This window comes from Rhipicephalus sanguineus, chromosome 4 (assembly GCF_013339695.2).
Source record: "Rhipicephalus sanguineus isolate Rsan-2018 chromosome 4, BIME_Rsan_1.4, whole genome shotgun sequence".
Lineage (NCBI taxonomy): Eukaryota > Metazoa > Arthropoda > Arachnida > Ixodida > Ixodidae > Rhipicephalus > Rhipicephalus sanguineus.
The window spans coordinates 178,594,526-178,882,883 of record NC_051179.1 but is presented as its reverse complement, the minus strand read 5'-3'; the positions used below and the strand labels follow the sequence as shown (position 1 = coordinate 178,882,883).

At 47.2% G+C, this 288,358-nt stretch overlaps 2 protein-coding genes across 2 annotated transcripts in view; both read right to left on the bottom strand.

The window, feature by feature from the left end:
- Positions 1–112,898, bottom strand: part of LOC119391883 (zinc finger protein 791) — a 137,017-nt gene extending 24,119 nt beyond the window's left edge. Inside the window, exons 1-22 of the mRNA XM_037659534.2 lie at positions 112,689–112,898; positions 106,605–106,642; positions 106,472–106,520; positions 100,291–100,340; positions 99,873–99,927; positions 88,945–88,997; positions 85,220–85,304; positions 81,935–81,993; positions 70,216–70,255; positions 63,499–63,524; positions 55,472–55,499; positions 54,385–54,445; positions 40,882–40,923; positions 40,726–40,825; positions 39,014–39,103; positions 34,759–34,945; positions 30,909–31,079; positions 26,969–27,018; positions 21,023–21,169; positions 19,125–19,312; positions 7,843–8,033; positions 2,116–2,165 (exon numbers count right to left, since the gene is read on the bottom strand). Coding sequence (XP_037515462.1) covers positions 2,116–2,165; positions 7,843–8,033; positions 19,125–19,312; positions 21,023–21,169; positions 26,969–27,018; positions 30,909–31,079; positions 34,759–34,945; positions 39,014–39,103; positions 40,726–40,825; positions 40,882–40,923; positions 54,385–54,445; positions 55,472–55,499; positions 63,499–63,524; positions 70,216–70,255; positions 81,935–81,993; positions 85,220–85,304; positions 88,945–88,997; positions 99,873–99,927; positions 100,291–100,340; positions 106,472–106,520; positions 106,605–106,642; positions 112,689–112,761 — 1,833 coding nt within the window. The 5' untranslated portion in view covers positions 112,762–112,898. The remainder of the gene's footprint in view (positions 1–2,115; positions 2,166–7,842; positions 8,034–19,124; positions 19,313–21,022; positions 21,170–26,968; positions 27,019–30,908; positions 31,080–34,758; positions 34,946–39,013; positions 39,104–40,725; positions 40,826–40,881; positions 40,924–54,384; positions 54,446–55,471; positions 55,500–63,498; positions 63,525–70,215; positions 70,256–81,934; positions 81,994–85,219; positions 85,305–88,944; positions 88,998–99,872; positions 99,928–100,290; positions 100,341–106,471; positions 106,521–106,604; positions 106,643–112,688) is intronic.
- Positions 112,899–119,945: 7,047 nt separating this feature from the next.
- Positions 119,946–287,548, bottom strand: LOC119390932 (DIS3-like exonuclease 2). Its single transcript, XM_037658648.2, is given in 28 exon segments — positions 119,946–120,180; positions 125,148–125,185; positions 132,447–132,524; positions 132,527–132,616; positions 145,889–146,124; positions 147,948–148,095; positions 151,133–151,219; positions 152,480–152,663; positions 156,408–156,649; positions 163,630–163,806; positions 171,313–171,552; positions 175,433–175,577; positions 176,377–176,464; positions 179,976–180,123; positions 187,953–188,194; positions 191,001–191,178; positions 198,155–198,439; positions 207,418–207,714; positions 210,584–210,721; positions 231,029–231,178; positions 237,729–237,830; positions 253,495–253,548; positions 262,427–262,489; positions 263,368–263,432; positions 264,784–264,899; positions 274,967–275,274; positions 279,800–280,013; positions 287,423–287,548. Coding segments are annotated over 27 exon segments (4,125 nt in total). The 5' UTR covers positions 279,989–280,013; positions 287,423–287,548; the 3' UTR covers positions 119,946–120,143.
- Between the last annotated feature and the right edge of the window lie 810 nt (positions 287,549–288,358).

The window sequence follows — 288,358 nt, the reverse complement described above, 5'->3', positions numbered from 1 at the left end:
TAGCTATCGTAAGAATTCAGATTAGCGACTTCTTTGCGTTTTCGGTGCTCAGAATATTGTTTCACGGAAAATTTACCCCGCGTAATGATCGCACCCCGAAGTTGGCGTCAATTTTTTCGAAAAAGAACTGCGATCATTATGCGAGTATATACGGTACTAGTATAACGTAGAGCGGATCAATCAGCTATACAACAAAGTTCTTGCAATGGGAATGCATGGTAGAGAAGCACTTCAACCTTTCCAAGGGCACAAGTGCAACCACACTTGCACCCTTTAAAGTGCAACCGCCCTTGTACCCAATCAAGAAGCTCTTGCACTATGTTCTGTTAACGACATATCTACCTTGCAAATGCAAGCAAAGCAATTGGCATTTCGGGTATGAGGTAAATATTAGGAACCAACTTGTACAAATCTTTATCATTATTATCCCTGTGCCAATTTTTATACTAGTGCTAAGTTATTTGTCCAACTGATAATTTTGATGATCGAATTATCCCGTACTTCAATGCTCCAGCCGCCGCCGCCGCTGCATCTGCCAGCTCATTCCCGTACAGGTTCGAGTGGCCGCGCACATGGAAAGGATGAACAGGTGACTTTTTGTTGAGCACGCTAATTAATCAATTAATCTTGAAAATGCAGGCGTTTGTAATTCTGGTATTCGTCAATGCCGTCAACATCGACAAGCAATCTGTGTATATGTGGACTGGCACTGAAAAGGATTTATCCTGTAAGTAAAGCAGTACTTCAGCTATTGCTGTGCTTTCTGCACAGTAGGCTCCACTGGCATTAACTAATTTAGATCTTCCAACTTTAATGATCCTTTCTGTACGAGTCATAACCACGAACACTGAACCTGCAGACATATGATCCCTCTGTATATACGTGTAGCACTGCTGTCCCAGACGAAGCAACAGCCTCCGTTGTGGTCAACTGCTGAAAAGTACATTGGTAGCGTTCTGAGGCATGAACACTCCATGGGTCCATTATGCAGTATGAGGATGATTATACACCGGCCCGTAACACGTGGGTTGCCGTAGAGTAAATGAGAAGAACTCCGCACACAAACAGTCTAACTCCAATTGTAACGGTGGTGCCTTCGTCAACACCGTTGTACGTGTTGTGCGGTATGCTCGAGTGAGCGCAAACAACGGTACTCTATGTAAGGAGTTAACATTGAGCTTTAATATTGAATCTGGGTATTGAGGCCACCAAACAGGTGTCGCATAGGTGACTGTAGGGAAAATAACTTGCCGATATATCATTTTTGCTGCATTTCCAGTTGCCAAACAGGGCATTTGAAAGTAAGCAATAATTTTGGTTGCCATAAGTTCCAATTTTTCCCTAGTGCTCTTTGAATCCCAATCCCGAATCAAATACTACTCCCAAAATTTTAATTGTATCTTTCCTCTGTAACCTACAATCACCCACGAGGGCCCGGAAGGAGGGACTTTTGACCGTCAGATTCCAGTGAGGTAATGCCAAATAGAAGGACTTAGGGATGCTAATCTGTACTCTGGCCGTAATGGACCACTGCGAGACTCTTTGCAACGACACTTTTGCTAAGTTTTCGAGGGTAGCCTTATTTTGTGCTTATTTTAGTTGCAGTGTGCCTACTTTGAAACAGAGATCGATAAAATGAGAATGTGGTACCTTGCTTATAAGAGACCCCCTCATATAAGGGACAAGAACTGCTCCCTGGTATATGTGTTTTATAAAGGGCTTCAACTGGACCATTGCAAGGAACACAGCACTATAATAGAAGACGGGGACAAGGAGCACCCTTCCTTGCCTATGTCTTTTATCACGCTGTGTTCCTTCCAATGTTTCACCAACACGTCCAAGCTTCTACACTAAATGTGCAACTGAAACAGTGGCCCCTGCCATGTCAGCAGGTTGTCATAAATATGACACAATGTACCCCATGTTTACTAAATGACAACTGCAACATCCAACTTAAAGCACTTTTTTTCCAGAAGCTCAAAAAAAGAAAGAAAGGTTTCTTGAGCAGGGACAAGCACCGATACCCCACATGGCACAAACCACAAGGGGCAAGGTTTCATCAAGGCCCTCTGATAACACCAACCAGGAACACACAGAGGCAAAACAAAAACTTACCGATCCATCAGGCATCAGGGCAGCACCTTTGTCGGACATTTCTGGCTGGACTGCAAGCAAAGCGAAAACGTGTAAAAAGAGTGCTGACGTGCCACTAGGAACACATTTACATGTATATATTTTCACAATGGACACTATGTGTTCATACGTTCCTAAGTTAGAAGTGTCACCAACTTCTTCAAGTTCATGTACACAGTTAAACCTTGGTATACTACTATGCAAGATGAAATAGTGCATACAATTAACCTGGATATAACGAAATTGACAAATTCCCGAAAAAATTCGCTATGAAAAGGTTCTCGTTATATCCAGTTTCAGCACGAAAATTCGGAAAAGAAACGCACAAATTAAACACAAGGGGAATTGAAGGCAGAGCTCACCCAAAACATATTTAGCAGCAAAAAACTGCATTATTTTGCTCTATTGCTTGTTTGTGAGGGATGGAAATGTTCGTAGGACAGCAATACAACGCTGCTCCGTCATCGTCTAGTCGTGGCCTCTGAGATTGGCTCCGCGAACCCGCGGCGCGGCGCAAGACGGCAAAGCGCACGAGTCGACTTCCGAAGATCTGTCGTTGTCACCTTGGTCGCGGACAGTTTCCACCAGTGCCTAATTTGACATCTGCTCGGTAGTGACAACACAGTTGTCGGCATTAAAAAAAATCGCAAAAGCTGCAAGTCGTCAGGGGCTGCTCCATGCGTGCGGTGCTCCATGCGCACGCGCGCACGGCGGCGAAAATGTAGAGCGAACTCCATATGCGGTGCGGCCCCACATATACGGCGCGAACTCGAAGCATAAAGGTCCCAACCCCACGTACGCGTTGCAGAGCGTGACATGTAGACTCGGCGACGCGCTGCAACACGTACGTGTGGTCAGGCCTTTACGACACGGAGCAAGCATTTTTTCTTTAGTGGCGTCACTTGGTGTCGCGTTAGATGCGCTACAACTACACAGTGCAGCATGTACTCGGCAAGAACCTGGTTGTAGCAGATGCTTTGTCTCATCAGCCACTCAAAGAACAGGACACGACACACCTCGCAAAGGAGGTCAAAGACTTCGAGCAGGGCCTCATCCGACATGTGTGCACCAAACGTGTGTCTGCAGAGACTTGCGGATGCGCAGGGTCAAGACTCTATCTGCAGAACTTTGAAAAACTATGTTCAAACGGCTCGGCCAAAGATGAAGTCACGAGTGCACCAGGAGTGCTTGCCATAATGGCAGTTCAAGAATGAACTTACGTCACATGACGGAATTCTCACGAGAGAGCAGCTGTACCTGATACAGTAGAACCCCGCTGTTACGTTCCTCACTGCTGCGTTTTCCCGGCTGTTACGTCGCTTTCCGCCGGTCCCGGCATAGCTCCCATAGGATACAATGTATTGGGAACCCCGCTGTTACGTCGTAACTGTCGGACCGTTCCCGTATGATACGTCGCGAAGTGCGCCCGGAGCCGACCGAGTGACTACCAAAGAGAGCGGCCATGGTGCATTTTCACGCAGCTTGGCCTCGTTTGACCGTAATATTAGCCGCATGAGAGGCGCAAGCAACAGAATCTTTCAATGGATGCAAACAAAAGCATGGCCTTCGAGATTCAAATTGCAAAGATGGCGTCGATGACGTAACTGCTCGCGAAAGCAAGGCCTTCGAGATTGGCATTTACTATTAACAAAAGCATAGCCTCTGAGATTTGCATTGCACAAACATGGCGTGTAAGACGTAATTGCTTGCGAAAGCAAGGCCTTCGAGATTGGCATTCACTTCTGCCATCGCGTTGGCGTAGACTCATCATCATCGTTATTTGTCGGAGAACGGGAGGAGTTCAAGCTGGTTGGAGCTCGCATGGTCGTGCGTGCGGTTCGCGGTCGGACTCGCCGCGCCGGTCGTGATTGCGTGTGCTTAGTTCTTTCATGCCTACAGCTGTTGGTGTTAAAAAAATCACATACGTTGATTACATTTCTATGGATGAGGCCGTCCTAAGCTCCGCGTTTCTATCCATCGACTAGATCGCGGCTGAGCGCGCCAATTTTCGTGCTGCTCGTAAGAATTGAAATAAAATTCTGTACCACTAAATATTTTGCCGTTTTTCCTGTTTTTCGGCTCTTACGTTTCCCGTCTCTTACGTTTATTTCCTACGGTCCCTTCAAAAACGTATCAGCGGGGTTCTACTGTACCTGTTTTGCTGATACCTTCAGTGCTGGCCTCTCTTCACAATGGGCACAAAGGAATCGTCAGGTGTACAAGGTGAGCCCAGGAGTCCTGTTGGTGGCCAGGTATATCAAAGGACATTGCCGACACCGTGAAAAAATGTGTCAGCTGCATGAAGCAGAGGCAGCCTTGGAGCGAACCACTTATGCCAACTCCCTTTCCCAACTGGCCTTGGCAGAGAGTGGCCATGGACGTTTTTCATGTCAACGAGAAACGCTACCTACTTGTTACAGACTGCTCTCCTACACTGAGACTGCATTACTTAAACATCAGGGACCATTGTCATTCTAAAGTCAAAGTCTATCTTCTCAAGGCACGGAATTCTTGAAACTGTGGTTATGAACAATGGGCCGCAGTTTCGTTCATAGTTTCTGGCTTTTGCTAGAGACTGGTGCTTTAGACACAGGCTTAGACCTCGAGCCCCAAGCACAATGCAACGGCTGTGCTGAGGCCGCAGTCAAGATCGCAAGGACTAAACTCACCAAGTCGTCCGACCCCTACAGGGCACCGATGGCGTACTCGGCAACCCCTTTGGACAATGGCTGTAGCCCTGCAGAGCTGCTGTTTAGTCGGAGACTGCAAATGCATGTACCTCTCTCAGCACAACTGTTGATACCTTCAGTACCAGATGCAGCTCAACTCAAGACCTCCAAGCACACGGCCAGAGAATGTCAAGAGTCCAATTACAACACGCGACATGCTGTAAGTGATCGACCAGAACTTCAGCCTACTCAGAAGGTGTGAATCACTGACCGCCAAGCTGGTCCAGTGCTGAACAAGGCAGATACACCCCATCCTACTGGATCGGCATAGAGCAAGATATAGTTTGTCGTAATGCCACGCTTCTTGTCATTGACCATCGACCAAACAACGTTGAAGATGACCTCGCATCTCTCGACAGTTGGCCCATCCGTCATGTTTTCGGACCTCTATGAGCTACTACTTTCCTATTAATACACAAGTTGTTCCGAACCCCGGCATCAAGCAGCACGTGATAGTAGTGCACAGGTTTGCTGCTGCAATCCATATCTCATGCAGCACGATGTGAGAGCCACTTATCGAGCTAAAATAGCTACCACAATCTGAAGACAGAGAGTGAACAGGAGGGGCTGCGCTACCACTGTAACACTCTAACAGCAGCTCCGCAGTCTCCCTTAAAGGGGCCCTGCAACACCTTTCTGAGTTATATTGGAATAGTCTCATTATTGACGTATGACTCTTCACGAGGCATATGGCGCAAAAATTTTTCGAATCCGTCAAGTCTAAGTAGTGTTACCAAATTGTAGAAATCACGTTCCGCAGCTTTCTCCCTCTGCTCAACGTCGCCAGTGCACGGAAAGCTGCGCGGGGCGTGGAGGGAGGGAGAGCGGAGGTGTGAGGAGGTGCCCAAGAGTTACGTCAGCGCCGGCGGAATCTTTTTCTTTTTCATTTTTTTCTCTCTGGCGTCTGGGCGCAACCACATGGTCTGTGGCGCCACTTCCGGTCGGCTTGCGTGGTCTTCGCATCCTCGTCGAGCGGAGCCCATCGCACCGTGTATCGCGCGTGCTTGAAAACTGCGAGTCGGTTTGGTAATGTTGGGTGTGCACCTCGAACTGCCGTAGTGTTTTCATTGCTCTGCCAACCATGGACGCAAACCTGCGTGCGCGTTTGGAACGAATGACAGCTGAGATGCGTTTCAACCCATACTCCGATACACTGCCTCGTCGCACTGCTCTCGCTTGAATTGTATTCAACACGGCAAAGCTGCGTACACCCTTCTCCCAGTGGCGGTACTTCGATGCTGTTTGCTCTTCGAATGCGGGCGCACAGCGAGTGCGGGCTGACAACAAACTAAAGACTAGAAGAAAGGATCGTGGGGCATCAGGCCGGCGCCGACCCATCCCCCGACTGTCTGCAGCTACCTTGAAAATGCGAGTCTGCTTGGTTGCTGTGTCGCGGTTTCTCGGGAACGTGAGACTACGGGGAGGATACGCCGAGGTACGGCTCGATGACATACTGAACAGACAGCGAACGGGCCTCTCGCCATACAGCGAACACAGGTATCCTAAGCTAGCCGGCGCCAGCATTGTTATCGGAGAAATGCTGCACCGCTGCCTCGGTCGGTCGTGAGAACGTGCCGACGATGCAGTTTCCAGCTGACGAGGCAACACTCGAACGGCTGCCACTCTCAACGGCAACCGGCGATGGTCAAAAGCACAGAAATATTCACGATTTCGGCACTGCGCATGGTGAAGAAAACGCTATCACGCAACTACGAGCAGACGAGCTGTCGGTGAGACCGGAAGTGCTAATATTAATGTTTGTTCGGTGTTTTAACAGCATAACACAATATAAACATACATATTATCTACTTATTGAACTCAAAATTAACAACGAAGGTAATAATGAGGGTGTTATCATGATTATAACATCAGCCAATGGCGGAACTGCAAACAATCACGTCATATATTGCGGACTAATAATACATCATTTGTCGAGAGAAGAGGGAGCGATTTTGAGCTGACTTTGAGAATTTATTGTAAATTCTAGGCCGTGCGGTTCGCTATAATGTTTGGCTCGCGTGTTTTCGGGAGCCTCGACTACCGATTGGCAGCGCTTTTTGACCCTGCTCAAAATGTGTTGCAGGGCCCCTTTAAGTGCAACACGGCTATAACAATTATCGGTTATGATAATGAAAATTTAGTGGCAGAAATTGAAAATGCACACTCATTTATTTTCTCTTTCTTGTCTCTCCACACAGTTGTGCCAATCACTTACTCCACACTGCTGATGATTGACATAGAAGGCAGTAATTTGCTGACGGCTGCAGGAAGAAGAGAAAAAAACCGCTTGTCGAAACCACACTCTACGCGTACCGTATACTGGGGTAGCGGACGGATGTCGTTTCGCAGAAAAATCACAGCATATCTACGGAGTGAATGATGATGAGTGGGCGAAGCTGCGGAGGTTCATCGGTAAACCGTGAATCTTCCGTGAATTCTGCCCAGTACATCATCACCGACGTGAGATCGGGCGCGTTTATACTAAAGGTTCGATGAGTTATGACGACTTGCCGCTCACTTTAATTTTACATGTACGCTGTGAATTTTCATTGTTTAGAAAACCATTGCTTAGAAAACATCTGGCGTCTTTCGTTAAGCAGCTGGCGTCTTTTCGTTTTGCTTTAGAAACATCTGGCGTTCTTTCGTTTTGCTTTTACAAAACATCTGGCGTCTTTTGTTGGTTTATTTCATCAATCAACGGCGTTTTGAACAAAATTTTTATTGTTTAATCACGCACGGGAGAAATCTCACCAGGCACTACCTTGGAGGTAAAGAATGGCTGCTAATGGGAATGAGAGACAGAAGAAGTCGGCTTTTAGCTAACGCTGCGAATTTTTTATTGTTCAACAACGCACAGGAAAAATCTCCCACCGGCACCACCTTGCAGGTCAAAGCGTGAGACTGGTTACATACTATGCTACGAGGGACGAACGGGTGCCGCTATAAGGAGCTTCGCCCCTAAAACAAAAGAAACACTCACACTTGTGTCCGCAGAGCAGGTGCAGCATGAGCTCCCGCCGGGTCATGAAGCGCATGGGGCACATGGTGCATGCATGGTTGGTCTGGCGCAGGTGGACGCGACTCACGTGGCGCTTCTTCTGCGCCAAGAAGTTGAAGCCCTTGGAACAGTGCTCGCACTTGAACGCCTTGTTGGCACCGTGCTTCGCCTGCCTGTAGAGCGGACAAGAGCAGTGGCCGGCGGACATTTGGTTGCACACTGCATCCCTTGATTAGCGTGAAGGGTGCAATAAGGATGGACAAAGAGAAGAAGTGACTTCCAGCTTTGAAAGTCAGAGCTGGAAGTCTTGTCTTCAATCTGGTCTGCTTATTGAATTGCTCACTATTTTGTATCTTACACGAAGAAGAACCGACGAACTAAGTCTTGACTTCCACATTATGTTAAGATGCACCGCCATAGCATGATCGACAAGTACACAACATGGTGACAATGATGGCACATGGTGTTTCACTTAGAAGTTCCCTTTGCCATGCCCACTCGCGCTATTTCAGCAATTGGCTCCACAGCTGGCACCGGCACCTTTAACAGTACACTTGCCCGTAAGTCCAGCGATGGCTAGGTCCCTGCCAACACTACGGCTACTAAAAGGTGCAAAAAACACAGGAGCGTATAACTGCTGCAAACGGCAACATCATAGTATTCCATATTAGGCCATTTCATCTTCGAAGGCCTGCGGATGTTTTGCGTGGGACAAAGAATACAACTCAGAATAACTGGTCTCCGGGCTAGTTGGCTAATATATATGTAGCGAGAGGGAGACGTGAAGGCGGCCGACGTGGCCGTGCCGAAGTCTCGCCACTTTATTCGAAGGCCCTAGTACCAGCAGAGCGACAGCGGCTGCCGGCGTCCAGCCTCCAGGAGCGTGAGCCCGTTCTACTGCTCGCGCCTCAAGCTCTGAGCATTAGCTGCGCGAGAGGCGCGGCGCGTAAGTGGTAAAATGGTGATGATGATCGTGAGCGGTGATGAAGATGCCGCTACAGATTACTCCCCCCCGCAGAAATGAAGCCGAAATGAAAAACTATGGGGGCGTATATACAAGGCTGGTGACGCGAGACAGAATGTCCGTGGGCAGTCCAGGTCGTCAATGGTGAAGGACTATCGGGAACCCTTGGGTCTCTGGTGGGCAGCTCTGGGAGAAGCGTAGAGGGCGGGGAACTAGGCGAAAGTACGCTGGTGTCGTGCCCAGGCGGATCCCACGACGACATGAAGGGGCCTTTCGGTAGCGGACCGGTTGGCGCAAGTGAGCGCGGCTGGCAGATGGAGTTGAGGGCGGGTGCGCAAGGGCCGGTGCGGGCGATGTGCGCGAAACAATGCAAAATGGCGCGGTGAAGCCACGACGAGCAACCATCGCGAGTAGCTGCTGCGATGGGTCTTTCCTGTGCGGGCACAGCGCTGACGCGGATGTCGGCACGGCGCGCCTGCACAGTGGCCACATGTCAGGTGGGCGGCGTCCTGTGTCAAGGGCTCAGGAGCAAATCTGCGGTGACACCGAGCAGGCGTAGTCGCTGCAGGCTCGGATGATGCACCTGTGCGCGTTGAAGCACCCTCTGCAGGTGGCACAGGAGGGCTCGTGCGCTGATCAGGATGCTGGAAGCCGGTCGACGTGGCAGGCGTCACATGTGCGACTTGCTCTGCCATTGGCAAACCAGCAGGCATGTCGTCCTCAGGCGCTTCCGTCATAGTAGCAGCGTCGCGCAAGTGCGGCCGAAGTTGGTAAGGGGCACGAACTTCTGCTGCCGTAGACGTCGAGGGCGACGCTGGTCGCTGCTGACAAGAGGCGCAGAGCTTAGAAGTCGGTGAAAGGTCGTGTTCGGGTACCGTCGACGGCGAAACCTCCGCGAGCGAGGGGCGAACAGTGGGCGAGAGGTTGTCCATGTCAGCTTCCAGTTCGGGCGGCAAGGTAGCCAGCGTGGAAGCCGAGGTCAGGGACGTGTCGTGAGCCGGCGAGGACAGGGACGACGGGCGGATGGCGGGCATGCCTGATGGACCGTCGGCCGAGGTCGTCGAAGAAACGCACCTCGTGGCAGACTGGTCGATGGCAGCAAGAACGTCGTCGGGTGCGGGAACCTCGGGCGTGGGAACCTGAACATCGTCGGGCTGGTCGTCCGGCGCGGGAACCACTGCGCTGGTGGCCGGACGAGAGGTGGAAAGAGACGTAGCCGGGGAAGGTAAGTCGCGGTCATGGGAGGGCTGCGGGCCGGGTGGTACCGCTCGCGTTGGCGGAGGGGAAACCCGGAACTCACGGGTCCCCGGTAGCGGGCGGTACGTCTCGCCGTAGCGGGCCAACACCGCAGCGCAGAGGTCATCATATGGCTGCAGGCTGGAGGACAACGCGGCGGACAGATGACGCAGCTCAGCCGGGAGGGCGTCAAGCAGGATGTTGTGCATTAGTGGCTGTGCGGTGACGCCGTTCACCGCGAGGCAGGCATCGAGCTGCATAAACCACGCTCGGGGGTAGGCCGGGTGAAACGGCGGAACTGGAGGGCAGAGTCGCGGAAGCATGGCAGCGGGCCGCTCGGCGAAGGGCGTGTTCTCCGGGTCACCAATTGTAGCGAGAGGGAGACGTGAAGGCGGCCGACGTGGCCGTGCCGAAGTCTTGCCACTTTATTCGAAGGCCCTAGTACCAGCAGAGCGGCAGCGGCTGCCGGCGTCCAGCCTCCAGGAGCGTGAGCACGTTCTACTGCTCGCGCCTCGAGCTCTGAGCATTAGCTGCGCGAGAGGCGCGGCGCGTAAGTGGTAAAATGGTGATGATGATCGTGAGCGGTGATGAAGATGCCGCTACATATACTTAACAAAGCCATTGTAGTGCAAAACAAAAACAAATTAGGAACACAGTACCGGACAACACATAATGCCGCCCATAGTGTCTGGTTCCAGTGTCTGGTACTGTGTTCTTTATTTGTGTGTTTGTTTTGCGCTACAATGGCTTCATAAAGAATTACATTAGTAACAAATGTGTGTAAGAAATGTGTCAGTGATCTCTCAACTGTATTATCTGACAGAGAGATAAACTTCTTGAAAGATTGTGAGTTTTGCTCTTGGAATTGTGACTGATGTATGCATATTTATTCTGAGGTTAAAGGCCGGTTTTCTTCAAATAAACTTTCATCTGACAGTCATCACTTATCCTGCTACATTTGTTCCTTTACTTCCTTGTTCTATTTCATCCTCACTTCTAAAAGATCTACAGTTTCGCCAACACAACACTCAGAGCAGTTATTTCGCTGGAGAGTTTCATGCACCAGGCTACTCAGATGTAAATACAGCTACAGGGCTACTGTCTAACTAACAGTTACTGACAAGCACAGCTGAATGTACTAAGGTTGAAAGCTAATAGCCAATACAGTGCACAGGGACCCAATAAATATGTATATTGTAATGTGAGAAACAGAGACAACGCCTCATCGCTGGCTGGCTGTTCTATTCTCTAGCATCGTTGTTGTCCTCTTCGCGTCAGCAGATCTCGAAGGTGCTGTTCTCAGCCGTGGTTTGAGCGAATGAAATTAGCTGCGGCCGCGACTCTCCCGCTCCGTTGCAGCGGTAGGCCGATAAGGTGGTGGTGGTTTCTTGGCCCGCGTCAGCCAGTTGGCACGTGTAATGGTGCAAGTTGTAGCGAGCGCGGGCCAAGAAACCACCGTTAATTTATCGGCCTACCGCTGCAACGGAGCTGGCGAGTCGCGGCCGCAGCTAATTTCATTCGTTCAGACCACAACTGAGAGCAGCATGTTCGTTGCGCACGAATGCGCTGGTCGCATGGTTCTTTTTGTGTTTCGCAGGCTTTCTTTGCAGCTTGGAAAGAATGGTATACGTGAGTTTCTTTATGACAAATAATGCAGTGAGGGTTTCTGAAGACACTCTCGAACTTTGCAAGTTGCATTTCTTGCCTAAAGTCAATATTTAGCAACTTAGTTAAATAATACTAATTAACAAATTAATTAATTACAAAACAAAGACTGGCAGTAGTGCTCAAGGTGACAGTCAGCAAATTGCAACTGCCTATAATGCATTTTTTGACCCTCGGCTAAAGATAGCTGAGACACTCAGTGTATAGGCAAAATATATATACAGTAAAAGCTCGTGAATTCGACACCCGTTAATTAGGAAATTCGGATAATTCACACGGCTCTATTGGTCCCGGCCAAAGTGCATGTTAATCTATGGGACCAAACCTTCGCTAATTCGTCATAATTCGGCTCTGCACCGCTTAATTCGGACAAATGCTGGCGGCTGCCGCTACACAAAAGTGTGGTAAAGCAGTGCTGGCACAACTGGAGTGAAACCGAAACCTGAGTGACATCGCCATCATCATCAACTAGTGGGGGCGATCGCGGCGTCACCGAACATCGGCATCTTTTTTCTTCGCTCCACTGCGCCTCCGACGCCATTTTCCCGTGTGTTGTGTCGGCACCAGGCCCGTAGCCAAGCCCCCCCCCCCCCGAAATTTTCGTGAAGTACGTGTTTTTACCAAAAATAAATGATGAAAATAGGTGTTTTTCTCAAATAGTCAAGGTTTTCAGCAAGTGGGCCCCCTTGAAAAATATTCCTGGCTACGGGCCTGGTCGGCACCGTCTCTTCTTGCGGAGTTCTTTTTTTTTTCGTTGTGACCGTGTTTGCATGTGAAGCCCAAGCATGATGCCATAGCTGATGATGGCATCGACGAGGTGTCAGCCGAGTCCACCGATGGTGACTGCCCGACCTTGGATGCTGTCCTTCCCACAGATATGACCCTTCAGGACTACATCGCGATTCACGATTGTGTCGCCACGACTGGTCTCCTGACCAATCAAGACATTATTAATGATGTCGCGACCTCATCACACCTCAGGGGAAGTCTCGGAGGCGCTTTTGATATTAGAGAATGTTTGCCTGAGCACTTCCGACAGTTTGCGTGCTGTTGGCCATTTGGAAAAGTGAAGAAAAATTGTAATGTCAGCTGGAATCTGTGCGAAAACGCAGACGGCCATTACAAAATACTTCAGCAAATAAAGGTATGCTTGATATTAATGTTGTTTTTCCTGTTGATTCGTTAATTATGCATTCGGTTAATTCAGACATTTTTTCCGGTCCCGTGAAATCCGAATTAACGAGCTTTTACTGTATATATATAAAAGAAATGCACCACATCTGGCACTTTTCATAAAAGGTGCCAAATGCCTCTCAATTTAATTCTCAGAGACATTTTCAGCAAAACAACTATTTCTAATAAACTTTGCATAAACAGAGTTACTGGCAATCAACCTTTGTCGCAGCTCACAATGTTGCCTTCCTCGTCCCAAGGATGCTCGAAGCTGCAATACTGTAATCAGGCACAATGATGCGTGTCATGCTCTGCCCTTCATTATGCATTGAGATCACCTCAAGATAAGGTGGGACAGCCCTCCCGATTGAAGTGCTCCCTTTTAGAGGCACTGGCACAGAGGTGTCACTGGACACCACCACAAGGCATCGCTGTCCTATCTGTGATGACATTTCTCTGTTCTTGCTTCTATTGGAAGCAATACTTTCATTGTGATGCCCAATGGAATCCAGCTGATGTCCAGCACGCCTACAAGTGCATGGAGGCATACACAAAAAGTGAGCTGAATTTTCAGATATTGGAGGAAAGAGTAGACAGTCTTTTGATCGAAACAGTAGGCCCACTGTTATACGTAAAGACTGAAACGCGTTCTTGGGCTAGTTGGTGCATGGTCTGACAAAAGTTTTTGGAGGCACAAAGGAACGAGGACAAGGTATGAGAGGACTGGTGCCAACTAACAACAGTTGTTACTTGGCACCAGTCCTGTCATATCTTGTCCTTGTTCCTTTGTGGCTCCAAAAATTTTGTCAGATTATACGTACAGAAATGTTAGGTTTGTATATTTAGGACAGTACTATCTAGTGGCTTTGCATACTGACTTGCAAACACTTGGAAACTGCTGCAACATAATACCTTATTTTACATTTACTGTTGATAAATACTTCTCAGTGAACATGAATGAAGAATGTAGAACACAAAAAAAACAGAAACAGAATCATAGTGTATTAGAGTGCTCAATCCTACTTCATTCTTTGTTACATCCATGAACTTTTCTGTTACTATACAAGACCTTGCCCTTAGTTCCTTACCGAAAAAAGATGTTTTAAACATTGTGCGAACTCAGGATCACATGTTCATTGCACGCACATGCTATCCCAGGCACAATATTACAAAATGGCATTATAATTCATCTCAAGTCAGACACAGTCTAGTGACTCTAGTCACTAGAGTCACTATACTACAGCATTGCTCTGACCATTGCCTGACTTATATTCCGAAATTACTGTAGGTGCACACAATTTATTGACCTACAGCATTTTTTTTAGAAAAAAAAAGCACTTAGTCTTTAGGACCACAGTAGGTGCCACTCACTTAATCACGTAAGTACAATGTCCAGCAAAACAAATTCTTTGACACAGCAGCTGCTTCCAGACACAACTTTTTGCATATTGGTGTTGAATAGAGCTCATGTCCGTTTGTTCTTTCTGTTTATCTAGTTGTAACATAACATTGTAGCAAGGTCGACAGCTGGGCTAGTTGGTAAGGTTCCATAATATTTAGTTGCGAGTAAGCGTTCGTTGTGTCAACTTCTTGTACTCTTGTACTGTCATTTGCGCTGCTTTAAACATTATGGAACATAACATTGTGCTTTCATGAATGTAGCGAGCTTCATGTACAGTTCCATGATCAATAAAAAAAAAACGTTTGCTCTTGACCAATCATTCACATATAAAGGGACATTAAAGTGAAAATGCTAAATCAGCGACGACCGAAAAAATATTGTTCGAGAAATCTACTATCATTAATCTGGCCATCACAGGTTCCTAAGGATGAAAAGAAAATTAAAGGCTCATTTTTGAATTTCGCGCCTAAACTTTAGCACCTGATTGTCAATGTTGTGTCACGAATTTCAGTCTCTTTTTTTCATTTTTCGGCCACAGTGGCTCTAAATTTCCTGCAACTTGCATGTTAAAGGACCGCTGACAGCGAAATTTTTGTTTGTGACTTTTTTACTGTAATTTGTAGCTTTGTGTCTGGTAATGCCGAAATTGAATTGTAAATGCTCCACCGTATCGTATAATTAAAGGAGTCCTGACACAAAAATTTTCACCCCGCGTTTTTTTGCTCCAATGTGTTGCTGGGGGCCTGTTAGTCATAACACGGTACATCGTTTGCTGCAGTGCGTGACGGATAATTAATTACAAGCTCCTCATTACCGACACAGCCTCAGTTTCGGTTTGACAGAGCTCCAAAAACGACAAGCCGCCGGGTGCAACTATCACCACCTAGCGAGTGAAACGCTCAGCCACGTGAGCACACAGAACAGTGACGTATTTCCGTGCGGTCTGTTGTCGTCGGGCTCATCCTTGTCTGATGGCGACGATTTTCTTGCGGTGGGGATGGAAGGAATTTGACGTGGCGAATCGCTTCAGGTTTGACCAGCTGGCAAGGAGCGATTTGTCGGGAAGCGCCTCAAAACAAAAATGGAGGCTACGACGTCATCATAACTTGTGCCGGCTGCAACTTTTATGTAGGGGAAGTAGGGGGGTCACCTCGGGTCACCTCTGAGGGTGTCAATGCACCAGGTGCGGCCTATAATGCTGGATCGCGCTCACTAACTTCAAAAATCATATAAAATACCTTCCAAGCTTTATTCACTGTCGATATTTTGCAGATGGTACACGCACGTACACGGGAATCGATCCAGCAGTCTATTTTGGCCGTGATATTTTGTGTCATTACCCCTTTAATGCTAGCGTCGTTAATTGCGACCAATGTTGCGTCACTTCGAAACACCCGCCTAAAACCATAAGAAACTAGCGCCCCACAGCGGGGGAGCGCCTAAGATCACGTACATTCAAGCTTTGGTGTCGTTGAAAGAGCAGTTTTTAAATCAGGGCCCCACACACAGTAAAGATTGAAACGGTGTGGGTGCTTCGATACATTAAGCATGTTAAGCGTGTGTCCCCTCAGGAGAAAGAACAGAAGCATTCCTGGCCTAAGCAGCTCGAACCCTTGAGAGCAGCCCGACAACAGAGCGAGAGGGGTGAGGAACAAGAGCCCTCGCCGGGTGCCAGTCGTCGTATTGTGTGCGCCCCGCAAATCTTCTGTGACGTCAACAATACTTGCTTTACTTGTGAAATGTCACACGAGGCCTCGATCTAGGTCATACCAGTGGTGATGTCACGAGGTGCTGCCTACTCAGATGAGCACTCACACTTACTTTAAAACCAAATTAAGATATCTTAAAGGCTACGTTCGCCACTAATAATCGGTCAGAAGTGCCCACATATTGGCCTCGAGGAGTTACGGAGTCGCCCTCTATCGGACGCGCCTCGATTGCGTGCTAGGCAGGATACCGCCGGCGCGCTCCCCGTAGGTTTTGCTGTCGGCGCTGTACAAAAACACCTCGCGGAAGCCCTCCAGGGCATTTCTGTGAATACTTGCGAAATGAACTGTGTTCTTTACTGTCAAAATAATCATTTTCGACGAACTGAAAGCACAAGATAGTCTACAGTCGCTGTCTCTTTGCACAAAACCGAGCACCCGCTTCACGCTGTCACCGCGTTGTAGACCCCTGAACCGGCTTCTTGCGTGAAAGGTAGTCACTCGCTGAGTGACTGTGAAATATCTCGTTAGAGTAGACTGCCTGTACAACCAAACAGAAAGAAGCCTCAAGCCAGCGATCGCACAGGTTCGCGACGACTGACGGTGCCTCTGCATGTATGAGCGTCTGCATGTATGTTCGTACTGATGGTTTCGCTCTCGCTACGAGCGCGTTTTGGCACCGTGCTATGAACTTTAGGCCGAAAAATATGAGAATTTGTGAGTAAACAAACAACTACTGTTGCGCGGACGCTATCAGAGCAGTTCAAAAACAATTTCCTTAGAACTGCGGCTTCGGTGCGCATGGCAACTTTGTGATCTGCCGTCCCGACGATTCAGTGTTTTTTTTTTCTTTTTCGGTCTAAATTCGGGTACGTTTCAGGTATGTCATTTGACAAGTTGTCTCGCACGTATTGATCGGTCTTCTCAGCGGGCAAATGCCGCTGCTTCTGTTTCTTTATTCAGCGCATTCGTTTCGTTTGGTGCTCACACAAAACGTGAGCAAATGCGACGCCTTTTTTTAATGCTCCTTAATTATCGTTCCGTTTGCATTCCAGTGAACTTGCCGCTCTCTGTCATCAACAAATTCATAGACCAAAGCTTCACCACTTCGAGATTGCAGGTGAAAGGAGAACCAGTCTACGAGACCGAGCATGTAGTAGCATGCGACGCCTAGGAAAAGAAAGAAAATACAGTAACGTTTGCCGGACTTATTCTGCAAACGTCGGCTGTGAACTGTGACCCACATGAACTTGAAATAGCGGTGAATAAAATAGAAGGTATTGCAGCAACCAGCAGCCGCAAGACAGGATAGTAATTACTTGGCGTGTACCCCAGCAATTTTGGCAGCAGTGTCGTGTCTAACTCCAACAGGGTGGCATCTTTCCCACGTAAATAAATGAAGCTCCAAGAAAATACATGGGTTTGGCCGGTTGGCCGATCGCGGAGGCAATGCAAAAATTATGCTGCTTATGAAGCAATGCATGCCTCATCAAATGGGAAGGTTGCCCGTCGGCGTCCCGCGTCGGCAGCATCAACACGAGTGATGCAAAAAATAATCGTCACGTGATGGTGTCACCATATAACGTCATCATGACGTCACAGATCGCCAAAATATGTAGCGTCATTATGACGTCACATAATGTGACGTCACATGATGTATTCACACGTCATGGTCGCTTTGCATTGCCTCCGTGATCGGTCACGGAGGCTGTGCAAAACCGCGTTAGGTGCAGAACGCTTTAGGAGGGGGGCGCGGGAGAATCAGTACATCGACTGACAAGAAGAAGATGGCTTTCGCCTTCTAGTCATCTTTAACGAATGCATAAGGGACCCTGTGCGTTCTTTAATTTAACGTATCTAAACAATGACCTGCGCATCTGCAGCCGATTTTGTGGACGCTGAGCACGGGGCCGACGATCAAGAGGTCGCATTGGACGGTTCTGAGATGGCATCACACGTGGTAAAAGGTAGCGCTTTTACCATCCTGTGGCAGATAAGCATCCTTTGCCGGCGGGAAGCGCGCGCGAGCCATCGTCTCAGTGCGCGCTGTCTGCTACTCACCGAACATCGCAGGCCCGACGCAGTAACAAAAGCCTTCGTCGCGGAAGTGCTTGTTGCACACAAGACTCGTAGCGGATGGCTACTTGCCGGTTCTTAGCTTTACAACCCATGCTTCACGCTGTTTCTTGTCCCGCGGTTACCAGTGCAGGCTGACACTGGGCTCCTTTGCGTAAGCGCGGCACCGAGCAGTAGAGCCCCGTGTTCATCGCCTTCGGAGGCAGCCACTCTATTACAATGGTGTCAATTGAGTAGAAAATGAGAGAAAACTTCCGAATTTGAACAGACCGCAGCGCATGTGGGACTTGAAACTCGTTTTCAAAGCACGCGGCAGTGCGCCACAAGCAGCCGACGCGGCCGCTGAGACCACGTGATCCTGCCAAGCACGTCACGCCGACGGTGGCGCCGGCGTTTCCAGTGGTGGGCCTCGAGGCCAATACAGGACAATCAAACAACACAAACATCTCGAGGTTTCAATTTTGGTGTCAGGGGTCCTTTAAGTGTCCGGGCCATGTAGAACACGATGCAATTCATTTTTACCGATAAAAACTCACGTACACCTGTGAGGAGAGAGTGGCAGCTAGGTGTAACAAGAACTCACGAGGGGAGTCATGACACAGTTCTTGGAGGCCATGAATGCAGTTGACCGAAGCTGGACAAGATGGTGCAAGTGTGACAACGAAGAAGAGCAACACTGTGTGTGTGTGTGTGTGTGCAGGGAGCGCCAAGCAGTTTCCAAGTGATGAGGGAACAAAGGAACGTTCAGGACGAACCTGTTGGCCTCTTGTCAATCGTGTCACAATATCTACGACCTCTCAGCAAGTTGGTGCAGGAACAGCAAGGGGGGGGGCATCGATACCCGTATTTTCTTTTTGCAATTTTCCTCACTCACCAAGCATCTTCTCAGTGCTGGAATGGTGCTTTTGTAACGGAACGGTCACTCACTAACACAAACAAAATTACTTTTCTCTTTCATGTCTCTTTGAACAGGAAGGCTGCTCTTGATGTGTACTGGAATCTTGGTGCAATGCTATTTTTTCAACTAAACGTAGCAGCTTACTGGTGGTACTTGAGCGTGGTGCTGGTCTTGAAGCTCTCTCCGCACTGGTCGCAGCTGAAGCCCCGATCCTGTCCGTGGCAGAGGCGGTGGTTGCGCAGCGCTGTCTGGCTGCTCAGGCATTTGCCACACTGGTCGCACTGGGGCCGCTGCCGGCACTGGCGCCGCTCCATATGCCGCTGGTACCGCACCTGTCACAACATTTTACATAAGCTGGTCGAATGGGGCTAACATGCTTAGGGGGCTCCATTGTGCTGGAGCTCTTTGCTGGTTATGCTCGATTAATGCGCACTACTGACACATAGGAAATATTATATGCATATTCTGACTTTACAGTAGAACACTGCAACTCATTCGACAGTTGTGAGAGAGGGGCTAATGTAACTGGTACAATTATTAATAACACTACTATACAAAGTAAGTCTTAACTCCTACTTAAGTTTGCAAGACAGGCGAAAGTGACTTAATTACTGCAACTTAAAAGACACCTGACAGCCTAATTTTTGTTTGACTTTTATACTTTAATTAGCAGATTTATCGTATCGTATAATTAAATGACAAATTGTGGCATCACTTCTAAACGGCCACCTGAAATCATAAGAAACTAAGATCACATGCGCTCAAGCTTTGGTGACGTTGAGAGTGCACTTTTTAATCGGGGCTCCGCGTGTGGAATGAAACGACGTGAGTACTTCGGTATGAGTTCGGATGCAATGCTCCTGGCACGTTCTCCTGCTGAAATTTCTGTCTACAACGAAATAACACACCTGTGTGCCAAGCATTCACTAGGCTCAGAAAAAAGAAAACATTCCTTGCTACAGTACTTGAAACTGGCCTGGCCTAAGCCCACCTTGAGAGCAGCCCATCAACAGGACGAGAAACAATAGCCCCCGTCGGGCACCAGTTGGGGTACTATTGTGTGGGCCCCGCAAACGTTGACAATACTCGCTCGACACGGTTAACGTCCCACGGGGTCCTGTATCCCCATCATTCATACTTGCGGCGATGTCACGAGGTGCTGCCAACTAAGATGAGCACTCATGCTTAATCTAAAACCAAATTAAAATATCTTAAAGGCAATGTTTGCCACAAACCATCAGTCAGAAGGGCCCTCACATGCACGACAATCAAACCACACACACATCTCGAGTTTGCAAATTTGGTGTGAGTTTAATCCTTGATGACGTCACCCTCAAAAGAAAAAAGAAAACATACTACTGTTTCCATTCCATTACAATGTAATTTAATTACTTTAAAATGTAAATCATATTGAGTTGAGTGCACTGGTTATCAGTAAAGCGGAAACCTTTCTTTTGGTCTTATTGTGCAAGGGCTGTAGAATAATTCAGCAGCTTCTTTTCTTTGCATAGTGAGAACAAATGCACAAAAGAGATACACACTGCCGAGTTTGTCATTTGGCAGTGGAAGCACTTTCAACAGCAGCCTTTATTTTTTATCTTTATTTCGAAGCATTTGCTGCAAAGCATAATGAGGAAAAAAAGTTCTATAGGAGCACCAAGATTGCAAGAACTGCAGCAAATTATTTGAAAAGTTGTCTGTCGGGCAATACCAGTTATAGTTGCTCGGTACATCTGACTTGAATTCGGCCTTTCTTAGCACATTTTAACTCGACTGCACATGTTCCAAGATGTTGCCAAAGCATGTGTCTGCCAACTATGGCAACAACCAGCAGCACCTTTATGACAGCAATGACACGGCAAAAACTGGCAGTGAAGCTTCATCAGCACAGCTACATTATTGTCATCATCGGCAGGCAGCATTTCAACGCAATGCTGCCTTTTCCTTCATTGTGAGCTCTTAACTGTTAACATAAGAAACTGCAAGAACTTTGCTAAAGTGTGATGGTGAATGCTGTTCTCATCCAAAAAGCGCGACTGTACCTCACTGGAAAACTCCTTGTCACAGCGGTCGCAAGCATAGAAGCGAATCTCTGGGTGGGAGGACAGGTGCGCCTGGATGTCCCCCAGAGCAGACCCAGTGTAGGCACAGTAGTTGCACTTGAATTGTGTCTGCCTTGTACCAGACGCCTGCAGCATGCAATATAATGCAAATTACAATACAATGTGAGGTAAAGAGAGCATGAACATATTTAAGATCTCAATATCCGTCAACTTCTGGCCTGGTCCAATAATATCAACAAATGCGATTGATTCGGAATGCTATTTCATATGTACACCGCACACTTTAGTGAAAGATGTGCCCAATGCGCTTCAACCTAGAGCTGGGAGCAGAGTCGATGCTCGTTACAATGCACGGCAATAATCCAGTGAGAAAGGCCTGTTATTTCAAAAGTTTAAATCCATTCAAAATTAAGGCCGCGGTATGTTGTAAAGTGGCAGAACTTCGCACATACCCGTGTCTGACCCAAACGCAATGCAAAATCAATAGGAACACTGAAGTTAAAGTAGTAAACGTAAACATAAACGGGTTTGTAATTTTATGACGTCACAATAAATTTTAACTTCAACTACTGTATAATTTTTCAAGAACTCTGCATTTATTGGGGAAAAAAACAGGTAGGTTATTAGTCGAAAAATGGTGTTCCTAAATTTTTGTCACAGCTTTGTATGGCATGAAATTAGTATGCTGTTCTAATATGATGTCATTGATATTGGAGTAGTAATACGTTCTGGCCATTTTTATATAACACATAGCTATCTGTTATAAGAGACCTTTATAATAGTCTCCTGTGTCACAACGGCTCTGCCCCAGACATTTATGGCTTATCGAAGGTGCACATATGCAAAGTGCCCTTGAGACCTATACAGTCATGGGCACGTTACCAGTAAAAAGTAACAGTGTTACAGTTACAGTTACCTAAGCCAATAAAGTAACTCTGTTACGGTTACAGAGTTTCCAAAAGTAACCTGTTACAGTTACAGTTACTGTGAAAAAGTAACATCGTTACTTTTTCATTTCTGTATCAAATAAGTAATAAATTACAAAGCAAATGATAGAATTTGTTTAATAAAAACATACGAAGGCATGCGAGTAGTCAAACTTGCACGTGGCCAAACCCTAGACGAAGGAAACCCAAAAGGGGGGCCAACACATGCAATCGTTGTGTACGCCCTACTTTGTCGCATCCATAAACGTCATAGGATACTGTAACTGGAAAACGTGCACGCACCGGAACGACAGCAGTATCCTAGGATGCGTATTAACGGTACAGTCAAACCTCGTTAATACGTACCCGCTTTAAGCGTACTAACGGTTAAAACGTAGTTGCGACGAGTCCCCGACCGAGTCTCATAGAGCCCAATGCATTCGCTGACCGCTTAAGCCGTAGTACTTCGTCCTACGCCTACCGGTTAGTGCGTACCCTGCGTACCGCGATAACGTTTTGTGCCATAAAATTTTACTGCGCCGCTGAACTTCCCGACGCCACAATGTGCCGCCAAAGGTTTTCCGTCTTTTCGAGAAGTGCGTAGATCGGTCGATCACTGATTCCGACTTCCGCGCGATTGCGGCGATGCCTTTGCGGGTAAGCGGGAAAGAACGAAGGTGAGGCGGCGGCCACCGACGAACGGGCCAGCATGACTTATCGCCGACAACCTTATCACAATAAGTATCTTCAGATATCTGCTCGGGCACGCGTGCGGCGCAGCACCACTTTAAGCCTACTGCACGCTTTTAATAGGCGACAACCTGAACGCGCTGGGCCGCCGATCGCTGCCGCCTCGTTGCGCGGGGCCGTGTTCAAGCGCGCGCCGCTTTGTAGAAAAGAAAGCAGCTCGCTGTTGCGGAGTTGAGCGTTGCTGGTCGCGGGCGACGAGAAACCTCTGCATTGACGCTATCACGTCAAACGCACACGTACGGTACAGCAAGCGTAGCGCTGTTGTAACCATACTGCACGCTTTTATTGGGCGACCACCCAAACGCGCTGCCGTTCGCTGCCAGGACCGCTACAGCGTCGCGGAGTACGCATCGCTTGCAGGAAGTTCGTCATCGCCGCGTTAACCGAACAAGCTACTCGCCGCATCTATGCACGGTCTGGAGCGAAGTGGGTACGAAGAACACTCCCACGACAAGTGCGCGCGTGCGGTACAGCAAGCGGCCCGGCAGTGACGGCGTGAGCCGAGAAGGCGACGCGCTGCACGCAACTAGCCAGGAGACTATCGGCTCCACGCAGCCGTACCGCGTTTCACTGGAACTGAGTCAGTTTTCGTTTATGAGCAGATCGCGGTACAGACGCACGCACATATATCGCGGAAAGCCGACACTGTCCGTTCTGTCGCTATGTTGGTCACTGCGTATACCGGACCCTGTAATAGTTCCGAAATGCTGCTTGGCGTCGCCACCGCGCGCTATCGGCACTATCGGACGGTCGTGCGAGAGTACCAGAATCTTTTCTCCACTTTGGCAAAAAGAAAAAAAAGGCTTTGCAATGGTTACTTTAGGCAATATTTGCTGTGGCACTGTATTTATTTCTTTGCTGGCGGCGATGGCGTACGCGAGGAGATGCAAATCTTTACTTGGTGGTTAATGCGTACTACCGTTTAGTGCGTAGTTACGCGGCGTTCCCGGCAGGTACGCATTAACGAGGTTCCACTGTACTCAGAAATGCATGTGAAGAGGAACAGGGAGTGCGTCACGAGTGAAGGCGACATCCATTGTGTGTATTCCCTGTCGAGAGTAACGATATGACGACGCGACGTTCGACTGGACCGGCGACTAACTGCCCGGCCATGTTTATTGATACTATATATATATACAACTGTAACCCCTTAGTGGTGCCGTCTGTTAATGTGTTAGGGTAAGTGACGCCACCTAGGATTAATATAACAAAATACAACAACACTACATCTCCTTTTCCAAGATCTACAAATTCAGTCTTTTGGGTGGGACCACACGCCTCCCGGACCTGGTAACCTTGTGGGGTATGCTGTCAGGGTCTGCGCCGGTACTCGTATCGTGCTGGCCATGTGATGGTTCCTCCTGGCTGAGTCTGTGCTCCTGGTTAGGGCCCGAGCTCGGAAGGAAGACTGGGGATGACGCACTGAGATATGGGGAATAAGATGCCGTCGGTTTCGTTGTATAACTCCGCTGGGAGTCTCCATGATGTAGGATCGGGGACGCTGGCCCCGGCACTCCGCATCAGTTACCCACACTTCGTCTCCTGAAGAGAGATCCCAGAGCTCTCTCGCCTCAAGACGTGTGCCCATCCCTTTACACGGTGTCGTGAAGGCGGAACTTGACAGGCTTGAAGCGGAGGGCGTGATGAGACGCGTGACAAAGCCTACTCCGTGGTGTGCCGGTATGGTCGTCGTACCGAAGGCATCCGGTTCATACCGCATCTGCGTCGACCTCACCAAGTTGAACCAGGTAGTGTGGCGTGAGCGCCATATCTTGCCCACCGTAGACCAAGTTTTGGGACTACTGGGTGACGCTCAGGTGTTCTCGAAGCTTGATGCTACATCAAGTTTTCATCAAGTAAAACTGGCAGAAGAGTCTGAAGAATTAACAACATTCATAATGCCGTTCGGACGTTATTGCTACCGTCGACTGCCATTCGGGATAACGTCCGCCCCCGAATACTTTCAGCGCCAAATGAGTTACATTCTCGAGGGTCAAGAGGGCGTCGTAAACATGATCGACGACATTTTGGTTTCTGGCCGCGACCGTGCAGAACATGACAGCCAGCTCCAATCAGTGCTGGCTCGACTGAGAAATGCCGGGCTGACCCTGAACAAGTCGAAATGTCAATTCGGCGTCACAAGCGTCAAGTTCCTTGGCGTAGTTATCTGCGGCAGTGGTATTTCGCCGGACCCAGACAAGCTTGCCGCTGTCAAGAACATGGAAGCTCCTGCTGACGTCAGTGGCGTCCGCAGACTATTGGGCATGGTAAACCACGTGGGACGGTTCTTACCCCATCTGTCAGAGGTGACGGCACCCATTCGAGGACTGCTCAACAAAAGAAGTGACTGGGCGTGGGGACTGGCCCAGCAGGTCGCCTTCCAAAAGTTGAAAGACATGATGTGGTCCAACATCTGCATGGCTAACTACCACCCACTGTACCCGACCATCGTATCCACAGATTCCAGTTCGTTTGGCTTAGGTGCCGTTTTGCTACAAGACCAACCGAGCGGAGAGCACAGGGCCGTGGCCTACGCATCACGCTCCTTCACACCAACAGGGCAAAGGTACAGCCAAACAGAAAAGGAGGGCTTGGCAGCTGCATGGGCTGTCAAGCGGTTTGACGAGTATGTCCGGGACTTACACTTCACCATCGAGACCGATCACTTACCGCTCACGTCCTTGCTTGGTTTCATAGATGTCGATGCTTTACCACCAAGGATCCAAAGGATTAGACTGAAACTCATGAGGTACCAGTACACGGTATTGTACGTTCCAGGGAAGCTGCTGGCAACGGCTGATACCCTCTCAAGAGTCCCCGTCACATCAGCGTCTCCAGCAGAAGGAAACCAAGTGGAGTTGTACGTCAGTGAGGTCGTCGGCAACATCGCGGAAGGCGCACCAGTTAGCCTTAATGCGGTTCGTCAGCACCAGTTGATGGATGGCGAGTGCGTTACCCTCGTGAAGTACTGCAGGCAAGGTTGGCCTCAGAAAAACAAAGTGCCATCAAACCTCTCGAAGTATTGGAAGTACCAAGGGGAGCTGACAGTGTGCAATGGACTGCTCTTTAAAGGAGGACGTCTGTTGATATTGGAGGCTCTGCAGAAGGACGTCTTGGATTCACTTCACGAGGGTCATCAGAGTGTGAACCGATGCAAGGCACGTGCGCGTGATGCTGTTTGGTGGCCTCATATAGGCAAACATATCATGTCTATGGTGGAATCATGTGAGCGTTGTGCAACTACCAGGGTCCAGCGTGCCGAGCCTCTCCTGCCAACACCTTCAATGGAGTACCCATGGCAACAAGTGAGTGCAGATTTGTCCCACTTGGAGGGACAAATCTGCACCCACTTGTTTGATGGGCAGTTAGTCGTCGGCCCAGTCGAACATCGCGTCGTCATATCGTTACTCTCGACATGGTGTCAGAAGTGGAGCAGGGTGGAGCAGTGGACATGGTGTCCACTGCTCCACTCGCTGCTCCACGATCTCAGGAAGTGTTAAGGTATTACTGCAACTAGCGCCGATGTTGATGTTGGAACTCATGACACCGGCGCAGTGACTGACCGTGTGCACGACTTGACACGAGCGTTCTATCTAAACGAGGAGGGGGAATGTGGGGAGAGAAAGGTTGGCTACGGCGCATGGAGGAGGTGTGTGGAGAGGGTTTGTGCATGCGCAGTAAGGGTGGTCACGCGGCACACCACCACCGGATTGAACTCCGCCATAAGCTGCTTCGCATCTAAAAAATGCCTGAAACAGCACCAGTACGACGTGGTCAAGGGAAATTCAGTTTCCAATGCTCTATCGGAGCACCACGAAAACACAGGCCACTGCATAGACTGGTATTCGGCTTCGATTATCACCAAGGAAAAACTGCTGCCTGCACAATTACTGTTAGAATCGCTGCACATTCAGAAGGCAAAACATGCGATAAATACGACATGCAGAAATCTGCTGGCAATTTACGTACGCGAGCTACGTCATTTTTCTGATATTTAAAAGAGCCATTGCATTTGCCTTTACTGTGACCAAGAAACCCGTATGGGTTTTGAAATGTTTTAGCTCATCATATTTTTTACTTCTTGGCGAGTGCTCATTTCATTTTTTCACTTTCTTCAGTGTCTGTTTCAAAATTGATTGCTCATGGACGTGCATTGTTATAGATAGCCTGTGGCAGGCATTAGTGCATCCAATATCGAGCACTGCACACAACACTGTGCAGAAGCTGGTTAGCATAACATGAGACTTACCATCTCGGGCTGCATGCTTGTTGATGGAGCTGTTGTGACCATGTAGTGACCTAGACAGATGAAAAAGAGGGGACACAAGGATACAGTAACGATACCTTCCATTTGGCAAGTTCACAGGATGTTAGTGTAAAACGCTGACCTCCAGCATAAATTCCAACAGCACACATAGCCACTGGAAATGCTTTTAACAGTTGAAAACTTGCTGCTGTTCCCTGCCACCTCTTTGAGTAATACCGTTGTCACACAAGCACTTTCGTTTGAAATGGGGGCCAATCTAGGTTAGGCTCAATGTGAATCTGATGCCGCTACATGGGGTATCGTGATCTGATAGTGCACGTAACAGCCAGCGCAGCCCGCATCATTATTTCTACCCAGTTGTGCCATTTCCTTTTACTTTTCCCTCTTTCCTTTTGATGTTAGCTTTACAAGCAAGACGAAATAAAGGACGCACAAGTTTTGCCCTTCACCATGTCAGCCTTGTAAACGCTTCGCACACGCCCATCACACATGGAACTCTACTCCCAGTCACTTTTGAATCGAGAGATAGAAATCAAGATGATCGCGATCTGTGCATTGTGGTCTGGCTACCAGATCGCAATTTGCTGACAAACGCTAAGCTCAACCCGAATTAATCTGGACCCTGTGGCAGCAACCAGTGTTGATCGTGATCAAGAATGTGACACCTGCGTAAGATCCATCTGAGTGTGCACTGATTGCACGAATGAAAGCTGCCCATAGTTGCTGCACCAAGCTACGTGCCATCCTCACGCACTTTTGCACAGCCAAGAATGGCACGGCCATAAGGACAGCCTCCCTCGTTCACCGCACTTGTAAAGCTTGTGTTGGTCTGCTGCGACAATGGCAGCGAGGAACAAGTCTCAAGAAAGAAGTTTCGCCCAAAAGGCGACACTCTGATAAAGGTAGCAGCGCAATAAATAGCTATACAGTGAAAGCTCGATAATTTGGCCCTCGTTAATTTGGAAAATCGGATAATTCAAACATGTTCTCTGGTCCCGGCAAGCATATGCATTGTTTATTGGCATCAAACTTTTGTTACTTTGGTCATATTTGGCCGCAACCTGGTTATTTTCGGACGATTCTCGGAGCACGCCGAGCACAAAGAGCTGCAAACGTCGACGCAAAGGAGCGAAAACAGCATTTGTAGACAATCAAAATGAGGCGTTGCAGCCCGCATTGCCATCGTCATCAGCACAAACCATGCCAAACCGTAGGTAACGACAGGAAAGCGAGAACGCTTCATGCATCTGCATTTACTACCGTGTGTGACACCATGTTGGCAATGGGCCTTCAACAAGGTGTGGTCACCATCTGCAATTGCATTGTTGGCGACCAAGGCCTTAGCGGCTGCGGCAAAGTGTGTGTTGTTTTCGTTGTTACTCGGTGCACATGAACTGTGTGGACACTATCACTAGCTGCAGTACCGTCCACAGTAGCTGCGACAAGCAGTAGTTTCGTTTTCGGCGCGTGTGTTCAGAACTGTGTAGCCGCCATACATGGCAATGCATTTTCGAGCCAGGTTTTTTCCGCAGCGGCTGCGGCGCTCAGCAGCTTCGTTTCAACCCTGTGTGCGTAGGCCACGCACATGCCTTTAGAACTGTGTGGACGCTGCCTATGGTCGCGTTGTTGCAACCACGATTTCATCCACAGCGAATGCAGCACTCAGTAAATTCGTTTTGACCAGATGCAATGTGCGCGCAATGTTACAAAGCTCAAACATGAGAGAAGTTGCTGAAGATGAAGAGCTTTCAGCTGCGGTCTGCGTGCGGGCATAAATCTTCCTTGCTTCTTCGCGATGGACAAATGATCAGTTGCTGGCGATTTTACTGGCGAAAAAAAGTATCGTCACATGAGCGTGGTGGTATGTAATAAAGGACGGGAGCAGAGCACGTTTTGGGCTAAGACAGTGTGTCTTGCACCGCGGTAGCATTGTGAACAATGTCTCAGGATGATGAAAATTGTGGCTTTTACACTGCCCTTATGCAAAGTAAGCACAGGACTTATGTATTCTTCAAGAAAATGAAAGTGTATTTGTGTAATAAAAAGACATTTGTGTGTTGTTTTCTTGAGACTTTGAATATTTTGGCATTCAGTTAATTTGGACATTTTTCCCGATTCCATGAAATCCAAATTAACAAGCTTTTACTGCACAAAGGTTCAGTTTTGTCAGCACAGTTTTACTGCGGTACTTTAAGCACTAATAAAATCAAAGAGCATGGTGTCATGTGCATATGGACAAATATAAGCACATCTCGCCTAATGACTGTGAACCTCCACAGCTGCCGTGATAAAAAGAGCAAAGAAAAACGAGCAAACGTATCCTGTTGCCTCTCGCTTCTTTAACATGGTGCGATATTAGGTGTGTGAAGCTAAGCCGGTGAAGACAGCACACATAAAGCAATCGGCCATCTCAGCTCCCTCAACCTCTGGGACAGATTAATATACATACAAAACAGGCCACATGTGCCGCCTTTTATTACCTTTGTTGGTGCACAGAAACGGCCTGACTGTCCCAAGCCCAGCTGACTAGAGACGTTTCATTTGCAACCCACAAGGGCAAAAATGGCACGCTCTCATGCATTTTTTCTCATTCCACAGGATAGGATCCTGTCACACTTGGGCTTTGTACAGACTGTTACCACAGTGACACCAAGAGTGAAGTTTCGCATGAAGTGCCTACAGCAATAAACGCTGACCATACAAGCACACACAGACATGCACACACAGACATGCGATCTGCAGGCGCTAGGCCAACATTCCTGACATGCGCATCCTTCAACGCGATAAATGTTGGAGGCCACACCAACAAACATGCACAACAGAGTGCAACGCTGCCTGGGCACTAATGGAGGTAGCCTTGTTGCACTTCTGGTGTTGGGTGTCACGTGATCTGCCTGGGGGCACAGTGCAGTTAAAGAAGGGAATGTTGAAGCAGAGAGCAGCGTGTGACATGGGGAAAATGGATGCGCTTCTTGCTCCTGCCACTTCTCGTGACGCCATTGTCATGGCAGTGAGTGCAAGTGGTCATTGAGTGAACCATGTTCTTTTTTTTCCCTACATGCAATAGATTGCACTATAATTAGTAAGCTGATGTTCAGTGTAACCTACAATGCTCATAAAACCACGAGTCTTACATCACGTGAAATGCGACATTTTTTAGGGACATCTGATATTAAATTTTCATGGATAGTATGTTTTTTCTTTGTGTTTTTTTCCACAATGTATTAACAGAGGTTCTAGTAGTATACTGTATTTTCTTGCGTATAACCCAACCAATATGTACAGAAATTTCGGAGCTAAAATTGGGGTGTGCGTTATACGTGAATTTTGGTGTGGAAGTTGGTTTCACAGAATTAATTCACCGTAATGAAATGAAGGTGTCTATCTTTCTTTCTTTGGTTTTTATTTTTCCGTAGCTGGGGGTACGCGTTATATGCAAGGGTGGGTTATACATGATAAAGTATGGTACATGATGAAAAGGGGCTGCAAATAACAAGGCACACAAGAAAAGATGGACACAGAACAACGTGCTTCTGACTTCTTTATTCAGGAAAAAGCATTTTTAAAATGCAGTTAGACCAGATAAAACCCACTGAGTCGACATAAAAAGATTACAAAAGCTAGCACTCAGCACGATTATCTGACATGTCATTCTAGAAAGGCTACCTCGCCCTCCTGCAGATTAATAGATGGATGACTAATGCAACTTGGCCCCTCCCTCCCGATATGGAAGGCCTCTATAATCTCCCTCTGTGTGGAGCCCTTGTGCCTGTGCATTACTGTTGTTCGCCCAAACAGATGCTTGCAACTACCTTCTTTGCAAAGTATGGTACATTTGTTTTGTAACAAGGATTTATTATTGTGATAAATAGAGAAAGTATGAAATAGAAGAACTGTTATTGTGGTTTTCATGCTGACTTACTGCTGTGTGCATCCTGGAAGTGGCGGTCGAGGTTCTTGCGGAACATGAACCCCCGGCGGCACATGGTGCACTGCAGCGGGTACGCCTTGGTGTGCTTGCGCACCACGTGGTGGTCTCGTTTCAGGGCACGCTCAAACGTCTTGCCGCACAGGGGGCACGCGTGCTCCATCGCTGTGCAAACAAGAGGGCATATCTTTCCTTTTATTCAGGACATTTATCCTTCAAAATATAAGCCAGAACTCATCAACAGCACTGGAGAAGTTGGTGCCGGTTCATGGCTATGAAAGAGCAACATACCAGCATGAAGTTTAATGACCACCAACTGACAACCAAAGCCAAGGACATTATTTGTAGTAGTTATGACACAAATGTGAAGAAATTAAAGTGGACAAAAAAACAACTTGCCGCCGACAGGGACTGAAGCTGCAAGCGTCAAACAACACGTCTGAAGCTCTACCAATTAAGCTACGGTGGTGGCCGTCCTCCCATACACTTTATCGGGTATTTCTGTGCATTTTATCTACACTTTATCTCTGTATATCTTTGCATTGCAGACGCGTTATTCCAACACCGTCAATTTGGCTTGATTTATGGGGTTTAATGTCCAAAAATGACTCGGGGCTATGAGAGATGCTGTATTAGAGGGCTCCAGATAATTTTGAGCACCTGGGGTCCTTTAACGTGCACTGATGTCGCACTGTACACGTGCCTCTAGCATTTTGCCTCCATCGAAATGTGTGGCCAGGATTCAGCCGCTCTGTAACCACAGCGCCTGTGCTCGCGAGTGCGCCTTGTAACAAGTGTGTGGAAATTTGTCAATTTCGTTATATCCAGGTTTAACTGTAGTGCTATCGACATTGCATAATACGACAAGGCAGTTCCATCATTTTAGTACATACAAATAAAGTGCAGCTGAAGGATGGAGGTTGTGATGGGGCTTTTCGAAGGCTGGCAATGAACTTTAAACTAGAGCTGTGCGAATAGAAAAATTGAGTGCAAAGCGAATTTGAATATTAAAATGTGAGTGCGAATCGAATATTTTACAAATAGTTGTTGAATATTTTTTTTAATACTTCAAAGCGAAATTACAGAAAAAAGATGCGAGGATCCCTAAGCATATTGTTATGAGATAGTGACATGAAGCGTTTCTTTTGGGTAGGTTGGTGAAGCACTGGAGGGGTGGGTATTCACTAGTAGTCCTATCAAGAATGAGGCAATGTAGAGGCCGAATTGTATTTATTTAGATGATTTGTGCAACCAATGTGGGTGGCGCAACACTTTACATGCGACAGGAAAAGACGCTATTTCCTCAACCTCTCCTCCTCCTTCAACTTCTGTGGAGGCCCAACTGATGTGGTAGACAAGGGCGTGCTTCCATCAAGTCCGGAGTTTTTAATCTATCCCACAGATGTCAATGTATGAGAACATCTGAATTTCGGGCACTGAAACTCTTCGACATCCGATTTTTCAGACTTTCTGCCCAAATTTTAGGTCCGAAACGGCATTAATTAAAGACCTCACCTCTGCCGCATCTATCATCTCATAGGTTCAAACCAGCGCTTTCGTGAGTCAATCTGTTTGCGGCCGTAGCAGAGTTCGAGTGACAGCTTTGCCACAATGCCAGAGTGTGATGGGGTGAAGCATATCAAAAATCTGAAAGGGCCACTGTCATGGTGCAGTGCAGCGATGTCTTTACGGATAAGCCCGGAAATGCACGGAGGGGTGGTAGCGGCAGGCGGCAAACACGCCTGCTCCTTATGATAAGCATCTTCAGCTAACTGATGAGTAGTGTATGTGGCCTAGCACAGTCGTATGCGTATAACCGGAACGCGCCGCACAGATGCGTTGCCTTCACGAATGAAAGCAGCTCGCCAGCCACGCCAGTCAGCGATCAGGATGGAGTGGCCATGTCATAACTATGCCTATCAGAACGACGCTATCAGCAGCAAACGCATGCGTACGGTACAGCAGCAACCCCGGCAGTGACGGCGTCAGCTTGGTTCGCGATGTGTTACACACAACTAGGAATGATCAGCTTTATGCGGCAGCAAATGCTGTGTATCGGCGGAGATTCGGCGATGCTTGTGTGCATCGTTTACACGTCTACACGCATCGGGGAAAGCTGGACGATTCTTCCGCTCTTCCACCACAGTCTTAGTGTTCCGCGTCATCCTTTCCAAACCCTCCGTGCAAAAAAGCCGTAATCTATTCCGTGCTTTCCTGGTATCGGCGGTGCTCATCACGAGACGTAAATTTGCAATTGGCGGTTGGCACATAGTTAAGTTGGGGTTCGCGGACAGGTACCGAATGTATGTATTCACAGAAAGCCTGGGCGCGCACCAAAATGCCTGATAAGTGCACTGGGAGGCAATAAAGCTTTTCGGACATGGCTGTGATGACTGAATCGCTTGAGCAGAATAAAAAAGCGTGAATTCGCTTTTTCAGACAGCCTGATTTTTCGGACGATTTCATGGCCCCTAGAAAGTAGGAAAAATCGGACGATGACTACAGTCGACGTCCGATTTCCCGGACGCCCGAAATTCCGGACATGCCTGATTTCCCGGACTCATCTGTGGCACCGTCAAGTTCCCCGTAGAGTCAATGTATAAAAAGTCCGAAATCCGGACGCTTATAGCCTTCGCCATCCGATTTCCCGGACTTTTTACTGTTAACCGCCGACCCAAAGTCACCACCGACACCGCCATTTTGGTTGTTTTCATTTTCATATCCTTGAACCCACCACACTCGCATCGCAGGTGTGGCCAGCGTGGCCAGCAGCACCACCGCACCGGGCCGCGGCTGCCGTAACCTCGAAACCGCACATGTCAATCCGTTGCCAGCCGTAGCTTAGCCAAGCCAAACCTCACTGTGTTCGTTCACGTGTTGTTTTGTCAGCTCTGCGGTCGTGTCTGCGGTTGATCGTTTGCTGCTGCGCGCTACCTTCAGTGATCACGTTTCCCGCCCTTCAGCATCCGCCGAGTTCCTAGCTGTTTCGTGCTGCGCTTTTCGTGGAGCGGATTCGCCGTTTACAGCAATGGCACCGACTGCTCCTTCGTCTTCGTCCGCGCCTTCGAAGCGCACAAAGCCACCTCGTAGGCTCACGATGACGAACTGCCATCCGCGGACGTTGCCTTCGACGATCTGCGCGCTGGCGGCATGTGGCGGCTGCGCGCTGGCGGCATCCAGCCGACATAACCCTTGAGGGCTTCGCCGATGCTGACAAAGACCTCGAGCTATGTGCGGAGTTGACCGATGACGAAATCATTCATCAAGTTACGGAGGTTCCGATGACTCCGACACCGAGAACGAAGAGCCACTCCTACACAGCCAACGAGCTCGGTTGACGCGAGCACTGCATTGGTGTACAGCGGCAACATGACGTTGACTGAAATTGAGGCAGACATAATCGCGGGCAAGCAGACCGTGCAAAAGAAAATAAGCGACTTTGCGCCCAAGTGCTGACCTATGAGGTAGTGCCGGCCACGTATTTTTTTTTTTTATACACGCTCTTTTCAGAGCCACCTAAACGATGCATTGGCTGAATTGCTATGGGAATCTTGTATTCCGACTGTGACCCTCTCCTCAGCGAAAATACCTACCAAAAAGGTGCGTTTTCACGTGCATTCGTTTTTCTGGACTGCCCGATTTTCCGGACGTTTTCGCGGTCCCTTGAGGGTCCGGGAAATCGGACGTCGACTGTACTTATTTTCCGGAAGTTCGAATACTTCACACCCCTACATTAAATCCTAGGTTTATAATGGTGAAGATGACGAAAAAGCGAAGTGAACAGAATGCTACATCATAACTATGTTGCAGAGTAAAATGTGCACAGCTGCTTAGCTGCTCTTACCCTTGTTACTGCTGTCCTCTGTTGCCATTTCAACATCGGTCGTAACTGCAGCTCCTTCAGTGCTGCTGTCGCCACCCTCATCCCCGACTGACTGCAGGGGCACCATGGCCGCATCCGAGAAGACCGTCTCTCCATCCATGGGAGTAGTAGGTGCTATGCTGGTGTCAAATGGTGCTGCCGTCACTGTCTGTCAACAGTCATGCCAGATGTGACACAATAAAAACAGTTCTTGCAACACATTGCTCAATGACAACACAGGTAACAATAATTGTTGGAGTTTAACGTCCCAAAACCAGGATACGATTATGAGAAACGCCGTAATGGAGGGCTCCGGAAATTTCGACCACCTAAGGTTCTTTTACATGCACCTAATCTAACTACGTAGGTCTGTAGCGTTTTTGCCTCCATCGGAAATGCGACCGCCACAGCCGGGATTCGATCCCACGACCTGCAAGTCAGCCGTCGAGCACATTACCACTTGAACGCCGTGACGGGTAATGACGACATAGGCAGCGTGACCTGGAACTAGACTGCTTGGAATGGCCGAAATTTCATCAATGCATCGACAGCGATAATGAAAGAGGGTAAATCCACTGCTGGCATGGCGACTGGTGCCACACACTATGTTGTCATTAGGAGGCGCATGTGGCTCCATTGCCGTTTTGCAGGAGTGCCTGCTTTCCACTCAAGATACCTAGATAAGATGCATTTTCTGTAGGGATGGGCAATATTCGGGCGTTTCGAATATTCGAATGAATATTAAAGTTTCGAATTCGCTTCGATACGAATTTAGATTATTTGAAATTTTGAAGTATTCGAAATGAACGAATATATGTATTAGTTGACCACACAACTTCCTGTAAAGATAGTTTCACTGCAGCGTCTGGTTGCTGTGCAGTGAAACCACCCATCCAAGAGAAATCTGCCCTGCCGCGACGCCACACTTCAAGGTTAAATGTACATATTTTTCTTTTTTTAAGTTTAAAAACGTGTTATATGGGCTTATATGCGCTAAGTATAGTCATTTTTAAATTGTAACGTATTGTACCACTTATAACTTGCACCCTACTGCTATTCAAATTTTCATACTATTCAAGGTTTCTTCCACTTCATTTCAAACCAAAAAAGTGACATTCACTCATACCTAGTTCCAATTCTTAAAAATATTGTGCAAGGGTCATGATGAAAATGCTCATTTTTCTTAATAATATGTGGTGAGAACTATTCGAACTACCGTATTTACTCGAATGTAACGCGACCACGATTGTAATGCGAGGGGTGACTTTTCAGTGCTGAAAAAAAAAAAAAAAGGACACGAATGTAACGCGAGTAAAGCGGGGGGAAAAAAGTACCTTTATTTGCTGCACATGGTAGTGGCAAAGACACCCCAGTTTTCTAATATAAAGTGAGTTTTGTTCATTCGTCGCTTTCATCGCCATCATCGCCAGTGGCCGAGCCCTCTTGTCACTTTCTTCCTCCCAGATGAGGTCCCTCCGTGCCATTCATATAGTTCGATATACAGCACTTTTTAAACGCGCGACTATCATGTCGTGCGGCAGGCCGTACAAAGGCGGACACCCACTCGGCAATCTTGCGGCGCTAGGTCGCTTTATCCTACCCGTAGGTGTCAAAGCCCGATCTTCTCGCATCCATTCTCCATACAGCTGGCGCATTCTATCCTAAATGTTTTGTTCAGGCAGACGTCTAATGGCTGCAGCACGGACGTCATACCTCCGGGAATAACAGCGAGCTGCGTCTGAGTTTCCCACATCAGCTTCTTCACTTCGGGCGTCAGGTGACCGCGAAATGATTCGAGAACTAGGATGGAGGCGGGGTGGAGGAGCGCACCTGCCGTCGGCACCACACAGTCTTGACCCAGTCAAGCATAAGCAGAGTGTCCATCCAACCTCTTTCTTAGATCTGCCACATCTAGCCGTCAAGCCGCGCGAGTTCCCGTTTCCTCAACCATATATTGCACTTCTTTTAAAGCGGGCATCGTACTGAACTCGTCGCGCTGCCATTTGCTCGAGCCGAAGTCGCGGAAGCACAAAGGAAATGAACCGCCCGCCAAACACGTCGCGAACGATAGGACTGGATTGGATTGGATTCGATGTTGCCAGCGTGCATATATTGCCAGCACAAGGTTGAAGATCACTATAGTCGGGTACAACTTTAGAAAAAAGGAAGGCCCCGCCCATATGATCGAAGCGCGGCAGCCGATTGCCTCCGCGGCAAAGAAATAGTCCGCTTCTTCTCTTGAGCGGAGGCACCGGCCGTCCGGCTCGTGACGTCAGTCTAGAGCGCGCGCCCATTGGTGGAAGCGCGTGTGCATCCGCCTTTGAGGTGCAAATGCCGCTTTTTTCTAAGTTGTACCCGACTATAGGTCTGTCGTAGCCATTTTAAGGAACCAGTGGGCGGCACCGCTAAGGCACGATTTGAGGTGCTTCGATTAAAAACGCAGACCCCCAAATCACTTCAGAGATTTTGAAAAAAAACTCGCGTTAATTAAGTAAATACGGTATTCGATACGAAATTATTCGACAAATCACTATCGCTTTCGGATTTGCTTCGAACCTCAATTTACTATTCGCCCATCCCTAATTTCTGTAACATAGTTACAAGCGTGAAAACTTAATGGAAAAAATTACAGCGTCATTCAACTCCATGAGAGCAGATCATGAGGGCAGATCAAGACCAACCTGTGTCGTCTTAGTGCGTCGTCATGGCATCTGCGCATCTTTTTGTCTGTGCTTTGCCGTTTTCAGTGGCCTCAGTGTCTTTGTCGTTCAGCCTGGCATCGCCTTTGCGCTTGGCATCTCCAGCATGTTTTGCATCTGTGTCTTTGCCGTTAAGTCTGGCATCTCTTTAGTGCTCACATTTCGCCTCAGTGTATTTGCCATTCAGTCTTGCATCTTTTTTGCACTTGGGTCTCCAGCATGTTTCACCTCTGTGTCTTTGCCGTTCAGCCTGGCATTGCCTTTGTGCTTGGCATCTCCAGCATGTTTTGCATCTGTGTCATTGCCATTAAGTCTGGCATCTCTTTAGTGCTCACATTTCGCCTCAGTGTATTTGTCATTCAGTCTTGCATCCTTCTTGCACTTGGTGTCTCCAGCATGTTTCGCCTCTGTGTCTTTGCCGTTCAGCCTGGCATTGCCTTTGCGCTTGGCATCTCCAGCATGTTTTGCATCTGTGTCTTTGCCGTTAAGTCTGGCGTCTCTTTAGTGCTCACATTTCGCCTCAGTGTATTTTGCCTCAGTGTATTGTCATTCAGTCTTGCATCTTTTTTGCACTTGGTGTCTCCAGCATGTTTCACCTCTGTGTCTTTGCCGTTCAGCCTGGCATTGCCTTTGTGCTTGGCATCTCCAGCATGTTTTGCATCTGTGTCATTGCCGTTAAGTCTGGCATCTCTTTAGTGCTCACATTTCGCCTCAGTGTACTTGTCATTTAGTCTTGCATCTTTCTTGCACTTGGTGTCTCCAGCATGTTTCGCCTCTGTGTCTTTGCCGTTCAGCCTGCCATCGCTTTTGCGCTTGACATCTGCAGCATGTTTTGCATCTGTGTCTTTGCCGTTAAGTCTGGCATCTCTTTAGTGCTCACATTTCACCTCAGTGTATTTCGCCTCAGTGTATTTGTCAGTCTTGCATCTTTTTTGCACTTGGTGTCTCCAGCATGTTTCGCCTCTCTGTCTTTGTCGTTCAGTCGTGCATCTCTTTCGCACTTGGAGTCTCCTGCACGCTGATTGCAGCCATGGCGGCGAACGGCGCTAACACTTCTAGGTTTAAATGCACATATATACCCTATAAAGTGGACGGGAGGATGACCGCCGCTGTAGCTCAGTGGTAGAGCATCGGATGTGTTATTCGAAGGTCACAGGTGTTCGTTCCCTGCTGGCGGCAAGTTATCTTTTCATCCACTTTACTTTCTTCACATTAAATCCTAATTACTACAAATAACATCCCCTATATTTCCGTGGCATTAATGTCTGTTAGTTCTCATTAATATTAGGAAACTACATTTTAACTTGAATGATGTGCCCATTCAAACTTGTAAACGGAAGCTGCTATGTGACTTCAAGAAAATGTAATGCTCCACCACCATAGTTTGCATCCATATCCAGATTCACTCTGCTTAAAACGAGCAATGAATGTAGTTACCACAGCCATGATCTGCGTGTCCTCAAAACACCTGCGAAGTTTAGTGCACCTGTCCTTCCTGCAACAAGGTCTACGTATTCGACAGGGCATCAAACAATCACCTCAATCACTGGCTCAGTGGTCGCACCTCCCCGGCCAGTCTGCTGGCAGCCGATGTGCTTGCGCTGATGCATGCGCAGACCCGGTAGCTGCTGAAGGACCGGTCACACAGGGAACAGGCATGCTCGCCCAAGCTGCCTGGCTGCCCTTCAAATGTGACCGCTCATGTGACTGTAAAGCGGACGCTGAAGTGAAGGTGCGTGCGCAGGCACAGCACTGCAGCGTTGGGGGTCCCCTATCTTGCGAAGCAGGAGCACTCTCGACACTGTCCCGTCGTCACCACCGTGCCGCTGCTCTATGTGCGCTCCAGCCAGGCCTGCGCATGTCATTGAACTGATCAATCAATGTCATTCAGCAACCATGATGATGTAATTCCAAAACTGGAACAGCAGTTGTACAATTGCATAATATTCAATTCTAACATTGCTTACTTCATACACACTCAAACCCGATATAACGAACACGGATATAACGAATTATAGGTTATAACGAAGTAAATGAAGAATAGTCTTGTCATAGAAAGTGTTACGAATAAACGTTTATAACGAATTTTCGGATATAACAAAATTATTTTCGTGGCAGATGTGACTTTGTTAAAATGAGGTTTGAGTGTAGAACTTGGCAATGTCTATTTTGGGAATGCTCAACTGATGGGTATGACATCTGGACAAGGCAGGGGCTTGTGCTTCACGCTATAGTGGAGAGCTTCAGATCACTTCTGACCACCAGCCATTCTTTCAAAAGGATAGTAGAGAGAGAACAGCTATGGATGATTAGCAAACTAGTGCAATCTATAACGCCAAAAAAATGTATTCTTAGTGGAGGAAATGGCATGGTAAGCCCGAACGTGTACAGGAATGGAAGATGGTGGTGACATCACAAATGACAAACAAGGAGAAATAGTTTAATGAACTAAAGGAGTGAGAGAGTGCTGCTGAGATAACCTCTTCTGCAATAACTGTTACATTATTTACAACAGGAAAATTTCATTTAAATTGCAGTGAAGCTGATGAGAATGAATTCCGCAAGACCTGCGCTTAGTTAGCCTGGAGATCAAGCTGATCATATGTGCTCACACAAAAAACATAATTTTAGAGAAGGGATTAACAGGGATCACAACAGGACCAAGCAACGCAAAGATGAGGTGGGTGTTGATTGCCTACTGATTATTGTTCGCTTTTTTATGCTGTTTTTTTTTTGCATGCACATATATATCTTTCTTTCAATAAGTAATCAGTTGACAGATAGTGTCCGTCCTCATCCCAGCATTCGTCATCACGTTTGGCCGTTGTTAATCCCTTCTCTAAGATATGTTCAACTAGCCCGCCGTTCACCACTCGTTCATTTCAAAACATAGTAACTAGCAGGATGAAGGCGCATACATACTGAAGGTGCACAAATAATATGCAGTTTGATGTGATTGTACATGTAGAGGCTGAGTACATCACAAAAAGCATCCCAGATAATAAGAGAAGCAGCTGCACTGCAATACGTGCAGAGTGTGAGACTTCTGTGGGTGCAACTACTTACATGGCAGAAAAGTGAACAGTGCTAAGATTGTATGAAGGGTAGAAAACAGGCACAAAGTCTACATTCCTTGATTCGCTTCAACATGCCCAAAATTGGCCAAATCAGCCTGATCCTACTTGGCAGCTTTCACAGCATCACTTGCCAAGTTATGAAATGGAGACACCTGGACAGAGTTTCACCTGACCTGCGAGCGAAACAGCTTCCCGCAGGCACCGCACGAGAGCATGGGGGATTGCGGCGAGGCGGCTTCTGCAACGGCTTGGGGCCATGGCTGTCGCAGTGCCCTTGAAATCAACCAGGGTGCGGAACTGCTGCTGACACAGCTTGCAGCACAGCTCACCTTGCACCGCATGCAGGCGCACCGTGGTAACGCAAGTCGTCCCTGTGGCAAGACCTCTTGTATTCAACACATGTGCACGACTCCTTCTATGAATAAATTGTAAATTCTGGGGTTCTTTATTTACAACACAAATGAAACCAACAGGAAGATATAGGGGACATTATTTGTTGTTTTTAACTGTAGGTGTAATGATTATGGCCTATACTGAAAGGAGTGGGACGAAAAATTGCCCTTTCTGTCGGTCCAATGCTCTACCCCTTGAGCTATCATCCACTTTGTTGGATATTATGCGTGTGTTTAATCCCTGGAGTGGTTAGCCAGCGCCACTTTTAGCCAAGGCGGCAAATGTGGAACACTCTTTTTGCCAGAGGACGCCACGTGGCATGTCATCTTTTCATGAGAGTGGTAGCGGACCAATAAACTCACACATGCTATCTAAGGCATTGAGTCTGCCCGGACGAAGCCCTTGCTACGAAAGCGCGAAGAAGGGAATTGTCCGAGGGGCTCGTTTCTTTGTAGACACAAAGGCGATTTTATCCACTTTAAAGAGGCCCCCTATTTAAGACCTCATTGTGTTACTTTTTTCTTGCGGGTGCATAGACTGAAGGGTGAACAGATAAGTGCAGCAAGAACTGCAGCGATAGGGGCACGCAGTACAAAGTTATTCAGCCTGGGAAATTCAAAATACAATAAAAAGGACGCCTACCCTCAAAACTCACTTCGAGCGGTCACTTTACCACATTTCACTTGCCACTGACGTTGCAAGGCACCACCAATGGAATGAGCTGAAAGCTCCGAGTAGGGGAAGCTGGTGACATTTTGCCTGTTCTATTTAACGCACTGATGACCCTGTTGCGACAACAACAGCGTAGTGCCTCAAAGAGGGAACCGCACGTGCGAAAACAAGGCAGAATGCCTCTATCATGCTTTGTAGTTTTAGCGATCTTTATTTTGCACACGGCATCTATTTCAACGCTCTTACATATTTTGTTCTTCAGTTTGAAACACAATGGCGCGTGGAGCATCCCCTGCACATTTCTCGCAGCGTGGTGGTGTTCGGTGCATTGTTTGCCCGGCACTCCACATCACGAGTAGACACAGAGAAATGGGGTCACTTTTTCGTGGGGGTAGTTTTCCATCTGAAAAAGTTCTAAGAGCATTGGTCTATTGGGATTCAGTGAAAAGCATGCAAAAGAGAAACAAACACCCAATAGTAATCTCTTTTTTGATGCAATGCCGCGTCACTTGTAGCATTACATTTATCCAATCATAGGCCTTTGCTCTTCTTCATCATTTGCACCTGCAATAGTCCTGAACGAGGCACCACTATGTGTTTATGCAGTCGGGCAGCGATGTAGGCGTTTCAAAAAGAGTGTTGGAGGGGCCCTTACATTCCTTTCAATTCAAGTCCCTATCATTATACTACAGTTAAAAACAACAATGTCCCCTATGTCTTCCTTGGCTTAATTGTCTATTGGTGTTCATTGGTAGCGTCTAACAAAGAAACGAGCCCCTCGAACAATTCCACTTCTTATGTACTACTGCATATTAAGTAACACAAAAACACAAAGCTAAAACACAGCAAGGACAAAGAGCAAAAGCACCATCTTTCATTCTGCCTTGCCCATGCCATTCATTAGCAATAGCAGGTGCTATGATATTTTTTCTTTAGACACCAGCTCAACTAAACCTAAATTCTCCATGGCCAAGTGTTATGCCGCAACCCACCCCAGATAGTCGAGTCCAAAGACAACAAGCTTCGCAATGGATGCAAAAATGGAAATGAAGCAACGACTCGTTTCTCCCAACAGCCTGCCTTTGGCCGCCAGCTTTAAGGGGCTAAAGGTGAGAAGTAAACAAAAGTAAATGCAACATCGGGGCCGCCATTATCTTCAGAAGCCTACGTGGCAATAACCCTACAATCTAATTAATGGCGGGACAGAGTCTGCTGAGTAAAGGTATGAAGCATGCGCTGTTTGATGAATAAGGGGCAGCCGCCGCCCCTCGGCCCCCCACTGTGCCTGCTGACACTGTCTTGCTTTACACACGTGTGAGCAAGCACATTTTTGTATGTACAATATAATGTTTTTCACTCAGGATAATAAAACACATAGCTGCTGTGTGACTATGATGGTCAACCCTTTTCGAAATGACCGACTCCAAGAGAACAGGCAATGGGAGTAGTCAAAGCGTGAGCCAGGACTGGGCAAAGATACTGTTAAGGCGTTTAATTGACGGCACTCAGTGACAATACGCAATGGTGACCAGTCAAGTCAAAGCACGGACTCTCAGCACGAGCGGTGCTCTTTCAGGAGGAGCCCAAGAGGAGGAGCCAAAGAGGACAACCCACTAAAAGGAGCTGGAGAGCGCAACCCATTACTCAGTTCCAAGGCTTCGCTTCAATTACTCTGGGTACAAAAAGGGAGCCGCCCAGCGACCTAACAGCTTGTCACTGTGAGAGCATCATACTAAGCCTGGAGGCACTCCACGTGGACAACGGCACATGTCCGAAGATGGTTCGATGGGTTCGATCAGGTAGTTGACCGGGGATGTGCACTCGATGACATGGTATGGGCCTTCGTATTTCAGCTGTAGTATTGATGAGAGGCTAGTTGCAGTGGCAGGGACCGAGAGCCATACGAGAGCTCCAGGGAGGAACGTGGGCTCAGAAGTGGTGGTGCCCTTGCGAATGCTCTTCTGCTGCTCTTTTTCATGCATTGTAAAGGTCTTCGCAAGCTCGCAACACTCTTCAGCAAGCATGGCTGTGTCAGAAATAGGTGCACACTCAGATGGATCCAGCTTTTATGGAAGTATCGTATTGACGGTGTGCGAAGGGTGCCTTCCATACAATAAGAAGGGTGAAAAACCAGTAGTGCTCTGAGGGGCGGTGTTATAGGCGTAGGTGATGAAGGGCAGAATGGCATCCCAATTGGTGTGATCGGCGGCAACTTACATTGAGAGCATGTCGCCGAGCGTGCGGTTCAAGCGTTCGGTTAGGCCATTCGTCTGCAGGTGGTAGGCAGTAGTTTTGCAGTGAACAGCATGACACTCTTTGAGAATGGCTTCGACGACTTCCAGCAAGAAGACACGGCCTCAATCGCTGAGAAGCTCCTAGGGTGGGCCGTGACGCAGTATGAATCGGTGTAGCAGGAATGAGGCAACATCGCGCGCTGTAGCCGCTGGAAGGACGGCAGTTTTGGTGTATCGCGTGAGATGGTCAACAGCAACGATGGCCCAGTGGTTACCAGCTGACGTCAGAGGAAGTGGTAGATACAAATCGATGCCCACGTGCCCAAATGAATGGTTAGGGCAAGGTAATGGTTGTAGACCTGCTGGCGACACGTGCGTTGCACGTTTTCGGCGTTGGCAATCTGGGCACGAGCGAACGAACTTCTGCACGTAGCGGTATATCCCTCGCCAAATGTACCGCTGGCGAATGAGGTGGTAAGTTTTCGATACCCCAGAGTGCGCACACTGCGGATCAGCGTGGAACAATTCGCATATGTCAGAACGCAGACTGCGGGGTATTACTAGTAACCGCTGGCGGCTGTCGGCGTTGTAATTGCGTCGGTGCAGTAGGTCATCACGAATGGCGAAATGGTGGGCTTGACGGCACAACGCGCGAGTGGATGGTGTTGCCGATGGATCAGTGCGCAAGTCTATCAGCGAGGCGATCCATTTATCCTTGAGCTGTTCGGTGGCAATGGTGTGAACATCGATGGAAGAAACAGCAATGTAAGATACTGAGCAGGGGGCACTGTCGTCAGGCAAGGGGGAGCGCGAGAGGGCATTGGCGTCAGCATGCTGGTGTCTGTTGCGGTACAGCACGCGGATGTCGTAGCCTTGCAAGCGAAATGCCCAGCGAGCGAGACGGCCTGAGTAGAGTTACTGTATATGCTACCTTTAGGTAGCAGAGTTGCGCCTCTGATAGAACTTGCCGCTCGCGCCACCATTCGGCCACCACCGCTGTATCAAGCCAAATGAAGCCGTCCGGCGAAGCGCAAGACGGTCCAGCTGAGTTCGGATTGTTTGTCGTTGTTGTGGTGGTGTCTTCTGCTGTCCGTTTTTGCGAACGTCTGCGCGGCGCAACGCCCGGACTCAGTGTTGCGAAGTTGCGACAATGACAGGATGCTGCGCTCCCCACTGCACGAACCAACAAGAGCACGTAAAGGCCTCCTTCTCGATTCCATGTGGCAAGGCTTGTCTCCGTCGTCCCTCGCCGTCTCAAGTGGCTGCTGCGCACGAGACGTCAGAAGCCGCGATAACGAACATGATATATATCGCTTCTCTCTCACTGGTGAAAGGCTGATTAAAAATCGAACGGGACAAAACAGTAAAAATATGCGCGCGTGACTGTGTGAAGGAGGCGATGTGTGTGAATATGAACCTTACAGGTCTATCAAAACAGCATGATTAATTCCGAGCACTGTGCGGCATAAACGTTTGAAGCATGACCGAGTGTTTATTATATGCCACATCTACCTAGACGTACGCGAAATTCACGTTAGCTTGCGCTATTTGTAAAACACCGTGATAATTTTAGCACTTGTTTTCTCGAGCTATCCACTTAATATTTTGAAGAGCTGCATCAAAAACTACGCGAAACAAATAATTAGGCTGAATTTATTTGGTCCAGAATCATGACCGTCGCACTTTCTCTAATTGCCATTTAAAACAAAAGTATTACTTGCGATAGTGTTCCATCTCCACCTGTTCCATCTCAAATTATTGTTTCTCCGAGCTTTCCATTGTTTTTTTTTTTTCGAATCGAAAGTCATTGCGCCAGCGACGCTTTATGAACGAACGAGAAGGTGCACGGAGCTGCTGGGCCGAGAGGACAACAGCAACAGCAGCATCCACATCGGCTCCTACATTCCAGAGAGGTGGCTTTCCTGCTTAGCGTGGATGCCACGGCGGGCAAGATGGCGGACCTATGCGCAACTCTGCTACCTAAAGGTAGCATATACAGTAACTCTAGGCCTGAGGGATCCTTCAATGACGACAGCCAGCATAGTGCATAATGGTCGGTGACAACATCAAATGGGCGGCTATACAAATAAGGTCGGAACTTTGCAAGGGCCCAGATGATCGCCAGGCGCTCTTTTTCCGTGACGCTGTAATTGGTCTCGGCTCTAGTAAGCGTATGACTTGCATATGCCACGACATGTTCGGGGAACCCTGGTTTGCACTACGCAAGTACAGCGCCGAGGCCTACATCACTGGCGTCCGTGTGTACCTCCGTTGGGGCTGCAGGGTCGTAGTGGAGTAGTATGGGAGGTGAAGTCAACAAACGATGGAGCTTTGCGAACGCGTCGTCGCACTTGGACGACCACGAATTTAGAGGTCCGTTACTTCCAAAGAGCTTCGTCAGTGGTGATATGATGGTGGCAAAGTTTCATACGAAGCGTCGAAATTATGAACACAGCCCAACGAAACTACGCAGTTCTTTGACGGACGTAGGTTTGGGAAATTCGGCCATGGCCCGAAGCTTGGCCGGATCGGGCAGGATTCCATCCATGGACACAATGTAGCCTAGGATTTTCAGCTGCTGTGCTGCAAATCGGCACTTCAGATTAAGTTGGAGGCCGGCGATGCTCAAATGCGTCAAAACATGCCGCAGACGCTGGAGATGCGTGCAGAAGTACGGAGAGAAAACGACGACGTCGTCGAGGTAGCACAAGCACATGTGCCATTTCAAGTTGCGCAGAATGGTAACCATCATGCGCTTGAAGGTCGCAGGCGCATTACACAGTCCAAATGGCATGACATTAAACTTGTACAAGCCGTCGGGCGTGACAAAGACTGTCTTCGGTCGAGCTTTATAGGCCATGGGTACTTGCGAGTACCCCCGGGCACAAATTGAGAGATGAAAAGAAACCAGCTCCTTGCAGGCTGTCAATCGTGTCATCGATTCAAGGCAGTGGATAAACACCCTTGTGAATAATCTTGTTGAGCCGTCAGTAGTCCACACAGAATCGCACACGCACAGAGCCGTCCTTCTTCGCAACGAGAACAACAGGAGACGACCATGGGCTGTCCAAGGGTCAAATAACATCACGTCAAAGCATACTGTCAACTTGCTCATTAATTACTCGATGATCTGCGGGAGATCTGCGATATGGACATTGCCGCAGTGGAGGTTTGGTGCCAGTGACGATGCGATGCGTAACAGCGGACGTGTGGCCGAGGGAAGTTTACCCAACATCGAAAGGAGGAGGAAATTCTTCCAACAGGCACAAAAGCTAGGAATGCTGAACCGACATGAGGTTGTCAGCAATGGAGGAACCAAATACATCAACAGGTTATGAATTGGATGTGGAAACGGCACAGAGCATACGGGAACTGGGACAGTGCCTGTCGTCGGGTGCATTCATAACTTGTGCGTCTTCGAGCGGTTCCACCCTGCTGAGACATTCCCCTCGCACCAACGTAACAATGTACGGAGATGGGTTGGTAACAAAAACAGCATTGCTGCCGAGTGACTTGCACGGCCACAAAAGGTACCAGCAAGCCTTTCCTGGTGCAAAGGCGGTCAGATGGTGAAAAGAGTGCAATGGTGTCGGAGAGACTAGCGTAGTCGACTGACACAGCCGTCGATAAGTTTGGATGCACTTTGGTATCGTCTTTGACGAAGATCTTGCTCGATGTTGAAGGACTGTCTGCCGGTGTCAATTCTGAGAATGGGGAGAGTTCGATTTCGGCTGGTGCGCAATGAGTTACGGTGTCGTCGCGGGAGAGAAAATCCCATCTGAGGATGACGTCGTGAGAGCATGCAGAAATTATGATGAATTCAACGTCGTACAGAGCGTCCTGAATGATGACGCAAGCTGTGCGTACTGTTGTAGGATGAATACTCCAGGAGCTGGCTGTACGGAGGGACATCCCACAAAGTGGCATCGTCACTTTTCGGAGTAAGCGGCTAAGTTTTGCATCCACAACGGATACGGCGGTTCCAGTGTCAACAAGGGCAGGTGCGCGAACACCGTCCACAAACACATATATCACGTTCGATGGGCTTCGCTGAGGGCTTTCGCAGTTCGATAGTGTTGCAGCCTTTGCCTCGTGGGTGCGACGACTAGTTTTCCTGGTCACGTGCGACCGGACGTGGCCGCATCGGAGACAGTGAGCGACGTCGTGGAGACGGAGAGTGCCGAGTAGATAGAGCCTAACATGACGTCGGTGACAGAGGCATAGGTGGTTCATACAGTATAGACCGCTTATAACGTAAGTCGCCGGAGTCGCGAATATCCGCACTATAAGCGGTACCGCACTATAACCAAAACAACCTTCTTCAAAGGCTGCACTTGCGCAAAACGTGTTGAGCATGTAGCCTCGCGTGTCCGATAATCGACATATGCGATTTGGGGCGCTTACAACCACTTAAATCTCCGAATGTTCAAAAATTAACCGCCAAAGACGTACCCGCATTGCCAACGAAATGAACACGGGGAAAAAAAGCAAACAAAACAAAGTGCCATCGCGGAAATTCGCCGACTACGTTTCAGGCCACCTCGAGGTATGCGCGTTACACAGAAACCATGTCGAATCGCGACCGAAATTTCACGTGCTGAGCGCGGTACCGTTCGTTCGATTTCAAGGGCGCGCACGCGATGTCCAAGACATTGCAATCGAATCCGGAACCACCATTCGGGAGTGCTTGTGCCAACCATGCCTTCGTTTTCATTAACGATATGATTCCCTTCCCTTCAAGTACAGCCATCGCAAAAAGTTTCGTTGATTCCGCCCCAAACCGCAACTTTTATCGCCCGCGACCGCTACCGAAAAGCAACCAACGCTGATTAGGCCTAGCCTGCGGTTCGGCATGTTGTCGCGGGAAGTTTGACCAAGACAACATGAAGGTCGGACGTCGAAAAGATCGCACTCAAGCACTAACCCAAGAACAGCGCGCGTGATATGAAGTTAGTGTTAGCGGCCGGGAGATCAACGGCGACAAAAGCTCGCCAAGCTCGTTTAAGTCCGCGCACTGGCAGAAAAGGCGAAAGCTCGCGTCATGAAGCCGCATAACTTTTCAATTTGCGGACGAGGTACAAACGCGATATCTCTAGCAAGTGTGATAACGACGACGCTTTTCCCGACAGGAAAAGCGCACTTGGTGAGGACGCGATCGTACGTTCCACGCGGAACGCGCTTGACGCGCTGCCGGCAAGCGGCCGCGGCGGCGCGGGCCTTGCCGCCGCCGGTGCAAAGGCTACTCCGTCGCCTAGGCAACCACCATCCTTCCCCACTCGGCGAGCCCGCACAGCGCTGCCGCGGTCTTTTTCCTCCCTCCGCCCCTCGTTCGTTCACTGTGCGTGCCCTCGCCCTTCGTAACGACCTCGTCGCTCCCTCCCCAGCGGCGTACCTCCTTTGAGAACAGCACTCGCTACAGCGTTTGTCAGAAATATTTTCCCGCAACCGCATTATAAACGGTATTTCATCTTGGGGGACTGCACAATAAGCGGTATGCGTATACATGCGGTTCTATGGGAGGGTAAACGGGAGTCAAAAAAGACCGCATTATAACCGGTCCTGCACTATATGCGGTTACGTTATAAGTGGTCTGCACTGTAATAGGGGCTGTTCGACTGGCTGGTGGTGGATGACGTGACTCTAGGCAGCTGCACACGATTGCAATAATGCGCCACGTGGCCGGCGTAACCACATGTGAAGCATATGGGGCGGTTGTCAGATGAGCGCCATTGGTTCGCTGAGGCATGGCCCGCCCATGGCACAGGACATGATTGATGGGGCCGCAACTGATCTGACTGCATGGTGGGCTGCAGTCGTGGCCTATGCATGATGTCGGCGTAGGTAGCCGGCACACCACCTTCGAAGGACTGAAGTTGAGCAGCGGCTTCGGCGTAACTGCGTGGAGCAGCCGTAGGGATTACCGGCGACGTCCTTTAGACAACTTAGGCGTAACTCAGTAGTGCAGGAGCCGGATGCTGCTGACCTCTGCGATTTCCTGCTCAATCGCTCAACGGAGGGGAGGCAGAAGTGTGGTCGATCACGGTTGAATGTACTGAGGGTGAGCAAAGTCCAGTACAGCAACCTGGCATGCGATTTCCTCACGCACGAATGAATTCACCTCTGCGAGCAACGTGGAGTGGTCAGATATGGTCGACAAGCCAGTGAGCTCGGCGTCGCATGATGAAGAGTGACGGGTCATTGACCGCTGCCAGCGCAGCTCCTCATAACTTTGGCAGAGCGTTATGACCTCTGCCACTGTGCTGGAGTTTTAGGCGAGCAGCATGGTGAGGGCATCATTGTCGATGCCTTTCATAATGTGCCTGATCTTGTCAGGTTCCGACATGTTGGCATTGGCTTTCTTACACAAATCAAGGACGTCTTCAATGTAGCGGGTGAATGATTCACCGGCCTGCTGAGCTCGTTCCCGTAAACGCTGTTCAGCATGCAGCTTACAAACGGCAGGGAGGCCAAACATGTTGATAATGGCGGTCTTAAGGGGACACTAAAGGCAAATAACAATTTATGTCAGAGTGAAAGCCCAATGTATGACAACTTCTAAAACGGCAATATTATCAACAGCAGTGCCCTACTTACCGAGAAATTAAGCAAAATGTATCACGTGATGAGCGCCACGGGTGGGACATTTTCGAAGTGATCCCGATGACGTATGGAAGTCGGCCTACAATAAATCACTAGTAATCAAACTAGCAGCAGTAAAAAAAGAACCTTCCGAGCATCAAAAGACGTAATAAAATGCTGTTTGTTTGTTTTCGCTTGATTCATGGAAAAAAGAACCTCCGTGGCGTTGCCATATGGGGAACGGCGTGCGTGGTTCAAAGGTTCCGTTTTCGCCGAACTGCGCTCGCCCGGCGCCCTGCTTCGCTCACGCGGTCGCGTCTCAGTGGTAGTTTCGGGATCGCGTACTGCCGCGTGTGTTTTGCACGCTCGTGAAAGTCGCTCTGACCGAAAGTTCGACAAAATGCCGCATGCATGTGATATTGCCGGATGCCCAAATGGTGCACAACGCCAGTGCTGCAGCAAGGAAACCAGTGTGTCTTCACTGGGTGCCGTGGAATGAACCCTTACGCTCGATGTGGCTTAGTGTCATGCCATTGCGCCAGTGTGCTGAACAGTCAAAACCTCTGCGTGTGTGCTCGCTGCGGGACTGCGGGACTGCGGCAAGCTTCGAGGGCTTCGATGGCCGTTGTTGCTACTGTGGGTCCCGCTACTTCCGCTCTGCTGCTACTAGTGTTGGCGGCCACGCAGTAAAAGCGGGCAACGTTGGGCATGGCAGCAGTGACGTATGAAAGTCGTATTTTCACGCGGGAGATTTGAAGCGCGCTAACGCGATGTGGACCACTAAAAACGTGATTTTATTTCAATATAAGCACTTCCTTGGCATAAAATAGCACTACGAGGTTTCTGGACCGCTATTTCAACAATCAACGTCGACTTAATATTTGCCTTTAGTGTCCCTTTAAAGTCGGACCACGTCGCAAAATCTGATGTGTGGTTGTTGTACCACAGGCCTGCAACACCCGCGACGTAGAGCACCAGGTTGGTCAATTTTCCTGCCTTGTCCCATTTATTGGGGACACTCACGTGCTCATAAATCGCGAGCCAGTCCTTCAAGTCGGTACCATCAGTGCCAGTGAATACAGGGGGTTTGTGGATACGACGGACACCGGGACATGAGGTTGGTGCAGGTGGAGGCGTTTTCTGGGCAGCGGTCTTGAGGCATGGTGGCTGGCAGGGTACGGGATCGAAGTGCCAGGGGCATCAAATGAGGACCAATGTTGTTGTGAGGACACAGCACTCTCCACACCAATTTGTTAAGCCGTTTAATTGATGGCACTCAGTGACAATACGCAATGGCAACAGTCAAGTCAAAGCATGAACTCTCAGCGCGAGCGGCGCTCTTTCAGGAGGAGCCGAAGAGGACGACCCACTGGAAGGCGTTGGAGAGCGCAACCCAGTACTCTCAGTTCCACGGCTTCACTACAATACATTCAAATTTATTGCGATACGATACAAGATACTTGGGCCACAAGTATTTGAGATACAGATACAAAATACTACCGCAATTATTGTATTCGATACGATGCTTTCCAAATGTATCTTAAAATACATTCGATACATTCGCAAATTATTATAGATCTATATAATATAGCAGTAAACGTGTATGCAGAGAAATATTTGCTTGAAAATGTCTTAACTGCGACCAACCTTGTTTCGTTTGAATGAAATGTCTCTTACCATCTGAAAGGTTTTGTCTTTCTTGGTGAAAGCATATCTGCTTCATTCTGAATCACCTTATTGGGGTTGCTTTAGCTGCTTAACATGAGATCTCTTAATAGGCTGCACTGTCAGCGGTCTATGCTTGTTGCTTTTGCAATTGATGGATGTCGCTGCTTTACTTACCGACCAGCTAGCAGGTTGCGATCTAATTACAAGAACTTCAATAAGAAGCCTCTGAACAATGGCCCACATACCGATGTGGAGTTCTGCCTTGTCCGTAAATGTGCTACTGTTTACGCAATACTGGATCACAGGGAAGGCGTGCAGCAGCCACAACACTGGTAGCGCCATCTTTTGTGATGCATCGTGTATATGTAGACGACGTAAACTTGCAATGATTTTTCATATTATACTAATCTGCTAGCGTAAAGAGTTCGTTAGCGTGCAATCCTTTAACAATTTTTCCCATACGAGACATGTGCAGCCCATAAATGTCTCGGACGTAGTGAACAGTTCAATAGAGCTTCGCAGGCAGCCGCCGTTATTCACACTGCTGCCAGTTAGAGTTCCGATTACCTGGTGATAACAGTAAAAATTAAATGGGGAGGCCTAAAAAAAGAAAGCACACATGTAAAAGAAAGCACACATGTATCGAACAATCACAGTGAATCAGCACAGAAACATGGTACAGGCAGCATCTTTAATAGCTATCAAAACTAAGCATCGAGTATAGTGAACTCATCTGTTAATGTAACGCAATAGAAAATTCAGTAGCAATAGAAAATAGCCTGAAATGGCTTGTTGGGACACTCACAAAAAAAAACTGGAGGATTTGGTACAATAATGTTCTGTTGAAACCCCTTCGTAATATATTTATTATGGCTCCTAATAATTTCCGTTATTATAATGCAAACTAAGAAGTAATCTAATGATTACGAAGTAGTAATCAAAATTTTTATTATACGCAAGGTACGCCCAGATTACACCTTCGTCCTCAACATCGCCTTGACATAACAGTAAACTCAAATGGAACGAAAGTACATAAACAGTAGTAGAAATTACGCAGACAGTTAAGAGTAAGAATAAATCATGCAGCTTATTTTGGCAGCACGTCGCAAAATACACATTGCAGTCAACAGACCAGGAAAAACAATACAGAGACCTAGGTAATGTATGGGGTGCAAAAGAAGAACAGGTAAGCACTTATTTTGCTAACGCTCAAATTGTGACTTTAAGAACTCTTTCAATCAAGATAGCAGGAAGAAAAACATCTTCTGTTCGGTAAATGATTGTTCTATTAGACCTAGCATCGCTACCGGTGGTGCTATAGTTGTTAAAATCTCGTTTGCATATAAGTCAGTCTTACAGCATGTAAGTCAAACTTACATCCACGATATTCTTCAAATCACTGGCATGTGAAAGCCACAAGACGCAAAGCACCCCATTCTTTCATTCTTCAGACTTCTTAACGACGCACCACGCAAGAGAAACTTTGATAACCACCCTACAGCGGCATCAGAGCTTGTGCGATAGACGCCCTATGCATTGGAGTACGCAGCACAGTGGCTAAGAGCAAGTCTCATGGCAAAAAAGCTAAAAAGCAAAAAAAAAAGAGAGAAAAGAAAAGACCAGCTAGGCATAAACTTGCGCACTTGTATTTTCCGAGACGGCGCCAGCGCCACCACGTAACTCTGCTCCACCAACAGGGATGCGCCGACCTCATCGCCTGCCCTAGCTGGAGGACTTTGGTGGAAAGATTAAATAATGTCATCGTCTTTAGTTTTATTCAGGTGGCTTATTGATGCGTTATCATCTTAAAAAGCGGAGTTCAGCGAATGTTTATTGCTTCACACGGTGGTGTTGAATTGATGTATCTGGTATCTTAAGATACACGATACATTCTTTAATGTACTGGAAATACAGATAATCATCTAGCGAGACGTATCACGATACAGATACAAAATACTCATAGTGTATTTAAGATGGTATCTAAGATACATGTATCTTCAATACTGCCCAGTACTGGTTTGAGCACAAACAAAGCAGAGGGCATGAAATCTTTTTTTTTTTTTATAGTTTCCTAGATATAAACACATGTATGTTGGAATTTACTAGCATATAAGTATCAAGGTAACTATAGCTGATGCTTGAATGTGTCGTCTGCTTCTCATCAAAAAGCAGCATTTTTTTCCATAATCAAAGTATGCACTAACACGCTCAAATTATCATTATGTGAGCACTGTGCTATGCCACGCAAATTGCACATAAACATACAAGAAAACATGAGCAACTTACGCTGAATCAGCTGAGAAGTTGCACACCATGCATTCCGGTGTGGAAGGGCTAGGAGCTGTTTCTGGAAACAAGCAGCAGACGAGCAAATATGTTCTGTGGAAATCAGCGAGGCACATTTAGTTTCGTGAAAGGAAATATCGTCATGCATGCAAGAGCAGCATGAAGGTGATGCAACAAAACGTTCTCTACGAGAAAATCGTGCAGGTTCATGCTCACAGAATACTGGAATAACACATCTTGAGCTAGTTGGTCGATCATAACGAGGCAAAAACAGCGTACACTTGACGAGAATGGACAGAGGAAGCATAGGGCACAGCGCCTGTGCCCTGTGTTCCCTCTGTCTGTCCTCGTCAAGTGTGCGCTGTTTTTGCCCATAGAACACCATGTATTTCGAACTTCAATATAACGAAGCATATCTATTCTTGATCTTAATACAACAAAGCTTTCTTACACAATCTTGGCTGTTTATGTACTGTTTTCTCAAGAGGCACAAATTCCCTTGCACAAGTGGTTGCTCTGTCTGTTATGCATATGTGACCCTTGTGAAAATTATCGAGTGTTTCAAGTCTAAACTTTCAGTCCATTGTGCTGTTTATGCAATATTTTGTGCCTGTGCTAGTTGGCTAATATTGAATTCATGCACTGCAGTGAAATAAATGCATGCTATGCCACAAGCACTGGTCAGTACGCTGCAGAAAAGGTTATTACTGCATTCATTCATTGTGCGCCCAGTTTAAGTTCTGGCAAACTGATTACACAAAGTTAAAATAAGTATCACCCAAAAAACAGTTACCAGAAGCTTGGAAGTCACAAACAATTTGTTATTTCTTTCATTGTTATAATCCCTGTTAAAATGTTTTATTACACCTTGTACAGCTCAACACGGATTCTTGACAAGTACAACATAATGTATCTTTGCTTGGAAACCGGTCAACTCAGGAAAATCAAAAATAAGGCAGTCGATTGCTGTCTTAATCTTTTGTTGTTGTGTGTCTGTGTTGTTAATGGCTTTACGAGATGGATAACAGGGGGCACAAAGAAAACAACAAAACAAAAAAAAACAAAAGTGAGAAAATGCAAGACATACCGGCAATTGGACTGTCTGCACGTGAACCCTACAGCAAAAAAGGCAAGGAAAAAGAAAGATGATTTGCACCAGGGCACCCAAGTGCGAATCAGTTCAGTGAAAACCATTCAGGCTGGCACAACACAGCCTTAAACCTGATTTAACTAAAGTTCCGCTTCAACTTAGCAAAAAAAGAAAATAATGTTTCGAATAGTTTAAAATGGTTTACGTTTATTTGCATAGGCAAGAATAATTAGATAAACGCAGCATAAACTGATTTTGTAGAAAAACACGACAGCATTTGTGAGCTGCACGAAAAGGCTGTCAAAAAATGTACATGCTCTTCTTCAAGTTGAAAGTGCAATTACAAAGCAAAAATATCCCATTATGGAAGCATACCTCAGAAAAATGCATAAAAAGCAGCAAGTGATTTAAATCACAGCTGCTTTAGTTTACATACTGTCAAGACTGACAAGGTCAAGAAAAGAAGATGAAGAATGTATGTGGCAGAGATAATTTCAAGGCTGGAGTGAAAAGAGAAAAAGGAAGACAAGAAAAAGAGCGCGCGGGGGTCACCAGATTGGAACAAGGGGGCGCGCGCAGTGGAGAATGTGAGAGCCGGGACACAGCGTTCGAGAGGCGGACAGCTGTGGAGCTTCTGGCTGGGTCTCGCCCCAGTCTCCTGCCCGAGCACCGGCCTTGGCGAGAAGCTCACGGAACTACCGCTGACTCTGGGCTGCAGTTTCCCGCCCGAGCACCGGCCTCGGCGAGCAACTCAAGGAACTACCGACGACCCTGGGCTGCAGTGTATCCCGCCCGAGCAGCGGCCTCGGCAAGCAACTCCCGGTACTACCGCTGCAGTGGTTCCTTCAACATTTACGCCACTGTTGAGCATGGATACGGCGTGTCGTCATTCAGCTTGAGAGGGACTCGCAATGGACCGGAGGTCACGCCAGAACCGTAAGCGCGAGAACTAGTGAAACGCAAACGGTAGCGGACGTCGAAATGCGTGACATTAAGACATTTCCTTTTCTTTGTTTCTCCAAGTGTGCGCGTTTTTGTTGTTGTTCTCTCTTGCTATTTTTCTGGGAATGAAGTGGGAGTTTGTGTTTGAAACCATCGGCCTCTGTGATTCATTTCGCACAGCCCGACGAGCGAACCAGGCACCAGCATACGTGTGACACATACCGATGCAATCTAAATAAATCACGAAGCTAGGCACCACTTCAGGCTTTCCCCGCTATCACACACACAAAAAAACTAAGGCAGCTTTGCACCAGTGGTGCCAAGCCTGAAGGAAGTGCGGCCTGCCTCATTTCTGTTTATTCCTCTCTTTCTTCCTCTCATCTTTTCAATCTATTTTCTGTCTATCTTTGTTTCTCTCTCTACTTCTCGCTTCCTCTTTCTTTCTGTCTCATTCTCTCTCTCTCTTTTTTGTGTCTGTTTCTTTCCATGTCTCTCTTTCTTCCCTTTCTTTCACTCTATTTCTCTCTCTCTGAACTCGTTCTCTCGCCCATTAGAGTTATTGCATCTCACGCTGGACAAATCGGTGCACGTGACCTGGGAGCGAAGCAGAAGGTGAAGAGGAGAGTGTGTGCCAGTTCATGATGATGATAATTTTCTGTCGGCTCTGCACAGCATAAGGAAAAGTTTAACAGCTCCGCTGTAAAGTACTAAATAAAAGCGTTCTGTATGAATAAAACCAGGTGAATGTTAGCGACAACTTAAGAACCATCCAATACTTTTCTCTGTGCTAGTGTTGAAAGTTAATTTGCAGTAATTGAATAGTTGAAGAATAATTCGTTATACTTGCATCAGATACAATATTTTGTCACATGTCATTTTGCTTGTCCCTGTGAAGGAAACAAGACGCAGGGACACGACAGTGTTCTTCAATCATATGAATTGTGAAAATCCCGACGGGCTCCACGTTATCAGAATCCGAACACATCATTGGTCAAAATTGCCGAGGTCTGCTGATTGTTGTGTCACCCCTTGGTATTCTTGCATAAATAATTGACCCCAGTCAATTCCTTTTCTTTTCTCTCCAGATGAGTTTCAAACAACAACGGCTGCCAATAGTACAAGAAAAAGCAGAGTAAAGAGAAATGCTAGTGGGAGGCCAAATCTGGCAATGCCCCACAAACAATGGCGTTGGTGTATAGTAGTAACAACCACAACACAGTATTGGCGACACCCTCTTTGCAAATGCACACCACAAAGGCCTCCAATGTAAGTTGCTGCCAAGAGGTGCAACCTACGAGAACAAAAACACGCTGAAGGTTGCATACTGGACAATGAAGTGTTGAAACAGCCCAAGCAAGAGGGTGTGCGCTTATAATCTGCTTGATGAGGACTTGTGCGAGGGTGTTCTCCAAGAAGCGGAGTGTGCCACAATGTTTTAACTAAGCTTGAACAGGTGATTTTTTCTTGCACCTTTGTTGCATATGTAAAAGTTTCATGGACATCTTGCGGACTAACTACAGTCAAATATCTAATATGAAGAAGGTCAGAAAACAGTTCAATATACAGTAAAAGCTCATTAATTCGGATATCACGGGATCGGAAAAAATGTCCAAATAACCGAATGCTCAATTATTGAAAGTATCAAAAAAAAAACAATAAACAAGTGTCTATTACATCAATGCACTTCCATTGTCTTGATGAATACGCAAATCCAGTACTTATTTTACATAAGAGCGTTGTAAAAACTGCAATTTTTGTCATTCTCAACTTCGTTCACAATGTGACAACAACTCAACACCCCCTTAAGAACACCTTAAGCCGAAACGTCCTCTGAACCCATCCCTTGTTACGTACCGCCACCACCAGCACCACCGCGCACACGTGAAAATGACTTTTTCGCCGGAGAAATGGCCGGCAACTGATCGTTCGTCCATCACAATGCAGCAAGCGAGTTTTATGCCAGCATGCGGACCATGGCTGAAGCTCTTCATCTTCAACAGCTTCTACTATTTTTTAGTTTTGTGACATTGCGCGCTAATTGGCCGAAGTCAAAACTGAGTGCCGCATCCGCTGTGGACAACACCATGGTCGCCATAGGTCGGCAAACTCACTCATGAGCCGACTCATACAGACGCACTCAGACTCGGATCGGGCTGCTAGTCTGAGTGAGTCTGGGTTAATAATAATTTGGTGTGTGTGAGCCCGAATGAATCTGGTTGAGGAAAAGTTTAGTGAGTCTGAGTCCGGGTGAGTCCGATTGAGGAAAATATTGGTGAGTCTGAGTCTGAGTGAGCCCTAAGAGCAAAATATATGTCTTGAGTGAGCCTGAGTGAGCTCCACCTATGATTGCAGACCTATGGTCATGCCCACTTATCTTCAAAATTACTATAATCCTTATATTGCCTTATGTTTAAACTAGTCTATTCATACGTATCTCCATGCACAAGCGTTCATGCGCCACCTCGATATTTATTGAACAGAGCAGTGTGATAGGGGGGAGGGGGGGGCATGACATTCCCCCGCAAGCTCTTTCACAGGAAGTTCTTAACAAAAATATCTCGTGGGAGTCGCATATTTCATAAAAAATGTCCTTACTGGATTGAAACCACTGACAACTTGTATTTGAAGGTACATGATCCAATGGCATATCGTTACGTGCCGATTATGTGAAATATTGGTGTTAAAGAGCATTGATGCCATGATCGACAACGCTAACTTTACGCTAACGGACTCATGAGTGGATTCACTCCGACGCACTCAGACTCAGATCAAGCCGTGAGTCTGAGTGAGCCCGGCTGAGTAACGTGTTGATGAGTTTGAGTCTGAGTGAGTTTAGTTGAGAAAAATTTGAGTGAGTGTGAGTCCGGGTGAGTCTGGTTGAGGAAAATTTTGGTGAGTCTGAGTCCGAGTGAGCTCCTAGGGCAAAATATATTTCTTAAAGGGACACTAAAGGCAAATATTAAGTCGACGTTGATTGTTGAAATAGCGGTCCAGAAACCTCGTAGTGCTGCTTTTGTGCCAAGGAAGTGCTTATTTTGAAATAAAATCACGTTTTTAGTGGTCCGCATCGCGTTAGCGCGCTTCAAATCTCCCGCCTGAAAATACGACTCTCATACGTCACTGCTGCCGTGCCCAACGTTGCCCGCTTTTACTGCGCGGCCGCCGACACTAGTAGCAGTCGAGCGAAAGTAGCGGGACCCACAGTAGCAACAACGGCGCTGCGGCAAAGACTTGCTCGGATGGGCACATTCAAAGCCGTCACCAAGTTGCGGTTGGTCTCGTAATCCTCAGTACGAAAGTGCAGCGAGCACACACGCAGAGGTTTTGGTTTAGCACACTGGCGCAATGGCATGACACTAAGCCACTTCGAGCGTAAGGGTTCATTCCGCGGCACCCAGTGAAAAGACACACCGGTTTCCTTGCTGCAGCACTGGCGTTGTGCACCATTCGGGCATCCGGCAATATCACACGCATGCGGCATTTTGTCGGACTTTCTGTCAGAGCGACTTTCACGAGCGCGCAAAACACGCACGGCAGTACGCGATCCCGAAACTACCACTGAGACGGGCGAGGCACAGTTCGGCGAAAACGGAAGTTTGAACCATGCGCGCAGTTCCCCATGGCAACGCCACGGAGGTTTTGTTTTCCATGAATCAAGCGGAAACAAACAGACAGCATTTTATTACGTCTTCTGTTGCTCGGAATGTTCTTTTTTTACTGCTGCTAGTTTGATTACTAGTGATTTATTGTAGGCCGACTTCCCTACGTCATCGGGATCACTTCGAAAATGTCCCACTCGTGGCGCTCATCATGTGATACATTTAGCTTAATTTCTCGGTAAGTAGGGCACTGCTGTTGATAATATTGCCGTTTTAGAAGTTGTCATACATTGGGCTTTCACTCTGACATAAATTGTTATTTGCCTTTAGTGTCCCTTTAAGTGAGTCTGAGTGAGCTCCAATTTTTCTGCTGACTTATGGTGGTCGCTGAAGACACAATCATAGCATACACGCAGTTCTGAAGGCACACACATGGCCTACATCCAGAGTCAAAACGAAGCTGTTGCACACCGCATCTGCTGCTGAATAAACATGGCTCACTAATGCACAATCATGGATGGTGAGTACATACTTCTGGAGGCACGCAGCGAAAACGAAACTACTGCTTGTTGCAGCTTTGACCCCAGTCACTTTCGACGCGATCATAGATAGCTGTCACGCAGTTCGTGTGCGCTGAGTAAAATCGAAAACAAAGCAAGTTTGCCGCAGCCGCTGAAGCCTTGGTCATCAATAACACGACTGCGGATGGTGACCACGCATTTTTGAAGGCCCACGGCTGTTTTGGTTGCTTGCGAACGTCATTTTCGCCTTTTTGTGTCACACACTTGTGGCGCTTCGTGCTTGGCACGCTCCAATGATTGTCCGAATTAACCAGGTTACGGCCAAACATGACCGAATTAACGAGAATTTGAGGTCATCAGCTTGCCGGAACCAGAGAACACGTACGAATGATCCGTTTTTCCGAATTAACGGGGGTCGAATCAATGAGCTTTTACTGTATTGGTTATTTGACTAACAACATAAGCCGCAGGTAGTGCACTTCACTGCACGAACACAGCTATTTCAATTATCAATATGCTTCATTGCACTGCACTACAGTATAGCAGTGAAGCTTACTAAAGCAAATCCATCACTATGATTGCCTTGGCCACCTTAGTTGTCAAATGACGAGGCCCGGGGTTGGGTGGAGACGAAACAGGTTGGCGCCCTCTTACGGATGGCCTTCAAGACTGCTCTCTACCTGCCAATGTACATCAACTAAGAAATTGCTGGCACTGGGGTTACAAAACAGCCTCAACAAACTCACAGAGGGCCTTCATGTCTCACAACAACAGACTTGAGCACACTCGCATGGACCGGCAGGCCCTACAAACGTTGGGATACCTTGCCCCCAAAACAGGAACCCAAGAAACCTGTGAGACACCTCGTCACGGCCAGGATCCCACGCAACGTGGACTCCAATCTACACTGCGGCAGGAGGAGAGCGAGGGCCCAGTAAATACAGAAAATATAGATTCAAAAACGTGGGCCCGTTTTACGAACACTGCCGTGTATGTGATCAAGATGTAGGCATTGGTCTGCGACCGCCAAGGACATGTTACTTCCGATGCATCAGCCCTCCCCTGCACAATCGCAAAAACCGAAGAGCTGGCCATTGCGTTAGCCCTTCACAAAAGCCAGCATGTAAACTAGCCACTGGCAATCTTCACGGATTCCAAGCAAGCCTGCCACAACTTCCTACAGGAAAGAATTGGAGCACCTGCGGCACAAGTCCTAGCCCAAATACTTGAAGACACCGAGGGCATCTACATCCAAACCATCATCTGGATACTGAGCTACATTGCCATCATGGGTAACCTGCACACCGACAGAGCAGATCAAGGCTTCCTACACAACCGAGCACTTCTAAAGCCCAAGCTCAAGCACAGGACCCATACCCAGCCATCCTCCAGTATTCAGCAACCCTGAATTATGACAGATGCCACTGCCTGGCGTAGGCTCCAGACAGGCACCAATAAAAACATATTAGATCACATGCACCCAGTGCCTGCAGGGACAAATGCTTGTGGTGCAGGGCCACACCAACCCTGTACCACATTACGTGGGAGTGCACACATAAAATGAAACACCACTATGTAAACACCATGAAGGAGCCATGGGAGGCACTCCTGTCCAGCTCAGGCTGATCTAGAGGGCGGAGAGGATGACTAAGGGCTCAAACCGTCATCGATACCCCCTTCGAGGGCCGTAGTTCGTCATCATTACGCAATGCAAATGAGACCACTGCAGCACAAGCCATCCACATCTTATGAACCATCTTGAATGAAAAAAGAGCACGAAGAAAATGACGAGTAAAGAACAACAAACACGGGCCCCGACTCGCAATTAATACGTTATTGCTGAAGAAACAGAATAAGTAGAGAACCAGAAAGAAACGATTGCAGAAAAGCCACCTTACATGTACAAGGGAGAAGAGAACATAAAAGTGGCTAACAGCTACAAAACATGCGGCGACTAATCATTGACGAATCTGCAAACACTCTTGCAAGTATAATACCTCCGCCTGTGACAAGGCTATCGAAGGTTGACCTGCCCCCTCCTTCCACCAACATGTAGAAAGCTTCCATTATTTCTCTCACTTTTCGGGCAGAGTGCCAACGCAATATCTGTGTCCTGTCAAACGCAGGCTTGCAGCCGCTTGTGCGGCAGTGAACTGCCAAATGAAAACTGATCCCGTTTTTTATTGGTCCCATCATTTGGCGGTACACTGAACTTTAAATAGTGCATCTGACTAAGTTGTCACAGAGCCTATCACCATGCGCCACATGCTTCGTGGCGCATGGACTCCAATCTACACTGCGGCAGGAGGAGAGCGAGGGCCCAGTAAATACAGAAAATATAGATTCAAAAACGAGGGCCCGTTTTACGAACACTGCCGTGTATGTGATCAAGATGTAGGCATTGGTCTGCGACCGCCAAGGACATGTTACTTCCGATGCATCAGCCCTCCCCTGCACAATCGCAAAAGCCGAAGAGCTGGCCATTGCGTTAGCCCTTCACAAAAGCCAGCATGTAAACTAGCCACTGGCAATCTTCACGGATTCCAAGCAAGCCTGCCACAACTTCCTACAGGAAAGAATTGGAGCACCTGCGGCACAAGTCCTAGCCCAAATACTTGAAGACACCGAGGGCATCTACATCCAAACCATCATCTGGATGGTTCACTGCTATACTGTAGTGCAGTGCAATGAAGCATATTGTGAAATTTTTTTAACCATCACAAATGCGCACACAGCATTGACAAACAACTTTAGAAACAGGTTTATTCGTGTGCCGGTGGCAAAGATCTTCCGATACTAAGTATCTTATTTCTCCAAGTTAGAGCTTATGCTGTTTTATTGAAATTGCAAAAAAAAAAAGTATATATGGCATGTTTGAAAAGCTTAACTCATTTATTAAATGTGAGATTGGTGATAAAATATTCCACTGTAGAAGCTGACATTATGCGGAAGCATGACTCACCAGCACAGCTGGGAGCTCTGGAATATCTGCAAATGCAAAAAAATCTCGATTAACAGAGCATAACAATCACAACTTCAAACTAGGAATTGTGTCATTACTGGTGACATTCGGGCTCTGGTATATCCCCTTCCGGGGATTTGCCAATTAGGAACACCAACGGAACACCATCATTTATGGGACCCTCATTCCATCCAAAACCTTGCCCAAGGGATTGGAGTTGCCAATAAAGCTTTGGCAGCTCCAATTGCAAGCTGCATTAGTATGTTCTGGACACATTTTGGCATCGGGGGAAGGAGGTGTGCCTATGGGCACTGCAGCTTTGCTAAGCATGCTTCGTCCCCTTAAGATTGCAACAAATAAGTTGTGCAGCTGAGGTAATTCTGTGAAACAATAAAAGACTTTTACACAGAAGTTAAATATATCAGAAAAAAATCGAGTATAACTTTTCATAACACAGCAGCGAGTTACGTGTGTTTCCACGTGAAAGCTCATGCATCCAAAGCCTGCTTGAAGATCCACATTTCTGACTACACTTAAACCTCAATATAACGAACGTGGATATAACGAATTATCGGTTATAACGAAGTAAATGGAGCATAGAACGAATTTTCGGATATAACGAAGTTATTTTCGTGGCAAATGTGACTTTGTTATAATGAGGTTTGAGTGTATACCTCATAGCAGATTCAAGTCCCTTCATCATTACTTGCCACACTACTTTTCAGCTATGACCATGACCCAGTTTGTTTGAATAGGTGTTTTGCCACAGTTGACTTCCTAGGTTTACTGCACATGAAACAACACACACAGTGAAAACAATCTGACATCGAAATAACACTGCAATTTACATGCTCAATTTTTAATGCGACTAAGGCATTCGCCAGATGTCCACTACTGGATATATCCAAGCAAGGTCATCCCAGAAACATTGCATCCGAATTTATGACCAGTTATAAATATTTATCCTCCTCAAGGCTTTGCATTTCATTTTTCTCCTTATGAAACCATGTTTTCCGATACATATTTAATTTACAAGCCAGTAGTTATATCAGCAGCTCGTGTGTACATATATTGTGCCTTGCATCTTTTCTGACGTGGTTGACTTACCCATAACAGCTTCTATAGCTGGCTGAGTAATGCCATTGTCAAAGCATGGCCTCCGAGATAACGGGCGCGCGGCGGGTTTCTTTCCGGCCGTCCCAATCGCCGCGCTCCCCAGCAAATAAAACGAACGTCGCGTCGCGCGCCCGGCTACCGCGGGATGGCGCACTCACTTGGAATTCCTGCGGCAGCGGAGACCGCGGCAGAAAGCAGAGCGCGCGGGATTGCAGCGTGCGTATGTTTTTTTTTTTCTGCGTACGAGCAAGCATTGCCGCCAGGATGTTCTGGATGCACTGAAGGCAAGTATTTTTTTCTGTTACTGCATTTATTTTGGTCCAATTTACGGAGAAAACCACGGCAACTGCTGAATTTTCCTGATATAAATTATTGTAAGGAGGTATCAATTCGTCTGTGGTAGTGTTACCTTTTTTTTCATTACAGTCCGTTTTGTCTCGGCGCGAAATACCTTGATTTGAGAAATATACAGGGGCATTGTAGCATTCTTCCTTTCTGGAGACGTGTATGGGTGAAAACTGGGCTAATTTTCGTCGTTGAATCATATTGTCCTCCTATCGTGACACATCGTTTTACTATTTGATCGCGTACGGATATTTATGAGTTGGTCAACCGAAGCACGGTTGCGCTCTAGATGATAAGTAATTTTGCCGGAATATTGTTGAAGGCTTCGATTAGCCGACCTACACTTACTCCACACGTCGTTCACAGTGAAAGTGCCTGAGTTGTTATCGCCTCCTTTTTCATCATCCGGATTTCACTTACATTTTGGTAGCACAATGGCAATATCAGCATCGTGTTCATTTACTGTGCTCTCGACTGCATCCAAATCAATCAATCGATCATAAATGAACAAAACACGCCTGTAACCAGTCCGTGGTCGTCACAGAACCGGCGACTTTCAGTCTAGACCACGGTCTAGACGTATGGCGACCGCCTGCAACCTCCTCCCTGTCTCCTGCGGCGCGACGGGAGGTACATAGTTGGAAAGGGAAACTGGGGAAGCCTCGTGGGCGAGTGCGAGGCATTGTGCGCTATGCGAGCGCGGCTGTCGTGCCAGACTTGATGGCGCCGGCGACATCGCGAGGAGAGAGCATGACGATTGCTGATGCCGAGTTTGGTTGGCTCAGTTAGCGTTCCGCCCCAGCGTGCGCTCGACCTTATTTCTTTGTAACGCGCTCATGCTGCGGCGTTTGCGCGGTTTTTTATCTTGCGTGCTTGTGTCGCTGGCGTTCTGCGTAAAGAAGACTAAATTTTGGCGTGGAAGTGGAAATGAATGTTCGATTCAATAGCAGTGATTTATTAATTGAAGTTGCAGACTACTTACGGCTATATAACTGACACTCTGTCAGTGCTGTCTTTTTTTTTGTTGTTGTTGCAGTTGCTAGAGAAAATGCTGTGAGGTCCTGTGTCTTCTCTTTAATTTCAGGAATATGGCATACTGCTGCGTACCCTTCTGCAAGTCGAATAGCAAAAAAGAAGCTTGGGATGCCTGTAAAGCATTCCGTATAGAAGGAAGTGCCTGCAAGTTGTTAATAAAGGAAATTTAAACAAATTGTCCCTAATGGAAAATTTGAGTGCTGCTGTACGTGTTTTCATTTCGCTATATGTTGTTACACCAAAGGAAAAAATGCACAAAGGAAGCAAGCACCGATACCTGCCTTTTGCGATACTGCTTCCAAACGGACTGCTTCCATCGCAGGCCTTAAATCTAGCTTACAACATTATCAAAATATCTACTGTGGGCTCGGGGCCAGTGGTCGGCCAAAGCCCTCAGAGAACACATAGGCGACAAGAAAAACGCGTTTAATTTACGGAGGCCCGGCAACGACTGATCGGTCTTTAGCGGCAGGGCGAGCGCGAGCCCCGGGCGTCATCACGCCCAGCCTCATGATGGTTCTTTTTTTTTTCTTCTCCTTCGCTAGCGTGCCCATACTATACAGCCCGCAAATTTCGAAGTATAGTAGGTTTCTAGCACATGTGGATCTCTTGCAGAGGCATCGTTTTTCTAAGTGCTCTAATAAAGGCGGCGCAAATCTACAGCAAAAAAAAAAAGCCCATTTGAGAATCGATAGGCCCCGGCATTTACTTAGCCTCTCGTACACCTTGACCAGACATTTCCAAATCAGCGCGAGGTTAATAAAAGCGCAAAACCATTTTTTCCTCGCCACATGCAAGCTGCGCCAACAGCGCGGCAGCGTTTCCGATCCCAAGAAAGAGCGCTGCGGTGCGGAGAAAAGAGCGCGCCACGCCCACCTCGGGAAATACGCTCTCTCCGTGCGATTGGGACGGCCGGAGAAAAACCCGCCGCGCGTCCGCCATCTCGGAGGCCATGGTCAAAGCATCGATATGAAAATATTTAATATCTTAATCGAGCAAAGAAATCACTACACTGCTGCTAGTGGCACTCATCTCCAATTGGTTATGAACAATGTTACATATAACCATTTTGGTACGACGACATCTTCCTTGAGATCTTGTTTTAGTTTTGCTTGTGGTACATTTTATATTAATTCAAACAGATATGGTCGTTGAAAAAAAAGGGGGCACTGTGACCTCTGAGGAGCATAGAGCAATGCACACACACAAGCAGTGCATCGATTCAAAAGAATCTTTCCTCGCTTGCGTACCCTTGTGAGCAGCCTGTACAGTTTTCACAGGTTGAAATAAGACATCACATTTACTATCACGACTGGTATGCGCAACTACTCAAGATAACTGCATCAGCTAATGTTAATGTTGGCTGTGATGTAAGTGTTCGGTTTGAAATTACACGCCAACATGACATGAACGGTGGAAACAAAGGTATGCACAATATTCAGCCCTAAATGGTTGCATTTCAATTCATGAGCACTGTACATGTGCTGTACACTGCTGTTCCCTCAGCACATTTTCGTAGCCTTTTCAGCACCTCCTCTATTTTTTAGATGTACATCAGATAGGCCGCCCCCAAGCCCTCCCCTGTAGCTCTCTCCCATTCACCTCATTTCGAGCTTTTCTAGCAGCCAACGGCACCTATCCCGGCCGTCTGTGTACGTGTGGCGTGTTTTGCCAAGTCAAGGCTCCTTGCTTACGGTGGGCGCTGTGCACGTGGAACACCTACTTCTCTACCTTGGAGTCTTCGATGAACAGCTCTCATCATGTGGCACTGCTGTGTGCCTATGTGTACGTCAAGTGCGAGGAAGAAGGACACTGGTGTTTCCTTCCATGAAATCTATGCTGATCTCAAGGTGCGCCGAGAGTGCATTAAAATGATTTCACGCAAGAATTGGGAGCCTAATTCTTCTAATTATTTGGTTGTCAGCAGTAAGCACTTTGTTGCACCTGATTTCAAAGAAAACTCTAAGATCCATCAGCTAAAGAAGAGAGTTGTGCCCAGTGTGTTCGCGTGCTACCCATTCATACAAACAGCCTGCCCGTAGTAAGGTGCACAGTGACCCAAGGGGCCGCAAACGTGCACCAGAACTGGACGATGACAGCTGCCCCAAGAAAAAACAAAAAATGGTAATTTCGTCCGAGATGGGTGACCCAACACTGATCGACAATGCCGTAGAGCCTGATGACGCCCCTACAGCTGCGTCAACAAGTTTCCTGTTGACGATCGCATGTCAGTGGCTTCTGCTATGCTTCTGCAACAAATTTTTTTTTCACAAAACTAGCTTCGAAACCGACACTAAATTGCATCAAAATCGGGAATGGTGACATGGACCTCGTGTTCGATCTTGTCTAGACACACCCAGCTGCTTTCCGGCGAGTGAGCACAACACTTGGTGTAGGAAACCCGAAAGTCGGTGCAGCGGCGACCTTACGAAGTCGACGATGGGCTGTAGTGGAAGATAGGCTTGTGCGAATAGTAAATTTTAGGTTCGAAGCGAATTCGAAGCGAATAGTGATTTTGGTCGAATAATTTCTAATCGAATTCGAATAGTATATATCGCATATTATAAAGAAAAACGAGCATATTTGTCATGACCCAACCAACCTGCACAACGTTTTTTTAATAATGTAACAAGGCATGTGCAAATGTCATTCTTTTTGGTTCAAAGGAAGTGGAAGCAACTTTGAATAGTAGCAGGATTTGACTTTCGGTAGAATGCAAGTGATAACCTGTAAAATATGTTACATTTTAAAATTTACTACACTTGGAGCGTATAAGCCGGTATAACAAGTTTTTAGACTTAAAAAATGATGAATCAATGTGAGGGTAATATGTTCATTTAACCTTGAAGTGGGGCTTCGCGGCAGTGCGGATTTTCCCTGGAAAGGTGTATTCACGGTATAGCACCCCTCCACTGCAGTGAAACCACCTTTACAAAAGATTACAAACGAAAAGTGCGGTACTTTTCCTGGAAATGTGTATTCACGGTATAGCACCACTCCACTGCAGTAAAACCACCTTTACAGGGGGTTACAAGCGGACAAATATACACCTATTCGTTCATTTCGAATACTTCGAAATATTTAATAATTTAAATTCGAATCGAAGCGAATTCGAATACTGTATTATTCGTTCGAATATTCGAAGTGCTCGAATATTCGCACAAGCCTAGTGGAAGACATGGCATGTGTACTTTCGGTAGACCGTAAACTGCAGGTGCAGACCCATTGGTACACAGCAGGCTATAGTAAAAGTGCTCTTGCGGCAGCAGTACGAACATAAAAAAAAAAGAAACGTTCGTACCGTAGGGCGCGCTACATTAAAATCGCAGAATGCAATAACTGCAGTCAAAGACAAGATGTACATAGCTTTACAAGGCCAAGTCTCATGCAATCCCAAAGTGGCGGTCATAACAGCTGCGTGCAAGGTACAAACACCAGCTTTTCTGCTACTCGAGCTCGCGTTAAAGTTGTACGCTGTTTATGAATTTCGAAAGCTAAAAATAGTAGCATCAGCATCATCGCAACTGCAGTTCGTAAAGCCAGAGTATCACCGCACTTCCGTCCAGAGTAGATGACAGGCCGGCGATAGTGTCAGCTGGCGCCGCGTCGCGGCAAGCGTGCGAAGCTCCCATTGTTTGGCGCACGAACTGACGGGCATATAAAAAATAGAGGAGCTTCAGGTTGTGTGTTACTGTGGTAACGGCATGGTCAGTACGCAGGATAGAACAGGCAACTATGGAGTCCATAATGCCGGTGCTACATAGGTGCTTTGAGCTCTTGCCATTAGCAGCACCAGGTTACCTCAAGGGATGAGCGAAATGGGAACACGTGGCCCCACGAAAATCGAGCTTTGGGCAGGCATCCTCTTTCTTCTTGCGTTTTGAACTTTTGGATAACTTCAGATTGTGTGCTCCCATCGCTGCCATTCTTGCTATACTTATCTGTCCATCCATCAGTTTATGTAACTAGCCAATGAGATGCAGGTTTGAAAATTGTTAGAGGGGCCCTTCAAGGACTAGAATGAAATAAGAATGCCACTCGTGTCTGGTATTTTAATCCGCTATGGATAAGTACTGTACTATGACTGCTCACGCGCAAACTCCAGCCTTATCACAAGGAATCTTCTCGACCGAGCCAATGCTGTCAATAAAACACCAGTAACTTTTGCTACAAGGAAGAGACTGCAAGTAGGACAACAGGGCAGTTGACAAGACCACTCACCTGGCTGCACTTGTAGGTGCTCACCAAAGGCAGGGGGAACCTGAAGGCACAAAGACAGCATCCACAGATGTAACAACATGCATTTCTAAAAGTTACACAATTAAACCTCGATATAACAAAGTTGGTAATTTACATTGTTATATCAAAACTTCATTAAATTGAAATTCGACATTTTATGAATAGTAAAACAACCAAAGGATTCTTTTTCATTCGGAAGGTGCCGAAACAACACTCCAACAATAGGGCAGTATGAAAAGAACTTATTTCAATAACATTTTAAAAAGAATCAGTTCTGTAGAACTGGACATCTGGCAAAGGCCTCTTTGCAGCATTCGTACGTCACGCATAAAATAGAAATAACTGCACACTGTCGTAATAATTGTTAGGCTGCCACTGCGTCTTGTTGTGTGGAAACCCTGGGTGGGGTGCAGCATCAACGTTATCCCATTCTCCGAACCGAACCACTTAGTCCAATGGATGCGCAACACTGAAAACCGTTGCATGCCATGCTCTGGTCTCTTAGCCCCGAGAACAAAAACTGGTGTCGCTGCAGCCACGCCGATGTGACGTCACGGCAAGGACTCACCTGCTCCGCCTCCAAGGATCGCCGTTTTCTGCGCCAGCCGTCTACCCGCTCTTTCGCGATACGGTGGTGATTACTCCTCAATTTTACGATGCAAATCTCCCAAGGCAGAATGTGGAAGTTTTCTTCACTAGTGAGAGTTAACGAAGTCATGAAAGGGTTGGATAATGTAGCTTAAGATGTGCAAGCTCCCATCTGACCAAACAAAACTGAAAAAGGTGACGCAGCACAGCAAGACCATTCGTTGTTTTCACCGCCTATACTCCAAGAAACCGGTGCTAAGAAAAATATTTATGCCAAATGGTTTAACTTCATTACAACAAGGCATAGACTCCAAGGTTAAAACTTATGTCCCGAAGTATTATAAATGAAATGAAGGAGTTTTCAATTCACTAAATACATTGCGGTTTGTCGTGCAAGTTATGTCTGCCTCTGAAAATAATCTAGGTGATTTGACCGAATTGCGCTGCGACACACACGATGGTTTCGGAAATGCTGAGATATTCTCATACTTGGATCATATGTGCCGATTTCGTCTCAACGGTCGTCAGTGATTATATTGTCGTATACCCTGATTTGAGTGAACTGCTGATTCAATCAACCGTCGCGTCAAAAATGTTAATGTTCATTTCAAGCGGGGGCATTGCTCATAGCAATCGCTTGCCAGACAAATGACAGAAATTCAAAATGGGCATTCTGTAGTGTTTCGATGGCGCACTCAAAGATTGGACCCACGTAAACAGTAAACACCCTTCGCCTCAATGTAGTAACGACTGGTCTTACATGTCATGTCCTCATGCAGGTTTATGCTGCTCAGGGGTAATGAAATGAACTTAAAGGAAAATTAATTTACGAGTTGGATTATTAAACCGCATGACGAGCGTGACTGCACCATTGCAACAATGCTGCATGAAGACACAATCTGACAGCAATAAGAAGTTTCCGCAGTTAACCTCAACTTGTTTTTGTAGTGATGTGAAGCACCGGAATAATTGCAAGAAAAACCTGAAACTACACATCGTGATGAGTGAACAAGTACACAAGAAAAACTAAAGCGACAGCTGCGGCGGTATTCTGGGACGAGCGCTTTAGAAATGTTTTGCGAGACTCGATACTGCACGCGTTTTTGTAACTGCGCGCAGGGCTTAGCAGACCGGCAAAAATGCTGTCCGCATATTGCAAACGCATCCAATGCAAATAACACTTGTGGAGGCGAAATCATCATATTTTTTCAAGGAATCACCCGTGAAAAACGCAAGCTAATAATGCCAAAACCATGATGTGATTGTGAGGCATGCGGCAAAATAATTTTGACCACCTTGAGTTCCTTAACGTGCCCCTGTATGGCCACGTATTCATGACTTTCTGCATCCAGAGGTATCTGCTGGTAGGCGTCTTGCAGGTCAAGTTTTGTAAACTTCTGACCTCCCGACATGGCTGCCCACAGCTCTTCAGCACGCTGAACTGGGTAGGTTTCCATGAGCGACACAGCACTGACTGTTTGTTTGAAATCTCCACAAATTCTCATTGTGCCGTTTTTTTTCTGAACAGGCACAATCCGCGCTGCCCACTTCGCTGTCTTCACGGAAATGAGAATGTTCTGACGCTGCAACCTCAGGATCTCCTGCGTTACGAGGCCAACCAACGCAAACAGCAGTGGGGTATGCAGAACTTCAGCACTGCATCTGGAGGCACAGGAACATTGGCAGAAAATCCCTTGAACGTGCCAATGTCTTCTGCAAATACCTCAGGAAAATGAGCAATCAACTCGCGGACATCACTAACTTGGTTAATTTGTTTGAATCCTTCGATACTAATGCCCAAAGCGTGGAACCGTTGCGCCCAAGCAACGTTGGAGCAGTGCCACTCGTGAGATACAATGGAAGGACCCATTCGTTCCCGTTGTACTCGACGTGAACGTTTGCCTTGGCCTTGACTTGCTTGAGCTCCCCACTAAACCCGCGCAAAAATACGTCTGAAGGTTTTAGACTCCTTTCTGGAAAGGCACGTTGAAACTTGTCTACCGGCATTACGGAAATGCTTGCCCTGGTGTCCAACTCCGTCGGAAATGGTTTCCCGAACATTTCCACGGTGAAGAGGAAGGGCGGCACAGTCAGCTCACCGCTTAGGTGCCACATGTCAAAAACATGGAGCACGTCGGCATCATCAACAGCGTTTACTTGAGCGGTACATGTGGATTGTGGTGGTACAGTTCTCACAGCAGACGTATTTCCTTTCGCGAATGTCTCGGCCTTCCGCAAGTTGCAGACGACTGCCAAGTGCTCCACTTCTTGCAGTAGTGACACTGTGACTTGCTGTGCCTGCATTGCAACGCTAAATGGCCTCTGTCGCCGCCGAGGTAACACGTCATGCTCTTGGTTGCGGACGATACCCGGTGAGTTGGCAAACCCGGTAAACTACTTGCAGTTGCCTGACACAGTTCACCGGCATCTTTTCTAGCGGCTTCCATCACCAAGGCAGTTTTCACTGCGTCCTCGAATGCGAGATCGGGACTCTCGAGTAGCCGCGTCTGAACCGCTGTGTTGTTTATGCCGCATACAATTCGGCCTCTCAACGTGTTGTTGAGTTCGGTTCCATAATTGCAGTGCTCGGACAAACACTTGAGCGCCGCAAAAAAGTCGCTGACGCCTTCTCCTTCAGAATGCCCCCTCGAATTGAAGCAAAACCGTTGCACTACGACGGATGGGGTGGGGGCGTAGTGCCTGCCTAGTACGGCCAGTATATCGTCGTGCATTGTATCTCGGGGCGTTTCCGCCTTTACAAGGTTACGAAGTATTGCATAGGTACGAGGCCCGCAGCAGCTCAAAAATATTGACCTTTTCTTTGCTGGCACAACGTCGTTGGCTTCGAAGAACTCTTGGACGCGCTCCACGTAAGCAGGCTAGGCGTCGCCTTCCCTCTCGAACGCTTCGATCCTGCAGAAGGTACGCATGGCTATTCACGCAGTTCGATCCTCGTCGCCAGTTGTTACATGTAACCGGAAGCGGAGCCAAGACCCGACCTCATGGCGGACACAACATGAACTGCTTATTCCTTTCCAACTGCCCCAGCCCTGCTCTCCTCACTCCCCCGTCTGCTCGCAGCAGTAGGTGGCGCTAGTAGCCGGTGGCGCTACAGCTGGTGCAGCACACAGTATCATTGTCACAACGACCTTTCCTTTTCTTGATATCTTTCTGTTTCTTCAGTTGCATTCGTGCCATGACAGCCGCTCATAACCACCATAATGTTCTGCGGACACCAATGCGTGCAGCATTTTTCGTATAAATTCTGATGTGTTATTCAAGTTTCCGCTAGTGTTCGTTATCAAAGTTTCTCCTGTGTAGTGCTTTGTTGGGAAGTCTGATGAATGCAAGAATGGGGTTGCCTTGCATCTAGTGGCTTTCACAAATCGGCGATTTGAAGAATCTCATAGATGCAAGTTTGACTTACATGCAAGTTTGACTTACACGCTAATGCGATTACAACAACTACTCTACTTACTCGAATCTAGGCCGGCCCCGATTCTAAGCCGACCCCCAAAATTCGCAAGGCCAGAAAAAAAAAAAAACTTAATCACTGTACTCGAATCTAAGCCGACCCCCCCCCCCTCCCCCCACACACACACTTTCGCACACCGTTTTTTCGAAAGAAACATCGGCTTAGATTCGAGTAAATACAGTATGCGCTACCACTACTGATGCTGGATGCGATGTAACAAGCATACATCTAACAGAGTACACCTTGATGTACTGTATCTTTGTTCTTATTGCTATATTTATTCAGAGTTTTTCAAATCATAATTTATTTGTGACGACAAGTGCTTCCTTAGCTGCCTTTTCATGCATCTCATAAATTACCTAGGCCTCAGTATATTCTTTCTTCTTGTCTGCTTATTGCAATATGGCTTTGTAACATGCAGCCAAAATAAATTTTCTGCTTTACCTTTGTTTTTGCTTTTTTAGACTGTCTGAATCATTTCTGACACATTTCCACTCCCCTAGTTTACTGTAATGTCAAGGTGATGTTGCGGACACAAATTAAGTAATCTGGGCAAGCCCAAACGATACAGTAACAAAAATTTTCCTTACAACCTAGCGAAGTAGTGAAACTGAGTTTGCATTATAATCATGGAAATTATAAGGAAACATATTAAAGATGCTAGGAAGAAGATTTGAGAAGCATTACATAACACCAAATACTCCATTTTTCTTATCGGCATCCATATGAGCAGTTTTAAGCTATTTTCCGCGGCCAATGAATTTTCTATTGTTTGACCTCGGCAGGTAAGTTGACAGCATTTCATGCTGCTCGGTAGTTGCCCTGTGGTTCACCATGCACCACCAACTCGCCCAAATTTTCACATTACGGATACAGTTGAACCTCGATTTAACGAAGCCACTGGAACCCGCGAATAACTTCGTTAAATCGGGAACTTTGTGAAATCAAGAGAACGACAAATTTCGTTCGAGAGATCGACAAATCTATTGCCTAGTGAAAAAGCTCGTGATTTTTGCCGGCACGTGCTTCGTGAGCAGCGGGAGCACACAATTCTCGTAGCTGGCCAGTGAAATCAAGGCGTCTTCGGCATCCTCGTGTGCCCCAGCAAACCGCCTCAGAAAGTTGACGGCATCCATCACCTGGCTTGGTGTGGGCATGGGAGCTTCGACAGTATCCAGATCGTTTGCACCTTCAGACTCCTCTCGTACGCTGGAAACAAGCTGCACTAACTCCTCGTTGTCGTCTGTCAGTGTCACTTACCCACTGAGTTTCTGGCTCGCATATCCACATCAAGAGGGCTCCCTCCAGATTCTCGTGCAGGGTCATCTTCAGGAGTTTTTTGTTGGATGCCTACCAAGAGGAAGTCGCCAGGATGATGGCGCCCTTCGCCTTCAAGATGGTCGAAAGCGCGCTCGCCGGGATGCCATGTTCCGCGGCCACCTCACATTTTTTTCGTCTGCTCGTGACAGTGCGGATTATGTTTGCCTTTTCTTCAAGGGTCACTACTTTTCTTCTTTGGAGGCTCCATCCTTCAACGGCACAGAATGCGCAGAGCAAAAGAAAGAAAAATAACGTGTACATGCAAGGATAACGCACGTGAGATCAAGCACGCGCCGCTGCTTTCATCATCTGCTGCCTGGAAGGAAATGTGTTGTTCCGTGCAGTTTCAGTTTCATCAGAACCAAAATCAGAATGCCTCTACTGCCAGACATTTGAGAAGAGGCCATAGACTTCTTCTCTGCGTCTTTGTACTGGGAATGCTTCGTTAAAGTTTGTTTCGTAATTTCAAGTTCATAAAAGCCTATGGGTAACTGCAGGAGGAATCCGAATTTGTTCGTGAAATCGGGAACTTCATAAAAACGGGTTTCGTAAAATAGAGTTTCAACTGTATAATAATATTTTGTGCCCAAATCTCATAGTTATACAGTCAAACCTCGTTACAACGAACACCACATTAACGAACATTTCAGATTAACGAACTTTTAAGAAATCCCGTGCTGACTGCTTATAGTTTCAATGTAAAAATATTTCACTACTACGAACTTCAGAATAACGAACATTTCAGAATAACGATCGTTATTTAATTCCTATGTCATTTTAACAACACCACAGTACTACGAACTTATATCCCGAAATGCGAGGATTCTTAGATTTCCGTGTATCGGTCATGGCAGTCGGAGCTGTAAGCTAGCAGACGACGCAGCGCGAAGAGCGGACGCCCTCCCACAAAAACCTGAGATGGCGCGGGAGGAGAAGGACGCGGGCGGGGAACTCTTTTTTTTTTCTCTTTTTTCCTCTATTGCAGAGGCGACGACGCATTAGGTTTTGTAAGCGGAGTGCCGGGAAACATGGGCTCAGAAAACCTGAGACGGTGCGGGAGAAGGAAAAAAAAAAGTACACATAGCCACCGCTTTTCTTTTTTCCTGCATCACGTTTTCCTTGCTTGCTTTATCAATTGTTCGCGTGCTGTCACCTGTATCAGTCTTCTGCGTATTTTATTGTATTGGCCGTGCATCCCGGCATTCGTGTTGCCCTGAGCTCAACAGCTCCTCCTACAGCGAAGAAGCGGAAGCAGTTTTCTTTGAGGGCCACACTGTCCCTAATGAGAGCCACACTGTCCCTAATGCATTCCCCTAAGAAAACTCCCAAGATGAAAGCCAGGTTCTTGTTCTTCTCGATCGACGGGCTGATCTTCCCCCTCCCTCAGTGCAAGCTTTCTGCACCTCACCTGGTTTTGCGCTAGCTCCATGATTGGCACACCGATCACGGAAGCAGTGTAAAGCGACGATGTCATGTTATGACGTCATCACGTGACGTCATGTTATAGACGCCATGATGACGTCACTAGTTTTGACGATCTATGACGCGATGATGACACCATCACATGATGATTATTTTTTGCATCAATCGATTGACGCCGCCGACGGTCAATTTTCGTGTTTCATAAAATATCTAAGGCTTTTGCATTAATATTGCAGATTGAATGTTAACAGCCTGGCCGTTCACAACCTGGCCTTACATACCAAACTGTCCTCTACCATGTCACCTCTGTGCCATGCGCAAAACAGCTTCACTTATCATCCACTTCACAGAGTGAAATGGCTCCTCAATTTTTATTGTGATGGCAATGGTATGGACACTCTCGGCGGATTTTTGCCGTCGCCGTAATTTTCCGTATAAAGTCCAAATTAATAACATCACCACGTGCATTCTAGCCGCGAGTAAAGGCTCGCGAGCGCTGGCGACGAACGCGGCTGAAGCGGAGATTAAGCTAGCCGGCCGTCTGTCTCCGTCGCACGGAGAGCGCATGAGATAACATCTTCCCGCGTGTGGGCCCGCTGTCGATTGCTCATCAAACAGAGAGGAAACGCCCCGCCCGTCTTTCGTAAGAAGCGCGCTATCTCGAGACATCAGGAGACGGTTCGTAAACTTGCTGTACTCTCAACGCTTACTTCACGTTTAGAGAACTCAGAGCACGAAAACGCATCGGTTCCTGGAGCGGCCATATTCCCTTAAACCAGCGTTTTGTTGAGTTACGCGAGATCGGATCCAAAAGAGTTAGCAGCTAGCCTTACCTCATTTAACAATACAATTTGTTGGTATCGCATTCGTAACGGAGTTTTTTTAACCGTCAGCTATTGACCCTCGATAGCGAGGGGCGGACGTGTAACATGGCGTAGCCGCTTAACTGTGGGCCGTGAGCGACGGGCCCGCTACTGACAGCTGCGCATTTGCGGCTGCTCCGAACATGAGATATGCTTTTATTAATGAGATTACATTTTTTTAAAAAAGCAAGCAAAATGCGTATTGGAACCCTATCACGTGAGTTCGAAAGGGCAGGGCCTTTTAGGGGGCATTTATCGCAGAGTGATTACAAACTCGGATGTGCTGGTGGAAGGAATTACGAAAAAGCTCTTCTGGATGAAGATCTATGGATAAAGTATATCTGAGCAAAAGTGTCAACGCGTTCCCACCGTTCGCGTGCTCTTCCATAAACGCGAAGCAAGGAAAATTCGATATTGTTCCATATATCTACTGCGAGCGATCCCAGATTTCATTCCGCGATGTCCAGAAACAGAAGTGACAGACATTTTAGCGGCACACATGTAGTTATTACTGAACATTGCTTTCCTTGCGTGCCATGCGACGCTTGAAACGAGCCATCAGCAGCGTTTCTGGAACAGACGACGTCCGTCGATGAATCGCCGTCGCACTTTCTCGCTACCGATAGGCCTAGACGTCACGAGCCTCTGCGGAGAGCGCGTTTTGCTGTTCTGCCGACTTGCAGAACAGAAGCTACGTCGGCACCGTGCATGGCATCGTGGCTTACTCGGGACGCTCTTTATTCAGCGGAATAATTCTTGGTCCATGGTTGCGACTTTGTCAGCCTCAAGATCAAGCTGCACATGTTCTGACGCGCAGGCGGTGCGATTGCCGGTGATAGACGCCCCCAAACGCGAGACTTTGGCACAGTTTGGCACAATTTTTGCCGATATTATCAGGTTGGCGCAGTAAATGCAATTTGGCGCACTTTGGCGCAGTTGGCGCAGGAGTAGAATCACTGGGATTGCAGCGATGACATGGACGACGATGCACCCGAAGATCGCGACGAGTCCGTGTCGGTCACGGATGCGTCGGACTACTTGAGGAAACTCCGCATATTCTGAGAAAAAAGTGGCACAGCGACCGAAGCGGTGCATAAAAATGCGGACGGTCCAGAATCGTTCGTGATGCAGAGTTTGTGCTGCATCCGTCAAAAAATGATCACGGACTATTTTAAATAAATGTGCCTTGTCTGACATTCACGTGTGCATTGTTGTGAGAAACGAGTTGAAGGATGTACCGTTGCAAAGGTAGGATGTTTGCATTGCTGAAATTCTATTGCTATGGAAAACTTTTGGGTAGGGGTGTGCAAATATTCGAAATTTCTAATATTTTTCGAATAGTGTTTGCTATTCGATTCGATTCGCACTGGAATTTTACTATTCGAACTATTCGAACTTCCCAAAAACAAATACAGTGAACGTCCGATTGTAAGTGACCCCTTGAGATTTTCAATATGCTTCACCTCATCACACCCCAGTATTGCGGCAAAGCTGCCTTTCAAGCTCCGTTACGGTCGAACTCTGCCAAGACACAGTCAACGTCAGATTGGAAGTGGTTCCTAGATTTTCAATATGCTTCACCTCATCACAACCCGGTATTGCGGCAAAGATGCCTTTCAAGCTCCGTTACGGTTGAACTTTGCCAAGACAGTCAACGTCCGATTGGAAGTGGTCCCTGGATTTTTAATATGCTTCATCTCATCACACCCCGGTATTGCGGCAAAGCTGCCTTTCAAGCTCCGTTACGATCGAGCTTTGCCAAAACACAGTCAACGTCCGATTGGAAGTGGTCCCTAGATTTTCAATATGCTTCATCTCATCACACCCCGGTATTGCGGCAAAGCTGCCTTTCAAGCTCCGTTACGGTCGAACTCTGCCAAGACACAGTCAACGTCCGATTGGAAGTGGTCCCTGGATTTTCAATATGCTCCACCTCATCACACACCGGTATCGCGGCAAAGCTGCCTTTCAAGCTCCGTTACGGTCGAACTTTGCCAAAACACAGTCAACGTCCGATTGGAACTGGTCCCTAAATTTTCAATATTCTTCACCCCATCACACCCCCGCATTGCTGCAAAGCTGCCTTTCAAGCTTCGCTACGGTCGCAAATGCATTAACTTAAGAAAACGCTGGTTCCAACATGGAGATGAAAGATGTGCCAGAGGTGGGGGCTCAATTAATGCTGTTTTGGACCTGAAATTTGGGCAAGAAGCTTGAAAAATCGGAAGCCGAAGCTTTTTAGCATCCGAAATTTCAGATGTTATATATCGAGGTCTACGAGGCAGATCTGGAACTCCAGACTTGAAGGGAGCACACTCTTGTCCGCCACATCAGTTGGGCTTCCACAGAAGTTGAAAGAGGAGGAGAGGCTGAGGAAATGGCATTTTTGTCTATCATGTGTAAAGTGTTGTCGGCAACACTTTGGTTGCAGCAAATCATGTACATAAATAGAATTCAGCCTCTACATTGCCTCATTCTTGATAAGACAACTATGAAACACCATCCCGTCAGTGCTTCATCAACCTAGCGAAAACAAACACTTTCATGTTGCTATCTCATAAGAATAGGCTTAGGAATCCTCTCTACCTTTTTCTGGAATTTCATTTCGAAGTATTCGAGAAATATTGGAGAAATATTCTAAGAATATTCTATTCGATTCGCACTCACACTTCAATATTCGAATTCGCTTTGCACCCAAAATTTTGCTATTCGCACAGCTCTACTTTTGGGCTTTCACTATAACGACTGAGAATAACAAACATTTTTCCGCGGTCCCCTGAAGTTCGTTATACCGAGATTTCACTGTAGCAGTGCCACCTGTGACATGTTTCTATGTATTTACTGCAATTTTGTAACATAGAGCCATATTTCTATTTTATTTTGATATATTTTTCTTTTTGTTTTAGCTCACCCTAAAATTCCTTACTGTTACAAATCACCAGGTAACAGCAGCTAAAAGTGGCAGCAGTGTGAACAGAGGCGGTATCCTGCGACCCTTTTGTGCCAATACAATACAGATGAAATGTTTCTTGGCTGTCTAAGTTTTTTCGATTCAAAACGATTTCATTGAAGTAGAATCGTTACTAATTTAGGTTGCGACAGGGCATGGTGCAGTATGCAACGTGTGCTCATTTTGAGATCTAGCGCCTGTATGAGGCCCACCAGTAGATGCCTGTAACAACAAATAAATGACTGCGGATTCAGCACCATCTGCATTGAACATTCAACTAAGCTGCTCTCTCTCTGCTCTATTGTCTGTTAGTTCCCATTAATATTGTGTCTAACAAAGAAAAACGAGCCCTTAAAAGTCATTTTCCTTCGTTATCGTGGATCCTATGGCCCGTTTCCCATGTACATCTTGTCGAGGCACCACAAGACATTAAAAAAAAAGTGCAGTGAAATTGCTGTTGAGGAGTTTGTTACATTCAATTTTGCATTCTCCAAGCCCCAATGCACAGAGCTTGATAAATTTGTTCAGCTAATTGTGACAGCGTGCTTGTCGCTGTATGGAAAGCAGTAAGATCAGGCATTTGCATCGAGCCATTTCTTGTGGCAACTTGCGACGCAATTGTGGCATCGGTGATGTTTCCTGGTAGCGCCCACTGCTGCAGCCATCGCCTTTTGTTTTTTCCACGAGTCAGGTGAATGAATTAAGTCAGCTATATGACAGATGTGCTGATCAGTGTAAAAGTTCATAGCTCTTTTTCTGAGGGCTAAATGCACTACACACAGCAGAGTGATGTTTATTTGCCGCTTCATACCTGCACAGCGAACTGAGTAATCATCCTTCTAGCGCTGACAGGTGGCGGCACATGTTTTGCAAAACTCCTGCACAGATGGCCCTGAAGCCTGCTCGGCTAAATAACAAGGCTGTGTGTACAGAGTTTGTACAACTCCGAATGCCATAAAGAGCAATGCAAAAATAATGAACCGAATCTACATTTCATGCTATGCAATCAGTGTTTGCCTACTTTTGGAATCATGTGAAGATCATGACTGCATTTTAATCACAAAGACAACACATTACACTAACCTGAAAGTCAAGAGGGTCGTCCTCTTCTGCAGAGCTAGCCGCAGACTCATCAGGTGACCCTGCGAACGTGACAGAAAGCACACCAGCACTGGGTCACAATGATCGTCCTCCCTTAATTTGCAGTCAAGGTTTACATGTCTCGTCAGGAAGAGTACAGCAATTACAAATCTTGTGATTGGCCAACAAAAGCGCTGAAAATAACAATACAAGGACCCCATATGGAACTGTATCAGAACAACGTATGTTAATTAGATACAGGATTTATAATGGCTGTACATACAACATTTTAGTTGGTGTACTTTTGCTGTAAGCAAGGGCTCTGTTCATCCACAATATCTCACTCAATGTTACTGATCTTGTTTCCCTCGTACGTCACTAAATAGGAACTACTTTCCACACAACGTTCTATTACTGACAATTCACTTCTTCAACAAACCTTATCAGGTAGTATTGTATACCAAGATAAAAATCTTAAATTTGTACATTTACTTATTTCTGACTACACACAGCTAACACTGCATAATATAGGAGTTTTCATCTGCACATTTTTTATTTCATTGCTGCATTTGTTTCTGCTTTGTAACCACTCCCTCCTCTAATGCCATGAGATTTTGAGGGTAACTTGAATAAGTAAATTAATTAATTGAAGAAATACCTTACGCTTAGTCTTCCACCCTAAGTCGCCTCCCATCACTTGTAGCCCTAGCAAGTGCGTCACATGGTGCAGTCTGATCATCATTGCCGGAAAAAGGCCTTTGCCAGAAACCACCAGTAACCCAGCTGATTCCTTTTGCCACACTGCTGCCATCCACGACTTGTGGCTTCCCTTCGGTAGCGCTGATAGAAGGTGCATCTCAGCACAACTCCATTTCTTTTTCTACTGGAATATTTATGCATTTCTAGACTTTTCTAGAAATAAGTATTGACAAAAAGAGATAACATTGTAATAAAAAAGGGGCCACAAGCTAGCCTAGTGGTGGTGGTCAAGCGCCCATGTGAGGCATTGAGAAATGCCCACAAAAATGCACATTGCAGAGCACACGGAATTATTTACAGGCAGGTTAGAAGAAAAGCGAGTCCACCCACAGCTACCATGGTCAATAACATGGTGGTGTTCTCTCGGTGCTGTTGGTGGCTTCAGCTGGCAGGAATAGCTAAATCGATACTCTTTAGCTGGCAAAGGCTGGGAGGGCACAAGGAGGCATAGGTGCCAGGACGCTGCTAACTTGGTTCCAATACCAGTCTGCCTCGTGGGTAGCCCATATACACATGAAGCTTGTGGGAATCAAGCGTGCCCTCCCCTTTGGCGCCTTGTTCCCCAGCTAGCGCATCTGCTGGCCCCGTGCGGCTCTAGCACCGGGAACTGCCGTTAGTCGGCGACATGGCTACCGTGGCTACACCGCCAGGCCTTTTTGCTTGGTGCGAGCCATGCGTTGGTCTTCCCCGCACGAGCCACGCGTCCGAACATGCCTGAGCATGCTCGCGCCACCACGTGACCACGCTAGCCCACGTCACTGCACAACGCCTGTCCTCACTGGCCGCCAATGACAACCCCCTTCCCCCTTGAGCTCGCTTCTGTCTGGCGCTGGCTTGCCCGCGAGAGATGCACTCAGGCCGGCACGAGAGGTTGACGCGCTGCTCTAGCAGGCGGCTTCTCGTTCGTGTGCTCGACTGCTGCCCTTTGTGTGATAGTCGTAGTGCCGCTGGCAAGGGTACTCGATCGGTCTTGCGGAGTTCCCCTTACGGCCTGCAAGCCCGTGACTGTCGTACTGTGCTGCATCTTGGGTTAATAAACCCGTGTTGTTTGTTGACATCCTGCCTCGAGTGCCTTTTCTGCGCCGTGCTGAAGAGTCGACGAACCCGGCCGTAGCGTCTTTGTTCGCTGCAGCAGTGGAGAACGTCGCGTCCCTTCCCGGTCGCCTCGTAGGGTAAGCTTTTTGCTAAATCTTCTCCACAAGCAGTAGTTCAGTGGGTTGTCCATCAGCCACCCTTGACCTCAGCAGTTGAACCCTGATAGTGACAAAATGCCCAGCAGCCATAGGACAGGACATACTAGTACGAGCATTCGGCATAAAAAAAATTACTCTACGTGTTGCTTACTTTGTTATCGTTTTCTTGCGCCAATGTTTCATGCCACATTATAAGCTAGCACTGTCTTGCACTCGCGCATTAGTTTCACTTCCGTCTTTCATGCACCACAATGCCACAATATAGCACGAAGCTCACCAAATAGGATGCCACGGTAGAAAACGGTCTTCAGGAAATTGTAAGCAGCAATGAGTGGGAACTATGACAGGGTTCGGAGCCTTCATGCCATCAATGACCACCCTGGCTTGACCATCATGCAATGTGAAAATAGAAGAGCCATCACTCGCTCTGTCCTGGTGGCTTCAATGCAGCATTTGGTGGCTTCATTTTTGTGGGTGCGTGCACACAATGTGGTCGATTGAATGGGCTTGGACAACACGTTTCCAAGACAGCATGGGAAGCACATCTGGTTTTCTTCTCACATGTATGACTGAATCAATGGAGCTTGTTCTTGGCCTGTGCTGAAGGCATTCCTTGCACTGCTCCTCCTGCAAGGCATTCAGGCAAATTTCGTTATGGTGGAAATACCACACCCATCTTCTTGCGTCCGAGGTCCAACTTCTTGCAACGTGAAGCAGCTAAGCCACAGCTGCAAGAAGCACTTTCCTCATGCGGCATGCCTCTACGAGTCTCGTGTCCGGAGCCACATACAGTTCCGGCACTGTTCGTGCTCAAATGGATGTCACCCAAGGTTTAGTTTGACACAAGCATCTTACGACTTGAGCTGGACTTTTCGTGCAGAAGCTGCTGGCTGAGCACATGCTCACGCAGGTACGCTGCTGCAACTGCAACAATGGCTGAAGATGCGCTTGAGATTAATGTGAAACTCAATCCTGCAGTGGTTTCATTTGCACTCCGAGCACATTGCAAACTGCAAATGTAACAGACAATGTGCTTTGTAAGCAAGTGTGATGATAAATCATAAAACAACAAATGTCACTGGAGCAGTTTTGGCAAGGAAATTTGTCTACGTCAGGGCCCATCTATCGTACCCTGACCTGCCTTGTGAGTAACAAAATTAAATTAAATTATGATGGCTGAAATATTGCACTCACACTCCCATGCTTCACTCAGCTCCAGCTTCCACTATGACAGTAATTGCATCCCAGTTGCTAATGCAGCACAGTGGGCACTATAAATGAGGGTGTGGTTCATTCTCCAGCCAGGCATTGCACAAGAAGAGGTTGAGCAACCTACCGGCAGGGAACATGGTGGGGCTGCCTGGGAGACAGTCGAGCACCTTGCCAATGGGAGGAAACGACAGCTCCTGCTCTGTGGTGGCCTGCACAGCAAGTCCAGAAAGAACAACTTGCTCGCCTTCATGCAAAAGCTCAATCTTCTAATGTTCTAATAACATTCTGGGCTGGCATTTTTTAAAGCCAAGCATTTCTGGATGAACCAAAGGCACCTTTTTGCTGTATTTATCTAGTCACCTATTAAAAGCTATGGGAGTGAGCTTGTTGGCATGGCTTCATGACTGTGAAACAGCGTGAAAAAGCATTGGTAGTCAGTGCTTGGTCCTGTTTGTTTCTTTGTGTGTTTTTCACGCTGTTTCACAGTCATATAGTCACCCATGTTTTCGTGCTCTAGTGGTAGTTTCTTTCACTCGTTATATGTAGACTGAAACCTGAATGTTCCATTTAACAGGAGTTCCGTTTACCGAGAGACAAGCAGGGGTGCAGAGTTCAAGTCTGAAACCAATCATATCAAAGGTTCCATTTAGGCAACAGTTCCGTTTAAGAGATTTCCATTAACTGAGAGTCTACCATACCACAATATGCATGGCATGACACAAGTGTATGGGGAACATTAGCAGTAAGTCATGTTTGCAATAAGGTATGCTCTATTTTATTTATTTATTTATACATGTACCTACAGCGCCCTCTAGGGGCATTGTGTCATGCTAGTCTTGCTGCTCATGGCCACCTGAACCCATCGATAACATGGCTGGACTGTTGCCCTGACAACTGCAGCATGATTAGCATCGGAAAAGGAGTCACTACAAAATACGTAGCACTTGATCCTTCCAACCGTGCAAACACCACGAAAGTACAAGAAAACCACACTCGGTTCATTTATCATTTAATGCATTACAAGTTGCGACTCCTGCTTTCAAGTCTGCCTTTTGTACCTCTGCAATTACCTAGCAATGGTCAAAAGTTTATACTATATCAGTATCGTGTTTCTTTTTGCAAATTCCCCAGAATTCGGATGCCTGTGCAATCTCATAGGAAGACACATCAAGTAATGCACCTGTAGAGATACTGTTATCGTCACCCACTGCTGACATGCACATAATAGCTTACTGTAAAGACCTTTCCTCATGCTAAATGCATGTGGTATAGAGATGGAACAGTTCGGTGGCAGTTCTCCAAAGGGTTCCCCCACAAGGTCCCTGTTCTAGACTTTTCATCTTCTCTTCATTAAAGGGACACTAAAGAAAAAAAAATCTTATCACTAGCAATACCAAAAACACCTCCTTTCCAAAAAGAAGTAAGCCAAAAAGAAAATACAGGCACCTTCAAGTTTCCACACCAACTCACCATGGCATCATAAATTTCACCAGAGCCAGCTTGTAATGTTTTATCGACAAAAATGAATTCCACTGAGCCTTAATGTAGCCAAATACTTAATGTTGCAAGATTTAGAAAATTTTTTCAGCAATGTGGTCAATAAACAAAAGAAGAGTGAAATCCGCGAGGCCACTGACATCAAGGTGCTGGGGTTTTCGTGCAAAATTTAAAAATTTAACTTCGGCCTTCATAATTTTCTTTTCATAAAGAATGTGCAATTGCTGAATTAGTGACAACAGAGTTCTCAAACAATAATTCATCAGTCTAAATTGAATTAATATCTCTCTAGGTAAAGGTCATAGACCATTAAGTATAAGAAAAAGTACTCGCAAGCTCCATAGTCCAATAATTTATTATATTAGCTTTTATGCAGCAATGAACCAGCACGGTGGTCACAGCGATCATCTGCTGACCCGAAAGATGCGGGTTCGATAATGGCCACAATGGTCGCATCTCAATGGAGGCCATGTGCTAGAGGCCTGTGCACCGTCGGTGAACATTAAAGAATCCCAGGTGGTTGCAACTATGTGGAGTCTTCCAATGCTCTCACAGCCTTCGTGCAACTAGTAGTTTTGGTCTTGTTCTCTAGGAAGTCATACAGTGTCGTAACACAGAAGCTGGTCCTGTGGAAACAGAAAATTACGGTGCTTCGACAATCGGCCTGCTATGCACCTAACCACCATGCGAACTGGTGCACAAGCATAGAAGGCAAGTGTTGAAACATCGTAATTTCATGCTCCCACGGGACAAGTTTCTGCACCGGGAAATAAAAGCGAAACATGCTGCATAAAAGCTCTTACATTAAATTGCTTGGGGAGCTCTGAAGCTTAGTAGTTATTTCTTGTAGTTTTAAGGTGCTGGACTTTCATTAAATGTAGCAAAACGAATAGTTGAAAGTCACATGGTCTTACTTATTTAACACTTTAGTAGTTTGTTGATCAAGAAAATTCAGCTGTTTTCTTTTTCGCTAGAATAATTACAAAAACGCCAAAGCTGCTCTACAGTGACTGTGCTTCATTCGTTTTACCAACATACATCATTATGTGCGCATGAGAGCAAAAGGTGTGAAGGGCCAACAGATCGAAAATGAATAAACGCAGTAGACTAATTTCATGATACTCTCAGTCCATTCAAACACATTTCAAATTTTCCGATGGCCTGCTATATTTTGAATATTTTAATAGCTGCTTAATTCAAACTGCCCCATAAAACTTAATTCAGCAAAATCACACTATTAAATTATGGAAATATCAGCTGTTTTGGAAATGTCAGCTGCCTCTGTTCCTTCTAGCTGAAAATTTGCACTCATATATTTTTAAAACAGTTAAAAATAATGCTATCTGCCTGCCTGCACTTTTCAAAGCATACAAAATGATGTGCAGAACAAAAAAAAAAAAGCCATCAAGACGGCTGCGATCCATGTCACAAATGGCCATCTGTGCTCGTGTTAAACTTATGGTTGCACATAATAATGGAAACTTCGGATAATCTAAGCAGAACTTGTGGGTCCCCTTGAATATGATTTACTGAGCATTAGCTATATGTACAACTTCCTCTGGGTAGCTCAAGAGCCCATATCTGAAGAGTACATGACAATACAATCATTTTTTTCCACAGTTACTAAACTGAATTTTGTGAGATTTAATTTCTGCACCTAAAAGGCAAAACATAATAACTATAAGCCAATTTTTTGGTTAAACTGTCAATTAAAACAAATATTTAAATAGTGGCAAAATTAAACACAAATAAAGGTCTTAAGTTAACAATTCTAAGTCAGTAATAAGAAATGACATCACAATTCTGGAGGATGCACCTAAAGCAAATCCTTATGTGTAAAACAATTACCTGCTTTGAAACATGGCAGTAATTTAAGAGTGGGAGACTTGCAAAAAAACATTGTAATAGTTTAATGAAAACTGCCAACTCATATGTCCCGATTCAGGACTGCAATAAATGTTTTTAATGCAGAGTTACGAATCTGTAAGCATTACATAATTTTTAAAACTCATCGACTTTCAGCAATTTTTATTAAAAACTTGAAATCTTCAGTCCAACATTAACATTTTCTCTCAAATGCAGAATTCTCCATTCAAATTGGTGCAGCAGTAGCGATATAAAATATTTTTTCCATTTTACACATATTTCAAATAAGAAAATCTGGGTTGGTTTTCTAGCTCTCACTCAGTCCATACTTTCGGACTATCGAGATCTGCAATTCGGCAATAGGAAAAGCCAGAAGTTCCTGCTAACGAGCAAAAGGTTAATTACTGACAAATGACAAAAATAAACAGCTGAATATTTCACGACAGTAAGAGATCTCGAAATGAATTGAGCGCATGGTTTTCCCACCTCTTTTTCTGAGTAGACCTTGGGAGCCAGCCTGACAATGCAGGGAAGTTTGCCTGCAAGATAATGCAGCAATGAGAGGATGACTCTGAAGGCACAGCAACAAGCACAGCACTTCTTGGCCACATGTGCTCTTTGTGACGCTCATGATGATTGCAAACACATCAGCTGAAGATGCAGCTGGTGTGAAAGATTTGGTCACGTGAGCGCAACGTGAGCGCAACGTGGAGCACAAGGCCGAGAGCCTTGAACAAGACAAGTCTGCTGCAGCAACACCCCATCATGTTCAAGAATCTCTTCCATCTTCCCCTGAATTTGTGCCTTTTCTGTAAGTCGTCACACAAAAACAGACAGTCATCTTAAGAAGTTGTGTGACGATCAGCTATACTTTGTGCCAAAGCTGGCATGGATGTTAGGGCAATTCATTCTTCATATGTGTGTATGTAACGGTGCTAAGTAAAATGAAGGTGGAAAAAGTAGATACAAATGCAACAAAGTTTATAGACACAGTAACAGGGGGCCACACAGAGTCCGGTGCCAGAGCAGAAATTACTTTTCATGCAGTGCAAGTGATACATTTATTTCTCTCCAGTGCACAGGCATTTCTATGCCAACTCAATGAGAAAACCACGATCTGTCACGTAACATGATCATCACCGAACAGAAATAAAACAAAATTTGTTTTCTTTGCAGGGCTGGGTTTGAACCCAGACACTCACGCTCCGAAGGCCAGTGTCCCTGGGCTACACACCCACACTTACAGTATGCACACGTATCTGAAGCATATGAATGCATTGTACCCGCATTGCATAAGAAATGTAAAAAGATTACGCTTCCTTTCAAGGCGTCGTCGTTGAATTTCGTGATAGTGAAATAAAAGCCCTGTCTGAGACAATACGTAAAGCTGACATGGGGGATTGTGCTTATAAAAGGAAATTTAGGTTTTGCAAAAATTCAACGCCAAACTTCGTGCCTTCGGAGGCCGGGGCCATTTCAGATGCCAACAAATGCTGGAATGCTGGAAAGAAGATGCCACCCAAAAACATGCAGCCTACAATACTCTTATGCTCACTTAGATGGCAGGAGATTCTGCGTGGACCTTTTTCTTAGTAATTTCTCAGTGAATGCCACATGCTGTCTGATTGTGATGCCTGGCTTAAATATGAGCGGTTGGATAATCCACACACCTCATGCTTTCAGAAGACGAACCTAACACGAGACCACCAGTTAAGAGTGCAATTAAGCTGCTTTATGTGTTCACACCAAGTATGGACAATTGGAGTCACTCGTTGACCAAATTAAATTACCTATTTATCCACATGTGCAGTGGTATCGTGCCTAACACGAGAACCTCTGCTGCACAAGCTACAACAGTGCTACATGCCCACACATATGAAAGTGCCCGGCAGAATGAAGAGAGAAAATCTTTTGTCATCTCATTTTCCAGGAACTTACGAATGAGCTATTGAAGCCCAATTTCACAGTGCCATTTGTAAAATAACAGGTCAACTACATTTACCTCACTCTGTGATGTGTCGCCATATCTGAATACACTCATGAAGAAACTAATTTTTTAAAAAGAAGCGCTTTACAGGAGTTTTCTGGCAGTGTTTCAAGCCCCTCTGTAAGACAAGGAAGCCGTACTTTTAGATGAGAAGCATTTCTTGCTCAGGGGTATGTCCCACCGCGTTGGCCTGGTAGTCTGCACTCACACTACGCATGCACAACTCTCCTCCTTCCCTCTCTCCAACAGCTGTGCGTTACTCTCTCCACTTCTCTACCAGCACCTGCTTGCGCTTCTCCTGCGTTCTCGCTTCTGCTCTCGCGGCGCATGCACTCTCTCCTCCTCTAGTCTCCTCTCCTTCAAGTGGTAGAGCGCTGTGCGCGTTCAGTCCAGCGCTTGCTTCGGTTGACTCCTCTGAAATGTGGGCTCGACATGCCGAAATTCTCTCCTGCACACCGCCGCGATAAGCGCCAGCGCATGCGCGTCCCCTCCCCCTCTCTCTCTCCTCTCCTACGCTACCCCCCTCTCACGTTCCTGTCGATTGCGTTCCCTGCTCGCGCTGTGAGAATTAACGGCCAGGCTAGAGAGAAGACACGACGCGCGTAGTGTTCCTCTTCGCATTCCACGACGCGAGGTCAGCAGAGTGCACGAGGTCGGTAGCAAGCCCAACGAGCGCCAACGGAACGCGATCGTGCAAGTGCTCCGGCTTCTCATCGGCTCATGGTCCCCTTTAGCGGGAGATGGTGTAATTTTTTTGTTCTGCATATATCTACACCATTGATGTGGACATGTGCAAGTTATTCTACTTTGTGGAAGTTGTGAAAGCAACTATAGCGTTTTTTCACAGGGTTTCCATTAATGCATAAAAATTCATTAAGCCTAGCTCTGCCACTTTTCCTCTGAATAACCCGTTTTCTCATTCTGTCTACCATAGTGTTACGGGGATAGCGTGTAATTACGACTACTTAGAACATACTCGTAATCATAAGCAGCCCTCACCATGCATTGCAATCAAGATAGAAACTCACACTCATTAGCACGATTGTAAGGATCCAGTGTGCCACGATCTACCCCAGGATCGCGGACGAGGGGGGTTGAGGCACCCGCGCTTAGGAAAGATGACCCAACAGCATGACGGCGATAACAGCTACTGACCAAGAGCTCAATCTGCCTTTTCCATTTTCCTGTGCTGCCCTCTGGCGTTTTGGTAGGGTTTTGGTACACCAGGGTGGGGTTTTGGTACACCGGAGTACACCAAGGTGTCTACCAAGTTGACATTTCTAAATTCCCTGAGTTTTCTGGGTTTTCCCTGAGTGCTTTTGCAAAATTCCCTGAGTGAATGAGAACCAAGACGGGTTCGCTCGATGATATCAGTCTCTAGCATGCACGTTAAGAAATAAAAATGACCTCATCCCATTTTAACCTCGATATAACCAAGTCAGCAAAATCGGCCATTTACTTCGTTATATCAAAACTTGATTAAACTGAAATTCGACCTTTTATGCAAGGTATAATCGTAAAGGAATTCATTTTTACATTGAAAAAGCTGGAAGAATGCTCAACTAATACAGCAGTCTGAAAGAACCGATTTTTTTTTACATGAAAAAAATCAATTTTGTTGAACGTGAGGTTCGGCGACCACAATTTAACGTTGCGCCTGCGAAGTCTTCTTCATAGAACCAGTGTGTCACACATAATGAGGTAAGAATTGCCGGTTTAGCACACTGAGCAATTATGCGTATTCGGCTGCCGTGGCTTGTCATCAAAACCTCAGGTGTTCATGGTGTAACAACAAAAGAACACGAAAGAGGAGAACAAAACAAGAACAGTGTCTTCTCTTTTGCACTGTTACACCATGAACAATTGCCAAGTGGCCCAACTTACCTCAGGTGCTGCCCAAAGTAGTGTCATACTATCCTGTTATCCAGCTGAAACAGTTGCTCTCCGCTCAGTCTGATGAATGCACAACATCGAAAACCCTCATATGCTAGAAAAAAAGTCACAGATAGCAACCAATTGGAATGTTACATGAATCAGGGCTAGCAGCTCACTCCTTTAGGAAATGTGCCCGCTGTAGAAAGTCTATGGCTCGAAATCGATAATTGTTTCATGTCTTTTAGAGCCCCGTGCGTCGTGCGCTTTCACTCGCACATAGTACATACGACACGTGTTATTGATTTCGAATTGAGAGGGAAGATGACGGCAACGGTGCCTGGAGGGTCCATATAATTCCATCAAAATAATATCAAAAAGCAATACAGCTGCGGTCGCATGAAAGCACGGCGACAACCTGAATTACGGACATGGAGGAAAGAGAGAACTAGGAGGGAGCATCACATGACAATCTTGAAGCCCAGTCCTAAAAAATGAAACTGGAGCATGCTGGGAATTATGTCAACAGCACGCAGCATGAGGAGGGAGCTGCGTCGGAGGAGGTTGGCTTGTGGACGCTAGGCACGCTTAGAGGTGCGCCGCGTCGCCGCCTGTTTTTTCTCACGCCTGTTTTTTCTCACGCCGTTCATGCCGCCGCCGCTGACGCCGCGCTATAATTTCGGCGCGCCACCGTTTGTCTTTTTTTTTAATATGAACAGGGAATCTGGACATAAAATACAACACATCACCGTTGGAGCTCTTCTCGATGTGTCCATGCAATGGACTGTCCAGCCGACACTGATTGGCGGGAGCTTGGCGAGCAGCGTGCACTCTGTTTCCAGTTCTTTTCTCCTTTGACATCACAAAGCTTTCATGACTCCCGACACAAATGACAGGAACAGGATGCACTTCAACCTTACATTTCAACGTCGGAGAAAAAAAATGAGGAGGGAGCACGCCTAGCGTCCACAAGCCAACCTCCACCAACGCCGCTCCCCTCGTTTCATTCTTTATGGCTGGGGAGTTGTAGCTGTGGAGTTATTCTCAATGTGTCCCCTAGTGGACTGTCCATTTCGGCTGCCGCTGATTGACTGGAGTTCGGCGAGCAGCGCGCCGCCTGTTTCCGGTTCTTTTTTCGTAACGTCATTAGGGTATGACGAAGCTTTCACAACTCTCGGCACAAATGAGAGGGACGGAATGGTCCGCCGCGGTGCAGCAGTGGTTATGGTGCTCGGCTGCTGACCTTATGGTCACGGGTTCGATCCCAGCTGCGGCGGTCGCATTTTCGGTGGAGGTGAAATGCTAGAGGCCTGTAGACTGTGTGATGTCAGTGCACGTTAAACGCCAGATGGTCAAAATTTCCGAGGCCCTCCCCTACAGCGTTTCTCATAATCATATCGTAATTTTGGAACGTAAAACCCCAGGGACGTAATGCACTTCAACGCAACGAATGCAGCCCCCAGATATGCGCTTTTGGGAGCACATCTCGGAGACCGTGCATCAACTCTAATTGCGCTAGCCATCGAATTAGGTTCATTCGGCTGTCCATCTAACGCACCTGTGAAGGTTGGTACGCATTACATCCATTGTTCTCAAACATCTGGGATACATTCATACGCAAGTTCAGGCTTGACAAGTTACTGTTTCTGTACATTTCGGTCCACTTTCTTCTTACGGTGGGAAGGTGCTGGTGGGCTGGTGCATCGACGTGGTCAAGATCGAGGCGACATCGTGGCTCAGCGCTTTTCGAGTAACTGAATGTTCTCTGGCGAAATCGGCTGTGGACATCTCCTTTAGATGTACACATCAAGAATAGCTCTCCGGAAATTGTATCTTTCTCTTTTTCAGATGTTTTCCGAGTATTGCCTGACCTCAACTCTACGGTGTCCTCCAGCCTTAAAGGGCAACGATGCAACTCGCTGTATAGCATATTTGTGGAGTACTGGACCCAGTACACTTTGCATAGATAAATAAAACAGATGTCATATACAGTGATGCTACCGAAGACTTCTGATTTGGAGCAATTTTTGGAGCGGCGAAATTTCCGTTTGGGAGCACTTTGGAGCAGCAAAATTTTTCATCTTGGAGCACTTTGGAGCAGATGATTTTGCATCTGGGAGCACTTTGGAGCAGCAAATTTTACATCCTGGAGTGCACTATAGAAGCATATTGCATTAACATTCAAGCCCCTGAATATTATTACAGGGCTCTTATGAAGGCTAGAAATATTTCGATTAATTGCAAATCTCATGCATAAAATCATCTCAGGAGAACTCCATACTTCACTCGCTAATGAAAAAATAAGGGCTCATGCAGTTGAGTGTTCTGGATTAACCTCTTCGGCGATTATTTTCGACACTAACAAATAAACATAAATCCGGATCAATAAAATTGCACTTTAGGCAATAACACTCTAAATACATCTATGGGGTTGTCAGCAGACGTGGTAGACAAACGCCGCGATGTACAGCAGTGCCTCAATGCCAAAGAGCCACACTGTCCCTAATGCATTCCCCTAAGAAAACTCCAAGGCGAAAGGCAGGTTCTTTTTCTTCTCGATCGACAGGTTGATCCTCCCCCTCCCTCTCTGCAAGCTTTGTGCACCTCACCTGGTTTTGCGCTAGCTCCATGATCGGCGCACCGATCATGGAAGCAGTGTAAAGCGACGATGTCCTGCGATGCCGTCATCGCGTGACATCACGATATATGACGCCATGATGACATCACAAGTTTTGACGATCTATGACGTGATGATGACGCCATCACGTGATGATTATTTTTTGCACCAATCGATTGACACCGCCGATGGTCAATTTTCGTGTTTGATAAAGCATCTAAGGCTTTCGCATTAATATTGCGTATTGAAAGTTAACAGCTTGGCCGTTAACAACCTGGCCTTACATACCAAACTGGCCTCCACCATGTCACATCTGTGCCATGCGCGAAACAGCTTCGCTTATCACCCACTTCAGAGAGTGAAATGGCTCCTCAATTGTTTTTTATTTTTATTGTGATAGCAATTATACGGACACTCTCGGCGGAATTTTGCCGTTGCCGTAATTTTCCATATAAAGTCCAAATTAATAACATCACCACGCGCATTCTAGCCGCGGGTAAAAGCTCGCGAGCGCTGACGACGAACGCGGCTGAAGCGGAGATAAAACTAGCCGGCCGTCTGTCTCCGTCGCATGGAGTGCGCATGAGATAACATCTTCGCGCGTGCGGGCCTGCCGTCGATTGCTCATCAAACAGAGAGGAAACGCCCCGCCCGTCTTTCGTAAGGAGCACGAAGGGACGTCAGGGGAGCGGGGGGGAGGCGCATAGTTCGGAGGGCGCAGTCGCTGGCGCGCGCGCTATCTCGAGGAATCAGGAGACGGTTCGTAAACTTGCTGTGCTCTCAACGCTTACTTCGCGTTTAGAAAACTCGGAGCACAAAAACACTTCGGTTCCTGGAGTGGCCATATTCCCTTAAACCAGCGTTTTGTTGAATTACGCGAGATCGGATCCAAAAGAATTAGCTGCTAGCCTTACTTCGTTTAACAATACAATTTGTTGGTATCGCATTCATTGCTTCACCCTTAAGTGAAATTGAGTTTTTTTTAACCGTCAGCTATTGACCCTCGAAAGCGAGGGGCGGACGTGTAACATGGCATAGCCGCTTCACTTTGGGCCGTCAGCAACGGGCCCGCTAATGACAGCTGCGCATTTGCGGCTGCTCCGACCAGGAGATATGATTTAATAATGAGATGACATTGTTAAAAAAGCAAGCAAAAAATTCGAATTGGAACCCTAGCACGTGAGCTCGAAAGGGCAGGGCCTTTTAGGGGGTATTTACTGCAGAGTGATTACGAACTCGGATGTGCCGGTGAAAGGAATTACGAAAAAGCACTTCTGAATGAAGATCCATGGAAAAGTATATCTGAGGAAAAGTGTCAATGCGTCCCCACCGTTCGCGTGCTCTTTCATAAACGCAAAGCAAGGAAAATTCGATATTGATCCATATCCCAGATTTCATTCCGCGATGTGCAGAAACAGAAGTGACAAACATTTTAGCGACACGCATGTAGGTATTACTGAACATTGCTTTCCTTGCGTGCCGTGCGACGCTTGAAACGAGCTATTAGCAGCGTTTCTGGAACAGACGACGTCCACCGATGAATTGCCGTCACACTTTCTCGCTACCATAGGCCTAGATGTCACGAGCCTCTGCGGAGAGCGCGTTTTGCTGTCGAGTCGACTTGCAGAACAGAAGCTGCATCGGCACTATGCATGGCATCGTGGCTTACTCGGGACGCACGCGCGAGCGCTATTTATTTATTCAGCCGAATAATTCTCGGTCCATGGTTGCGACTTTGGCAGCCCCAAGATCAAGCTGCACATGTTCTGACGCGCCGGCGGTCCGATTGCTGGTGATAGACGCGCCCAAACCCGAGACTTTGGCGCAGTTTGGCGCAATTTTCGTCGATATTATCAGGATGGCGCAGTAAATGCCATTTGGCGCACTTTGGCGCAGTTGGCACAGGAGTGGAATCACTGCATATATATGGATGCATCAGTACACTTTTTTCTTTCGTTTTTACTCGAATAAATTGATAAATAAATATTGAAGTAAAGGCAATGAAAAACTTAGAATAACAGATAGCTGAGCTAGTTGGTAGGTATTCATGTTCAGAAGACACAACGTGCAAACAGACACAAGCGAGAAATAAAGAGAGTGAATAGTTATCTCTCACGTAGACCACCATGCGCATCTGATTGATAGGTATCACCTCTTGCCTGGGAATGCGCAGATAAGTACTTGTGTCTACGTTCTTTTCCGCAGCTGTACGATTTTTTAGTTGGTAGCGGCGTTTGTGGTGTCTTGACTGCTCTCGAGCGCGTTATTCTCTTTTGCCGTTTCTTGCCTTTTTGGCGCACTTCGTGACGCCACAATAGTGATTCATGTGACATCATTAGGGTACGCGCTCTCGACTGTTCGATATATGAGAAATATCAGTTGTGAATTGTCACCCACCCTTTCTTCCTTGTCTCGCGTGACTATATATCATGCGCAATCACTGATTTCGCTCCCTTTTGTGTGCTTACGACTACGCAAGCGGAGATAACATGGTGTAGCCGCCAATCGTGAAATCCTGATATGCTCAACGCTTAGTGCCGACATTGTAAGCGTGCTTTATGAAGGAATATGTGGTGCGAGGAGATATCGCCTGTAAGAAGGGTAGTGAAGTCGAGAATGAAACCGATGGAAAAGGCGTCGGATTATTTGATTCTTCCAACGGACGAACTCTTTACAGTGGAGATGATGCAGCTATCCAGAAAAAAGGCGAGCCCTCTTAGATGGTTTTTCTATATTTGTTTTATTGCGATAACAATTATATGGACACTCTGGACAGGTTTTCACCGTCGCCGTACTGTTCCGTTTAAAGTACAAACCGACAATAGTGCTGTGCGCATCGTATGTTGTACCCACAAGTAAAAGCTCTTGAGCACTCGCGAGGAATACGACTGAAGCAGATATGAAACAAAGCAGGCCTTCTCTGTCGCACGAAGGGCATATGCGATAACATCAACCCGCGTGCGAGGCCTGCCGTTAATTGCTCTTCAACCAGAAAGGAAAACGTCCCGCCCGTCTTTCGCTGGGCGAAGCAGCATGAAGGGATGCCGGGATGGGGGGGGGGGGGGGGGGGCTGGAGGGGTTCGAGCAGCAACTGTGAACTTTGACTATAAGGGGGCGGTCACTATGACGGCAGAAATTAGCAAACGGCTCGTATATCCTTCTACGCAATGTGATTTCAGCGCTTCCCACTGATACGAGAAAATGCACAAAAACCGCTATTTTCCTGGCTACGGCCATATTCCCACATACCAGAGTTTTGTAGAGTTACGCGAGATCGGACAAAATGAGCTGCTAGCCTTACTTCGTATAACATAACGACATGTTGCTATCGCGTTCACTGCTTCGCCATTTCGGTGAAACAGATCTTTTCTAAAAATCAAAGAGCAAAATTCTCTCCCCACCACCTCTTAAATCTCCTCCTCCTCCTCCCCCCCCTCCAGCACCACGCCGCTGCCGATCAGATCAACCCCGCGCCGTTCAAGCGCCACCGCCAGAGGTGGAAACACCGGCGCGTCGCCGCCGGCAATTTTAGGACTAGCGCACATGTCTAGGCGCACTCCCCTTATTTTTTCTTCCTCCATGATAACGGTACATGCATTTATGGTGGCCACATTTGCTTATTTGCAACATCACGTGACGAATTGAGCAAGTGCAACTCACGTCGGCGACATGAATTTCGGTCGCCGCTATGCATAGGTTCACATAATGAGCTGACAGCAGTGCGAATGGTAACAGCAAGCAGCTCCAAAAATATTAGTCAACTGCTTAAAACTTGTTGCACCAATGCCCTCACCGAAAAAAAACAACTTTCACTTGCGGTAAATGTGCCTGTTGGTTATAATTGCTCTGGTCTGGAAATTTATTCTGTTCTTGACAGTGTTCAAAATAGAATCTTTGGAGCTCAGGATCATAGAGTGAGCTCTCCGATATCCGCCAATAAGCAACAATGCCAGCCGTGTCGGCGAAATCCCCTTCATGAACGATTGCGATCATTTGCAAGATAACCGAGAGCTCGTTACATCTTCTGCTAATGCCTCTACGACTACTCCTGCATGTTACTTGACACATGGCGATAACGAAAAAACCCTGTCAGGTGCTAACGCACGGCACACGCGACGCAGAATACGGAACTACACTGCGTAGTGACATAACACCTAAATAACGGAGTGAAATAAGATGTGCCATCAACATTTATAGATACTTTCTAAAAGCACTGGTGTACCATGCTTCGGCATGCCACACAAGCCAGATGCTCACATACTGCGTTGCTCTGAAGGCGAGGAAAGCATCGAGCTGTGTCCTTTCCCCACAGCTTCAGTGGCTGCGTGATTTGAAAAATCTGTTCACAAAATCTCAAGCCTTTCCTTCCCTTTCAATAAATCCCTGATAGGAGATGTCCAGACTCCTCGAGAATTCCCGGTTGATAGACACCCTGCATACTCGAGGGTGCAATAAGACGCAGTGTGCCGAAGCGGAAGCGAATGGTTGTGTTATGGTGTGAAGTAAAAAGGTTTATATTATAAACATACACTACAGCCAGGTAAGGGTAGCCAAGATGGCTAGACAGGAATTGTGTGCAATGCCCCAGTGATCCTCTTCTTGCTCAGTTTCTCCTAGCAAACTGTTTGCAACATCTCTGCTTGTAGCTCTGTATAATGCGGCTTTGTTGACAGCATACATTTTCGCCCTGTCACAATACTGACATTCTTAAGTATTTATCAGTGTGGCATGGGTTCTTATTTGCATTTAATGTCCGTCTATGAAATCATCCCCTACCCCACCAGACCAAGATAAGGCAACTGTCTTGGCCGTTGTCAACGTGCAATTTCATTTATTTTGATGTTTCCTTTCACAACACAACTATATTAGCAAGTCACTAGGCACACTTTGAAGAGATAATTGCCCTTGCATAACAAACTCAAGAGAATGAAAGATTACCACTGGCCAATGGTGCTGCCTCAATTTTGACCTTCTGCAGTGTCTGGATGCATGCCTGAAATGAAGAATTGACACTGTCTGACACACGCTATACATTAATGCAGCAACGCAATAAAGAAAATAACTTTATAACAATTCTTTTGCATAGCATTCAGTTTTAAAGATAAGGAACTCACAAAAATACTTAACAGAATAATACTAAATCATTTCGCATTGCAAGAAGGCCATTCTTAGCAGAGAGATAGTCATGTCAGGTACAGCACTAAGTAGCAAGTTGATGGTGCTTTCAAACTATATGGGTCTCAATGACAATTAGGTGTTTCCTTCATGAGTGAGCCATACAGTGCATTCACGCAGCCCATGTGCAAGCATCAGTTCAGTCTTCCTGATTACTGGTAAATGAGTAATCAAGACTCACAGCCAGGTCATCTTCAACGGTGACTGTCCGGACAACTGGTATGATGTCATCTGAAAATGGAAGGCCCAAGCATATTTAGATCAAGTGACACCATTAATGAAAATATGCCTGATAGGCAACTAGAAATGGCAACTGTGCGGTGTGAAATAGCTTTCTCAATGCTCTAAAAATTGTGATGCCTAGAGAATATTATAAACAGCAGTAGCTGGCGCCCTCTGCGCGGCACAAAAAGCCATGGATGTGCCCAGTCTGGCCACCCTGGAAAGAGGCAGCATTCTTGTCAGACTAAACATGTCTGCCTGACATGTGTACGTGTTGCGCGTGTGCTGAATACACCACATCCGATGTGGCCCAAGGCGCGTATCACAGACCCACCTATAACAGAGAAGAAACGCTTTTTGTTTGTGCACTTCATTTAGGGTGACCCCTTGTTCTGCATTGACAGCTGTTGTCCTGTGTCCCGCAAGAGGTACAAAAAATCTTCCAAAAAGGTCCCACTTCATCATTATCGTTTGGCAGTGCCTTGAGTTCAGCTGCATCAGGCCACCCTGTTTGTGGGCGCATTTGCTGCAAGCCCTCCAAGGTTCTGAAGTCAGCTAGATGTGCAGCGGCAACAAATACACCTGGCATCAGCTGCGTGTTCTGCCCCTCCCCTTCTCCCTGATGTGGGCAGTGGGACCGCGGACTGCCTGAACATACACTCGCCGTCACGTCTTACCTCCGACTGGCAGTGGCCACCAACTGGTGGTAAGACAACCGGCAAGGTGCGAACTAAGCCACAGCTGTTTTGTGAGCTACTAATTTTTTGAGTTGCCAAATTTTGATGCTGATATAAATAACATTGTTTCATGTCAGAGAATAGTGCAGTATTAATGGGAACTAACAGACAGCAATGCCAAGGAAAGTATAGGGGGTGTTATTTGTAGTAATTAGAATACAATTGTGAAGAAAGTAAAGTGGACGAAAAGATAACTTGCCGCCGGCAGGGACCGAACCTGCGACCTTCGAATAACGCGTCCGATGCTCTACCACTGAGCTACGGCGGCAATCATCTCCCCATCCACTTTATAGGGTATATATGTGAACTGAAACTTAGGAGTGTCAGTCAGCGCCAGTCGCAGCTATGGCGGCGAGTGTGGAACACCCTTTTTTCTGCCTTTTTGGCGTCACGTAGCACGTGATCTTTTTCCGAGCTGGCAGCTGACCAATAGTCCCTCGCATACTACCTGAAGGCATCAAGTTTGCTAGAACGAGACCCTAGCTATGAATGAAGGAAAGAAGATGGCTTTTAAGGGTCGTTTTTCTTAGACGCAATATTAATGGGAACTAACAGACAGGGAACTATCTGGGAACTATTATCAGGGAACTATCTGGGAACTAACGGGAACTATTGGTCAGCTGCCTGCTCATAAATAGATCACGTGCTACGTGACTCCAAAAAGGCAGAAAAAAGAGTGTTCCACACTCGCCGCCATGGCTGCGACTGGCACTGACTGACACTCCTAAGTTTCAATTCACATATATACACTATAAGGTGAACGGGGAGATGACCGCCACCGTAGCTCAGTGGTAGAGCATCGGACGCGTTATTCGAAGGTCGCAGGTTCGGTCCCTGCCAGTGGCAAGTTATCGTTTCGTCCACTTTACTTTCTTCACATTTATATTCCAATTACTACAAATAACACCCCCTATACTTTCCTTGGCATTGCTGTTTGTTAGTTCCCATTAATATTGTGTCTAACAAAGAAAAATGAGCCCTTAAAAGTAATCTTTCCTTCAGAATAGTGCAGTGATGTATGAAATCGCTTTCTTTACGCAGATATGGATTTGAACTTCAAATTGTATCAGTTATTCTGTTTCACTGTTTCAGAGATGACAAAAAGAAAGTTCTCGCAAAAGTTAAATAATAAATTGATATATTCAAGTTCCTATCGCGCTGTGTCAATGACAACCCCCACTCCCCACTTTGGTCAGCGTGTGCCACATTTCGCTAGTATGAAGGCAGTCACCCTACCTTCAATGCATCAATTGCATGTACATTCCTTGCCGTAACCTTTGCTCCCTTGCAAGTTTCTGTGAAACAGGCGAATGTATAGCCATGCACAAAATTCCTTCCTTTTGCTAAAGATGACATGCTCAACAATACCATACTAAACTGCAGTCTTTCTGGTAAACAAAAAGTTATAAACATTTTAATTCAAGGAGTACTGACGCAAAGATTTCGCATCTTGTTCGTATGTTGCAACCAGTAACTAATGAACCACTTATCATGGCTGGAAACCACATCATTTGCTGGAGTGTACGACGGTTAATTATTTGGAGACATTTTTATAGCGCCCAGTTACAGGTTCGCTTTCAGGGAGTGCTAGGAGAGGCGAGACCAGGCTGGTTTTTTTTTCTAAAGACAGATAGCCATTTCATCGCAAAAGAAAGTACTACACGCTGCAACGTGTGCATGTGAGCGTCCGGTTCACAACAGCAGCAGAGAGCACACGCAAGGAGGATGGCAGCCAACAAAGAAAAATAAAAAAATTGGGGCAGCTATGCACTAGTGGTGCGAAGACTGAGGAAACAGTCGGGCCTCGGTGGGCTTCCCCTCCTCCTCGCCTTTTCTTCCCTTTCCCATCCCTTACTATACTATACTATATACAAGGCTACAATACGCTTTCCCTCTCCCCTCCTCCTTACCCTCACTTCCCTTTCCCCTTGTTAAGCTATACTGTACAAGGCTACGCTATGCTTTACCCTCACCCCTCCTCCTTTCTTTCCTCCTCACCATCACTTCCCATTTCCACCCCCTTGCTATACTACTTGACTACGTTATGCTTTACCGTATCCCCTCCTCCTCACTTCCCTTTCCCATTCCCTTGTTATACTATACAAGGCCATGCTATGCTTTACCCTCTCCCCTCTTCCTCCCATCACTCCTCCATACCCTCAATTCCCTTTCCCATCTACTTGTTAAATTATACTGTACAAGGCTACGCCAAGCTTTACCCTCTCCCCTTCTCCTCACTTCCCCTTCCCACTACCTCGCTATCTATACATGGCTATGCCATGCTTTACCATCTCCCCCTCCTCCTCACTTCCCTTTCACAACCCCTTGCTATATTATACCATACAAGGTTATGCATGCATTACCCTCTCCCCTCCTCCTTAATCCTCAGTCCCCTTTCCCATCCCCTTGTTAAACTATACTGTACAATGCTATGCCATGCCTTACCCTCTCCCTCCTCCTTTCCTTCACGTCACTCCTCCTAACTCTTACTTCCCTTTCCCACCCACTGGCTATACTATACTAGCTCCTTCCTTGCCTGCATGCCTCGGCATAGCTAGGCTGGGCTCCCCCTCTCTTAAAAAGACTAACAACTGATTTTCTTTGACCCAGTTCTTTTACGGCGAACGAAAAGCTCCCCCTCGGTATAGGTTAAACCTGCAGCGGTTGATTCCAAAAGTGCATAGATACATTGTAAGCAGAATTTTTTGATCTGAGAAGCCACTTAAAAGGCGAAAGCTTGACTTGGCCGCGCAAGGTTCGAGACCCAGCAAAGCTGGCCGAGCACAGCACCGCTTGTACTCGGCTTTCTGGTAGGCTGGAACCTGACGTAGAGCTCGCATATGCACAGCATTCCACTCATGGTGATCGGCAGTATCTTCTCATCTCTTGCTCTCCCTTTCCCTGGCTGCGTATTCTGGATCGGCTCGTCGCTGCCGTTGTCGTTCTCGCACAGCGACAAGCCTCGCTTCACGATGCGCTGCTTCTTCTTCGGGAGCATGTACTTCCTTTGCACGTCCCATGGCTGTATCTGATCTAGCGGCGGAAGCGCGGTGGAACTCAGTTGCGCGAGGTGTCTCCGTCGCTCGGCATGTCTTAGCGATAGCAACTGCGCGGTTGTCGCTACGGCGCATGCGCGCCTTGGCATGACGTCACGAGCTTATGCCAGGCGTTGTAGCAGCTGCTGCATCGCTGGTTGCCATGGCTACAGCGCGGCTGGCTTTTCGTGAAACGCGCACGTTTTAACAACTGGCTTACACAGCTTCGCTGTTAAAAAGGTAAAGGTCCTTCCTCCAACAACGCTATGAAGTGATAGAAATTCCGATAGCCCTCCTCGCAAACTGTTCATTACGCTCAGTGTTCTACTTTCACAGGAGTGAGTGCAACTATGGTTAACCACTTTCATTTTGACATTTTCAATCGTTTTTTTAATATAAAAAGCCGGTAGAATAACTTTTCCGAATGCTTGTTGTCACATGAAATCCCTTTACCGCCTCGTGTGCCAGGTGCTCCTGGTACTTCTCCGAATCGTCGACAGGTGCCGCTAGTCCCTCAGCTAAGAACTCTCATACTGTCGCTCATGAGTACAGGAACTTCTAGAACACTGTACTCATGAGCATCGGATCATAGATCAAGCGAAGGCTGCGGCGTTGTTCTGCTCACCACAAACGAAGGCGTATCTGCCCATATTAATTTAGAGAAGACTATGGTAAAAACGAGTGTACTGTATTTTAACGCTAATATAGATACCATTAACCGCGTACACCAATAAAAGGTCATGTGATTCGGATCATATGCATCTTCGCTTTTATATCGCGTGGGGTGCAAAGAGTCATTTTTCGTGACTTTAGTGAAGAAATAAAAATATAAGTCCGCGTTCAATGCGAAAAATAAGGGTCTCGTTTTACCCAATACGATAGACAATCTTTCCATTAGTGGGGTTATCTAAATTCTGGTCCTGAGCAGTTGTCTGTCCCTTTAACGTGGCCCCTCCTCGCTCAACCAGTTATTGCGGGGAGACAACCGAGTTTCGCCAAGCTTAAGCAGCTCCGCTGTTCAAAACTTGTGATGTAGGTGGTCGTTGGTTGTTTACATTACAACTAAGATGCTGTCCATGTTGCGAGGTGCTTCACTTTGCACTCAGCTGAGTGGCATAGACTTTAAAATTTTTAAAATTGCTTTTAAATCTGTTGTAAGCTATATTAGCTGTTGATATTTTGTCGGTCATGTACGTGTGTCCACACAAATCTATTCCATAGGTTATCTCAACATCAATAATTTGTGCCAGTGCTCCTTTCAGGCGTCACTATGCACAGCACGGCTAGTAGTGTGAAAGACTACCAGCATCTTTATTTTTAACGAGCAGTGTTACATAGTTAGGTTTCACAATTGTTTACGGCTGTTGTTGTAGTACCCACTCAACATATATATGTTCATATAGACAGGATGTGCCAAATATTTCATGATAAATGAGTTTAAACTTACATAAGAATCATTACAATGCTTCCAAGGTCCTATTCACAAATTAGTGGTACTATATCTGAAAGCAGTTTAAATTATAACAACCTTGGCTCCCTCCCTTACATGTCTTAAAAAGTGTCGTTTTCAGAATCATGATACCAGTATTAACTGTTGTCTTACAGAGTTGAAGTTACGGCAGCTTAGCTTTTCTTCCTTTTGTAAGGGTTAACACTTTTGCAAAAAAAATAATGCCCTATATAAAAAAAAGTCTATTCCTTTCAGGCACTGTAAATGTGTGCGCCATGATAGTGTATCAAAAGCACTGATGAAAATTATGATCTTCAAGATGCCTGCACTGAAGTTTCCCAGTATGCTTGAAGTGTGTGTGGCAATAGAGATGAGAAGGGTTTGCTATAGAGATTACACAATATGCAGTGTTCCATATTCGTATCATGTTTAATGTAGAATGATTCAAGCCTAAACAGAAGCGCCCATGTGTACAATGGTCACAATAATACGTAACTTTCTGTTGGAAAAGCAATTGAAACATCCTGCGCTGCAAGCAGTGGTGTGCATATTTGTCAACATACATTTTTGCCAGCAGGTTGAGTTGTGTGTGAAGAACAAAATGGCACTTGTAGACAAAGCTCTGCTGTTGCTTCTTGTATAAAAGTACAAAGACGCAGATTGCAGGCACCCACCATAGAGGAACTGGCCACATCTGACAAGCTTCTTAGTCTGTTCATATCTGCAAAACCCCTCATATCTATCACCAGCAAGCCTAAGCAGTACAAATCTTACTGTCCTTCGAAAGCGAAACGTTGCATGTAAAAAAAAATTATGAAATTCATGCTTTCTTTCGTGTTGTTGTGTGCTGTCTATGCTTCGCATGCACAAACTATGGCCTATCTATGCTCGAAATATGCGATTACTAATAATGCTTACTGTTCACATGGCTGAACTGAATGCCCGGTTTCTCTTCACCAGCCAATTTCTGCAGGGAACATCAAACCACAGTGACATAAATGCAAATGAATACACAAGGATGGATAAGGTTATCACAAATGATTGTAGTTACCTGCCCCGGCGATGTTAAGATGATAGTTAGGCATCCACCTATTGATAGAAAAAGAAACATTTGATTCATTCAACCTCATCAGATGTGTCATGGTTTCTGCTGCACTCGATTATCCTCCGTCACGGAGCTCCTCATGTGGTGATCAGTGATTGCGGCCGGCAGTTCATCGCTGATGTTGTTGAAGAGTTGCTACGGCTCTGTGGGTGTCAATATCAGCATTCCTCACCTTATCATCCGCAGACCAACGGCCTAACAGAGCGCACCAATCGTACCATCATCAATATGCTTTCAATGTATGTCTCAGCGGACCATAAGAACTGGGATGCTGTATTACCTTTCGTTACATACGCCTTCAATACCGCAAAACACGAGGTCACAGGGTATACGCCTTTTTTTCTTCTCTATGCTCGTCATCCTCAAACCTTTCTTGACACCGTACTTCCTTTCTCAACAAACGAAAATGCCCGTGTTGCACAGACTTTGTGTCACGCCGAAGAGGCGGGTCGACTTGCGCGACTTAGAACTCTCTCCTCCCATGCTCGTGCTAAAGACCGTTACGACACAAGACACCTGCCAGTCACCTTCGCCAAAGGTGATCTTGTCTGGCTATGGACGCCTGTTCAAAAGAAGGGACTTTGCCAGAAGCTTCTTTCCAAGTACTCCGGTCCCTTTGTCATTACCCAGTGCTTGAGTGACGTCACTTACGTCGTTGCGAAAGTGACAGCTGAGAACTGCTGTTCGCGCAACACGCAGGTTGTGCATATTGTACGATTGAAGCCCTACAACAACCGGTCACTCTGACTCGCTCGGTGAGCTGAAAGATGGAAGAAGAGGAGGAACTGGCACGAGGAATTGCTGACCGGCGGTTTGCGACCATCTCTTGTGTCTTTCGCCAGCTTCTACTTCGCATTGTAAATGAACCCATCACATCCGTAACAATATGTTTCTACCAAACGCCCATCAGTGGTTGAAAAGCCAAGTGACTACTTCTAACAGCTTTTGTTGCAGAAAAAAAAGTGTTTGTGTGGTAGATAATTTTGGATAAGTAAATGACACGAAAATAATATACCGCAAGCTCTGCACTAAAGGAGCCCTGCAACACTTTTCCGAGTAACCATAAAATTGCTCCACTAAAGGAGTTTATTCCCTCATGAATCGACCGCCTAGAAATTTTGAGAATCTGTCAAGTACAAGTGGAGTTACAGAGATTTGCTGCATGCTGTAATTGCTTTCTCTCTTCTCTCGTCTCAATGAGCGTGCTGGAAGCTAAGCAGGGAGGGATGGCACGGGGCATAGTTTCTTACTAGAATACCTAGAGGGGAATCCAGCGCTAGTGTCTATGCAGGCTCCTTCAGCAGCACTTGAGCCACCATGGGAATGATGGGAAGTACAGGCTTCGGATCTGCTTCGGATGGCTTTCATCCTTGAGATTCGCGACGCTTGTTTGCCAAGTGTAAAACAAAGTGATATGAAGTCATTTCCAATTAAAACTTGCTTCATTATTTTGTATGTAAAACTTATTGCAAAAATTTTGCGTGACCGTGAGATGGAAGTGAAATCTGGACAAATTCAACCAGCTCAAACAGACGTTTATTAGCGTCCGAGAGGACGTCCTCAGTCTCCATGCCAAAGCACGAGAGAAGCTTCGGCAACTAAAGGAGGAGTCCGAAAAATAGAAGGCTGACACCTTCAGGCCACGTCGAGGAAGCGGAAGGATCGTACGGAGGTAATACAGCAAGCGCCTGACCGTACAGACGAGACACCACTGCGCGGCCGGGAATGTGTTGAATTTCCCGCGTTCAGCTTGCTGGAAGAAGAAGATGAGCTTTGGGCCACCGAGCGCGTGCGCTCGTTCTACCAGCGACAAAAGAGCCATCTTTACGGTCTGGGCTCATGCGGACGCTAATAAACGTCTGTTTGAGCTTGTAAGTCCGCGTCGGCTGTTATTTGTGCCACATATTTTACAAGGGTATGCATTGCTTTATGATTGTGTTCCAGATTTGGCATCACGATATAATGAATTATTTTTTTTACAACACTTAAAACAAACACACTTGTTTTTCCCTCGAAAGTATGCATTATCTATTTATGGAAATAACAGTACTGTATTGAGTGAGAAACACTTAACGTATTGTCTGCTGCGATGCCAGGTGCATCTGTCCAACTGGCCTGCCCCCAAAACATCTCTCGTTCTGTTGTGAAGTCGAGTTACAGGAGCGTGACGATGCGTCTACTTAACTTTGCCATCGTTTGGCAGTCAACTTGAAAGAGTTCTGACAAGAAGCGCTTCTCAAAAAACGTGAATTCTATGCAATTTCCTGCACTGGTATGGGACACTACATCTATGCGCAGTGGTGAGTGCACGGCACTTTGCTAAAACTGTCAAAGACTACCTGTAATTGAAGAAGAACGGCTATTTGGGCTAGTTGGTTAATATGCATATTGAAAGGGTTTGCAGCGCAAGCACGGTAGGGAATGAAGGAACGGTTTATACCTTTCCTTCAGCACTACCGTGCTTGCGCTGCAAACCCTTTCAATATGCATACTACCTGTAAAGCTGCAACGCCACAATAAACCAAGCGACCTAGCAGTCTTCAGCTTCTTTGAACATTGAGTGCTTTGCAACGCACCCCACTACCTATGCTGTGCGAAGAACGAAACTGAAACTGTAGAAAAAGACCCGTAGATTGTTCGTTAGCAAACGCTATCCAATCCGAAGCCTGTACTTCCCATCATTCCCATGGTGGCTCAACGATCGCAGCGCCAGTTTCTTCACTGGGTTATTGTATGAAACTCTATGCCACGGGGGAAAGAAGTTAGGTGATGCCAAGTCACGACCTTGAGCACTTTTTTTTTTTCTAATGCGCAGCTTATTTTCAGTGTGATAACAAGCAAGCGTGCGGGCAAGTGGCGGCCTATGCAGCTCACGATCCTCAAATTAGCCAATGGCCGTGAATTTGGGGCATATGGCGCGGTCATTTGGGTATAAGCCATGATTTGTAGAAAGAAGAGGGAATGATTTCTAGCTGAATTTGAAAATTTATTGTAAATTCCAGGCCGCGTGCTGTTTTCAGGAGCCTCGACTACCGATTGGCAGCATTTTCTGACCATGCTGAAAAAGTGTTGCAGGGCCCCTTTAAAACATTTGACTAGGAGGTACTTGCATTTAAAAGGAACATTAAAGCGCATTTGAAATAATGACGCCGTGTCATGATATTTAGTGTAATAGCGTGGAAAAACGACAAAAGACAAGATAGGACAATGACAAGCACGTGATGAGTTACAAAGTAATGAAATGCACTACGTGGTATGCACAGAATGTTGGTCCTCACCCTCTGTGCAATGTTATACGCCTAGTGCGCGCCGACGGAAGTGCCTTAGGTGGCGAACTCTGTCATTACTCTCAGGAAAGTAAGCAGATGGCCGCCGTGGTTACCTACGTCGTTGTACATGTGTTCCCATGTTCTTCATGTTTCCGTAGTGAAATAAGCAACGTTCATCGTATGTGTGGTGGCCGAAACTTAAGGGATGTCGAATAACAATTGCTGTGGAGTGGGGTGCTCAAACACTAGAAAAACTCGCCCGCAACACGGTTTTACTGACTTTCCGCAAGGCCTCCTGAGCAAGAGCGACGGATCCACTGGATCGCTGCCATTCGTTGGGAAAGGCGAGTCGCTTCGTCATTGTGCGAGTTAATGCGTTGCTTCTTGTTCTCATGCTTTCGTTCTGCCATATCGGTGCTCATTGGATGCACTCGATCATGTTGACCCTAGTAGGAGACCAAAGTTAACGCAGCCTGAGCATGTGTTGGTTCAGTGCGACCACCGTGCAAGGGCACTTCACTCAAACATTCTGTATTTATTATTTACAGAAACAAAAATGCAGCAATGGTTGACTTCAGGAAGAACAAGAAGTGACTGAGATGTCACATTTGTAAAAAAAAACAAAGCGATGTTCACCACGAGCTCCACCTCATAGCTGGGTCTCGTTACGCTGATCTGTGCAACGCACCTTTCATATTCACTGGCTTGACGATTCACTCCACGTAGACAGTAGCACTGACGGTTCATTCTCAAAACGGCAAGTTGGGAGCGTTGGTAATTAAACATACTTTCTGCGATATGGGCAGTGCGACCTAGACGTTCATTCTCCTTCGCAGTCGGTCATCACATGTCTCCTCGGCGACCCTTTTCAAAACTTGTCACTGCTTCCACGGCGCCATTTCTTGATACTTTACTGACCGCACTACACCATCAAATGTGTCCTCTGATAGAGCGAACGATGCTGCCACTTGAACGACATAACTTCTTCACTGACTGACCCTCTGTTGCCGCACGCTTTGTATTGCCCGTATCAGCTCGTGCCTGGGTTCGGGAAGCTTCTACATGATGCGTATGTGCACAGCACAGCGAAAGCTAGGGAAAGGGCTAGATCCTTCTCACCGATTCGTATGCAGAATCGGACAGCACAGCTTTGATTTCTCGAATATCGCAATCTTCCGCGGGCAGTGTCTTCTGCGGAGAGGGTAAGGGGCGCGCTTTTGGCGCCTTTTGATATTTGTTTTGTCGATGCCCACGCTCTGTCGCGCACAAACCATCGGCGCCGGACTTTCATGCCGTCGTTTGAAATCGGCAACGCGCACTTAGTTAAGCACTTGTTTGTGACAAACATCGTGCACAACTCCACTTCCGTAGAGGCCCACGTCTTTCCTGCAGCTGCCAGAGCAGAATTAGTTGTCTGGAACCCCCATTTAGGGGAAATAGCAGCCGCGAACTTCATCCATCCTCTCACAGCAAAGCTATGCAAGGCGCTGTCATCTGCTCAGCTTCCCGCACCTACTGTCGCCGGTGCCCGCTAGGTGGCTATAAGTGCCGCCTCTATAGGCAGTGCACTAGGCGTGGCCACTGATCTCCACTAATGGAGGTCAGTGGGCGTGGCGACCTACTGTACTCCTGACCTGCCCAGATGTCCCCTCTCCAGCACCCACGTTAGTTCATACCTACTGCTGCTAGGGACGTAACCTACGAGCGTTGTGGCACTAGCCAGCACCTGTTCGCTGACGTCGGCTTTAACGCTCGTGGTGATGTTTTGCTAGCGCAGAGCGCTCATATCGTGTAATTATTATGCATAAATGCAAAATACTTCGGAAATAAAAATACGGAAAGTGAACTAGAACTTTTTTTTTTTGCATTTAAAGGACACAGCCGTCCTAAACTATGCAAGTCTACGGCTTCTCACGTTAGTCGACCAGTGTGCAGCACTGAATAGCTTGCTTTTGACCCTCGGTCTAAGTTTGCAGAGACAGTCACATAATGCCGGCAGTCCGTCAAATAATACAGGCGTTTTTAATGCAGCGCCGTCCAAACGGTCGCAGAGTAGCAGACGAACATCGCGATCTGGGGGGCGATCTGGCCCCCAGATCGCGATTTGACAGACGTCTGCGCGCAGCTCGATACAGTTTGGACAGTGTAGCAGCGACTATCGTTGATCACGATCAAAAGTGCCTGTGTGACACCGGTGGGGTCACGCGACGCACTTTCGATCGCGATCGAGCCCAGTCTGTATCGAATTTCTCGACCGTGATTGGCTCCTTTCGGCAGCTCGCGCAAATAGGGCTCGTTCGCCACCGAAAGTACGTACACCGCGCGACTACTTGTTATTGTTGAGTGTTATGAAGCATCGCGCGTCGCTTGTTTGCAGACGAAGATCCACCTACGAATTTGCCACACTACTTCATCGCTACCTGATTTTAACATTTGCGTGTTATAATTCAAAGGCGCGAAACGCAGTAGCAGCCGACACGGCAACTTTTCTGGGAAAATGGATAGGTCTGTTTAAGGCCGGTGAAACGAAAGCGAGATGTTTAACGCTTACGTTTATGGCGCTACGTTCAGCACGAAACAAGCATTTCGAACCTTCTTCGAAATTGTCGCACTTTTTATTCCGGTCATCTTAGACAGCAGCATAAGCATAGCGCTAATTCTTGCTCTGACAAATTCGATCGCGCACCAGATACAGAATTTATACAAGGTCACCTTTTGAGTACCGACAAAACAAGCCGTTAGGCTTGCCTCAGTCGCTCACCTGGTTGAATGCCCTCGGGAAACTCCAAATCTACGACCAGCGGAGTCGCCTCCAAGAACACTTTCATATTCATTGTATATGAGCCGCGTGGCCCGATTTCACGATAGAAACACTCGCGTTACCCACAAACCGTAGAATAACACGGATGCAGCCTTCCATGCTGCTGCGCGCAGCGGCCAGCAGCTGAACAGGAAACATGGACGACCACTGTTGCATTGTTCGAGAAACGAGTCATTAGAGACGCAATAGCGAAGCAACGATTTTATTCCAAGTGCTTAGCCAGCTCGTCGACCACGAAACGTACCTCGCACAACACCGATCATTTACCGCTCGTTAGATCGTACGTCCATCAAAACGCGGACAACCTGAAAATATTCCGCTCTCTTGCTAGGCTTGCTTCTCGGCCGTTTTTGCCCGCTAGGCGTCCCACTGGTTAGGCGCAAAACAGAATCCGAAACTGTGATGTATCAATACTGTACTTGTGGCGCAAAAGCGAATGAGTTGACGATAAGGAAGTGCAGGGAATGCGTAGGGACGATTTGTCATCAGTAATTTTCTGTGACAGCAGTTATAAATTACCTCAGGAAGTAATGTTCTCTGGTAAAAGCACGCAAAGACGTGCCCTCAACTTCCTGAGTCGCTGGTCGGCTGCTGTGAAAGCTTGCGCCGCCCGTTGTCCCGTACGTGGCTCTACGTGCGTGCGAGATTGATCGTGCAATTAAACCACGGAAATGCAGGTGGCTTAATTTAATGGGCGCACGTATAAAGATGCATACTTGCCGCTTTCTTTGGGAACCTAGACTTTCCCCTGTTCTTGTAGAAAGAAGAGGGAACGATTTCTAGCTGACTTTTTGAACGTGCTGTTTTCAGGGAAAGATCTAGAGACTTTATGAAGGGCCACTTTTGACTGAGGGGCGCGCAGCACGCGCAGTTCCCGGGTAGGACACATTGTCTAGAAACGTGAATTTTAGAGATAAATGGGATAAAACGAAATTCTAAACCAATTTCGACGTTTTTTAGAAGACGCACTTAAAGATGTTTTCTCGCCGAGCAGCAGATCGCGCGCCATTTAACTGGTCCATGCATGCACCGGCATGCACAAACCACCGCGAATTGAAATTTGAACTGGAGCCTGCGCACGCCATCTCTCATAGCGATAAAGAAAGTAACGCGCAAAAGAATAAAGGCATGTGGTGTCGACATTGCATCAGCAATCATGAAGACTTCAAAGTTCGTTATACCACAAAACTTTGCGTAATTTTTTTTCTCGTAGCGATAACCTTCTAACTTCCTCACAAAGGTCTCAGCGCCGACTTTGTATCCATCCGCACGGCTGTTGCTCGTCGATTTTCGCTTGTGCGGACAGTGCGGTCGCGCTCGCCGGTCATGCCCTATTTTGATTTGTTTCGCGTTGTAAACTCGACTTGCTGCGCAACCAGCAGGAAAGAAAGAGGGAGACTGCGCTCTTTCCTCTCTCCCTCCTTCTTTCCTGCTAGTTGCGCAGCAAGTCGAGTTTACAAAATTCGCTACTCTGCCGAATCGCCGGCTTGGGACAGCGGTGGTGCGGCGGTAAAAGCAGTGATGGGGCGCTGCGGTCGCCAGCAGACGCGCAGCCGTGAAGTTGGCTTTTCCTCAAAAGGATGCTTTTTGCGCACGTGAGCGCGCTTGGCGAATGGGAGCGCGAGCGGCGAGTTCTATCAAAGGCACAACTCTTATACCAAACCAGGCCCGTAGCCAGGAATTTTTTTCGGGGGGGGGGGGGGGGGGGCACTTGCTGGAAGGCTTCACTATTTAAGAAAAACGCCTATTTTCATGATTTGTTTTCGATAAAACACCATGTGTCATCAAAATTTCGGAGGAGTCCCCCCCCCCCCTTTGGCTACGAGCCTGACAGAAACTCCGGGTCTCGCCATAAAGTAAGAGTATATTGACTCTACAGGTCTCAATCTGTTTCGAGTCACTGCCGGCCGACACTTTCACCCGATTAACACTCGTTTCAGTTTTTACCAATGACTGCGTGGGTGTCACACGGAGGCGACACACTGTAATATTAAATTCTTCAATGTGTCACTTTGAATCCGAGAAAACGTGCGTTCCTTGCGGCATGGCAGTGAGTTAATGAGTCAAAAGAAGTGCATTCCGGAAGTTTATCGGTTGGCAACACAAACCAGGCCGCTGCGATAAAAAAAGGCAAATACATTACTAACGCCTCGCATGTATCTTAACTAACCCATATATCAGTGCAAAAAACACACGAATTATAGAGTTTGCCACAGTCGCGTTTGAGAAGCAAGGTTAAAGGTCTCATTTGTCCACGTTGTCAGTTTAGGTTATTTTTACTACACATTTAGTGCAACAAAAGTTTCACATAATTATGAGTGTACTTTCGCTTTAGTTTGATAAAGAATCCACACTTTAATCAAATTTTTTTGTTTCTGCCACAGCCTTCTGGCCTAAGTGACAAGGAAACAGCTGTGTGCAACGGGCAAGGCATCTGCTACATGACATTCCTTGTAAAGTAGGTACCCCCAATGACACAACATGCATTATAGGGTACGTTTACATATTTGTATAGCAAACTGCTGTTTACTCGTTCAGTATGTTTTGTGTTTACTTTTGCAAAATTTCATATTCACTCATTATGCTTATCAACAGCTGGTGATGTCACCACTTGTTTTTCCAGGACTGCCATGCAACGACAGGATGCCTACCCCCGAATGTCCACTCCGCAAGTGCAGTGAAACATGTGAACATCTGCTACAACAGGTCATCTTGAACCTCATGCTTCCAATGCTGTATTTGTGAATGGTTTACCAGGCGTCTCATGGAGGGGTGCTTACAATTGTCCACAAGCATTAGCTGTCTACCGTGTCATGCAATCTACACTGCAATAGCGTTGAAATTGAACACTAGCTCTGTGCATTAGTTACATTACATGGCACTGCCGAGGTCAACGACGCAGGTTTTATTCCCAGCCACAGAGGCCACATTTCGATTGGGGTGAAATGCAAGGACACTCGTGTGCTTAGTTTTGGAGTAGAAGAGTGAAAACTTGTCGATGCAGCACATCAACAAAACTGAGGTCTGACAGGAAAGATGCTTAAAAAGATGAAAAATTTGTGAACACGAGGTGTTGCTGGAGCAAATGTTTCGACAAGCAGTCTTGCCTTCTTCAAGGCTACAACCGTGTTTGTTTTAACTCCAGGCAGTCAGAATCAATCTAAAGTTGCCCACTACTGTAAGACTCATAATCATGTCATAATTTGTATGTGAATCGTCAGAAATTATTAATCACATCACAAAATGAACATCATGGCAGTGAGGGGAATGAAGTCTTTCTGATATGTAGTGCCTTGTGAGACAGTTTACAACGAGACAGTTTACAAACTACGCTCAGAAATGTTTTGCCTTAACTGTGTTTAGATCATAGAAGTTTACAAAAAGTTTTACGAGGCTGTGCTCAATTGCATTAGCCTTTGCACATATGTTCAATGAGCTCCTTCAAATTATTTACGGCTAATAAACAAATTGTAAATGTGACCGGCACTTCTTGCAGCACAGCTTCACCAAGCACGGTTACATTGTCGCGATGAGCTAGATTGTATTCACTGGATGTGGTAGTGTTTTCTTTTTTTTTCATGTAGTAGAGAAACGTCTCAAATTTGTTTGAGCACACCTAGTTCCGCTGTTTGATTAAATTAACATGTCACAGTTATAGTGCCTACCACTATGAAGTGCAAGTCTGTGCACTATTGTCACGAAAAAAACTAGGAAATCGAAGAGGTAGTTAAAACATACATGAATTTGACTTATCCACAGCCACACTGCACAGGTTCACATCATGCCCCACCAGTTGATTTCGTGAGTGTTTGCTTGCAATAGAGTGCTCAAGTTCTATCGACATGTCTATGCAATAGAGAGATTGCACTCATGGCTGAGCAGTCGTTTAGTGTTTTGTGCGAGCACCAACAAAGATGTACAATGCATGCCTAAAGCTTATTTTCTTAGAATTGTGCTTCTTGAATCTGTAAGCACTCACCTTATCTCTGTTTCTTTAGCATACTCAGCAGTCCGATTACTACTAGCGCCAAGAAATTCTAGCTGTAGAAACTGTGTCTGAACTATCACAAGGAACAGAGCAAGCCTGAAATATTTTCTTCCACCTATCACCTAAATAAATAATACTTATCGTATGGGATCATGGCCTGAGAATTAAAAATTTGTGCCTACCCTGTTGACACAATGCGATATTGCTTATTTATAACGCATCCGTGATTGCTTACGTAAACAAATTTAGCAAAACTACATCGCTCTCACTGTGCCAACTATCTGTTGGTGTTGCGCACATTTCGTTTCCGATTCCACACCATGCACTCACTTCAAGACCAACACTACCTAGCAAGCTGCCGCATAGCTAACGGCAGGATAAAACCCTTGTCCGAAAGATACGTTATTAAACTCTGACGCCGCAACACAATGAGAGCAATGTTCCTTCAGCGATCTCGGTGTTTAGTCATATGCATATATTTGTCAGCTTTCAGAGTCATTATTCAAGAGTTGAAAGCTTTCGATATGTATGAGTGACTCGTGTTGTTGGGACCTGACTTGCTTGTACCAGCTTGGGCACTCACAATAAACGATGCAAACCTTACTTGATTGACGTTGCTTTTGCTAGTCAAGCCCAGTTTGGTGACCTGGTGATAACTACACACGTGAGGTGCGATTTAGCAACGACAAAATACCAGAGGGAGTGAGAAGCGCAGTAGCGCTATAGACCTTTATACAGGAGAGAAAAAACGCGGCCATGCTGGGCTGCACGCGGGAGTACAAAGGCTGATGTCACTGCCTTGGCAGCGCATTTTTGGGGGGTCACACCTATTTGGCGCATTCCAGAGAAGATTATGGTGGCGCCTAGGGTGTGAAAAGGCCTACAGCATGAACCAGCAGCAAAAGTGCATTTGTCTAACGATGATGATAGTACTTGCAGCGTCACCTTGCCTCATGCTATTGCAGTTCAGTACGCCGCCGCTGCCTTTATTTTCATACTACAGTCCAAAGTACAGTTTTCGTTCTCCTGCTACTTCCAGCTGCTACTTTCCGTTGGAGTCTCTTAGCTCCCTCAAATGATCGACAGCAAGACTAACACGTGGCCTCTTAAACCACTTTTTCACGTTATCATCGAATGCCCTCAGTTGCGGAGTTTATTTATTGCCTCATGAATCGATTGCCACAAAAATTTTTCAAATCCATCAAGAACGAGTGCAATTACAAGAGCTTGTCGCACGCTTTCTCTCGTCGCGACGAAGGTGCTGGAAGCTAAGCAGGGAGGGATGGCACGGGGGAAAGAAGTTACGTCAGCGCGGCGTGATGAAACGCGATTGCTCTCTCCCATTGTGAATCACATGCAGCGTGAGAGTTGGGCGCTCACTATTTAGCGGGCTATGGAGTGCAGCACCAGCACCCCGTGGCAAGAAGCACATCTGATCCAAACGACGCTTTTCATTTATGTTCGGCCGTTGGCCAATAGCATGCTACCTGCTATCCAACGTGAAGCAGCGGGTGCTCGCTGCTCTGAAACAGAGTGAGCACGGCCATCTGGTATGAAAATACGATGGCTGAGAAGATGGCAACTTCACGCTCCGCTTCTAAGCTCTCCTTGCCCTGCACAACTGCAAGACTTGGCTGAAATGTTCATAGCAGTGTCTGCTATCCGCAGAGTGTGTTTTTTTTTCACCAAGCCCAAGTGACCCCTTCAAACCTCTATACACTAGAAAGAAGCTGCTCGACAACCCATGAGCATTACTTGCACTTTCTCACTGGCACAATAATACCTTCAGGGCAACACTGCAAGCCAATGAGAACCGATAAAACCAGCAAACCATTTTTAGTATTCCACAAGCATCGCCCCAACTAAACATTAAGAAAAGCAGGGCTATGTATACAAATGAGAACAATGATTGAATTCAGTGCGTCAGTAGTACTTAATGCATATATCTAAATACATCTGGGTGATTGTGGCACACTAAAAGCTCACAAATAAGCTTTCAGCTCCTTCAGAATAATGTAGAACAAGTACCATGAGATGTATTAGAGACAATAGACACAGCACTGACAACCATTCCTGATTGCATCATAACATGCAATTGATGGGAACAGCCAGCTGTGCAGAAAAATGCAACGTTATACTGCTGATCGCATAGTATTGTATGTATGCATAATATTGAAGGCACAATTACCCTTTTGGTCAGTGCCCACAATACCAAGCCAGAAAGACCAGAACTCGTATCTGCAACACCTGCAGTCCCACAAAATGAACACCAATTGACAGGGTATTTTTTTTTTAATGCTATGACAGTCGGGCCTCTGTTGTCTTTGTAAACGAACTCTGCGCCGAGGTGGAAAAACTTTGCCGCACCTAAAGTTAATTTAAGTCAGTAATTAACAAAAACTCTTTAATTAGCTTTTTAGTTAACTTTAGGGTCGTTGTTCATATGGAAGAGCTGTAGGGTGACAATTTATGACATGCACATTTTTCAAAAATCGCAGAAACGCACGTAATTTGAGATAATCATAGAAATTCAAGGCCCCGATCTAGGCGAAACCGAAACTCAGCGCATCGGGAGTGCAGGAAATCCATCATCCTCGTTATAAAAGACCGGAAGCTTATAGGTGACAACTTTTGAGAAAAGGTGCGTCGTAGCAGAATATGGCCAGAAAAAATGGCAAGCCGTCTCAAATACCCAAGTGGACCGCTTATTCTTTGCGTTTGGTGTGTAGTGCTCATCTGTTTCTTTGTTAAACTCGAAAGAAGTGCAAAGAACTTGCTGGCTTGTCTGCGAGAAGTAGCGCCGCAGTGACTGCCGCCTAGTTCTAAGCTGTACAGCTGAAAGACAAAGTGGAAATTGCGGTTTCTTGGGTGCAGTGTAAAAGTAACAGATAAGGACTACACACCAAATGCAAAGAATAAGAGGTCCATTAGGGTAATTGAGACGGCTTGCCGTTTTTTCTGATTAAACTTTAGGTGCGGCAAAGTTCTTCTGCCTCGGCGTAGAGCTTGCTTGCGAAGACGACAAGGGCCCGACTGTCAATGCTTTTTAATAAAAAATCTGTATTGTCTAAAAAAAACACCCTGTATGTATACTGCAAAGCCCCCATTCCCCAGTGCAGAGTGGCCTACCGAGCTCAGCCCTGGTCAACTTCCCTGCCTTTGTTTCATCCTTATTCTCTCCCTCAGCAGCAGCAGCAGAAACAAACGAGTGTATGAAATAAGTATTTTATTGTCCTAATCACATCTTGCGCAGCCCATGGTAAAGTTCATCAGTCTCAAAAACGCATTCTCACAAAAGAACAGTTCCAGAGAGTCATGCCAAATAAAAGAGCAAAAGCCATGCGAGGGAGGAAAAAAATATAGAAAAGAGTGGGGTGGCAAGGCATAATTTAAAGTGAAGTCCATTTTCATCGCTTCTGGTGCCTCCTGTCATTGTCTTCCTTCCTGCAATCACAAACAAGCACAACAGAAGGTGCATTAGTAAACACAAAGGGTCCTGTCAAGAATGGCTTGAAAGTTGCTCTTGTCACTGCTGCTACCAGCTTTACTGGCACGACCATGATTGGCATTTAAAATCTGTGCGCTGGGAAGAAGCCCCCCCAAAACTTAAAGGCAGCTTAGCATTAGTGGTGCCAAGGCTGAAAGAAGTGCAGAGCTGGGCAGCCTTCTTTGTTTATCTTTGGTTTTTCTGTTTCTTTCCTCCTCTTTCTTTCTTTTTCTCTGTTCCAGTTTTTTCTCTCTTTATTTCTATTTTTCTTCCTATTTTTCCCCTTTCTCTCTCTTTGTATTTCTCGCTTGCTTCCTCTGTTTTTCTATTTTCATTTGTGGTTTTGCCTGCGTTACGCTAAGCGACGACAGCATACGACAGCCCAGGCCCCTAAAGTACTCCGCACTTAATACAGTCGCCAACCGTTTATTCGGACTCCGCGGGAATCACCGAAAAGTCCGAATAATCGGGAGTCCGAAAAAAAGGATTTACCAGAAAAAAAGCACCTGTATTGACCCAGAGGCCAGAAAAAACTTGTCAATGCACGTCTGTATGCATGCACGCTTACGCGCGACCTAGTCATCCTGTATTTCAGCCAATGTTTGGCCACTCCTGTGGGTCGGCAGTAGCACTGCAACGGCCTACGCTAAATCCGCATTTTGATGGCTGTGGTGTGGGAGGCGCGTCATCACGGCAGTCACTGCCCACATGCGCTGGTTCGAGTAGCTGACGGATGATCTCATCGCGCAATTCAGCGAAAACTCCCAAGCAACTTCGGATTGAGGTCGGCCGGCTTCTACCTGGCGAATAATCGCTCAATTTTTTGCAATTGTCAGGGCCTTGTAGTTGCCGCGTTTCTTTAGTTCTGACGGGCTAGTTGATGTTGCAGCGCTTGTGTTGGCGTACTCTCTTAGTATGAGTTAGCACCCGCGTCGTACTCGTACGCGCTGTCATTCACCTCAAACGCCGCACCAAGCTGATTCCAATCTCGGCTTGTCTTGGCCTGCTGTTGGGCCGCAATAGCTGTTCAATGGATACTTGACTGGCTAAAGCCAAAAGGCAATCGTTACGCGTAGCTAACAGAGCCTTCGAGGTCGGCAGTTTCTGCGTGGATTTTGACACTGGCACGATCTCCAGCTACCGCCAGTGCAGCATTTCAGTGCTGGCAACCTAGCGAAAATATTATAAACACTGCTGACAGCTTGTCGTGGCGTTCAACGTCGCACTCGATCAGACAACCGGCTGATCGAAAAATCGAACGGCGCACTGTGGGGCGTCCGAATTTTCGGTCGCGAGTTTATATGATACTTCAATGGGACTAGTGGCAGTGCTGCGAAGGTGTCCAAATAAACGAGCATGTCCGAATTTTCAGCGTCCGAATAAACGGTCGGCGACTGTATTGTCACGGGGTCGTAACGGGGACGAAGGAAGCGGTCAGCTTGTTCAAGACTAAACCTTTTATTTGAGCAAATCTTTGTCCAGAAAAATGAAAGGCAAGTCCGAACCTGTGGTGGCTGCGCTAGTTCCAGAATAATATCAACTGTTCGCGTTTGCACGCTCAAGCCTATCAAAAGATTCTAAAATAATCTGGAAGCTTCCCAGACATTCGAGCGCAGTTTGCGAAAGGCAGTGGCTGTACGTGTAACGGACCCGTTACATAAAAATACAAAAAGGAGTGCGTGTGCCATTGCCCCCCTCTAAGCGTCCCGATGCTTAAAACAGAACATTGAAGGAAAAAAAAATTCATGCACAAAGAAAGAACAAAAAGAAAGCAAAAAGTAGAGTCCTAAGGTTTGCTAACGCATATAAAACGGTTTAAGGCATGTTTCATCGTAGTATTTATGCTTCGCTAGCTAAATTTTTAACTTGAAATCATTGGTGGCACGCAGCAGTTGAGACTTTTTTTGTACGCTTCCGCCTTTCGTTTTTATGTTACGCCTCAAGCGTTTTATTCTGCGCTTGACATAAATTATATCCCGTGTGATCCGAGTGTTGTTTCTCAGCAATTTTTTACTTTTTGTCGGGATATAATGACGTATGCAGTGCGACATTATACGCTTAAATTGAAGCCAGAGCTCATTGACGTGAACAGAAGTATCGTTGACCATTTCAAAAAAGTCTTGGTTTTCATGCACTAAGTAGGTAAGTATGGCTGAATTATCTTCTTTCTGAAGATTCGGCACAGCAACTTCAGTAGTTTTGGCGGTAACAGTGCATCCGAGGGGTAGCTGGCATTTTGGCATATTGTGATCCGATATACCATCTATGATCTCCAAATTTAGTACATCAAGATGAAAGTTGTCACTAATAAGTAGTAAGTCTAGGACGTTGGCGCTTGACCTTGTGTTCGGGTAGGAGAGGTTACAACTTGACGAAGCCCGAAGTTTAGCATCAAATCAATGAGCGAATTGGATGATTGTGAAGTGTGGTGCAGTCAATATGAGGCAGATTGAAGTCTCCCATAAGAATATAACACGATTGCTAGCATGATTCTGCATAAACTCATGGACTGCAACAACACTTTCGTGACCAGACACAGGGCTTCTGTAGAAGCAACCAGTAAGTATTGCAAAGTCGCTGCACATTATCTTGCAGAACACTGCCTCAGCATCTGGAACCTCGGGCATCAAGACAAAATGTAAGCGTTAATAAGTAGAGCTACGCCACCACCTCTAGTTGGTCTATCTTTACGGATAACTGAGTAGTTAGGGGCTGCTATTTCGTGGCTGTAAACCTCTGCTGAAAGCCATGTTTCTGTAATAGCCACATGTCAGGGCTATGTTCGAGCAGCACATTTTCTAATGCTTCAGTTTTATTGACAGTACCTCTCGCGTTTACATTTAGTAGTGTTATCTCTGTGAAAGTTTGTGCCTTTGAGTTGCTGGTCGACTTCTTTTGGCATTTGTTTGGACTGCAATTCTCTCATTTGTTTTGTCGTCCCAGACAAATGCATTCTCATTTATGTGTAGTTTGTCGAAGAATAGTGACACCTTTTCTCCTTTCTGGCGGCTCGCACTTTGCCAGAGTTCTCCTTTCGCGCACCCTACGATTAAAATCTTCACCTATCGAGTAGTTAGTGTTCTTCAACTTGCAGCCTTTCTTTAGTATCACTGATTTGTTTCGCGAGTCGAGTAGCTTTAGGATGACCGGTCTGTTTTTATCCTTAATCGGGCTGCCTGGGTGATGTATTCGTGCTATGGTAACTGGCTCCAAACCAAGGGTATCCTTGATGATTGCTTGATTGACACTGCGTTTCAATGTTCAGCAGTTTTCGCCCTCATGTAATCCATAAACAATAAGACTTGATCTCCTGCTGTGGTTTTCCAAATCGTCAACCCTATTTTCCAATCTTTTAAAGGCCCTCTCCAACTGCAATATGTGATTTTCACATGAGACCACTTTTTCTTCAAGCTTGGAAAGGGCATCTATCTTTTTTTCAATTTCAGGGAGCCAACATTCTTTGATATCTTTTATATCAGCGGCAATATCTTTTAATTGTTTAGCAATCTGGCCATAATTGGGGCCTGGATTCTGCTCTGTCACCAGCCACTATAACAAGTTTCCATAAATACAAAACAGCATCAGTAACTGCAACAAGAAGCCATGGGCACGGCAGCACCAACAAGAATGGGTTACTGGACCTGAAACACTCGCCTGCACGAAGAAGTACGGCGGGTTAGACCTCTGCATCCTTGTGATACAACCGTACCCAATGGTTCCGGGATGGGGTGAAACACCATAGGTGGGGCTCGATACTGGTCCAGCAGATTAGCCACCAAGACGAGCCAAAAGATCAATGTCGATGCCTTCATAGGTTGGTGCCTCAAAACTAGGACTAGAAAAGCCTAATCGATCCTGTAGCTGTAGACTGCACCCCAAGCCACAAGACAAGCCAAGCTGCTAGGGTGTCACAGTTGCGTATGCACGTTCGTGGTAAGTGTCCCCTACTCCTGCACATCCAGCATTTGCTCCTTCTTGCGTTAAATACGCATCTACGTGGTCTTACATTACTTTCTTTCCGGCCTTTCAGAGTTGTTGAGAACTTCAAAACAGTTTTATTTTTCATCCTTGCAAATATTAATAAGGTAAGAAAAGTGCTGGACAATGACTGCTGTTGAAAAAACAACAATCTCTTTGAACTGTCGTATTGTGGTTGACCTCCAAGTTAATCAAGATGTCCACGAATACACTGACTGTGCTTTTGTTTACTCATAATGAAAGCATGACAAAGGTCTAAATAGAAGTGGCCAGATGACAGCAAGCATTTGTGCAAGCAGCAACCTGGTAACAGGCGTTTCTGGCAACTTCATTCATTTGTACTTTAATTAAGCTGGTCTCTGGGCCGAGTCCAAATTTTCGCTCGGATTAGGCTCGATTTGGATCAGGTGCCGCTACATGGTCACTTTTAATCGCGATTGGGCCCGATTGGGATCGAGATGATGGCGATTTGGCTGTCTGCACTGATATGGATTAGTTTACACCATGTAGCAGTGATCATTGCCGACTGCAATCAAGAAATCCAAACCGGATCGGCACTGATTACAATCAAAAGTGCCTGTGTGACACCAGTACTACAAAGATTCTGCACCTTCCTATTCGTGCACCAGCATGCGTACACTTTTTTTAAAACTCCACTCGGGGATGAAGACCCTCTGTTCCCTTACGGCACTGATGTCCACCCCTACACCCACTAATCCGTTCTGCTTACTCCGTGCCGTGAGTGCAGCCAGTCCTGCACAAAGAAGCTGGCGCAGCGATGCAAGCGATGCCCCAAATTCTCCAGTACATCTTTCATGAGAGTCGTGTTGTATGTGCATGGGGAGATGCAGTTGAGAGTTTTCCCACGTCCCATATGATGTTATCACTGCACCATTATACTTCTCCCCCTACACCCTGCATTGCAAAGACATATAGTGGAACTCACTTTACAGGCACCGTGAATGGGGGAAGCTTCAGAACAACCTGCAGAAAAAGAAGAGGTAAACTGGTTCAGATCTGTGATGCCCTTCATGAATAACAGCTGACTCCACATCTTGAGGCATGCACGACAGTTCTGCCAAAGACCATCACAAATAGAATAGACTTGATAATTCAGACTTTTGGTTAATTCAAACAAACTCTGTGGGCGCTTTGTTTTCAATGTATTTTAAAGCCGTTTAAATCAAACTACTCCATTACATAATTTCACTTAAATGATACGCTTTTGTTTGTCGACGCTGTTTTTTTGCTTCTAGCCGAACATTTGCATTCTTATATCACTAATTTTTGCAAATAAAGCAGATTATCCACCTACATAACAGCCAAACTGGCCAAACGACATGTACCAACATTCGCATGTTGACTGAGGAAGAAAAAAAAAAACCACAAAGGTCTGGCTTTGATCTATCCGCGCGCCGAGCGCTTTATTAAGTCACTTCACCGCAGTACACTGGTGTCATACGAAAAAGCACATTAAAATTACGAAGGGGCTACCAGCTATCACAGGATGTTTTGTCCCTGTAATTATACATGCTTGTACGCGCCGTATAATAATGAGTACCAGTATGACCACCGATGTTGTAAAAATTTCACTTTATTTAACACTAACAAACATTATGGCCTGAATCACCCATTTATGAGAATTCACACAAATTCCTGGGGTCCCTTCGAGTTTGAATTATCGAGGAGCACGTGTCTCTTACAGATGAATCTTGTAAAAGAGCACTAAAAAGGGGGCACGAGAGGCAAAGGTGACAACACAAGTGCTCACTAACTAAAAGTTTAACAAATAACCGATAATAAAAAGGACAGCATAGGTGACTACATGTCAACAAAAAAAATTAAAAAAATAAAGAAACCAAGCCTCATTTGATGTGATTTTCGAAATTATAAATCTTGGCTTTTCGCAACACTACCGTCATAGACCACACCGTCATAGACCACACCGGTCATAGACCACATCTCGGTTTAATGTTGCACGTGTGCCCTGTGCCAAGGTTCTGCACTCCCATCAACCCTCCTTCCTCCTGCAGCACATATCCATTCTTGTCTCAGAACACAACTCTAGGTCCGTACCTGGCACCAACCTTCTTAAGGGGAGATGTGAGTTGAAAAATGGGTTTTTTGTTCAAAATTACACATTTTGTTTTTTATTTGCTTTCACAAGTTTAGTTTCTCTACTTTCAAGACAAAAAAAGTGAAGATTGCAATTAAACTCGAAGTAGGTTAAAATCGCCTTTAAAGAGCACAAGGTGCCTACTAAAAAACTAAAAAGCGCTGACTGTCTAGAGTCCCCTGGAATTGTCACGTGGCTTGCTTGCCATGATTGCCCAGCTCTCATGATCGAATAAATCATCTTAAATAACATATCTTTTTGCGCACAGATGAGCTTTCACTATACCTTTAAACGCGTTTTCGCAAGATCCATTTTTGGGCAACTGCTTGAGTTTGGACATCTTGTTTTTCGTACTTATGATAGCCCGATCGAGATGAAATTTTGCCCACATATTCCTTAACATGTGAAGGGTGCAAGTATCTCCTTTAAAACTTGATATCCCCTGTATAATTCTTATGAACCTAAAGTAAGCAATTGGTATCAACTGAAGATTCTAAGAATTCTGCCATTACAATTTTTCTTGACCATCAGTGTTTTATACAGTGGAACCCTGCTGTTACGTTCCTCACTGCTGCGTTTTCCCGGCTGTTACGTCGTTTTCCGCCGGTCCCAGCATAGCTCCCATAGGATACAATGTATTGGGAACCTCGCTGTTACGTCGTAACTGTCGGGACCGTTCCCGTATGATACGTCGCGAAGTGCGCTTGGAGCCGACCGAGTGACTACCAAAGAGAGCGGCCATGGTGCACTTCACGCAGCTTGGCCTCGTTTGACCGTAATATTAGCCGCATGAGAGGCGCAAGCAACAGAATCTTTCAATTGATGCAAACAAAAGAATGGCCTTTGAGATTCAAATTGCAAAGATGGCGTCTATGACGTAACTGCTCGCGAAAGCAAGGCCTTCGAGATTGGCATTTACTATTGACAAAAAGCATAGCCTTTGAGATTTGTATTGCACAAACATGGCGTGTATGATGTAATTGCTTGCGAAAGCAAGGCCTTCGAGATTGGCATTCACTTCTGCCATCGCGTTGGCGTAGACTCATCATCATCGTTATTTGTCGGAGAACGGGAGGAGTTTGAGCTGGTTGGAGCTCGCTATGGTCGTGCGTGCGGTTCGCGGTCGGACTCGCCGCGCCGGTCGTGATTGCGTGTGCTTAGTTCTTTCATGCCTACAGCTGTTGGTGTTAAAAAAATCACTACGTTGATTTACATTTCTGTGGATGAGGCCGTCCTAAGCTCCGTGTTTCTATCCATCGACTAGATCGGCGGCTGAGCGCGCCAATTTTTCGTGCTGCTCGTAAGAATTGAAATAAAATTCTGTACCACTAAATATTTTGCCGTTTTTCCTGTTTTTCGGCTCTAAGTTTCCCGTCTCTTACGTTTATTTCCTACGGATCCCTTCAAAACGTATCAGCGGGGTTCTACTGTACGCGCTTTCCTGATAGTTATTTGCATCTACAGTTATCTGGAGCAATATGAGCCATTATAGGCTCAAAACCATAAAAGTATATTGGCATAAAAGTTTGTCTAAAACAAAACTATACTTTACTTTACACATTGTCATGGCACAAAACGAAAAACTGTACAACTTACTATAAAACTAATTACATATTTGAAATCAGCATGAAACCTATATATACAGCAAAAATTCATTGGCCTAGGCTACAGATTAACGCAACTTTTTTTTCCGAATCGCATCTCCCCCTCAAAGGGACACTAAAGACAAAAACAATTTTCTGTACAGTCAAATCCCGCTACAACGAAATGACGGGACGCGCAAAAAAGTTCGTTGTCGCGGAATTCGTTGCAGCGAAATTTCATCTATAGACCACAAAAGTTCGGAAGATCTGATGATCATGTCTTGTCCTTTGGTCCCAGCTAGCGCATGCATTGTCCTTTGCATTTAACTCTCGCTAACTCGGACGTACTTGGCCGCACACCGAGTGAATGTATTTTCTTCCGTATAACACGCACAAAATATACAAAAAATTTAGCGCTAAACTCGGGGTGCGGGTTATACGCAAATTTCGGTGCGCAAGTTGGCTTCACAGTAATGCAAGGAAGGCAGCTCTGCTCCATACGCGAGTTATATACGTGGTTATACATGAGCAAATATTATATGCAGGCTACCCTCGAAGCATGCCGAGCGCGTAGCGCCGCGAAGGAGCGTGCCAAAGTTCGCTAGAGGCTAACCACCCTAACTGAAAACAAGTGCTGATGCTCCGCACTACCATAGGGTGTGTCCAGATAAGATCGAACACGAGGTCCCGGTCACCATTCCCGATTTTGATGAAATTTACTGTAGGTCTAGGCATTACACCCAGAACAATGGTTTCGCAGTTAGTTTTGCGAAAAAAAATTTTGTTCGCCTGAAAAAAAATATACAAATTTGGCCGCAAAAAAAACTTTTCCGCCAATTTCGCGATTTCTGAATTTTGAGCGCACCTAGGGAAAAAACGGTGCATTCTTCGTCACAATATTTATTCCCTTAAAGAACAAGTGAAATACAATCTTATGAGTCTTTTATTCTCTTGCTTGTCGAAGCACTTTTGAAGAAAAAAATCACAACTTGGCAAATCGCACAAAATACCTTTTTCGGGAATTTATTGCTGCAAGCAAGTTAAAGTGAGGATAATAAAAATCGGTACATATTAACTTTGATACTTTCGCTCTCTTTAAAATAATTGCATGGTTTATCGCGTTCCGTTTCACTTGATAAGTGGGCTGAAACGTAAGTGTTTACCAAAAACGCCGAACTTTGAAAATATTTTCTCAAAAAGGCCATTCTTAATTTTTTTAAAATCTCTCTGATTGAAGTCAAGGAGTCATCTACAATTCTGCACAAAAAAACGTTGCATTATTTTGGTTGCTAACAAGTTATAGTGCGTCGAATGTGACCATACCAGCCTAGCGGCCGCGTCGTTCGTTATGTGCTGAAACTCGGATATAAGTTCCTAAAAATACTTGTACGTGACATAATCACAAATCAGTAGCTCCACACCAACAAATGCGCAGCAGGTGTCATGGTTCAGCAAGCTTTGTCTTGCGATGAAGCCGCTTGAGAAGCCCGCAGCAGCGGCCGCTCAAGCTGCGGGCAATCACATTATGAGTGCCACTTCTACTGCGGATGAGCCCCGCTTGCGCGCCAAACTACGCTCAGAAGACAAACGAGAGAAGGAATGCATCACTGTGAAAGTTAAAGGCCGTTAAGTGCCAACAAATGTCGTAATATGCAACGAGAACCCTGCCGGCAATTTTCCAGTGAGCGCCTTCATTACATCACGCATGTATTTTTTCCCTGCTGTTATGCGCGAAGCCGCAAAATATCGTGTAAACGCTCGACTTGCGTTGGATATTCTATCTGCGGACGCACAACAATACAGTATTGTAAAAGCGGTCTTTAATGAAGCAAAGGACTTTGACACACTTCTTTTTCACAGCCGGCTGACACAAGTGTTCTGGCACGAGATGCATAACTGCGTTTGAGTTGCTCGACCATCGGAAGCACGTATGACAGCCCTCTTTAGATGTCAATGGATTTATTTTGTGTCATATGTTGCTCATAGAATGAACCTAATTATCTTTAGGCCATAAGAAGAGAGAAGAAAGCAACACGTGAGCGCACTACTGGAGGCGCTCACTGGGAAATTGCCGACAGTTTAGTTTTCGTTGCCATACTATGACATTTGTTAGCACTTAACAGCCTTTAACTTTCACAGTGATGCATTACTTCTCTCGTTCGTCCTCTGAGCTAGTTTGGCGCGCAACGGAGCTTATCCGCATTCGAAGCGGCACATGTAAAGTGAGTGCCCGCAGCATTGAGCGGCCGCTGCTGGGCTTCTCAAGCGGCTCATCGCAAGACAAAGCTTGCTGAACCATGACACCGGCTGCGCATTTTTGGTGTGGAGCTACTGATTGTGATATGTCACGTACTAGTATTTTTAGGAACTTAATCCGAGTTTCAGCACCTAACGGACGACGCGGCCGCTAGGCTGGTATGGTCACCATTCGACGCACTATAACTTGTTAGAAACCAAAATAAGCAACGTTTTTTTTGTGCAGAATTGTAGATGACGTCCTTGACATCAATCAGAGACATTTAAAAAAAATTAACAATGGCCTTTTTTGAGAAAATCATTTTCAAAGTTCGGCGTTTTTGGTAAATCACTTACGTTTCAGCCCACTTATCAAGTGAAACAGAACGCGGATAAAACCATGCAAATTATTTTAAAAGAGAGCGAAGTATCAAAGTTAATATGTTACCGATTTTATTATCCTCACTTTAACTTGCAAGCAGCAATAAATTCCCGAAATAAAGGTATTTTGTGCGCATTTGCCAAGTTGGTGATTTTTTCTTCAAAAGTGCTTCAACAAGCAAGAGAAATAAAAGACTCATAAGATTGCATTTCACTTGTTCTTTAAGGGGAATAAATATTGTGACCAAAAGTGCACCGTTTTTTCCCTAGGTGCGCTCAAAATCAGAAATCGCGCAAAATTGGCGGAAAAGTGTTTTTTGCGGCCAAAATTTGTATATTTTTTTTCAGGCGAACAAAATTTTTTTTCGCAAAACTAACTGCGAAACCATTGTTCTGGGGTGTAATGCCTAGACCTACAATAAATTTCATCAAAATCGGGAATGGTGACCGGGACCTCGTGTTCGATCTTATCTGGACACACCCCATAGTCATAAGCGAGCAAAAGGAATGCCGAAACGCTTCGTGCCGTTTTAGGACTTTATTGCCTTTAATCTTTCTTCCGGTGTGTTAGCTGCGTACTTGAGCGTATCCGCTATCGATGATCGCGATGATAGCGACCCCGCGGTTTTCTGCGCAGCGGTTGCGGCAAACGGTAGCTCCGTTTTTAACCTGTGAGTGCTGGCCATGCGCGTGCCTTCAGAACTGCGTTGTTGCTATAGTCATTGCGTCTACCGCGGTTTTGACCGCAACATTGCTTTGAGTCGGTATGCGTACGTTAGATGCGCGCATACTTTTGTGGTCGCCCATGATCGTGTCGACATGACCGCATTTGTGTACACAGTCGTTGCGACAAACCCGCCGGCAGCATCATGGCGGATGGAAAATCTGTCACGAGCATCTCAATGGCGAAAGATTTACCGTGATGTGCGTGTGGTGGCAGAAAGCATGTCTCCGATGGAGACGCGGGTCTTGCGATGCGGCCGCATGGCTCTGGCAACGAGAAATGGTCGAGTTTCTAGTGGAATTTCACGGCATCCTAGGCCAAGCTCATTTTCCTTATGTGGTGGCACTCGCGAAAACTTCGTTCAAGCGGAAAAATACCCAGAAAAGTATCCGTTGTGATGAGACATTTTTCGCATTTTGTTTTCTATGGGCGGCTGACGGGGAGTCGAAAATTACTCGTTGTGGCGGCGGAAATTTCGTTGTAGCAGTATTCGTTATAGTGGGATTCGACTGTATTAGCAAATTACTCTTTCCCAATATATATTAAATATTGCAAGTGGTGTGCAATATTTAAATAACACACAAAAAAGTTTTGCTATTCAAATTGCTGAAAACATTGTGCAATATTCTAATAGCCCAAAAGTGCGCAATAGCGCTTTCAGGTCATTTTGTAGAATTTAAAACACATGTATTAATCCTGTAACGCGAAGATGGGAGAGGCTTTGTCATTAACGCTTTCTACTTTTCAAACATGAGGTCAAAGTTGGCTGTCGCTGAAACGGGCATGCTTAGTCAAGACAATTCCGTTGCCCGCGGAAAAAGGAAACCGTTTGCATGGGAGAAAAGGTCCTGTCGCAGCGTAAAAGAATGCATTGAGCAGGCACCAAACTCTACGTGTCCGCTTGCAGCACGTGCGAAGCGGACACAGCGAGCCTGCGCGCGCACCAAACACGCACCACTTCCCTGGCGCAAACTCTCCCTGACTGGTGGCGCTGCGGTGGCAGTCAAGTGAACTAGGCCTCTCCCGCTGTTTTCGGCGCATGCAACAGGCCGCACCCTGTGCTTTGATCGGCGGCCGTGGTAGGGCTTAACCACAAAGCTGAGGTCTCAACCAACAGTACACTTTTTTAGACTGTAGCAACCAATAGTACACATGAACAGTGAGGGCACCAATAGTACACATGAACAGTGAGGGCACCAAACCCACCTGGTACTTAAGTGGGTCGTTAGGCACGACTGTGATGAGCACGTCGACCAGCTGGAACACGCCAATGTTGACTACAACACTTCATTGGGAGCCTGAGATGACTGGTAGTGCAGCTCAATGGCATTGCGGCCACCCTCGGTTGAGTGCTGGAAACCTTTCACGCCCAGCTTCTGCACGGAGACATTGTACACAACACGGTTAAACTATCGACAAGACCCACAATGTAATTTCAAATTGGCGATTCACTAAAAGTTAATGGTCAACAAAGAAAGTTCTGTAAAGAGCAAGATACATTGTTGAATATTCAGAAAATCTGCTCTGGTTCAAGAATTGCACCTAGAACCATTTCTTGACTGGCATGGTTCAGCCACAGTTAAGTACTAGATGGTACCACTTCCAATTAGCATAACTTGTTGGGTCATATACTGTACATGCATGTGAAGCAGACACTTTACCGTGAACCACTGTTAAGTGATTAACAGAGCCTGAAAGTCAGCTTTTCCGCCATGCATAAATGGTACGGGAAGAAGCAGACCGAAATTCAAAGGGGGCTGCTATCACAGCCCAGTGCGGCGATGTCTACGGATAAGCACCAGAAATGTACAAACTTTATTGCTGACAAACCCTTTATGATACGCATCTTCACCTAACTGCTCGGTAGTGCGTGCGGCCTAGGTCAGTTGTGATGGTGTACTGAACCCAAATGCGCCGTGCTGCTGTTTATGGTGCCTCTTTGTGCGAGACCACTAAGTGCACCGCACAGATGCATTGCCTTCACAAACAAACGCAGCGCGCCATCGCCACGGCCGTCTGCGGAAAGGAACGGAGTGGACACAATGAACACTTTCACGGCAAACACGTGTGTACACTACCGCAAGCACCCCTGCAGTGATGATGATGATTAGTGGGGTTTTGTGGCGCAAGGGCCATGGATGGCCAAAGAGTGCCATGTCTTTGATGTGGTGTTAGCAATGACCGATGACTACGATGACAGGGTGTATTATGGCTGCATGGAGGCCTCAAACCAAGGGCTATACAGAAGCATAAAAGGTGCGTACAGAGTATAAAAATATGGCAGTGATACGAGGTTGATCTATGGGTGTGGAATGAATTCAAGTGAGCATTGTTATGTACAAGTGAGAGATGGGCAAACAGCACGAATGCCTCCTCAAGGCCTTTGAGGTCAAAGGCAGCGAGGCAGGTGCTTTCTGTAATGTAGCTACCGCAGCACCAACCTCTTTTTAGAGGCCGTGCTACGGATTGCCTAGGTAAATGACGTGAAAGCTATGAACTTCTTCCAAAATGCGAATAGTGACTGATGTTTAGAAACCGGTTCCCTACCGATGAACATTGATGGGTGAAATGGTATTTGTTGTTGGTAGGGTAATGGAAAGTGTTGTTTTCTAAGCGTGTCTCATTCTTTACATTGGATTAAAATGTGAAGCACAGTTAGTGATTCACCACGTCTCTCACACAAAGGATCGCCACCGGACAGAAGGTACGAGTGTGTACTGCGTGTATGTCCTGTTCTTAGCCTGGTAAGCGTTACTTCTGTGTGGCGTGAATTTGATACTGGCGGCCAATTACCAAGTTGCGGCTTGGTAACGTGCAGTTTATTTTGTGTGTGCCTATCTCATGTGTTCTGCCAATAAGCCCTGAGCTTTCGTATAACGAAAGGTTCTAAGTCAAGCGCAGGAACAGGTATGGATGTACTGGGACTGTTTTCGTGGGCAGATGCAGCTAGCTGGTCCACCAACACTTTCCTTGTATCTCGCAGTGCCCTGGAACACAGCACACTACGAGATGTTGTTTGAGTGAGTAGATCATGCATAAAAGTGAGTATAGCGAGACAGGGACAGGATTTCTGCATTTTTTCAGAGTTTTTAAAGCTTTCACTACACTTAAAGAATCCATGTATATCACTGCACTTTGTAGTTTTAATTGTTTAATGTGTTTGACAGCCGCAAGTATGGTGTACGCCTCTGCTGTGAAGATGCTTGTATTTGGGTGCAGAACCCTGGCATGTGAAAAGGATGGACCAACCGCTGCGTACGATACAGAGGTGTTAGACTTTGAGGCATTGGTAAAGAATTCAGGGTACTATAACTACTTGTGTTCTAATTCGAAGAAGTGTGTACGAATATGTGCAACTGGCATGAGCTTGGTAACTTCCATGAAGGAAACATCACAATCTATAAGCTGCCACTGCCATGGCGGGAGATGGGTAACGGGAGCCATTAGACAGTGTTCGTGAAGTGGTGCACTTGTTTCTTCAGCTAGGCCCCTCACATGAAGTGAGTAGGGCTGTCTCATCGAAGGACGGTTGTCAAAAAGTTCAGAAGCGGACAACTCATTGATTGTAGAATGTGAGGGGTGTTCATTGTTCGCGTTCACCTTGAGGAAATATACAAAAAGATAGGTAGGATCTCTGGAGGTGTAACGGCCACTCGTTTGATTCAACGTAAAGGCTTTATACGGGGCTAGTACGAAAAGCACCCATAGAAAGACGAATGCCCCAATGGCGCACTGGGTCAAGCATCTTCAAGGCGCTTGGTGTCGCAGACTGGTAGATTATCGCCCCATAATCTAGGTGCGTGTGTATAAGACTTTTATAAAGATTCATGAGACACTTCTTGTCACTACCCCACATGCTCCGTGACAACACTTTTAGAATATTCATAGTTTTTATGCACTTGGTTTTTATGTACTTGATATGTGATAAAAAGGTAAGTTTCGTGTGTAGAATTAGCCCTAGAAACTTGTGCTCCGTTTTTATCGACAGACGCTGACCATGCAGGTCAGTGTCTGGATCGGGATGAAGGCCTCTCTTTCGGGAGAATAGGATGCAAGTGCTTTTTTGTGCATTCAGTGTAAACCCATTCTTGTCTGCCCATTTAGAGACCTTGTTCAAGCCCAGCTGAACCTGCCGCTCACACCGCTCACATTCAAAACCGACCTGTACATCGTTGACATATGTGCAATAAAAACATGTTACGTGGGGATGCACAGACGCAAGGAATTCATTTTGATAATGAAAAGTGTGCAACTCAGTACACCACCTTGCGGCACTCCTGTTTCTTGGACAAATGTTCGGGACAAGACATTGTCTACTTGAACACGGAATGTCCGACTGGACAAGTAGCTTTCGATTATGGTCAGCCTCCTGCCTCGTAGACCTAAATGTGAGAGGTCTCGCAGTATGCCAAAGTGCCATGTGGTGTCGTAGGCCTTTTCCATATGCAGGAACACCAAAAGAAAGAATTGCTTGTGGACTGCACTGGTATGGGTCAAGTGATTTCTTTTCTTCAAGGAAATGTATGAGCTGCCGATTTATCATATTTTCAAAGGCCTAGCAGAGACAACTCGTTAAGGCTATAGGCCTGTACAGTCAACTGCCGATTTTTCGGACGCCCGATTTTCCGGTCATGCTAAAAAATTCAGACGCTTTCGCGGCACGGTCACCAGCCCCATAGACGTCAGTGTATTAGAACGTCCAAAATTTCGGACGCTGAAGCTATTCCGCGTCCAATTTTTCGGACTTTCTGCCCAAATTGTGGGTCCGAAAGGCATTATTTGAAGCCCCCACCTCTGCCGCATCTATCACCTCGTAGGTTCGAACCAGCGCTTTCGCGAGTTGATCTGTTTGCAACAGTAGCAGAGTCCAAAAGTCAGCTTTGCCACAATGCAGAAGCGTTATGGGGTGAAGCAGACTACAAATTCAAAGGGGCCGCTTTCGCGGCGCCGTGCGGCGATGTTGCGCATAAGCAGCGGAAATGCACGGAGGCGTGATGGCGGCAGCTGGTAAACGCGCCAGTACGGCTTAATCGCTGACAACCCTTACGATAAGCATCTTCAGTTAACTGCTCGGTAGTGCATGTGGCCTAGCGCAGTTGCATGCGTACTGCACGCATTTAATAGGCGAGAACCCAAATGCGCCGCGCCGCCATTCCTGCTGCCTCTTAGTGCGAGACCGCTAAGTGCACCGCATAGACGCATTGCCTTCGCGGACGAAACCAGCTCGCCATTGCCGCGCCCGTGTGCGGTCAAGAACTAAGTGCGCATCACGAACCCTTTCATGATAAATGCGTGCGTATGATACAGCAACAGTAAAGTGACGGCGTCAGCTTAGTTGGCGATATGCTGCACACAACTAGAAATGATCGGCTTGACATGGCAGCAAATTCTGCGTATCGGCGATGTGTGTGCGCATCGCTTACATGCGCACACGCATCGGAGAAAGCCGGACGAGTCGTCCGCTCTTCCGCCACAGTCTTTGTGTTCCGCATCATCGTTTACAAACGCTTCATGCGAGATGGCCGTAATCTATTCCGCGCTTTGCTGTTATCAGCGGCGCTCATCACGAGAAGCAAAAGTGGCGGTTGGCACGTACGTAGTTAAGCGGGGTCCGCGGCAGGCACCAAATGTATTTGCGAGAGCCTGGGCGTGCACCAAAATGCCTGATAATTGTACTGTGAGGCATGAAAGCTATTTCGGACGTGGCTGTGGCGATTTGACCGCTTGAACGGAATAAAAAAGCATGAATTTGTTTTTTCGGACTGTTCGATTTTTCGGACGATTTTGCGGTCCCTAGGGAGTCCGAAAAATCGGACGTTGACTGTAATTGGAAACTGAGGATGGGTCCTTGCGCTGTTTTAGAATTGGAATAATCATGGCTTCTTTCCAGGCCGAGGGGATCTCGCTGGAAAACCAAACAGCATTATACAGGGAATGGAGTGCTTTTTGAGTTTCAGAGGGTAGGTGATTCAACATTTACTACACGGTCGCAGCCGGGGGCGGACTTATTGCAGCAGTTTAGCGATGCCTGCAGCTCTAAGGAGAAAGGTTCGTTGTACACCTCATATTTTGTATACTTGCGCTCTAATTTCTGTTTTTCTATTCTTGCCTTCTAGCGTTGGAAAGCCTCGGAATAGTGCGACAAGCTGGACACTTGTTTGAAATGTGTGCCTAAAAAGTTCGCTTGGTCTTCCAAGCTGTCGCCTTGTGTGTTTACTAGAGGCAGTGAATATGCTTGTCGTCCTGCTACCCTACTAACCATGTTCCAGACTTTACCCTCATGTGTATATGAATTGATGCCTGTTAAAATTATGAAACCGTTATGAAATCGGGAAAGAGACGACGACACGTGCCCGTCTTCGTGCGCTTCACGGTTTCATAATGTCGATGTACCAACTAGCTCAGACCCAGCCTCTGAGCCTGTTAAAAATTTTTACCAACTCTCCTTTCTAGCCTGTCGGCATGTTCTTCCACCTTGAGGCTGTACGTTCCTAAAACTGTCAAGATTCTCGACTGTTGGTGAGTCCTGAAGCAACCTCCATGCTTTGTTTTGCTGTTTGCGCGCATTTCGACACTCAGTGTTCCACCATGGCAAGCGTCGTTTTCCGGGCAGTCCAGTTGTTTGTTTGATACCTTTAGTTGCAGCATCAGTCAGAAAAGCTGTATACTAGTACTGTATGACTGCATCTACAGTAAACCCTCGTTAACTCGAACTCGCATATCTCGAAATCTCGGTTAAGTCGAAACTTTTTCTCGCTGTGCATTAACCTCCCACAGGTGCTATGTATTTGCCCCCTTTTATCTCGAAACGTTTTTCAGAGGGTACCGCGGATATCTCGAAATCTAGACCGGGAGGGCAGAAGGCAAGTCTGCTCCCAAGAGGCAACGAGGGCTCCGTGGGAACGCTTAGCTCTTACTATACATGCTGAACGCGGTCGTGAAGGGCGAATTTGAAATTCCCGCGGACGCAACCGTTTCCTATCTGCCTTGTCAAGCAACTGTGGGAGTGATCATGTGTGCGCACCTGCGCGCCACTTATGTGCGGTGCGGCAGCGTGTGCAGCGTGCGCCCGTCAGTACGCAACCTAGCCCTAGCATGTGCGAGCTAGTATTCTTTGCTTTCCCCTGCGATATACGCACGACACGCCTTGACTTCAGTTTTGCTGATTGCTGAGTAGTAAGTGGTCTGTGCAACGGACACTTCTGAATATCCACCAAGATGTCCCCCCAACGCAGTGCAAATCTCTGACAGAGAGAAAAGTCCCATTAATCAAGGAAGTCGAAAAAGCAGGTCGAAGAAAGTCGTGCATCGCCAAAGAATTCGGTATCCCCTTGTCAACACTCTCGACAGTGCTCAAGAACAAACAGAAGGCATTGGAAGGCTTCGAGCAAAGCTTCTCAAGCAAGCGGAAGCGCATTCGAGCTTCAAAATTCCTGGACGTCGAAGCAGCACTTCTGTTGTGGTTCCAAAACGTTCAAGCAGCCAATCTTCCCGTGACAACCCAAATGATGATGGAAAAAGCAGACGCTTTGGCACTGCAGATGGGTCATGCGGACTTCCGTTGCAGCAATGGCTGTTCGAGTGGGGAAGAGGCACTTTGATATGAAGCATCTTTTTATTTAAGTTAGGATGATGAAAACTTCGGTGATCATGTATTTACATGTGTAAATATCAAATATGAACTCAGTTTTTATGTAGCCCTTACGACAATATTTTTAATTAATCATTCATTAAAATTTCGTTTAATCACCTTTTTAATAAATTGGCTAGTCGGATCCTGCTGAATTAAATGTCATTGCATTCTACAGTTATCAAAGAGTGCAAAAAGCAAATTTTATGGTTCTAGCTTTCCTACAACAAAAGTTATGAAGCTTCAAAATCCGCCATTCGATTACCGAGAAAATGTATTTTTGTTATTTTCTCTCTTGTAAAAACTTGCGCTTTTCTATAGTAACATATGACACTTTGTTGCACTCACTAAACATCCAGCTTTTCAGTAATACAAAAATGATCAAAATCGAGCGTACCAAAGCTGAGAAACGCTCGCTAAAAGAATGAAAGGTGGCCAAAAATTGAAACTGAGAAAAAAGCAAAAAACAAAACTCTGTATCTTCAAGGAGCGCTACACAAGTAAAAATGCTTTACTTTGCAAATAAATGCCTTAGAAGACACCAGGAGAGTAGCTTATCACATTTTCCAATCGAAACGGCCCAGTGCATGTCATTTGAAGCAGTTTGTTGATTGCGGAGAAGTCGACGATGCCGTAGTTAGCCGCCGACGGGTCAGAGCCCTCGCACGCTGTTGCGAGCATGCGCAGCTTGCGCTCGCTAGCGGAAGTTGCCGATAAGCCGGAGATCTTATCTTCAGTCTTTTTCTGCTGTTGCGCACGATCGGCGCCAGTCAAGAACGTCGTGTCGATCCTTCTACCACGCTTCCTATCGTCGAGGCGGCCGCCGACACAAGTGAAGTCGGCATTTCGACCGATGAATCGCGTTCCGCCACCACGCCGTCCTCCGCTGGATGCGCTTCTGATGCACCCGAGCCGTGATCTCGCTTTTTTTTTTTTTTTTTTTCAAATTTATGAGCGCTGCGTAACTTTCGATATCGCTTCGCCACGATCAAAGTTCCAAAACGCGGCCGAGAGCGTAGGCCTAATTCACTCCCGGCGGCTGCGGCACACTTCGTCTAGCTCGCTTGGCGCCTTGCCAGTAAGCCGCCGCAACGTGCAGTCTTTGCTGAGGATGATAAAAACGCGTGCTCCAGTTTCTTGCCAGCTTGCGCGGGTTGGAACTTTACGGACGTAAATCGACGAGAACAACACAGTTATACTACGGCGACATCAACTTGCCGCTTTGCGTGCACTGTAGCAGACAGCGCGGGAGGCCCGACGAATCGGAAGGCGTTATTTAGTCACGTGGGCTCACTGTGCCAATAGGCTCACGCGGAGGGACCTTTTTTTGGCGCGGATTTTCTACGTGAATTCTGCGTGGACGGAAACAAGGGCGGCGGGATATTCAAGAAAAAGCGCGGCTCTTTCGAATGCGACCAAGATGGCTGCCGTAGGGAACGTAGAACGGCAACAGCGCGGCGCTGAATAAGCCCGTTTTTTACGCGTTCATCGCTAAAAATTTAGCTCGCTAATGGCACATAAAATGCTGTCACGGCTAAAATACTGATCTAAGACGCATGAAAATTGGCGAGGTTATGCATCAGTAGCGGCAGAATCCAAATAAAACATTTTCAAAAATTCGATTTTTTTTTCTGATTTTCGGTCTCAAAGACCCGCTTCCCCCCTTAAGAAGCGAAATAAGGTACAATCGAATCCCGCTATAACGAATACCGCTACAACAAAATTTCCGCCACAACGAATAATTTTCGATTCCCTGTCAGCCGCCCGTAGAAAACAATGCGAAAAATGTCTCGTCACAACGAATACTTTTTCTGGGTATTTCTGCTTGAACGAAGTTTTCGTGAGTGCCACCACATAAGGAAAAGAAGCTTGCTTAGGATTGCCGCGAAATTCCGCTAGAAACTCGACCATTTCTCGTTGTCAGAGCCGTGCGGCCGCATCGCAAGACCCGTGTCTTCATCGGAGACATACTTTCTGCCACCACAAGCACATCCCGGTAAGTTATTCGCCATTGAGATGCTCGGCGACAGATCGTCCATCTGCCACGATGCTGCCGGCGGGTTTGATGCGTGTGCGGGCCGCGGAAGAATCACTCTTCAAGAACTCCGCAATTGTTTTGACGTAGCACTCAAAACAAAACTACTGCTCGTCATCGCAAGCCCTGCGATTGTGAATGACATCCACGGCATTTTGAAGGCACATGGGCAGCCAGCACGCACACAGTCCAAGCGGAGCTACATTCTGCTGTAACTGCTGCGAACACAAATGTGGTCGAGTCGACGCGATCGTGGGCGACCACGAAAGTACGCGCGCATCCAACGTACGCACACCGACTCAAAGCAATGCTGCGATCAAAACAGTGATAAATGCGATCACAGATGGCAACGACGCAGTTCGGAAGGCACGCGCACGGGCAGCGTGCACAGATTGAAAACAGAACCACCATTTGCCACAACCGCTGCGCAGAAAACTGCGATCGCTATCATCGCAATCATCAATAGCGAATACGCTCAAGTACGCAGCTAACACACTGGAAGAAAGATTAAAGGCAATAAAGTCGTAAAACGGCACGAAGCGTTTCGGCCTTCCTTTCGCTCGCTTTTGACTGTGGTAGTGCAGAGCTTTGGCACTTCGTGTTCAGTTAGCCTCCAGCGAACTTTGGCACGCTCCTTCGCGGCAGCACGCGCTCGGCACGCTTCGAGGGTAGCCTGCATAGAGCATTTGCTCATGTATATCCCACGTGTATAACACGCGCATTGACGCAAAGCCGCCTTCCTTGCATTACCGTGAAGCCAACTTGCACACCGAAATTTGCGTATAACCACTAAATTTTATGTATATTTTACGCGTTTTATACGTGAGAAAATACATTCACTCGGTGTGCGGCCAAGTACGTCCGAGTTAGCGAGAGTTAAATGCAAAGGACAATGCATGCGCTAGATGGGACCAAAGGATGAGACATGATCATCAGATCTTCCGAACTTTTGTGGTCTATAGATGAAATTTCGCTGCAATGAAATTCCACGACAACAAACTTTTTCGCGTGTCCCGTCAATTTCGCTGTAGTGGGATTTGACTATCATCGAAGCCTATCCACAGTGAAAGTGGCATTGTCGACGAACAGGCTGCAGACGCATGGCCCAACCTCCGCCTCATCGAGCTGCAAAAGGAGTATGCGGACAAAGACATTTTTAACCTCGACGAAGCCGCTCTTTTTTATAAGAGGCTGCCTAACTGCATGTACACACCAAAAGGTGAAGGGTGCTCAGGCACTAAGCAACGCAAAGACAGGATAACCATTCACTTCGGGGCCAACGCTACTGGCGATGAAAAGCTGCCCCTCCTCATTTTGGCAAGTCGCTGAATCCCAGGTGTTTCCGAAATGCACGGCTCCCGAGAGATGTGACCTACCGTGCAAATAAAATGGCCTGGATGACGGCGGCGCTTTTCGAAGAGCATGTCCGTGCGCTTGACTAGAAGATGGCAAAGGACAATTGAAAAGTGTTGTTTGTTGTAGATAACTGCCCTGGCCAAGGAAAAATTGACAGCTTGGCGGCAGTTACACTGGAATTCCTGCCGGCGAACATGACATCCGTTCTCCAGCCAGTGGATCAGGGAGTCATTGAGATGGCCGGAAGTATTATAGGAAAGCCTGCTGCACCGAATTCTGCTGTCATACGACAATGGAAAAAAGTATGAAATCGATCTGCTGGGTGCAGTCAATCTGATGGCCGAAACCTGGCGCCAACTATGCCCGCTAGCGATTGCTAACTGCTTCGCACATGCAGGGTTTTCTCGTGCCCCGGAATCGATCGAACAAAATATTGGCGCAGAATTCAGCGGCTGCGATGAGCTGTGTAATGAAGTGCGCAAGGCAAGTGGCTGCGTGAGTGATACTGAAGATGGCGAGATCGCCTTTGAGGAGTATGTGCTATCCTGTTGCTAATTTGAGCCGCCTGTGTGAAAGAATTCTCGGGACCTTGAAATCTGAGCTGAAAGGCTCAGATGAAAATGATAGGGTACGTGAAAAGAAGCCGTTCGCCAGCATCCCTTTCTTGCACGGTGTTTCCCATTGTCTCGAGAAGGTTGGTGCTAGATATGATATTGACATTGTTTTTTTTGGCTAAGAATATTGTGGGCATTTATCAGGCCCTTCTTCATCTGTACATTATCATCATCGCATGGTGTTCTTCATCATCTTCGCTTGTGGGGATATATCTTGAGCTTGTTCTGTGCCTTGGATGTGTTCGGTTCCCTAAGGCTCGAAGGCTTATTAAAGGCGTGTCAACTGCGACGTCACAATATGGTCCTCTTCCCACGACTCCCACTGGTCATCGCTGGATAGTGACAGCTGTCGACCACTTGACATGTTACGCCGAAACAACCTGCGTGACTTCGGCGTCGGCTTCTGAAGTGGCTGCATTTATGCTTAAAGCCCTAATCCTGCGTCACGGCGCTCCTCGGGTCATTCTGAGCGACCGTGGCAAAGCTTTCCTTTCGCAAATTGTTGAGGAATTGCTCCAAGCCTCCGGTACCACGCACAAGACAACCTCCAGCTATCACCCCCAAACCAACGGGCTAACTGAGCGATTTCATCGCACACTCTCCGACATGATAGCCATGTACATTGAGCCATACCACACAAACTGGGACGCAATTTTGCCATTTGTAACTTTTGCGTATAATACCGCCGTACAACGCACAACTGGCTACTCGCCATTCTACCTTGTCTATGCCCGATCACCAACTTCCCTTCTTGACGTCTCTTTCTTGTCCGCCCCTGTCACTCCTTCTGCATCTTCCTGTGAACAATATGTGTCCCGCATCCTTCACTGTCGCCAGCTCGCCCGAGTGAACACTGAGGCAAGACAACAGCACCGCAAGAGTCTCCATGACGCGTCTCACAGTGCTGTGTTCTTCCACCCCGGCGACGAGGTGCTACTCCGGACACCAGTTCGCACTCCTGGCTTGTGCGACAAATTTCAATTTCGGTTTCTTGGCCCATACACAGTCTTGGAGCAGACCTCTTCCGTTAATTATCGCGTCGAACCTGTTATTGCTCCAACTGACCGGCGCCGTCGCGGTACCGAGATTGTGCACGTATCTCGTATGAAGCCTTTTTACAGGCGTTCTCCGTACCTTTAAGTTGCGGCCAGGATGGCCGCTTGCACGCGGGGGAAATTAGTGTGGGCATTTATCAGGCCCTTCTTCATCTGTACATTATCATCATCGCATGGTGTTCTTCATCATCTTCGCTTGTGGGGATATATCTTGAGCTTGTTCTGTGCCTCGGATGTGTTCGGTTCCCTAAGGCTCGAAGGCTTATTAAAGGCGTGTCAACTGCGACGTCACAATATGCTTGGTAGAGTATGCGCCGCTGTTGAAAGGAAGGTGGACGGGACTGTGCAGAAATGTGGTGAATGTAAGGTGAAACACAGGGAGAGCCCTTCGGTTTGTGGCAAGGGAGCTGTGTATCAGGTGCCTTTCAGTGCGGTAAATGCTGTATAGAACAGACAGGCCGCTGTCTGAATGCGCACCTGCAAGATCACCGTCGATCTTTGAAAGGCCAGCCTTCGTCAAATTTGGCCCTACACTGCCGTGAGTGTAGGTGTACTCCTCTCTTGTCGTTGAAGCTTTTAGATGCGAAGCAACTTTTGCTTGGGGCTGTGTCCGTCCTTCCATCGGCGACCGTCAGCTCGGGAACCATATGTGCTAGCACGCGCTAGCCCGTTCGAGCCTGTGTAAGGGGCTGGGTAAGATGCTGTGGCCTCTCCCCTTTACACTCTCTCAGTAATCATGTGATGGCGTCGGGGAACGAGATTCTGTAGACGCGCGATGAACCAACCCTTTGTATCCTAGTTAGCATGCGCTGGCACGCGCTAGCGCGTTCTGGCCTGTGTAAGGGGCTGGGTAAGACGCTGTCTTGCACACTCTCAGCAATCACGTGATTGCGTCGGGGAACGAGATTCTGCAGACGCGCGATGAACCCGCGTGGCGTGCTCCAACAAGAGTTCGGGACGAGTAACAGCAATAGCAACTACAGCGAATTCATGGTGTAATCCACTTGCAAGAACGCGTTAACATCGGGCAAAGTGCCCGTGATGAACGGAACTTTAAGTCGACCCATGCGCTGCTTCGCATCCCCACATGGTTCCCTTTAGTGGGAGATGGTGTAATTTTTTTTTCATTTTGAAAGCTGGAGATGACTGTGTGGCAAAGCCTTCCCTTGCATTAAATAAGGCAGAGATAAGGTACCTGGATGCGCACATCTGAGGTTTTCTGTTCGTGGTGAAGATGTGGTTTGGGCTTCCTATATATTTTCGTCTTTCTAATAAAAGTTCAGTTGTTAGCCTGCGCTCTTGCCTTCTTCGTCTCGTCCTACGTTTTTTCGCGCTATTTTCATTCAACACTTTGCTGTTCTCAATTTTGAAGAATAATGCTAATTAACCTATGGAAACGTGGCCATTTACACACACCTTACAAAAACTGTCACTCGCGAAGTTCCCTCAAGTTGCCTCTTCCTCCCTGGAAATGATGGCAGCACTTTAGAGATGTTTCCAATATTTACTGTACAGTTTGTTCATGGCGAATGTTAAGGGGATACTGAACAAAAATGTGAAAAAATTAGGGAAGCATGAAATTCAACTTTGAAGACATGACTATTGTCATAGTGTTTATTTCACACATTTTTAAACAGAAAGCTGTATTCTCGGAGTATCGTGAGTGCTCAGTGGCTGCATGCTGGTGTGCCAATGGCCGCAATGTCGTGAGAGCTGGCAGCAGCTATACAACGGTGCAAGCACAGGAGGTGCGTAGTTGTTTATGGCAAAGGCAACATCCTTTTAAGTTTGTGAAAAACCCATTAAATTATTGATTTTCCGCTAGTTTCTGCCCGAGACCCAATTTCGGAAGCCAAGCTTTCATGCTGACTAAGAATCTCGGCGGCGAAACTTTTGTTCAGTATCCCGTTAGTGCATCACAGTGAACATCTCACACTAACCACAGAAGAAGTGCTCACATCACAGTAGACGCGCTTGACCATGCCGACGCTGAGCGCGAGTACGTCGAAGGCGTGTTCAAGCACGGCCGTCACCATGGCCTTGTCCTCGAGCGAGCCACACTGTTCCACGAAGGCATGCAGGAACAGGTCGATGCTCAGCTCCTGCACAGTGCGTGCCTTGTACTTGTTGTCGTTGCAGTGGTCGGCCACCGACTGCAACTCCGAAGCACTCAACGCCACGGCAGGTCCACAACCTGCATTTGGTTATTTTTTCAGAAATATTGCACGCAACATGCAGGTGTACGATACGTGACAACACATTCTAGCACTGTAATAAAGATTACAGTTAATGGTCTATAACGGCTGTCTTGAATTCACTTGCATTGTTGATTGTGAGTCCTCCCTCCCTGCTTAGCTTCCAGCACGCTCATTGGCAAATCTATGTAACTCCGGTGGTACTTGATGGATTCTAAAAATTCATGCGGCAGTCGATTCGTGAGGTAATAAACTCCTTTAATGAAACCATTTGATGGTTACTAGGAAAAGAGTTGCAGGGATTTGTCGCACGCTGCAATTGCTTTCTCTCATCTCTCGTCCCGTCGAGCACGCTGGAAGCTAAGCAGAGGGGATGGCACGGGGGAAAGAAGTTACATCACGCGCGCGTCACGACCTTGAGCACTTTTTCTTTTTGAACATGTGGCTAACTTTTAGTCAGATCGCGTGCGTGTGTGGGCACGTGGCGGACTCTTGTGGTGGGCGCAGTAACTATGCAGCCACTGACACTGAAAACAGCCAATTGCCGTGAATTGGGGCATATGGCACAGCCATTTCAGTATATGGCATCATTTGTAGAGAGAAGAGGGATCGATTTTTAGCTGACTTTGAGAGAATTAATTGTAAATTCCAGGCCGTGTGCTCCGCTATATATTTGGCTCACGTGTTCTCAGGAGCCTCAACTACTGATGGGCAGCGTTTTCTGACCATGCTGAAAAAGTGTTGCAGGGACAACGAGGCTGGCATTGTTACTCACTTTTTATTTCTTGGCACGGAATGCTGAAATTTGACACACACACTACAAATTATATTAGAGAAAAATTTAAGTTTCCGTTAAGATATCTCCATTAGCTTTTATGTTATAAGAATTTATAAGAATTCATAAGAATTCAAAAGTTCCTTGTTGGTGAAAAAAGGCCTAACCGACAAGCACTCCACTGGTAGAGACTGCAGCGGTTGCCATAGCAGCAGCCAATAGGAAGGTGCCTCTCAAGAACCTTGCGTGCTGCACCGACAGGATGGCCACAGAAATATGTCTGACCGCCTTTGACTTTTTGTTGTTTGTGCTTTTTCTGTGTGGCCATTGTAAGCAAGGGCGGGAACAGAAATGTGAAGGTTTGAGCTTTCAAATAATGCCAAGATGGCGACGCTCGGTGGCAGTAAAGATAAAATATGGTGTCGTGGATTTTGGTGTTATTGCACTATTTTAAGCTTCATTTTCATCGACCACTCATACCAAATGAATTTTTTTCGAGCACTTAGAGCGAGTTTTCAGCGTTATCGTATTTATACTGCATAGATAAAGGCACTGCACATGCCGAAACAAGTGCTTTCCAAGAATTTAGCTTTTTTTTCTTTAGCGATTTTCGCGATTTGATCTCCGCAAGCCTTCTACCATGTCAAAGATTGCTTTTTTTAGTACTGTATATATGTAGTTTACTAATGCAGCTCAATCTATTTTTTTCGCTGGTGTCTGTTGTGACCTCCCTCTGATGATATAAATACACTGGACATTTATTGGTAGGGTTTATCTCCATCACATAGGACACTTATTTCTGCCTGTCAACATTGCAGGGTCCATTTTCAACTTGGCCTGTGCTCTGCGACTACCTCTTTTTGCTTTCAAATTTGATCATATCTGGAAATGCAGAGTCTTTAATGAGACTGCAATAACGTGGCAGAAGTTGTTTGACAAGCTGGCATTTCACATTTCACCGATTGCTCTTCGGTGCCGCTGATGAATTTCTCGAACAGCCGTGACACAACATTCGCTAAAGCGTCCACAAAAAGCTTAGCGACTCACCGAGGGCAGCTGCCAGCTGCCGGTGCACCACAATGTCGGCGTAGCGCCGGATGGGTGACGTGAAGTGCGTGTAGAGAGGCACGTTGAGAGCATAGTGGGAAAACGAGAAGGGATCCTCTCGCCGCCCCGCACAGAAGTAGACGGCCATCTGTTGTCACCAGAAGCACATGTTGATGAAGTGAATAGGGCACTTGGTATTCGACAGATATGCACAAGTAATAAAGCAAGCGCTGAATATAAACGTGGCACAGACCTTCAGCCACTTTGGCTGACCACACATGGCCGTTACACGTACTAGTACAAACAATACATGACAGGACAAACTCTCCTGTCTCCCTCCAAAGCAATGACCAAGCCCAATGCTTTAGTTATCGAAGCTCCTGTCTTTGCCGTTTATTCTTCGCACTAAAATCCTCAAGTATACCGAATGAGCTCCAAGTAGCCCAATCTGCCACCCTACTAAGCAAAAGCTATCATCATCCTCAGCCTACTTAAGGGCAGACGAGGGTCTTCTATTTATTTCTTTTATTAGTTGGTTGAAGTGAATGAACAAACTTATGCAAGCATTAGAACAAAACATGTACAATTTCTAAAAGCTTATTTATTATGCCAATTTTTGGCAACTTTGCTTTGTCAAACATAAAAACAAGGCATGTGGAGGACTGCCAGAGAGCTGGTCTAACCGGTGATGCTAATCCGATCGCTGAAAACAAACTTTGAAGGCAAAATAAAATATGAGTATGCTTCCATATTGCTAGCGAACAGGCACAAAGGACGACATAGAAAGAGACAGGACAACTGCTAGCGGTTGTCCAGTCTCTTTCTATGTAGTCTTTTGTGCGTGTTCACTAGCAATATGGAGGCATACAGTCAATACCAACTAGCCCAGCTTAATGCAGTAAAATATGAGTGAAATTTTTTTGCTGCATACTATTTCTGATCATCGAGAATTAAAATTTGGAGAACAACGTTATAAGAAAATAAATAGCATGTCAGGCTAGGTCAGCTTCCTGGCAACCTTGCCACATACATTGTTTTTATGTTTGACAAAGCAAAGTTGCCAAAAATCTCCATAAGAAATGTGCTTAAATATGTGTTAGAAATTGCATATCTTTTGTTCTAATGCAGCTACAGTCGAACCCACTTATAACGATCCCACATATAACGATCTATCGGTTATAACGACCATATTTCGGTGCACTTACGATTTTCCTATGCAAACCATTGATGCTGCATCCACATATAGCGAACATTTTTCAAAGCCTCCTACTTTTACAACGAGCACTTCAGACACGGTCGCGGTAAAAATATGGCGCATACGAAGCGAAAAAAAGTTAAAACATTCCTTCTAAAGCGTGACAGGGGAGCGCGCTTGCGCGTGCCCCGCTCCAGTTCACTCGCGACCACGGTGCTCGCGACTAAGATATCCCAGATCGGCGAGCACCGCACGCAGATTTCGGACGCTGCGAGCGAGGTCGCTCACTTTCCAGGCGTTTCTTCAGTGGCAGAATGGCAGTGAGGAAGAAAAAAAATAGTAGGCAGCATGAAGCCTTGCGGTCAGCTTTCGCACGGTAACCTTTCCTGACGCCGTTCTCTGCAGCTGCGACCGTTTGCGATGAACCAAACAATGCCTTGGAACGCAAGAAGGCATTAATGCAAGAAGGGATAACCGTGATAACTTTCCATCACAAAAAGGTTCACTGCGTCCCTAAACTCGTCGACGCCACAATGCGCCGCAAAAGGTCGTCCATCTTTTCGGTAACGGCAGAGACCGGTCGATCGGTGATTACGACTTCTGCGCGATTGCGGCGATGCTTTCGCGGATAAGCATCAGAAAAGAGCGAAGGCGAGGTGGTGGCCGCCGATGAAGGTGCCATTATGACTTATAGCCAACAACCTTATCGTGCACAGTCATCTGTAGATATCCGCTCGGCTGCGCGTGTGGCGTACGCCGTACACTGCAGATTGACGGCGGTACAAGCGCGCCATGCTGCCTGCCGTTCGCAAGTTCGCCGCCGCCGCGTCGTGCGAGACCGCTTTAAAGTGCGCGTCGCTTTGTAGAAACGAAAGTAGCTCGCTCTTGTTGAGCGGCGCGGGCACCGAGAAACGTCGATGCACTGACAGCGAGCATATACTGCATGTTTGACTACGTGACAACTCAAGTGCGCCGCGCATCGTCGTGCAGGGCCGCGAGAGCATCGCGGAGACGTCGAGTGCGCGTTGCTTGCAAAATGCTTGTTTTCGCTGCGTTGAACGAAGAGGCTAGTCGCCACACCCGTGCACGGTCCGGAGTGAAGCAAGCACGAAGAACGTACAAACGCGCGCATACGGCATACAGCAAGCGGCCCGGCAGTGACTCCGCGAGCCGAGTAGGCGACGCGCTGCACGCAACTAGCCAGGGATGATCGGCTCCACATCGCGGTACCGCGCTTCATTGAAATGGTGTCAGCTCATTGCAAAGGCGGTTAATTCACTCGTGAGCACGCAGCGGGCGTCGCTTCACGACGCGAAAAGGCTTAGCTTGTCACCGAAGGGGTTGTTAGCACTTTAATAAAAGTGCAAAGAAAAAAAAAGGCTTGGCCGCTAAGCGCACGTTTTTAAGGGCGAGTCCATATACAACGAACTACTGATATAACGACCACTTTTCGCGACACTTTCGAGTTCGTTATAAACGGGTTCAACTGTATTCAAAATCTGCTTAATGATTTCAAATCTGCAGAAAAAAACTGAATAATTTCATGCCATTCACCCAACTTTTAAAAAACCATTTTTAAGACCCACGTCTCCCCTTAAGCCCAATGCAGCAGAAGAACTTGCCCCTTTTATCAGGGTCAATACCATCCAGTGCCAGTTGACTTACACCTGGAAATTTCCAGAGTTTATCCCACCACCTATATTCACTGCTGCACTTGACCGCACATCAATTCTTGCAGTTAACTTACACCAATAGTGTCTTTGAAATGAATGAATTCACAACATGGTGACAAATAGAAAATTCTGTAGTTGTCAAACAATACCTTTCTATCATAACACCAAGACCCAAAGCTTTTGTCAGGAATGCTGCGAGACATGACGTTTCTCATAGAAAAGTGCATATTATGCTTGCAGATGCGCACAAGTTTGAGGACCGTTGTTTCTGTGTGCCATAGCTAGACCATAAAAGCCTAAGCATGTGCTACGCTCACCTTCATGGGCTTGGAGAGCATGTGTGTGAGCACGTTGAGTTTGGCATGCGACAGCTCGTCTGTGCCCACCATAGCGTTCAGGGAGGCCTGCGACACAGACACACGAGGCCAAGCTTTAACGTAAGTTGGCTAACATGAGTGTCCACGCTGGACTGCCTCAACGTGACAGCACATAATAAGCCGGCATCACAGCATAAAGATTAAGTGGCACATTTTGAGAGTGCAGAATGTCAGCAAGCACAACCCATGCAAGAGACAAAAAAGTAAATCAATGGAAGTGTAAAGAAAAAAATATATATATGCACCATTCACTGCAAAACTCCTTCAAGTGAAATTGAGCACAGCTGTACACATTTTCGTTTCACAAGTTCCTCGGCAGCAGTGATGATAAGCTTTGGCCTCCACAATGTGAATGGCAGAATCTTCTTCATCTTGAGAACCTTTTAGCGCAAACTAAGACAGGGACACAGAGTGAGGGAACAACACTGGCGCTGGTGTTGTTCCCTCCCTCTGTGCCCCTGTCTTAGTTTGCGCTAAAAGGCTCTCAAGATGAATATGTACCAACTAGCTTGACTTTCGGTCTTACTTCAGGATCTTCTTGTCAACGGTGCTTACCCTTCAGCAGCACCGGCGACTGCAAATACTATGGCACCATCTCGTGCGCCACTATGCTGTCCTTCTCACCATTCTCTCTCTGCTCTACTGTCGCTTCCATCTTTCCTGTGCGTGTCCACTTAATTATGACAAGTGACAATGCAGGAATGGGGACCTAAGAGCTGCCCTCTCAAATGAATGCAAGTGGTTGTTTGAGGCTTCTGAGAAAAGCAGGGTGTTGTGCTTTAGTGCTCGACCTTGAAACCTTCACTGGCATATGTCAGGGTGATCTCATTTAATTTACTACAGTGACAGCTTTTCGACGGCTAGTTTTGGCTTGATTTTACCGGAGGCATACGCTCTGCACATCTTCAACTGCTCACTTTCAATGCACTTGAACAAACACATGTCAAGTGGTATGCGGTATAGCAGCCTATGGTTACATTTCTGCCGGATTCGTGAGACCTTTGCACCCATTGAGCATCCTGCAAAGCTAGTAAGCTGCTATCACCCACCAATAGGCTCAATTACTGTTTTATTTATTGAATGATGCGTGAAGTAAATGTTCATTTCCTTCTCCCTTGACACACTCAACCCCCAGGAGCCCCTTTTCCCCGGACATGGCAAAGCCACGGACGGCGAGGTGTGAGAGGGGTCGAAACCCCCCATTAGCTCGGGTCCGTGGTGTCGCTACACACCAAACGCCTGCTGGCGCAGACGCCCCTGTGGGACAAGAATCAACCATTGTAGGACCTGCAGAGTGCCGGCTGAGGTGGTGTCCAGGGGGACCCCATAGGCAGTGCACAGTGCCTCCACCTCCACCAGCTGGGCGTCATCGGGTGGAGGGTGCGAGCGCAGAAAGGCCTCCTCGGGAAACGCCTTGTACAGCCGGTGGGCCACGGCCATGTTGGCCAGCAGCATCAGCTCCTCAATCAGCCTGCACAGACAAGGAAGGCGAGCCAGCAGGGATGTGCAATATCATTTGTCATCAGCAAAAACCTCAATATCGAAACATTTCAAGGCCAAGAGTGATCGAAATCACAAAAGGCCAACGCAAGCACTTTATTGCAATAGCAATTATATGGACACTCTCGGCTGATTTTTGCCATCGCCGTCATGCCCCAGATATGTATATGTATGTATATATAAATAAAAACAAGAAATGAAAATAATTCAGAAGAAAAAAATCCCGAAGCACTTGACCGGGGTTTCGAACCTGCTACCCCTCGCTCCGCAGCTTGCTGCCTTAGACAATTACACCATGCCTCATTCGGTCTCCTGGATACTAGCGGCAGACTACAAATGAATGTTGCGCAGGTAAAGAATAACCATCTAAGCGCACGCTCGTGCGAAAAAGAACTCTTCCTCTTGTTCTTCGAGCACATTGATGACGATAGTTACGCAGGCAAAACCACATATAGCATAGCCAACTGTAGCATGTGGCACTAGCTCTACTTCCGCATGTGCTTTAGCTTGATAGAAGTAAAGAAGAAGTACGAAGGACAAAGAAGTGCATTTGCGCTGTAATTTTAGCCTCAGGAATATGTACCAACTAGAGCCAAATGAAGTTTTGTCTTAGTGACCAGAATCCACGCCCGCAGGGAACGTGAGCCATGGCTTCACGTGCCACTGCCAAGCGCCTTCTTTATTTTCTTCTCTTTAGGTCGCGCGCTCTGCGGTTTTGTTTGTCGCCTAAAGGAAGGCTCTGCAGGGGTTGGGACAACGCAAGCACAGGAGTCCGAGAGTGGCTTGCGTTCTGCGCATGCGTTTTGGCGGCTCGCAAATTTCTTGGGTCCCCGATTCTAAAACTGTCTAGTGTTTCGCCGGACTTGGGATGTGCGCCTTCAACTTGTACTTCGACATACAGGGCGTGGTCGAATGTGCTCGTGCGATTACCTCTTGAGGGGGAGTTTTGTACGTCTTGTGCTTTCACAGCAAAGTATGCGTTCAAGCTATAGACCACACGAAGGTTACAGTGCTCGCTGCAGCGGCCGCGTTTGCGAAAAGAGGGGTCTGCTAGCTATAAGAACCAAAGCAGGGGCTAGTTGAAGTAACAACTGTGACAGCGCTCTAGCTGCTTCTAGCTGCTTGCCATTCTTCCTGTGACATTCCAATTTCTTGCTATCGCATTCATTGCTTCGCCCTTCAGGCGAAACTGTGACTTTTTTCTTTGAATTCCGTGGATCTCAATGAAAGTTGCGTTCCTTTGCACACTTCCGTCATTTATGCAAAATTACAGGCTTGAGAGGTAGGCACCAGTGAATATGATTGACCACCTCGAACAGCCCACTTGGCTCCCCACAATTATTGGCCACATTGTGTGCCATGTGAGCCTGGGTACAGCAGTAAGAGTGACAGAGTGCCTATATGGGGGGCATAATTGTGCAAGTTTGGCCCTGTTTTCATTGTTCAGGAACTGCTGGTGTGTCTCACATTCTGGCTGCAGATGAGTCCCGAACACCTTGCAGTGCAACCACAACTTACATTACCAAATGAATCCAGCAGAAGCATAGGGGGCATTAATTGCTGCCTTTAACACTTTCCTGCCTGCGGGAAAATAGGCCATTTTTGGGTACTCTAGTAAACAATTTTGCTACTGCCACACAAAATTATACGTACAATAATATATGGTTCGAATTTGTAGAACAAGGAATGCGCTTTCTAGTGGTATTAAATTTAAAGCAAACATTACTAAAGTATTACGAGAAAAAAAAAAACCGTTAATAGGAAGATTTTTAACATCAATACATAAATACATCAATTTTGCATTGCACGAAGTGAACACAAAAAAAATTTCGAAATATACGTTTTGGCCAAAAACGTCATATCCAATATCCCTGAAAATATAATCATTCTACGCGTAGCCGTTATTTAGATACAAAACAAAACGTTAGCCCAAGTGGCTATGCAGCTCCACCGAGCAATGCAGTTAAAAATATTCGTGATGCGACTTCGTGAAAAATTTTGCATTCAGCTCTAATAAATACATCAATTCTGTTGCACCAAGTACACAAAAACATTTCGAAATATACGTTTTGACCAAAAACGCATATCCAATGTCTGAAAATTCATTCTATGAGCCGTTAAACACAAGAAAGAACGTTCCCAAGTTTTCTGTTCTATTTTTGGCTCAGAAATATGCACTCATGCATATTCATTAGTTCTGTTTCACACCTCGGCGAATATTTCTCAGGTAAAGAACAGCACAAACAAATCGACAGGTCAGACGAAATGCCCGCGGCACTACGGAGCGCAATGCCGAAGTACACTGCGGGTCGTCTTCTTGCGCTAAGATCCACTCGTTAAGCAGCCGCCGGCAAGCGGTCCCGCCCAAACAGTGTTGACATCCTGCAAATAAGAGCTGTGACCTTGAGAACATGCCAGATATATTAAGAACGGAGTGCAGCAGCGACGACTTGGTTCAGAGATAAAAACGAAAGTTACCGGCAGATACCTGTTGACATTCTGTGGCTGTTCGACACACTTTCACTGTCTGTGCTGATGTCCGATGAGTCAAAACCATCTTCCGAGTCTTTGGTGCTGTCGTCAGTAAAACATTATGAATCAGTCTCGTCGGAATCCGCCGAAATTTGCCGTTTCCAAGAGGCAAGTGTGCGCGATGTCCACGCCATTCTTGAATCTATGAGCGTTCGACCACCTTGACATAAAGGAACTTCAAAGCTCCCATTGCGGCGGAAAAGGTAAACGAAAAAGCAATACTGGAAAAATAGTTCCTGCTCTATACGGTGGATAACGTTAGCTGTCCGTGAGCGCTTCTAGAGCGGCAAAATCTGAAGTTGAAAACCATCAATAGCGGGCTATCGATGGGTATAGGCGCGGACAGGAAAGTGTTGACTGTAGTGTAGTAAATGACGTAAATTGAAGTTAAAGTGGATGAAAATCGCTCTTCCTATCAGTGGGATCTGAACCCACAACCTTCGAATTATGCGCCCAATCCTCTACCAATTGAGCTATGACAGAAGGCACTTCGTTGGATACTTCTCTATGTGTAATCCCTGAAAGTGTTGGCCAGCGCCACTCGCAGCCAACGCAGCGAGTGTGGAACGATGGCAGAACGGGTGATTTTGCGTCCACATTAATTATTACTTCGCTACATTTAAAGGCAAACGATTAATGGCCCTTTCCCTGGCCTACTTGTCTGTCTGATTCATCTGGTTGTGTGTAACAAAGGAACAAGCCCCTAAAAAAAATATCCCCTTCTTTCGTTCACACAACAAGCCCTCAAAAAAATATCCCCTTCTTTCGTTCACACAACTTGTATAACGAGAACACTGGGCTGAGAGCGTCCGAACAGGGACAGCAAGAGCTCGACAGGCGCAGGCAGCGTTGCAGCAACCACAGGCTGGGCAGCTCCAGCTCATGCCTCGATAAGAGCTGGCCATGTGGCTGCAGCACTGGGTATACCTCTTCACTACAATTGCCACACGTGCATAAGAAATCTTTAAACAAAATGTTAGAGACAACGAGTGTCATACAGCAATTACAACCCATGGAGCCAAGTGGCAAAAAGTCGCACGTACAGCATGCTATATTCTCACACTGCACTGTAATCACTGCACAGCACAAACAATTCATTTGATTTCTGCCAGACGCAAAAGTTATACGCAGTGGGAGAAGACCAGAACTGGTGCAAATGTAATGCTCCCCTCCGTTGACTCACCGGTGGCTCTCGGTGTGCTCGTAGACAGAAAACCCGTAGGGCTGGAAGTTCTTGCCAAGCGAGAAGACCACCTTGACCTGGTCTAGTCGCAAGGCTCCCCCGTCAAAGCGGCGTCTACGCATGGACTCTGTCATGCCACGCAGAACATGCAGACATTCGGCTATCTCGCCAATCGTGTGCTTGCCAAACACATCCGGCAACTCGCCTGGGGCACGTTCCCGATCGGGGTCGTCCAGCAGGTCCTGAAAGACGATGTTCGTTTGTCAGCACAAAGCACTGAGACAACGGTGAGCATTTTTTTTAAAAGCCTTGCCGCTACCTAGAGAGTTTGTACAAAACTCATGCACATTTCTTGTAGATAATACCCACAGTGAAGGAATACAGAGGTTTCTGAATGCCACCATCTGGCTAGGAATAAGGTGCAGTGCAATGCGTTTATTACGTCCACTGCTACAGACACACTCGACGTTGAAGCTGCCACTTTTGTTCTTGCTCCGATAAATTTCTATGATTTTTCCGTTAACTACGTCAATAATAGGCTTGTGCGAATAGTAAAATTTAGGCCCAAAGCAAATTCGAAGCGAATAGTGGTTTGGTCGAAGCAAATTTCGAAGCGAATTCGAATAGTTTATATCACATATTATAAAGAAAAATGAGCATATTTGTCATGACCCAACTAACCAGTGCAATATTTTTGAAGTTGAAACAAGGCATATGCATATGTCATTCTTTTTCGTTCAAAGGGAAGTGGAAGCAACTTTGAGTAATAGCAGGATTTGACTTTTGGTAGAATGCAAGTGATAACCTGTAAAATATGTTAAGTTTTAAAATTTACTATACTTAGAGCATACAGTAGACTCTCAGTAAATGGAAATCTGTTAGACGGAACTGCTGCTTAAATGGAACAACTGAATCTGATATGATTGGTTTCGTACATTAATTCTGCACCCCTGTTTATCTCTCAGTAAACGGAACTCCTGTTAAATGGAACACATTTTCCTGGTCCCTTTAGGTTCCGTTTAAAGAGAGTCTGTATAAGCCAGTATAACAAGCTTTTAAACTTCAAAAAATGATGAATCGATGTGAGGGTAATACAGTACAACCTCATCAATTCGAACTCTGTTATTTCGAAATCCCGCATAATTAGAAGGATTTCCTTGGCCCCGTATCTTGCAATGTAAATCTGAGTGGATAATTTGAAGCGGCGGTCAGTACTGGCCTGGTTAATTCGAAACTTCGGCTGCCATGTGCCCATTCCCCGATCCCGATTTAGCCGCAAATCCGCAGAAACGATGGCCCTTAGCAGCCATAAGGCAATGCAGTGTCACTAATGAGTGACAAGTAAAGCATCCCAGCCTCGCTGCTGCCAGCGCAACAAAAAAAGTAAACGAAAGGCAGTCTCGTGATCAGCTGAAATGTGCGCCTGCGGAAAAGACGTGCTTCACTGCAACACAGCAGTGACACGTGGGCAGCATGACGCATGCTTCTCTCAACGTCAGCGCCTCATGATTTACCCATTCTTTCAGGGAAAATAGAGAAATTAATAAAGGGCGGTCTGACGGAATTCATGATGTATGCGAACCTCCGAATGGCGGTTGTTCCGGCCATTTGCGCACTTGCACTGCTGGCGGAGTACTTACCTGCAAAGCCTTCGAAAACTCAGTTCGAAAACTTCAGTGATCATCTTTTCCACCCAGAATACATCAAGGATTCCGTCACACTGGTCATTATTAAATTCTTCGGACCACCTCCATTCCTCCCTCTCCCCCGAGGCGGGCCTGTCAGGTCCTTCAAACAACAGCCACATCAATACACCAAGAAGTTCCTTTGTTTGAGGTGCTGCACTGCCGCAAACGCCCAGACAGAGCGGATTGCTCATAAAGCCGATCGTTATCTTCCCTGTAGTAGTGGCGACAATGCTACATCGCCGAGGTGATTCTAGACACATGGTGCCTGATCCCTGCACCCGGAGACGTAGGCCAAGAGAGGGCTGCATGGCGTGTCATTACTGCGAGCCCCCTTCTCTGGCTCGCTTCAGCCCAGTCACAAAGCTTTTCTGTGAATCATTCGGTGCTAGGGAACCGAGGTCTTCGGCCTTGGCGCCAAACAGAACAGGTTCGGTCATAACGGCATCCTCACTTGCTCTCTAGCATATTGCATATAGCTCCCAACAACGTGGTGGCCTGTGTAACCCTCTTTTGGGGCAGACTCTGTGCAACGAAAGGCCGAAGTTCTGATGACGTTGAATGGTTTCCACACCTATTTGAGAAGCGCGAAGGCACACTAACACACACCAGTGAGAGTGTGTGAGTGAGTGTGCCTTCGTCCTTTGGTTATCGCTGGTTTTTCTCGTACCAGTACGGACTCCTAACATAGCAGGAAGCACATGTTTCTGGTTAAAAGAGGGAGAAGGAAAGGCTCCTTCCTTGCCGCCGCAGTGGTGGCCAGGCTTATTTCAATGACCTTCTGTTTACCAAGGTAACAGTTTGGGCTAGTTGGTTTTCCATTTTTGCTGAAGTGGCTCAGTGCAAAGCAAGACGGAGGACATATCAACGACGAAAACGAGCGCCTACTTCCAACTAAAGGTTTATTGTTTCCTACACACATGGGAAAAGCAGAAAGAAGAAGAAAGAACGAAACAAGGAATGTTTATGGAAACATACAAAGGAACCCCTCTCATATCGCTGGTGTCTTCCAGGAATTCTAACTACCTTTGCGATAGGCATAAGGCTGGCTTGGTGTGTGCATTCCTCAAGTACAACGCATGGTCCGCATGGTACATGAGGAGCATATAGCTCCTCAAGTACCATGCGAACTAAAGACCCTAGATTTTTCACTTTTGCTTAAAGTGACATCTGCCTCCTCTCCCCACCCCCTCATGCGCAGCTGGCACCTGCCGCCGTGTTCTTCCTAGCGTAGAAGAATTACAAAGCCATGCATTAGCCACGCAAACGGGCAACATGCGAACGAGACGCTCGACTCTCCCCGCGGGGGACGTGTGCGCTGCTGCTTCACCAGGGCCACCTGCGATGGAATGCACAAGGGGGGGGGGGGGCATACACTACAATGTATGACTGGAGAACCCGTTTCTTCCGTTTCTGACATTGTTGGCGTGCTCACGCAGGCGATCATTCAAGCATCTTTCATGTCTGAATGTGCAGAATGGATGCGGGTGGGAGCGGTTAGCTCGCTGCAAAAAGGTGGGAATTAGGCAGCAGGTTCACGCTCAGCAAAAAGGTCGAAGTGATGGGTGCATTTCTCGCCGCAGACAGGGAAGGTCGCCACAGCGCCCTAAAAAATTCCACGTGCCAAAAAATTGCTAATATAATATCTGGGGTTTAACGTCCCAAAACCAGGATATGATTATGAGAGACGCTGTAGTGGAGGGCTCCCGAAATTCGACCACCTGGGGTTCTTTAACGTGCACCTAAATCTAAGTACACAGGCCTCAAACATTTTTACCTCCATCAAAAATGCAGCCGCCGCAGCCGGGATTCGATCCCGCGACCTTCGGGTCAGCAGTCGACTGCCATAACCACTAGGCCACCGTGGCGGGGCAATATTCACACAAGCCTAGTCAACACGCCAGCGTGTTATCCGTCAATGCCGCACGGTGGAGCCATGTCTCCACCGATATCTGCTTTTAAAGGAGCATAATCAGTCACTGAAGAAATCGGATGCTTCGTCACACTGCTGCCCGTGTGGTTGTTCTCCTGTGTTTGCAGATACAAAGGTCTTATCATCCCACAAATGTATACTTGAATGGTATGTATACTTGAATGGTGTCAAATGCTCGTTAATATGAAGGGATTTAGCCACACACCGGTTAACTCGGACAACTCCGGAGAGGGCTACCGGGACTCCCATGCTTTGAGTCGCACAATCTTGGCGGCTTGGAGGTTCAAGCACTGCTTGCCGTAACTGACGGCAGAATTGGAGTTTTGGAGAAATTGTAACCAAACGAACAAGTGGCAGCAGAATATGACCATGATGAAGTGAATGAGGGGGAAGCGGCTGGGGTAGCGCTAGTCACCACCTGGCGGAAGCGCTTGGGCCGCCGGGGCATCTAGCGTCTACTAAATGCAGAATGCACGGATGACGGACGGTTTGCGCGCTGCCACTGTCACCACAGCTGCTCGCTATGCTTACGCTGCTTGGTTTTCTTTGTGTTGCGACTTCGTGCTAGTGTGCAAGCTCTTGCATGTTATGTTCTTCGGCGTGTGCTTGTGCGTGTTGCCGCCGTCGTCGACGCTTCATAGTGATGCCGACCGTCACTGGAGTGAAGCGCTACAGCAGCCAGCGAATGACGACTCAGATGTTCCAGAAGACACCCGCGAGCCCACTGGAAACATGGACGATGAAGAGTGTGAATGACACGCGTTTTAAGTCTCTCCTTCCTAGTGGTGGTCTAGTTTGAAGACTATGTTGCTATAGACGATGCTGGTCCCGCTGACTGACGATGACATATTATCGGAAGTGCTGCGAAAAGGATCAGAAGCACTGTTCCGATGACAGTCAAAATGAGCCGACGCAACATCGCACCGTGCAGGAAGCCGCCGAAGCCCTCACTGTCCTCGAGGAGTTCTGGGTCGGGTCTTGCGACAGCGAGCGTGGAAGAAGATTGTTCTAGCACAATTCCGACAACGAGGCAGACAAAAATATGCAGTTTTTTCGTGAAATAAAGGTTTGTCTGCGCCGAGTACATTTCCTTTGTTTTGCATGATCCATTCGATAATCTGGAATTCGTTTAACTTGGGACATTTTCGCCGGTCCCTGTGAGATCCGGGCTAACAAGGTTTACTGTATAGTTGAACTCCACTACAACGAACCTCCACTGTCAACGAAATTTCCGGTACAACGAAAAATTCCTCGGTTTCCCGTCAACAGTCCATAGGAGTCAATGCATAAATATGCTCGCCACAACGAACACTTTTCTGCTGCCGTTCCGCTTCAACGAAATTTGACGATGCATTCCGGGCTCAAAAATTTAATTTACCGTGCAATAAACACAATCTCGGACATTTTGGTGCATTTTAGAACATAAAAATACGAATTCAAAGTCTAAATCGCGTATTGGAACCACCAGAAACCACCGCTGTTGACTGAGCATGGGGGCCGCCATTGCTTGATAGCAACGGCGATCAGACTGCCCTGCTTTCGCAACTGGCTTGAGTTGTTTCTTAGTCGCAGACAATCCGAAGCCAAAGCTCAGTTGTTGACACTGAGGCAACTGGGGTGCAATCGCGGAACGATTCCTTTTCCGATGCCTTTCCAATGCTTTCGTGCTTTTCGCGCTTCGCTAGTGGTCAGAGCGACGATACATTGCGTTATCAATGCGAGCGGCCCTGGGGTGCAGTCGCGGAACGATGCCTTTTCCAATGCCAATGCTTTTCGTGCTTATCGCGCTTGGCCAGTGCGACTGGTGGTCGGAGCGACAATTCGTCCACGTTATCAACGGGATCAGCCAGCCGCGAGTGGTGGATAAGAATAGCATAGAATAAGGCGTAAATCATCACTCCGCGATAGCACGCCTGCATGTCGCTGTTGTCGGCGAATAGCTAGTGTTAGCGTATTAGTGCAACTGCGCAGTTTGTGTTGCGCGCCCTTGCCTGTTTGATTTGTTCACGGAAGCCGTTGTTTCCGCGTGCTTTTCAACATGGCGTCGCTATGCATATATGAGAATCGCGTCGTGACGCTGCTGGAGACGCAAAGGAAGCAGCAGACACTTTTTGAATTTTGGAAATAAAAGTTTCACCGTTCTACTAGCTCAGGTCAGCCATATTTTTTTCGATTTCACCACAACGAAATGTTCGCTTCAACGAACATTTTTCCGAGCACCGTCAATTTCGTTGTAGCGGGGCTTGACTGTACTATAGACTAGATTACCCACTTTGCTTTTGCATAGAGCTGTGCGAATAGCAAAATTTTGGGTGCGAAGTGAATTCGAATATTAAAGTGTGAGTGCGAATCGAATCAAATATTTTTCGAATATTTCTCGAATATTTCTACAATATTTTTCGAATACTTCGAAGCAAAATTGCAGAAAAAAAAGTTAGAGAGGATTCCTAAGCATATTCTTATGAGATAGCAACATGAAAGTGTTTCTTTTCACTAGGTTGATGAAGGACTGGCAGGGTGGCGTTTCATAGTTGTCTTATCAAGAATGAGGCAATGTAGAGGCCGAATTGTATTTAGGTAGATGATTTGGTGCAACCAAAGTGTTGCCAACAACAACACTTTACACGTGATAGGCAAAATGCCATTTCCTCAGCCTCTCCTCCTCTTTCAACTTCTGTGGAAGCCCAACTGATGTGGCAGACAAAGGTGTGCTCCCTTCAAGTTCGGTGTTCCAAATCTGCCTCGTAGACGTCGATATATAAGAACATCTGAAATTTTGGATGCTAGAAAGCTTCGGCGTCCGATTTTTCGGACTTCCTGCCGAAATTTCAGGCCCGAAACAGCATTAATGAGACCCCTACTCAGCCACATCTATATCTCCATGTTGGAACCAGCATTTTCTTGAGTTAATACATTTGCGACCGTAGCAGAGCTCGAAAGGCAGCTTTGCCGCAATAAGGGGCTGTGATGAGGTGAAGCATATTGAAATCTAGGGACCACTTCCATCGGACGTTGACTGTGTCTTGCTAAATTCGACCGTAACGGAGCTGAAAGGCAGCTTTGCCGCAATACTGGGGTGTGACGAGGTGAAGCATATTAAAAATCTAGGGACCACTTCCAATCGGACGTTGACTGTGTCTTGCTAAATTCGATCGTAACGGAGCTTGAAAGGCAGCTTTGCCGCAATACCGGGGTGTGATGAGGTGCAGCATATTGAAAATCTGAAGGGGTCACTTTCAATCGGACGTTGACTGCATTTGTTTTTGGCAAGTTCGAATAGTTCGAATAGTAAAATTCCAGTGCGAATCGAATCGAATAGCAAACACTATTCGAAAAATATTCGAAATTTCGAATATTCGCACACCCCTACTTTTGCACACATTTTCCTTGTTTTTCTTTGTTCTTGTTTACGTGGGTGTTCTTTTCAAATAAATTTTTTAGTTGCGAGTCAGCGCTCGTACCTGTGTGTTTGTTCCTTCTTAGCCTACGACTTTTAGCGGTGCTTCAAGGATGCAGGTGTTACAAGCACTAAAATGTAAGTCCCTTCGTTGGTTTCGAATACTGCGACATTGGTTCGAATATCCGCCTAAGTCCGAAGTCTCACCTGTGCATGCTCGTAGCTCAGCTTGCAGCACGACCGGATGATGGAGCGGCCAAACCATTCACTCAGCACCCGACCGTCGGAGGTCAGTGTCCAGACCACTGAGAAGGTCAGCTTGTCCTCACCAGGGTGCAAGCTGCACAGGTGATCACACAGCAGCCGTGGCAGCATCGGAATCACCTGAGAACACCAACGAAAATAATTTGTGATCCACTGTAGCAGGTCTATCAAGAAAAGTGTCTGCAAATCCTTGAAAATAAAGGAAATGTGGTATATTTGCTCGCTGCTTTCATTATTACCATTCCTGTGGCAGCTGACACCTTGAATGCAGTAAGTGTTAACTATAAAAACTTAAGCCTATAAATTAGAGAAGAGAGGTGGTGGGTTCAAATGGGAGAATCGAAGCTGTCCCTGCAAAGAGGCCATTGCCACTCTGAGACTTTGAAAAAGCAGCTGCAGGTAATTTTTACCAAGTGATGAAATCAAACAATACTGCAAGCCAAAAGGATGCTCTCAGGTAGGCAGGGCAGAAATTCCAGTCAGGGTTTCTTTTTCTTTAACATGCATGCTGCTCCACATCTTCACCCTAGTGGCCTATTGAACTGCACCCGTATCAGGTAAAGATTTCACATATACATACTGCATAGTGATTGTGATAACGTGGATAATTCGAGTGAACAGAGCAAGACTGTTCAAGAAAGAACTGTTATTGAATACTGGCCCTGACTTCTTTTGTGCCCCTGTGATCTAAGCAAAGAGGAAACCCGAGTATACGACTTTGAGGGGACCATGCAAAACCATCATATAATCGAAAAACTAAGAATACAGGCAGTGACCCTCAGCCTTGCCCAAAAAAAGGGAACAGACCACCTGAATAAGCCCACGACATGACCCTGCACTTCTCCGAGGAAGGTAGATTAAATGATTTTTGAAAACGGCATCTAAGCATTTCATCAAAGGAGGCATGAGCAACTCTTTATTCTCGACTTAAAAAAAAAAGTCAAATCCAATTTCCAATAAATCCAGTCCGAAAATTCCCTGTGCATAAGATGAAACCAAAACTGCGTTGGCAGCAGCCTCCCATCAGAAGAGTCAGATACAGTGTCATCGTTATCACATAATGGCAATGGAGCACATTTTCTTGGGAGTTCGTGTAAGATGCTTTCGTGTGTGACAGAGATGCGTGCGTCTTATTTGTTCCCTTGTAAAGTGCAATTGGTGATGTGCCGCTCTTATTATGAACGCTCACGTAAGGGAAAGTTATTTTGCGCGGTGGAAATACCTGCGTTGCGTCCTTGATGCATGGTCAACGCCTGGCGCCGAGTACAGCAAACAAAGGGAGGAGATCTTCAGCGTATGATCACCAGGAAAAGTTTCCATGGACTGAGAATGTGAAATATTCGGATCTCAAAGACGAACTTTCTGACAAGCTGAAGCTACTCCATGTGGATATAGCACGTCTAAGTAATGGCCCCTGGATAGGCATGCCATCGAGGCATTTTCAGAAGAGATCTTGAAGCCAGGAAAAACTGCATCACAGAAGCCCATGAACTGCCAGGAGAATAAATTTTCCAGTCTAAGAAGTAGGGGTGTGCGAATATTCGAAAATTTCGAATATTTTTCGAATAGTGTTTGCTATTCGATTCGATTCGCACTGAAATTTCACTATTCGAACTATTCGAACTTCCCAAAGACAAATGCAGTCAACGTCCGGTTGAAAGTGACCCCTTCAGATTTTCAATATGCTTCACCTCATTACACTCTCGTATTGCGGCAAAGCTGCCTTTCAAGCTCCGTTGCGGTCGAACTTAGCCAAGAGACAAAGTCCGGTTGGAAATGGTCCCTAGATTTTCAATATGCTTCACCTCATCAACCCCCCGTATTGCGGTAAAGCTGCCTTTCAAGCTCCGTTACGGTCGAACTTAGGCAAGAGACAGTCAACGTCTGATTGGAAGTGGTTTCTAGATTTTCAATATACTTCACCTCCTCATACCCCCGTATTGCGGCAAAGCTGCCTTTCAAGGTCCGTTACAGTCGAACTTAGCCAAGAGACAGTCAACGTCCGTTTGGAAGTGGTCCCTAGATTTTCAATATGCTTCACCTCATCACACCCCCTATTGCGGCAAAGCTGCCTTTCAAGCTCCGCTACGGTCGTAAATGTATTAACTCGAGAAAACGCTGGTTCCAACATGGAGATGTAAGATGGGCAGAGTTGGGGGCTCAATTAATGCTGTTTTGGACCTGAAATTTGGGCAGGAAGTCTGAAAAATTGGACGCCGAAGCTTTTTAGCATCCAAATTTCAGATGTTCTTATATATCGACATCTACTTGGCAGATTTGGAACTCCAAACTTGAAGGGAGCACACCCTTGTCCGCCACGTCAGTTGGCCTTCCACAGCAGTTGAAAGAGGAGGAGAGGCTGAGGAAATGGCATCTCTGCCTATCACGTGTAAAGTGTTGTCGGCAACACTTTGGTTGCACCAAATCATGTACATAAATACAATTCGGCCTCTACATTGCCTCACTCTTGATAAGAAAGACAACTATGAAATATGACCCCACCAGCGCTTCATCAACCTAGCGAAAAGAAACACTTTCATGTTGCGATCTCACAGGAACATACTTAGGGATTCTCTGCAACTTTTTCTGTAAGTTCACTTCGAATTATTCGAAAAATGTTTGAGAAATATTCGAAAATTATTCGAAATTATTCGATTCGATTCGCACTCAATCTTTATTATTCGAATTCGCTTCGCACCCAAAATTTTGCTATTCGCACAGCTCTACTAAGAAGGCATACTGTGCCTGTCTCACACTACAGAGAAACTTTAAATAAACATTCCCTGGTCATGCGACGACCCCCATTTTACGACAAACTGGCTTGCTCCCGGCAAAACCCACATAGAAAATAATATATTAAAAACCTTGCTTGTACGACTCAATTTTACGCCAGCCCTTCCTTGTACAATGCCTCCTTGGGACCGTCTGAGAAAGAAAAAGCCCTAAGACGATGCAGGCTGGCACGTGAACACACTGCATCCACATGAAAAAAGTCGGGAAACTGAGGAACCGAGTTCCTCCGCGTTGCCACCACAGGACCTCTTCAATTTTTCGACTCGCGGGCTGCCATAGCTAGCCAGAGCCAACCAGAGTGCATTCGTTTTTGTCGCATTGCACTGCTCACCACGCTGCACACTTTCGGTGCAGTCGTTTTTTTTTTCTTCTGGCTGGCTGGTTCTAGAGTGACCATTGTGAGCAGATAACATGGCAGATGTTTTTTCACTAGATTTCGCTTGTTGCATCGGACCGTGTTGAACGGCGATTGTTAAAGGGCCCCTGACAGCCGATTTCTTGTTTGTGACATTTATGTTGTAATAAGTAGGTCTATGTCTTGTAACCACGGAATGACACCGTAAATGCTCCAACGTGATGTCTAATTATTCCTGGCAGCGTTAATTATGGTCATTTTTAGTGTAGGTTCAAAACGCGCGCCGAAAGAGGATAAGAAACTAGCGCCGCGCCGCGGCGGTCCCGCCTCGGGGCACGCGTGATGACGTGCGCTCAGTATTGGGTGACGTCAGCCATGCGCTTGTTGAACTGCCAGTTGGAGAACACACACACGGAGAGCTCACGCTGCCTGCCGACACGTACCGAAGAAGGAGAAGGTGGGAGAGCAAACATGCTTCGCAATAAAGCACAGTGCATGCACCGCGCATATTTCTGTCTGTCACGTCGACAACACTTGCTTTACCTCTGCAACGTCACAAGGGGCCTACGTCTACGTCATACTAGTGGTTATGTTGATAGGAGTTCAAAATTCAGATGAGCACTCAGGCTTACTTTAAAACCAAATTAAAATATCTTAAAGGCAACGCTCGTCACTCATAATCGGTCAGAAGTGCCCCCGCATGCAGGACTATCAAACAACACAAGCATCTCGAGTTTCCAAATTCGGTGTCAGGGGTCCTTTAAGCCCGTCCATGTTAAAAGTGTGGCAGCCGCAGAAACCGGAACTAGCTGCTGTCTAGCTACCAGAGGGCTGGGGCGCTGTCGTGGCTGGGCAAACTCACAGAAAAAAGATCAGATTTTTTTAAAAGGTGAGATTCGTTCACACCTTCAATAAAATGCTTGGTCGTCATTTTAGGGGTGAAGCTCCTATAGCCGGGGCTATGTCCCTCGCACCGTGTACGCTAGTTCTCATTGCTCCCGCTAGAGGCACAGTTGTGTTATAATTCAAAGGGTACCCGCTAGATGGGGCGCTGCCGCGGCGTGGCACACACCTGCACTCCCCTGCTCCGCTGCACACTCGGTGCACGTGCTAGGTCCCTCTGCCATGTATGCTAGTTCTCAGTGCTCCTGCTAGAGGTGCAGCTGTGCTACAATTCAAAGGGCGCCCGCTAGATGAGGCGCGGCGCGGCACACACCTGCACTCCCCGGTTCCGCTGCACTCTCGACGCGCGTGCTAGGTCCCTTGCGCCATGTACGCTAGTTCTCAGTGCTCCTGCTAGAGGTGCAGCTGTGCTATAATTCAAAGGGTGCCCGCTAGATGGGGCGCTGCCGCGGCGTGGCACACACCTGCACTCCCCTGCTCCGCTGCACCCTCGGTGCGCGTGCTAGGTCCCTCGCGCCATGTACGCTAGTTCTCAGTGCTCCTGCTAGAGGTGCAGCTGTGCTATAATTCAAAGGGCGCCCGCTAGATGAGGCGCGGCGCGGCACACACCTGCACTCCCCGGTTTCCGCTGCACTCTCGACGTGCGTGCTAGGTCCCTTGCGCCATGTACGCTAGTTCTCAGTGCTCCTGCTAGAGGTGCAGCTGTGCTATAATTCAAAGGGTGCCCGCTAGATGGGGCACTGCCGCGGCGTGGCACACACCTGCACTCCCCTGCTCCGCTGCACCCTCGGTGCGCGTGCTAGGTCCCTCGCGCCATGTACGCTAGTTCTCAGTGCTCCTGCTAGAGGTGCAGCTGTGCTATAATTCAAAGGGCGCCCGCTAGATGAGGCGCGGCGCGGCACACACCTGCACTCCCCAGTTCCGCTGCATTCTCGACGCGCGTGCTAGGTCCCTCGCGCCATGTACGCTAGTTCTCATTGCTCCCGCTAGAGGCGCAGTTGTGTTATAATTCAGGGCACCCGCTAGATGGGGCGCTGCCGCGGCGTGGCACACACCTGCCCTCCCCTGCTCCGCTGCACCCTCGGTGCGCGTGCTAGGTCCCTCGCGCCATGTACGCTAGTTCTCAGTGCTCCTGCTAGAGGTGCAGCTGTGCTATAATTCAAAGGGCGCCCGCTAGATGAGGCGCGGCGCGGCACACACCTGCACTCCCCGGTTCCGCTGCACTCTCGACGTGCGTGCTAGGTCCCTTGCGCCATGTACGCTAGTTCTCAGTGCTCCTGCTAGAGGTGCAGCTGTGCTATAATTCAAAGGGTGCCCGCTAGATGGGGCGCTGCCGCGGCGTGGCACACACCTGCACTCCCCTGCTCCGCTGCACCCTCGGTGCGCGTGCTAGGTCCCTCGCGCCATGTACGCTAGTTCTCAGTGCTCCTGCTAGAGGTGCAGCTGTGCTATAATTCAAAGGGCGCCCGCTAGATGAGGCGCGGCGCGGCACACACCTGCACTCCCCAGTTCCGCTGCATTCTCGACGCGCGTGCTAGGTCCCTCGCGCCATGTACGCTAGTTCTCATTGCTCCCGCTAGAGGCGCAGTTGTGTTATAATTCAGGGCACCCGCTAGATGGGGCGCTGCCGCGGCGTGGCACACACCTGCCCTCCCCTGCTCCGCTGCACCCTCGGTGCGCGTGCTAGGTCCCTCGCGCCATGTACGCTAGTTCTCAGTGCTCCTGCTAGAGGTGCAGCTGTGCTATAATTCAAAGGGCGCCCGCTAGATGAGGCGCGGCGCGGCACACACCTGCACTCCCCGGTTCCGCTGCACTCTCGACGCGCGTGCTAGGTCCCTTGCGCCATGTACGCTAGTTCTCAGTGCTCCTGCTAGAGGTGCAGCTGTGCTATAATTCAAAGGGTGCCCGCTAGATGGGGCGCTGCCGCGGCGTGGCACACACCTGCACTCCCCTGCTCCGCTGCACCCTCGGTGCGCGTGCTAGGTCCCTCGCGCCATGTACGCTAGTTCTCAGTGCTCCTGCTAGAGGTGCAGCTGTGCTATAATTCAAAGGGCGCCCGCTAGATGAGGCGCGGCGCGGCACACACCTGCACTCCCCGGTTCCGCTGCACTCTCGACGTGCGTGCTAGGTCCCTTGCGCCATGTACGCTAGTTCTCAGTGCTCCTGCTAGAGGTGCAGCTGTGCTATAATTCAAAGGGTGCCCGCTAGATGGGGCGCTGCCGCGGCGTGGCACACACCTGCACTCCCCTGCTCCGCTGCACCCTCGGTGCGCGTGCTAGGTCCCTCGCGCCATGTACGCTAGTTCTCAGTGCTCCTGCTAGAGGTGCAGCTGTGCTATAATTCAAAGGGCGCCCGCTAGATGAGGCGCGGCGCGGCACACACCTGCACTCCCCAGTTCCGCTGCATTCTCGACGCGCGTGCTAGGTCCCTCGCGCCATGTACGCTAGTTCTCATTGCTCCCGCTAGAGGCGCAGTTGTGTTATAATTCAGGGCACCCGCTAGATGGGGCGCTGCCGCGGCGTGGCACACACCTGCCCTCCCCTGCTCCGCTGCACCCTCGGTGCGCGTGCTAGGTCCCTCGCGCCATGTACGCTAGTTCTCAGTGCTCCTGATAGAGGTGCAGCTGTGCTATAATTCAAAGGGCGCCCGCTAGATGAGGCGCGGCGCGGCACACACCTGCACTCCCCGGTTCCGCTGCACTCTCGACGCGCGTACTAGGTCCCTTGCGCCATGTACGCTAGTTCTCATTGCTCCCGCTAGAGGCGCAGTTGTGTTATAATTCAAAGCGCACCCGCTAGATGGGGCGCTGCCGCGGCGTGGCACACACCTGCACTCCCCTGCTCCGCTGCACCCTCGGTGCGCGTGCTAGGTCCCTCGTGCCATGTACGCTAGTTCTCATTGCTCCTGCTAGAGGTGCAGCTGTGCTATAATTCAAAGGGCGCCGGCTAGACGGCGCACCGCCTGAGCGGCGGCGCGGCACAGGCGTGCACTCCCCGGCCCCGCTGCACACTCGGCGCGCGCACTAGTTAGCGTTGGAGCTTCGCCCCACTCATCAGCATTCACTTCGTGGAGATGGCGTGGTTTGTTTTCCAAATAATTTAATCCGCTTTTCTTGGAGCAGCGCAGGTTCGTGCTGCGGACTTTCTCAGGCAGTGTGTACCCACTTTTCTGGGGCAACAGACCATCACTGCTTATATTCTTAGTTTTCCAATTATAGGATGATTTTGCGTGGTCCCCTGAACGTCGTATAATCAGGGTACCACTGTATTTTTTTCTAATCGTGAACATAGGGGCTTGGAAAGTTTTTATTTTGCACCCGGGAATATTTGGTCCGCATTAGATTCAAGTAAAGAAGGAGATTATTTTTTTTCTCGGACGGCATCAGAGAGTTGTTGTACAATGTGGGGTCGACGTAAAATTGAATCGTATAATTGAGGTTTTTAATACATTATTTCTATGGGGCTTTTGCCGCGAAATGCTGGTTGTTGCAAAACCGGGGGAAGCATAATGGAGGTTCCACTACATAAGGAAATGATCTTATTCACAGATGGGGTGAAGCCGCTCCAGTCACTTACCTGTTCCACGAGGTAGACACTGGTTGCCCGCTTCTGGGCCACCTGGTCGAGCTGTGTTCCTGGCCGCACAAAGCGAGACACATCCGCTATGTGCACGCCCACTTCCCACAGCTCACGCGAATCCCCTTCGGCCACAACGAGCCGGCGACACGAGATGGCGTCGTCCAGATCTCGTGCGGTCTTGGGGTCCACGGTGAACACCAGCTCTTCTCGAAAGTCTCTTCGCCCCGACAGTTCTTCCTGAAAAACCACGACATATGCACAACAGGTTGCTTCACAAAGGATTGCTGAACTACAAGGCAGACTGCCAACAATCTGGAATGACCCATTTTGAATAATGCCGTCAACATGCAGTGCAGCTCCAAGCCAGCTGGTAGATCCAGAACCAGAACCTTCAATTAGGTATTATGAGATTCAAACTCTAAACTTGAATATTTCTGCAACCTCGTTAATTAGTCAATTCTTTATTTTAACTGGGTGTGTAAGTAATGCCTGCTTTTTCATCTCAATGAGTAAACTTGTGCTACGAGTTGCAGGCATTTTTTTTTACAAACTACGTTAAAGGAGCCCTGACAGCGAAATTTTTGTTTGTGACTTTTTTACTGTAGTTTGTAGCCTTGTGTCTGGTAATGCTGAAATTGAATCGTTAGTGCTTAATGTGTCGTATAATTAATGCTAGCATCGTTAACTGTGACCAATTTTAGTGTCACTTTGAAACGCCTGCCTAAAATCGTAAGAACCTAGTGCCCCACAGCAGGGGAGTGCCTGAGACCACGTGCGCTCAAGCTTTGATGACGCTGACAGCACAGTGCTTTAAAATCGGGGCCTCACGCGCAGTAAGGAATGTGAATGCTTAGGTATGAGCTAAGCCTGTTAAGAGCATGTACCCTCAGGAAAAAGAAAAGCATTTCTGGTGTAAGCAGCTGAAACCACTTTGAGAGCAGCCCGACAACAAAGCGGGAGGGGCAAGGAACAAAAGCCTTCGTTGGGTGCCCTTCGTGGTTTTGTGTGTACCCCGCAAATGTTCTGCGACATCGACAATTCTCGTGTTTCTGGTGGAATGTCACATGGGGCCTTCATCTACGTCATGCTAGTGGCGATGTCGTGAGGTGCAGTCAACTCAGATGAGCACTTGCGTTTCCTTTAAAATCAAATTAAAATGCCTTAGAGGCAACGCACGCCACTAATAATCGGCCAGAAGTGCCGCCGTATACAGGACAGTCAAACAACACACACATCTCAAGGTTTCGATTTCGGTGTCGGGGGCCCTTTAAGAAATGGCTGCTGCAAGGTGCATGGAGAATGCATGTGTGCTGCTCGTGGCTGACACTAGCGAGGGAAGTTATAAAACGTTGCTCACTCAGACTGGATAAATGGACTGGCACCCAGTGAGTGACTTCACCATTGGCTTGATTCATGCAAATGGTAGTAGTAGAGCACTGCAGACATGACTTCATCTTTAAACATGGCAATAACATCAGCCATTTATGGGGCAGCCAAATATGGGGCTTTTCACGAATTTCATGGCAAGTGCAGACACCAACTATAGCATGCTTATTTTAACATTGCACTCGCATGCATTGAACGTAAGGAGATTAGTAGGCCTGTGTGAATATTCGAGTACTTCAAATATTCCAACGAATATTAGAGCATTTGAATTCACTTCGACAAGGATTTAAATTTCCAAAATTTCAAAGTACTAGAAATGAATAAATAGGCGTAAGCGTATGCAACCCGCCTGAAAATGTGGTTTCACTGCAGAGTGGGGTCCCCTCTGCCGCGAAACCACACTTCAAAAGTCAGAAGACATATTTATTTATTATTTATTTAGTACCCACAGCGCCCATGCAAGCATTACAGTGGAGCGTACAGAAAAAGAACATGAAAATTGCAGGCTTACATAAATCTGTGCAAATGAAAAATGTACATTATCCTACACCAACACAAACATACACAGCTGCGTCGCAAATGTCACATGTATTAGCAAAATGGAGTTAAAAAAAAAAGCACAAAGCACAACGATAAAAGGTTAATAATAAAACGGTAAATAACAAAGTGAAGAATAATTACAACAAAGTGCGGTAGTGGTAAATGGCACAGTACAAGGTGCAGAGTGTACACATCATGGTGATTGCCAGGCAGGATATTTTTAAGCCTTAGTGGTTCTATCGTTTTTAATGCAGAAAAGAAGGTATTTGTGGAAGGAAGTGGATTCCACTGACTGATGGTTCTATGAAACAACGAGCTGCTAAAGGATGATGCTTTCTGCATAATCACTGCGTCTTTCCTTAACCACAGTGTGCTGCATATTTTCATGTAAAAATGGAACATGACTGATTGCAGAATAATTAAATATTGAATTACATGCTCATTAGGATTAATTACCAAAACTCCCACTAAGCAACATACTACAGTCGAACTCGTTTATAACGAACTCGAAAGTGCCGCGAAAAATGGCCGTTATATCAGTCGTTCATTGTAAATGGACTCGCCCTCAAAAATGTGCATTTAGCAACCAAGCCGCTTTTTTCTTTCTGCGCATTTTTATTGAGAAGTGCCAACGACCCCTCTGGTGTCACGTTAAGCCTTTTCGCTTTGTGAAGCGACGACCGCTGCGCTTCACCCACTGTGTGCACGAGTGACTTAAATCGTTTTTGCAGTGAACTGACACCGTTTTACTGAACAGCGGTACCGCCACGTGGAGCCGATCACCCTTGGCTAGTTGCGTGCAGCGCATCGCCTACAGGGATCACGCCATCACTGCCAGGCCGCTTGTTGTATTACGCACATTTGTGCGTTGTTCGTGTCCGCTTCCCTTCAGACCGTGCATGGGTGCGGTGGGTAGTCTGTTCGCTCAAAGTGGCGAATACAAGCATTTTGCAAGTAACGTGCACTCTTGCCTCCGCGATGCTCTGACAGTTCTGCACGACGAGGTGCGGCGCGCTTGGGTTGTCGCCATAGTTGTCGCCTAATATAACACGAAGTATACGCGGTATACGCTCGCTGTAAGTGAATCGACGTTTTTCGGTGCCCGTGCCTCTCGGTGGCCATGCCGCTCAAAACCAGCGATGCTACCGAAACGGCAGCATCGCGCTTGTACTGCTCGTACTGCCATCAATCCGAACAGGTTACACCACACGTGCAGTCGTGCAGATAGCTGCAGATGACTTTGATTGTCGGCGATAATCATAATGGCACATTCATTGCTGGTCGCCACATCGCCTTCGCTCTCTTCTGATGCTTATCCATGAAGGCATCGCCACAATCGCGCGGAAGTTGTAATCACTGATCGAGTGGTCTGTGCCGTTACCGAAAAGACGAGACATTTTGCTGCACATTGTGCCGTCGACGCAGTTAACTTTTATGCGCCGAAAAGTTATCGCGGTCATCGCTTATTGCATTTTATGAATAACTTCTTGCGTTCCAAGGCGTAGGTTCATCGTAAGCAGTCGTAGCTGCAGAGAACGGCGCCAGAAAAGGTTGCTGTGCGAAAAGCTGACCACAAGACTTCATGCTGCCTCTTATTTCTTTCTTTTTTTTATTCCTCACTGCCATTCTACCACTGAAGAAATGACTTGAAAGTGAGCGACCTCGCTCGCAGTGTCCGAAATCAGCGTGCGGTGCTCGCCGATCTAGGGTATCGTCGTCGCGAGTAAATTTCTGGAGCGGGGCCCGTGCGAGCGCGCGCCTCTCATGCTTTAGAACATGCTTTAGAAGGCCTTTTTGCTTCGCATACGCCACATTTTTACCGCGACCGTGTATGAGGTGTTCATTGTAAAGGTAGGAGGCTTTGAAAAATGTTCGCTGTATATGGACGCAATTTCGATGGGTAGCATAGGAAAATCGTAAGTGCACCGAAATATGGTCGTTATAACCGATAGATCGTTATATCTGGGATCGTTATAAGTGGGTTCGACTGTACTTTGTTTTCTTTCTTAGAATGTAGTATCGAGTGCCTTAGATTATGTCATGTGAATTCGGCACATTTGCAGACAGGCGATCGTAATTTGTGCCTGACGGTGATATACTATTCAAGCTATTCGATTTGAAATTGTTTGACCAAATCACCATTTGCTTCGAATTCGCTTCAAACCTGAAATCCAATGAGATTAGCACTGACCTCGGGCACTTTCCACTCGTTGGTGACCCCAAGGTCGTCAAGGATGCCCGGTGGGAACTCTTGGTGGTCGATGTTGTACGACTCGAGGATGGCATTTGTCTCCACGGGGATGCTGCCTGCAGGGCCGAGCAGCTGACGAATCCTCCTGCAACATGGCACTACGTTAAAGGGACACTAAAGGCAAATATTAAGTCGACGTTGATTGTTGAAATAACGGTCCAGAAACCTTGTAGTGCTAGTTTTGTGCCAAGGAAGTGCTTATTTTGAAATAAAATCACGTTTTAGTGGTCTGCATCGCGTTAGCACACTTCAAATCACCCGCCTGAAAGCGGTGTTTCTCACGTCACTGCTGCCGTGCCCAACGTTGCCCGCCTTTACTGTGCGGCGGTGTGCAGCGTTCGGCATTCGGCACCATCACATGCATGCGGCATTTTGTCGAACTTTCTGTCAGAGTGACTTTCACGAGTGCGCAAAAAACACGCGGCGGTATGCGATACTGAAACTACCACTGAGACGCGACCACGAGAGCGAAGCAGGGTGCCGGGTGAAGCGCAGTTCGGCTAAAATGGAACCTTTGAACCACACGCGCCGTTCCCCATGGCAACGCCAAAGAGGTTCTTTTTTCCGTGAATCAAACAGAAACGAACAAGCAGCATTTTATTACGCCTCTTGATGCACGGAAGGTTCTTTTTTTTATTGCAGCTAGTTTGATTACAAGTGATTAATTGTAGTCGGACTCTTTCACGTCGTCGGGATCACTTCCAAAATGTGGCGCTTGTGGCGCTCATCGTGAGATACACTTGGCTTAATTTCTCAGTAAGTAGGGCACTTCTGTTGATAATAATGCCGTTTTAGACGTTGTCATACATTGAGCTTTCACTCTGACATAAATTGTTATTTTCCTTTAGTGGGACCCCCCCTCTCCCACCCACAACCAGACTCACCCCAGGGGGAAGTTGGCGTCTGGCAACCACTTGACCAGCTCTGCTAGGAATAAGGTGTGGCTGAAGTCAGCGGGGCGTTGAAAGAAGCCTGCGAGAGACATTCAAGGTGAAGCACCGCAACACTTTGTGTGAATGTAGAGAAAGGTGCCCATCTGTATTCATGCAAATGCTTGGGCCTAATATTGTTGGACTGCATGTGCTACGGAATTCTCTCCTCCGCAGTGCTAATAAAACTAGGAGCATGAAGGCCTCATGTATCAATCGAGTGGGCGTGCACCAGAGGACCAGCTCAGGGGCGACATGCCACAGCCATTCATGGGGTGCCACAACGTGCCACCACACTGCAAGTCTGAACCAGGGGCAGCAGTGAATATGAAAATGTAACATATGGGTGGCACTCTTGCTTTCCTACTCGCATCCAACTTTTCGCTTCACGGTTGTCAGTTGGGAGCGTGAACACTGCCGAATGCTTAAGAAGCATTTATCGAGACTTTTGTGACCTTCGGCATGCCACAGAAGAAAATGAAAGCTGGCGGGTAGACATGCTGTGCTCCGGCTTGTTAGCAGCGCATCTCCTCCCCACTACTTTCCAAAACAGTTGCAGCTTCAACCGAAAGGGGGCACTCCAATAGCAATAGCACTGTCATGGTTTTATAGTGCGTGTACACACGTCACCACGAACGCTGGCGTGATGAAGAGCAAGCATATGGAGTTACTGAGACAACATAAGCTGCAACGTGAGGCGTGCAGAGATTTCAGGACACTGGCACTGAGCAAACCGAGGGATGCTACCAGCTCTCTTGGCTTGACTCGGCAGCACAGAGGGCACCACCTTTTACGATTTTGACCTCCCTATGCCAGGCTGACTAAAAGAGAAACACCCCCTTGCGTGGGCAAAGAAAAGGGAGTGCCCAAACAGTTGGTCGGTGTGTCACGAATGAAACACTTGCCCATGTACAGTGATGGCAACAACAGTGCTCTTTTCACTTGGAACGTCCCGATACAACTGCTTTTGGAGTGAGGTTGAGTAAGGAGTGGCTTTGCCAGATCAACTGTCAAAGTTGCCTAGTTGATAAAAAATAAAGTACAGTAGAACCCCGCTGATACGTTTTTGAAGGGACCGTAGGAAATAAACGTAAGAGACGGGAAACGTAAGAGCCGAAAAACAGGAAAAACGGCAAAATATTTAGTGGTACAGAATTTTATTTAAATTCTTACGAGCAGCATGAAAATTGGCGCGCTCAGCCGCGATCTAGTCGATGGATAGAAACGCGGAGCTTAGGACGGCCTCATCCACAGAAATGTAATCAACGTATGTGATTTTTTTAACACCAACAGCTGTAGGTATGAAAGAACTAAGCACACGCAATCACGACCGGCGCGGCGAGTCCGACCGCGAACCGCACGCACGACCATGTGAGCTCCAACCAGCTCGAACTCCTCCCGTTCTCCGACAAATAACGATGATGATGAGTCTACGCCAACGCGATGGCAGAAGTGAATGCCAATCTCGAAGGCCTTGCTTTCGCATGCAATTACGTCATACACGCCATGTTTGTGCAATGCAAATCTCAGAGGCTATGCTTTTGTCAATAGTAAATGCCAATCTCGAAGGCCTTGCTTACACGAGCAGTTACGTCATAGACGCCATGTTTGCAATTTGAATCTCGAAGGCCATGCTTTTGTTTGCATCAATTGAAAGATTCTGTTGTTTGCGCCTCTCATGCGGCTAATATTATGGTCAAACGAGGCCAAGCCGCGTGAAAATGCGCCATGGCCGCTCTCTTTGGTAGTCACTCGGTCGGCTCCGGGCGCACTTCGCGACGTATCATACGGGAACGGTCCGACAGTTACGACGTAACAGCGGGGTTCCCAATACATTGTATCCTATGGGAGCTATGCCGGGACCGGCGGAAAACGACGTAACAGCCGGGAAAACGCAGCAGTGAGGAACGTAACAGCAGGGTCCTACTGTATTAGTTTTTGTCTGCACCTCTCTAATAATCCCTATTAATATTGCTATGAAGAGTTGTGATTCACAAGAGATGAATGATGGTAGGAGTCTGGCCTCCAAAGCTCTTCATCCTCACTGCCTTTCGTATTTCTGCTACGTATTGCCTCGCAAGCAGATGAAGCCCGTAGTGCGAGTCGGGATGAACCAACAGGGTCTCAGGTGAGCTGCGTTCTGCTTTATTGCTCATTATTGCACAGGAGGCATGCTATTAGCAAGCGAGTTTGCTTAGGCAGTCCACAACTGCTTCAATAGAGTGACAATAAAAACAAATGTTAATGGCAATGCTTTAGTGCCACGCAAATGCTAAAAAAGGCTTAGATAACTCTTGATGATCTGGAATACAAGGCAAGGTGGATGTGCATGTGGCTGACATTTCTTTGCATGTCTCAGCATTGCACTGTGGCAAAGGATCGCCTTCAATATCAGTTTCCAAGAGCTCAGGGGCCCTTGTGAAGCCCAGACGAACAAAAAGATCCCAGTTTTTCATGACCAACTAGACAAATAACAAAGCCAAGCATTACATCGAAATGTCATGACTATGAAACGCCATCTTTTTTCAGCACATGACCTTCTTTTTGAGCACGAACAGAGCAGCACCTTGAGCAAAAATATTTTTCAATAATTTTAAGAGAAAAAAATTTAGTGTTCCTGCATGGTGTTTTCAGTAAGAAATAGCACAGGAGAATGCATACTTATGGGAGCTTTCGTGCCTCAAAGCGCAAGGATTGAACATTCACACACATGGGGAAAAAATGATGAAGCTCACACAGCACTTGGCTACTTAAAACAGCACGGAGATGCTTTACAATGCTACATGGTGACATCGTTTCCCGATGGCCAAGGTTCGAAGCACAATACATCTTTCCTTAAAGGGGTCATGAACCACCCTTAGGGCTTGGTGAAAAAAACACATCCTGTGGAAAGCAGACACTGCCATGAAAAGCTCAGCCAGATGTTTCAGTCGTGCACAGCAAGGAGAGTCCAGAAGTGGAGAGAAAAGCTGCCATTTTCTCAGGCGCCCTCTTTTCATGGCAAGGCATGTGGTCACTTTCTTTGGAGTTGCCAGTGCTCGCTGTTTGACGTCAAACAGTAGATGGGATGTTATGGCTAATAGCCGGCATAAATAAAAAGCGGTGTTTGAAACAGATGTGCTTCTTGCCACAGGGTGCCACCCCCCCCTCGCTCCACAGTCTGATAACATCACACAGTAAGCCACACTAGCGCACACAGGAATCACAATGGCAAAGAGCGACTGTGTTTCATCATCCGCCAGTGTGCTCATCGGGATGAGAGGAGAGAGAAAGCGCCGTGACAAATCCCTGTAACTCCACTCGTCTTGGACGGATTCGCAATGTATTCGCAAGGCATCAACTCCAATACTGAGGCCACGCGATGATTACTGGGAAAAGTGGTTCAGGGCCCCTTTAAAACTGGGTGTGCATAAGAATGAGGCAAATACTGCCAAACATATGTGGACATACTTCTGGCTTTCTGCAGTTCAATTCACTGAATCAATTCAATTCCACCAGATCCATTCCCAATGAGTCTCAGCCGGAAACTGTCGGGCATCCCTGGTCTGACTCACCGGGTGGGCACTCCTGTGCAGGCACCATGAGTCGGGGAAAGCGTGCGTCCCTTGGCGAGAACAGCACCCACACCGGGTTGTTGTCCTGCAGCTGCCGCAAGATGCCAGCCGTCACCCTAGAGTTCTTGGCCTCCAGGATATGCACCACCTGCGCACCTCACTCATTTAGCTCTGTTCCCAACCTGATTGCTGCAGTTTGAATAATCTCCTGTAATAACTTCACAGAAGCAATAAAGAAATGAATGTGCTTTTCAGGAATAAAATTTTTTAAATTACTTCTACGGTCGAGTGTCACCAGCTTCAACAATACAGTATAACCCTGTTACCTCAAAACTCAACAACCAGGAAAAAGTTACCAACGACTGCGATACTCCCTAATGAACCATTTTAGTGCAACTCTATGCACTGTTTTCATTTCACAATATATTGAGGTATAGAATTTCGAAGAGACATATGTATGTAAAGTTATAGACAACTACATATTTTCCACACGTATACTTTTTTCTCAGCGACAGTGCCTAGCTTGTGCTTTGGCCTCATTGAGCATCTGTTTGGGCAGATCGTTTAGCAGCTGTGGCAGACGATTATTTTCCACCAGTTGCATCGCTCATTGTTTAAAAAAAATCTGATTTGCGTGCCGAGCACATAAGCTCTTACACGAACCTTCGAAGGTTCCACACTACCGTATTTATTCGAATATAGGTCGACCTTTTTTCCCCAAAAATGTTGCCCATAATCAGCTATCGACCTATATTCGTGACCAAAGAATCTCGACCTATATTCGCGATCAAAGCGACCAAAAGCACCGCACCTATGGCGTTCAACTGCCGCGCCTGCTGTTCTTCAAGCAGTTCCTGCTACACACGCACATTATATACCATAAAATCTGGTATAAAAACCGTACCCGTTCGTCTTTTCCGACTAAGTAACTAAAAAAAAGAAGTTATTTGTGCAACCGCCTTTTCAAAGCCCCCGCGAAATGCAGCCGCTCCGCCATGTTTGCGCTGGAACCCGTGATTTCCCTAGGTAGGCCGTGAAGTCCCTAGCCCCCTAGCCGTGCTGCCTGCCGACGCGCAGCTAGCGCAGCCGCACTGGCACTGGCCTAAGGCCTCACTCTGTTTGTTGTTTGATCTGACGTGACGGTTCGCATTTGCAAATGTGCGGTTGCGACGGTGTCACGTCGGTAGAGCTACACAGCTGACTTCAAGCGTCAAGTGATACTTTTTACCGAGAATTCCAGCAATTGTGTCGCTCAGCGTGAGTTCGACGTAAAAGTTGATTAGGGGTTGGCGGAAGCAGCGGGACCGACTGTTCGCGTGCAATGGATAGCGTCGTGCTTTTCGCGGCCCAGCAACTGGCAGGCATGACACTCTTGAAAAAGAACTGAGGCTCCGGGCGTCAAGGAGGCCCTGCAGAAGGCCAACAGACCTGGTCGTCATACCGCTAGGTATGACGTCCCGGCTACATTAAGGACCGGGTGGCGAAGAGTTACAAAGAGTGGCTTGAAGGAGGATGCTGCAATGACACCGACGGGACGCCGCGAGAAGGGCTTCCCTCAATAGGCAGTTTTAGAATAGCGTACGCTAAGTTAGCGTTAGCGTTTGCCACTTAACGGGAGGCCCCAAGCGGTTAGCGTACGACGCATGTGCAGTTGCGCGAAAAGCCAACGCAAAGCTTTGGGTACGCTATTCTAAAACTGCCTAATGAAGTTGCGACGTGGGTGAAGGACGCGCGGAAAGACTTGCCCGCGGAAATTATCGTGACTGGCTTTAAAAAGTGCTTCATTTCCAACGCAATCGATGGCAGCGAAGTCGACGTCATTTGGGATGCCGAGGATGCCTGCGAAGAATCCGACAACCTTCCTTGCACATCTGACGAACGTGACACTCCCGGCAGCGACTAGGGCGCTAAGTTAATTGTAAATAAAGGTGTGGTATGTTTCAATTTTCCTGTTTCTAAAAAAAAAAACATGGGTCGACCTATTTTCGAATATTTTTTTTTTATTTCTCGTAGAGTGCTATAAGTAGGGGTCGACCTATATTCGTGCCCGACCTATTTTCGAATAAATACGGTAATTGCTTGGCTTCCAGAAAGGGCTGAAGTGTTACACAGTTCGCGTTACGCATACAATCAGATTACGATTACAGTGGAACCCCGATTATGACTTTGAGGGGACCAAGCAAAACCGTTGTATCACCAAAAAACTAAGAATATAGGCAGTGACACTCAGCCTTGTGCCCCCCCCCCCAAATAAACGGATACAGACTGCCTGAATAAGCACACGGCACATCAGGTAGATTAAGTTACATTATATTATATTATATTATATTATATTATATTATATTATATTATTAGCTTAGAAAACACCTTTTTATTGCCCTTCACTCTTCGTCAGAATCGCTAGACACGTCATCCAGGTCGCTCACCAATTCGCCATCTTGCTCCCACAACTGGTCATCTGCGCTGTGTCCAGCGCATTTGCAATTCCAGTCTTCTTAAAACTCTTTACAATCAAATAAGCTGGCAGCGAGCGCCGTGCATCCAAGATTCAGGAGCATGCCAGCTCGATGGACGGCCTTTTAATCTTGCCAGTCGGCGTCAGGGCGCGCCCTCCATAGGCCATTTAGTCTGTTTACAACTGGCGCACACTGTCTTTGAACGGCTTGTTCACACAAACATCAAGGGGCTGCAGCACCAAAGCGAGTCCACCTGGAATGATGGCGATCTCGGTGCGCAGCTCCTTCAGTTTCTGGCGTACGTTCTCTGCCAGGTGGCTGTGAAAGCTGTTGAGCACAAGGAGAGATGGGAGAAGCAGGGCACCAGGGCGCCATCCCCAGACTGTCCGGACCCAATCAGCCATAAGACTGACCGACATCCATCCTTTCTCTTGGGCTTGCACGTGTATGCCGGCTGGGAGTCGGCCTTTGGCACGGTTTCCCTTTTGAGGATAACGCACGGTGGCAACTTCCTGCCGTCTGCCGTGATAGCCAGCATTAGCGTGAAACGCTGCTTCTCGGCGGCTGTTGTTTTAACGAGCACGCTGCGTGCTCCCGTCTGACTGATTGTTCTGCTCATCGGCATATCGAAATTGATGGGCGTCTGGTCTGCGTTCCCGATTTGCGAGAGAAGAAATTCTTGGTCCTGCCGCAGGCGTATCACAAACTTGTGAAAGTCCACTACCTTTTCTTCGTAGCAACTAGGCAGTCGCTGACAAAGTGATGTGCACCTCCTCAAGCCCAGTCCGTTGCGCCACATGAAGCGTGTTGTCCACCCATTACTCGTTTGGAAAGCAGTAGTAGCGAGGCCATGCTTCCTGGCTGTGGCTCGAGCGTGCATCCCGACCATTTCATGCGAAACGACACAGCCCTCCTTCCGCAGGTGCTGGACGTATTCTAAGACCGCTTTTTCCCCAGCAGGAAGCTTTCCTGTCTTCGGTCCCCCAAAGGCACATCGTTCCCTATTCGTAGTGCACAGTTTGTCGTGCTGCTTCCTTCCGCCAGTAACGCACACGAACTTCGTCAATTCCAAAATGTCTACTGGCAGCACGATTCCCGTGCTCAAGAGCGTACTCCACAGCCTGTAGCTTGAAACCGGCCGTGTAGCTCACATTTCGGCCCACTGTCCACGGCAAAACGCAAAACAGACTAAAAACGAACCCACAACGGGGTATGGCTGGTGGAAACAAAAAAAGTAGGGCTACAATGGCTAGAATGTTAGAACACGCGTCACTGTTTAGTGCCGTTTTGAATGGCTGTCCCACCCAGCCTTGGAAACTCCGCCGCTTCTGTGGTAGATGGCGCTACTATCTTCTGCAAGCTGTCTCCACGCACTCCCGCCGCCGGTTGCCGCCGGCTCCTTAAAGTTTCGTATTTGTAGAAAGCAACCGTTGGCTGGCGTGGGCAGTTTCGTGACCTTCGCTCACTGTGTACTTGTTAGCTGCGATGCCTCTACACTCGCACCGTTCGTGAATCCTGCTGTGGTGCACAGATACTTCAAAAACAAGTACAAAAAGAGAGGTACATACCGTGCACAGATAGAAAGAAAAACAAACAAAGAATGGTGCGCGGCAGTGGGCAGGGAAGGGGGTAGACGAACCAAGGGGGAGTTGGCAGAATAATAAAAAAAGATCTACAGGCGAAGAGGTGCTGCGCGTCGGTTCGCGGGGCTGTAGTGGATGAAAGTAGGGCATGCGTTTATTACGCTGGAGAAAACAAAATCCAAATTTCGACAACTAAAGTTGGGGGTGCGTTTATTATGCAAGTGGTTGATTACGTGAGTAAATACGGTACACACATTCAGAACCGCAGTTATTGTTTGCCACAACCACTGTGGACGAAGCTGTGGTCACTATCGGCGCGATCATATATGGCGACTACAAAACTCCTAAAGTGCTTTGGCATCCGATGCTCAGAGAGTCAAAGCAATGCCACTAGCCACAACTGCTGCGGACAAAACCGCAGTAGACACAATCATAGATAGCGACAACGTAGTTCTGAAGGCGTGGCCAGCACATAGATTGAAAACGGAACTACTGTTTGGCACAACCACCTCGCAGAGAACCGCAGTTGCTGTCGACGTAATCATTGACACAGACTACGCAGTTCCGAAGGTACATGGCTAACGCAGCGGTAGATTAAAGGCAACGAAGTCGTAAAAAGGCACGAAGTGTTTCGGCGTTCCTGTCGTACACTTATGGCTATGGTGGCGTGGACTTTCGCACTTAGTTTTCAGTTGGCCTCAAGTGAAGCTATGATGTGTGTGTTGCGGCAGCCAGCTGCGACGCCCCTTATTGATCCGTTCAAGTGTTTCTCAAAAAGACGTGCACGAGTTCTTTTGATGGCAACAAATGTTTTATGTGTATATCGCGGTTTGAAAAGGGATCTGACTAGTTTTTTTTGGTGATACAAAATTTCGAGTGATACGAATACTTTTGCTCCCCCTTGAGATTCGTATCATCGAGATTCTACTGTACGCACTGTAAAGAAAATATGTCATAAAATATCAGGTTTATCTTCTTTGCATATTTATTTACATAATATATGTAAATAAAATATCAGGTTTGTGCATCACTTGTTTTCACTGAGTTGTGAACCTTTCCAGGACAAGACGGACGACAAGTGTCACTATCACTACCGTATTTACTCGAAAATAGGTCGGGCATGAAGGTAGGTTGACCCCTACTTACAGCGATCTATGAGAAATAAAAAAAATGTTCGAATATAGGTCGACCCATGTTTTTTTAGAAACAGAAAAACTGAAACATAGCACACCTTTATTTATAATAACTTAGCGCCCTAGTCGCTGCCGAGAGAGTCATCTTCATCAGATGTGCAGGAAAGTTGTCGGATTCTTTGCAGGCATCCACGGCATCCCAAAGGACGTTGTCCTCGCTGCCATCGGGCGTGTCAGGACAACAAAAATGGATGTTCGAAACCGATTTGAATACAGTAGAACCTCGTTGATACGTTCCCGCTTGATACGATTTCCCGGCTCCTACGCTCGAAATCGCGAAAATTAAAAATAACCCAATACAGCTGTGTGTAATATGTTCCGGTTAATACGTTCCCGGAAATTCCAATTATTCGGCAGCAACGTTCAGCACCGCGGAAAACTGGGGTCGTATGATACGTTTTCTACTCAGAAACTCTCATTCAGGTGTGCAAAAAAAGGCCTTCTCAGCGACGGCAGCTTCTCCGCAGTGCCTTTCCTTCCTCTGTGCTTTCTCTGATTTGCTCAATTGTCCCCTCCGCGTCTCTTCCGAATTGCTCGATCGCCGCTCTCTGTCAACCACGCGGCGACGCGGGCCGTCACAATCTTCGAACGGCTTGCCGCGGAAACGCACATGCCGCTGCCGCATCGCCACCGCTGCACAACACGCCGCGACCCGTAACCATAGCAACGCCGCCATTGTGCCTAGTCAATATGGCCGATAATTTCCCGCACACTTTTCTCCCGGAGCGCAATCGTTTTTGGGTTGCTCCGCCCGGCGCAATTCCAGTCGGCGTTCGTATTTCTCTGGCTGGGCAGTTCTGCCTACCAGCGGGTCGTCAGAAGCTGACCGAAAAGATTTGTTCTGGAAGATATCTAGGAGATTTCTGGTTATCAGACGCTCGCCGCCATCTTTGTGAGGACTCGACAGATCGCAGTACGGGCGCTTGGGGACTTCACCTTCGGTTGCCATTACGCCGGGCGTTATCTTTTAAAGCCCGTTTCGCCGTGCGAGATGGTGCGATTACGAGTGGCGGCGAACATACCAGCACATGTCTCAAGTTAAGGGGAGATGCGGGTCTTTTTTTTATTTCTTTTATTAGCTGGGTGAACTGAACAAAATTTAACAAACTTGTCCCATTTTTTCTGCAGATTCCAAATCTCTAATTAGATTTTTGGTAGCTGCATTAGTACAAAAGATGTGCAATCTCTAAAAGCATATTTCTTACAGGAATTTTTGGCAACTTTGCTTTGTCAAACACAGAAACAAAGTATGTGGCAAGGCTGCCAGAGAGCTGGTTTAGCCGGTGATGCTAATCCGATTGTCTTCAACAAACTTTGAATGCAAAGTAAATAGACGTAAATGTGAGTGAAATTTTTTTGCTGCATACTATTTCTGATAATCGAGAATTATAATTTGGTGAACAACATTATAAGAAAATAAATAGCATCACCGGCTAGACCAGCTTCATGGCAATCTTGCCACATACTTTGTTTTTGTGTTTGACAAAGCAAAGTTGCCAAAAATCCCCGTAAGAAATTTGCTTAAATATGTGTTAGAAATTGCATATCTTTTGTTCTAATGCAGCTATTAAAAATCTACTTAGAGATTTTGAATCTTCAGAAAAAGCTGAATAAGTGTATTAAATTTCATGCCATTCACCCAACTTTTAAAAAATCATTTTTTAAGACCCACGTCTCCCCTTAAGACGGAACGCAAACTGATCAGCGCGAGTGTGCGACGTAGTATGCGATAGCCGCGAACAGCTGTCGCTTTCGGGGACGCTTATCACTCTCGCGAGATATCGCATATCGTGTTGTACCGCGATTATTACGTGCACTGCGAAGAGTTGAGCTTGTTAAGCCTTTAGAGGGGCGGCAGTTTTCTTCACGGACGGGGCGAGTTACGCGTGATCTTTCGAACGTACGTGATCGTATCCCAAATGCGCATGTTCGAGAATATCACTTCTGCTCTTCGGCAAACCTAGCCCCATATTTCCAAGCGACAATGCAGAAAGAACCGACGCTCACGTGGCGCAAAGTTTCGTCTGCTGACATGGCGGTAGCGTTTCTTTACGTTTACGCTGGTTGTCTCAGAGTTCGATTTTGCAATATTCGGGTTGTCTCGGGATTTCAATACACGTGACCACGACGTTATTTTCGGTCAGGATCGGAACTAGCTGGCTGACCTCTGGCGGCCAGCGAGATGCCAGGAGTTCGAAAATCGAAGAGTCCCTCCATGTTTTTTGAGAAATAAATGTTTTTTGCCTTTGCACCTCAACATGGGCTTGTCAGCCTCAATTTTTACTGGATTCGGATCGTACGTTTTCCCGGATCATACGTTTATTTTCCGCGTTTTTTTCGGAAACGTATCAACGAGGTTCTACTGTAATTGTTGTTTGTTGAACATTCGCCACGGAGTCAATTTCGAGCTGGGATTTCACTCGAGAATGTTCAACATATGGTAACTTTTGTTGAAATGGATTTAGAACATCCATTTTTATTGCACTGCACTCAGTTCTGATTCTAGATTATTGTGATATGCTCATTTATTTTGCAACTCTCTCAGTTTAGAAAAAATCTTGCTCCCCAATGGGCACATGAAATATTTTGTATTTTAAAAACAACACATTATACTAGAAAAATAACTGCATATTTGGAATTGGCACACAAATGTACAAAACTCGGGGAGTTTCACCAAAATCGATCAAGAAATAAAAAACACTTTTTAAAGTGCCATGTCCCCCCTTAAGCGACTATGGCACCTACCTCTCCTGTGCGCTGCACAAAGCGTTTGGACAGAGGATGGCGCAGAATGTCGGCCACCGAGAGCCCCTCGTACTGGCCCTTGGCTGCACGTGCCTTCCCACCATGCACGGCTGGTCCCCGTTTTTTCTTGTCCTTCTTCGACGAACGTCTTTTCCGGTGCTTGTTGTTGCCGGCCAGACGCTCGCCCTTGCGGCTGCTGACGAGACATTCCTCGTCTGGGGGTGTAGTTTGCGCGGCAGCTTCTGCAAAAACCGGTGAGCTCAAACCAAACACTAGATTCAATTTTGTAGCAAAACATCAAAGTAGAAATGTGCTGAAGATTTCTGATCTCTAGACGGCACCAGCCGTAGCCCTTTTATGCATCTCGTACGGCAACCACATGACACTACACAGATGTAAAGGCAAGTTCGTGTCTGTCAGGGGTTACAAATAAAACATTAGTGTTACTGTCCTACCTCCACCAATTGCCCTCGACATTTTGGTTTATGTTCTCATTTTGTTCTTGCAATAGGACATAAAACTACCATATTTATTCGAATCTAGGCCGATGGCTTTTTCGGAATTTCTTTGTATCAAACTCCAGGGTCGGCTTAGATTCGAGGATTTTGAAAAACGCGCCATTTTTCATCGAGAAAAGTGTTGCAAAACTAGCGCCACCTAGACAGTATTGTAGCTGTTAGTAGCCGAGCCAACACCTGGCTTAAGTACGCACATGAGGCCGCCATTTTTATCTTTGTGGCGAGTGTTGAGGCGAGCCGTTCGTCAGTTCGAGTCTCGCTTCGAGTGGGCTGTGTGTGGCGTAGCTCAATGGTGCCAAACGAGCGTAGTCATTATAGTGCGGCATATAAAAGGAAAGTTGTGCTAGCCGTGGAGTCGTCCTCCAACTTTCAAGCCGGGCGGGACTTTGGAGTGGACGAAAACAATGTTCGTCGCTGGAGGGGCCAACGGGAGAAGCTCTTCGCGTGCACCGCAACGAGGATGGCTTTTACCGGTCCACGGAGAGGCCGTCACCCTGAAATGGAGACTGCATTGGCCGACTTCGTTCGGACGCAGCGAGCAGCTGCCCTTCCAGTGACAACGGAAGTGCTCCAACGAAAGTTGGCAGGCTGGGTGGCTGCAGCGTGGGACGACATCCCAGGAACTTTGATCATGCGCTCTTTCAAGAAGTGCGGCATATCAAATGCGCTTGATGGCACTAAGGATTGCGCGCTGTTTGAGGACAGCGACAAAGAGATCAGCGACGACGACTCGGAATGAGCGCGGCATCTTGATGATGAACCAACTGCTCCGTTTCATCTTCATATTTTCAATAAATGTTTTCTCTTTATGAATTTTACCCGGCCTACATTCGAGGTACGTTCTTTCTTTTTTTTCGGGCTTCGGACTTTAGGGGGTCGGCTTAGAATCGGGGTCGGCCTAGATTCGAGTAATTATGGTATGCCTCGCAAATGGACAAATCTGATTAAAGGGCGAATATTATTGGCTGTCCAAACTAGGTACTTCTTTTCTACAGTTTCTTAAAAATTATATAAAAAGGATTCTAGTGTACCGATGCTTCACTATGGGCTGATCTCACATATCATAAATTACGTGTAAAATAAAAATGTGACCTCAATTGCGATACTTCCCAATGCAAAATTCGAGCACACATCTATACAGTAAAACCTTGCCGATACAAATCTTGCGGGGTCAAGAAAAATATTTGTATCACCCGAAAATACAGAAAATTAGTAGGCGACAAACGAAAGCTGGAGTACATACATTTTCATTTACTGTTCCTCAGGGCTGCAGCAACGTCATAGACGGACCATGAATGATTTCAAGTAAAGGTTTTAGAACATCAGCGATCATACTGCTACTCATAAATACAGGACGTGTGCACGTGTGTGAGCACAGAACGTGCTGTGACACGTGACAGCTAGTAGCCCCTTCCTAATCTTAGTATGCTTTTCTGCATAACACCAGAGTACAGTGACCAAAGTGATAAGTGCTGCGCACGTGATAGGCCAGAAATTTTAGCACTCTTTTAGTACTCCCTTTTCGTGGTTTTTCGGGAGTTGGTGGGTGTGGCCTACAGTCGCGCATGTTGACCTTGCGAGGTCTAGCTCCTTCACCAAGTCCGTCCACTTCCTCTTTCGGTCCTTGTCCACCTTTCGTAGGGTGTCTGATTGTGAGGACATGGCTAGCATCAATGTGGCAGGCAGGTGTAAACACAGTACAACAACAATGCTGCCTTAAGCGCAGCAGCACACATCAATGCATCGGGGGGGGACACGATGCCAATGCCCTCTGTAATCCAAAAGCAAGGGCACAAGAAGGCGCTGCTCACACCATCTCGGAGGACACGTGCTGCGGATGGGTGATACTGACAAACCGCCAAACCAGTGGTGTGCATGCCCACACTAGGGTTCTCACACTTGTGCACGACTGCCGTGTCTTCAATGGCAGCATGGACAGCGCCTGTTTGTACCTCTGCATTAGCGAACGTCCGTATCAAACGTTGCGGGGCTGAAGTCGGTTCGTAACAACTGCACTCTAGCACAGTGCAGGCTAACTGGCCTTGGTCAAGAACAAAAAAGTTCATATCACCCCAAAATTCACACGAGCCAGGATCGTATCACTGAGGTTCTACTGTACATGTCTTCATTTCGCAATATATTGGCTGGTGCGGACAATCTGCCTCGTGCGGCATGTTGCAAATGAAGTGAAGTGCGGTGCAAGTGCCTCGCTAATCTGGAGATCGCAAGAGCTGGCACATGGTTATAGCAAAGTGGGCACGACTCGGAGCAGCCACCACAGAGAGACCTCCCAGACAACATGCACTAGTCGGGCACCATCTCGCAGTCTTGTGCGGCGCTCCGATTCCCTCCTCGCCCTTTTTCCATCCTCTCTGCACTTCACCTCTGCTTTCATCTTTCTTTTGCTGCTATGACGGGTGAGGCATGCCAATGCCCAATGCAGGAATGGGTGCCTAAGAGCCTGCACTCCAGAATGTAATTAAGCTCAGCCATGGCACTCGTCAAACCCAAGTCTGCATGCCACACGCACCTTGCGCTGCTTGAGGTGGCACAGCGGGTGTCTCCTTTGGCCCCTCTTGGTCCCCACCGGGAGCGAGGCCCCACGTGAGAGGCCCCCAGCCACCCCCGGATGCTGCACTCTTGCTGTCTGGTGGTGGTTCCTGCTCCACGGCGGACCTTGGTGGAGGTGGCAAACTGATGCCGTCTACCTGGAAAAGATCCACTCTCTAAAGCTGCATGCGCACTCCAAGTAGTGTGTGATCTACAGCTCTCAACAAGATGGGGACAAAGGTGCCCTCCCTTTTTGCCCTTCTTGTGTCAAGTGCTTCACGCTGGTCACACCAACAATACTGAACGTGGACCCTTGTCCTGCTCAACCACTCTCGCCATGCACAACAGTTTGGCAATACAAAGGGTCCACAAATGTTCCAAACTTCAAATATGAATAGAATATTTTCATTATTGAAAGCACATTCAATCCCGAAAATTTGTACAGTTAAACCTGCCTATAATGAACCCCAATAGAATGAATTCCTCATTATTACGAAGTTTTTATATTCCCCGCCGTTACTCCATAGAAGCACATGTACTTGCGACCTCTATGTAACAAAGTGGCAGAAGGAGACACCCTTGGTATAATGAACTTTCGCCGCCGACAACCTGGGGATTCCGCCCCAATTTTTGTCATTTTGGCACAAGCAGGAGCCACATGCATCTTCTGCGGTTGCCTCACTGACGACGGAATGCAAAGCGGCGGCGGTGCACATGGCGCACTCGAAGCCCCGGCGACTGCGAGGCAAGAGCGAGCACTTTTTTGTACGTGCACCCCTGGAGCCGGCGTTCTTGCCCCCGCGGGCGTGCCCTTCCCCCCCCTCCCTTCAAACCTCATCCAGCTGCTCGCAGATGCCACCACACAGGCTTTCCTAAAAAAAAAAAAAAAAAAAAAAAAAAAAAAAAAACGGTTTTTGCGTTGGCAGCGCCACTCTTCAGTTGTTGCAGAAGTCTCTGAACTGCACTTTGTTAATGTGACACCGACGCCACTAAAAAGAAAGAACAAAAAATCATTGCTCCGTGTCTTTACACTTCAAGTTTGTGCCCCATAAGCGGGGTCCCGCCGCATACAGAGTGCTTTTCTGAATATTTCGTGGTATCCGTGTCGCTCACTCTTCGTTTTCAACGCCGTGCGTGCGTGCATGGTTTCACTGCATGTGCATGGAGCAGCCCCTGAAGATGTGCAGCTTTGCTATTTTTTTTCTTTCTTTTTTCGGCGGACTGCGCTGTCACTACCAAGGAGATATCACATTAGGCACTGGTGGAAACTGTCTCAGACAACAACGGATCTACAGAGGTTGACCCGTCATGCGTATTTCCGTCTTGCACAGCGCCGCGGGTTCGCTAGACCGTGGCCTCCGCGATTAACTCGCTGAGCCAATCCCGGAGGCCGGGACTACATGATGATGGATTCCCGGGACTAGATGATGATGGAGCAGCATTGTATTGATGCCCTACGAACGTCCAGTATTGCAATCTGTCATGAACAAGCAATAGAGCAAAAAAACGCAGTTTTTTGTCACTAAATAAATGTTTTAAGTAGAGCTGTGCGAATAGCAAAATTTTGGGTGCGAAGCGAATTCGAATAATAAAGATTGAGTGCGAATCGAATCGAATAATTTCGAATAATTTTCGAATATTTCTCAAACATTTTTCGAATAATTCGAAGTGAAATTACAGAAAAAGTTGCAGAGAATCCCTAAGTATGTTCTTGTGAGATAGCAACATGAAAGTGTTTCTTTTCGCTAGGTTGATGAAGCGCTGGTGGGGTCATATATCATAGTTGTCTTTCTTATCAAGAGTGAGGCAATGTAGAGGCCGAATTGTATTTATGTACATGATTTGGTGCAACCAAAGTGCTGCCGACAACACTTTACACGTGATAGGCAGAGATGCCATTTCTTCAGCCTCTCCTCCTCTTTCAACTGCTGTGGAAGCCCAACTGATGTGGCGGACAAGGGTGTGCTCCCTTCAAGTCCGGAGTTCCAAATCTGCCTCGTAGACGTCGATATATAAGAACATCTGAAATTTTGGATGCTAGAAAGCTTTGGCGTCCGATTTTTCGGACTTCCTGCCCACATTTCAGGTCCAAAACAGCATTAAATGAGCCCCCAACTCTGCCACCTCTTTCATCTCCATATTGGAACCAGCGTTTTCTTGAGTTAATACATTTGCGACCGTAGCGGAGCTTGAAAGGCAGCTTTGCTGCAATACGGGGGTGTGATGAGGTGAAGCATATTGAAAATTTAGGGACCACTTCCAAACGGACGTTGACTGTCTCCTGGCTAAGTTCGACCGTAACGGACCTTGAAAGGCAGCTTTGCCGCAATACGGGGGTGTGATGAGGTGAAGCATATTGAAAATCTAGAGACCACTTCCAACTGGACTTTGTTTCTTGGCTAAGTTCGACCGCAGCGGAGCTTGAAAGGCAGCTTTGCCGCAATACGAGAGTGTAATGAGGTGAAGCATATTAAAAATCTGAAGGGGTCACTTTCAACCGGACGTTGACTGCATTTGTTTTTGGGAAGTTCGAATAGTTCGAATAGTAAAATTTCAGTGCGAATCGAATCGAATAGCAAACACTATTCGAAAAATATTCGAAATTTCGAATATTCGCACACCTCTAGTTTTAAGTGAGCACTACCTTCAGTTCCCCTTTTGTTTAATTTGTGTGTTTCTTTTCCAAATTTTGGTGCTGAAACTGCATATAACGAAAACATGTTTATAACGAATTTTTTCGGGAATTTGTCAATTTTGCGATATCCAGATTTAACTGTACTCATATTTTCCGAATACTTGGCTATGGCTGAGTATTGGTTAAATATTTGATAAAAGCCGGAAGCCTTTGAACAACTTTTCAATATTTGAGCAAATAACAAATTACTCGGGTGCTGAAAATTCTTATGTTTACAGTAGAACCTTATTTTAAACTTACACCGGCTAAAACGTACTTGGAATGAATCCTTGACTGAGACTCCTTAGAGAATAACATATTCATTCACTGCACAGCAGTGGCTCACCCTATGCCTACTGATTAGTGCATATCACTATCACTGGTTGTCGCACCAAGGTTATAACTGCACCTGTAAACTCTCAGTACATCTCATTATGCCGCAAATGGTCTTCTCCCTTTAACACAAGTGTAGCGACACCTAAAAGGCTCATAGGTGTAACTGCAGGTTTTTGAAACACATAAGTTATGGTCAGATGGGTAGGTTAAAGCAGCATACGCAGTTCACTAAGATTTTTAGAAATTATCTGTGGGCTTTCAGTTGATTTTCTCTGCATTTTGCCTTCTTTTTGATTATGTAAATTTTGCGCAACACAAATATTTCACAGGGCCCTGCAAGATTCATATATCTGAGGTTTTACGGTAATCCAAAGCAAGAATACTCACGGAGGTGTTTCCTGGAACACTTGTTTTCTACGTGACATACTGTACAGTCAAGACGAATATGCAGGACATCCGATTTTCACATGTTCAAGGTAGAAAAAAACTAAAGAAAATGCAGGACTAACATATATACAGTGAACTCCCGTTAAGACGAACTCGGTTAAGACGAATTCTCGCTTATGCCGAACAATAGAGAGCCGTTTGTTTGGTTTCCCATAGACTCAATGCGAAAAAAATTCGCTTAAGACGAACCGCCCAACTGTACTCTTCTGTTAAGACGAACTTTCGCGGTGATTGACAACGCTGGCGATTCTGCGAAACGAACATTGCAGTCTTGGTGGAGCATTCAGGCGACCGAGAAAAAGCAAAAAAAGAAAAAAAAAAGCGCTTCACTGAGCAAAGACAGGAAGCAAATCGCGACGCGGAGGGCACGAGATAAACGAAAAAGAACTGTCCCGATAAAGCTGGTATTCCCCCTCACCCCCAGTCGGTGGGTAGGGGAGGTGCGGGCTTTATCAGCAGAGAAAGCAACAAAAAGAGATGGGGAATTTACAAATGGGACCCCCAAGCCATTGCGTCCTTTTGTATTCCCCCCCTTCCTCCCCGTACAAAGGAGAACAAAGGAGAACAGAACACAAAGAGCTTGGGGCCCCTCCGCCCCTGGTCAGAGGGGCTAACGCAAGGGGAGTGAAGGGAAAAAGAATAAAGAAAAACGGGAACAAAACTTGTCTGCGCATTACAATCGAAACTCGCACTCCCGTCAGAGGGGTCAGGTGCATTGTCATCGCCATCACACAATGGCGGCCGAGCACATTTTGTAGTCGGTTCGAGTTGGTTTGTGTAGGACCGTTGTATCTGTTTTCACTGAAGTGCAAATTGTGATGAGCCATTTTGATTACGGAAGTGCACAACAAGGGAAGGCTATTTTGTACACTGAATATAGCTGCGTCGTGTCTTTTCCGTGTGCGCGAGGCTTGTGACCGTGAGTAGCGCAATTGGATATCTTCAGCTGCACGTCGATCAGGAAAAGTTACTACGGGCCGAAAACGGGAAAATATCCGGACCTCGTAGAAAACCTTGCAGACTTTCTTAAGCAACTCAGCGTATCATGACTTTGTCAAGGCAACAGCACGCGACCGAGGCGTATCCAGAAGTGATCTTAGAGCCAGCAAAACAGGCTCATAGAAGAAAAGGAACTGCCAGGACAATAAATTTACATTATTTGAAGGAAAAGTGTGCTTCTCTCTCTCTCTCTTTTGTAATCGTCAACATAGGAGCGTGCTACAGTTTTATCATTAAAATGTGATAGCAGTATCTTCGTGGAATTTTTTATTTTTGAACCCGCGAAATTAGGTGCTCGTACGTTTCGTGTAAATATTCTGCTTGTAGTTTTTATCTAGGTAAGCCAAATAAATGCTTTTTCTTGTCTTTTTGCCCCCATTGTAAGTCTACTCCAGCCAGTGTTTTCAAGTAACATATTTGGATGCACTTGGCATGTTAGCTTCTCTCTTTTTGGGGGCACTTCTGATAAGCCGAACTCCTGATAAGACGAACAGATGACCGCGGTCCCTTCGAGTTCGTCTTAACGGGAGTCTACTGTATAGTGTCACACTCAACGATTGGCAACCATTTTCACCACCCGCACCACATGTCCGACTCCTTTCGTCCCTCTCACTGTCCACTTGACACTCGCGCCATCTGGTTCCTCTCCCAGCAACTACACACAGCCTCTGAGAGCCGCACCCAACACAAGTGCACTCTTCACTCCCTTTCATCTCGCACAACATATTTTTTGGTACCACGTAAGGAAAGCTCCAACATACGCAATGACGCTCGACCATTCAGCTGCCATGCCATCCTGCTATTAATTTTCCTGGGTAGTTATGCAGGTGTACCAGACCTCTGCCACTCACGGCCATTGCCGCTGTGGCTGGAAGACATCCATTCAGACATCAAGTACATCAAAGGAAACAACGAGGAATAGTTGTGATGGGTCCAATACAAAAAAGGTTATAAGAATTAGCAGTCTTGTGCAGAAAAAAGAAACAATAGCGTAAGTACCATCATAAGCGAGAAGTATTACACAGATTCAAGGAGCCACGCTAAAAAACAACAGATAAATAATTACTACGAACACACTAAATATACATGAGAAAATTTTTAAGAATAAATAAAAACTCAAGAAAATGCCTGGTTAGAAACAAAGTATAGTTTCCAAGTAATGTCAAAACATCTTGCGAGTTTTATTTCAAGAGGCAAATTGTTCCACAACTTAGCACCAGAAAATTGGATTAGTCTTTCACCGTACACATTCGAACATAGAGGAAGGTTAAGATTACTGATGCTTGCGCGCCGTGTGTTTAATGATGGGAACGTGAAAATAGTACGGGGCAGAGGCATGTTTGTGCTTATTATTTTATTTACTAAACAGGAAATCTTGTAGTTGCGTATGTCCGTAAACGGCAGTACAGTAGACGCTCGTTAAACTGAACCTGAAGGGACCAGGAAAATGTGTTCCATTTAACGGGAGTTCCGTTTACTGAGAGGAGAGCAGGGGTGCAGAATACAAGTACGAAACTAATCTTGCCAGGGGCAGTTGTTCCATTTAAGCAGCAGTTCCGTTTAAGAGATTTCCGTTTACTGAGAGTCTACTGTATATGCAGTCTCTGAAATAAAGTATTAGAGGGGTAATGACCTGGGGAGGAAGTAATCACACGCACAGCTCGTTTTTGTAAATGGATTAGCAGAGTAAGGTATATTATGTACGTTTGGCCCCACGACTCACAACAATAGCTGAGGTAGCAGTGAATTAGGCTAAAATATAATGTTCGCAGCAATGTTAAGCCAAAATATTGGCATGCGTGTATGAGAGTATAACAGGTCAATGACAACTTTTTGCAAATGGTATTCATTTGGTCTTTCCAGTTAAGGTTACTGTCAAATGTTGATAAGGCATATAAGACTTTTGCCTTAATAATAGCTGTGAACTAACTAAACTTTTCTACAACCTTGCTAGGCATAAAGCACAAATGATGATCACACGCATTCCACTGAGAAGTCGAGTGTAAAGGCGATTCACACAAACTTGATTCTTTAATAACCAACTCTGTGCCTGCCCTAAATACTTTATGCTCTGTGCTGTTTCAGTGGGGCCTGCTAGGATCGTTGTCCCAGACCTTTCAGGACTGCCTGAAGAGGGGCAGCCAATGAGAGCACTACACAAGAAGCACCTCTGGCAGTTCTGGACAGTCTAGAATGACAAATCGAGGGGCTCGGCATGGGTATGTGTTTTGCAATACTGCAAGTGTGCCTGAACTAACAGAGAATGCCATGATTACAGTTGGGGTGCTTTCACTCCAGCGACTGACAGAGGTCGTGTGACCGAATTGGTTGCAAATGGTCACTTTGGTTGAAGAGTGACCGTTTGGTGGACTTACAACTGATTCTCCACCTCTGTGACTGGAGCCACAAAGCTTCTGAACCAGTCGACAGCGCAGGAGCATGTCATCAGAATACCTGTGGCGATACGCTGAAGGTTATTTTATGTGACCATGGTTGCGCTAGCCAAGACAAACGTGAGGAGCAGATGTAAACAGAAGTTATTGCAGTTGTGAGGAAGTGCGCGTTGCAATCACCAGTGTGAACACCGTGAGTAGCTTCTCGGACCAGTTTTAGACTTCTGTCAGTGTGCCTCGGAGAGCAGGCCTAATTCAGTGCCCCTCATCCGTGCTCCCACTCACCTCCGACGTGGCTGCTGCCAAGTTGACGCTGCGCCCGATGCGCTCGGCGACGCTTTCTCCCCCCGTCCTGCCCTGTGGTGCGCTGCCCTCCTCCTGCTGTGGGTTGCGTGCATCCAGGGAGGCCTGCAGGAAGGCCATGTCTTCCAGGTGTTGCTCGAGCGCTGCACTGCCCGTGCTCTCCGCATCCGATGACCAATCGTCCTCGCCGCTCAGTTCGTCGGGGGCGACCACACGCCCTTGGAGAGGTGGCGACGAGGAGCGGTGGTGTCGCTCTGGCTCGGGTACCTGCATAAAAGCAGAGTTAAGGACGGGATGAGAAACTTCCCACAGGGTCGTCGGTGGCCCAATAATGTGAAATTGGTACAGAATAGAGAGCACAAATTAAAAAAAGTTTTCAATACTGCTGACTCTGGCACACATTGTTGCTAAGAATGTAATAAATTCTAAATTTAATATACGAGACATTCTTCAAACAGAAAACAGTACTGGTGAGGAAAAGAAAACAACATGGCTGATCCCTCTGTCATAGGCATCGGTATAACACGAAAGTGAAATGTGTCTTCACAGATGTAGTTGAGTGTTTGTTGTGCATTCTTTTGCCCCAAGCGCGAAGGAACGAATGCTACAGCAACAAATTGTAATGTCACGCGAAGAACGACAAGCAGCTCGAAACTTGCAATGCGCTGCACAAGCAGAAGGGGCGCACGGAACGAACATACACAGGATGAGCGCGAACTAACTGTCACAGTTGCAACTTATTTCTGTGTGAGAAGCGCGCTCCTTTTGCAAAAGCGGCCGCTGCAGTGAGCGAAGTGACCTTCGTCCCGCACACCCGCACATGAGCGACCATGCCCTGTAAAGGTGCGCGCTCATCCGCGTGGGGCGACGACTTTTAAAGTTCGCTCTTCGAGCCCTTCGTGCCATCTCGCTAGTGATAACGAAAACACGCTGATGTACCACCGATCTCTGAGTACCGCCACCGGCAAATGGTGTATATAAATAGCTCGCCGTTAGCATGGCAAGGAACGTGCCATTTGTGGCCGAATCGTTTCGCGCCCTGCGCTGCGGAGCGAGGGGTCGTAAGTTTGACTCCCGGCAATGGAACTTTTTACAACGTCATATCCATGACGGAAATGCGTCAGTGGAGCCGTGGTTGACCCCGGCATAAAACACTTTCATGTTAAAAAGGTGGTGGCATCGACAGCGAACAAGTAAAAATGGTGCTCAAAGTTTTACAAGACTAACCCGCACATGCAGGTTAATCTTGCACATGCGGGTTAGCCCATTCTAAACACTTTTGGGGAAACTAATACAAGTACACATGCAAGGTACAGTACAAAATCCAGTACAAATTGAGTCTGAGAAGCCCATTTTGAGGCGCAAGGGCAAAAAAAATTTATTTCTTAAAGAACATGGCGGGGCTCTTCAATTTTTGAACTTCTGGCAGCCAGAGGTTAGCCAACTAGTTCCGGTTCCGACAGAAAACAATGTCGTGGTCACGTATGTTGAAATTCCAGAACACCCAAAGCCCAAAGATTGCAAAATCGAACGCTGGGACAGCCAGCACAAACGTAAACAAACGCTACCGCCGTGGCATCAAACGAAACTTTGCCTGCGTGAGCGTTGGTTCTTTCTACATTGCCCGCTTGGAAATACAGTGGAACCTCGATTATCCGTCCCCTGGTTTTGCGACGACCCGTATTTTACTACGAATCGGTTTGGTCACGGCAAAACCCCCATAGAAATAATGTATTTAAAACCTTGGTTATACGACGCAATTTTACGCCGATCCCGCATCTTACGACGTCCGAGAGAAAACACCGCCTTCTTTATTCGAATCGGACGCCGACAAAAATATTCCCGAGTGTAAAATAAGAACTTAAGTTCCCCTAGGTTGTCGGTCAGAAAAGTAGAGTGTAAGACAGTATGCCTTCTTAGAATGTAAAATTTATTCTCCAGGCAGTTCATGCGCTTCTGTGATCCAGTTTCCCTGGCTTAAGATCGCTTAAGATACGCCTCGATCGCATGCGTATCCAGGGTCGTTACCTAGACAAGCCCTCTCTAGTACACGGAGAAGCTCCAACTGGCCGTAAAGCTCATCTTTGAGATCCGAATATTTTCACGTTTTCAGTCCGTGGAAACATGCAGACACTTTTCAGGCTTGATTTGTCGGGAGAAAGATGCGCGTTGGATTCGATATCTTAAATTTAAGGATAACGACTCGTTCACACCTCATTTAACTAAATAATGCTGCCATTAGCTGCCATTTTCAAAAATAATTTAATCTACCATCCATGGAGAACCTCAGGGTCTTGTCATGGGCTATTGAGGCGGTCTGTTCCCCTTTTTTGGGCAGAGCTGACTGCTACTGCCAATATTTTTAGTTTTTCGATTATACGACGCCCGGGTTATACGACGGTTTTGCATGGTCCCCTCAAAGTTGTATAATCGGGGTTCCACTGTATGTGGCTAGGTTTGCCAAAGAGCTGAAGCGATATTGTCGAGCATACGCAATTGGGATACGATCATGCACGTTCGCAAGATCACGTGCGATTCGCCCCGTCCGTGAAGAAAACGGCCGCGCCGCTAACGGCTTAACAAGTGTAACTCTGTGCAGTGCATGTAACAATCGCAGTACCCGCCGCGAAAGTGATAGCGTCCCCGGAAGTGACAGCTGTCCACGGTTATTGCGTACTACGGCACACACACGCGCTGATCAGTTAGCGTGCTGTCCTAAACTTGAGACATGCGGCGGTATGTTCGCTGCCACTCGTAATCGTGCCATCTCGTGCTGTGAAATGGGCTTTAGAAGATAATGCCAAGCCTAATGACAACCGAAGGTGAAATCCTCAAGAGCCCGCATTGCAACCCGTCGAGTCCTTACAAAGATGGCAGCGAGCATGCACTGTGTCTTTTTGGCGTTTGATAGCCAGAAACCTTCCAGAATTCTTCCAGAACAAGTTTGTCCTGGCCACGGAGGAAGGAAAGAACTGCCAGGGTCCTGGCAGGTTCTGGCGACACGCAGGTAGGCAGAACTGTCCAGCCAGAGAAAAATAAATGCCGTCTGAAAGTGTGCCACATGGCGAGTGGAGCAACACGAGAATGAATGCGCTCTGAGAAAAGTGTGGAGGATATGAAGTCTCATCGGCCATATGCACTGGGCACAATGGCGGCGTTGCTATGGTTACGTGGCACAGCGTGTCGTGCAGCAGCAGCGGCGTGCGCCATGTGCATTTCCGTAAGTCTCGTACAGAACCATGGAGGACTGGAGAAGTTCCACAGCATCCATTCTTTTCGTCGCATTGTTAGCTCCGCAGTGTTCTCCCGGCTGTTGTAGCCACGGGGTCTAAACGAAAGTGTGTGGAACGAGTATGTATCTACATACAGTGCTGCGGATGAAGATTTGCAGTGCTCAGCGAAATCGCAGAACGAAATCACTGTGCTACAGAGAAGACACTTTCTTTTTTTTGAAAGCCAGTTGAAGATTTTGAAGGCCAGCATGACCACCTACCATCAGGTCAGTGTGTGGTTGACGGAGAGCTGAGGCAATGGCTGAAGGGGCGATCGAGCAATTCAGAGCAGACGCAGAGGGGGAAAATTGCACACGGTGGAGAAGCCGCGCAGCGGAGCTTCACAAGTACACAAGAGGGGCTTTTCTGCACACCTGAATGAGAGTTTTTGGCTGCAGAAAGTATCACACGACCGCAGTTTGCCACAGTGCAGAACGCTGCCGCCGAATAATCGTATTTTCCGAAAACATATTAACCGGAACGTATTAACATGTACAGTCGACGACCGATTTTTCGGACACCCAATTTTTCGGACATGCTTGATAATTCGGACATTTACCCGGCACCAGGACATACCCTATAAATTCAATTGATTTCACAGCTCGAAATTTCAGACACTTAAGGACGGGCTGTTCGATATTTCAGACCTTCCAAGCGTCAGTCGAGCCGACTGCTAGCATTTTTTCGCGCCGCCGCCGTCTTGTTTGTTTACTTTTTCCTCCAGTAGCCTCGAACCGGTGCTGGCCGTGCGCGCGGCCGCTAGCTCCGCTAGGGTGGCTACCTCGAACTGCTGGATCGAGGCTATTTCCGCATCAGCGTCGCTGCTGAACAATTTTTCTTTCTTCTCTGCTTGTGACCGTTGGATTGACAGGAACGCATCGACTGACTGTTCGCCTGTGCGTGTGCCATGTGTTCCACGTATGTTGCCTAGCTAAATGCGCTGATTCATAATGGATAAGGGATCATCGATGTTGTCGTCGGCCTCGAGAGCTCCGATGAAGCGCGGAAAGTATGTCACCATGTCGATGGCGAAAAAAGCTGCCATCGTCAAGCTTGTTGAAAGTGGCCGATCGCAGGCAGACGTTGCGAAAGAGTTCCATAGTTCCAAACAGACTCTTTCGGACTACATCAAAACAAGCAGAAGGTTTTGGAGGCGGCGGAAAAGTCCACTGGATGTCGTCAGAAAAATGACAGCCAAGGTACCTACCCTAAGCTCGAGGAGGCCCTTCTCGTATGGCTGAAGTCGACAGTGGCCAGCAAGGTTCCCGTCTCCGGGGGCCTCCTCAAACAGAAAGCTGAGACGATGGCGCTTCAAATGAACATTGAAGGATTTAAGGTCAGTGACGGCTGGCTACGAAACTTCAAGAAGCGCTCCGACCTCAGTTTTAAAAAACTGTGCGGCGAAAGTGCAGCTGTTGACCTCAGCGCCATTGCGAACTACCGCTCTGAAAAGCTGCAGTCCCTTCTACAGGAGTACTCGCCAGACGATACTTTCAACTGTGACGAGACCGGACTTTTTTTCAAGCTGATGCCAGAAAAGACTCTTGCCTTTGCTGGCGACCCTTGTCATGGTGGCAAACACAGTAAGGAGCGAGTTACTGTACTGATCGGTAGCAATATGTCGGGCACAGAAAAACTGCCGATGCTCGTCATCGGCAAGTCGAAAGCTCCAAGGTGCTTTAAAGGCGTAAAGTCCCTGCCTGTTTTGTACGAGGCCAACAAAAAAGGCCTGGGTAACGCAGAAGATTTTTGAAAGCTATGTGAGAAGACTAGATCGCAAATTTGATCTAGAAGGCCGCAAATTTTGTTGTTTGTCGACAACTGCGCTGCGCACGGGCACATAAACAACTTGAAGGCGGTGTGCGTCGAGTTCTTGCCACCGAACACGACAAGTGACCTACAACCGATGGACCAGGGTGTCATACGCACTCTCAAAGTGAACTATCAGTCACGCTTGCTTTCGCGTGCGGTGGTGTGCCTCGACAGCGGAAAAGCGTCCTCCGTCGATTTGCTTGGGGCACTTAGCATGCTCGCCGATGCGTGGAAGTCGATGGCATCGACAACGCTGCGCAACTGGTTCCGCCACGCGGGATTTGTGTTGAATGGCGAGTCGGCCGCCTTGGACGAGGACAGCGTCGTCGACCAGGTGTTGGGAAGCGAGCAGCTTATCGACGACCTTCGCACTGCAAGCGTCGAGATTCCATCAGATGTCTCATTTTCCGAGTTTGCGTGTGTGGACAGCGAGTTAAAACTGTGCGCTAGCCTCACGGATGAGGAAATCATTCGCCAAGTGCTTGCGGAGTCCGAGAGCGACGATGACGACGACGACTTACCTGCAACAGCACAGCCGACGCAAGCTGAGCTGATGCAAGTGCTCGCAACTAGGGGTGTGCGAATATTCGAAATTTCGAACATTTTTCGAATAGTCTTTGCTATTCGATTCGATTCGCACTGAAATTTTACTATTCGAACTATTCGAACTTCCCAAAGACAAATGCAGTCAACGTCCGGTTGAAAGTGACCCCTTCAGATTTTCAATATGCCTCACCTCATTACACTCTCGTATCGCGGCAAAGCTGCCTTTCAAGCTCCGTTACGGTCGAACTTAGGCAAGAGAGCGTCAACGTCTGATTGGAAGTGGTCCCTAGATTTTCAATATGCTTCACCTCCTCACACCCCCGTATTGCGGTAAAGCTGCCTTTCAAGGTCCGTTACGGTTGAACTTAGGCAAGAGAGAGTCAACGTCTGATTGGAAGTGGTCCCTAGATTTTCAATATGCTTCACCTCATCATACCCCCGTATTGCGGCAAAGCTGCCTTTCAAGCTCCGTTACGGTCGAACTTGGGCAAGAGACAACGTCCGATTGGAAGTGGTCCCTAGATTTTTAATATGCTTCACCTCCTCACACCCCCGTATTGTGGCAAAGCTGCCTTTCAAACTCCATTACGGTCGAACTTAGCCAAGAGACAGTCAACGTCCGTTTGGAAGTGGTCCCTATATTTTCAATATGCTTCACCTCATCACACCCCCGTATTGCGGCAAAGCTGCCTTTCAAGCTCCGCTACGGTCGCAAATGTATTAACTCAAGAAAACGCTGGTTCCAATATGGAGATGAAAGATGTGGCAGAGTTGGGGGCTCAATTAATGCTGTTTTGGACCTGAAATTTGGGCAGGAAGTGCGAAAAATTGGACGCCGAAGCTTTTTAGCATCCAAAATTTCAGATGTTCTTATATATTGACGTCTACGAGGCAGATTTGGAACTCCGGACTTGAAGAGAGCACACCCTTGTCTGCCACATCAGTTGGCCTTCCACAGCAGTTGAAAGAGGAGGAGAGGCTGAGGAAATGGCATCTCTGCCTATCACGTGTAAAGTGTTGTCGGCAACACTTTGGTTGCACCAAATCATGTACATAAATACCATTCGGCCTCTACATTGTCTCATTCTTGATAAGAAAGACAACTATGAAATATGACCCCACCAGCGCTTCAACCTAGCGAAAAGAAACACTTTTATGTTTCTATCTCACAAGAACATACTTAGGGATTCTCTGCAACTTTTTCTGTAATTTCACTTCGAATTATTCGAAAAATGTTTGAGAAATATTCGAAAATTATTCGAAATTATTCGATTCGATTCGCACTCAATCTTTATTATTCGAATTCGCTTCGCACCCAAAATTTTGCTATTCGCACAGCTCTACTCGCAACTCTTTCGTCCGCTTACAGCGACACGACAACTCTAGCCGAAATGCGGGCGAACGTGCTCGCACGGAAGCGAAGCATGGTCCAGAAGAAGATAAATCACTTTTTCCGCCCTCCGGCTGAATAGTAAGCAATAAAGTGAGCATTTTGGGGGCACATTTGCTTTTTCGGACTGCCTGATTTTTCGGATATTTTCGCGGTCCCTTGAGGGTCCGAAAAATCGGTCGTTGACTGTAGCTCTATTGGTTTATTTTTAGTTTTCATGATTTCAAGCGTAGAAGACGGGAAATCGTACTAAGCAAGAACGTATCAACAAGGTTCTAACGTATTGGACAAACAGGGCGATGCATGAAGATTAGGTTGAAAGAGCATGTGTCTTCTCTGAGGGCTACAGGCAGTTTGCACTTGTCATCACACTGCACAGATTGTGGATATGAGCCAATGGTGACGGAAACAGATTGTTTGTTCTGGCACAAAGGTCAGAACATGAGGGAGATAATGGAAGCTGTGCACATTAACAGAGAAGGGGAGAGGTGCATCAGCCATCTGTCTGTTGCCCTTATGCCCCGGTCACACTGGCAAGTTTAGTGTCATTTTGAGCGAGTGCACTTACACCCCCGGAATGGCACTTTGGCAGCGCGCTGCTACACGAGAGAGGACAGTGCACTTTGGAAATGATTGTAATGGCGATCGGTAATTAAGTAGCACAACAGATGTTTGTTATTTCAGGCAATGTCTTTTAAGCAATACTGTGTTACAGCTATAACCAACCCTTAAAATAAAATTTACGTACAAACGCGGCAGCTGCAGCCATTGCACGGCGTGCGCTGGGCATGCCCCTGGCGGTCGTGGGTGTAAACTGCCCGAGAACGAGAATATCAAAGTAGTTTTTGTGTTATAGAATGTTTTAATGCATAAGAATATTCCTAATAAAGAAAACGATAGTTCAAAAATGCTATGAACTCGGCTTCGGATAATAACTCATTTATTCTCGAGCCATTGCTGTCGAGGCTAGACACTCAGTCTCGGCAAAGTGAGTTTGGCGAACGCACTCGCCGGCAAGTGTGCTTTGCAGCGAGTGTCACTAAACGTTCCCGTGTGACAGTGTGCGAATGGCACTAGCGGCGAAGTGCACTCCCTTTAAGTTGCCCCGTGTGACAGGGGTATTAGTGACCACGGTGGTCTAGTAGTTATGGTGCTCGACTGCTGACCCGCAGGTCGCGAGATCGAAACCTGGCCACGACGGCCGCATTTTCCATGGAGGTGCAAAATGCTTGAGGCCCGTGTACTTAGATTTAGGGGCACATTAAAGAACCCCAGGTGGTCGAAATTTCCGGAGCCCTCCACTATGGCATCTCTCATAATCATATCTTGGTTTTAGGACGTTAAACCCTAACAATTATTAGAAAAAGTGCCGGGATTTTTCAATTTGAGATTGTCACCCTGATTAACGCGAGGAAAAAAGGTTTCTTTGCGACTCTTTTAGTTTTGTTTGTTTGTTTTCTGGACGCACACATATGGTCTATGTGTTCTGGCATCTTGACATCACTTGGATGACTCTGCTGCACACACTCAGTCGCTCCGCTGAGGCGTGGCTGAATTTTGTATTCTATTCATTTGTGACATTCCTTCCAAGAAACCTTTAGTCGTGTGTCAGTGCTCGTGTTGTTGCCTTCTTCATACTTTGTCCTCGTCCCTTTAGCATTGTGAACCATCAAAAATGTATTGCGTATTAGATTCGTCTGGCAAGCTCGCTGTTGTAAAAGTTGATAATAAATGTAAACATGTTCGTTTGTTGCCCGACGGCGTGACTGTCCGTGTGCTTTGAGAGCAGCCGGCCCATTTCGAGCACCCACAAACTTGGTACATGTCTGATATGACAAGGCAAGCTACGCAATCACATGCCAGCACGAGGACCGCAGAGAAAGTAGTACTCGAGAAGGAATCTGCTCTGCCGCATAAGCGCGTGCGGGCGGCATGATAAAACTACATTCGAGCAACGAGAAGATAAAGCTTTCACTGTAACATGATGGATGATGCACCGGGCGTGTTGCCATTGTTTACATGTTCTTGTATAGGCATGATGCACAAAAACCGCAATATACTGTTTCATGTATTGTAAATTTTCCTAGCTTTCCACCTGTAGCATCAATACACAGAATTGTATGACCTTCTAGCTGCATTTATTAATGAATACTGCCCTAATCACATGCCGTGCCACGCTTATAACAAACTACTAGATCGAACAGATGTCAAAAATGCGAGTTCACCTCGAGCAGTTCCTCCGGCGAGAAGACCATGGTGGAGCCCAGGTCCTCGGTCTCGGCCCAGGGGTCCATAGCAGCGGTGTCCTCGCGCTCTCTTTCCGGTTCTGGCTGGGTCTCCGGCTGTGGACGGGTTGGTGCCGGCAGCCGGTCTCCGCCCAGAGTCGTGGCGACAAGTGCGGAAGGAAGCGGTGCCAGCGATGCCTCCAACGAGCACAGCATGGGCAGGCGGCCTTGACGAGGGCCTCCCGACTTCCGGTGGCTTCTGCCATTGTGTCGCTGCTTCTGCACATACTCCTGCACCTGTCCCGGGAAGAGGGATGGCAGTCACGTCTAGTTAACACACTTGTTTCTCAAGACAAGCATGTGATGCCGTTTTTTTCCCATTCGTGCAGTCGACCTCCATTAATTCGGCCACAAAGCAACCAATGAGAATGGCCGAATTATCAGGAAAGTCAAGTTAAGCAAAGAGGCACAAAAAACAATTAAGCGTGTGGGTTAACCATTTGGCAGTGTTCGCCACAATTTTAACACTTCCCCGACTCAAACAAGCACTAGTGACAGAAAAATTAGGCATGGCTCTGCTATTGCAAACACCAATGAAAAGCAGAGCTGCGGGGTCTCAGCAAACCACTGCAAGTTAAGCAAAGGAGAAGCAATTTTTTAGCACAGCCACATCTAAATTTTAGCAACTAACTGTTAGTTAACTGTTAGTGTGTGCCATTTCTTTGTGCTCGCCTTTGGACCATGATTATCCGGGCTAAATAGCTGCCTCGACAAGAAAGATAACTTTTAGGGGCGTAGCTCCTCTTAGTCTAACCTTGTCACGTCTCCGTTGTCCGGCGTAAACGGCAGATGGCGCTGTCTCATAAAGTACGTGCAAATTGCAGTTCAGGGACAATATTCTAGATGGCGCTGTACACAATCTGTGTCGTCATCACCATTTCTCGTCTCATTTCCTAGATGGCGTTGGTCCAATAGAATTGTGTGCAATATGGCGCTTGTGTGAATCGACACTAGATGGCGCTAGAAGTGCCGCTGCTCTCCGATTGGCTGCTGCGCAGGGAGCGAGCGCCTCTCTCATTCTCCTGGATCGTCGCCGTACGTGTCGGATCGTTCGTGGAGCAGGAACGATGCACAGCGGCGGGCGCTCGCTTGGCGGCAGCCAGGCGAATCCCGAGACGGTGCGCGCCAAGGACGCTGCTGCGAAACGGGCTCAACGAGAAGCCGATCCCGAGACCATGATTGCTTCAGGAGCTTCGCCCAAGCTCTTCATCATTCACCCGTGGATATGCTGTAATTTTTTTTTCTTTCGATCTCTCTTCCTTTCTTTAGATCTATCTCATTCTCTTTGTCTCACCCACAGCAAGTTCCCCATAGAAAACCCATACAACAACGCAATCATATGCTTCCCATAAATGCATGTTCTGCAAGCGTGGGTGCATAGCTTAGAGGTTATAATGCTCGCCGTCGGACCACAGGTACTCGGCTTCGAATCCCGCCTTGCCAAGATTTTGTTTTATTCCTTTCTCCTCTGCACTTTGCCAAGCGGAGTTTTCTGTTAACATTCGGCACTTTGAAGGCAGAGGCCATTCGTGATGATGATGGTTTTCTGTTAACGTTCAACACAGCCAGAGGTCAAGCGTAAAAGAACTTCTAATCATTTGCGGATGGCATATGCTGCACTTAGTGGAAGGCAACATCGCATCAGCACGACTGCCAATATCTTATGAATCTCGGGAGTTTGGAGTTATGCAACCTCCAGCACGAGGCCCACAGGAAGAATGCACACATCAAGCAATCAATGATGTTGAATATCCCTCGCAGCCACTGCAGATTACCTCGATATTGTGTGAGGAACTGTGCAAATGCCTAGCTGGCAGAGCCAGCACAGCCACCATCCAAACAAGAGGAGACATACTTACTAGGCCATAGGGGTCCCGATATTAAAGAGGAAATTCGAATAACTTGTAGACATGCACGACGTCACGCTGATGTACCACTCCTGGCAGTTTTGTCCAAAACTTAGACATTTAATGTCTAATGTGCAAACCAACTTACCATAAGAACAGGAATATAGGTTGAATTTTTTTTCCAAAACAGCCCAAGTCTGGCCCCTATGGGCAACTGAAGTCAACCGCCTCCATCGCTATCGCAATCATCAGCGTCACTTTGTTTACTAACAGCCTTGTGCCGTGGGTGGTCTCATTTTGCGCTTTTGTTGTTGTCTTGTGAATCTATTTGGACTCAGAGGTGCTTTTTTTTCTTGTTCTCAACCTGCCAGTGGTGGACGACAGTTCACCGTAGCGTTCAAGAAAACAGTGATCAAGTTTGCGAAGGCACGAAAAAATCTGGTCTGAAGTGTGTGCAAGGTGTGTTGGGATGCTAGCTCACGTGAACCTGAACGCGAGCGGGAGCCGTGAGCAACAAACAATAACTGCTAGTTTATCTTTGCATGGATGTTCTGGCTGCTCCAATCTCGCCAGATACTCTTTCTTTGTTGCTTTCTGCGATGCCGGCAGCTCTGGTTACAGCGGCACGTATGGCTACGGCCGGTGGGCAGATCGAGTACGCCACAGAAGCATTCGCTACTGGTGGACACTGAAGGATCACATCACGACACGCAGCGATCAGAAGAAAACTTTGTTTCGGTGCCAGACTGCAGCGTATCTACAGCTGGAGGCGAAGGTTGCACAGTTTAACCGGAAGCTGCACTCGCATTGTGATTGCTACTGGGGACATCCAATCCAAATTAATGCTGTCAAAACGGATGTGACGTTTTACAAAGATAATGCTTGAGTCCATCTTTTGGCTTTCTGCCATGTGGAACTTACGTGTAAACACATGTGTAAATTAATGGCATTTTCACTGTGCACCATTTGAAATTGTTTTTGTTTCACGGTGAGGCGTCTTTTGATACTTTGGCCGTTTCATGTACTTTTTTTTTTTCGATTTTTCAATAGTTAGAGTGGGGGGTTCGACCTATATTCCGGTCTTTACAGTATCACCGCTAAATTAAAGAGGGAGCAGCCCAAAAAATACTGATTTTGCCATTTTTAAAAAAGAAAGTTTTCCTTTAGGAAATAAGAATTTACAAAATTATATAAAGAGAAAGCAAACTCTGCAGATTGCAGGCAGATTCAAAGGAGTGAACGAGGCAAAAATATCGCACCTGGCCAAGCAGCCGCTCGATGCCGAGCACCTCGATGGTGTCCGAGGGACGAGGAGCACCTGGGTTCGGAGAAGAGCCATCCCAGGTGGCTGCTGCCAGAGGCACTGGCGATTCGGGCGACTCGTCCACAAAGTCCTCCTGCCAGACAGCCAAACAAGATCAGGGTAAGATGAACAATCGTTGAACACCACAGTTTTGGCAAGTCTTCCAGAGGGCTCGACAGCCCACATGGACATTCCATGCAACATTCAACGATGTTTCGAGACTAGACATTCACTGTTGCATTATCATGGGCTTTCAGTGTGCTTTATGCAGCGAAGTTAACAATGGGCAAGTCCCAATTCACAGCACTGAAAAGAGATGGTGGAGTAGAGTGAACAGGGAAACGGGAACTTCCTGCAGTAGTTGACAATAATGCAAGCAGAATGCAGTGCACCTGCGTTCCATTGAACGCTTCAGAGCAGTGCACAGACACCAACGACTTGAAAGCTACATTAATGGGCATACAGTGAAACCCTGGTGATACAACCACATCTGGTACGAATTTGTAATACTCCTCGGCCAAAACGCACTATGAAGGTGCTTGGAAGTGCAACACACACAAAATACACAAAAAGAACTAGACAAGACAAGCGCTCACTTAGAACTAAAGTTTATTTACAGAAAGTGGCCAAGTTTTATGGCACACCAAAAGGCAACAGGGAAATGCATGCATGAAAGAACAAACAACTGATGAACGTTGCAATTCACACCTAGCGCGTCACCGTCGACAGTGCGGGTGCATTCCCAACTCAACAAAACCATCGTTCTTTTCCGGCACCCAAACAAGAGAAATAATCTACGCTTTCCATATCCACAGAAATGCTCCCACGTGCGTCAGCTATCCGTCTATTAACACACTCTATTAACATAGAGACAGGCGCGATTTGGGCGGCATCCATAGTAGCTGAGCAACTCTCATTGGTCCCCCATCGAGTGGACTGTACCATTCTCAGCACGCATGAAGGGATGAAGGGCGAGACAGACAGCCAGCCTTCAAGAGCCTGCGTGCTTGCTCCAAGGCATGCACATCCTCCCCGCGCCATAACAAACCGACCCTCAGTTTCTCTTTTTATATTTTTTTAAATATGCGATACCAGCAACCCTTGCACAGCTCCAGCTTGTGTCTCGCCTCAAAGCCTGTTGCGCATGTGCTGTTTGCACAACTCAGCTCTTCACACTTGAAGTTTCACATCCGTTTCACGCTACTACATGGTTTGCTCATCTTGGGAGTTTGATATGTTCCTCACCAACACGTTGCGAAAGCCTCCTGCATAAGGTAAACAAAGATCTGACGAGAAAATGAACTGACCTCAACAAGGAGTTAGGTTTCACACCGTCCACTCCGTGCACAAGTGTCGGTTAGCATGACTACATAACATGTAACACTAAAGAAGCAAAACCTGCACATTGTGTACTCAAGGAAGTTCTGTTAACGGGATTTAAAGAGGTGACAGTTCGAATTGAAGATAGGAGGGAGCTGAGAGTTACTACTTGCACTTAGTATGACTTCGTCATTGCTGATGACGGCTGTGTGACATGCGGGTTGTGCACCGTGGGGCCGGAACACAACATGCACTTGACGTGCTGAGGCATGCAATATGAGGTCACGTGCGCACATTTTGTGACCCACATTGGGGCAAGAAGAAAACGCTGACGGATAAATTCACTTTTTTTTTGTACTTTTTGGTGATACAAATTTCGGGTGGCACAATTACTTCATGTGACCTCGCAAAATTCGCAGTACCGGGCTTTTACCGTATTGCACCTTCACTACCTCTTTCAGGACAGTAAATCCTACACAACTGAGAAGTGAAAAGCAATTGATCAAGTAACTCTGATCATCAGTAAACAGTTTACTGTCCAACAAATGGAGCAGAATGTTTCCAAAAGAGCACCTAACTTTGTAGAGAATAGGCGAATCAATTTATGACGAAATTAAGGTGCAATGAAAATTCCATCTAGATGGTAAAGACCCTTTCATTGTTGCTAACTTGGGTGCTTTCGCTACCCGTTTTCATGACAGCCAGAATATTCAATAAAACTGACTGGTGGGCTAGTTGGCACAGCATATTTTGTTTCAGCACAAGGAAACAAGAGGACGTAAAGAAAGACACGAGGACACAGCGCTACTAACAACTGAGGTTGTTAGGCTGAGCATGTGCTGCGGTTGTAAGCCCATTTTTCATACAACTAAAATGATTGTAAGAAATTCAGATCAGCTGACCAGAGAAATTGTCGAGGCGTTTGAAATTAGCAAAAGCGAAGGTTGTGTGAGCTGCCCATCTGTTTCGTTGTCTCAAAAAGAGATAGTGTTCTTCTCGTGGTAGCAGTGGTGCTGTTGCCGCAAAGCAATATGTGGTGCAAAGGTGATTTTGACACCCTTTCCCTCTTTCTTGTACATGCGTATTTATGCGGGTGCGACTATCACCGCCTAATGAGTGCAGCACTCAATCACGTCAGCACACAGAACTGTGACGCACTTCCGCGCAGTTCGCGAGCAGCCACCGAGAAAGGCTGCTGGAGCGAACGCAGCAAAAAAAAAAAATGGCGGCTATGACATCATCATAACTTGTTGCAGTGTGGTCACATGAGGGAAGTAGGGGGGTCACCGAGGGTGTTGATCGCTCACGCAAACTTCGAAATTCATTTAAAATACCTTCCAAGCTACTGTATTCACTGTTGATAATTTGCAGATGATATATGCATGTTCACGGCAATCGATCCCACAGGCTATCTCGGCCACGAAATTTTGTGTCAGTACCCCTTTAAGATATGTAGACGAATTTTTAATAACAATCGACTAACAGTACTCTTTAGGAAGCCATGACAAAGTTAGCTAACTTCAACACAGTGGTCTTTCATGCATAATTTCCTAAGTGACAACGAGTTGTCGTTTTCAGATTTGAAGATCAGGTCTTTAGATGAACATATCTGCCGGCACTATTCACTGCAGTGAGGTAACAACTACTGCATATGACGCTAACCCTCAAAAATTATTAATAGACGACAGACTCTGCCCAGGCGGCGTTGCGAAAAACACTGCCACCAGCGCCCTCATCGCAGCCCTGGTGCTAACTGGGTAGTACAAAAAGGGCCGTCCGCAAGCGAATGTGCGTAGGCCATAATAGAGCCGCCTTCTTCCGTTTGTGTCGAGGCGCGGTTCCCTGAAAATCAAGGACCTGGAAAGCTTCTTCCGCCAATCCACGCTTCAAAAAAGTAGGAAGCTCATCAAAGCAAACTGCGGGTACAATATGTAAAAGAAGTTTCAGTTATTCTGGCGCGCTGCAACTCGCAAGTACAAGCGAGCATCGCACGACATCGAGTTCGAGGCAAGCCCTCCGATGTCCGTTCTCTAGCACCTAAATGCGTTTAATTCGGGTATATACGTAATGCCAAAGTGATGAACTACATACGCGATCAACTTACTTAGCTATGTATCTTACAATCAATGGTACAAAGCTCGCTTTATCAGGGACGAATGGCCCTGGCAATTTTCGCCTTGTCGGTTGCATTCTCCTTTAATTTATGTCTCTCTTCCTGTGCATTGGACTGTTTTATTACGCATCCTCAAATGGTATCTTGATGCTTCTATCCTGTTTGTATATACCGCAAATGGGGATACGTGCGTGTCCACTTTCGCGGGGTACAACCAAAGGCAAAACCGTGGCCTCCGAGATAGCTACGGCAATCGCGGTGGCCGTGGGCAAAACAAGCCTGAAGGTGGTCACGACCAACATTTTACGATTTACTTGTATGACGCACGTGTTAGCTAGTTAGAACTGGAACTCTGAGCCTTAAGAATGTACATCCGCGATGCTGTGTGGTGACAATAAACTCTGATGTCACGGTGTGCGTATCATGACTCTTCAGTCTGCCTTTATCTCCTCACTTCGTGTTACACGGCACGCACTGCGATCAGAGCACCTGCTGAGCTTCATAGCCAAGGTTACCACAGTTCTCCATCAGGGCTATGCAAGAGAACAGCAGAGCCACATTATCACACTTTCTCATGCGACCGGGAGAATACGGGTACTTCGCTTACCCAACACGCTCGCAATGGCCCGTCTATCCAGCGCTCTCGCCTTCTTCGTCCGACAACTATGAAAATCGGTAAAACTGAACGTTGTTATTCAGTCCTCTACGTCCGTGGCAATTCACAATGCAACAGTAGCGTTGACTGCGGTGTTTCTTCGTAGCGTGCGGAGCAGTCTCGTCTGTTGTTTTCGCCGTCGTTCTGGCGAGTGATCCAGCAAGCATTTCATGGTGGTTCGATGGAGCATCCGACTAGCGGAGAGAAATTCACAGCTCTCCTTCCGAGTGTTAAATGCGCAAACACACACAATAATTAGCTCAACCGTTCTTTCGCACTCGCTAGTTGCACCTGGTCCCACAGGTGCAACTAGCGAGGGAGTCGGTCTGTACTACCCAATACTGCTCCCACAGGTGGCGCCACTCGTCTCGGAAACCCCAGAGTCTGATGTCTATAGACGTATCACAACACTCTGCCTAGGGCACAGAGAAGGAAGTATTTGAGGAGGAGAAACTGCTCGGCCGCCTCAGCACGTGAGGGCAGTGCAATAGCGTCACGGAGGAAATGTGTATTTCGCCGCAGCACGACAGATGACCCTTCCGGCGTGTTGCCATCGTTTACATGCTCTTCTATAAATGCAACGTATAAAAGTCGTGATACCACCTCGTATATTGTAAGATTTCTCAGATTTCTGTCTGTGACATCAATCGACAGATGTGACAGGTATTTCAGCTGCAGTTAATAATAGATATTGCCCAAATTATAGGCCACACAGCGCTTGAAACAAGCTGCTAGTTGTGGCCCCTGAGCAGATGATGTCTGCTGCATGAATAGCTCCTCGCTCGCATGTTGAGCGCACGCTTGCATAGATGGCCTCGGGAGGAAAAATTTCCAATTCGCGCGGGCAAGCTGTCATGCATTTCTTCACGATTTGCAGGCTTTCTGTCTCTTTAGCACGCTCAAGGGCTTCCGCGACGCTGACTTCTCAAACTTTGTGCGCGCTTTTCACGCCACAACAAAGGCACGTACAAAGTAGTATTGCTCCGTGAAGAAGTATTGCTCCTTTAGGATGGAGTGGAAACGTGTCGTACCGAACTGTAACGGTGGGTACGCATCCTGCAAGGAGAAGGTACGCAAGCTTCAAAGTTCCTAGTGACCCAGTGAGGTTGGAAGTATGGGCTTGTGCAATACCAAAGAAAGATAGAGAGCTCACGGGTCGTGACTACGTTTGCAAGAAGCACTTCTCGGAGAGTAAGTCTCACCATTCACTCAAAAAACTCACAGGGTCCCTTATGCATTAGACTAAAACGACTCAAAGGCGAAAGCCATCTTCTTTTTCTTCAGTGAATGTGCCTATCCTGCCCCACCCCCGTGCAAAAGCTTTCAGCACCTCACCTGATTTTGCACTTCCTCCGTGATCGTGCCACCAATAACGGAGGCAACGCAAAGTGACGATGTCATGTGATATCGTTACGTAAAATGACACGAGGCGTGACTATCTACAAGTGTATTTACACTGATGTGCACAGCATCGCGCAAGATGGAGGACAGCACCCACAGCAGACAGCCAGGCCAGTCCTCTTTGTCATCTTCTGTACGCAGAATGTCTGGCTCTTGATGGGTTAGCTACGTAGCATTACCCCCGGCGGTAAAAGCGCCGTCTCGGTGCGCTTTAACCATGTTCTTCAGAAGGAGGGCGGTATTGTTTTAGCCGACTGACGTGCACTACGTCACTGGGCGTGTTTGCAGGCGGGCTACTCTCGGAAACGGGAACGATCTCGTAGGTGACGTCCGTTACCTGGCGGACGATACGGTACGGACCCATGTAGCGGGATAACAACTTCTCGGACAGGCCAACACGACGAACCGGGCACCACAGGAGAACTAGGGAGCCAGGCGAGAAACGAACGTCGACATGCCTGCTGTCGTAGAGGGTCTTCTGGGCTGCTTGTGAAGCCGACAGCCTAGAGCGGGCTATCTGACGCGCGTGGTCGGCACGAGCGATAGCATCCCGTGCGTATTCGCTCGGCGGAGATGTAGTAGCCGGAAGTAGGGTGTCCAGTGGTAACGTCGGATCACGGCCATAGAGCATATAAAAAGGTGAGTAACCGGCGGTATCATGACGCGATGAATTGTAAGCGAAGGTCACGTGAGGTAGCGCCAGGTCCCAGTCATGGTGGTCAGATGAGACATACATGGAGAGCATGTCCGTGAGAGTGCGATTTAGGCGCTCGGTGAGGCCATTTGTTTGGGGATGGTAGGAAGTGGTCAACTTGTGCTGCGTTGAGGAAGAGCGTAAAAGATCATCAATGACTCGTGACAAAAATGCGCGGCCACGATCGGTGAGCAGTTGACGAGGAGCGCCATGGTGTAGAATGACGTCGTGGAGCAAAAAGTCGGCAACGTCAGTAGCAGTGCTGGTGGGGAGCGCTCGAGTGATGGCGTACCTGGTCGCATGGTCTATAGTGTGGGAGAGCACGCGCGCCCATTTCCTTTCCTTAAGGCAGGCGCGATCGGGAACTGACAGCGGGAGCGAAGGAACCACTAGGAGAGGAGCACAGTCGCCCTTTCCGGACAACCCCTTCTTTCCCGCTACTCCTCGCGCTAATCCTCGCATCCCGGCTCGCGGGAAAGGGAACTCGCCCTGCGAGGGAATCAACCCTCGCGGTGGGGAGGGACACGGGAGGTGAACAAAACTGCCGACCAGGCAGAGAGACGCTCTCTGGTGCCCTGCTGACCTACGAAGGAACATCTCACCGCCCCGAGACCCGCGAGCCGATCATCGACCGAAGGTGTAAGCCATACCCTTTGTTTTTCTACGAGAGCGGACTATCCCTCTACGCGACATTTACGCGTTATTGCTAACGTAGCAATAAAGTGTTGTTTGTTGTGCTAGCCTGTTGCCTTATTCGCCCGAACCCGTCGTAGCTGCGATGACGCGCGCTACGGGAAGGGGACGTTGACACGGTACGACTATTTGCGGCTGGGACCGGAGCTAGGCTTCTGCACCAGCCGTACGTAGAGCGGACCCCTCATCTGGCGCCCAACGTTAACGAATTTGGCAACGCGGCTAGTTTTGTGGACGCGAGCGACTACCGACGCTCCGTCAACGTAGGACAACGGGCATGTCTGAATTCCAGGATTTGTTCATGTTGTCTGATGTCGCGTCGCAGAATGTCGATCCTATGGCTAACGCGGGGGCATTGTTTGGACTTTCCGACAGCGTAAATTTTGGTTGTTTCACGCGGGACAACCAAGGTGTTGCAGCGACCGCGTTAGGAGAGATTAGGCCTACGACGGAGAGCGCCACGCCGGGCACCCCGTCACCTCGCGACGCGAACAGCGAGATGCCACCACATGTTGCTTCGGCACAAGCCGCAGATGTGGTCGCGTCTTCGGGCAATAGTGTGCCCTCGAGCGAGGTACTCTTGCAGAATGCGCTGTCAGTTATGCAGAGCTTAGCCAGCGCATTGCAAAACACAGCGCAGCCTCCTTCGCAAAGTGCGGGACCACGTGTCAAGGTAGACATGCCTACCTACAGTGGCTACCACGACTGCAGGAGCGCGAATGAGTATCTCGACCGACTGCTCTACTATCAGCAAGCAATGGGGCTTCCCGACGCCGAACTTCTCGCGCGTGTGGTCCCGGTGTCGCTGACAGAGCAAGCGGCCCGATGGTTCCGACTGACCGGACATCGTGCCCGCACGGTAGAAGAGTTCCGCGAGAGCTTCCGCGACGAATTCCTTCCGGCGAATTACGAGTGGCGTTTGAGGAGGGAGTTGGAGCTACGCACACAGCATCCGGACGAATCCTTGCTGGAGTACGTACGGGCGATGGACGAACTGTATCGCCTCGCTAACCCTCTCGCCACCAACGCGGAGAAAGTCGAGCGCGTTACACGGCAAGCGCACCCGACTTTTGCGGCTCACTTCAGGGGATGCAAGTTCGCAGACCTAGAAGAGCTCGCCGCCGAAGCGAAGCGCATACAAGGGGACATCCTCGCGGCGCGAGCGTATCGCCCGCCTCCACCCGCAGCGCAGTCACTCGAGCCTCGCTGCGCGTGGAACGGTGGCGCGGTCGGTTCAGAGGCGTTTAGGGGTAACGCGTCAGCATCGTTCGCTGATGAGCACGTACCGCGCGGTTGGGAACTGTCAGACCGCGCTTTGGACCCCTACGCTTACGCGCTTCGTACGGCCCGTGCTGCGCCTGCACGTGACATTCCGCGGCAGGAGCACGTGGTCGAGACGAGCCCAGACGAGCGGCGCAACGCGGAGCGAGGCCCGCCGGATCGTGGCGACGAGCGCCCGGCACGGCGTGGTTTCCGCGGTCCTTGCTACCGGTGCGGCGCACCGGGGCACATCGCCCGCGAATGCGGCCGCACGCCGGGTCAGGAGCGAACACGCGGTTCGGGAAACGGACGACGCCGCCGGTGAACCACGTCGGGCACCGCGCGGCGATCAGTAGTCCTACCGATGCGCTCGGATCACTAGCACCTACAGTCTGTCGCGCAGGTGATGCCGTAGACTCGCCCGCACCGTTAATCGAGTTAACGATAGCTCGAAAGAAGTTTGTAGCACTTTTGGATACTGGGGCAAGCGCTTCATTATTTGGGGACGAGGTGTTGCACCATCTCTGCGAGAACAATATCCGCTTGAGACAAAGCAACACCACCTTCCGCCTTGCTTCGGGCACAGCGCAATCGAGCGGTGCGGCTAGACTTGTGATCCGCTGGGAAAGACGCGTGAGGCGACAACGCTTTGTCCATCTTCCCGGGTTGTCAATGCCTCTAATCCTGGGTCGAGACTTTCTCGCCAAGTCAGGGATTGTCATTGACATTGCAAGAGGGGGTTACCGAGAGCGCGACGGCGACGCGCTAAAGCTTTTCTCGAAAGCACCCGCATTGACAACGGCATGCCAATCGCAGGGAGCAGCGCGAGTGAGAGAGGAGGAAAGCGCGCGGAGTAAGCTAGTAACCCCGCCAGAACAATGTGCCGCGGTACAGGGAAGGTCAGTGCACCCGCTTTTGGCAGATGCACACAGCATGCCAGAAAGGGAAAAGGTGCACCTGTCGTCGCTGTTGTACGAGTACGACGCGATTTTCACTGACCGCCCGGGCCGCACTACGCTGGTCAAGCACACAATCGACACGGGTGACGCACGACCTTGGAAATGCAATCCCCGACCGATTAGCTTGGCTAAGCGGAAAGCACTTGACGCCGCCTTGGACGAACTCATCGACACAGGCGTGGTCGAAAGGTCAAACAGCCCATGGGGTTTCCCGGTGGTTCTAGTTCCAAAGAAGGATGATACATATCGCCTTTGTGTAGACTACCGCAGGCTGAATGAGGTTACGAAGAAGGACGCATACCCTCTTCCATCCATTTCATCGTTAGTATCCAACCTAGGCGGGGCGAAGTACTTTACGACGCTCGATGCTAGTCGTGGATATTTTCAGGTCGAAATGGACGAGCGGGACAGAGAGAAGTCAGCTTTCACATGCCACAGGGGACTTTTTCAATTTAGGAGAATGTCTTTTGGCTTGGTGGGGGCTCCCGCTACTTATCAGAGGCTAATGGACCAAGTTCTGGGAGATGCAAAGTGGCAGCACGCCCTCGCATATCTAGACGACATAGTGGTTTACTCGAAAACGTTCGATGAGCACTTGCGCCACTTAAGAGACGTTCTAGAAAGGCTGAGGTCTGCGGGCATCACTCTGAACCCGAACAAAGCTCAGATAGCGGCGACCCGAATAACATTGTTGGGATTCACGCTTGACGAGGGTCGCATTTTGCCGAATAAGGGTAAGCTTGAAGCGATAGTCAGCTATCCGTCGCCGAAAGACATCGGCGAGCTGAGGCGCTTTCTGGGGATGGCGAACTTCTATCGCCAATTCATTCCAGACTGCGCGACAGTGCAGGCGCCTTTGACAAAGCTCTTGAGGAAAGGCGAGCGTTGGGCTTGGGGTCAAGAGCAGGAGGCCGCACTGCGTCGCCTCACTAAGTTGCTGGCTAACACGGCTGAACTGCAGCTACCCGATTTGAACAGGGAGTTTGTGATTCAAACAGACGCAAGCGACCTGGGCTTAGGAGCAATTCTGCTTCAGGAGCATGGAGGTGCCCTCCGACCGATTGCGTTCGCGAGCCGTTCGTTGACGCCGGCGGAGAGGAACTACTCGGTAACAGAGAAAGAGTGTCTCGCGATAGTTTTCGCTCTCCGTAAGTTTGACTATTACATCGACGGAGTGGCGTTTGTTATTGAGACGGACCACATGGCGCTCACGTGGTTGAGGCGCTTGAACGAACCAAGCGGCCGCCTGGCTCGTTGGGCATTGCTTCTGCAGCGTTACGACTTCACCGTACGCTACCGCAAGGGCAAGAACAATGCCGCGGCCGACGCACTATCGCGTACTCCAGTCCGTCACGAGACTGACCCGGAACGGACTGTGAGCGAGACACTCGAAGTAGCGCTAACGGAAACAGTAGAACAAACGTCAGTTCAAGGCACGAGCGTGAACCACGTAGAGGCTGTTGTTAGCGCGGGGATTGTTTTCAGCAGAAGGGAGCTGTTAGAAGCTCAGCAGAAAGATCCGTTTTGTCGAAAGGTGTTCGACGGGCTCCGGGAGCCGGGTGGCGAGGCCACCGCGCACACGGGGGCAGCTGGTATTGCTGTCGGTGCGGAGCGCTCGGCAACAGCTGGTAATGCTGTGAGCGCGCTGGATTCTTATCTGCTGGATTCTGATGGCGTCCTGCTGAGGTACATCCCATCCGACGATGACACAAGTGAGTCATTCAAGGTCGTTATACCGCGCAAGTTGAGAGGAGCACTGCTTCGCTACTTTCATGACTCGTGCATTGCTGGGCATGCGAGCGGCCCTAAGACTTATGCTAAGTTGTGTCGCCTCGCTACCTGGCCAGGCATGAAGCGGGATGTGATTCGTTACGCCCGTTCATGCCACGTGTGCCAAAGCGTCAAGCCCCGAGGCGGACGACCGCCCGGCCTCATGCAGCCGATCAACAGCCAGACTCCCTGGCAAATCGCGGCATGTGACGTAATGGGACCGTACCCCACAACTCCTAGCAGAAACAAATTCTTGCTGGTGATCACGGATCACTTCACTAAGTGGGTAGAACTTTTCCCCCTTAGAAAGCTGACGGCTCGTGTGATCTTGGATAAGTTGATGGAGGTTTTCACCAGGTTTGGTTTCCCTGAGCAGTTGATAACAGACAACGCGTCTTATTTTACTGCGAAGGTGTTTGTTGACACGTGCGCCGCGCTTGGCATTAAGCACAAGAAAACAACCACCTACCATGCTCAGTCGAACCCCACGGAACGAGTTAATCGCAACATCAAGCACATGCTTGTCGCGTTCTCTGAAAGGCACAAGGACTGGGATACCTACCTTCCAGAGATCGGGTTTGCGTTGCGATCGACTGTGAACCGCTCGACTGGGTATGCGCCTTCTTTTCTAAACCTGGGGAGAGAACTGCCGAATCCGATGGAGACTGTACTCGCGGATCGCAGTGGAGTGCCAGTGGCGTCATCAGCACGAGCTGAATACGCAGCGCAGTTGCGCGAGAAGCTAGCGGAAGTTTTACGTAAAGCACGCAGTAATCTCGGCACTGCTAGGGCACAACAGAAGGCGCAGTACGACCGCTCGCATCGGAACGTACACTACGAAGTGGGCGATCTGGTGCTGCGACGCCATCATGTTCTTAGCGACGCTAGCAAACAGTTTGCAGCCTCGCTGGCACCGAAATGGTCCGGGCCGTACCGAGTGCGAGAGAAGGTTTCCTCGCTTGTTTATCGGCTCGCGAACATGAAAGGCAAACCGAGCGGCGGACCAGTGCACGTATGCGACTTGAAACGTTACGTGTCACGGGAGGAGCATGGGGACGACTATCAGTCCCCCTCCGAGCCGCGGCCGGCGGCTGGGAACGCTCGAAACCGAGTGAAGAGCCCCGAGCCGCGGTACTTCTTGCGAAACAGGCGGAGACAACTGTAGTGTCGAAGGTCGACACTAGGTGACTTTAGTTATGTTCAACTGTCATCAAGAGATGGCGCCACCTCTGACATATATAAATACGACTGTCACCGGAATAAAGGAGTCTTGTGTGGCATGGGTTGAGTGTGTTCGTTGTCCTCAGTCGCGCCGTGTTGCCGACACTACAATCTGGCGACGAGGTTTTCGATCACACCGCGATGGCTTCCGCCGCGCTTTCGCCGCCGCCCCCCTTTCTCGCCGCCCCGGGCACTCCAGCCATACCATGGACCCGCTGGATACGCCTCTTCGAGAATTTTCTTCTCGCGTCTGGAGCGGCCGACCTGCCTGCGCCCCGCCGTCGAGCCCTGCTGTTGCACTGCCTGGGCCCGGAAGGACAACGTATTTTCGATGCGCTTCCACCGACGCCCACCGCACCCCAGCTACCGACGACTGAGCCGTTGGCCGCCGCCGCTACCTCAACCGGTGAAGTCAAAGACCGTGGCGTGCCCTCCAAGCAAGAAGCAGCAGCGACGAGTCTCCCAGACGTATACGACGCGGCCCGCGAGATTCTGGAACGACATTTCACCGGCGCGCGCAACATTCGCCTAGAACGACATCACTTCCGAGAGCGCCGTCAGCTACATGGTGAGTCCATCCCCGACTTCGCCCTCGCGCTTCGTGAACTGGCAGCCTCTTGCGATTTCGCCGAGCAAGCCAACGATAATATGTGCGATCAGTTCGTTACCGGAGTTGCATCCCCGCAGTTGCGATCACGGTTGCTCTTGGAAGGTGACACATTGACGTTCGACCGTGCCGTTGAAATTGCGCTACTCAGCGAGCGAGCCCAGCTGCAGTCGGAAGCTTTTTCTAATTCCGTTGAGCGCATCACACGCCAACATCCACGTCAGTATGACGCTTCCGAACAAAACACGCGCGATAGTCGCCGGTACAGCAACGAGGCACGCCCCCTTTATCAGAGCCGCCCTAGCTTGCCGCACGCTCGTCAAACGAGCTCGCCATCTTCAGATACCAACGCTGCCGATGCTCAGTACAGCAAAAATACGCAGGCTTGTGGTAATTGCGGCACACGTCACTGTGAACCGACGGCATGCCCCGCTCGCGGTAGAACCTGCTTCGCATGCGGCCGCCGTGGCCACTTTATGCGAGTGTGTCGTAGCTCACGCAGAGGACAACGACCACTTCGCATTGCAAGGTGGACTGCTCGGTTGCTGCGTTACAACTTCGTTGTACAGTTCCGGCGTGGGGAACACAACAAAGTAGCAGACGCTTTGTCCCGGCTTCCTGTCCCAGACACAGAAGACGGCCTTAAGATTGAAGAAGAAATAGTGTCCATCGTAACGTCTTCAGTCCATATCAATGATCTCCGTATTGCCACAGCCGAGGATTGCAAGCTCCAGCAGGTTGCACAATGCGTTCAGGCTACATGGCCAACCAAGAAAACATTGTCACCTGAACTAAGACCTTACTATGAGGTGCGAGAGGAACTGTCAGTAGTGGACGGCCTGTTGATGCGCTCAGAACGCGTTGTAGTTCCAGCCAAGCTCACAGCTACATTTGTTCAACTAGCCCATGAATCACACCCGGGAATAGTGAAGACAAAGCAACGTCTTCGCGAAAAGTACTGGTGGCCAGGTCTGGACAAGCAGGTTGAGAGTGCTATCCACAGCTGCGCAACCTGCCAAGCTGCAGACAAGAGTGTTAAGAGCTACCCCACTCCACTGCAGCCAGTAGCTCTTCCCGACCGGCCTTGGAGCAAGATAGCTATTGATGTTGTTGGGCCATTTGAGCGTGCATCAGCTGACTGTCGTTTTGTCATCTCTGTAGTCGATTACTTCTCAAAGTGGCCGGAAATAGCTTTCTGTCGTGAAGCCTCCTCCCGTACAGTGCTTGACTTCCTCTTGTCGATATTTGCACGGGAAGGCTATCCGGTTGAACTCGTCTCGGATCACGGACCACAGTTTACATCTCAAGAATTCGAGTCCTTTCTTCAAGACAGAGGTATCAGGCACAGCTTTTCGGCTGTATATCACCCCCAAGCCAACGGACAGGTCGAAAGGTTTAACCGTGTCCTCAAATCATACATTCAGTTGGCAATACTGGAGCAGCGCCCAATAAAAAATACTGTTACAGAGTACTTGGGAATCTACAGAGCCACTCCTCACAGTACCACTGGACTCTCTCCGGCAGTGCTTCTACATAGCCGGCACATGAGGACATCCTTGGACGTCATTGGCTACCCCACTGCAAACTTCTTCGCAGATCCCGCTCAGGAGATGTCCTCACTTCGGAAGAGGGTGAAAGAGCGCCAGCTTAAAAGCAAGGATTATGTTGACCGACGGAGAGCTGCCCGAGTACCCAAGTTCCAAGTTGGAAAGTACGTGAGGGTCAAGAAGCCAGTCCCTGGTCCAAAAGGCACTCCCACTTTTGGACCTCCTTTGAAAATTCTCAAGCGAATAGGACGCTGGTCCTTCTGCCTGGAAGATGGTCGCACGTGGAATGCCTCTCAATTGACTGCAGTTCCCAAGGAAGCCCTGCCGCACCATGCGCTAATATGGAATGACAAAGGACACTCCCACGACACCGTGCGAAGTCCACCGACGCCTGGCAGACCGACTCTCTCCTCTGACCTTCACCAGCACCCTGCTCCTAATGATGATGATCGTGATGGTGATAGTGCTCCAGTGTATGGTGATGGTGATAGTGCTCCAGTGGATGGTGATGGTGATAGTGCTCCAGTGAATGGTGATGGTGATTGTGCTCCAGTTGTTGGCACCGAACCGGCTGGTGAGCCACCACCTCTTCGTAGGTCCGCAAGAAACCGAAGACAACCCACGAGATTTCAGGACTATGTATAATATACCATGATGTGAACATTGACTCTTTTTGTGATTATTTTTGTGTAAATATGTATATATTTAGGGAGGAGTAGATGTAGTGTCGAAGGTCGACACTAGGTGACTTTAGTTATGTTCAACTGTCATCAAGAGATGGCGCCACCTCTGACATATATAAATACGACTGTCACCGGAATAAAGGAGTCTTGTGTGGCATGGGTTGAGTGTGTTCGTTGTCCTCAGTCGCGCCGTGTTGCCGACACTACAACAACTCTGCATGTTGGATAAGCAAAAGGGAAATAGGTGCCGCCGGGACGGCTCGGAGAGGAGACCGCCTCCTCACGGCGAGCCCACACTCACATTCAGTCGTTGTCGCAGCCCCACCACCACCGGCAAACATCGCCATGGACGCCTGACTGGAGGTCGACTGGTACATCCCACTGCCACTTCCATGCTACCCCATCGCCTCACCGCCCGGCCTCCACACAAGAGGCCCGAAGACCAATGCCAACCCAACTGGGAGAGCCAGCTGCCTGGGGGCCGCAGCCACCAGGACGTGCCAGGGTTGTGTGGACACCCCGATGGCCTATGCTCCCTCAAGGCCACGGCGCAGCACGCCGAAAACCCCGAGCCCCGCCAGACCGGAGGAGCCCGAACCATGCTGGAGAGGCCGCCCGGAATGAAACGCTTCGCTGACTCGCTCCTCTCAATCACCTCCAACGACCAGAGAGGCGGGGCCCAAGGAGACGCGGTCCGGACCACGGGGCTGCAGGAGCAGGCCAGACCTACCGCAGCAGTGATGGCGGAGGCGACGACTGGGGAAGCCATGACGCAAGGTGGCACGGCAGCGAAGACCGCAACGAGGCCGGTGGTGGCTACTTCGGAGGCAGCGGCGACGCCAGTGGGGGCACCGGCGACACCCACGGCAGAGGGCCGACCGCAGGAGGGCACGGACCTGGACCGATCCATCCTAGCCTTTCTCGATGAGGAATAACAAAATATTACCTCATGGTGCAGTCTCTGTCGTCCGAGGGCTTTCTTAAGGGGAGGAGGATGTGGGAGAGCACGCGCGCCCATTTCCTTTCCTTAAGGCAGGCGCGATCGGGAACTGACAGCGGGAGCGAAGGAACCACTAGGAGAGGAGCACAGTCGCCCTTTCCGGACAACCCCTTCTTTCCCGCTACTCCTCGCGCTAATCCTCGCATCCCGGCTCGCGGGAAAGGGAACTCGCCCTGCGAGGGAATCAACCCTCGCGGTGGGGAGGGACACGGGAGGTGAACAAAACTGCCGACCAGGCAGAGAGACGCTCTCTGGTGCCCTGCTGACCTACGAAGGAACATCTCACCGCCCCGAGACCCGCGAGCCGATCATCGACCGAAGGTGTAAGCCATACCCTTTGTTTTTCTACGAGAGCGGACTATCCCTCTACGCGACATTTACGCGTTATTGCTAACGTAGCAATAAAGTGTTGTTTGTTGTGCTAGCCTGTTGCCTTATTCGCCCGAACCCGTCGTAGCTGCGATGACGCGCGCTACGGGAAGGGGACGTTGACACGGTACGACTATTTGCGGCTGGGACCGGAGCTAGGCTTCTGCACCAGCCGTACGTAGAGCGGACCCCTCAATAGCAACGGCGACCCACTTGTTGCCAGAGTTGGACTCAGGAAAAGGGCCGAGAAGGTCTACACCAACACGGAAGAAAGGTTCGGTAGGGATGGAGATCGGGTGAAGGAGTCCAGCAGGGGGTGCGGCAGGACGCTTCCGACGTTAGCATTTATCGCAGGAGGCCACGTAACGTCGAACGGACCGGGCGAGACCGCGCCAAAAGAAGCGGCGCCGGACACGGTCGTACGTGCGAGATATGCCCAGGTGGCCGGCAGTGGGCTCGTCGTGAAGCTCATGCAGGACCGTTGAACGCAAATGTTTAGGCACGACGAGAAGGAACTCGGGGCCATCGGGCAGAACGCTACGACGGTACAGCGTGCCATTCACGAGGACGAACATGCGGAGTGACGCGTCGTTAGGGGCAGATTCGAGACGGCTAATGAGTGATCGCAAGGAAGCATCGCGACGTTGTTCTTCACCAATCTGAAGAAACCGAGACATGGACATGACGCTGGGGCTAGGCTGGATGACCGATCCGTCTGGCTTTTCAACAGGGTAACGAGACAAGCAATCGGCGTCCAGATGGAGGCGTCCAGACTTGTAGGCAACTGAGTAGGAGTACTCCTGAAGACGCAGCGCCCACCGGCCAAGTCGTCCAGTAGGGTCCTTCAGTGAAGAAAGCCAACAGAGCGCGTGATGATCTGTTACGACGCGGAATGGGCGGCCATACAAGTAAGGGCGGAATTTTGAAACCGCCCAGACAAGGGCAAGGCATTCACGTTCTGTTATAGAGTAGTTGCGTTCAGACTTCGAGAGGAGCAGACTTGCGTACGCAATAACACGATCAGTGCCCCGCTGAGTTTGGGCCAATACTGCACCGATGCCGTGACCACTAGCGTCTGTGCGCACTTCTGTAGGAGCATCTGGGTCAAAATGTGCAAGAATAGGTGGTGTCGTTAGTGCGGTGATTAGCTGAGAAAAGGCGTCAGCTTGGAGAGGACCCCAACAAAACAGGACGTCTTATTTGAGAAGGTCAGTGAGTGGGCGTGTGAGTGCCGCAAAGTTTTTCACGAAACGGCGGAAGTACGAGCACAGGCCCACAAAACTGCGAACATCATGGACAGAGCGAGGAACGGGGAAGTTCGTTACAGCGCGGACTTTGGCCGGGTCTGGTCGTACACCGGAAGCGTCAACGAGGTGGCCCAACACAGTAATTTGACGAATACCGAAGTGGCACTTCGATGAATTGAGCTGGAGGCCAGCTTGTCGGAATATTGATAGAATGGTCGAAAGGTGTTCAAGGTGTGTGGCGAAAGTGGGTGAGAAGATGATCACGTCGTCCAAGTAACACAAGCACGTCGACCATTTAAATCCTTGAAGCAGCGTGTCCATCATTCTCTCGAAGGTTGCTGGAGTGTTGCAAAGACCGAAGGGCATGACCTTGAATTGGTAAAGACCGTCAGGGGTAACGAAGGCGGTCTTCTCATGATCCATGTCGTCTACATCAATTTGCCAGTAGCCAGATCGGAGGTCGAGAGTTGAAAAGAAGGTGGCGCCATGGAGACAGTCGAGTGCGTCGTCAATACGTGGAAGAGGATACACGTCTTTCTTGGTAATTTTGTTGAGGCTGCCGATAATCGATGCAGAAACGCCAGGAACCGTCTTTCTTCTTTACTAATACCACGGGGGAGGCCCAAGGGCTAGACGATGGTTCGATTATGTCTTTCGCTAGCATTTTGGCCACTTCTTTTTGAATCACTGCTCGCTCTGATGCAGACACGCGGTAAGGCCGACGGTGGATGGGCGCAGAGTCACCTGTGTTAATGCTACGTAGCTATATCATGACGGCATCACAAATTTTGGCGATCTATGATGTCATGATAACATCATGTGGCGATGTCATCACAGGACGATGATTTTTTGCATTAGTCACGTTGAAGCCGCCGACACGGGCGGCCGACGGTTAGTTTTTGCGTTTGATTAGGCATCTAAGGCTTTCGCCTTAAAAATTGTACCTAACCTATCGAGTTCCCGTTACCAAAAATTATAGCTTTCACGTTGTACAAGATATCTCACTCAGGTAATTTTCCTGTATGTGATGCCAATTTTTCCGTTAATTTACCAAAAGCCGGCGAGAACACACAAGAAACACATCCACTTGGGCGTAAAGTGCAAACAGCGAATCGGCGCCAAATGGCCTTGAACCGGTGAGCTTCATCGGAGAGCGCAACGTACGTTTTTTCCTCTCAGCTAGCGGACTCTTACGACAGAAGGCGCGTCAGTGCTATGCCCTATTCCGTGACTTTTTAGGACGCTCAAGAAAGCGCAGTTTTGCCTCCTTAATAATTCTTACTCTGTGGCCTAGGGTTCACGATTAAAATATTGTGTGTTCCCCAGCTCAAGTCTAGATTAGAACATCAGGTCCAGTGGCTTTTAAATTTCAGACTCCCACATTCGGCTATGACCTCGGTGGCACAAACTTTGCTGCAAAAGTTAAAACGTAGCAGTAATACCAAGCTGGGTGAGCAGGATTTCCAAACAGTGCACCTTGTTCTAGCAAGTGGGTCCCGACCTAAAGAAGGTGGTGACCTGTTATGTTTTCCACACAGAGAAACCTGGTTCACCTAATCACCCTAATCACAAGATGTGCAGTGCGGATGTTAAGAATACAACAGGCTACCCGCAGATTGCTCCACTGCAGTTGTCTACCAGGCACCCCTAAGTTGTGGGATAACCTACTGTAAAATGCCGAGCAAGTGCCCCCCCTACAGTGAAGGATAATCCGACCAGATTTGGTGGGGGGGGGGGGGCGCTTGCTCGGTCCCAGACTGAAATTCAACATGGCGGTGGGAGAGCTGCTAAAAATAAAAAATGACCATAGCTGTTTCTAGTGAAATGCTTTATTTATTTACTGTTTTTATTCCCCCTTGTCACTGTCAAACTCGTCAAACGACTCCCTAGAGTTGGATGCAAAAGTTAAGTCCGCACACTCGGCCTGCAGAGACCTGCGGTCTTCTGGTGGTACATCGCCGACACCAGAGAGCCTGACGTGCAGCGCACCATCCTCCGAACCATCTAGTGCATTGGATATGCCACGCCCGGTGAATGATCGAGTCACCATTTCTACCGAAACGGCTGCCCAAGCCTGGGATACGAAGCACAGGACATCTTGCCAGTACAGTTTTCGGAGGTTGCCCTTCGGCGTCCGCTCGTATTTCCTCATGAACGTACACGGGGGCGTTTGCTCGGTCATTGGTGCATATTTCAGATCTCCAGAAAAAGGGAGGGGGGTGCTTGCTCGGGTGGGGGTGCTTGCTCGGGTGGGGGTGCTTGCTCGGGTGGGGGCGCTTGCTCGGCATTTTATGGTATGTTGGTCAAGATTACTTCTGTATGTGTAATCCTGGCATTTAGGTAGCATGCAAAAGTTGACAGAAGCCAGCCGTCAGCTGTTAAAAAGATTGTGTGCTGCATGATGCCAACATTCTACATTTGCTGCTGCAATGGACACGAGTGGCACCGACTAACATTCCCAGAACTAACTAAGAAAGTGAATGGGGAAATGACCACCACTGCAATTCAGTACGTAAAGTATTGCATGTGTAATCCAAAGGCTGTGGGTTTTGTCCACACTGGAGCATAGTTGTTTTTTCATCCACTTTAATTCATAAGTACCACACTTGGATTAAAAACTGCAAGTAAGACCCTGTTGGCTTCACATAAATTATGCATGACATTTGATGTCACTGAATCTTGCAAATGTCGCAATACAGTGAGAAGCAGTACACAAGTCCAGGGTGTGGACTTGTGAAATAGCATGTCGTGACAAGTGCACCAACGGAGATGACCAAGTTGTGCTGCATTCCCAAAGCTAATGCGAAAGAAGGTCAGATGTACTGAGACTACAGGTGACAACTGTAACTTGAGCATACTCACCTCCAGGAGTGAGTCGTTGGGCTGCTCTTCCAACTTCTCGCCATCTTCGACTGGAGAGCCTCCTCCGCTTGCACTGTTGCTGCCTAGAAGGACATCGTGGATGCTCTGGCCAGTCTTCTGTTCCCACAGGTGTATCCGGTCCCAAAGAACCTGCAAGTGCACACAACACTTCTTCCCTAAGAACCACTGCCAACTCTCCATCTGCACAGGGAACACACACTTGGCAGTGATCAGAAACGCTGGTGCTAAGACAGTAATATACAGCAGAACCCTGCTGACACGTTTCTGAAGGTAAACGCAAAAGCCGAGAAACAGGGAAAGCGAAAAAGATATTTAGTGGTAAAGAATTTCATCTGAATGCTTACTGTGCAACGTGAAAAAACTGTGCAACGTTGCCTGGTGCGCTTACTCATGCCCAAGCAGCACGAAAAGTTTTTTGAGCACCTGCAGTGTCATATACTTTCAATAAATATAGTGTTGGCACGGCCAACAGCTGGCGAGCAATCACTTTCGGAGATACCTTTGTGAGATTGTCACCAAATGCGTCGGCGTCTCTGAGTGATAATGTAGCACTGTTGGCATAGTGTCGGACTACCGTGGCTCGTCGTAGACAGTTTAACGCCTCGCAAAAGTGAAAGTACACCCGAAAGCGATCGTCGAAGAAAATGACCCCTGCTCCACCAACTCTTCATCACTGGTGCACGCATTGGCGCACTCAGCCACGATCTAGCCCACGAATAGAACCATGGAGCTGAGAGAATTGTCACCCACAGAAATTTAATCAACGTATGCAATTCTTTTGGCACCAACAGTCGCAGGCGTGAAAGACCTAAGAACACGCAACATGACCAGCACGGCAAGTCTGACCGCAAACCGCACGAACTCATCCGACAAATAATGATGATGAGTAGAGACCGGAATTTAGGTAAATGCCTATTTTGTTCCTTGCGTTCCTATCATGCCACTTTGATATATGAGCATGAATTATAGGTTAAAAAGGGCTTTCATGGTGTTTTTATAGTGCCTATAAATGCCTATTTCTAGTGTTTGTGCCTAAATTCCTATAACTGCCTATAAATTGCAGTAGTACGGAAAGCCGAGCTAGTTGGTACGAATGCAGTGCTTGTATCGTCTCTCTTGCCCGTGTGCCTGTGTTCTTTGAGCTATTGCACTATGCCTATAAATGCCTATTTTCAGAATCGGTGCCTATATGAACATAATTTAACCTCAAATTTTTCGCTTTCGAGTGCAGTTTGAGCATGTCATTCATGTTACCCAGCAACAATTGACCTTTCGGAACTCTATGTGGTACAACCTAGCCCTCTAGTTCAACCAACTTCCGAAAAACAACCGCTAGCAATGGTGAAATGGGCCACCTTACACCGCTGTGCTGACATGGCGCGAGCGGTTGGAGGAGGACAAGGAGGAGACAAGGAAAAGACACTATTTCTGCAACCCTAAACGGGAGCACGTCTCAGCGTCTGCAGGGGAATGGGGAGAGGGACATAAAGATGGGAAGAGGAGAGAAGAAGACGAGAGTAGCGTCCATGACGGCGGCTTCTACAGCCGGTTGTCCAGTCCAGTGCCCCAAGGAATTGAATAACCTCCTTCAAGGCCTGGGTGCGGCGGTGGGCAGGGAACAGGAGGTCCCGCTGTGCAGCCGCCCGAAGGCGGAGAACGAATGCGAAACCATGGAGTGCCGTAAGGAAAAGGAGAGTGCAGATTAAAAGAAAAAAAAAATGCGATATGCACGCGACTTTTGTTTTGTTCGTAATTTACTTCTTAAAGGGCCCTTCACCAGATCATATGAGAAATTCTAGTTAGACACTGGAAATGTGTCCAATGAAGAGCGTTGTACCACAACAATTTTTCAAATTGGTTAATTACGAGCCGCGAGACCATGATGCGAGGAGGCAAGCTTGAAACCCTTGCCACTCTCCCCGTGTAGCCTTTGCAAGCCAAATTCCTTCCCTGCCCTTTTCGCTATCGGAGCAACTCTGAGCCGGAGCATCACATGATGCAGAAGCATCAACACGTCATGCGCATGCAAGGTCACATGCGCATGATGTGCCCGAGCCAGCTTATCCACGCGACCAGTGTTGTGTACTGCCTGTTTCTGCAGGATGGATCCCTCAGTGCGCGCGCGTTTGGAGAGGCTGGCATGGATCATGTATCCATACTGCGATACACGGCCTCGCACTACTGGAACTGCTGTAAGGGACAATGAAGGAAAAACGCGCCAAGCGTTGTCAGGAATGGCACCGGCACTATGAGGGAACGGCGAGAACAAGAATGCATGCGAATTGGAGGCAGATTAGTCTCGCATCCCGCTGCGATTCGAAGCAAAAGAAGAAAAATGAAAACGCACACAGATTCTGTTTCAGAGTTTTAATATGTCTATAAACTTTCATTGATCTATTCAAGAGCTGACTGCACAAATTACACCTGTCACCTCGAATAATCCTTGCAGTTTCGCATGCTACTGTGAGCTATGTCAGAGCATTAATGTATACGTAGAGGAGCGACATCAGGGCACACATAACTACGCAGGACCATCCCTTCTTGCACCCCCTCCGTGTAGGATCGCGCGCCCGTGAGATGACGGGCAAGCGGTGTTCATTTTGAAATTTCCCCTCTTTCCATGGCACCTAGTGTAGCAGATATTGGCAGACGTGATCGTGGGTGCCCAGCGCATGCATTACACTTGTCAGCTCGAAGTGCTCCAACCTGGTGAGGAGCCTTTTAAGGTGTTTACCGGCAGAAGAGAAATTCCCCCTGCGCGATTAGACCCTGAGGATATGAGGCATCCCTCCCTTCTGGTCTTTTGGCGTTTTGGCTATCTGCTCCTTTGTTGTCCTTCTCAGCCATGCCGAAAAGGAAAAGACACAGGAGTGTGTTTATTCGACTTGACTCACCATGCTAGACAATAAAAGGAGAGACCATGTTCTGCGAACCATGCGAAAGAAAGGACAATTGCATGGCGATGTTCAACTATTTGCGCATTTGTGCCAGGAGGTCCCGATAACAGTCTTCGACATTGGGACCTCCTTATGTATACTAAACACGTGTAATATTTCTGTATTTCTATCAATAAAATTCTGATCATAAACAATAACAGTTTTTGCTTTTCTGCCGCAGATACAAGTCGTGCACGTCTTTCTTTGAAGTTATTTGAATTTATGTAAAAATTTATTGCGCTATATTTAAGATTTTGGAGGCCTATAACGGCATTTTGCCTGCCTAATTTGGGTGCCTAAAACGTGCCTTTTTAGTGCCTAAAAATACGGCCTCTAGTGATGGGGCTCTTCGATTTTCCATTTTCTGGCAGCCCGCTGGCTGCCAGAAACCAGCCAGCGGGTTCCGGTTCTGACAGGAAATGACGTTATATCACGTGGCCTAAAAACTTCTGGCAACCAGAAAGTGGTCGGGAGAAGTAAAATCGAATTTTGGGCTCGCGGCTGGGCGGCTCACAACTGCGTCGTCTTCCCCAACATGCTAGTACAAATTTTGTTAGCTACGATCGCTGGGCTGGTGGCCTTGCTGCACGCACGCAGGCTCCGCAGGCGTCACCAAACCATTGTGTGCGAGGATGAAAATGTCGAAGATCTCGTTGTGTGTCTGCTGATAAGCAGACTGCAACGAGAAGAACGGCATAGAGTTCCGCTGTATGTTGAGAACGTCGTGCCCCGACTGTCTAGAATTACTTGTGCAGCCCTGGTTGAGGAGCTTGAAGCTTCGGCATTTTATCCTCAAGGCCTCCGAGAACGACCGAAGATTTCGGCCAAAAAGACGCGCGCTTCTTGTCGCACTGGCCGAGAGCGGCCGAGGGTCCCGAAGCTTTTGCATTCCGCGGAGACCACGCAAAGATGGTCGCGAGCGCTCATCGTCCCTTTTGGCGTCTGCTAGCCAGAAAACGGCCAGAGAGCCGCCAGACCAAAATCGTCCTGGCGAGTTCTGGCGACCTGCGGGTCGCCAGATGCAGCCAGAGGTCGAAAAACGAATGCCCACCGGAAGTGCGCGCGCGGTGGGCGGAGCAACCAGAGAAAAAACGAATGCGTTCCAGCTGTCTCTGGCAGCCCGCGGGTAGCCAGATGTAGCCAGAAGTGGTAAATCGAATAGGCCCGATGAGTCCACGCAATTAAACAAGCTGCTGCGCAATAGAAACATGGACAAGAAGAGAATGAGGATGGATGCAGTCTTCTGGGCAGCCCTCGGCGCAGTCTTCTGGGCGAAGTCCTCGTCCTCTTTTTGTCCATGTTTCGACTGCGCAGCAGCTTGTTTAATTATGTACGACCAATTCGCAAAGCAACATGCATGAGTCAAGGCCAATACAATGGTGGGAACAAACGCCAATCTCGAAGGCCTTACTTTCGCAAGCGCTAAAATCTAGTTTAAAACCAATTACTTCATATACGCCATCTTTGCAATACAAATCTCGGAGACTATGCTTTTGTTCGCGGCCACCAAAAATGCGTTATGCGTGTCACTTACGCCACTCATGCGGCTAATATCGCAGAAAAATTGCAATAACTTTACTGAACTTCAAACATTAAGCTTGTGTGAATGGTCGAGCACTTCAAATATTCAAACTCGCTTCGGTTTGAGTTTAAATTATTGGAAATTTCAAGTCTTCGAAATGAACGAATAGGTGTATATTGGTCCGCATGTAACCCCCCTGTAAAGGTGGTTTCACTGCAGTGGAGGGATGCTATACAGTGAATACATCTTTCCAGGAAAAATTTGCATTGCTGCGAAGCCCCACTTCAAGGTTAAATAGAGAGAGTGTGAGGAAGTCAGCAGCTAAAATGGCTCAGCTTTTAAACAGGCATGTCTGTACTGTTAGAAAAACATTGTCAACGAAGACTGACTAACTGAGCATGTTTTGATTTTACAGAGTTCTCCCCACATGTTTCACTGAAAAACAAGGCATTTAGGAGCCCATTGTGTTTTAGAGCTGTGCGAATAGGCCTTCCAACCTCCAGAATGGGGCATAGCGCTAACACACATGGACAAGGAAGAGACAACAGGATAGCGCTTGTCCTATTGTCTCTTCCTGGTCCGTGTGTGTCAGCGCTATGCCCTATTCTAAAGCATATAACCAACTAGCCCAAAAAGCCACGATGACAAACTTCCAACCTCGGCCAGAGGGCGCTGCGGCACACGCATTTCGCTGCCTTTCTGGGAAAACCGGTCGCTTGTGTCCCCGCTTTTTGACTGCGTTCTCCCCACAAGTTCACGCGCTGTCGTCTACTCGCCGTGCACATGCAGCCTCATGTGTCGCTTGCTCTGAAAGTTTAAAAAGAATCAGAGGTGGATAAAACATTCTCACGGTGTGAATCTCACCAGAGGAGAGTGGTTGATTGACCACTTTTGCGGGACTTAACAGGTTGTCAAGGACGATGCTGTTTGTGCGAGTGCTACGTGCGTGTCGATGGGACTGTGCAGACTCTGTAATTATGTTACCGGTAAAACGCACATTCATTGCAGCAGTCCTGTCTGCTCGGCGCTTTCAGCAAACAACCACCAGGCTTTCATGTGCGTATATATAGCGTTAGACTTTCGATTGCTTGGATGCCAAGTTTGTCATGTTAAAAATGCCAGAAAACCTCTGCAAGACTGCAGCACAGGCAGCCGACGTGGCCGCTGAGACCACGTGATCCTGCCAAGTATGTCTTGCCAACGGTTGCGCCAGCATTTCCAGTGGTGGGCTAAGCGCCCAATAGTGTATGTCAAGAAATACGCATAAATCACATGTTTAATTGAAAGGTTTGTGGGGTTACTTCAGTATTTACAAGAATTACACACCAACCTCTTAAGATTTTCAGAAAACGAGCCATTTCCTGGCTTTCATGACTTGCTCATTAGTGATACATGAGAAAACCAGCGAAAAAAGACGCGTACACAAAGGAAGGAAGACAAAACTCCACGCTGGACTAGCAAATGACACATAATTGAAAAACACACTGGCCTGAAATAATCAAAACAGGCAACACATGCGCCATGCTCTCAAAGTACAAAAAAAAGGACAAAACACCAAATGTGTCTTAACGTAATGGTTGCATCTCTTTTCGCGGGTTTTCTCAAGTTCAGTATGAAGAACTGGCCCAGAAAGCAGCACTTCTACAGTACATTCACTCATTAAATGTCTGGTAGCCTTTTATACTGCCTGATCACGCGGAGCCCAAAAGTGCCTCGGTCATTTGCTTGTCCTATTGCTGCTGTGCATCCCGGCCCAATACATGTCAGCATCATGGACGTGCAACGCGCGTAATCTTTTCTGCTATGTCTTAAAAAATCCGGACTCTCTGTTCATCAATACAACGTAGTAACACATTTAATCCGGCGCGCCATGTGGTAGCAGCGACCACACCGGCGCACCTCGCTGAAGCCTGATGCGACTACAGTACCACTTGCCGCCTCCACTTACGGTGAAGCCGTGCGACAGAGCCTTCAAACTGAAGTAGTTCTAGAAATGCTGGCCCCTAGCAATGTTTATACAACTTGGTCCTAGGGAGTTAAAGAAATCGGGCGTTGAATGTATTTATCTTCCGGAAGTTTGCATACTTCGAATAGTCAAACTCCAGTGCGAATCGAATAGTGAACACCATTATAAAAATATTCGAAAGTTGGAATATTCGCACACCCCTAGTTTCATCACCCTGTGTCTTGTCATAGCAAAACATAAGGAAGGGAAACCTGCCTTCCACTCTTCCTGTGGCTTGATCTTCACAGCCACAAGGTCCCCGTTGAGGGCCCGGTTCCGGTCACGTAGACCGCCAATATAGATGTCCATCTGACTGTCCTGCAATGCACAAAAACCAGCGGCCAGTTCACAGGTGTGCTGGATGTATTGCATAACAAGAGGGATACGTATGTAAATGCTTTGAGTGCTTAATTAAACAATGTATATGCCAAAGGTACTCCTGCAAGAAATAGTGGTGTGTGTTTGTGAGGCAAAAAATTTGCGTATAGTACGCAGATTTACCCTGCTCTCACACTGCTAGAAAGTTAGGCTGGAGTAGGAAGGTGCGATACAGTGAAACAGGCAGATGCCAATGGCTCAGTTTTGATGCTTGGTTTCATTTTTCCCTAAGGTGCCAATATGGCTTCAGAAAAGAAATATCCACAGTTCTGACAGCAACTGGTAGTTTTACATAAATTCAAACATGTCAAATTACCTTTCATAGATAACTTGTGATGCAACACAAGAGCGCATTTACAAGAACACGGCAATTGCATTTTTGCAAAAAACACAGTCCAAGCTTATTAAAAATTTCATCTTCTTCCAATGAGTTCAGTGCTTCCTCCTCCATTATGCCTCTCTTGTGTTTCCCTTGGAATACGAATGGTGATCTAGGCAGAGAGTGAAAAACACAAAAACTACAACAACAAATTCCTGTGACAAAAACAATGCACTTTCATCCACTGCAGCACCGAAATATTACTGGAATGAAGACATCACTCATTTCAGGGCAGCAATGATGACTTACTCACATGGTACACTCAATATTTGCCTTCTGCATTAAACAAGAGTCTAGAACCCCAAAAATCTTGAAAAAATACTGTAGCGTAAGAATACTTCATATTATACTACAACAGATTTCTTAGGAACCACTTTTGGTTTCATTTCCTAGCAGGTGTACGTGCCGTGAGCTAGAAGGTGTTTATATCAGGGTTCGTACAAGTTTCAAAGGAGAAAATTCAAGGACATTCAAGGAATTTGAAGGGCCTGTCCCACGTTTTTGAAGACCGAAAAATAGCACCCAAATGTGGATTTTTTTTTTACTATAACAATGTTTCAAATTCTGACTAAATGTATTGCCCTCGTACGTATACAGTTGAAACTCAATTCAACAGTCATTACCACACCCAAATTACTTTGTTAAATCAGGAAGTTTGTAAAATCGAGAAAGGGGCTTTTCAGTCCTTCAAAACCTAAAATTTCAACATACAGACACCCAAAATCTACCACGGGTGCTCCACGCGTGCTCATGTGAAAAGTCTGTTCAGGTGTATCGAACATTGAGCCTCACTTATGTGGTCCAGGTGATGCAGGCCAGGTAGACATTCATGTGAAATATGACATGCAGCCGAAACGCAAAGACGGGGAGAACGAATGCAGTGATTATGTGAGCCAGGTGAGCAAGAAAGTAGCAACGAGACGATCAGTGTCATCTGTCGCATAAATAATGAAATAACGAAAGCCCACAGTAGCGTTCCAGTGGCAGCATCGACAGGAACAATAAATCGCCGAGGACAGACTTTTGGGCTAGTTGGTAAGCGCACGTCCTGTCCTCTTTCTGTGGTCCCTGTCTTATCAGCACTATGGCTTCAATGAACGTAATAAATCGCCGCCACCCATAGTGCCATCTGATACGTAACAGCGCAACTGTTGAGTCCACTGTTCCATGCACGTGAGTAGCGTCTAGCCTTGTCAAAATAAAAACAGGCTCGTGACAATGGGTGACAGATGCTTTAATGCAACATCATTAATGCCCGCACTTCAAGAAAAATTCCATCTGTGTAAAAAATAGAAAAAAAAAACTCTTATTTTTACATATTTCAGAAAAAGCTTCTTTAAATCGGTTTTGGTTCCAAGTTAGTTTCATTAGTTTGGGTTGACAAGAATGTGGAACCTTGTAAGTACCTGCCTGGGAATGCAAATTTTCTTCCTTAGAATCGGGTTTTGTTAGATCGAGTTTTAACTATATTATTATACTCTAGAAAAGTCTAGCCTCGATGCCATCTAAAGTAGTTCCTAATACAAAAAAAATGCAGGTGCTGAGACTTCTCTAGTATTAGCAAGGCTTGACATCATTACAGTGCACTAACCACATGCACCGCTTGCTTGACAGGGAAAAAAGCAGCATAAATGCAGAAGGCAACAGTGAAGTCATAAGGAGATAAGCAGAGAGAGAGAAAGCGAGACAAGATGCACTGACGGGTGAGGAGTGAAATGATCGATAGGACAAGGCATGAACAAACAGAATACATGCAAACTCGCACGGTGTATTGTTTCTGAAATGGAAAGTTTGCCGCATCGACGCTAGTCTCGAACAGAAAGCAGGTTGCACTGTGAGTGCACTGGCCCCGAAATTCAAGGGTTTTCAAGGACAGAACATAATCCGCCTCTTTCATTTTCCCGTGCTGCCCTCTGCCGTTTTGGTAGGGTTTTAGTCAAAGATGATGAGACGCTTCGCGACTTTTCCACTAGAGGAGAGCGCATGCACGGGGGCGTCGTGAAAAAGGCAGATTCCAGGACCTTCAAGGGCCTTGAAAATCTACTTTTCCAATTCAAGGGTTTTCAAGGTTTTCAAGGACCTGTACGAACCCTACTGCTGCTGCTGCAGGAAGCTATGACATTTTGGCCCTCTCCCGGGCCCGTTTGTTCAGCTGCTACTTGGGATACAGAACAAGTATGTGACACTATGACACGTGTACCTTGTGGGAAACAAAACTGACAAATTGATATTATAAAAGCCGCTAGAAGAAATCCTCGAGGCTTTGTACTGTTCAAACATTAAAAATGAATAGCCTAAAATGCCATCTCACAGCCGCTCCGAATGCTCCGTCTATGGCAGCTACACGCCTGTACTGCCAGCGCAATGCTGCACTGTAATTAGGCACCAGTGGGGGCTACGAAAGCAGGGCGATGAACTATTATGCCACGCTGCAACAGCATCAAAATATTCAAGATATCTGAGCAGCACTGGGATGTCTGGTCACTTTATTCAGGCCCACACAGTCTGTCATGACAGAAAGACTTCATGCAAGCTGGACGCAATGACAGCATGCCTGCATCTACAGAAGCCCCCCTTATTTTTTCTTTTTGTAGTGCAACGGAGAAACGTTCATTCTTTCGCTCATTTGTTCAATTTGTATTGAGCGTTCCCTACATCAACAATGGACCTCGTCACTATTACAATCCTTGCAATGCAGGGCATAATATAAATTTTCAATGGAGTTTAATTTACAGGAAAGTTAAATCAGTGACAACACGCACTCATCCTACTAATTCAATTTCTTTTTTCTACAGTGCCTTTCCATCCGCTGCTCTATGCACTACAATTAACGAGTCACCCAAAAACAAACCTGCTGTTATCCCAACGTTAGTGTTCATCTACAGTGCATGGATGCAGCCACAGACACAAAAATTCCGAGCACAAGACAAGCACACTAGCTGAGCTTAGTTGAATGACAGGCTCTGTACAGCACAAGCAGTGCCAATGAGCTGCTGCTGCTAAGTTTGAGATCAGCTTGCCACAAGTGCCATGCACATGCTTTATACGTCCATGTATAGAAGTATGCATGTTTCATTGCAGATGAATTGTTGTCGTGGCATGACCCTTTTGTAGCAACCATTACACTTACAAAGAGGACATCTGTGAACTTGCACTTATATAAGAAGTATGCCTGTACATGCAATCTCTTGACATTGACCTTAAGCATATGTTGCCAAACAACACAGGCAAAGTGTAGTGCCACCTATTCTATCCTTCCAGACAAATGTGACTAACGTATTTACAATGAAAGTGCACAGAACTATTACACTGATGGGTAGCTAGAAACTACCGCACTCAAGCTACTAGCAACAATGCCATCACCGAGGGCACAAAGTAGGGCCACTAACGAAGCCACATGAAAATCCACAAATTGCCTACGTTTTGATATTCGCATGCTGAACCTAATTATTAAGATGCTTGCCTCGTTTAACAGGCAGAGAAGTACAGACAAGAGAAGTGTCAAGAATATATTGCTGCTTACAGCACCATTACACGAACAGAAACCAGGGAACAGGCACGAACAATCCCATACACTAATACATACAAGGAAACTGAATTAGTAGCTTACATTGAAGGATTTAATTGCACTTGCTAGCAATATAATAGCTAGGCTAAACTTTTGCATTACTCAGCTACACAAAAACCAAATTAATCAAAAAATACTACCATAACCACTATGAATTGGTGGAGAGCAAAAGGTAATTGACGCAATAAACCAATTAAGTTAAAACAAATGACTATTCACAGTGGTACTTACAAAGTGAAACCTGCGAAACCAAAAGCCATCAACACACCACAAGTAGGTCTGACTGTACAAGCAATGCTGGGCAGTATCAAAGATACATACATGTATCTTAGATACTGTTTGGGTATCTTGTATTTGTATTGTGATACGTCTCGCAAGGCAAGTATCTGTACCTGTATTTCCGATACATTTAAATGTATCGTGTATCTTAAATACAAGCAATAGCAACACCACCGTGTGAAACAATAAATGTTGATTGAACTCCGCTTCTCAATCTAATACTGCTGCCACTACGCCACATGAATACAAAATTCTTTTAACTTTCCGCCAGAGTCCTCCAACTAGGGCAGGCAATGCCATCTGCGAGTGCTTATTGGTGGAGCAGAAGGACTTGTTCTTGGGCTAGTTGGTGCTTGCTAATAATCATCATGTAGTGCGAAAAGACAAAACGGACAAACAGAACCTACAAACCACAGGAGCAGAGTCACACGGTGGCGCTCGCGCCATCTCGACAATCACAAGCACGCGAACGTATGCGCACATCCAACCTTTCGCTTTCTTGGTATTTCCTTTCTTCTTTGTTGTGTCGGTGCCATGACACTTGATCGTAGCCACTGTACTGTGCCGCATACTCCAATGCGTGTGGCGTCTTTCATGCAAATTATGATGCCGCTGTAGTGTCGTTATCGAAGTTTCTCTTGCGTGGTGCTTCGTTACGAAGTCCGAAGAATACAAGAATGGGGTTGCTTTGCGTCTCACGGGTTTCGGACAGTGATTTGAAAGATATCGTGAGTGCAAGTTTGACTTGCATACGATAGGATTGATTTATTAACTACACCACAATCTGCGCTGATGCTAGATGAAATAGAACAAGCATTTATCTCAGAAGATATCTTGGTGTATGGTTTCTTTGTTCTTCCTGCTAAATTATTCAAGGAGCTCTTTTAGTCATAATTTGATTGTTAGCACAAGCGCTTTTTTTTTGCTGACCTCCATTTGCATTCCATACATTACCCTGTAGGCCTCTGTATAGTTTTTGCCTGTCTGTTTAGTGCAACCTACAGGTCTTTTGTAAGCTGCTGCTAAAATATGTTCTCTTCTTATTTTTAATTGTCTGTGTCATTCCTACCGTTTACATATCTACATTCCATTTGAGTTTGCTATTATACCAAGATGGTTTGCAGAAGTGTTGAAAGGCGGGCAAGTTGGTATAGGTTCATACTGAAAATTGGCAGCGCAAACAAACGGGACACAGAAGAGGAACAGAAGAGGTATATATTATCTTCTGTGAATAAATCCAAGTTTCAGTCTGCGCCTGTTTGTGTTCCTCTTCTGTGTCCCGTTTGTTTGCGCTGCCAATTTTCAGTAAGTACCAAGATGGTGTTGAGGACAAACGTAAATAATCTGGGTGTATAGTCAACTGCCGATTTTTCGGACACCCGATTTTCTGGACATGCTCGAAAATTCGGATGCTTTCGCGGCACCGTCACCAGCCCCATAGACGTCAATGGTTGAGACGTCGGAAATTTCGGACGCTAAAACTCTTCGGCATCTGATTTTTCGGACTTTCTGCCCAAATTGCAGGTCCGAAAGGCAATAATTGAAGCCCCCACCTCTGCCGCGTCTATCATGTCGTAGGTTAGAACCAGCGCTTTCGCTAGTCGACCTGTTTGCGACAGGAGGAGAGTCCGAAAGTCAGCTTTGTCACGATGCCGAAGTGTTATGGGGTGAAGCGGACCGGAATTCAAAGGGGCCGCTATCGGCGCCGTGCGGCGATGTCTTTACGAATAAGCAGTGGAAATGCACAAAGGCGTGATGGCGGCAGATGGCAAACGCGCCAGTAGAGCTCAATCGCTGACAAGCCTTACGATAAGCATCTTCAGTCAACTGCTCGATAGTGCATGTGGCCAGGTGCAGTTGCATGCGTAGTGCACGCATTTAATAGCACGCCGCGCCGCCATTCGTGCTGCCTCTTGGTGCGAGACCGCTAAGTGCACCGCACAGATGCGTTGCCTTCACGAACGAAACCAGCTCATCATCGTACAGCGATCACATCACACTGGCGGAGGTACAGGCGGACTTGGCTGCACGTAAGTGGAAGTGCGGGCAGCAACGCATTGACAACTTTTTTCAGTCACCGGGACCCTGAAGTGTCAATAAAAGTTTTTTTTTTTCTGACGCATTAGTTTTTTTGGACCTTCGATAATTCGGACTTATTTACGTTCCCCGTGGAGTCCGAATTATCGGTCGTCGACTGTAGCTAGAGCATACAGTAAAGAAAATTCTGCTTACGACCTCGTAAAATAGCGAAATTGAGTTTGCATTATAATAATGGAAAATATAAGCAAACATATGTTAAAGATAAGGGAATTGGAGAAACATTATAATACCAATGAAGGAAAGAAGATGGTTTTTAAGGGCTCGTTTTTCTTTGTTAGACAGAATACTAATGAGAACTAACAGACAATAATGCCAAGGAAAGTATAGGACATGTCACTTGTAACAATTGGGATATAAATGTGAAGAAAGTAAAGTGGACAAAAAGATAACTTGCTGCCGGCAGGGAGTGAACCTGTGACCTTCGAATAATGCGTCCCATGCTCTACCACTGAGCTACGGCGGCGGCCATCCCCCCGTGCACTTTACAGGGTATATATGCGCATTTAAACCTAGGAGTGTTAGTCAGCGCTGATCGCAGCTATGGCGGCGAGTGTGGAACACTATTTTCTGCCTTTTTGGCGACACATAGCACGTGATCTTTTTACGAGCTGGCAGCTGACCAATAATCCCTCGCATACTACCTGAAGGCATCAACTCTGCCAGAACAAGACCCTTGCTATGAATGAAGGAAAGAAGATTGTTTTTAAGGGCTCGTTTTCTTTGTTAGACAGAATATTAATGAGAACTAACAGACAATAATGCCAAGGAAAGTATAGGAGATAAATGTTACAAATGACATCTCCTATACTTTCTTTGGCACTATTGTCTGTTAGTTCTCATTATTATAATACCAAGTACTTCGTTTTTCTCATGCGCGTCCCCATGAGCCACTTCATGCTATTTTCTATAGAAACTGAGTTTTCTTTGTTACTCTCTAGTAACGACGAATACATATCAACTCGCCCAGTTTTCTGCTCCCGAGTTTTCTATTGTATGACCTTAAAGGGACACTAAAGAGAAACCATGAATCAGTTTACATCGATAAATTGTGCTCTGAGAACTCTGATGTAGTTAATTTTGCCATCATAGGTTTATTAATAAAAGAGAAAATGAAGTTTAAAGTTTCATTTTTAAATTTCGCGCCCAAATCTCCGCACGTGACGTCACGGATTTCAAAGTGTATTTATTGTATTTTGGCACCACTGGCTCAACAAAATTACCCGTAAGTTAAGTCTATGGCCCCATTAGAGGACAATGTACTTTATTTTTACAAATTGGGAACTACGTAGTCCCTAGTAGGCACCATCAAAACATGTGACATCACGGTGAATGGTGCGAAAACTTCAAGGTGGTGTCGCCACCCACATTTTGTTTTTGCACGTTTTCTCGCTTACCAAGCATCTTCTCGCAGCAAGCGTGGTATTTTTGGTATCATGAAAGAGTACTTTACTAATATGAGAAAGATTGTTTTGCTCTTAACTTTTAACATCTAATTTGACAATGCATCAAACTCAACTGTCAGACTCTAGAGGTACTGCCTGTACCGTGCTTATACATGGTGCTTCGCATAACTAGAACCAAATATTTAAAAAAGGGATTCACTTCAAATGAATGAAACCAACAACATAGTTTGACATCATGCGGCGCTCATTAGGGTATTTTCATATTGAGCTTAGTTGGTTAAATGGTAAATTACCCGAGATCAATTATGCAAACTTTTAATATTCACTTTAGGGCCACGTGCTTTTCGGTACGTTGTATAGGGCATTCTGAAACGACCGATCTTTTTTTTTTGTGCCAACATATATGCTGCGTGGTCATTTTTTTCGACATTTGAAGAAAGCCTGCGACATATGACCACGTCACTGTGTTCGTGCCCTACTGTACTGTGCAGCGCTCTCAAATGCGATTCGAGCGAAACAACCGGCGCATGGACCGCGGCAAAATGAATGAACGGCCGCGGCTCTAGGCATGGGTTCCCATTGCGTCATGGCAAGGAAACGCCATCGTCGCTGAGAAGCGGCAGGCTGACGGTCTGCGTGCCAGTTGTTGCGCTCGAAGCGCGTTTGAGAGCCCCGTAGTACGGCAGAGCATGACCACAGTAACGCGGTTTTATTTCACACTTCGCGGGCTCTCTTTAAAAGCCAGAAAAAATCACCTTGCAGCATGTATGCAGGCCTAAAAAATTCGATCCGTCGTTTTGGAATAACACTACGATGTGACAAAATGCACATGGCCTATCTACCTAACTTCTATCTAAGAAGAAATGTTAAAAGATTGCACGTTAGTGAATATGGTGCTAACTAATGCTTTACCCCCACAGATAATTAGAATATTAAAAGTCATTGCAGTGTTATGCCATATATGTAGACACAATGTGTGAAAAAAAAATTGCTACCAGCATTGTTGCTGCTGTACAGCTGACGCGTGATCCAGTAGTGCGAAATAGGTAATACGTTTCCGGACAAGGTAAGACTGCACAGCGGTATTTGCACCATTTCGCGAAGGCTTGTTATGGATGTTCTTGTAAGTTGATGACAACTGATGCTAGCTAGTCAGGAAGTAGAGCAGCGACACCCATCGATTAGAAAAGTGACACGCAAAACCCTTGACAGCGCAGCGTATAAAGATCTGTCATGCTAAACAGCCAAACCAATCCTAATAAGTTGTTTCGCAACAAAACTAATATACTTTGAACAAGAAAGACCGAACTTTTGGGATACTAACAGATATTTCATTAAAATTAAACAAAGTCGTTTGCAGTTAAGAAATTCTGAAGCAAACGTTTTTGTACATACGCGTTTGCTGCTTCATTATATAGACTTATACTAACAAATCTGCAGTTGCATACAAAGTTGCCCTGATCTAGGAACTGAATCTGCCAGCAAGCCATATCTGGGGCAGTTACCCCGCCACTGAGCAGCACAGCACCAATCTGCAATGTGCTCCAACATTTTTATTATACTACTGACAATTTTTAAAATTCACTCTTCCCTTAACATATGCCATAATACCAGTTCATTCAATAATAATTGTTGGGCTTTTCCATCCCAAAACGATATGACAGATGCCGTAGTAGACGGCTCTGTAAATTTTGACCACCTGGAGTTCTTTAACATGCCTATATCTAGGCACACGGGCCTCCAGCATTTTACCAGTTCGTTTGGTTGGCAAGATTACCTGTTCAGAAAAGCATGGTAAAGGGTTCAATCCTTGGGCAACAATACATTTTTATTCTTGCACTGCAAACATTTCCCAAAGAGCCTGTATCCCCAAGTTGCTTTCAGATGACTTTCTCTAACCCGAGACATTTCACGTACATTCATGTCGTGGATGATTGATTTCTTTTAGGAAGAAACTTGCTCCATGCTTTGAAATACTACAGTTTTATCCCTGTTAACACAGCTTGCTTTCTTTGTCCTTTTAACCTTTGCCACATGTGTGATTTTCTGTGGTGCTATACTTTCACGTGCACATGCAATACGCAGAACCAATGGAAGAACATCTTTTCTTTGCCTTTATTGACAACAGGAGCCCTGCACCTGCAGCGTTTGATGGTAGGGAAGCATACAAATGAAATAAGTGTTTGCCACAATCCGGAGGATAAGATGCCCAGAGATATAAAGCTAGCCTTTCTGGTGTGTCAAGTGCCATGAGCAGTATTGCATAATCACCACTTTCTGTAAATCTGCAACAAATCAGTGGGAGACATTCTGCATGACACAACTGTAGGAGAAAAAGTAAAATTAAGCAAATGCTGTGTGCAGCTGGCAAAAGACGCAAAACGTTTGGGCATTCCGAGACTTGTCAATCTCTGTCACAATAAGACAAAAGAATACGTTTTCCACCACCACTGCTATATGTCGCAGTGCAGTAGTAAGCCTGACGAAAACGCCTTTGAGAAGTTTACCGCATGTTTATGGCATGCTCCCTGCCACATCTTTCCTTTTTTTTGTCAAAACAGAGAACATACGGGATTTAATTTGATGCCGCTAAAAAGATGTACTTGCACAATAATATGAGCAAAAGACCTAAAACGAACTGAACAAGTGTCTGAATTTAAGCTAGTGGTAAGCTAGTTGGTAGTGGCTCCACGTATCAAAGGCATACAAGAGGAAAAGCAAAAAGAAAATGCTTACATGGAGCACTCAGTTCTCAGTTCATTGGTCCAGCGTTTAGATAACCAAAATAATCGAGACACAAAGTATGCAATGCTTACTTGGTTCACAGCACCGTCTATAGATCTAAAATATTTTCTTACCATGCTCGGAAATAGAACTTACACCTACATTCAATAACTGAAATTTTCAATTCGGCACCCATATTCACAACTTTTTCAAAGTAGATTTTAAAAAAATTTTTGGGTTGGCGATAAACGTGCACTTAGCCTAACTTCTGTCGGGAATGGGCAGCAATAGGACTGTTCCTATTACAACAGAACCATGTTCACAGGTTCACATTCTCCTAACTGTCAAGTCATATTTTCACCATGAACACCTAATCTTTTATGTTCCTATTTTGTACATCACTGTTCTGCATTTTTTACTGATGCAGGCAAAATATAAAGCTTATTGTACAAATGTGTTGTATTCAATGGATGAACCGGCCTCATTCCCGACATGGGCAAACCTTCCACATCAACACACACCACTGCCTCCTGCATGCCTACAAGTGAGGCAGTAACTCTTCACATACGTGAACACTCCATTACCAGCACTGTGTCTACTCGTTCTTTTTGTTCTACCCTTTGTCTGCTGAGCTGTCTCTTGAAGATTACGCAAGTACTACCAACTTTCTCAGCTATAAACAACTTTGCATTCTCTAAACCAACAAATACACACACGCTCGAATTTAATACACAGTATAATGTGGCTGCATACAACTGCGCAAAACCCCGAAACAAACTGCTCTGTGCCGTGTCAGGCAAGTGCTCAAAATAAAAGCAGCAGCGTGGCATGCAAACACAAAGAAGACAAAGCGTGAATAGCAGCAAGAGGAAAGCAGGAATGCGAGGAAAATAAAGATGAAGCTACAGCCCTCAGCCCGGCGGTGACTGCATTCACCTAAAAAAGCCACCGTGCTGCTAAGTGCACGCATAGAAAAACAGTTTCTTAAAGGGACACTTAACAGAAGAAAAATTTCCCTTCTAAAAGCAAATTACGTTTCTCGAATACCAAATGCTCCTTTCCTACTGTGAGAAGATGCTTGGTAAGCCAGGAATGGCCAAAAAAGAAAACCTGAGTGCCAGCAGTGCCCTCATCTTCCCACACCGGCTCATTCTGATGATTTTGATGGTGTATGCTAGGGCCTACATACTAGATCTTCATAGGCAATCATGGATTACGTTGTGTTTTAAAGGCGCAGGACATTTTGCTGAGCCAATGTGCCCCCCCCCCCCCCCCACACAACCCTTCAACACTAACTAGCATTTTTAGCCAATTGTAATACGATGACGTTGCACTGGCATACACAAATTGTTTTGGCATAAGATGCCATGAGCGAAGGTGCCATTGTCATTTTCTGCCCTAATAATGAACATATAATAGCGAAATCAAAGACAACAGACTTATCAGATAATTTATCAGTTTAAACTGATTAAGCATACCGTGTCCTCTCAAAAATTGCTTGCAACAAAATGTGCAAAACACTAATTTTGAATGAAGAGCAATAAAAGCACTCAGCTCACTTATTTTTTTTTTTCAATTGACAGATATGTCACAAGCTAAGACCTGCTGTCCTACCACTTCGACAGCTTCTGTGATTAGGAATACATGTCATATACACACCATGATACTGCTAGCACAGACTCCCCCACACACCCCCCACTAGACTCTCATGCACTTGATACAGAAGTCTCAATACAGAAGCCTCTGTGCTCCCCCCTTTCTCTCTTAGGTCAGTAGGAACCACTCCCCCCCTGTGCGCATGCCTATGGTCGCAACAACTACCAGCTCCCTGCAAACATGATGTAGTTGGCACGAGCTCCTCAGCTGTCATGCTGTCACTCGGATGATGCATTTCTGAAGTGTGTATTAAAGGAGTACTGACACGAATTTTGAAAGCAGAGTTTACTCCGCTGTACAAATCTCCCGTATACAGAGATAGCACTGACCAAGCGTAAAACTTAGAAAATGCTGATAAGATATCTGATTTCGACATAAAAGTCAATTTTCACAGGGCACACCTACTGGCATTAACACTAGTGTGATGTCAAGTTACAGCATCAATTCTGGCGACTTCATGCACCAGTTGCGATGATATGTGGGGGTGCTATTGCTCCCTGTAAAGCAGCATGTGCCTCATGGCACCCACGCGTCCCGTGCATAGGGCACAGTCAGGTTAAACGGCCGCCGAGCGAGCAGTGGCGCTGTGCTCGCGCGGGTTAGGGTTAGCGTGGTGGCGCCGCCTGCGGGAGAAGCTAGGCTGGCGGATAGAAAACAGGAGCGACTCTCTTTGGGTTTGGCAGCGTGCGTGGATGGCCGTCACCCGTGGTGGGTCCGTGGGCGACGATACCGCGACTAGTCTCCCACGGGCCCCTCGTGGTGAGTCGAACATCGGTGAAGACGCATTTGCGGTGCATTGCATGTCTTATGTTGTCTTGAGTGTGGGTTATGTTTTCCAGGTATTGTATAAATATTGTGTAAGGTTACTAAGCGTGCTACTAGTTGTGTATCAGATTCGGCATGAGAGCTCGGCGTATGTAAAAAGTAAGATAATAAACGCACACATGTTGTTGCACGACCACATGAACTGTCTCCATGTGTTCCGAGAGCGGCGATATCTCTCAGACCCACAGACGTCGAGTAGTACCAAAACATGCAAAATGGCTGCTCATGCATCACTAATGGAGCCATGGAGTGCAGCAGCCGTGAAAATGTCACGATATCTTGTGAAAGCACGTGACAAGAAGCTCATACAGTTGTACCGTCACGAAACAGCACTTCCGTGCACAGTGTCAAGAGCACATGCACGAGGAACCACGTGACTTTTCTTCGGGAGCTTCGAAGTGAATAAAAGTTCAGTTGTTTGGGACGCGTGTTGCTCATACTCGTTTAGCTCGGCCTAGCTGCGCGTTCCAACAATGGTGATCCGGAATCGCAATGCAACCCGGGGCTCAGCATCAACGTTGCTATGACTTCGACGTCGACGACAGACTCAACGACTATGACTTCGAAGTGCACGACGGGCACTACACCAACAGTCTCCTCAGTTGACGGTAAACTGCCCCCTTTTGGACCGCAGACACCGCACTCTGGCTTATTCAAGTAGAGTCACAGTTCGCAGCACGACGCTTCACAGCAGACCTTACCAATACCACTACGTCGTAAGCAGCCTCCCGCCACCCATAGCCCGTAATACACCGAGACGTCCGAAGTTGGACACGGGAGTGCCTATCATGTCACTGCTCCAAATTGCAGCGCCATACTGTGACCCCCTTAGGATCCTTGCCTGAGCCGGACACTCGATTTTCCCAAGTGCATTTGGACCTTGCGGGACCACTGCCTTATTGCCAAAGGCAAAACTACTTACTAACTTACGTCAACTGCTTCACGCGGTGGCCGGAAGCCATCGGCATCCCAGATACGACTGCCGATACTGTTGCCCGCGTTGTCATTCACCACTGGGTAACACGATTAGGAGTTCCCATCAACAGTGGCAACGGATCGCGGAACGCAATTCGAGTCAGCCCTATTCGGGAACCATGTGCATCAGAACAACGGCCTACCATCCCATCAAGAACGGTATGGTGGAAAGGTTCCATCACCAGCTGAAGACTAGCCTGACGGCAACTTCAAGTCACAGTTGGGTAGAGGTGCTACCCCTGGTTTTATTGAGAATTAGGATGGCTCTGAAAGAGAACATTGGCTGCTGCTTGGTTGAACTCGTATACGGCACAACACTTTGCCTTCTGGGAGAGTTTGTAGCCAACAGTAAATACTCAAACGCCCAGGCCAACAACAATTACGCCCTGCGACTGCGGGACATTATGAACAAGCTACGCGCTGTCCCTCTGCGTCTGCCAGCACCACGGCTTGTCCACGTTCATAGTGATCTCTCCTCCTGCTCTCACGTGTTTGTAAGGCACGACGCTGTACAGCGTCCAATCCAGCCCCCATATGACGGGTCGTTCAAGGTGGTGAAACGAGGAGAAAAGCACGTCACGATCGACGAGGTGGCCGTCATGACGTGATTTCGCTGGACTGCATAAAACCTGAGCACGTGGACAGCAACAGTGAAGTGCGTGAATCATCTCAAGTTCCACAAGGACTACCAGCAGACCAGACTGAATCGGCCCAACCAGTCATCGAAAGGTTCACATGGTGTGGACAGCGTACAAGACCTCCGTTGTGAATGAACTTATGAACCGCAGCTCATTGTTGACCCATTCGGGAGTATTGCAGCATTGCGAAACGGCGCTTCCGTGCACAATGCCAAGAGCGCATGCTCGAGGAACCACGTGACTTTTCTTCGGGAGCTTCGGAGTGAATAAAAGTTCAGTTGTTGTTTGGGACGCATGCTGCTTATACTCGTTTAGCTTGGCCTAGTCGCACGTTCCAACACAGTGTTGTGACATCAGGGTACAGGATGAACTGAAACTAGCTCTTAAAGACATGTAACTATTTTTCAGGGCACACTCACGCATACCAGTAGACATTCAAGGCTCTTGAGGGCTTGGCCTTTCATTTGATGCAAAAAGACGACAACTGAAAATTTTTGTGTCGTACCCCTTTAAATGTATGAGTGTTATGCTATGTCTTGGTATGTCTCTGCCCAGGAGTCTCCTAACCCTTATGTTTGTTCTAAATGATGCATTTCCAACGCTGAGAGACTTGTGATGGGTGGGGCTCTAGGTGAGAGCTACTACACTGCACTAGTTCATCAGCAGTTATCAGTGGCCTCATTTCACAGCCCTGCATGTTACACTGTCAGGTCTGATTTGTGTCATCCCATGTGCAGGTCTTGTGTGAGATACGAGTCCTCATTTACTGAGGCTGGAATCCACACAGGGTTGGTGCTATACCAGTTTCTTACAAATGCTTGGTCGTGTGGCACTAATGACCTTGCCACCCGCCTTTGTGCACAGAAAACCACTTCTGATAATAAAACTGCCCTAACAAAGTGAGTGACAGGCCTCTCAAAGGCTAACATGGCTGGGGCCACCCTAAGCAGCAGCAGCAGTGGTTAGAGAGAGACAGAGGCCGTTAGTTAAGATGAAGAGAGAACAGGGAGCCAGGGGAAGAGGAAGGAGCCAGCGAAATAGGACTACCGAGGATTACCGGCGCACTGATAAAGGAGTCCTCGTAGTTCCTCGGGTTGATGCGCAGCACCCCCTGCAAAGAGCACACACAGCAAGGCACTGTCACAGCACTGGTCAAATGCACATCAGCCCAAAGGGCCAAGCATCACACTACAGCAGCAATTTCATGATACCAGCAGAAAATGACAAGGCACAAAAAACAAACAAGGCCACGAGACAAGTGCTGACTTGCAACTAATTCGTTCACAAAGTAACCTGAGCATATATAACATTGAGGTAATAATCTACACATATACCGCAGCAACGACAATCGCTGCACAGTACTCTCTGCACAGTGAGCCATCCAGGCGTGTGAGAGCAATATCAAAGCCTGCTTAACGTAGCCAGAACTCTATTGTGCAGCGTGAACTGCTTCGACTACCGACATTCCTGTTCCCATCTTGGTGTTTGAATAGTATACACATGTCAGTAAATATCGATGAGCACTAACAAGCATGACAAAGTGCAGACAGACAAGTGCAGACTCATTCCCTAAATTAACAAGGCGTGCTCTTTTAGGCCAACATTTATGCATCAGCGAATGGGTCCCCTGTACTTTCAGTTATATGAAAGCAAAAAACAATACAAAACGTTCAATTGTACTTACTAACATATTTTTAGAGCTGTGCAAATAGCAAAATTTCGGGTCTGAAGCGAATTCAAATAACAAGTAGGAGTGCGAATCTAATAATTTTCGAATATTTTTCTAATACTTCAAAACAAAATTACAAAAAAAAGTTGCAGAGGACCCTAGGCATACCCTTACGAGCTAGGAACATGGAAGTGCTTCTTCTGGCTAGGTTGATGAAGCACTGGAGGGGTGCTAAGTCGTGTTCCCTAGATGTCTTATAAAGAATGAGAAAATGCTGAGGGCGAATTGTGTTTACAGTCGAACCTCGATATATCGAATGGCACGGCGATCGCGAAATAGTTCGATATATCCAGAATTCGATATAAAAAATCACATAAAAAATGCGTCAAGAACTTGTGGAAAACAACCAACGAACCAATCGTGGTGCAGTAAATACTCACTTGAAGATTCAAACAATGTATTTATTGTGTTGGCTTAAAATACTGAAAAAGAGTAGCCTGCTTTTTGTTGGCAATGGCGTGTTTGACGACTGCGTCCTCAACATAGTCCAGGCGATCCACAACTGAAAGGCCGGTGCCTTCAATCGCGTTGCAGTGGCAGCGTGCAAGGGCCAAAGCGGCTACGACCTCAGCTGATGTCGGGAGCGGGGCACCATCAGCGCTTGCGGGATCCACCTCGGCAGCGTCTTCATTCGGCTGCTCAGCGGTAGCTTCGGCGACGATCTCTACATCCGTTAGCTCCGCCGTTGTACCAGTGCTGTCGTCACCTCCAACGAAGTCTTCGATGCACATGCTTTGCGGCTCCGCACCAACAAAGCTCTCCAGCTTGCTCCACGTTTCGGTCAGCTCGCTTTCATCTGCGCACGCCAACCCAGCTTCCTCGGATTCTTCCACTGATGCTTCGTCAGTGCGTCCACCGAAGCCCGCATGCCGAAAGCAGTTGGCTATCGTCGACTGCTTGACGTTTTCCCACGACGCCTTGAGCATTTGGATGGCGCCCAAAAGATTGATCTTCAGATCTTGGCCCATCCGGAGTCTTACAAGCAAAATGTCGATCAGCCGACGCTTGTAGATAGATTTAAATGTGCGGATAATGCCCTGGTCCAACGGTTGGAGCTTCGAAGTGGTGTTGGGCGACAGAAATACCACTTCGATGTTGCTCAGCTGGGCATCGGTGTGGTGTGCCGTGCAGTTATCGACGATAAGGCATACCTTCCGTCCCTGACGCACCAGGTGCGAATCCCACGCCTTCAGCCACTTGAGGAAAATATCCCTCGTCATCCACGACTTCTTATTCCAGGCATAAGTCACCGGAATATTGGGGCAGTTCCGCATGCACCTTGGGGTTTTAAATTTGCCAATTACAAGTGGCTGCAGCTTCGTGCTCCCATCCATATTGGCAGCCAATAGGACCGTCACACGGGCCTTGCCTTGCTTGCCCCCGTGGCACTTGTCCCCGCGAGTGTCCAGCGTTTGCCGCGGAAGCATTTGCCAGAACAGGCCCGTCTCGTCAGCATTAAAGATTTGGTTCGGCTCATACTTGGCGAGAACTTTGGGCCACTCATGATCAAGCCACTTCTGAATTTCTTCATCATTGGCGTCCTCACTCTCTCCTGACACAGTCTTCCCCACAACGTTGAAACGAGTCTTAAAACGTTGTAGCCAACCGCTACTCGCACTGAAATTCTTGACGCCGAGAATGAATGCAAAGTTCTTTGCCTTCTGTTGCAACATCGGCCCCGATACAGGAATATTTCGGGCCCTTGCGTCCATGAACCACTTGTGGAGAGACTTCTCAACATCTTCAAAAGCAGCTTTGCGTACACGCCGCGCGCCCGAGTGCTGACTCTTCTTGGCCTTGGCCTTTATGTCGGCTTTGTTTTTGAGCAGAGTACTCAATGTGCTCCTTGGTATGCCTAACCCGTCCGCGACGCTCGACTTCTTCTCACCATTCTCAACGCGCTGGATTGCTTCCAGTTTTGCTGCAAAAGTCAGGGTCGTCCGTTTCTTCGCGTCTGCAGCCATCACTACACACACCACAATGCGTGGCAGGCCTAACACACGAGCACAACGACGACCGATGCGACGGATGCCTGGCGATACTATCAAGGAGGAGCTGGTGCAACAAGTGCAGTGTGTCGTTGCTGCAAGGCTGCGGCGTGCGTATGCCGCTACGTTCAAGTGGCGCACTCGGCGCCATCGATGTGTGCAGCAGTCGTAAACGGCCACCGCGCTACCGCTATTTTCGAGAGTTGCGGGAAAGCTCGCCGCCTGTCAACGGAGCGCGGGCGGTTTGGGGTGGCCGAGTTCGATATATCCATTATACGTCAAACTTTGTTCGAAAAAGAAAATTAAAAATGCATGCGATTTCCCACGTGATATAGGAACCGTTCAATATAGGCAATAATTCGATATGTCCGTGTTCGATATATCGAGGTTTGACTGTATTTACATCATTTGGTACAAACAAAGTGGTGTTGACAACATTTTACACGTTAGCGCTGGCGTCAGTGCCCATGGGAGAGGTCACATGTTTTCCATGCACACCATTTGTGGACGCCAGATGAGTGCGCGCTTTTGCAGACCTGGCCAAGCAACGAAGTGCAAAACATGGCCAAAAAGAAACCAACTGCTTTTGCGCAGCAACCCATACACCTTGTCCGCTGCGTGAAAATGAAACTGTGCTGCTAGGTGTCACGTAGTGACGTGGGTGACGTAACGTGCAGCATTGCCGTGGGCCTGGATAAATTCATATTTCGCTGTTTTTCGTGTGACACTAATGAATTTTGTATCACACTGGCTTTGCGGCACTAAGACATTATTCGGAAAGCACGTTTTGCAAAACGAGTCGATCGAGTACAAAACCGAAACAACATTTGCTGCTTAGCAACAGCCGAGACCGCCAATGATGTGGTGTCATCGCCATCCCAAAATGGTGCCGGAACACATACAGTATAACCTCATTACAACAAAGCTTCATAGCGAAGAGGATTTTGGTCTGTTGTACAGGGGTGCAACAGCCGAAATAGGATTTGGAGCAATTTTTGGAGCAGCAAAATATTGCTTTTGGAGCACAAAAATCCAAATTTGGGGCAGGTTACGAAAAAAAAAAGAAAACCTGAATTTTTTAGCCTGAAATCCCAAATTTGGAGCAGTATAACAAAGAAGGCTTACTTTTAGACAACAAAAATATGTAAAAACCATTCAGTATCAGCTAATTCGTGCACAGCGCACGTGAACACTGTCATCTCAATAAAAGCAGTGTGTTGAGCCACCCCACAGTGCAAACAATGACCAAGTCAGTGCGAACAATGACTAAGTCCATATTAGCATTTGCAGGACCTGTCAAATAAATCGACAGGCACTGGAAATGCTAATGTGGACCTGCGAACCTGGCAACTTGGAAATTTGGGAGGTTCGTAAAGCAGGACCAAGCGAGGGTAGCGAAAAAAGAAAACTGGCATACGCTTTTGTCTCGTTTCTCAAGGCCGCAGAAACGCCGTACACAGCAGCTCCAAATGATTTCCAATAATTTTTTAGACGTCAGCGATCATACTAGTACTCGTAATTACATGGTGTGTGCACGAATGAGTAATTAAGGAACAAAATGTGCTGTGTCGCTGACAGCTAGTACTAGTAGCCCCTTCTAAATCTCAGTATGCTTTTCCACAGGACACCAGTGTACTGCGGCAAAAGTGGCTTAAAAAGCATTCTGCACGCAATAAAACAAGCATCAGGAAATTTGAGAACTACTGTCCTTTTCTACTGCGATAGCAACTATATGGACACTCTCAATGAGTTTTTGCCGTCATCTCCCGTATTAAGTCCAAAATGATAATATACCCCTGTGCATAGTATGTTCTACCGTGGGTAAAAGCGCGTGAGTGCGGGCGACGAACGCGGCTGAAGCAGATATCAAACGAGCCAGCCCATCTCCCATCACTAGGGGGGCGCATGCGATAACACTACTCCGCTCGGGAAGCCTGCAATCAAAGCAAAGAGGAAACGCCCCGACCGTCTTGAACGAGCATGAAAAGATGCGAGGGGGGGGGGGGGGGGCTGTCGTTCGAGCAGCAACATTGAACTTTGATTCTAAGGGTGTGGTCGCTGGCGCGCGCGCTATCTTGGCAGCCATTAGCGGGCGGCTCGTATATCCTGCTACGTGCTGCGCTCTCAATGCGAAGACACTGTGCAGAAAGAGCATCTTTCCCTGGAGCGGCCGTATTCTCTTACAACAAGGTTTTGCAGAGTTAAGGCTGTTTGACCTGCCGCGATTGCAGCGAAGAAAATCGCTCGGTTCGTTCTATTCACTTTGTTCGCAACCGCCGCTAATGGCAGTTTCGTTTCACATGGACTATGAATGGTCTGCGATTTTCGCTCTGCGACTGGTGCGCGCGCAATGTTGCTTGCTGCCATTGTTTGTGGCAAACTCTGCATAATTTTCGAATGTAATGTAACAATCTGTGCATTATGATATTCTTAACTTTTCATCACCGGTAGCGAGGAGCACGCGTGTCTTGTCATTTAAAAACACTTTCCAATCTAAATTCACTTGAGAATACGCAACAACAGCCATAACCAAAGCAAATTCGCTGCTGCAGTTTCGACGGCTTGGCCGGGTCGGCGCAATTTCGATGGGTCTCAAATGAAAAATCGCTCCACCGCTGCGAAAAGAGTGAAAAATTTCCAACATGTTGGTCGCTCGCCGCTGACCGCTGCGGCAAGAGCGATCGGCCGTGTTTTCGCTGCGAGCGAATTCGCAGCCTGAAAATCGCTCTGTTTTGTGTCATGTGAAACGGCCTTTACGCGAGATCGGATACAAAAGAGTTTGCTGCCAGCCTCGCTTCGTATAACTTACAATTTGTTGCCATTGCATTCACTGCTTCGTCCTTGCGGTGAAACTGACTTTTTTCTTTTCTTTCGCGGTGGGGTTAGGGTTAGGGTACGCACGTCTGTATTGGATGACGATGCCCACACCGCAGATGAACAACGCGGCCTCCATTTCTCACTCAAATTTGTACAACTGAGAAAATTTTAAGCTGGTCGGGCATTTTGGCACAGTGTGGTGCAATTTTAAGGGGGGACATGGCACTTGAAAAAAAGTTTTTTATTTCTTGATCGATTTTGATGAAACTTCCTGAGTTTATGTATATTTGTGTGTTAATTTTAAATGTGTAATTGCTTTTCTAGTATGATGTGTAGTTTTTAAAATACAAAATATTTCATGTGTCTTTTGGGGAGCAAGATTTTTTCTAAACTGAGTTAGTTACAAAGTAAATCAGCATATCATGATAATCTGGAATCAGAACTGTGTGCAGTGCAACAAAAATGGATGTTCTAATGCCATTAGAACAAAAGTTATGGTTTGTTCAACATTCACAAGTGAAATTCCAGCTTAAAATTGACTCTTCGCAAATCTACAACATACCATAACTTTTGTTCAAATGGGCTTAGAACATCCATTTTTGTTGCACTGCACACAGTTCCGACTGCAGATTATTGTGATATGCTGATTTACTTTGTATTGCACTCAGTTTAGAAATAATCTTGCTCCCCAATAGGCACATAAAATATTTCGTACTTTAAAAACTACACATTATACTAGAAAAGTAATTGGATATTTGATCAGCACACAAATATAGATAAAGTTGTCAAGTTTCATCAAAATCTATCGAGAAATAAAGAAAAATTTTTAAGAGCAGTGTCCCCCCTTAACAAATTTCACAGTTTCGGCTCGGCTTGGCGCAAAAATAAGGAATTGTATCAAATTGGCGCAATTGGCGCAGCTGTTGCATCCCTGGTTGTAAAGAGAATATGTAAAATCTAAGTACTGTTACAACAGACCTTTATGTAAACACTGAGTGGGTATGTTATAACTGGTGAGAATTACATCACAAACACGGTCAAAGAATGCATTTATTCTTAAGTGGGGATACGGCTTTTGTTTTGCCAAAAATAACAAAAGAAATTACTTTTTTTGAAAACCACATTTGCAGTTTCTGTAGCTCTTTTCTTCCGATTCCAAAATATCTTCACTGAAAACTATGTAGAAGTGTGGTAAAAAATTTGTGCCTGCCGAGGTGATGAAAAATATGGCAAAAATTGCAAAAAAAAAACTGCGTTTAAAAACAATTATAGCTCCGCAATGGCGCAACCGGGCGCCGCCATTTAGGCTCGTCAGAAAAAGCGTTTCTCCATCTTCACATTTCCCACTTCAGCTAGGTCCTCCATTCAGAAACCCCGGATGGTCGAAATTTCCGGAGCCCTCCACTATGGCGTTTCTCATAATCATATCGTGGTTTTGGGATGTTAAACCCCACAAATTATTATTAATTAATATGCAACACAGTGGTGATACGCAGGCAGCATGTCACCTTCTCCTCGCAGCGTCAACACGTCTGATGCGACCATTCGCACATTCTTTCTGGTAACAAAAAAAAAAAGAATAATGGCCAATATGACGGCTAATTTGCGCATCACCCTGTGTTGTTTCCTCATTTTTTCTGGTCCGTGTCTACCTGCAGCGCATAACAAGCATGAAGACGTACCAACTAGCCCCTATGGCCGCCTTATTAACAATGTGACGGAATTCGCTATGTGTTCTGGCTGGAAAACATGATCATTGAAGTTTTCAAACTGAGTTTTTGAAGTAGGCGCTGCAGGCAAGAATTCCTCCGCCAGCAGTGCAAGTGCGCTAATTGCCGGAGCAACCTCCAATCGCATGTTCGCATACATTGCAAATTACGTCAGACCGTCGTTTATTATTTTTTTTCTTTTCCCAGAAAGGATGGGTAAATCATGACGTGCTGACGTTGCAAGAAGCACGCGACATGCTGCCCGCGTGTCACAGCTGTGTTGCAGTGAAGCACACGTCTTTTCCACAGGTGCACATTTCAGCTAACCACGACACCACTATTTATTTTTCTTTTTTTTTTTTTTTTGAGCTAGCAGCAGCGAGGCCGGGGTGCTTAACTGTCACTCATTAGTATTGCTACATTGCATTGCCTTGTAGCTCCTAAGGGAAATCGGGATCGGGAATCGGCACATGGCACCCAAAGTTTTCGAATAAACCGGGCTGGTGCTGACTGCTACTTCAATTTATTCACTCAAATTTACATTGCAATATATGGGACCACAGAAATCCTTCTAATTAAGGGGGATTTCGAAATAACCGAGTTTGAATTAAAGGGGTTTTGCTGGACATATACACACCATATTTGCAATACGAATCTCGAAGGCTATGCTTTTGTTTGCGACAAACGAAAGTACATCATGCTTGTCACTTGCGCCACTTGTGCGGCTAATATTATGGTCAAACCAGGGCAAGTTGCGTGGAAAGTCAACATGGCCGCTCTCTTCCGTGGTCGCTTGGCCGGCTCGGGGCGCACTTCGCGACGTATCATACGGGAACGGTCCCGCAGTTGCGACGTAACAACAGGGTTCCCAATACATTGGATCCTATGGGAGCTACGCCGGGACCGGCGGAAAACGATGTAACAGCTGGGAAAACACAGCAGTGAACGCAACAGACGAGCTCTACTCTATTTTTTTAAAGCTGTTTGAAGATTTTGATGGCCACCGCGGCAGCCTACCTCTAGGGTGGTGTGTGGTTGACAGAGAGCTGAGGCAATGGCTGAGGTGGGCGATCGAGCGATTCGGAGAAGGGGGGAAATTGGGCACCGCGGAGAAGCCACCGTCTGCCCCCTAGCGCTTCACAAGTACACGAGAGGGGCCTTTTTGCTCACCTGAATGAGAGTTTTCTGGCAACAGAATGTATCAGGCGACCGCAGTTTGCGACAGTGCTGATTTTTGTTGCCGAATAGTTGTATTTTCTGGGAACGAATTAACCGGAACGTATTAACCTATAGCTCTATTGGATGAACAAAAGCAGGGGAATTTAAGCGCTTGTGTTTCTTTGCTAGACACAACCTTAAGGAGAACCAACAGGTAATCAAGCCAAGGAAAGTATAGGGGACGTTAGTTGTAGTAATTATGATATAAATGCGAAGAAATTAAAGTGGACGACAAGACAACTTGCCGCAGGCAGGGACCGAACCTGCAAGCTTCGAATAATGCGTCCGATGCTGTTTTCGCGATTGCAAACGTAGGAGTCGGGAAATCGTGCTAAACGAGAATGTATCAACGAGGCTCTGCTGTAGTGCATGGGCCTCATAGCACTTTTGGTGGTGATTGGCCAAGGATGACAGATTAATTAGAACAGTGCAGCACGAAGACAACATGACACACATGAAACTATAACACAAAGGCCTGTATACATAACCTTGCCACTACGTATCAGAGTCAAATTAAAAGTAACTCACCTCCACGACCTCCCCTTTCTTCAGGGCTTGTTGTACTTCACACAATGGCATGTATGCCTCATACTGCATGGAGAGCAAATAAAAACAAGTCATGGCGTCAACCATGCTATATATGCATACACGCACAGTGAACGTAAGAATGCACCAGCACTGTAATAAAAAAAAACAAGGATCGATTCACTGCTTGACGATAATGTACAAAAAGAAACAGAGAAGCTTTGAAAGATGACACAGATGCAAACAAAACACGTGCTTCACTACAACATGACGGTACCAGATCCTGCATTCTTGACTTGGTTCCGTAGCAAGGTTTCTTAAACTCAGTTACGTGAGCAATCAAAATAAGTCCAGCCACATACTGCTTCCCCGTTTACTTTCACAATTTACTAGGGCTGTGGAAATGTTCAAAATTTCAAATGTGGATATTTTCTTTATTCTGCATGTCTTCTCCTCTGCAGGCATGCCGCCAACGATACCTTTTTTTTTTTTGCACTAGCAGCAACAAAGTTCACCTGTCAATCATCAACATCACTACGTGGCATAGCCTTATGGCTGTAAAGGGCCATCATTTCACCCGGTATGCAGCGAAATGGGAATCGGGGATTGCCGCATAGCACCCAAAACCCAAAACTTTTGAATTACTTGGGCTGGTGCAAGCCGCCGCTTCAAATCAAATTATTCAGCCAAACTTGAATTTAGAGGTGCCTGCAGAAGCTCTTTGAACTAAGTGGAACCTTGATGTAGCCGAGTTTGAATTACTGATGTTCTTAGCTTACTAATGCACGCCTGCCCTTAATTGACACAGCCTCATTTACACTGGCAGGCAAAATCTTGGCATTCCGCTTCTAAAGACCAGAACTTGGCCTCGCTGAGGGTGCAGAATGCATGAAAAAATGTCAATGCATTATCTAAAAATTTACAGCAAGTGAAGCAGCACTCACTTTGGCGGCACGGTCCTTGGGCTTCTGTCGTTGCGATGAAAAGGATGGAGATGCCAGGTGGGTCTCTGCAAAACAACCAGATGCCACACGAGGTAAGCACTTTTTTTTTTCTCACAGCCATGTCTTGCTTCTACTGCAGCAAAGGAAAACTATCAATAACGCCTAAATGATTCACCTCGAAAGGGCATTTTTCTTTGTTTATTCACTCATGATTACATTAACTGCCGTGTAGTTGGCATTACGTGAAACCCAAGAGGGCTAGAAAACAGGCTGACCATTCGTTCCCTCCTTAAAATGGCATGGGCGAGGTGAACTTTTACATTTCAAGGGAACTCTTGACCAGACTTTCACACACAAGGTTTTTTTTTTTTAAATACAGTTGAACCCCTTTTATAAGAGACACCGATGTGAGAGACAAATGGGCATAAGAGCTACAGTGTGCCTACATAGAAACGGGCTGATCAGAACATAGTACCTTGCTCACAAGGGACGCCCAAGAGCAGCTCGCCAGTGCATGTCTCTTAGAAACAGATCACATATCAGTTCAGAACTTATACTCAACATTTCATTTCACACATTTACAATGCTTTCAAGAAATCTGCACATAACATTCAAACTCAATTTTAATATCAAACACATCAGACGTTACCTACTGAACATAATATTAATAGTAAATAATATTAATAATAGTAATAGCAACAATAATAATTGTTATGGTTTTACGTCCTCAACAATGATTTGACTGAGGGACACTGCAGTGGAGGGCTCTGGACATTTTCACCACCTGGTATTCTCTAACGGGCAACTAAATCTAAGCACACAAGCCTCTAGCATTTCGCCTCCATCAAAATGCGGCCACCGCATAACCACTAGACCACCGTGGAGGGTGAATGACAACGTGCAGATGTGACGTGCAGGTAACTAGTTTTTCACATAATACTATTGTTGGTGGAATAAATTGACTTCATAATTTTATCTTTCGCGACATGTGGCACGTGCACTGTCAAACTTGTAGTGAGAGATACAAAGCGAGGCAAGTTCAACTCGTAGTCCGCACTACATGCTTTAGAACCTGGTCGCTCCGGATGGCAGCCTGTTTTACTTTTTGCTGCACATTTCCAACTAGCCCAAGAAGCGGCATTTTTTAGATGTTTTCTCCATTGAGCAGTTACTAAAAGTGGCTATGTATGCAAGCGTAGCACATCTCTCTGGCCTAATTCATGGCACAAACATTCTGTGAGGCGACAATGCGGCCTTGGCCGAGCATTCCCAAACAATGACTTCCACTATGTCAGACAAGGCACAATTACAGTCACTTTTGTTTCTCCCAGGAAAAAATCTTATCTATATTTAAATTGAAATGACACGGCCTCGTGACACTGCCGCGCTCCCATTGCAGCAGAGGGCAGCACCTACCAGAGCTTCGCCTGCTGGAGGGGAAGGAGCCCTCCGAAAGCGTCGCGGCACTCGATGGACTGCAGGGACTCCGGCGGAGGTGGGAAGAAGCCAGAGGGCTCGAGCCACTTTCCGACCTGCAACAGCACCAAACCACATCAAATGAACTCGAGGGACGTTTCCTCGTTTTGTAGTGCACATATGCAGCCACACGCCGTGGTATTACTGCTTTCAAATCATTTGCACCATAAATTAAACAACACACCATGTATCAAGGCCACAACATGTCACCCTCCTTCTCAGCACTGCCTTTCCACAACTTGTCGAACGTGCAGTCGCCGCCGGAAATGGCAACATGCTCGATGGGCTAAGCTGCACTTCCCCCTGCATGGCCTCCGCAATCAGCTCTGTCACGCCGTTGCACTGCCGAAGCGAAGTAGATCGCAGAGGCCACGCAGAAAGAAGCGCACGATTACAGTCAGTTTCGCTAGGTGCTGCGATGATACTAATCAGTCACATTTTATTCTCCGGGGTCAGGCGAAAACCCGACGCTCGCAGCACCAATTAGCTAAGGTAGAGTGTACTAGAATAATGCGCTAGCTGAAGCGACTCCGCTCACCAGTAGCCTTACATGATGTCACACCTTTACATGTCATCAATCACTAGGTTTGCAGCCCACAATGTAGCTACCAATGTTTTCAGAACCAACACAGTTTCGCAGCTCCGCCCGCGTGCCGGCACAGGCGGCTGACGCGTGAACTTACGGCGCTGCTGCTCCATTTTGCTTCACTTGCCGTGGCCCCCGGGATTGGATATGGCAACGCACCGTTGCTCTCAATGGCATGTTGCCGAAGCTAATCGCGGAGGCGACTCACCTGCCGCAGCGATCTCAGATGTATGAGGAGTAGCCGCTTGCGACGCATTGCGCGTTTCTCTGTGCTCGCTTTCTCCGTACTCCGTGCGTGACTGCTTGCGAACGGTGATCGCTTGGGAAGCAGTTCTTTCGATTTAGCATGCGTGAAAGGGACAAAGCTGCAGAATGTCATGTTGATGCACGTGTTGCACGAGCGGCTCGGAAACGAACATTGGTCATCACTTCTCCGAATCAGGGCAGGGCACTTCTCCGAATCAGGGCACTTCTCCGAATCAGGGCTTACAAGAAATATCTTCTGAACGCCAATCCCACCAGAATCGTGAAGACTAACTTCGCTACAAGTCACCTAACCGAGGTCGGAGAATAAAATCAGGTACCTTGATCCACCATAGTTCGCATTGTACACCTTTCTCAAGAAATCAGAATTAATTCGCCCGAAAATTAACAATGGTCCTCTGTTTTACGACTTGCTTAGTATGACAAATCTAAGTACATGAGCCAGTGTCATTCTCGCCTCCAAAGAAAAAATACGACCACCATAGTCGTGATCGTTCCCGCACACTTCGGGTAAGCAGCCGAGCACCGTAACCACTGTTCCACCGTGGCAGCTAAACACAGGTTGACAGCAATAGAATATTCGTGCGAGAGGACAGCTAGACGTGTGAGATTGTACCATTATTATAGGTCACGTTTGATTATCTCTTAATGTTCCTGGAGCTTAGCTTGTGAAATAATCGCTTTTTAAAACAGTCGAGGTTATTTAAAAAGTTTAAATCTCAGAATCTTGGCTGTCACAGCCGCCAAAAGCTGCAGCGACGATAAGTCACATGGGTGTTGTAGCAGACGACGCGTGAGGCATGATGCAAGATGGAACTGCAGTGCCGCTAGTTCTTGCGTAGGCCGTCGCGTCCACTTCGGAGAGCAAGCGTCTATGGGGAGCTGCGAAACTGACCTGGTTCTAGAAACGTTGGTAGCTACAGCAATTCATGACGCCTGAGAAAAGAAACCTCAAGATAAACAATGTGGTACAACTCACATCAACACAGAGCACATTGTAACACAGCCAGATGACACTTGCTGTCTATTGGAGGTCCCTAAATCTGGCAGCAAATTGTGATAGTGTATTGTTACTGTTACCGCTTTTTTTTATACAAAACAAATTATAAAGTGTTTCAACTATTACAAACAGCATTTCTTCACAATTAGGTTGGAAAAATGGCCAGTGACGTACACTGAACATATCCAATCAGACCGGTTGCCAGTGCTATGAATATTGGAATAATGCTACTTATAATGGAAGTGGGCGGTTGAAAAGTCGCTTGACCGAGCCGCTCCAATTTGTAGCGATTTGCAGGTTTAAAGTCTTGTAATAAATTACACACTTCATGCAGAGAGCTTCAATCAGTCTGCAAATGATCCCAAGGACTTGCTCTACCAGCCTAATGCATTTGTACAAATTCGTCAAAACTGTTTCAGGGTCACCAGCCACACTACACAACTTTTGAAAAAGATAAATAAAAAAAGAGATTTAATTTTTTTCTGCATTTTGAAGGACCCTGTTTATTCAAGAATATTTACCAGAAAGAATCATGTTTCTCTTAAGGGGGGAAGAGGCACTTTGACATGAAGCATCTTTTTATTTAAGTTAGGATAATGAAAACTTCGGTGATCATGTATTTACATGTGTAAATATCAAATATGAACTCAGTTTTTATGCAGCCCTTACGACAATTTTTTTAATTAATCATTCATTAAAATTTCGTTTAATCAATTTTTTAATAAATTGGCTACTTGGATCCTGCTGAATTAAATGTCATTGCATTCTACAGTTATCAAAGAGTGCAAAAAGCAAATTTCGTGGTTCTAGCTTTCCTACAACAAAAGTTATGAAGCTTCAAAATCCGCCATTCGATTACCGAGAAAATGTATTTTTGTTATTTTCTTTCTTGTAAAAACTTACGCTTTTCTATAGTAACATATGACACTTTGTTGCACTCACTAAACATCCAGCTTTTCAGTAATACAAAAATGATCAAAATCGAGTGTACCAAAGCTGAGAAACGCTCGCTAAAAGAATGAAAGGTGGCCAAAAAATTGAAACTGAGAAAAAAGCAAAAAACAAAACTCTGTATCTTCAAGAAGCGCTACACAAGTAAAAATGCTTTACTTTGCAAATAAATGCCTTAGAAGACACCAGGAGAGTAGCCTATCACATTTTCCAATCGAAACGGCCCCAGTGCATGTCATTTCAAGCAGTTTGTTGATTGCGGAGAAGTCGACGATGCCGTAGTTAGCCGCCGACGTGTCAGAGCCCTCGCACGCTGTTGCGAGCGTGCGCAGCTTGCGCTGGCTAGCGGAAGTTGCCGATAAGCCGGAGATCTTATCTTCAGTCTTTTTTTTCTGCTGTTGCGCACGATCGGTGCTAGTCAAGAACGTCGTGTCGATCCTTCTACCACGCTTCCTATCACTGACGTCGTCGAGGCGGCCGCCGACACAGGTGAAGTCGGCATTTCGACCGATGAATCGCGTTCCGCCACCACGCCGTCCTCCGCTGGATGCGCTTCTGATGCACCCGAGCCGTGATCTCGCTTCTTGTTTTTTTCGAATTTATGAGCGCTGCGCAACTTTCGATACGGCTTCGCCACGATCAAAGTTCCAAAACGCGGCCGAGAGCGTAGGCCTAATTCACCCGGCGGCTGCGGCGCACTTCGTCTAGCTCACTTGGCGCCGTGCCAGTAAGCCGCCGCAACGTGCAGTCTGTTGAGGATGATAAAAACGCCTGCTCCAGTTTCTTGCCAGCTTGCGCGGGTTGGAACTTTACGGACGTAAATCGACGAGAACAACACAGTTATACCGGTTATACTACGGCGACATCAACTTGCCGCTTTGCGTGTACTGTAGCAGACAGCGCGGGAGGCCCGACGAATCGTAAGGTGTTATTTAGTCACGTGGGCTCACTGTGCCAATAGGCTCACGCAGAGGGACCTTTTTTTGGCGCGGATTTTCTACGTGAATTCTGCGTGGACGGAAACAAGGGCGGCGGGATATTCAAGAAAAAGCGCGGCTCTTTCGAATGCGACCAAGATGGCTGCCGTAGGTAACGTAGAACGGCAACAGCGCGGCGCTGAATAAGCCCGTTTTTTACGCGTTCATCGCTAAAAATTTAGCTCGCTGACGGCACATAAAATGCTGTCACGGCTAAAATACTGATCTAATACGCATGAAACTTGGCGAGGTTATGCATCAGTAGCGGCAGAATCCAAATAAAACATTTTCAAAAATTCGATTTTTTTTCTGATTTTCGGTCTCAAAGACCCGCTTCCCCCCTTAACCCATTTGTGAGGATCCGAGGTGCGCCCGAAGCCTCTGCGCGGGCATTTCGCCGTTCTACTAATCCCTTTCCTCTCCCGTTCTCCCGCGACGACAAGTGGCACCATCTTGCGCTAAGCGCTGGCTCTCACGGTGGCGCTGCCCGCGGTCTCAGAGCCACGAGATTCGGCGTGACTGAGACATGTGCGCGGCGGGACGAAGTCTCTCTCTCCTCGGATGTCGCTAGGTAAGCACGTGTTTCCTTCTGGTCCGACGTCCCCTTTGGGAATCACCAGTGTGGTCGTACTGCCTGGGTGCCTCGGCATCCTCGGCGGGCGTGTTTACCTTTGTGTTATCTCCGGTTCCGTACTTTAAGCCTAAGAGCGACGCCTAGTGCTCGTGCGTGGTCGTACTACGCCGAGCCGCACTTGCCGGAGGCCCACGCATACGGAGATTTGCCCCAGCTCTCGCGACCAGGCCCAGTGGTCATCGCGAGAGTGCGCAGCACAGCCGCGAGGGACCTTTTCCCGAGCGGCAAGTCAAAGCTCGCCATTGCCAGCTGTGACGTGCTCGCGGTTCCCCCCTGGTGTACTGTCTGCACGGGAAGCCCTTTGCTTCCCCGTGTCCTGGAAGTGGACGTTGTGCTGTGTGTTGAGGTGCTGCCAAAGGCAAATAAAGTGTTTGTGTGTGTTGTTATATCGAACACTGTGTTTTTGCCAAGTGGCGCTCAACGCCTTTGCTAGTTGAGCACGCGTGGAGCAGTGCGCTACACGTGAGCAGGCGAGGGTGGACGCGGCTCTGTGGCTCGCTAAGCCTGAACCCGCGGTGGTCTTCGACTCTGGTGAGTATCGATGCTACCACACATTCAATAACTACGAGGATCTTTCAAGCCCCTCCTATGCCTCTTAAACTGAAAGCTTCCGATTCAACATTTTATGTGAACTCATCAGAAATGATGCTATATAAGAATATGTCACTGCACTTGCTGACATTCTTGAAATCAACACAAATTACACTAGAGCACTGTGGAGCACTCCAGGATTAGGCTGATCTGAAAAATGTATAGTTAAGCTTACTAATTGGCATATTTGAGTTTTTCAGTGCTGTAAACTAAGTTAAATGATGCAAACAGAGACATACTTGACACTTTTGAGCATTTAGGCATGAAAATTGGCTACCAGACTGTGTTCTCCTAAACTAACATGGAGGCTGCATGTTGTAGTGTATGGCAGTACCACTAGATGGCAGCACATCATCTATGCAGTGTACAACAGTACTGCTGGATGGCAGCACATCATTCACTGTTGTATATAAAAGCTGCAAATAAACGCGAGGGCACTGGTCCTTCCGGAGCCTCTGCTGTCGTGTCGCACTCACTCGCCCGATACACTCGACATGGTGTCAGAAGTGGGCAGGATCTGATCCGCTGATCCCGTGCTTCCATCCTTGTGACATGGCCCCGCGGCCGTCACTCCGCCATGACTACTGTTGTTGAGGGCTCAGCCGGGACATCTACTTTGTCAGCTGCTCCATTTCTACAAGGCATTGCCCAGCTGCGTCCGCTGTCGGCGTTTGACTTCGACAACTCGAGCGGCTGGCCTACATGGCTGCTGCAATTTGGGGACTACTTGCTCGCCACCGGACTTTACGCCGCTCCGGCAGAGGTCCAAGTGTGTTCTATGCTGTGTTGTATGGACCCGCAATCCAGGGTTGTCCTTGCGTCGACCACACTAGAGAGGCGGACCTGAAGGTCATTGCCGCCGTGAAGAAGGCATTCACCGATCACTTCGTTCATGCGCTGAATGAGCTGTATGAGTCAGCGCGCTTCCACCACCGTACCCAGCAACCAGGTGAAACGGCAGATGCATTTTTTACTGAGCTCCGGACGATGGTCAAGTTCTGCAACTACCCGCTCCCCAACGTCAAAGTGCGGCTTGTCGGAGACCGTTTTTTCGTGGGTTTGCTTGACCGCAAGCTTTAGGACCAGCTCTGTCGGAACCCGAAAATGATGTTGCATGAAACACTCACGTACACTCGCCAACACGAGGACGTCGATAACGAGCGCCGGGCTTGTGACTTGGCAGATACATCGTCGTTCGCCGTTGACACCACACACCTTCGCAAGGGAAAGCCAGCGCCAGCTGATTATAGGACAACGCAGCAGCTGTGCCCATTCTGCGGGTGGGCATCACACCCTCGTGCCGACTGTCCAGCTCGCAGAGCGTCCCGCAACTTTTGCCACAAGAGTGGCCACTTCGAGATCGTGTGCCGCAAGAAGAAGCACATAAACAGGAAAAACACAAACAAGCCTTTGGCCAGCTCCATCAAGCTGCATGCAGTTACGAGAGAGTACCCGAACCCGAAGTTCGTTGAGGTGCTCATCAATGGGTGCCCACATTCCTTCAAGTTGCACTTCGGAGCCAAAGTTTCAGTTGTACCCAGTAGGTTTCCTGGCGTCCCCTTGAAGCTTCAAGACCCCAAGAGCGAGTTGAAAGGCCCTGGCAATAACATCCTGCCGGTCCAAGGCACTTGCGTCGCTACCCTGTCGTGGCACGGCAAGTCCACCAAGCAGCTGCTCTATGTCCTAGCAACAAAGATGGTCCCACTGCTGGGCTTCCCGGCAATCCAAGCCTTCGGCATCTGCACGTTTGTTGACGAAGTCTCGAGGACTCCACAGCCCTCGAGCGACTTGTGTATTGCTCCCAGCCTCTTTCGAGAGCTTGGGCCTTCCACTCCCTCTTCGCAAAGTTATCAAGACAGAGCTAGACAAGCTAGAAGCAGAGAGCATGATTCGTCGAGTGGACACACCCACTGACTGGTGCGCTGGGCTGGTGGTCGTCCCCAAGGTCTCGGGCGGCTATCGACTGTGTATGGACTTGACTCACCTCAATAAGGTGATTCTTCGAGAGCGTCACGTGCTCCCTACTGTGGAACAATGCCTCAGATTGCTTGGAGAGGCCACAGTTTTTTCTAAGTTAAGACGCCACGTCATTCTTCCACCAAATCAAGCTGTCCCCCGTGTCGCAAGAGTTGATCACGTTTAAACCCCATTTACGATCACATCTGCACCGGAGTACTTCCAGTAGCAGATGTCCCAGAGGGCCAAGCAGGTGTTGTGAACATGATTGATGACATCCTCGTCTTTGAGAAGACACACTCCGAGCACGACCGCCATCTCCAACAAGTCATGGACCGGCTAGCTCAACTTGGGGTGCTAAACAGGCAAGAAAGAAATTATGCATTTCTGTGCACACAAAAATCGAATGTGCAGTTCTTAGGAGGGCCCAAGCTATAAGCATAATAAGCTTTAGACATATAACGTTTTTATTATTTCAACATTCTCTTAAAATTTTTAAACCGATTTTCCTCAAAACTTTCTTTTTTGAATTCTACGGTTACGTGAGCAGTGATCACTGGCTTTGCAATGAGTACTTATGGATAAAATTTGGCTCGCTATTTATTTATACACTCATCTGTGCAATGAAGCAGGATAACTGAGATCAGGTGGTAACTTTTTATACTGTGGGCAACTGGTTGAAAACTCATTGTGCCATAAGTAGTTTTGCACAGTGTTTTTGTTATGACTTTTTAAGAGCGAAGCTCTTGAAGCCGCAATTAAAATGTGTGCGTTTAACGAAAAGCCAGCCACGCCGTAGCCATGGCAACCAGCGACTGTCGACGTCCCGCGTCGGCGGCGTCAACACGAGTGATGCAAAAAATAATTGTCACGTGATGGCGTCACCATATGACATCATCATGACATCACATAATGCGTCACATGATGATGTATTCACACTTCATGGTCGCTTTGCACTGCCTCCGTGATCGGTCATGGAGGCCATGCAAACCCGTGTTAGGTGCAAAACGCTTTTGGAGGGGGGCACGGGAGGATCAATACATCGGCTGACAAGAAGAAAAAGATGGCTTTCGCCTTCTAGTCATCTTTGGGTAATGCATAAGGGACCCTGTGAGTTTTTTAATTCAACGTATCTAAACAATGAGTTGCACATCTGCAGGCGATTTTGTGGACGCTGAGCACGGGGCCAACAATCAAGAGGTCGCACGGGAGGGTTCTGAGATGGTATCGCATGTGGTAAAAGGCAGCGCCTTTTACATCCTGTGGCAGATGAGCATCATTTGCCGGCGGGAAACGTGCGAGCCATCGTCTCAGTGCGCGCTGTCTGCTACTCGCCGAACATCGCAGGCCCGACGCAGTAATGAAAGTCTTCGTCGCGGAAGTGCTTGTTGCACACAAGACTCGTAGCCGATGGCTACTTGCCAGTTCTTAGCTTTACAACCCATGCTTTACGCAGTTTCTTGTCCCGCAGTTACCGGTGCAGGCTGACACTGGGCTCCGTTGCGTAAGCCCGACACTGCGGCACCGAGCGGCCCTTACAAAAATTCACTTAGACAGTCTATAGCCTGTCTAAACCCATTTTTAGAGTGTCTACAGTCGAACTCCGCTACAACGAACTCCGCTTCAACGAAATTTCCGGTACAACGAAAAATTCTCGGTTCCCCGTCAACAGTCCATAGGAGTCGATGCATAAATATGCTCGCCACAACGAATACTTTTTCTGCTGCCGTTCCGCTTCAACGAAATTTGACGATGCCATTCGGGCTCAAAAATTTAATTTACCGTGCAATAAACACAATCTCGGACATTTTGATGCATTTTAGAACATAAAAATACGAATTCAAAGTCTGAATCGCGTGTTGGAACCACCAGAAACCGCCGCTGTTGACTGAGCATGGGGGCCGCCATTGCTTGATAGCGACGGCGATCAGACTGCCCTGCTTTCACAACTGGCTTGAGTTGCTTCTGAGTCGCAGACAATCCGAAGCCAAAGCTCAGTTGTCGACACTGGGGTGCAATCGCGAAACGATAGCTTTTGCGATGCCTTTCCAATACTTTTCGTGCTTTTCGCGCTTCGCTAGTGGTCAGAGCGACGGTACATCCGCCACAACCGCGTTATCGACGCGAGCAGCTGTGGGGTGCAGTCGCGGTATGGTGCCTTTTCCAATGCCAATGCTTTTCGTGCTTTTCGCGCTTGGCCAGTGCGACCGGTGGTCGGAGCAACAATTCGTCCGTGTTATCAACGGGATCAGCCAGCCGCGAGTGGTGGACAAGAATAGCATAGAATAAGGCGTAAGTCATCGCTCCGCGATAGCACGCCTGCATGACGCCGTTGTTGGCGAATAGCCAGTGTTAGCGTGTTGGTGCAACTGTGCAGTTCGTGTTGCGCGCCCGTGCTTGTTTGATTCGTTCGCGGAAGCCGTTGTTTCTACGTGCTTTTCAACGTGGCGTCGCTATGCATATATGAGAATCGCGTCGTAACGCTGCTGGGGACGCAAAGGAAGCAGCAGACACTTTTTGAATATTGGAAATAAAAGTTTCACTGTTCTACTAGCTCAGGTCAGCCATATTTTTTTCGATTTCACTACAACGAAATGTTCGCTTCAACGAACATTTTTCCGAGCACCGTCAATTTCGTTGTAGCGGGGTTTGACTGTATAGACTGTCTAAATATATTTTTGTAAGGGGGTAGAGCCCCATGTTCGTCGCCTTCGAAGGCAGCCACTCTATTACAATGGTTTCAATTGAGTAGAAAATGCGAGAAAACTTCCGTATTTGAACAGACCGCAGCGCATGTGAGACTTGAAACTCGTTTTCAAAGCACATGGCAGCACTCCACAAGCAGCGGACGCGGCCGCTGAGACCACGTGATCCTGCCAAGCACGTCGCGCCGACGGTGGCGCCGGCGTTTCCAGTGGTGGGCCTCGCGGCCAATAGGGTTTGTTTCTGAAGCAGTTTCAAGCATTCACATGGCTCTGTGGTAGAACATTTTACTGCCATGCAGAAGGCCTTGGTTCGAATCCCACTCGAACTGCAAATGATCTTTATTATTTACTTATTTGCATCTATCTAGATTTTTTGCTCACAACCAACAACGCCGACACCGAAATTTCTGTGAAACAAGCTTTTTAACACCACCGCACTAAAATACATTATGCACCCACCTGCTTCCTGGAGGCGGACCTCCACCGGTGCGCTTGCAGCGATGGGCAGCGTGTTGTGCTTTCAGCTCTGGTGGCAACAACGCTGCTCCAGCCCCTCGTCGTGGATCCGAGGCTGCCCGGTCCCGAGTGGGGCCCCACGAAGCAGCACCCGACAGGGACGGGCTGGTACTCAGAGGGACCGAGGGGTGTCTGCCGGCGAGCGGAGACCGTGCTGCAGCCGACGAGGCATTGGCACGCAGGTTGCTAGGGTCGCTGAGGGAGAGGCGACCACGCTCGCACGTTGCCAGGCAAAGCTGTTGACGCTTGGCCTGCACACAACCAGTGAAGCACAAGTGAAAGGCAGCTCTCATGACAGTTCTGTCTTGCAAGTACAAAAAAATTCAGCACAACCATGTGAACACCTGAAGTACCACTATTTTTAAAAACAAACCATCATAGTGGGGATCTTCGATTTTCGGACTTCTGGCAGTTCTCTGGCAGCCAGAGCTAGCCAGAGGGTCAGCTAGCTAGTTCCGGTTGGGACAGGAAACAGCGTCCTGGTCACGTGTGTGGGAAGCCCGAGACAATCCGAAGCTGCCAGAAGATTGCAAAATCGAACGCTGGGAGAGCCAGCGTAAACGTAAACAAACGCTACCGCCGTAGTACCAAACGAAACGTTGCGCCGCGTGCGCGTTAGTTTTTTCTGCATTGAACGCTTGAAAATATGTGGCTAGGTTTGCTGAAGACCTGAAGTGATATTCTCGAGCATACGCATTTGGGATACGATCACGTACGTTCGCAAGATCATGCGCAACTCGCCCCGTCCGCGAACAAAACACCCATATGGCGCACGGCACCACGAAAACGATGCAATGTGAGCTGCCGCACCGCTAACGGCTTAACCAGCTCACGTCTGCTTAGTACATGTAACAGTTGCTGCACAACACGACGCGAAAATCTCGCGAAAGTGATCGTGTCCCCAAAAGAGCTTGAGGATCTATCGCGTACTACGTCGCACACACGCGTTGACCAGCTTGCGTTTTGTCATAACTTGAGACATGCGGCGGTATCGGTACCACGAGTGCACGTTATATCTAAAATAAACTGCTGTTTGACGCGTCTTTGACTCATTTTGGCAGATGTTGCCTGAGCCTCTTTTCCAATCCTAAGTGGCACTCCAAAAATCTCATGTAGCTCAGCTTTTATTTGAGCTACTAGGTGATAACCGCGAACATACTACATGGCATTATTAGTAAGAGGTGGAAAAAGACAAAGCCGACGATGAAATAAGCAACAAAAGGATGTGTACATTTCTGAATTCATCTCCGTTTTTTTCACATCGACGCTTCGTAGCATAACATAATACCACACCTTATATACTGGCCCGTAGATCGAAGTACGCTCGCACGCCGTTCGCGACCAACGAGCATCACACAAAAAACAATGTCGCGATCGCTTTTATTCAATCAGTGCATTTTATCGAGATCGAAGACCTAGTTGAAATAGTTATGTTCTTTCGGAGTTCACGCACGCAAACATACGACGGAGCGAAATAGCTAGTTCGATCACAATCGTCTTCGCTAAGTGCACAGAAAGCACACACGACACCACAATCGAATACTACTACGAAAAAAAACTCTAAAGGGGTCTCCATGCGTGCGTACGAACGTGTACATATTTTGGGACATGTGCACGACGCAGTTAGAACGCCACAGTTCGCCGCGTTGTTCACGGAAGGAAACTTCACGGGGCACATAAGAAAAGCAATAAACATTAGCTCCAAATGCTCGCCGCAACTCATAATCGCGCCATCTCGCACGGCGGAACGGCGCCGAGCGTAAGCACAAGCGAAGGTGTGTAGTCCCCAAGCGCCCGCATTTCAATCCGTCGAGTCCTCACAAAGATGGCGGCGAACGCGTATCGTCGCTTTTCGGCGTCTGCTAGCCTGAAACCTTCCAGAGAGCTTCCACGACTAAATTGTCCTGGAAGCTTCTGGCGACCCTCGGGCTCCCCGCGGGTCGCCAAAACCGTCCAACTCGAGAAAAACGAACGCCAACCGGAAGTGCGCCGCGGGGGGGACGGAGCAACCCGAGAAAAACGAGTGCGCTCTGGCTGGTTCTGGCAGCCCGCGGGTAGCCAGAAGTGGAAAATCGAAGAGCCCCAGTGTCACGGGGTCGTCATGTCGAAGAAGGCAGCAGTCGGCGTGTCCAAGATGAAACTCTTTATTTGGCCGAACTTGTGGCTGGGAAACGGTAAGTCAAACTACAGCAATACACACTGTACACTGATAGTGGCACACAGAGCGTCAACCATTGAAATACCAACAAGCGGTAAAACATGTCTGCTTTTATACGTGTGCTATCGAAGATTCCAGCATTATCGCTGGTGGCCATGTAATCTCTAGAAGAAACTAGACTATTCGCATCTTGTGCGCAATCTTAGTAGAATGATCTAAAACAATCATGAAGTTTCCGCAACACTGCGGCACGGTCTATGCGGCACCTTGCAAACAGTCTTTGCGTGTGAAGCCCAAATACATCAAAATAAAACGCGTGGCAATGCCCCCCTCTGAAAAAGCATCGCCCCGATGCTTAAAACAGAACATGAAATTGAAAACATGCATGCAATACAAAAAAAAAAAAGAATTACCAAGCAAGCAGGAACTGGAATGCACAGTTTCCTTAACACACACAGAAAGGCTTCAGGTGCACCACATGCACGACTTCGGGGTGTACCCGGCGCCGTTGAGAGTTCATCATGCCGTCGGGGATAACCTCATAATCGAGTTCGCTGAGACGTCAAAGTACCCTGTACAGTCCGAAGTATTGTCGAAGAAGCTTCTCGCTAAGTCCGCGTCGGCGTATTGCCATCCAGACCCAGACACGGTCGCTAGCCTGGAATTACACAAGGCATCGTCGAAGGTTGTAAAGACGGCTGTCGGTCTTATGCTGGCTCTGAATGCGCAGACGGGCGAGACGGCAGAAGGCCCCCGAGTTCCAGGTCAGCTCGTCGTTCAGCGAAGTCGTCAGCACTTATGGTGCCCAAGAAGCAGTCATCATCCCGGTCATACTGCGGCGATGTGTCAACGGGGGCACGAGACAGGCACTCAGCGTCGGAGTGTTTTCTTCCGGACTTGTAAATGACGGTAATGTCAAATTCTTGAAGTCTCAGGCTCCACCGTGCAAGGCGCCTTGAAGGGTCTTCCAAGTTAGCTAGCCAACACAAGGTGTGGTGGTCCCTCACAACTTTGAAGGGCTTGCCATAAAGGTAGTGACGAAACATTGATGTAGTTCAGATGATGGCAAGGCGCTCCTTTTCTGTTGTAGAATAGTTGGCTTCCACCTTTGATAGCGACCGGCTAGCATAACTGATGACCCTTTCCAGCCTGTCAGTCTTCTGCACAAAGACGGCGCTGAGTCCTACGCTACTTGCGTCGGTGTGGATTTCCGTATCGGCGTATTCGTCGAAATGAGCAAGTATTGGAGGCGTCTACAGGCGTCGTTTCAGTTCTTGAAATGCCTCGACTTGCGCCGTTCCCCACTTGAACTCCACGTCGCTCTTCGTGAGTTGAGTTAGTGGCTCGGCGATCCATGAAAATTCCTTGACGAAGCATCTATAATAGGCGCACAAGCCGAGAAATCGGTGTACAGCCTTCTTGTCGGTGGGCGGCGGGAAGGCAGCGATGGCAGCTGTTTCCCGCGGATCGAGGCGAACTCCAAGGCAGTCACAAGAAACGTATTTTCGCTGCGTGCACAGCTTGATTAGTACCTGCCGTGTTAGTAGCTCGGTGTGCCGAATCCTGACCACATTTCGATAGGGGCGATACACAAAAACACCAATGCACTTAGGCATGGGTGCACACTTAAAGAATCCAATGTGACCAAAATTAATCCATCACAGCGCATGCCTCCTCACTGTATTGTGCTTTCAGTGTGGAAAACCCCAAAATTTAATTTTTAGAACTTGCTTCATTGTGATTAAAGAGGAAGTTATGGGCAAACAGTACCTGAAAATAAAGATTTGAAGAAGGCGATGCTGTTAAAGAGACTACGACTTCCCCCATGCCTTTGTAGTGATGCATTATGGGAATGCTGGCTTGAAATTTAGCAGAAAGGTCTGGTTTGGGCACTGGTCGATTAGGCCGACAAAGTGCAGCTTCCCTCCCCAGAAACGTTGAAGGGACTTTTCTCATGTCTAACGGTGCACACTGTGCAGAGAAGCCCTTTGTTCCTTCCATTATTTCGCATGGTGGTACACGGCCCAATATGCCACTTGGGTCACATCAGCAAAGGAGGCATGAACCAGTGACTGTGATTGCCAAATGTTGCTGGGATAAAACAATATACAGCTTTCTACTGCCAAAATAATATTAACTTTTATTTGCACAAGGGTGTGAGCTCTGCTTTCAACTTGTGCATCTGCTAGACCTCCAAAATGCATGCAGAACTTGTACCAGTGATTTAAATCTGAGCCCGCCAACAGGAGCACTTCCTGTGTGCATGTGGCAGCAGTAACAGATATAGCAATGCCAGTTTTTATTCTCCTTTTGAATTTAGTTTTGTGTAACAAAATATGATGTTAAAGGTGACGCAACTTCTAGTCTGTCCTTTCTATGACAGTACCAAGACCTCGCCCCTCCGATGACAGGAAACTGTGATCCACAGCGTGACAGAACCTTTTTAATTCCAATTTTTATACCCGACTTTCACAGGCTGCAAGCAGAGTGGAAAACTAAGATTCCCTGATGTATATTTGGCACCCCTTTAATATTTGCTCACACAGGATCACCAAAGAGTAGGTGCTGTACTATTCCAAATTAAACGGGCTGATTACCCGCTGTGGTCCAAGACCCACCTTGGTCCCTTGTGCCTTCTTGCCACCCTTGCCCCTGGAGGCAGCAGCCGCTGGGGGGGTGGCCTCAGGCGCCCCTGGGTCGGCCGGCCCCAGACTGAGCTGTCCGAGGCCGTCCTTCAGCAGAGCCGCCGCTGTCGATGCCTGACCAGAGTCCAGAGCCACCTCCCGAGGTCCCGGTCCACTCTCCATGCAACAACACTCATGGGCTTTGTGCCTGCATTGCACCAGAGGACACAACTGGCAATTAGAGATATGCTGACTGGTGGAGCTGTCGCACGTGTGTGTCACTGTATGGAGCAGCCACCCAAAGCGCATTCCACTTTAGTTTGCAAAAGGAAGACATTGTTTGTCTTATTCTAAAACAAGTGCTGTCGTAAGCAACACATCACCTATCTGTCCTTCAGCTTAAATGCAAATGATACTATAGGACTTATTTCAGGAGTGCTGTCCCTTCCTTGCCAGAAAAAATCGACTGCGAGTACAATATTTTTCTGGTCAAATGCAGTAGTGTATAAAGTGTTCTCTCACTCTGGCGACACGAACACATCACTTTTCCAGTTGACGCGGCGGCTGCTTTTCTTGTTTTATATAGTTGACTTATATATCATTGAAAAGCTTGATCTTTGTATGTTTTAAATATATTTATTAAAAACAACTCAAGCTTTTGTATTTGGGGATGGATAGCTGAGAATAAGGGCCAGTTACACAGTTTTGGCTGACTGTGCCTCAGCAGGGACCCTTTTCTGAAAAATCTGCTGCAGTTACGGGACTGTTCCTTGCGCAGTACTTTTAAGACATATTTACCTACTATTTCCTTAACATAGAAAATTAATGTCCGACTTCTACTTTTTTGTTGCTTAGCTTTTGAATACAGCCGCATTTAGTAACTTTGGCAGCAGACTGTCCGAAACTATTCGCTAGAGGAATTTCATCTTCGGGGCGTATGTAGAGGATAAGATTTTCAGTCTGATTGCTCAATTTCATCGATGTACGCGCACTACTTTTTAAATTATATTGATCTAAACTTGACAGTATTCTATATACAGGGACCTACCTTGGCCAATTTTCGTGGAAAGCTACTGAAGTTATGTGGCTGAATATGCACGTAGAGAAATTAGAGCCCCCGATTTATTTTATCAACATAGCGTTTTTCAATAAAGCAAGCAGAAATGTGAAACGAAGCTCGTAAATTGTCTTAATTTGTCGTTCCACAAATGTCAACAAGACCGTTCTTATCTTCAAAAAGCGCTGAAGTCTGGGCATCCGTAGCTTTAAATATAGCAGTTATGGTCTCCTGATATAGTTACCCACATGATTCACACAAATACTGCAGGCATACTGAGAAATCTACATTATTCCTATCACTACAACAGAAATTTTCCTCTAGCGCCACCTAGACAGACAAAGCGAAAGCGGTGAATTTGAAAGCTCCTCGTCTCTGTGGCGTGCAAAAACATTTTACCTCGGGGGAACGTGCCTTTTATAACTTCAAACCACGCACCACCATCTCTAAGTCTTCTTTTTGGCTCCCCTCTGCGTCTCGTTGACAGCTTCACGGAAGAGCGTGGGGAGCAGGAGCATGTACGTTATCAGCGAAGGCTCCTGCGTGCCGCGATAACCTCCCCTGGGCTGTTTTTAATATGTGTGACCCCCGCAAAATGCACTGTCGAGCCTGTGACATCAGCTTTTGTACTTCTGTGCAACAGCTAAGAAAGGAGGTGATCCTTCCCTCCGTTGAAAATGCACTTCCTCCAAGGATGGGGTGAACATCTTCAGGTGAAAAGAAAGGCCGAATTCTCGGGGCGTCCCGCTTGTGTGCGTGTGTGTTAGTGGCTCCTGCGTGTGAGGCCCCTCTCGGGCTACCACAAAAAATCGAGGGGTGTGCGGCGACAGACAAAAGAAAGACGAACGGACAGTGCGCGTGCGATACGAGCGAACTGAGTGCACGTGAGTGGGCGATGTTGTGAATACCACCTCGTTGTTTTTTTTTTTTTGCAATGAAACATATATTTTTCCAGAAGTGTGGTTAGGTGGGCTAGTTGGCATGAATCCATTGCAAAAACACCACAAATACGAGATGAAGGACACGTAAAGGAATGACAAGAACATAGTTTTGTACGTGCTGCATATTTATTTCTGTCATTGCTAATTAAACCAACGAAATGAACAATTAAATACAATTAAGCTGTAGACCTCCACGTCAATCAGATCTAGATTGATCGACGTCTTTCGTGCCTGCTTCTCTTCATTTCTACGTCTTCAGCATTCGGACCGGGAAAAACCATGGCAGGGCAAGTGTGCGTGTCGCAAATCTAACCCATCATGTTCAACCGCGCTTTTTGTGCTATGAACTTGCTAGATGAACTTGCTAGATTAGGCAACAGGCGGATATTTGGCAGGATACACTCACTCCGACCCGCCGTGTATGGTATACCTTAGCAGGTTATGCATCGCACTGTTTAGCTCGAGGACATGGGTTCGATTTCCACCTACAACAGGCGCATTTCCATGGCAGCGAAATTCAGGTACACCCAAGTATATATTGCCGTGCACTCCAAGTGTTCAGGAGTCCCCGATTACGGCGATCTGCATAATTACATTAAACTCGCTCCAAGGAAACGCGGGCGCTTGCGAATTCTTCAGTCAGAGTCGTCTGTGAATATCAGTCATTGGTTTCAATGAACCACAAAGCTGAACAATATTTGCTGCGGTGCTGACTGCAGGAACACAGCACGGGATTTTGCAGGTTTCCGCCAGAAACAACGAAGCAAATCGGCATGAACTTTTGCTGACTGCAAGGCACGGTGCAACAAAAAAAAAGAAGGTTGATGCATGTTTAGTAATATGCGACGTTTTTTTTTTCTTTTACTGGGGAGCACCCATAACAAGTGAGTTCTTTCAGAGGGCAGGGAGGTGGCAAACCTATGCACAATGTGTTTTGACTATGTTGCCTCTTGAGGAGGTGGGAGGGGGAAACCGCCCTTGATCCTGAGGGATAGACGTAATGGGAGACCAGAACCGTGCACGAAGGAAAATATCGTTTGCAGGAAGCGCCAAGTCAAAAAAGAGAAGCAACTGGCAGTGGTGAAGCCCATCCATATTTCCTGCGCTCTGAGGTTCATTCACACCACTCAATCTGGGGATCACTATGCCAGGTAGGCGACTTCTTGGTTTTCTTCACTGCCAGTGTAGTACGCCATGCAACAAGGTGCTCTCGTGGTTACTTTGCACCCAGGGGCGTAGGCAGAAATTTGGTTCAAGTGGGGGGGGGGGGGGGCACCTCCTTTTATAATGACCACTATCCAGCTCAAGCAGCTGACAACTGAATAGTGGCCATCAGTGAATGAGGTCACAGCGACAGAGGGGGATTATTTACATATGTACACAGAAGGATGTAATGTCTTATGGTTCGATTGTGATGTGACCTCCGGCGATAGAGTTTGCTACCCAGCTCCGCATTTTGGCACCGCATGTCACGGAAAGCAGCTGGCCAGTGAGGCAGGACTTCTCGAGCAAGTTGCTGTGCACGGAACGGACTGGCGTTGTAGGCTGAAAGCCTGCGCGTGCGCTTTTCAGCGCAATTGTTCTTCTCGTGGTGCTTCAAAAGCACCGCACGGCAAGGGGCAGAGAGAAGTGTGCAAGGGGCATCAGAGAAGGAGAGAGAGATGTCGTTGAAGGGGAGAAGAAAAGCCACTTCTCAGGACCTCATTTCCTCGAACCGTGACAGCAAGGTTCTCGTCCCCTCCTCATCCAGTGTGGCGGCCCGACAAAAGTTTGGAAGTTTCTCCCCCCAAATGTCGTCCTCCGATCTTAAGTGGCGTCTTCTGGTGGCTCAGATAGAAGGACTCGCAAGATGGCAACCGTAGAACTGCCACCTTAAGGGCAATATATAGCAACCAATTTGAAACTTATTCTTTATGGCCAAACATTTATTTCAGTATTGCGTGTTTTATTGATAGCTTGAAATTGAGCTACCTATTGAATGCAATTTTGCAGTAAAGCAATGCAGTGTTGCATATGCAGCAGCCAGAGAGTGAAATATGTTCTCATATCTACATGGCAGAATGCTCCTAGTCAACCATCGTGCGGCAACTTCTCTCAGCACGTAGCTCTTTTATCATCATCAGTATGACTGCACCCACTGCAGGTCAAAGGCCTCCTCCCATGTTTCTCCAATTAACCCAGTCACACAAACGTCTTTATCTCCACAAAACTTTCTGCCTCATGTGCTTGCCTTCTCTTGGAATCTAGTTGTAATGATCCTGCCTTCTCGCTACATGCCCTGCCGATTTCTTCTTCTTGATTTCGACTAAGACATCCTTAACACCCGCTTGTTCCCTGACCCATCCTGCTCTCTTCTTGTCCTTTAAGGTTACCCCTATCATTTTCCTTTCCATGGCTCACATCGTCGTCCTCAATTTAAGTTGAACCCATTCTGTAATACCCTAGTTACACGGGCACGCTAACCTCAGTTAACCACAGTAAACTACAGTTACTGCCAACTGTAGGTGGCACCTGTTACACAGGAAAAGCTGTCGATGGTTTCCAGCTGTGAAGCAGGTCACGTGACACACAGGTTCACGAATAAAGACATCAAGATTTAGCTGCGTTTCGTAAATATACTGGCAAATAAAATATATTTTCTTTAAAATAAATACTTCCTGTTTACCCCTGCAGTCCCCGAGCTTATTGCATCACGTGTTTTGACAATGTTTGGCAGAAGTTTAGGCTGGTGCTCGACTATGGGCGAAGTCACTTTGCGGTCGATGCGAAAGCCAAGACAGTCCGTTGCCCCGGTATGTTTACTATTACCATGTCCAACTGTGTGCACTGGTAGTCCGATCAAGCTCCCTACAATGTGTATATTTGCTCATATAGAGACATCACCAGCAATGAAAAATTGCTGCCACTACTGTACATACTTATTTCCTGAACAGAACAGTCACCTGCTGGGCTACTGATTAGTTACAGTGCAGACAAGCACAGTAAGAAGCAGAGTTGGTAGTTAAAAGCAGCAACAGTCCAATGATTTACCCTGTCCTGTGTGACGCCTTGGCTCTGCATTTCCTATCCCTTCTCATTCAACATTTCTTCATAGGTTGTTCAGTGTATATTTTTCCCATTTTGGTCATTTGTTAATGAGTTACATGACCATTCATATTACTTATTTGTCAACTGAAAACTTGTGTAACTTTCGGTCGAGACTTGCCTTTTCTTGTGTACTGTTTTGGTTAGCGCCCTTAATTTGTTTCCTTAGTCAACTTTTTATCTCTCCTCTAATTTTTATTCACTCAATGTATCTTTTTTGTGTATTTAGCTCAGTTTTGTTATTTTGCATAACCTTGTCTAACGTTTTGTAAGCAGACATTGATTTGCTTCATATGTCTGTTCCCCTATGTAATAGCCCTTCGACGGCCTTTAGGGGTATTATGATATCCATCATAGAGTATTCCTTTTTAGATTGATTATGTGAAGTATGTTTATCTATTACTTCATGCACCTTGGTCACGGTATAGCTCCCTCTGTACCAGCTTTGCATGTAGTCACTTTGTTGCCGTTTCTTCATTAGTGGTTTGAAAGGGCTTGCTTACAAGTTCTTGCTGTGCCTTTAACTTCAATTGCTGCTTCAGAAATCACCCTATTTATGGTTTCATTCATTTCTTCTAAAATACCATGCGTTTTCAAGGGCAATCCTGTTTTCATCGCGAAATAATTTAAGTTGACCTGTTTTTTATTGACTAATTTTGTTCTTTTCAGGTTGAGTGCAACCCTCACTAACCTATGATTCCTATCCTGTACTTACTTCTGTACCGTGTACTATGCCTGGGTCCCTGCACATTATAAAATCTGCTTCACTTCTCCGCTAGTGTTTTTCAATGTCAACTTCCTATTCATAAGCTTTCAGAAAAAGGTGTTCATTATACAGAGTTGATTTCTATTTGTAAGTTACCATCCTATTAAATGCAAGTTTAGCAAATACTAGCTTATTCTCTTGAGGTACGAGGTACGAATTGAAAAATTACTTCCAACACATTTGCATATCTGTGTAGACGATATGGCTACAGGGATTTTCAATGTTTCTGTTGTGATGTTCAGAGAACTTGGAGTTCCCATGAGAACCCTGTACAGGAGCGTCACATATGAAAACACTGCATAGTTCCCCCCTGGCAAGCTCAAAAAGAACCAGCTACATGGGAAGTATGCCCAACATGAAACGTTCTGAAAAACAAACAAGTACATCACAAAATGCTGACAGAGAGTCAATTTGCAGCCTTCCAACATTTCTTACTTAAGTGGATTGCACATACTGTTCAAATTTGCAGTGCGAGATGGTTAGTGGTTATCCACCAATGAGAAGATGTTTCATGCCATTAACATAACTGGAACCACCAGTGTGAATAACTGCAATTCAAGGCCAACAAACAAACCCTATGTTTGGTTCTTTCATGACAAAGCAAAAGTACTACAGTCATATGTCCCAGAGTAATTGGTGGTTCACTCAGTTCTTGTTAAGTCAAGAAAAATATGTGTGTGCTATTTGAGTGATGAGTGAACATCTAGTACTAAATGACAGATAATGGCTGCTATGACAAAAAAAAAAAAGTCACTTTGTCTATATACGCCTTAATATCCATTATGATGGCAATATGACATTGTGCTGCCCCTTCAGTTTCGTGTACGAGTTTACATTGATCCTTTCATACTGTATTCATCAACAATGAAACGAGTAAATCGTGGTTTCAGTGGACACTAACGTAATGGGCAATCAGCTGTGTTTGCTGGTAGAGACCGAAACCACAATACAATCACATTGATGTGAGAATGTAGAGTAATACTGCTCGCTAAAATTTGCTTGGCTGGTTTGGAAAAAACTCGAAATTTTGAGACAACTGTACGGCCTACTGCTGCCTCTCAAGCACACGAGAGAGGCTACCAACGGGATAGAAATGGAATCTCTCTATTTCGAAAGCGTGGTCGCCTGGCGTGCCACGACGCCGATCGATTCTCGGGGTGAAGAGGGCTTTCCGGAAGGGGAAGAGCACGTCCTTCCGCAGCGCGTCGTTTGCCTCCCCATCGCCCAAGGACGAAGGATAATAAACACACAGCGGCGCCAGATAGCAGCGATGCTTAAGCTGTCTCGGAACCTATGAAATGCGTCCACAGAATGCGACATCGGCAGTGCTGCCGGAGCGCCATCCCTGGCGAGGATCGCAGAAGGCCATGTGAACCTCAACGATGCCGCACGAAAGAGAAACCAGAGTGGAACAGTGAACGAGAACAAACGGAGTATTTACGCACTTGAGTGATTCGAAACTGGACTCGGGATAAGGAACGTTTCTGATCAGCGTCGAACATTCCAAATCGAACAACTGCTCACTCGGCTCTCGAAGAAATACCCCGAGAAAAACCTTCACACACACACCGACAGTGAGAACTCGAGAAGGAAATAAAGTATTCGGACGTCATCTAACAGCAACGACAACCTTCCTAAAAATACGGAATGCACATTACACAAAACGTCGACATCGCTACGGTACAACTCGCTGCCTCGGGGACTGGCGCTTGGAGGTCTCCCAGGCGCGGCGCGATCGAAAGAAAGGAATAAGTACAGAGAGCTCTTACCTAGCACGGTTTCTGAGTGTGCCGGTAGTATTCGCCGAAAAAGGCCTTCTTCCACGGGACAGTATCGGACAGAATTTTTTAATGGCCGACGCAGAAGCTGGCAGAAGAGCAGAAGCCACCGGCAGATTTAAGAGAGGAGGAATAGAAAGGGCGATGGCGATTCGACTGCCTGTGCGCAGAGCAGCACTTCGGCGGTGGCGCGACGTGTCGCCAGAAAGAGCGCGAAACCAATCCATGCGAAAGAAACCAGCAAAAACTCAACTTTTTGTCAGAAAACTCCAGAGAAGGACGAAGAAGGAGGCACATTCAAGCACACACCGGTGTGTGCTTGAATGCATGAATGTGCCTCTTTCTTGAGTTTTTGCTGGTTTTTATTGCATCTAAACATGAACCAATCGACCGCTAAACCAATCCCGACGACAGTAGCCGTTTGTATAACTGAGCTCTTGCCACGAGAAATGGAAATCGTTATTCAACCGTAGAAAGTTATTGTCGGCGAAAGCAAAGCACGCTTTGTACATCAAGTGAGACCGACCACGATTAGAAATAGAACTCGATCACCTCGAATCATGAGCGTCGTCAGGATTTTGCCTTGGGGGGTGTAAACCCGTGTTGCATCGCGGCTGGGGGAGGGGAGGGGGGAGAGAGCTGGCGAGAGAGCTTGGGTGGGGGGCAAGTGCCGGTGCGGCTTGAGGGGGACAAGTGCCCCTTTTGCACCCCCCTGCCTACGCCGATGCCTCGAATGATCATATTCGAAGAAATATGTCGAGCAAATCCATACAAGAACAAACAACGTACGGGACCACTGGTGCCAACAAGGTCAAACCAAAATTCTGTTATTTGTAAAAATACAAAACCCAAAAGAAGACAAACCCAAAAGGGACTACAAAACCCCCACAAAATTGAAGGACGATTTGTAAATTCCAAAGTGTGTTC